This window comes from Cupressus sempervirens, chromosome 2 (genome assembly GCF_028749045.1).
Source record: "Cupressus sempervirens isolate cs-2001-9-10 chromosome 2, ASM2874904v1, whole genome shotgun sequence".
NCBI classification, from domain to species: domain Eukaryota; kingdom Viridiplantae; phylum Streptophyta; class Pinopsida; order Cupressales; family Cupressaceae; genus Cupressus; species Cupressus sempervirens.
In genome coordinates, this window is record NC_143119.1 from 354,028,239 (window position 1) to 354,316,596 (window position 288,358).

Sequence of the window (288,358 nt, forward strand, 5' to 3'; positions counted from 1 at the left end):
TTTTTTAAAGCTTGTCAGTAATGGTGGGAAAGTTTTGAAGAGAAAGGTGTAAAGATTATAGAAGGAAATCTTAAACTAGTACACCACATGTAGAATAATGTAGATAAGCTAGTTGCTATATTGAACTAGGATTATGGGTTAATGGATGATGTACATACTTGGGGTAAAGACCTGTAGGCATTATAGTCAATAAAGGATCAAAGGTATCAGATGTTGATGGATGTATATTCTATGGATGAGTTAGATAAAATAGATGATTGGATAGAGAATATTGCAAATGGAAATAAAGTAATGGAAACATTACATGTCGATATTCATAAGTTCAAGGATCAAACCCAAGAGCAAATTTTGGAGGCAGAGAGACATTATAGTGATGCTTTCTTAGACGTTTTTGAAGATGATTCAAGGGATAAATTGATAGCTATAGAAGTAGTTGTTGCATAGTTTTGAAAGACTTTTGAAGAAGCTTCTATAGATGAGGATATTAGACATGCATTAAAGATCGAAGAGGCATTGCTAGATTTGGATGTGAAATCGGGAGATTTTGTAGAGACTCACATTGAGGTGATCAACTATAGGCAAAAAGTAAAGGATAAGTATAATGCTTTAGAATTTTTGAATGAAACCCAAGTCACAAATATTATAGAGAAATTCAAGAGCAAATACCCAGACATAGCTTTGATCTGAAGGGGAATAAAACCTAGAAGCTAGAATTTTAGTTTTGACACTTGGTAAAATTTTGCATTTTTTTGAAGTTAGCTTCTAAGGTGTGCAAGCTTATGAGATGTGCTAGGTATGCTAGGTGTGTTTCTTCCAAGGTGTGCCAAAATTTTCAAAGAAGTCAAAGCTGCACTAATAGTTAACTATCAATTCAAAATTTAGAGCTTTCCATGCACTAGAAATACTTTATGACGATAGTTTAACTCCTACAAACATCCAAGGAAGGTTAACCTTCTATTTTTGGCACCTCCAAAGGCTCCCACATCATCTAATAGTTTTCTTCTTCTTATTTTCTCATGCTTTCCTTGTTTTAAGACATGTAAAGGCTCGTGCATCCATTTAATGATTTAAATAAGGATAGATTCCTACTTAGCACTAGTTAGAGAGTTAGTTTGTACATAAATAGATTTTTTTTATTAGTTTTGAAGCATATGTTTGCATAAAGAGATCTCTCACTCTCAACACAAATTGAGGAGAAGATTTCTTATAAATTCAAGGATATAATATGTATTTTAGGCCATTATTTTGATGCAATAATGTAGGCTAATGGTGCTCATATTTAGAGTGTAGTTATTCTTGACTGAGTGTGTTATATTTTGTGAATGTATGCTCATGGAATGTAATGGAACTAGTAGTTTTATTGCATTATTTTGATTGAGTGATCTTTTAATTCTGGTGTTTGCTACAGTTTTGTAAATTTTGTTGACATAATTAGTTGGAGAAGAGATAACCCTTTTTGTTCTTACATAACTTTTTGTCTCGCATGAGCACACTTTCCATGGCCTTGTGATCTAATGAAAAGTGAAACATCTTATGGTTATTGAATTCCTATTGATGATTGCATCAGTGGAATTAAGGAAGCATTACTCCTATTTTCATTGGTTATCCACTAATCTTTTCAAAGGCTTAACTTGAAAATGTATTGTTTCCATAGCTTATGTCCGTTAGGAATTTACTTTTCAAGTCATTTGCTTAAACTTCTTGTTACCCTATCTTCTTTATTTTCTTTTATAAATATTTGGTTAATTTAGGAATTCATATAGTAGTTGCATTGTTAGATTGCATCCATTTAAAGATAGAAAAATACAAAAAAATATTTCTTTTGTGTGGTTATTCTTTTGAGATAGCAAGCAAATTCAAAATCATATCCAAAATTGGTCAAAACCAACAAAGGCCTCCTTATGAACAAATACATTTACCTCCTACTGAGTGGATTCCAATAGGTTGCAAGATCACCTAGAACGTTGGAGTTGATCTCAAATTGGCTTTTCAAGAGAGGAGTTCGAAAGCATTCCTATCATTAAGTATCGTGCAAAATGATAGCTCAACAAGGTCATGTTAGCAGAAGTTTCTTTATTGTAATACCAACTATTGTATTGTATATGCATGTTGAGAATGATCATGAAAGAAATGGATTAAATGTTGTAACTTCAATATTGATAAATGAAAATTCAATTTTTTGCATGAAATAAGCAAGTTATGTGATCAAGTGTTATTAGATTATAAATCATATCTTACTTTCAAGCTATTTCTTTACAAAAGGTTGAAGTTGAATGCTCTCTATTCCTCCATGAAATCTTGGATGTAAATAGTAAAGTACAAAAAGTTAGTTCAATTCATAACTCACATCCTTGAAACCCTAAATTTCAATCGTATAAGATTTAGATTTAATGATGGTAGAATTACCGCAGTTAAATTAGTTATCAAATCCAAAATGGATAAGTTTACCCTAGTTCATAATTTAAATCCAAGGATTAAACTTATATATTTCTCTATAGTTATCTCTTGAAGTAATCTAATGGATTTAAATAAGGTTAAACATTATATTAAAACTCAATTTGAAAACCTTGGTATGAGGGATAACTTTAAGAAACCCCCCTTTAGAAAAAGGTATAAAATTCCAGTGAATCAAATATTAGTTTAGGGGAATAAATTAAGTTCTATTAGAAAAAATTTATTTTAAGTAGGATTTTTTTAAATTTTATTGGCAATTATTTTCCAATCGTATGAAAATTCTATAAAATCCTAGTGAATCTTTCATTATTGATGAAAATTGTGGAAAAGGGTACACATACCTAGAAATAATAACTTTATTGTTGTTGTTATTATATGGAGCCTAATTAATTATCAATCCTTAAGGTTAAGTATAGCCCACTTTTATCATTATAGTTTCCCTCAAAATTATTGAATGGTAGTTTAGGGGAAGCACCCCTATTGGTTTTAATTGTTGGATGATCCTAGATATATGGCCTAAATCCTATTTCAAGCCAAACTTTTAAAAAGATACCAAGTTTTAAAGAAAGTTCACAAGTAAAGAAATGGGTGCCAAAGTAAAGATGTGTGTCCCTAATCAAATCTATTTTAGGGCAAAGTGAGAAAGGATAAAAAGTTTCATGAAAAGTCTTGAGAATAGAGACACGTATCAAATCTACATACTTAATCTATAGTGTAACTTAAATTTTTACCAAATATTGGCGAATATGACCATCAATTAAGACAAGCCTTAAAAATTGTAGGCAAATATATTAAAATTGCTACATAGAAAAATTAGATTGTATCACTAAAATATAAATACTTATGTATTATTATTGGAAATTAGCCTAAGCATGGGACCTAATTTTGGTATAGTGCAGGCAACGTCAACACCCCAAAAGTGCAAAAAAGAACCAGATTTGGGGTCCCTAATGAGTGAGATTAGCCAATTGGAAAATATTAGCCACTAAAGTTATCCTTACTTGGTATACTACCTACTAAGTCACCCCTAAAAATATTTGACATCCTCCTAATAATATCACTATAAAGAAAAAGAAAACAATCCACATAATGCATTAAACCATCTTTTAAATTTTCTCAAAAAAACTAATTGTCAAAAAAATTTCCCAAAAGTAAGCATCTACATGATGCTAAAATTAAAAAGGAACATTCTAATTTCAAAAAGTAACAAGTAAAATTCCCTAGATACCTTCACCCTTTTTCACAATTAGCTTATTTCAATAAATTCTAATATGTAAACAAAAATACAATAGATTTATAAATGCTAATACTACCCCCATGTCTTCGGCACTAGCTATAGAGGTATGAATTTGGTATGCCTCCCATGCCCCTTTATGCATCATCCACCCAACTTTTCGTGCAGAGGTCAAATCAAAGGTGATTGGGCATACCAAGGATGGTGCTTCCTCAATCTATGTGCAATGTGTAAATATTAAATAAATTATATGGGGTAAGCAATGTCAAATCCTTGATTGTATGTCAATTCATTGAATGGTATCCATGTGCACATGGAAAATATATGTCCCTGACGCCAAAGTCATATCTAGTATTTTTATTTCAAATATTTTTCTAACACTTACCTTTTTCTCATCTCCTTGATTTATGAAATATTTTTAATGATTTAGTATTAAGGTAATTATGAAAATAACTTTAAAAAATTATACTTACCTTAAAGTTATATTGTATGATAAATTATATTTAATAAAGGTTAGGGTTTATAAAATATATGTAATAATTTAGTTTTTAGGAGAAGATAAAATTCTTTTAAAATATTTTTATATTTTTAATTTTTTATTTGTTCTTACAAAATGTATGTAAATATAATAATGAAAATTATTATTTTGAAATCAATTAAACATTATTTTATTTAATAAAAGAATGTAAAATGATAGTTAGGTTATAGAAAAATAATAATTCAATAAATGATATGAAAAAATATAAAGAAAATACATTGATAAATGGAAAAGAAAAACTTTCCATCTCAAGTCATCTATTAATTATTTTTATATCCATTATATTCAAATTAAGTCCTCTCAAGTCAAAACAAAATAAAATTTAAATTTATTAAAATTTTATAATATATTAAATAATTTATTTACATAATTATATTTGAATAACATAAAATTAAATAAATTAAATATCATAAAGTTTACTTAAAAAACTAAAATTAATCTTCATTCTAAAAGTTATTTTTTTGACAAATACAAAAATAAGTCTATAACTATTATTAAAAATTTAATTGAGAGATTAAATTTTTATTAATATAGTAGTTAATAGTAATAATAAATAATAAATAAGTAAAAGTGTGTTGAAATAATCTTAACTGTAAGATCATTTTGATTATAAGGCTTCAATTGTATACAATTACAAATTTAGTTCTTCCTCTAATCTTGTAAGAACAAATAAAAAATATTAAAAAAAATATTTAAAAAGAATTTTATCTTCTCTTAAAAACTAAATTATTACATATATTCTATAAACCCTAAACCTTTATTAAATATAATGTATTATAGAATATAAGTTAAGTATATAAATAGGCAAGAGCCTACAACACAATGGTAAATTGTGAGCCTCTTTATCAAAGAGGTCTTGGGTTCAAATCTAATTGTGTCTAATAAATAACATTAATAATTAATCACAACACATAATAATTAATATATTTATTACAAACAAAAAGGACAAGAGTCCTAATCTGAATATAATAGCTCTAAAGAAACCTAGATCAGCCAAATATAATTTTGCATCAAAAGAGCCACTTCGACCAAATCTTTAGATTCTTGGTAGGCGCCCCTTCTCTGGAGCTCACCAAGCTATTAAACAAAAGTCCACCTAATGATATGATATGATATGATAGATTTTAATGACGTCCACGAGACTAAAGTAGTCTATGGGACCCATGCAATCGCCCCCCCGAGTCAGGAGCCAAACTAGTCAGTTGCAAAGTTTTGGTTAACTTGTCTCTTCTTCTCTGAATTTTGATAATCAACTCCGCTGTTCTCTTCACTTGATCTTCCTCAAATAAATAGTTGAAGTCCTTGTTCTGCAGAATTTTTGTATAATCAGATCTGATGTCGTTGTAAGCCAAGCATTCCATGACAAAGTGTTGCTCTGTCTCCACTGTTCCCATATTGCAAAATAAACATGTTCTGTCTGCCCACTCTTCCTTTGGAACTTGCCATCTACCAGTTTCACATCGCAGCTGATGTGAACTAGTTCTAATTTGTGCCATCAACATTTTTGCTTTCCAGTTAATAGGTGCCCTTATATAAGCCTTTTCATCATGACTAGAAGTGGGATTAAATTCTTTAATGTAATAAGATTTTTTCCTCCCTATGTGTCTTGTCCACAGAATATTGCGAAATTTTTCATTGACAAACTTTTTTATTTCTTTAATGTTATCCGGGCAAGCTTGGATGTTGATATCCCATTTTTGCATCCATTTGTCATTTTGTTTCATCCATGTGCTTTTCCACCTCTCAAGTTTTTCCTCTATTACCAACTTGGGCCAACGATGTGTTTCTAGACCTTGAGTTTTCTTTAAATAGCTTAGCATTCGGGTCAATGCGACGGCTTCTAATGGGAAGGAACCCACCTCCGCCAAAAGGATTTCATACGGAACTGTGGTCTTGACTTTAAGATTGCATGTGATAAAGTGTTTTTGAATTCTTTCTACTTGCCGCCATTTCTATTTGGACATACTACCGCCCCACACTTCACATCCGTATAGAATAACCGGAGTGACCAGCAAACCAAACAGAGTTTTCATGGTCGTCCAATCCCATAATTCTGCATTCCTGCACTTGTTTTGTAAAGAGTATAACGCCTTCCAGCCCCCTTGGATTCTTTTCGATCTACAAGTATCCCAGTTGAGTTTGTTATGAAAATCAATGCCCAAGTATTTGTACTCTTCCACAATCTCAAGGGGGCTATTTTCAAACAGAAACTTGTCTTGTATGCCCCTATTCTTCTTTAGTGAGAAGATCATAATTTTGGTTTTGCTAGTGTTAACTTGCATTCCTACATCATGGCAAAAAAATTCAAGTGCTTTCAAGTGCTCTTTCAAACCTTTAGCTGTTCTAGCAAGAATAATGAGATCATCTGCATATAAGAGCAATCTTATCACGAAGTGGGCCAGCTGCACCCCCTCACCATTGGTCTTGTTTATCCACTCTTCTAACTTGTCAATATAAAGCCCAAATAGTGTGGGAGAAAGCGGACACCCTTGCTTAACCCCGATGTTGCTATCAAAATCTTCTGATAACCCTTCTGTCGTTCTGATTTTAGCTTTGACCTGCTCATATAATCTGTAAACCGCTGACGTAAGTTCTTTAGGGACATCCAGCTCTACCATTCTATCCCATAGTTTATTACGTGGCACTGTGTCGAAAGCTTTTTTAAAGTCCACGAAACAACAAAAAGCCTCGTTCCCCGGAGTGTCCCAAACTTTCTCTATCAAATGCCTGAGAGTGATGCCGTGATCTATAGTAGAGTGTTTTGGTCTAAAGCCTGCTTGCCCTTTTGCACGTTTGCCTTCTGTTTCAGCCCAGTTGCTGATTTTTTGTTCTACCAAACTACCAAATAACTTGCCAAATAGTGGATTGATCATGATGGTTCGGTAATTAGAAGGATTGTTTATATCTCCACTTTTGTGGAGTGGGATCACCACACTTGTAGTCCATTTTACAGGGAAACCCTCTCTATTGACACTGTTGAAAATCTTAGTGATGTGTGGTGTGAGGATTTCAGCACCCCATTTTAAGTATTCCGCTTGTAGCCCATCTATATCTTGCGCTTTACCAATAGCTAACCTTTTGATGCCTTGAATAATATCATTTTCACTGAATAACTCCCCCGTAGTCTCTGTTTCCATGATACTGTGTTCTCTTAGATCACATTCGTAGAGAGTCTTGGCATATTCCAGCCATTTGGTTCCTGTTATGTTATTCACTATCTGAGTTTTTCTCTGCTGAAGCTCTTTCCAAAATTTTCTGGGGTTGTTTTTACCAAGATTAATCAACTCTATTCTTCTCTTGTTCACATACTCTTCTTTCTTCTTTTTAATCAGTTGATTATACTCTTTTCTACTTTCTTTGTTCATGTTCTTTTTCCAATTCCTTTTTGCCATTTTGCACTCCTCATCAAACCAAGGATTGGTCGAAAAAGTGTTCTTGGCTTCTTTTGTGGCCCTAGATCTTTTACACTCCTCCAATGCTTTAATGATAGTAAGAACAAGATTATCCTTGTCCATGAAATGTTGTTTTTCAGACTCTAGATGGTTTCCCGGAACCCTAGACAGCCGCAAAAGAGAGTCTTGAAAAGTATCATGGTTTTCTTGTGTCATTAAAACTTTGCCAGTCGGAATCATCTTCCTCTTCTGTAAAAGTTTTGGGACAATATGTTGATCTTTGAAGTGAGTAGTCACCCTTATCAAGATGGGGTTATGATCAGATTTTAACTCCATGGGGCAATCTTCTATGTCAAAGTTAATTATCTTTGCGACATAGTCTTGCGAGCATATAACATAATCAACAACACTTTGTCCATTGTGTCTTTTGCATGTGATGCCTCCTGATTTAGACCACTTTTCCATACCATTGCATATAACCATGTTGTATAGGCAGCATAATCCTAGTAATTCAGCACCAAAGTGATTAATCTTTCCCATGCTATCCTGTGAAGATCTTTCCCATTTTTGTGTCCCTTCTTCTTCGAGCCAAACTGGATCTCTGCTTTCATTGTAACTCTCCTTAAGATTGAGAGTTTGGTTGTTTGCTGTTCTAGCATTGAAATCCCCTATTAACATTATTTCCCCTAAAGAGCTAAAGGCTGTTATGTCTTTTTTTAGCGCAACAAACGGATCTTCTCGATCCAACCTATGTTTTTTATATATTTTTGAGCCTTTTGGAGCGAAGTAACATATAGCCACCCTTGTAGAAATCTGATTCTCTGTTATTTTTATCCAAATATACTGCTTGTTTACATCTTCTTTCTCTAAGTTTACAAATCTGCTCCAAGTTTCTTTCTCTAAGAGATCGTTAGTATTGTTAGTGAATACTACCGATATCTTTTCTGATTTGATATTGATTGTATTGTTAGCCTAGACCACTTTGCAATATGCTGAAAAGATTAAGAATATTATTAAAAGACTTATATGATCCTACTTTCCTTTTGAATATAGATATTAATATGATGAAGCCAGATCCATTGTAAATCAAAATTTTAAAAAAAATTCTTAGTTCTGCGTAAATTGTTAATAGGTTTTAATCATACAAAGGAGGCTACAAACTAATATTTTCCATAAAATATGGCTCTAAAATCTTAATGGAAACCTTAAATTATGCTATGAATTAATGGAGGAAAACTTAATATCTATTTTAACATAGATCAGTTTTAATTAAATTAATTAAACTCTTTTTCCTAAACCTGGACTTAGGAATAAAACACTAGATAGCCACCCTGTATAGTTTTGAAATGATTTTTAATTATGTTAATAGGATTCTTCCAGATATATTTAAACTATCTTTGAAAAGTAAACTATATTGAAATTGCTTCAAAGGAGGAGAATATAGCAAGACACCTATTTCAGCAATGAGTTATTAGAATAAGGTCTAATTCATTTCCCTGTAATAATCTGGAGAATTATTTGAATAGCACAACTGAGAAAGTTTATAAGTGCAGTAGGATTACAAGTTTCTTATTAACAGTAACTTAAACATTGTTAATCAACTACATTAGAATCTAATACTGTATCAATATCCTTCTAAATGAAATGCCTTTGACTTTTGGGGATGCATTGAAATAGGAATTAATCTAGATTATGTATTAATACAGTAGTTTTACCCAATTAGAGTAATCTAAAAAACTCATCTCCTTCAAAATTATGCTTATATCCATATAGAGTCGCATTTGATAATCCTGCGCAGATTTATCTTAGTAAGCTCAAGGAAATAAAGTAGGCAATACGGAGAGGCAATGAGCAGCATAAATTTATATTTATATAAAGTTTATATATATCATTATCAAGAGGTTACACATATATAAAATGAGGGCTACAAATTGGAAGCAATTCAAATTAACCAACCTCAGATAAACTACCATATGAGAATGCTTGCTATATAAATCTAATACAAAACACTTTTGGCGATTTCAATAAATCTACGATATGCCCAATATTCATGATTACCTATGATTGCTAGTTACTACAAGAGGGAATTTTCATAAACTCATTCTAAAATTACATTCTAACAAATTACCTATTACTAAAAAGAGTGAAGGGGCCTACACTTCCTAGATTATTGGTAAGATAAAAGTTAGAAAATTTGAACCATATTGCACTTGTTTATAGAGCTCTCTTTACATTTTAATAATAAATTGAGAAGACTAGCACACTATATTTGACATAGGCTTATTAAATACCATAAGGAATCCACCATCAACTCCCTCATTTGCCAGTTGATCTGCCTTCCAATTACCTTCCTAGAAGATATGATAGATCTGAATACCTGTAAACAAGTCTAGAAAACCAAGGACTTCTTCTAGTTTGGATTTAAGAACCCAGTTGGGTGTTACTCTTTTCCTAATAGCGTATAAAACAATTTGAGAGTCGACTTCAATGATGATATTAGATAAACCCAATTTTAGGCAAAGCCAAAGACCTTCTTTCAATGCTTCAATCTCTGCCAAATTATTGATTGTGGGGTCAATAGATTGTGCTAATTTAGCAATCCACTCACCTATTTCATTAGTAATGATACAATTGCCACCTACAATACATGGATTGCCTCTAGCGGCCCTATCAAAATTAAGTTTTGCCCATCCAATTAGAGCGGGAGACCATCTGCATTTTTCCCTTACATCTATGCTCTTCTTAAAATATGTAAGCGAGGTTTAATTAGGTTTGTCCATTTCAATTTAATAAACCCATCACAAATTGAAAATTATCCTTTTTCTTTCATGGAATTCATGAGAAGAGCATTTACTATATCAACTATACTTGCATCTATTTTTTTTATAATCTCTTCAGGTTGCATGTCCTAATCATAAAATATTCTTCTATTCCTCTCTTTCCAAACTTCCCACACAAGGATGGATGGACTAATGTTCCATAATTTTTTGTAGATATTTTTACAAATATTGCAATTAGGGATGACTAAATAAAATGTGATTAGTATCCTCACTATGAAGTTTACATAAAATGAATCTTGAGGGACCTGCAAGACCTAGTTTACAAAATTTCTTGGTCATCGAGATCCTATTTTGAAAAGCCAACCACAAAAAAAAACCTGCCTTAGGCAAGCAAGAAGGGTCCCAATAGAGTTTAAGGGGAATTTCCATTTCATCCCATCTTTGAGACTGAGTGAGGGCTTTGTATCCATTTTCACACTATACTTGTTATCATTTGACGCTACCCAAATGAGCTTGTCATTCCTTTTAGTTGCTTAACTTTCCTTTGTTGTATAATCTATTCATATACCTTTTTTACTATGGGATGCACATCTATACCCTTTAGAGGTTTTCAAATCCATCTAGATCTACCATTTGAGGATATCTTTATTTTGTAATTTTTGACCTTACTTCCCCATTGGTTGACTAATTTCTCTTTGATATTCCTTAGAATCTTACTACTATCTATCAGGGGATACCCATCACATGAGTATTCCCAGAATAAGGCTTCATCACATTTACCTACATCCCAAGTTAGATACTTGGTGATGAGGAACCGACATTTTACCATAACCTTTGGGAAGGGTCTTCATCCTGAAAATTGAGAAAGGATCTTCTGCATTAAGATATTTGTTATACATAATCTTTGCCCATGTACTCTCTCTTTCAACAAAGAGACTGTAGACACTTAAAATTGTCCTAAACACTATATTAATTTATTTAATATTTCCCTTGACATTATAATTAATTATTTACTAATTGATTATATGTGTCATATTTTTCTACTTATTTAGTTAAATTTATTTAATTAAATAGGTTCACTTTCTTAATGTATTTAAATTTAATTTAAATACTTCCATCCCTAATGTATTAAATTTATTTAATGCATGATCCCCCATAAATCCCCTTTTAAATAAATTTTATTTATTTAATTCCCTCCATTCCATTAAATTCTCTAAACCTATGATTAAATTAAATCCTATTTAATTTAATATTAAACCTATCCTAAAATCTAGTCTACACCCATCACTTTCATCATTCTAAGCCTACTCATTACTTAATCCCACTTATTATCTTAAACACCTTGCTAAACCCCTTTTAGTTCTTAAGTGTGTGCTCACACATGTGTGAGGAACCCTTCACACTTCTCACACTTCTCACACATTCCACACTTCTTACACCTTTGTCCCCCACTCCTTCCTTCAAGTTTGCTCACACGTGTGAGAAAACTTTGAATGTTGACCTTTACATGACTTGTCTCTATGTATCCCTTTTGGAACCTATGTGGATGCCATATAGATGCCACCTCCCCAAGGCCTCTCTCAAGCCTATAAATAGAGCCCTTGTCTCAAGCATTTTACACCTCTCTCATTTGCATTATTATCATGCTAGTGTGATTCTAGAGCTTTTTAGAGATTTTATCCTTAGAACTAACCTTTGGCAGTTGTTTGCATCACTTAGATTTCTAATTTGCATTAGCTTTTATGTTAGTATGATATTCTAGGTTTCTTTCTTGCATTGCATTTCCATCTCATTCCTAGAATCCTTTGAGGATTGGCTCACTCATAGCCATTTCTTGAAGGTTTCTCCACTCATTTAGTCTTAGATTCATTCATCTTATATTGCATTTTTTATCAAGAGATTCAAATAGTTATGTTTTTGGAGAGCACACCCACATCCCTCCAATCTAAAGCACACCAATAGGGCCTCTCATGGGTGTCTTTGTTGACCTACTTTTAGGTTGCATGAAAACATTTCTTTTTAGTTGCATTGGGTTGCAAAACTCAAGCATAGTGTTAATTGTATTTGGTTTTGTTTTGAATATTTGATATATGTATGCAACTAATGTTTACTTTTTTATGATTGCTCCCAACAAGTTAGGTTTTTGTTTATACATTTTGGCACACCCACTGGGATCTATGTCCCTATTTTTCTTTCAAAAAATTGTCAAAAAACCATAATTCGTTGTCAAAATCTATGCATTGTTGCCTATGCTAAACATAGTGTTATCTGCAATCCATTGTCTCCATAGATTACCATCTGTGCAGACTCTACCCTTGTTTTGAATCCACCTATCCTAGCATTAAACCAAAGTTTTAGCATCTACATTATTTTCTTTTTCATCTATGTGGGATATTGAAACCTACTATAAAACCCAAATTGTCATCTATGATTTTTACCAAAATTTATTGTCTGCGATACATAGTCTGTCATCTGCATTGTATGCTGAATACTTTTGTCATCTATGAGACTTAGTGTCTCTGAAGTTAATCTGTCATCTATGTCTAACAAGCTACTATTAAACTACTATCTATATGCACTTGGCTTTTGTCATCTGTGAGTTTTGACATCTACTCCTTTCTATCATCTGCGAGTTTTGACATTTGCGAAGTTATGTCATGAGCATCTATCATCTGTCATCTCTAATTTTTGGTAGATTAATTAAATTTTAAACACATTATTCACTAACTAGTTGCTTGGTAGGAATTTCTAACAAGTATGTATTGCAGGAAATAGACCTTGGAGGATTTAAAAACTTATAATGATTTTAATCACTTGGAAAATTTATAGTGATTTTTATCACTTATAGGACTAGATGGTTAGTGAACTTGTATGAAATAATAATTTGTCTTTGGAATGTATGTTGCAAATTAATATCTGAAATCAAAACACACTCTTGAATTCTTTAAGGTGGAACATTACATCCAATCTTGAATGCCTTAAGGAGAATGTACACATATTTCATTGGAATAAATGATTCTCAAAACACACTCTTGAATGCCATTAAGGAATAAACAAGTTTTTCATTGGAATGCATATTTAGGACAATCAAACACAATCTTGAATATCTTAAGGAAACTGACATGCTTTCATTGGAATGAATGTTTAGATTAACAAAATATTCTTGAATGCATAAGGTCAATGAAGATTGCTATGAAATATTTGGATTTGATGCTTAAAATAAACTTACTCAATCTTGAATGACTTAAGGGAATTGGTTTCATTTTCAGCAATTTTCTTATGTTCGTGATCAATTTACTTTTGTTGATGAATTCTCGATTTTTATTATATTGACAACGTTGTCAAGTTGGAAAGAACAATGTATGCTTAAACACAAGTGTCTTCAAGAGTAGATTACAAAACTTAAAGCTTCATTGAGAAAGAACAAGTGTCTTATAACCCGGAGGCCACTTACGCATTTTCTCCTCTCGTGCCTTTGGGTGATCTTGAGTGCACAAGAAATAAGTGGTCTTATTTTTTTTTAGGAGGCATACTTGGGGATTTGATCACCTCTTGGTACAGCCTCAACTCCAATGTTCTAGTGGAGTATAAGAATTGGAGGTGAATCGAAAGACACCTCTCTTGGAAGTAAAATCTTGTCACTCTTGGCTAAGCCCCATAGAACTTTATACCTTTGAGAAGTGAAAGTGGAGATTTGGGTTACTATATCCTCCTAGTTGTGTAGAATTATTTTTTTTCATCTATAGATTTGGGCCTCACATATCTTGTGTATATTGAGGACACCTTCTAGATAATCTTTGTACATCCTAGTAGTAGCCTTATTAGGATTATTGATGTGTTATGTGTGCCTAATTGTTTGAACATCCAAACCAACACCTAACATCAAACAAGTGCAAAAATGAGTGAAATGGTGAGCTAAACTTTTAGTGAGTGACATAGTGGTAAGTGGGTCCTCTTGCCTTATGGTTATTTTCAAGAGTTTCTATATTTGGTCCAACATTTGAAATTGGTTGAGTCTAGCTATAGTTTGTTGCAAATTTTTCATGCTTGAAATTGGGTTTTGTTTTGTTCCTTCCATGACCAAAAAATTCCTAAGAAGGTCAAATTATCCAAACCATTTTCCTACAAGGAAAGAAAAAACTTAGCACATGGTGATAAGCAATTCTGATACACTATCAAGGACATCCAAAAAGAAGAGGCTAAACAAGACCATTATGATAGAATTGAGTACAATGCTAAACTTCAAAATTGGTCTATCTTCCCTTGAGTGAACTCAAGATTTTTGTTCCCAATGAGCGAGGATTGAGCTAGCTACATAAGTGACCACAACACCTTCATTTTCCACATCAACCTCATTTCCCAAATTTCTAGTCTTCTATTTGCTAATTTCCTCTAGAGAGCTTGATCATTTAAACTTTGGCATAAGAACACCTTCTGAGACCACAACACTAGACCATTATCCATGAGCAAACATCTATCATAGTTACACTCACTCATTTGTAATCACAAGTCCATCTCCAAATAGCAAGTAATCAATTTGGTATCCTATCTTGCTTAAAGATCACTTGACCATCTTTGGTAGGAGAAAGATACTTTTATCCTATAACTACACTTTGCTTTTTAAATCAAGGTCTTTTGTTTACATTTAGGTTATTGGCTCCTTTTATCACATAAGATTCAATGGCTCTCCTACATCCTTCTCTTTCTTCCATAATCTTCCACCCATTGGTTTGGTCACTATTATATGGTACATACACGATCCAGTAGATTCACATTTAATCCCATGTCTCATTTGTTAGAATCATTAAGGCAAAAAGAGATGGAGAATCCTTTTCCTCCACAAGCAACCTCATTGGGAGATGCATTTCCCTCTAGTTTGAACTTTGGAATTCCTAGCTTAACATCCACACAAGAACCAAAAGACCCCTTCCACAACACAACTTTGGGAAGTAATGACAAAAAGTATACCAAGAGGAAGACCCTATTGACAACAACAATATCCCTAGTGATGTTCAAACATTCCTTGCAAATCCATACAATTTGTAAATGATGGAAAAATCTATTAGGGAAAAAAAGACTGAGATCTTCATAAACTTGGTTAAAGATGGTGTTAATGTCTGTACAAGTTTTGATGAGAGCACCTTGTTTAGACAAATTACAAAGGGTGGTGCTCCTATATTGCCCATCTCAAACACAAACTGACAACTAGTGCTATACCTACATCAAGTGTCTCCACACAACTGACATTCCAATTAAGTGTGGAACATATCCAAAAAATCATTAGTGTTATGCCCAACACTACTAATGCTAGTCTTCTATAGTCAACCACGATAGGTCCAACTATAGGATGCTTAAACATTAGGCAAGTGTCTACTCAATAGATGGAAATTCCAACTCAACCAATATATTCCTCTTATTTGCAAATGCCAACTAGCATGGTGAAAACATCTGTGCCAATTCCAACGACTGCATATCAACACATTGGCCAAAATGGAGTACTTCCACCACCTCACAATATGTTTGGGACTCCTTACAACCTACGAGGTGGGTTTATAAATTCCCAATAGTCAAAAATGCAACCAAACCAAGATTTAGCCTAGCAATTGCATTAACTTTGAAAATTGATCCATACCATGAACAATAAAGGGGTGAAGGATTTCTCTTTTGAGGAAGTTTATCCCTTTCTATTTGATAGGTCCATTAACATGATACCATTCCCACCAAAATTTGAGATTCCTAAATTTGACAAATACACAAGAGAAACATGTCCTATCACACATCTCAAGGAATTCTCTATTTTGTGTCAAGAAGGAGCCTATAGTGAGGATTATCTTAAGAGGCTCTTCACACAAAGTCTTGGAGGTCCCACACTAGAGTGGCAATGAACTTACCCAAGATTTCCATTACCTTTTTCAATTATTTTATGAGGAAGTTTGTAGCACAATACTCTTACAACATTGAAAATCATACCTCATTAAGTGATTTGTGCAACACGAAACAATGAAATGGTGAAGCATTTTCCAACTTTATACAACGGTGGAGGCATCTTGCTAATCGCATGCCATATAAAATTGAGGATTCCCACCTTGTGGATATATTTATCAAAAATATGATACTAGAAATGTCTTTCCACATGAAGATGGCTTGTCCTGAAGACTTTGCTACATTAGTCAAGAGAGGAAAGAACATTGAAAATGGACTTTTATTAAACATTATAACTCATCATCCTCAAACAATGACACAAACAATAATAGAAAACCCAAATTTTGGTCCAAAAACAAAGCTGTCACACACCATGGTTTCACTGATGTTAAAAGTGTACAAAACTTTCAAGGAGGGAACAAAAACAACTATTGTAACCGAAACAACAACAATTTAAACCATGAAAATAAAAATCAAAACAATCAACAATCTCACGATCAAACAGAATGTTTCCCTTGCAACAACAACAATACCAACAAAAATTATAACCATGACTATGATTTCAATAGGAAGTTCACTAACTTTTGTTAACCCTTGGATGTCATATTCCAAATACTAGTGGATCACAATTTGATGGTGTTTCCCAACACGCGACCCTTTGATGAGAATGAGTCCAAATCAAAATGGTATAGGGAAAATGAATATTGCAAATACCACCACATCAAGGGACATGACACAAACAAGTGTATAAAACTCAAAGCCTTCATTCAAAATCTTGTCGTTGATGGAGAAATTGAGTTAGAAGGAGGACCACCCTTTAAAAATGCTAAACTAAAGATATTTCAAAAGCCATTTCCTAACCACAACAATGATAATAACAACAATAGAAAAAAAATACAAACAATGTAAATTGAGCCTCCACATAAAATGCATTACACTATGACTATTCTACTAACCACATATCAAGATTTGACTCATTGTGTGGTAAAATAGAAGCCAATGATATATTTGGTTTTGACTCCATGTATGGTTGAATTGAAGAAGTATACACTTATGTGAATACCCTTGTCCTACAAGCAGCTAATTGTGATGTAGCCACTTGATAGGGAAGAATTACTTTGCAAGTCATCACTCCCAACCCCCCTAATCCATTAGCTTTGCATGCACCTGCTGCACCATCCACTTCACAAAGGCCCACTTCTTGCTCTGATGTGTTGTCCCTATTAGGTAAGACTCCTGCAAAAATATCCATTCTAGAGCTTTTTACGACATCACTCATCCACAAAGAGATTTTGGAGACTACTCTTTTAGAGTCTCATGTTCCTCAAAAAATTAATGCATCCCAATTCACTACCATGATTGGAAACCTAGCTGCACAAAAACACCTTGTCTTCATAGACAAATATTTCCAAGGTCCTAATCTACACCACAATTTGTCACTCCACATTGAATTTCTTATACAATGACATAAGATAAAAAGAGTCCTTATAGATAATGGATCTAGTTTGAACCTTTATACATTAAAGATTATTTGTTTCTTGAGGCTTCCAAAGAACCTCCTAGATGTCAATAAAAGGATAGCAATCAAAGCATGTGATGAAAGAGAAAGAGAATCAAAAGGAGTTGTCATGTTACCACTAAAGGTTGGGCTAGTTGTCATAAATAATAAATGGCATGTCCTAGAATTGGACCTACCATTAAACATTTTTCTTGGTCAACCATGGATACATACACTCAAAGTGGTATCATCCAGATATCATCAATGCTTGAAATTTTCTCATCAAGGAAGAGAGGTCATGATTACAGGTGATCCTACACCGTTTTCCTTTTGTAAAAGATTAGAAGGTGCACCAAAAAATTTGTGTCCAATCAATGAGTTTGCTAAGGTTATACCTAAACCTCTTACCATGATAGAATCACTTCCACAATAGTGCCTTAGTTATCTAATAATGATTCCAATTCCTGCAAAGGAAAAGAGAAGGTCAAAGATACTAAGGTCAATACTACAGGGAAGAAGGTTACTTTTGCTGACCTAGGAATGGGAGAGTATAAGTTTAAAAATGCCTTGTGTGTTGGACAACTACCACTCTCCCCCATTCCTTTGGAAAACCTTCATAGCTACCACCTCCTGCCAATAAGGATACTATGCATGTTAGCAAAACAAAATTTGAACATTGGGGTTCACTTAGTGATGAACATATGGAATATAATATCCTAGATTGGCTATATTTTGAGGGAAAAGATGAACCTGTGGAATTCCCCAAGGATAAATATTTTAAGGACCCTCCCATCATCAAAAACATGGGATATCATGGTATCGGCCTTGGACCTAAAGAAGATGGAACCATACAACCCCTTGAGGCTAATAGCTATCCTAAAGGACATGGTTTGGGCTCCATTAAACCCAAGGTGTCCTTTGCTGACAACTATTGTATGGTTGACCTTGATTCTAAGATTAAAGAGGAGGAATTCTTTCAAGTACCCTTCCAATACATTAAGGATGACCTAGATAACCATATCTGTTCCATTACCATAGTCGACCTTTCATCCACCAACCTACCTCTCACCAACTTTGACATGATAGACTAGGACCTTCAGGACACATCACCAACTCTCAATATCTATAACTCTGATGAAGAAGTGATGGCACTTTTTGGCCTTAAGAATCTCCAAGATTATGAACATGAAATCCAATACAATGAGGAAGCCTACTTTGGTAGCCAAGTCAACTCTCTTAGTCACAAAAGTGAAAATAAAAATAGAAAAATACAAGAAACATTCTCTAGTGAAAACTCTTTTAGAGCACTTTTGGATAAAGAAAAAGATAAAATAAAGGATGCACCTTCTAGTGAAAACCTCATAGAGGGGCCAGAAGAGGGAGAGGTTGACTTGCCATTCAGATCTTTACCACTAGAAAAGTCATCTATCTTGAATGAGGACATAATTCTAGTCAATTTGGGTATAGAGGATAATCCACAAATCACCTACATTGTAGCTACTTTAAGTCCTGAAGAACAAAAAGCAATGACTGAGTTCTTAAAAAAGGGTAAAGTCAATTTTGCATAGACATACAAAGACATGCCTAGTTTAGACACAAATTTGGTTGTGCATCTCTTAATAGTAGATCCCAAGATTAAACTTGTGAAGCAAAGTTGTGCAAAATGCATCCTAAGGTAGCACTTTTAGTCAAGGTAGAATTTGTAGAAAATGTTAGAGGCAAATTTTATCCTCCCTAGTGATTATCCTAAGTGAATTTCCAACATTCTTCCTATAGGAAAATCATCTAAGGGCATCTGTGTCTGTTTAGATTTTCGTGATTTAAATCTCGCATGTTCTAAGAATGATTTTCCACTTCCTAACATAGAAATCATAGTGGATTTGACTACTGGACATGAGATGTTGTATTTAATGTATGGTTTCTCTGGTTACAACCAAATCAAAATTGCAAAAGAAGACCAGCATAAAATGGCATTTACCACCCCATGGGGGACCTTTTATTACCAAGTCATGCTTTTTGGCTTGAAGAATGCTGGTGATGTAGACACCTAAATCTAATTACATCAATAAGTAGTCATATTTAGTAATCTCCTAGGACATTATTAATTAAATATTTACTATTTAATTAATTAATCATCAACCCCTAGTTAATTAATTAATTAAATTAACTATAGTCCAATTGATAAAATCAAATGATCACCCAAAATCAATTTATCAATTAAATCCCAATTCCTCTATTAAATTGGATAAATGATCAAATCTATTCAATTTAATTCCATACTCCCATTTTATTTAATAAAACATTTAATAAAATATCTAAAAACCTAAAAACCTTTCCTAAACCCTATCCTAACCCCTAATCCAACCCATTCACCCATACTAACCTCACTTAGCCTCCTAACTAACCCATCCCATCAAAGCTAAATCACTTACCCCCTAACCCCCCTTCTAAGCTAATCCTAATCCCCTTCTAATCATGTACACAATCATAAACATGGGTTAAGACTTGCTAACCCAAGCCAAAGTCAACAAACTCAACCACACCTCTTACATCCCCAAAATATCTCTTACACCTCTCTTAATGACTCTTACATCCCTCTTACATACTCAACCTCCCTCATTACTCCTTTGACCAACCCTTATCCTATCCTCTGACACTCATTCTCCTTGTGACACTTGTCACCTCCCCATTGGTGCTAAACAAGCACAATCCTTGTGCTCCCTTTTGATTGCATGTTGACCCTCCATTCCTCCAACCCTTGGCCTATAAATTGAACCTTCTCCCTTCACAAAATCATCCACCTTCCATGAAAAGTTATAATGCTATTTTGAGAGCTCATAAACTACCAAAATACCATTATAATGTTACAATCACTCCATGAATCCATTGTTGAAACCTTGCTTCATATACTCTACCCATCCATCTAAAGCTTGAGCATATCTTGTGAGCATACACATCTTAAATTAATGAAAAATCCATTGTATCATGATTTTACACCATTAGGAGCCTACCATTCTTGGTTTGCTTCCTTTTGTGGTGATAACAATCATTCATATCTTAAGTGTTAACTGCTTTAGTTGTGTTAATGCTTTCTTTATTAGTTAGTATTCGATTTGCACTACTAAACTAGGTGATACATTTTGGTACGCCCAGTGGAACCCCAATTTTTGAGTTTTTTTGTTAACTAACGAAAGTAACCTTGTTTGCTTATGTGTTTTTGTGATAAGCTTGCTAATTTTGTTGCAAGTACGCAGGTCACCCTTTTGAAATCATGCTCTTGGAAATCTAATCATTTTGGATTTTTGAACACTTGAAAATATCTTATTTTTCAATCCCACGACCCTGAGAACGTGATTCTGTGATAGTGAGAACATGTCTACTTGTCAACGAAAATGTAAACCTGTGACTGCGAGTTTGTAGTTCATCCCCAACCAACAACCACCACACGTCCCAAAATAGCTCTATATTCCTGCTAGTATTTCCTTTCATGGGAAAGCTATAAAAACTTGTGGGATTGCTACCATTTTCCCATGAGAACATAACTGTTGGCCAGTCAAACTTTCAAACCAGTTCCTACCATTGAGCTCTCAAACCCGCCAAAGTAATTTCCTGTAGGAATGCTCAAAAGTAGACCTGTGGGATCACTTTCTCACAAGATCGCACTATGTTTTTTAATTCGTAGCCTAAAATTTGCACAATTTTCATCAGTTTTGTCTGACATTCTTGAAAACATTTCCTATGTTCTCATGCCTATGGGAATGCTTCCTAAACCTGCGGGTTTGCACTATTATCTAGTTTCTCAAAATTTTGACAGTATTCTGTGTAGGTTTTTATGCTGACATTTTTTTTGCAGGTTTTATCATCATAATTGTCTTTTAAATAGTTTAAAGTTGAACAACTCTTACTTTTCATTTTTTATAGAATGAATTATTAAAGATTAAAATTAACCATTGTGATGAACACTTCATTATAAGGCATTAAAAAACATTATGTGTAAACACTTCAAATTTGGGGCTTAAAATAAACTTCATCAAATCTTGAATGCCCTAAAGATTAAAATGCTCTTATTCCCTCCTCTTTGAAGCTTTGGTGCACAGTTTCCCTTTTGTTGACTCTATTTACTTTTGTTGATGACATTGTGAAGTTGGAAAGAATCTTGTATGTTAAACACATGTGTTTTCAAAAATCATAGAATAGAGTATTAAAGTGTCCAAATAGTAATGAACCCCATACCTTGCATATTTTGAGATTGTGCATTTTTGTACATCATGGACTTCTCTCTTTTCATGCAAAGTAAGACCATTTAAAATATGTGATGCATGTACCAAAATTTGTTAGCAAGATCATCTACAACAACCTAGGAGTGCTTCTAGCAAGTTTATCCACCTCTAGGAAGCACATCCCCTTTCGTGAGAAGCTCAAACTGGTAAAAAGTTTGGCCAGTATATAAATGAGGAGAAAAGTAAACTTTATCACTTAAGTTCAGGTGACATGTTTCTGGGGGTAGCCTAAGGTGAGAAAACTTTCCCAAGATTTTAGCATGTCCGAAATAGATTCTGTAGTGGATCACATCGAATAACAACCATTTAATGAGACTCTATAGACCCATTTACAACCCTCTTAGTCAAAAGTATCTCTCTTTTTTATAGGGTATGTTCATTCACAGTGTAGGGGAAACAACATCCCCCAAGATTACTCACCATTATGCTCCCCTGGTAGAGGCATAAGGCCAGTTGGGTTTCATCTCCAAGGGTCATTGTTCCCACAAAGGGGAACTTCTATTTGTCATGCCTTGAAGATTCTCTGATGTGTATCCTTTGTCAATTGACTCTTGTATCGACTCACCTCTTTGATTAGAGGTAAATATTGCACTAGAATCAAGAGACATCAAGTTGTGGGTTGTTGAATAGCATATCGCAATAAAAAATCTGACCTTAGAGACAAAGTATGTGTTTGAACTATTTTATTATTGATCAGGACCTATGCAAAACATTTGTTGAACATACACGATTCAATGGTTATTATCAAAATCCTTTTTCTAAAGAGATCAACTATTTGTATTTCTTAAAGTTGCTTTGTCCTTTGAGAAATTGTTTGCTCATTCACCCTCATATCAGAAAAGAGAAGTTTTACCTTTTTCACCTCGAACAAAAGTTGTTAGCAAGTCCATTTGCAACAACTACTTGTCTCGTTGGTCCAAACTATCCATTTGTCTCAAAAGTTATACTTGTTCTTTCAAAACACACCAAAAATCACTAAGTAGATCCTAGTTGCAAAATCCTTTTTGGTCCAAAATCTATCTCTTTTTCAAAAATACTTTTCCATTTACCCTACTTGATCAAAAATATCACAATTTATCTTTGAGAGACCTCACCTTCCCATATGGAAAATGGTTGTTAGCAAGCCCACTCGCAACAACATCTTTTCATCTTGGCTTACCTTTACATATACTTGTTACCTAGAAATCCCCAAGCATAACCCATAAAGACTAGTTACCAAACAAACGTTTTGCTCTAAAAATCCAAAAGTTTCTCTTTTCAAAATACCTTTTGCTATCAACCTAGTTGACTGAAAAAGTCACATATTGTCCTTGCCTAGAAGATAATTAGCCAAATTAATCTTTGAAATCCATAGCTTGCTATTTCTCGATCAATTTATGTTCCAACCCAAGGTCCAAAAGGTATACTTAGCATAGTCACTACCTCTAAAACGCCACAGTTGTGATCAAATCCCTTGGAAATATCTCATGTTAGGCCATCCCAAACCTAAGTTTAAGAAGGCTAAGCTTCCTCAGATACCAACTTATAAGGAAATTGAAGCAGAGCATAAAAAGCACACCCCCAACCTAAGGATTGCCAAATTAGATCAAATTGAGAAAGACAAAGAAGAGGTAGCATTGCAAACCAAATGGGACTAAAAAATTCAAAACATAACCCTTCAACGTGGTGTTAATATGAGCTTTATCAACAACTCCACTATTACTCATTTTGATTAGGTCCTTCCTTTTTTCACACAGACTTGCACACTTATAGGTTTGGTCTCTCATCTAGGAATCACACTATCCCACACCAAAATTTAAAGTAAGACCATCTCTTCTCATCTAAGGTTGTTAAAGAAGTATCCTCCACTTGCATTATTAAAATCTTAGCGTTATTCCCTCACTCACTTAGAAACATTTCGCATCACATCTCTCATTATCTTGAGTATCCTTGAAACACAACATTTGCTAGAAAGAGGCTATTATTAGTGTCCCACATCACCTTGAGCCAAAGGTTAGGGTCACACATTTCACATCACCATCACATTTCCACATTCATATTTTAGAAAACCACAAGTCTCCTGCATTTAGCACCATATCATTTACACTCCCCTAGTATCATACATATCTAGCATCATCCCTTGCTGCACTACCATCTTTAAAAAAATCACCCTTTCATGCCACCCACCACATATTTTGGCAGGAATACATAGAAAAAGAAGGACATGGATCCTAGTCATAGTAGTAACAAATCCCAAGCTCAACAGTACCCTATAGTTTCCACGATGTCATTAGATCCACCACCGCAAATTCTTGAAGAACTAGGATCTTCCATAGATATTGAGGCATTCATGAACCAATCTGGTCATGTGACCATTGTAAATTCCATCATAAATAAAAACAAGGAAACCATCATGGAAAATTTCCTAAGGGACAATGTTGGTTCCTTTGAGTTTGGGTGTCCACCCCCCATCGACATAACAAATCCTACCCACCCTTTGTTTGGATGGCAACCACCTTAGGTAGAACCAACAGACCCAAATATACCATTGACCCAGGTGCCCATTCCTATTTTGCAAGACACCCATCCCACTCTCACTCAATCCCTAGTGCATACTACATCTCAACCAACCTCGAGTATACCATCTGCATTTGCCTCCACCACTCATTTTTTCCCTCAACCAAATCCTTCATTTGCATCTAGTAGCACTACCTTTTTGATTCCAACCCACATCACATCTAGTCCATTTACTACTCAAATATCACCACTAGGGTCCAATACTTCATCTTCCATCCCACCTAACATCACTATCAATCCCTTTGTAGCTAGCCAAAGCTTTTCAGTTGCATTTCCTTTGGGACCTTGGAATACTGTTGTGACATAAGCATTTGTCACTAGTCTCCCCCATAGCACTATAGTCATGTCCATACCTCAGGCACTATCATCCACTACTTCATATAGTTTTTCACTCCCACCCCTTACTAATTATTTCTCCATGCTACCTTTAGGCAATAGCCAAATGACCTTGCCCTTGTAGTTCACTTTGATGAATACTCTACCGTAGATAAATTACCTTGCACATGTTCATAATCAATCATACTCTCAAGCAAGCATGCAACCCACATATATTGGACATGGCATGTCTTCCCAAAGCATGGCACAAGCATTATCCACATTACCACCATTTCAATCATTGTTTTCACACTAGCAGTATGCTCAAGCACCCACACAAAACTATCTCATAGGGAAGCAGCCTCATAGCTACCTTCCACACTAAACAACTTCTTAGAAGATGCAGTAGTATACCCAACCCACATTCTAGCAACCCATAACATCCACTCCACTAGTAATGCAAACTATTTTTCAACAAATGCCATATTCCATCAGGGTTCTCCATATCCAAATTTAGATTCTAGCATGTATCCTCCATCGGGGGCACCTGGATCAGGGGCACTCACTCCCCCACCTATAAACTCTAAATGGGAAGAGATGAAGAACACTCTTAAAGCCCTCAAAGATGGAATAGACACCAAAACTTTCAATTTTGAGAATGATTGCCCATACCCTTTTGATAGAACTATCATGATGACACCATTTCCTAAACATTTTGAGATCCCCAAGTTTGAAAGATTTATGGGGAAAAGTGATCCAGTCACACATGTTAAAGAATTCTATATGCATTTTTAGGAAGTAGCTTATAATGATGTGTCCTCATGTGGCTCTTTCCTAAGAGCCTAGTAGGACCAGCCTTGGAATGGTTCTTTCATATCCCTAAGGGCACTATCAAAACTTTTGCAGGACTTTTTGAAGCCTTTGTTGCTCAGTATACCCATCTCATTGAAACTAAACTATCTATAGTAGACCTAGTTCACACTAAACACAAAGGAGGATCAAGTATTGCAGAATACTTGCAACAATGGCAGATCATCACAACAAGGATTTCTTGTACCATCCCTGAGCATCATCTTGTCAAGATGTTCATAAACAATGCACAACCTAGCCTTGTTCATCATATGGTTATGAACTATTTGCAAATGTATAAGGACATCAAAGAAAAAGGGATGGACCTCAAGCAAGGCCTCATTAAGGATGGTGTCATCAGATTGTACAAAGAAAAAACCTAGGACTGAGGTTCAAGAAATGACAAAACCTGATACTGGAACAAAAATAAAAACACAATGACTGATGGTGCCATCGACACTCAAAAAGTTCATATCATTGGGGTGGCTACCAATGTTCCTACCACATTTTGTCAGCAACAACCTTATCAATAGCAACCCCCTGTGTATCACCAGCCACCCATGCAAACTCATCAGCAAATACCTGTGCATCATAATCAAACTAATGCTATCACATTGTCGACATGTAGTAAACCCATGTTTAGAGGCAACTGCATGTATACACCCCATTGTGGGAACCTCTTGATGCAATCTTCAAAAAATTGGCCAAAGATAACCTTGTTTGATATCCACAAATGTAACCCTTGGAGCCCAATCAGTCTAGAGCATCTTGGTACAAAGATAACAAATATTGCAAATTCCATCATGTCAAAGGACACTCTACCCTTAAATGCATGCAGCTTAAGGATTATGTACAAGACCTCATTGACTAGAAGGAGATCACAATGGGGGCACAACCCTCACCTAATGTAGGATTAATGATGTATCAAAATGCTTTCCTTCCTCATAACATGAACCCTAGAAAGGCACCTGCAAACCCTCCTATCAACAAACCTAATAATGCTCCAAGTAAACAAGGTGATAACTAAGATAGGTCTTAGAATTATACCTCAGCATACTTAGAATATGGTAGCTTAATTGGTTGCATATCACAAGTTGAGCCATCTGTCAATATCATAAATATCAAGGGCCTAGACACCCAGTGTGCAGTTGCTACCCATTGAATGTGACTCAATATAGTCAGTCCACCTATATCTACACAAATCAAACTACCATTAGTACGACCACCTCCATCTTGAGCATCTCCATTAGAATCACTTTCTTTAGGGCTGCAATATAACATCTTGGAACACCTTGGAAACACGTTGGCCTAGATCTTCATCCTAGATCTCTTACAGACAAGCCCACTTTATCAAAATATCCTTAACAGTACTCTATGTGAGTCATGCATCCCTTCTGACATAAAAGCCACCAAGTTTCACAACTTGGTTGGCCATCTTTCGGCCTCATGTGCCTTATCCTTCAAAACCATAGATATCCCAATAGTTGAACCTGATCACATCCTCCCACTTAACATAGTTGTCATGGTTTCTGACTTTGCAGTAAAACATGTAATGATAGATAATGGATTGGCTCTAAACCTATGTACTCTAAAGTTCATCAAACAAGTAGGATATACTAAAGCAGATATCATCAATGAAGTGATCACCATCAAGGCATATGACAATTTGGAGCACACTATTGAAGGAACCATCTTGCTCCCTATCAGAGTCAGCCCTGTCACTCAAGAGACACTCTATCATGTAGTTGATCTTACCCTTCCATATAACATCCTCCTCGATCACCCATGGATTCACACCATGAAGGCCATTCCATCCACATATCATCAGTGCATCAAATTCTTGCATAATAGCACTGAGATAACCATCCACACAAATCCTAAACCCTTTGCTTATTGTAATGTAGTTGAAGCTTCATACACCAATCACTATCTTGGGATCAAAATTGGCACCACCATGGCTAGTTCCTCTAGAACCTACCACAAATCAGACACCATTTTAGCCTCCACTTTTTCCACGATTAAGATCAACTACCAAGGTTGTGGCGAGTATAGTCTCATAGATGCTTTTGTTGTCGGCACTCTACCACTTGATCCACATACTCAAGGACATCTAACACATCAAGGGCCTAGACTGGAAACCACCTCTCGACTCCACCAATTGGATCCTACCACATTTTTCACCAAAGGTATCCTTGATGGAGTAGAAAATGCACCAAACATTAACACATGGCTATACAAAGAGCCACCTCCTCAAAGTGAAGCATTTATTGATCACTTTAAACAAAAATATCCCTAGTCACATCGCTTGGCCACAAAGCAATGGGATTATCAAGGAGGTGGTTTAGGCTATCAGGAATCAGGTATGAGATAGCTTATAGAAGAACACTAAGGACAGAAAACCAAAGGCTTGGGCTATGGACTCCCTATAACTGGGGGCACTACAATTGAAGGTCATGCCTTTATGAACATCCAAAAAACTCTTGTTGAGGTCAAAGACATCCCTAAGGAAGTTGAAAAGAAATCTTACAATGATATTTTTCTTGACAAAATAATCCTTGGAGCCTCTATGCTCTGCCAACTATCCTTGAATCTCATAGACCTCTCCCTTTCTCACCCCAAACTCATAGATTGGGACCAAACAAGTGTCGTTCATGTTGATGAATTCTCTACTGAGCATGCACTCCTTAAATTCATGGGGGCAGAAACACCACATAAATGGCTTCCACCACCATCAACATATGTCTACAAGCTGGATCCCACAAGTTACTTCAAGAGGAGGAAATCTTTAGTTGTAAAAATAAAATTAAAAAAGAAACAAAAAAGAAAAAAAATCAAAGGAAAACATCACATGGTGAAAACTCCTCTGGAGTGCCATTGGGTGACTTAAAAAAAAACAAAAATAAAGGATGTATATGACAGTGAAAACCTCTTAGAGGAACCTGAAGATGGAGATTTCATCCTCCCCCCATAAGAGCATCGACCTCCTATATCTTCAATTTTGATAGAAGAAACTCGACTTGTAAATATTAGCTTGACAGAGACACCACATATCATATACATTGCAGCTTCTCTACCACCTAAGTAGGCAGAATGTGGGTCATTTTGCATGGTCATATCAAGACATGCTAGGATTGGACCCCAAACTAGTAGTACACCATCTAGTAGTGGATCTGGAGGCGAAACCTATCAAGCAGAAAATTCAAAAAATGCATCCCAAGGTGGCTTTATTAGTCAAAGTAGAGCTAGAAAAGTTGCTAGAGGCCAAAATCATTCAACCAATCAATTATTCTGAATGGATTTATAAACATGGTACCTATTACCAAGCCCTCTGGTGATATCAAGATTTGCATCAATTTTAGGGATCTTAATAAACCTTGTCTGAAGGATGAATTTCCATTACCAAATATCAACATGATTGTGGATCTCATCATAGGTCATGAACTCTTATCACTAATGGACAATTTCTCCAAGTATAATCAGATTCATATTGCAAAAGAAGATCAGCATAAAATGACATTCACTATACCTTGGGGCAAATTCTACTACAACATGATTCCATTTGGGTTAAAGAACGATAGGGCAACCTATCAGCATGCAATGATGGTCATCTTACATGACCTAATCCATAAGATTCTTGAGGATTACGTGGATGATATTTTAGTCAAGTCTCTCAATGCTTTGGATCACTTATCTCACCTCGAGGAAGTGTTCAATCGACTGGCAGAATATCATCTCATGCTGAATCTAAAGAAGTATATCTTCAGTGTTACTTTAGGCAAGCTCCTAAGCTTTATTGTGTCATGGCATGGTATCGAGATTAACCCTAAGAAGGTCAAAGCCATTATGGATATGGCTCCTCCTAAGACACTCAAGCACCTTCATTATTTGCAAGGAAAACTCCAATTAGTTTGGTGTTTCATTTCTCAGCTTGCTGATAAGTGTCAACCTTTCACTCACCTGCTTAAGAAAGATCAAAATTTTAGATGGGACCCAACTTGGCAGCAAAATTTTGAGCTCATCAAGCAATACTTAGCTAATCTGCCTATTTTGGTTCCTCCAGTTGTAGGGTGCCTGCTCATATTGTACATCATAGCTACTCCCACAGCATTAGGTGCTCTTCTAGCACAACTTGATGATGTAGGAAAGGAAAGAACTATTTATTACATTAGTCAGACATTAGTGGGCTATGAGCTCAATTACACGGCAATGGAGAGGCATGCTTAGCAGTGATATTTTCCACCTAGAATCTATGTCATTACATGTTGAGTCATACTATGAAACTGATATCAAAGATTGATCCATTGAAATATATGTTCTCTCACACAGTACTCATCGAATGCCTGGCAAAATGGGTTATGCTTCTTAGTGAGTTTGATATTCAACATATTGATAGAAATGCCATCAAAGGCCAAGCTATTACAGATCACTTGGCTGATGCACCCTTAGTTGTAGATCACCCACTCATCATGGAATTTCCAGACAAACACCTCTATTTGATACAAGAACAATCCCTCTGGAAGTTATATTTTGATGGCTCCTATACATCTCATGGCTCTAGCATTGGCATACTCTTGGTTACACCTCAAGGTGATTATATTCCTAAGTCTTTCAAACTACAATTTTGGTGTACCAATAACATTGTAGAGTATGAGGCCCTTGCTGCAGGACTCAAAATTGCCATTGAATGGAATATCACGAAGCTTCAAGTCTATGGTCATTCTCAGCTTATCATCAAAAAAGCATTGAATGAATATTAGATGAAGGATGACAAGCTAATACCTTACAAAGATCTAGTTGACAAATTAAAAGAGCATTTTACTCAAATCCAGTTCATATAGGTATCTAGACTCCAAAATTAGGTAGCTGATTCCATGGCTACTATTGGTTCTCTCTTGGAAATGCCACATGATGCTATGCAATATGAATTCTTGGTTGAGCAGCTGCACAAATCTGTATATGAAAATGATGAATCAACATGGGTCTATATCTTGGTTGGTCCCCAATCTCCATGGTACCATGAAATTCACACTTACTTACTAAATGGTATCATATCTCCTCACCTCACACTAACCCAATGCCAAAACCTTATTTGTAGAGCTTCCCATTACACTATCATTGCCCAAACCCTATATCATCATGGTTATCATGATACTCTCTCTAGATGTTTAGATCAAAAGAAGGTTGCAATGGCTCTCAAAGAGATACATGTCAAACTTTGTGGTGCTCACATGAGTAGGATGGTTCTAGCAAAGAAGATCCTTTGGGTTGGACACTATTGGCCTACTCTAGAACATGATGCATGTAAATTTGTGAAATGATGTTTACCTTCTCAACAGCATGCTAATTTGATCCAGGCTCTAGCATAAGACTTGCAACTCATTGCACCGCCATGGCATTTTGCCTGCTAGGGGTTTGATCTCGTTGGCCTTATTACACCACTTTCTTTAGAAGGGCACAAGTGGATAATCACCACCACTGACTATTTCCCTAAGTGGGTAGAAGTAGTTCCCCTTGTTACTTCCACAGGATTTTAGGTGTCCAAATTTATCCTATATCATATCATATGTCTCTTTGGCATCCCAACCACCATTTTCACAAACCATTGGTGAAATTTTGAAAACCTAAATATGGAAGAATTGTGCACTTCCCTTCACATACATCACCACTTTTCTAGCCCATATTTCCCACAAGGTAATGGTCAGGCAAAGGCAACTAATAAAACTCTTCTTAGAATACTCAAGAAAGTTGTCAATGACTTCGGCCATGATTGGCATTTGCAAATCAATCCTGCCCTATGGGCATACCAAACTTCATTCTGTATAGCCACTGGCACAACTCCATACTCCTTGGTCTATGGTGTTCAAGCAGTCCTACCTATTGAATTTGAACTCTCATCTCTCTGCATCTCTCTACAAGGTTAGATATTTGATGAAGAGTATAGAGTGGCTCAACTTACTCAGATTGATCTACTTGATGAAAAAAGGCAACAGGCCTACGACCACCCGATGGTCTATCAAAGTCACCTCCAATGCAATTTCAATAGAAAAGGCCATCTACGCAATTTTTAGGAAGGCGACATGGTCCTTAAAGAGAATATGAAGGTTCAGGCTGACAAAGAAAAGAAAGGCAAGTTCGAGCCCACATGGCTTGGTCCCTATGTAGTCACGACATCTTTTGGCTCAGGAGCCTATCAGTTATCTACCCTTCAAGGTGAAGTCATAAATGATCCTACCAATATTATTCACCTCAAGAAATTCTATGCCTAAGGGAAAAATTTGCAGATCAAAAATAGGCAAAGAAAAATAAGCATCCTATGGTGAAAACTTGGCAATTCAAGCACCTTGGATAGATCCCAAGTGAAAACCTAGCAAATAAGTGCTAGGTGTAATACAAATTTTTCATTATCTATCTTTGACATGCACCCCTCTACCATATCACCACTCCATATCACATTACTCATCTCCCCATATTTTCAAGGCGTTCCTCATAGCTTTGCCTTTTAACATGCTTTGTTAGCATCATCCTCCAACACTTTATAGTTTGCAACATTCAACCTCACTCCTATATTATAGCATCCCATGTATCATACCCAATGTATTCTATTTTTGTACTCTACCACATGTATCTTAATCGAGCACTTTTCATCCTTGTACTTTTCCATATGTAGCATATACAACCCATACAACTTTGTGTCTCATACTCCTACACTGATCCTTATATCATATGTACCCTACCCATGTAAATACAATAGTATCTTGACCCTTGTACATAAATTGCACTTTACATAAACCCCACCTGTACACTAATTCTTGAATCATAGTAATGCTATCTTCTCATCCTGAGCGTTCCCCCATCATGTACATATCTACTACCATTTCTTTTGGTCTAGAGTTCCCATGTCATTATATAGTCATACTTGTACATACTATCCAAGCCTTGTTGCAATGTCTTGTGTCCCTAGCTTCTCAATAGCTCATCAGTTGATCTCTTTAGCAAAAGGTTAGTTTTTCACTTTGCAAAATCTTTAGTTTCCTCATACTTTTTTTTTATCACTTCCACGTATCTTTCATTGTTTCGTCCTCAAGATCACTATGATCATTTCATATCATGGTGCATTTTGACTGGGGCAACTTAGGGGAATAGTTTTGATCACAGTCTTTTTTCTGCTTGAGAGTCAGTTAGATATTATCCTTGCATATTTCAAATATGTTTTTGTTTCTCGATAAAACATGGTGCACTTGGGTAATATCATTTTCTTTTCAATCACCCAGCATCATTCATACACTAATCTCTCTAAGACTCATGTGTGATGTTGGGGCAATCCTTGTATGCCTATTTGACTTAGTCCTATGAAATTTTGGGAATGAGGCCTTGACATTCTTAGTAACCTTGGTAGATCCCTAAAATCCTATATCAAATAAAGTTCTCACACTACATAGTGGTACTTCCTCATGAAGTACCCCGTGCTCAAGCTTCCCCTACACTTCACATTTATTTTCATAACCCTTGGTATCCTCCTCCTTTTCATCACCTCTCTCCCTTCAACTCTCATTTTTTATTTTTTTTTCCACCCTTACAATCATTTGATTCAAATCATTGACCATCAACTCTTGTTCATTCTCATCATGATGTGATCCCTATCATAAATCACTATCCTAGCCCTAATCATCACTATCCTCCTGACTGCAAGTTTGTTGGTCACTCATTTTACAACATCATTCTCCTTAGAGTTAGCATCTCTTATGATCACTTTTTATATATCATAAGCTCCATATCATAATTTTAGCATTAGTTTTCCTATTCTACCCTCATCATTTATTTTGTATCTCCTAAACTCTATTGTGTTATATTTTCATAGTTTTTATCCATTATCATACCCCAAAAAATCATAGCATTTACTCTTTTATGCTCCTCTCATGTGCTTATCATAAGTTGTAGATTTATCTTTTTAGGTTATTGTTTTTTTTAGCATATCATAAAATCTCCCAACCTCTTCTTTTGTTTGTTTAAATTTTGGCATCATAGTTCATTATTCATTTTTATAAATGCATTTCATAAAGCTCGTCCCTAGTTTGTCATTTTTTTCAAAAAAGAATTATGAGTTCACCAGTCATATTGTCAACACATTTTGTTTTGCATTGTGAATTCATCATTAGATTAGGTTACATCATTGTTATTTATCAATTCTTCCTTAGATTCTCATTCATTATTAGCATTTCACATCCATCATGTAATTAGATTTTGTTTATTGTAAGTTCATCATTTCATGTCCATCATTTCATTAGATTTTACTTCTTGTAAGTTCATCATTTCAGTAGCATTTACAATCCATCATTTCATTAGATTTTATATATACCATTAAGTTTATTTTTCCATATCATAAATCCGGTATTTAGCATTCAATTGGTAATTCATTTTTACATTTAGCACTTATCTTTAATTTGTATTTATCATCATAATAACAACATATCATCTCATATATCATAAAAGAAAGTCCTATCATCACAACAAAGCAATTCATATCACCTCTAAAATAGCATGCACCAATATCACATCATTAGGGATCACATCAAAACATATCGCATCACATATCATATAGTAAATCCTATCACCAGAGATCACATCAAAATATCTCACATCATATGTATCATCAAAAGACCCATATCATTCGGGATCACATCATAAATATCTTGCATTGCATCTAAAAAAAATCATAAAGCAAATCACATCAACATGTATCACATCACATCTGCAAAATCATAGCGCGAATTAATTGCATCATATCCTCATCATCATAACAAAATCACATGAAAACATATCACATCATACATCTAAATTGTAGCACATATCACATCTTGCATAAAATATAAAATAAAAAACTATCAGCACAATCATAAATCTCAACATATATCCCATCCTGCATCAAAAATCATTAGCAATATCATCAAAACATCACCTCCTACATATAAAAGTATAAAAACAATACACATGACATCAATAGTCTGTAACACATCTCTCACCAGAATCATCAAGTCTATATCAATGAAAGAATGAAAGAATAATAGTCCATCAATGTCCCAATATATAATGTCTATATCATACACACGGGTCTATACCTATGCAAAACATACAAGTATCTCAAAATCACCAATATGTACAAAGTACTCAGTATCCCAAAAATGACTAGCTCATCAATAGTCAATCCATTGTCTCTACATCATCTATCTCCTCCTCTATCTCTCCCACAGCCCTTAGTGCTAGTGGTGGTGGAGGAGATGGCCTCATCTATCCTCCTCCTATCCTAGAACTCTCTACCTCATCCCTCCTCCCCTGCCTCTGGCTCAGTCTTGCCCTTTGACTATGACCTATGCACTGGGACCCACCTATACTCACCCCCCCACCACTCCATCTATTGTCCCCTCCTCCCTACATCCCTATGTGTGTACCTACTATACCTAACTAAGTTGGTCACCTATAGTGCTCAATCTAAGATGTTGGGACTATTGTGTGGTACCTCTCCTGATAAAAGCTAACCCTCTCCCTCAGCTCCTCTACCTCTTCCTGCACTCTCCTCAACTCATCCAGACTCCCTCCCACCACCATCTGTGCCCATAGGGTCGCTACCTCCACCACCAGCCTATCTCTCTCCTACTCAAGGGAATCTATCCTTGCCTATTCAGCTTTCCTCTCCAATGTTACCACATCCAACCTCCCCTTAGCACGTCCTACCTTTATCTATAACCTCTCTATCTCTAGACCTACCCTATCTGCTTGCCCCTACACTATGTCTCGCTCTAGTCTAAACTAATCTCGCTCTGTACGGAGCTGATCTTGCTCTTGTTGTGTATCCTAGAGTATCTAGTTAATAGCCTCGTGTGCCTTCTATAGCAAGGCATAGTGGGCTACCAATCCACCACCCCCTTCGCCTACCACTAACCCTCCTCTATCACCCCCTGCTAGCCTCTATGGCCTCTACTCCCTCTCCCCCTGTGGTCTCCTTTGCTTCACTCTCTCCTCTCCCCCTCTCTGGCTTTGCCCCTCTCTCCTCTCCTCCTCTCTCCCCCTGATCTCCTCTCTCCTACCTCACTACCCTTTGTCTCTGCCGCACTAGCCCCTCCTCCTGAGAAAATGTTGATGCCCACTACCGCAACCCTCTGGCTACATAGTGCCCCTGTCAAGCTACCTGAGCTAGCTCCCCCACCACCACTACTGTCCTAGTCACCTGTGCTCAGCCTAGTGGTCTTGATCGCACAAAGGTATCTTGGTACTCCTATGTGGATCTCACATTTTTTGCCCCATCGAACCAATCTCACTAATGTGGCTCTAGCTCTAGCCATTCCCTCAATAACTCATCTCTCCAAAGGGCTGGCCCGTACATCGATACTAGCTCATGTGTCACACATTAACACTAGTTCGGCTCCCTTGGAGCCATTTTTTTCCATCCAAACTATCATAGCACCCTATCTAGCCTGTACTGCTCTGCTAGATAGGCCCACCAACCAAACACAAAGCATGGAGATATCATATATGGTAGTTTCTCTCTGTCCCTCGCCCATAGTCCTAGGCCCATGTAGGGCCTCCACACCACTATCACTATCTCATCAATGTTGACTCTCTAGTAGTCCACTAAATCTGTGTGATGGTATATCAGCAGCTCAGCCCAGTTGTATACCATCAACTCCTCTGCCAGCCTCTCTTTGTGCCCTAGTGGCTTGCGTATGGCAATATGCTTCCACGCCCACACCTATAGAAATGTCACAAAACTAATGCTCCTCCCCTGCCACCCTGGTATACTATTTGATGAGGGTCCCTGTACAGCTTGACCAACATCAAAGACCCCCGTGCAGTTGGGCATCTTCCATCCACTGTCTATGTAACCACTAGGATCAGTGCCAAAGTAACTCCTATCCCACTTGTATCTGGGGAAATGTACCCCAAAATGAACCCCAACACATAGAAGTAAATTTTCTTGTCTAGTGCCACACAATCTAGATACTCATCTAGGGCAAACTATCCTTCCCAGATCCGAAACTCAACTCTAGGTCCCATTAGTCCTAGCACAGCCGCCTCAACTGACATCTCTCTCATCAGCATCATGAGCATCCCCCATATCGATAGTCTAAAAATGTGGTACACATCCTCTAATGTCACCATCATCTCCCTAGTAGGTAGATGGAAGGTCACCATCCCATTATGTCATTGCTTGCACAGGGCTCTGACCATTGCCATGTATGTGTGAGCATAGGTCAACCTTGCTAGGTAACCCAGTCTGATCACCTTGATCCTCACCCAATCTGTGAGCATCAGCATCTCACTTGTGTGCAACACTGCTACCCACTACTCTTGTAATACTAAAGCCTCCAAGGACCACTACACACTACAAACTAGCTCAGATATCAGCATTCTATGTTAGATTATACTCCTCAACCCCTCCCTTTTCCCCCAACTTTTTTTTGCTTATTTTTCTCCCCCATCCTGCATTCCTACAGATTCCCATGAATCTAGCTTCTTGCGTTCCCGTTGGTTTATATTCCTGCAGGATCGCAATGTTGACTTTTCCTAGTTCTTCCCATTTAACTTTCGTTCCCACTTGCGCATTCCCACACTAACTAAAACCAGTGAAAACATGAACCATTGATCTCGTGAGATCACGTTTTCCCTTTTTTCACCCTGGTCAACCCAACCCTATCCTTGCTTTGACCCCTCTGCCAGCTAGAAAGTGTCCCCATCGACTGTATTGCATTCCATTTTGTGGGAATGTGATCATACAGGTTTACCCTCAATCTCGCATGAACTCCCACCCTGGGATTGTGATCCCGCCAAAACTGTCCATAAGCCACAAATTTCCCAGTCATCTCTATGAGTTTTGTGGGATCGCGATCTCATCGATCTCACTCATGTTCCTGTCAGACCCATTTTTGTAGGATCACATTTTTGCTTTCACATGAATACAATAAAAAACATATAACAAAAAATATGGAGAGGTTTTAGACCCTGTCGATCGATCAAGTATCCCCCATACTCATACTCATCGCACTATGTCTGCTCTATAATCTGGTCACCCAATACCCGCCATCATAATCTCCAATGTAGAGCTCCTACTAGCAATATGTCCTCTTCAATCTAAGTGAAAATGACCTATTCTAGCCCCCTTCTGGCCCCTTATAGCCCCCCCCCTCTCGGTGCGCTAGTTGCCCTTGTAGGTCATCCAACACTATAGTTTTTCCTCGCCCCCTCACTTTTTTCCCTCTTCCATGCCTTTTGGGCCCTTCCCTGCTTCCTGCCACTTTTTAAGAAGTTGTTGTGATGTTTTTTCTTTCCCTGCCACCTTCTTGAGGGGGCATCATGTAGTCCATTCTCTCCTCTTCTACTTGAGATTGGGGCAAACATGTTGCTTCAAAAAGTCTTCTTCGTGTTGTTTATGTTTGAACTTCTTTGAAATAGTGTTGTTTCAACACGATGTCAAAGAGGGGCAAAATGTAGACACCTAAATTTAATTACATCAATAAGTAATCATATTTAGTCATCTCCTAGGACATTATTTATTAAATATTTACTATTTAATTAATTAATCCTCATCCTCTTGTTAGTTAATTAATTTAATTAACTATAGTCTAATTGATAAAATAAAATGATCACCCAAAATCAATTTACCAATTAAATCCCAATTCCTCTATTAAATTGGATAAATGATCAAATCTATTCAATTTAATTCCATACTCCCATTTTATTGAATAAAACATTTAATAAAATCCTTAAAATCTTAAAAACCTTTCCTAAACCCTATCCTAACCCCTAATCCAACCCATTCACCCATACTAACCTCACTTAGCCTCCTAACTTACCCATCCCATCAAAGCTAAATCACTTACCCCCTAACCCCCCTTCTAAGCTAATCTTAATCCCCTTCTAATCATGTGCACAATCATAAATATGGGTTAAGACTTGCTAACCCAAGCCAAAGTCAACAAACTCAACCACACCTCTTACATCCCCAAAATATTTCTTACACCTCTCTTAATGACTCTTACATCCCTCTTACATACTCAACCTCCCTCATTACTCCTTTGACCAACCCTTATTCTATCCTCTCACACTCATTCTCCCTTGTCACCTCCCCATTGGTCTTAAACAAGCACAATCCTTGTGCTCCCTTTTGAGTGCATCCTAACGCTCCCTCACCATCTCATCATCTTGAAATCTTGACCCTCCATTCCTCCAACCCTTGGCCTATAAATTGAACCTCCTCCCTTCAAAAAATCATCCACCTTCCATGCAAAGTTATAATGCTATTTTGAGAGCTCATAAACTACAAAAATACCATTATAATGTTGGAATCACTCCATGAATCCATTGTTGAAACCTTGATTCGTTTACTCTACCCATCCATCTAAAGCTTGAGCATATCTTGTGAGCATACACATCTTAAATCAGGGACAAATCCATTGCATCATGATGTTATACCATTAGAAGCCTACCATTCTTGGTTTGCTTCCTTTTGTGGTGATAACAATCAGTCCTATCTTAAGTGTTAACTGCTTTAGTTGTGTTAATGTTTTCTTTATTAGGTAGTATTCAATTTGCACTACTAAACTAGGTGATATAGATGCTACTTATCAACACACAAAGACTATAATATTCCATTATATTCTACATGTCATAATGGAGGACTATGTTGATGACATGCTAGGAAAATCAAAGGCGTGTGATTCCCACATTGATTTGCTCACCACCATTTTTGATAGATTGGAGAAATATAAAGTGTGCCTAAATCCAAAGAAATTTATTTTTTTGGGTCAAATTAGGCAAGTTGTTTGGCTACATTGTGTCAAGAAGAGGTATTGAGGTAGATCTCGCCAAAGTAAAAGCCATCATGGAAATGCCTCCACCAACCATAGTGAAACAACTCTACAAATTTTAGGGAAAGTTACAATCCATTAGATGATTTGTGTCACAGCTAGTAGATAAGGTCCATCCACTTCAACATTTACTTCACAAGGACACTAAGTTTCAATGGGATTGCCTATGTCAGAAAGAATTTAAAAAAATTAAGGTATACTTGACTAATCCTCTAGTTCTAGTCCCTCCAATTGCAGGACAACCATTGATTTTATACATTTCAACCACTTTAGTTTCCTTAGGTGCCCTTTTGGCACAACTAGATGACAATGGTAATGAGCAAGCTATATACTATCTCAGTTGAATATTAGTTGGCTATGAGTTGAATTATACTACTATTGACCAAGCTTGTTTGGCAGTAGTCTTTTGCATGTAGAAACTATGTCGTTATGTTTAATCACACTACACATTTCATTACCAAAATAGATCCACTCAAATATTTGCTATCAAAAGCCTCCCTCATTGGTCAAGCTACAAAATGGGTCTTAGTTTTAAGTGAATTTGACATTTTCTATAAGGATCACAAGGCCATTAAGGGACAAGTAATTGCAAACTAGCTTGTTGAAGCTCCTCTTCAAGGAGACCATCCCATTGTAGCAAACTTTCTAGATGATACAATTAGGACTGTTACCCTAAGTACATAATGGAAGCTATTTTTTGATGGTTCCTTCACACAAAAGGGATCGGGGATAGGAATCTTACTTGTTACACCACAAGGAGACCTCATTCCTAAGTCTTATAAAATTCCATTCCCTCGCACAAACAATATAGTTGAGTATGAAGGATTAGTCACAGGGCCACGTCAAGCTATCAAATGGAATATCAAAAACCTTCTTGTATTTGGAGACTTGCAATTGGTCATTAAAAAAGTTATAAATGAATACCACACAAAGGATGAAAATTTCTTTCCATATCACCAGATAGTTGAAGATCTTAAACAACACTTCATAGAGATAGTCTTTTAGCAAAACCCAAGGGCTAATAAAAAAGTAGTAGATATTATGGCTACCATTGCCTCCATGATTGCCATGCTTGAATATAATTCTAAAGGTGAGTTTCTTGTTGAGAATCTTTTTATTCCTACTTATGAGAAACCCAATTTAGAGCTAGTGTGTGAGATTATTGATCCTGAGTCTACATAGTACACCCACATTTTTTCCTATCTACATCACAAAACCATTCCCATAGCCCTCACCCTAAATCAAAGCAAAACTTTATTTTTCGCATAGCCCAATATACTATCCTAGGTGATACACTTTTTCAAAAATATTTTGATGGAACCCTCCTCTGATGTCTCAATTTAGATGAGGCCAAAATAGTGTTAGAAGAGGTCCACCAAGGAATTTTTGATGCCCATTCTAGTGGCCTTACATTAGCAAAAAAGCTCCTCAAAATGGGTTATTATTGACCTACTATGGAAGCAGATGCCAATCATTTTGTGAAGAGATGTGTCTTTTGTTAGTAGCACGGCAGTTTGACACATTCTGCCACCCAAGACCTTCAACCCACCATCACCCCATGGCCCTTTTCCCACTAGGGATTCAATCTTATTGGTCAAGTATACCCAAATTTCACAAATGGCCACAAGTATATTATTGCCACCATTGAGTACTTCACAAAGTGGGTCGAGGCTATCCCATTAACCTACACCATTAGAAAACAAATTTCAAAGTTCATCTTGAACTATATTATCTATCATTTCAGTATACCTCAAGACATCATGATTGATAATGGAACACCTTTCAAAAATTAAGAAGTTGCCACATTGTGTAGGAAATTTAGAATCACCCAGCATTTTTCCACCAAATACAACCCCTAAGGCAATGGCGAAGCTAAAGCTACTAATAAAACCATTTTGAAAATCCTAAAGAAAACCATTGACGTAGCTGGTTGTGACTAACACCTCCAAATTGCTCCCACCCTTTGGGCCTATCATACCTCTATCTGTACCCCCACAGAAGCCACTCTATTTTCCCTTGTTCATGGTTCTAAAGTTGTCTTACCCATCAAAATTGAGCTCCCTTCCCTTGAAATCTCTCTCAAGAACTCAATGTCTGAAGAAGAATACCAAGTTGCTTGCTTGCAAGAACTGCAACTCCTCGATGAGAGATGCCTCAATGCCCTAAACCACATCTGCATACATCAAAATCATCGTTAGCTTCAATTTCACAAAAAGTCAAGCCATGGGAATTTGAGGTGGGTGACTTAGTTTTGTAGCATAACATGAGGAATCTCCAAAATTGTGAAAGGAAAGGAAAATTTGAAGCTAATTGGCTTGGTCCATTTATAATTATAGCCAAATATGGTTCTGGGGCATATCAAATTGCCACTCCAAAGGGAGATCCACTCCCTAAGCCTATAAATATCCAACATCTCAAATGATTCTATGCTTGAGTCTTGAAGTTCCTATATAGTGTTGTTATAGTCCCACAAAAATACAAAAAAATTAGAAAAATTAGAAAACTCCAAAAAAATTCATAAAATGTTCATGAAGAAAGCCTAAAAAGAAGAAAAAGTTCCTAAAAAAAGTATTTTGGTCCATTATCTATAAGGCTCATCTCACTTCAGCCCATTCCACTATTTCATTTCTTGTTTGTGCAAAAGTCCTATCTAACTTATGCTTTTCATGCATCCAATAAGAAGACCTCTTGTCCACAAGGCTTCACTACACTCTCATTTTTGAAAAGACCTCTAGTTTGTGAGGCATTTTCCCATCGACTATTTGTCCCAATCTCATTACACTAAGATTTTTCCACGATAGTGACTACAATCGAACTTAAACAAAATCACATTTGAGACTTCATGATTTAAGAAACTTATTCTTTTCACAGTCCTAGCCAACAAAAAAATTGTGATAACTGACGTCAAACAAAACCAAACTTTCATAGGATGAATCTTTCCTATATGTGATAGTATGACACTCACCTTTAACCCTTAAGGTTCTTGGTAGGAACTATGGACTAAATGACTGGTCATGCGGTCTCTTTTTGGTTGATTTCATTTTGTGTGTTAGTAGAAGCCTTTTATGTTGAGATAATGGGTGTTGCACACATTGCATAATATTGTTATATTTTATTATTTTATTTTATAATGTAATGTTCCACCTAGATGGATGTGCAACATGTAAAGATTCCTATGGAATATTCTTGATGAGTTGTATTGTAACATTGTGATAATATTTCATGTAATTATTTAATATTGGGGAAAAGAATTAAATGCCCAATATTAAATGTGGGGTCAGTGGGTTAGGTAGCACATGGTTTATGTAATACCACTTGGTGGTTTTTTGGGACATGCTACTATATAAGTAGCCACAAGGGTAGTTATTGTAGAGTGAGAGTGAGAAAGGCAAGAGTCGAGCGAGACAAGGCTTGACAGGTTAGCCAAGGGAGCATTTGTGAATGTTGGAAGCATGGCATGGGATGTGTGGATTCATGCTTGTTCACATAGTTTTCTCAGTTGTGGCTATGGCCATGAAGGCTTCCATGGTTGTATAGCAATGGTATTTTTGCTAAATAATACATGGTGATAGATGCTTTTGGAGGGTGGGTTTTTCCCTCAATGAGGGTTTCCTACGGTATATCTTATGTCACAATTTTGTGGGTATGTTGTCTATTCTCTTGCATGTGGATTTTAATTCTGTATTTATTTCAGATCTATTATGGGTTATGTGAAAAGGGTTATATTTTTTGTTGCCAAGTTTCCTTACAAGTGGTATCAAAGCCATGGTTTTATTATTGCAACCCTAGATTGAATCCATGGGAATGCATGAGAGGATAAAAGAAAAGGGCAAGATATATGAGTGATTTATTTCAGATCTAAGGGTTTTGGATTTGCTGTTATGATGGGATGTTAAAATATTTGGGCATGTGAAATTGTTGGAGAAAAGGATTTTTTTGATATTTCATTTAAAATGAGAGTTTTGGGGGGGGGGGGGAGCTTGTAGAAATGACCTCTTGGGTAAAAATAGACCTCACCATTGGATCTGGGTCGACATTTCCATAAATTTTGATATATAATATGCCCTATTTTGGCCATGTTAAGAGGAAATGAAAGATTTTTTTGATTTCAGCCCATGATGGCCATCAAATTTAATCCCGTCACAATTTTTGTCATAGAAAAAAATATTAAAAAAATGGAAAATCGCAGTGAATATGGTAAAAAGACTGTCTTAGTAAAATAGCCATAACTTTCTCTTAGAATATTGGATTTTAGAGTTCTTATAGGTGTTGGAAAGCTAATTTAGAGCACTACAACATGGTATAGGTTTTGTTCTATGATTTTGAAATTTTTTTAGGTATTAAGAGCCCTAAAATCAGATATTATTTATTTTGAGCATAAATTAGGGCATAACTTGGGCATACGAAGTCGGATTTTGAACTTCAAGTAGTGAATAGAAAGCTCTTGGAGAGTTCTACACATTGGTTCAAATTTGGTACAGATTTGGTATGGTTTATTTGGTGATATATTGATCTGAATAGTTTATAGATATATTTTTACTATGGTAACATTGTGAGTTTATGGCATTAGAGATTTAAGATTTGATGCCATTGTATACTCGGTTCATTATTCAGTTTGGTCTCATAATAATATGGTTATCAGTGTTTGGTTTGGATATGTATGATGACTTGTTGGATCTACAAGTTGTGCAGTGTTGTAAGTGGTCTATACTTACAAGTTGCATTTATAGCTTGGTTATGGGTTGTCTTTTCCCATTGATCTTTCATTATTGATGCATATTCAGATTGGTGGCTTGGATTTGGGTTGTCTATGCCCTAAGTCACATGATTTACTACTTTTTTCATGTAGAAGGGATGAGATGTTGTTACCAGGTATAGTCATGGTGGAGGATTGTGGTTGAGTATTTTATGCCGACAGGTTGGACACTTTGAGAGACAGATGCTCGATTCATGGATGTGATCATGGTGCCATGGTTTTTTGGCATGACATGATTGGTTATATAGGTACATCCTTGACATTCATTAGCTTGAATTTTTTATTTGGTTATGGTGGTATATCTTCTTGGTTGAGGACCATGGTTATTTGGTTTCTTTTGAGGAGCTCATGATGTGCACTTTGATCTCTTTGATGGTTTAATGCCTTGGTTGATTCTCATGGTTAGAGGATTTTTTTTTTTCATCATGATGTCATGGATAGCTTGGATACATGATTTAGTGGGAGCTTGTGATAGTGATGGGGTGACAGTGCAGGATTAGTTCTTGGCTTGGTTTGGATCTTCATTTAGGAGATAAATTTTATGATGCCATAGGTGACTTGGTACCATGGTTGAGTGGGAGTTCTTTGCATTGATATATTTATTGAGTGTTTGCAGATGTTGGAGGTTTGTCTTAGATCCTGTTGCTACATAAGCATCTTTGACATTTGCATAGTGCACTTGTTATCTTCATGGTGTGTGGAGATGGTTCTTCCTAGTATGTGGAGATGGTTCTTCATGGTATGTGGAGATGGTTTTCTTCATGGTGTATGGAGATGGTGTCATCTTGAGGACTCACAGGGTTCTTGGCAAAGGTGTGGTTTATGCTTTCATTTGGCATGTTATCCTTAGTATGATGATGGTTTCATTATTATGTCATGGTATACTCTTGATACGCATTTAGAGTTTTGACATGTTATGGTATGTTCATGTGGAGCATGTTATCTCTTTGGTTGAGATGGTAAGATCATGTTGTCATGTTTATGTTCCTAAGGCCATGGTTAGAACTTTGACATGGATCTTGGTTTAGTTTCTCGGTATTGAGTACACTGATCATAAGCTGGATAATTCATGATATTGCTATGTTGCATTTGGAGTTGGCATGGATTGATTGGTTACAGGTGCTCATGGATACTTAGAGACAGCGGTGATGCTGATTTCTCTTGGATTAGAGAAGTATTTGTTGGGACGATTGATGGTTTCAGCAAGAAGTTTGAGGGGCAGTCACCTAATATGGACTTGAGAGGAGATTGTTCTTAGATGAGTCTTGGTTGGAGACTTGGGTATCTTGATGAGCATTCTCATTCCCCACTCTTGGTCTACTCGGCGGTTTGCTACTTGAGAGGTATAGCCCATTGTTTCTCTCAGTTGCATTTTATTTATGCTTGTCTTTCATGGATATGGATCTTGAGCTACGGTACATGAGCTAGTTCTGGAGGGTTCATTTGAGAGATGGTTTAGCATTGGTTATCTCCATGTGCATATGTTGTTATGCTGGTTGAATTTGGGAGATGGTTTTATATTGGGCATATTCCTTGGATTAGGAATGGTTATTCCTTGGATTTAGGAATGGTTTATGAGTTTGATCTTCTTGTGAGAGGCTTACATCCATGATTAGTTATATGGTATGGTTTGGGTGTTGTTAAGGCTTCTTGTTGGGGTTTAATGTAGGGGATCATACTTGCATAGTTTACATCTAGAGGTGTGTGTAGAAGGACATGATATAGGTTATGATTTCCATGGTTGCTCTGTTCTTGGTTATCTTCTTGGATGTTGAGTTTTTCTTACATTGGCTTTGAAATTGGTTAGAGATTGTGATCACTAGTTTGTGCTCATGTATGTCATGTGAGAGATGACATTGTTATTCCTTTATCTCTTTACTTTGTTGGTTGCGGAGAATTTAGGAGACTATTGGAGACTTGTTATGAGAGTTGTTCTTGTAGAACATTAGTTTATGTATTCTGGATGTCCTTGATACTACATGGATTCACTTCTTTGAGATGTGTTGAGTGGATTGGTTATAGATTTGACATTATCTTTTGCAATGGGAGCTTCTTGGTATATATGTGGTAGGTATTACTCTTGAGGCTTATGATTATAGGTTATAGATTGGATATGTCGATGATATGAGATTCACTTGTTATACCTTTTGGAGGCATGGATAGTTGGATGGGTTTGGCACTTTGCTGTGGGTGTTATTTCAGCTATGGATATTTTGGCAACTATGGATACATGTGACTACCTTTGGATCAGGTTATTTGTGCTTGGAATTTCAATTGGTACAAGATTTTATGATCTTCTAATGCGACAGGTTGGGTGGATTTTTCTTTGCATGGCTTCTATGTATGTCCAGTAGTAGTGGCATAATAGGAGATGAGATCATTCATATTTGAGATGTTGGATTCTTTGATTTTGTTGCAAGTACCAAGATGGAGCACTTGGTGTATTTTGATGCATAATGGTGGATGTCCTGGGAAGGACTGTTCCCTTGTTCATTTATGTGGCTATGGATTGACCCTATGCAATGTATACAACAAGTGAGAGATTGTTGAGATAATGGGTGTTGCACATATTGCATAATGTTGTTATATTTTATTATTTTATTTTATAATGTAATATTCCACCTAGATGGACATGCAACATGTAAATATTCCCATGGAATATTCTTGATGAGTTGTATTGTAACACTGTGATAATATTTCATGTAATTATTTAACATTGGGGAAAAGAATTAAATGCCCAATATTAAATGTGGGATCAGTGGGTTAGGTAGCACATGGTTTATGTAATACCACTTTGTGGTTTTGTGGGACTTGCTACTATATAAGCAGCCACAAGGGTAGCTATTGTAGAGTGAGAGTGAGAAAGGCAAGAGTTGAGTGGGACAAGGCTTGATAGGTTAGCCAAGGGAGCATTTGTGAAAGTTGGAAGCATGGCATGGGATGTGTGGATTCATGCTTGTTCACATAGTTTGCTCGGTTGTGGCTATGGCCATGAAGGCTTCCATGGTTGTATGGAAATGATATTTTTTCTGAATAATACATGGTGATGGATGCTTTTGGAGGGTGGGTTTTTCCCTCAATGAGGGTTTCCCAGGGTATATCTTGTGTCACAATTTTGTGGGTATGTTGTCTATTCTCTTGCATGTGGATTTTAATTCCGTATTTATTTCAGATCTATTATGGGTTATGTGGAAATGGTTATATTCTTTATTGCCAAGTTTCCTTACATTTTATGGTGTGCCTTGATCTTCCATATTTTGGTGACACCTAAATCACTCACATTGACTACACATATTATTTGTGGTATGATCTATTTTTGACACTTTAGTGCATATGTGTCAGTTTTAGGTTTTGTTTATGCACTGTGCAATAGGGCAATGAGTTAGTACACTTTCCAAAAAATATCCCTAAAAATACTTTGGGTGTGCCTAGACTTCTCTAAGGTGTATATGACATATGTTCCATCATGACTATGCAAACTACACCTCGTGTCCTAAAGTCTCTATGGTCTTGTACATCTAGTCCATGTAATAGAGCCTTGACATTTATGCTTCTATAGCATATAATGCATAATCTCTTTTGCAAAACCAAACTAAGGTGTGTTCTTCCATATAAATATAGAAAAATCCCTTGGTATTCATGTAGTATAGGGTTTCATTGCACCCTACTTGAGACAAGGGTACTTTTTATTTCCCCCCTCCTATGCTACACTGCTTGCTTTCGAAGAGTGAGGAGTTTTGACACATGTCCATTCATTAGGTTATTCATATTTACATTTTAGGTTTGATCATTTCACTTTGCATTCATTAGTGTTTTTTTCTATTACTGACATTGTTAGGATCCATTCATTGTCATATTAGTTAGGCATTTTATTCATTATTAGATTGCATCATTAGTTCATTACATTACTTCATCAAATGTATCCATTATAATAATCATCTCTAGTGGCATATACATCATAAAAATATCTCACAAAGCATATAGTACATCCATACATGTAAAAACAACACAATGCATATATCTCATATTCACCATCTAACCTGCATCATTCACACATTAGGCATCATATATAAATCATAGGCAACATCAAATCACACACATCCTACATCACAAATGTTAGTATCCACATCATATGTATCACATGCATAAACCATAGTCATCCATATACACATAGGCCCATCAAATCATGTCATATATATATCAAAAGAATAAATGTCTGTGTACAATCTGTATACAAAAAAATTATGTAGTATCATCATGTACAAATTCATCATCAAAAAACTCATTACATCTACACCTCTCTATCAAAACTACTCATTGTACAAAATTAGGCTGCTAGCTATGAGGGCCCTACCCCTCTTATGTCCTCGCCTTGTGGAGGCTGACATTGTCTGACTAACTGCTCTGACCTGTCTTGGCCTCCTATAGTCCATGAGCTAGAGGCACCCTGAAAATATGGATGTCATTGATCGATAGGCACAACATCATGATATAAAGACTTGTAATAGGCCACCTCTTCTATCGCCCATGTCTTTGGTCGGTGGGCTGCCATAGCCTCCTACATCATAGCCATGACTACCCTAGATTGTACTACCTATCTGGCTAGATCATGATGTTGGCGATACTCATCTACCTATGTCTGGTGAGTGTCCTACTCCATCCATAGCATAGCCACCTCTCACTAGAGGGTCTTTATCTCTATCAACTCATCAACCTCCTACATCCCAAAATCACTAAACTTGCTAGCATCTATCCTCACCTATAGGGCTGTTAAGGCCTCCTGGGCACTGTTCACTCTAGCTCTTTGTGCCTACACCTCTACCTGTAGGGCTGCTAGGGTCTACTAAGCACTATCTACTCATGCTCACTCCACCTGTACCTCACCCTGAAGTCAAGAAACCTCTATATGAAGAAACCCTGACCATATCTACCTCATCAAAACTTGTTGGTCCTTATAGCTATGGCCCTAGTGGCCCCTATATCTGTGGCCCATGTGTTGGTGCTCTTCTCAGGTAGGCTTTGTGCCCCTTTGGACCTTTTTGTGCCCCCTGTACTGGCAGTGGTAGCATTGTTGCATGTCCTCCATCCTTGACTTCATCCCCCTCTCCTTGTGCTTTCTCTACTAGAGGTGGTGCTACAAGCACTATCAGTCACACTAGCTGATATGCTGCCCACCATTGTGCATAAGCCAACATCATCCCTACATCCCCCAGTCCTAGTCATGTACCTAGGGCACTGGTTGTATCAATCACCAAGAGTTCATTGCTAATCGTAGGTTGGTCACATAACCCCATAACCTACCATACTCCCAAGATACTATAGGGTATAGAAACTTGTTTGGGACTGCATCTTGTACCCTACCAAACTAGGGCATGTACCTCATAATCACATGAATGGACCACCCAATGAGCCAGCAGTCTATCTATGTATAAGAGAGATATCTTTGATCCTCTGTATCATAATCTCCTCCAACTACTAAGATGCTTCCCCATCACTTTACACCATCATAAATTGTCTAGTAAAACATGATAATCTCATCGATGCACCTGCGCCAGAAACCCACAAACTCCATGGAGGTGTACTGAATCAGTGGCCTATAGTGACATGCAAATGGCTCACCTAGTTATCAAGTCTTCCATCTAGTAATGGGTCGTGTAACACCTATGTGCTCCCATGACCACACCATAAGCAGTGTCAACCCTAGACCCATGGTTCACTATGCCCTAAAGGCACACATATGTAGGTCATGGTATAACTCTACTAGGATGGTCTGACCCTAGTAGAAGACCACACCATCATCTTGTAGCAAGGTGCTAAGCAATCGTGTCCATCCAATAGGGAATCCATGCCTACTATGGTCTCGTAACACCCTCGAGTGAAAGCACAAACCTATGTCACCATTTGTGATATTTGGAGGGGTTACGGAAAAAATAGTTCTAGCCATAATAGTTATGGCCGAACATGTTCCGACCGTACATACGTGGCTACTTTCCAAGTCGATGTGGCATGCAAGGTTATGGCCGAAACACTTTAGGCCAAAAGGGTTCCAGCCATAACCCCCATGTATCAAATGGCTCAAAATATAACAAAAATAGCCAAAAAGTGGTTGAAAACAATGTTATAAGCCTGGGGGTTTCGGCTATAACCCTTTCAGCTGAAACAGTTATGGCTAAAACAGTTTGGGCCGAAACTACCTATGTGGCATCCTAGGTGGTAGCCACACAAGAAAAAATAAGAACTTCTGCAAACTTCTCACTTTGAAGGCCAATTTGAATTACTAAATTGAAGTCTTTTTTAAAACTAAAAATATAGTTTTGTAGGTCTCAGAATCAAGATTATGATCATAATTATGGATAATATGTTATAATTTGAAAATATTACAAGTAGCTATTTTAAGATTTAGGAAGATGTCTATTCAAAAATAAGAAAAAAATAGTAAATCATGTTTTAAAAAAAAAAAATTATGCTTCACTAGAGGAGAGAGTCTTCTTCAAGAATATGTAATTTTTTATAAAAAAATATGTAGATTTGATGGAAAAAGTTTGACGGGAGAAAAAAACTGTCAATTTCTGATAACTTTGACTTTGATCAGTTATAACTTGAAAAATATTACCTGAATTTCAATTTTTCTTTTTTGGTGCACTAGCTATACATGTTGACTCTAACATATTCCAAAATCAAACTAAAATATGAACATTTGCATATATTTGTTTGACGGGAAAAAAACTCTATATTTTCATCATTTTAAAAAAAATTTAAAATGGATAAAATTTTCACTCAATTTTTTTTTTTTTAAATTATAGACATAAACTTCATCTAATTTTACACATTTCATTAATTTACATCATCTTCAAATTCTAAGCACAAATTCCACTTTTATGTCATTAAAGTTGAAGACTTTAAATTCTTATATCACTTTTCTTTTATAAAAGGTGACACATGTTTTTGCTTTTACACCCTCTAGATAAGCAAAGCAAGGTACAAAGCCAGTCATGGAAACCTCTACTCTAGTGTCTCTCTCCACATAATCCATGACCTCTAAATTGGTAGCCTCTATCATCGCAACCTGAAGCACTCTCACAGAAAGGGATCCTCCCCCTTTAGTACATATTCTGGGTACATCCTGTGGATGGGCACTCATAGAATTTTCCACACATCGAGCAAAGTGATGGTCACCTCTCTGGTAGGCAGATAAAAACTTGACATCAGAGTGTACCATCACTTGATCAACACTAATAGTTGTGTTGAATGTGCTCTCAGATCTGGCTACTCATGCACATTCTCTAGTCCACATAGCCTCACATGTCCCCACTCGGTCTTTGTAAGTCTCTCCTCCAAAACCATGGTTGGCAAATAATGCTTCTGCAATCAAAATACCACTGTCTCCTCCTGAAGCACAAACATGCACATGGTTAGTTTCTTTTCTCTTATATCACCCCCCATATGAGACATTCTCTCTTGTCCTCTACTAATTTGTCCCAATCGGTGAAGATGTGGATCTGCATAGACACTAATCTACATAGATGTTGATCACCGCAAATGCTGATTTGTGGAGACATTGAGTAATGTATATGTCAATCAAAATAGACAACAATCTTTGGAGACATCATTTTAGCATCTCTGGTGGCTACGAAGATGTCAATTCCCTACCAACAACTGACAAATTGTCATCTATAGAGATGATGACATGAAGATTGTCACCTCTACTGCATCTCTGACCCCCTTTTAATCCCTTTGTCATCTATGCAGACAATAGAATGTATCCTATCATCTCCACAGACCTCTCAGACCCTATTTTGTCATCTATGCAGGTGACAAGGCAAAGACTATCATCTCTACCCCAACTGACTTTTTGGCCTCATTAATGGGCCATAAATACTATCTAACCTATGAAATCAAAAAATTGACAAGGCAAGTTAGTTGACTCATCGATGGGCCCATCTTTGTCTATCTCTGGTGCTCCCAAATGTGCTCTCCAAGTTACAATTTTTTGATAGGGTCCATCCTTTGCTTTGGTTCTCTGCTCTCTAGATGTGCAAATGACCCTTCCTTGAGCACCTAGGAGGCTTATATAGGCCTTCCAAGACCCCTTTTTGGGCCTGTGTCCTTTCCAAGTCATGTCGATCTACTGTTTACCCCCAAGTCATGCAACATCTTCATTTATCTCCTTTTCTTCCCATTTCCTTTCTTCTAAAGACCTTTTTGTGAAATTTTCCCAAAATTTATTTTTTGGACTATTTTTGCAAGGGGGCACCCTCCTCCTCTATCGTCACTTTGACACCACTCCTAGGACTCCTATCCTTTCTAGGGTAACCTATATTTTCTTTTCTTTGATATAATGTCTTCCCAACATCACATCAAAGAGGGGCAAAATGTAGACACTTAAAATTATCCTAAACACTATATTAATTTATTTAATATTTTCCTTGACATTATAATTAATTATTTATTAATTAATTATATTTTTCATATTCTTCTACTTATTTAATTAAATAGGTTCACTTTCTTAATGTATTTAAATTTAATTTAAATACTTCCAACCCTAATGTATTAAATTTATTTAATGCATGATCCTCCATGAATCCCTTTTTAAATAAATTTTATTTATTTAATTCCCTCCATTCCATTAAATTCTCTAAACCTATGATTAAATTAAATTCTATTTAATTTAGTCTTAAACCTATCCTAAAATCTAGTCTACACCCATCACTTTCATCCTTCTAAGCCTACTCAATACTTAATCTCACTTATTTATCCTAAACACCTTGCTAAACCCCTTTTAGTTCCTAAGTGTGTGCTCAAACATGTGTGAGGAACCCTTCACACTTCTCACACCTCTCACACCTTCCACACTTCTTACACCTTTGTCCCCCACTCCTTCCTTCAAGTTTTCTCACACATGTGCGAGCAAACTTTGAATGTTGACATTTGCATGACTTATCTCCATGTCTCCCTTGTGGCACCTATGTGGATGCCATATAGATGCCACCTCCCCAACGCCTCTCTCAAGTCTATAAATAGAGCCCTTGTCTCAAGCATTTTATATCTCCCTCATTTGTATTGTTATCATGCTAGTTTGATTCTAGAGCTTTTTAGAGATTTTATCCTTAGAACTAACCTTTGGTAGTTGTTTGCATTACTTATATTTCTAGTTTGCATTAGCTTTCATGGTAGTATGATGTTCTAGGTTTCTTTCTTACATTGCACTTCCATCTCATTCGTAGAATCTTTTGAGGATTGGCTCACTCATAGCCATTTCTTGAAGGTTTCTCCACTCATTTAGTCTTAGATTCATTCAACTCATATTGAATTTTTTATCAAGGGATTCAAATAGTTGTGTTTTGGGAGAGCACACCCACATCCCTTCAATCTAAAGCACACCAATAGGGCCTCTCATGGGTGTCTTTGGTGAGCTTGTTTGAGGTTGCATGAGGACATTTCTTTTCAGTGTCATTGGGTTGCAAAACTCAAGCATAGTGTTAGTTATATTTAGTTTTGTTTTGAATATTTGATATATGTATGCAACTAACATTTTCTTGTTTAGGATTGGTCCCGATAGGTTAAGTATTCATGTATACAGAGACACCATACTAATTTTGCCCCTAATGCTTCATTTTACCAAAATAAATTTTTAAGCCTAGGCCTCCAACCTCCTTTGGTTTACAAATATTATCCCATCTTATTAGCACCACTTTTTTTGAGTCCTTGCAATCTTTCCAGATGAAATTTTTGAGTTTTACCTCTAGCTTGTAATTAATAAACTTGGGAAGTGGAAGTCAGGATAGCGGGTAAGTTGGAATGGCTGATAGAACTAAACTAATCTTAATAATTTTGTTGGCTTTTGATATCCATTTGTCTTTTTAACCACCAATCCTATCATGTATTTTCTTCATAATACTTTGCCATGCTTTACTAGATCTAGTACCTTTCTCTAGCTCTATAATAGATATTTGCAAGGAAATTTCCCTTTCGTATACCCATGATATTGTAGATCTACTATTCTATCTCCAAATTAGTATTGATAAAAGAAATCTTAGATTTTATAGCATTCACTTTTTGACCTAATGCTGTCATGTATTGCTGGATGATAGTCTTGATATTTAGTGCCTCATTAATTGTGCTCTCACTAGGAAGAATTGTGTAATCTATGTATTTTCGGTGAGTAATATTAGGGATATTGTTTGTTACAGTTATACCTTTAATTTTCCTATTATTGTAAGCCTTAGTGAGAGCTCTCCCAAATGCTTCAGCCATAATGATATATAGAAATGAAGATAAGGGATCTCCCTATCTAATACCTCCTGATGTATTGAAGAAGCCCTTAGGGGACCCATTAATAAGAACTAACATTTTTGTTGTGGAGATGCATTTAGATATGAGGTTGATCCATTGATGAGAGAATCCAAAAGATTCTAAATTTTTACATAAGAACCTCTACTCAACCATATCATAAGCTTTTTGGATATCTAATTTCATGAACATAGTTACCCTTTTATTTCTATTGGCTAAATGTAACGGTTCTTGAATAATAAGTATACCATCAAGGATAGATCTACTTGGAACAAAACCTATTTTTTCTTCAGATATTATTTTTGGAAGAATAAGCTTTAGTTTATTTGCTAAAATTTTAGAAAATATTTTATAAATTGTATTACATAATGTTATGGGCCTAAAATCCCCTAGATTTTCTAGATCCACCTTCTTAGGAATCAGACAAAGAAAGGTATGGTTGATTTTGGATAATAATGAGCCACTATTTCTAGAAGCTTCAATACCTTTCCAAAGGTCTGGACCTATAATGTCCCAACATTTTTGATAAAAAAAGGCCTAAAATTTGTTCGACCTTGGGGACTTGTCAGGATATGAAAAATATTTCATAAATCAATGAGATGAGAAAAAGGTGACTATAAAAAGCACTAAGTGTTAGAAAAATATTTGAAGTAAAAATACTCTTTAAATAATTAAGAACCCATCAATGTAGATTTGACTTTGGTGTTAGGAGATAGATATTTTCCATGTGCACATGGATGCCATTCAGTGAATTGACATACAATCAAGGATTTGACATAACTTACCCTCATAGAGTTTATTTAATATTTATTGTTCACACTACACACTAATGACCTCTACACATAAAAATGGGTGGATGATGCATAAAGGGGCATGGGAGGCATACCAAATTTGTGCCTCTATAGTCAATGCCTCTCTTATGTCTCAATTAGTCACTTCCCACTTGGTTCCCAATTTCCAACAAGTGCACCCTCCCCTCATGCCTTGGGAACTGCACACCACTTTCCTTACAAAATACCCTAGTAGGCATGTTGAATCCAAAGTGGGATGCTAAGAGGGGTAGTGGGTATGGTGCAACTTATATGCACCCATATTAGTGTTAAATAGTCTTAAGTCTTTAATATGCAAATGAAATACACTCAAAAAAGGTGCATATAAGTTGCACCATAGATAGTGCCAGTAAGAGGAATGTTTGAAAACCAACCCCTTCCACTTGCTTCTCCCCCTTCAAATGAGATCATCTCATTCCCATGCATTGAAGTACCTGACAAACCCCTGCCATACATATGTACCTTACTAACATTGACTTGGGCAAATTTGGGGAAAATTAGCAAGTACCACTTTATGCATTATTGGTTTTACTTATCTTTTTAATCCTCCCTTTTGAGCCTGGTTCATACATACTTCTTGGGCAGGAGCATTTCCCAATACATGGGACATGTCATCCCATGTGTAATTGTTCCCCTTGCTAGGGTAAGCACACATAAGGTGGCACCAGCTACAATGCAACTTATTTGCACTATAGAAATGCATGCCCAATTGATCTTCTGCTCAAATGTTGTCTTGTACGACATGTTTTGCCTAACATTACAGGGTCCTTCTAACATTATAGTGTCCTTCCTATCACGATACTACTAAGTTTTATTTTTTACTTTGGTCTATTGATATTAACTTTTGAAATAGTAAATAAGTCTCTTATAAATATTTTCACTCAAAGAAAACAATTTTTATTTCAATATTGTATAGTATTAAATAATAATATTATATTTTTTTATTAAATTGGTGCTATAATATTTTTAAGTAATTGAAGTTTGAAATTATATATTGAATTAGTAAAGGTAAATTCTATTTTTCTATTTTATAGTTATTATTAATATTTTATTTTATAAATAATAAAAATATTTAAAGAAAATTTGTGTACAATTGAATTTTAAATTTTATTAATTAATATATAATTCTAGTATTATGTTTTTACTTTTTTTTTAAATTATATTATGTAACTTAATTTAAGGGAGTACTAACAATTTATTATTAAATTATTTTTTGAATATTATTTATATTTTACACAATATATTTTAGATATGAGTAAATCTATTTTAACTCTTGTAATAGACAACTTTTTAATTTAATTGTGTCCTAATGCAAATAATTTGGTATGTAATAAAATATAATCTCAGATATATCTAATAAGTATAACCATTCAACCAACAGAAAATTTTGATTTAGAATTTAGGAAGAAAACAAAAGCTTGATTTTGACCAACGTAAGAAATCACTAGAATTTTTATTGAATATGATAAATAAATCAATATAAAAGTATTGTCAAGTTTTAATATTTTTTCTTATTAAATAAAATAATTTTATTTGTCTTTTTTTAACAATATCACATTTCTACAATCAATATAATATATAACAATATAAAGAATGTCACAAAAAAAATATAAACAATATACTATTAAATTAACAATAAATTAACAAGATCACATGAGTTACTAAAGGAAGACATGGGAGGGAAGGTGGAGGACTATATTGACCAGGGGAGGAAGTGGAAGAAACTATGTAAAGACACTTACTCCCATGAGGATATTTAGCTTCTTGAGGAATTAGAAATGTGGCTAGGAGTACAAAGACCCCCAATTCTGAACTAGGAGGATACTAGAGTTTGGGACTTAACTTCTAATGGAAAATTTATAGTCAATTCATCTTACAAACACCTCTTTATTAAGGACTTCAGCCCACCATTATGGAATAAAGTTTGGATTAGTAATCTACTCCCTAAAATTAATTTTTTCTAGTGGATTGTTTAGCATGGTAAAATTTTAACTCTTGACAATCTGAACAGAAGGGATTTTTTTATCACAAACTGATGCTATCTCTACAAAGAAAAGGAGAGTATCTCACACATGTTCCTTGAATGTCAATATGCTTTAAAGATTTGGGCTATGGTGTGGGAGAAATTTGGTTTGAATTGGGTTCTGAAGGACAACTTATGTCAATTCATAGAGAACTAGAGTTGTCCCTTCTACCACCCAAAATTGGTTTTTCTATGGAAAATTGTTCCACCATATATTTGTTGGCATATATGGAAAGAAAGAAACAACAGAATATTTCAAGAGGTGGAAAAACTTGTGGAGATGGTTATGGGAATCATGGATAAATTGTTGAAGGAAAATATAAGGGTAGCCAAATGTAAGTTACCAAAGGAAGACCCAGGTAGCCAGGAAGGGAAGATTGCTGAAAAATGGGGTTTTCAAGAGAATTTTTATCTTTTTGATAACTCAAAAGTGTTAAAGAAACAAAAAATGAGATGGAAACCACCAACCCTAACACAATTTAAATTAAATTTTGATGGTGTTCCTAAAGGGGGTATAGGAGCGGCGAGTGGAGTGCTAAGAAATAGGAATGGTGATGCGATGTTAGTTTACTCTAGGAAGGTGGGGGGTGGAAGTAACAATTTAGCTGAAGCTATGGCTCTTCTTTGGGGTCTTGAGTTGATTAGGGAAATGTAAGTTAAGGAAATAACTATAGAAGGGGACTCCAAGTTAATTATTGATATGGTAAATAGAGTGCCCCAACTAGGATGGAATATTTGAACTATCATTATGGACATTAGGGATATTTTAGAAGGGATGGAGAATGTCCACTTGTAGCACATCTATAGAGAAGGAAATAAGGTGGCTAATGTGGCGGCTGACATGGGTTTTGAATTAATAGTAGTCATGTGCTAGATAAATATAGAAAATTTAAATAAGGATATTAAGTCCTTGATACGCAAGGAAAAAGGGGGGAGTATTAATTAATTATGACTAAAAAATTTAAGGTTGGGGCCAAATTTGGAAATTTCTTCCTTAGAAAGTTGAAATTTGCTAAATTTAATTTAAAAAATTGTGAAGTGAGAAGAAGACGTGGCTGTGCAAATGGAAAAATGAACGAATACAATTTAAGGAGAGTGTCATTTCACCATTATGGTAACATACTGTGAAATTAAAATTACTTCCCCTTTGAAAGTATGAATAATATCATTATTCAAACTGTCAAAGATTTTAGGGGAGTAAAAATTATGATGTTAAACATTAACAATTCTCATAATGAATTTGCATGGGATTTTGAAGTGTTTTGAAAATGGGCTTGTAAAACTATTTCTCTCTTTGTAGAGAGGCCTAGGGCTAATAGTATTAACAATGATTTTGAAGACAAGGAGATTCAGATGCGCATCACTGAGGTGGGGGAATTAGAAGAAGGTGAGGAAGATATAGGTGGAGACTTGAATATGTTGGAGCCCACAAAAATTGAGAATTTCAAAGATAGGATGGCCACCTAGTTCTTGTTAAAGGAAGGGGGATTTCTACATTATATGTAGGTGATGGTGGGGCATGATGAGAATTGTGCCTTCTAGTTCATTAATGGGTGGAATGACTGCAAGGTAACCATAAATGGCATTACTTTTCAAGTAAATGAGGAAGTAATTGCCATGGCCACTAGGCTGTCTATGAAAGGGAAAAAATGGAGAAAGGTCACAAAAATCACAGATGAGGCCAGTATGAAGTTTTTTTGTGGATGACAAAGAACCAATGTGTTACAAAGGAGGATTTAAGAGGGATAAGTTGCCAGCTCCATGGTATGACATCTACCTGGTGCTCATGAAATACCTTACACTGGAGGGTAGGTTTGGTGCTTAATACTATTACCACTTCCCCCTCTTGAATCATTTTAGGAATAGGGATTTTATTTCTATCCCAGTTTCTCTGCTACATTCTCTAGAGGATATGGTCAGTAATGTTAGGGAGAAGAGGAACAAGGGGCATAACTTCACCATTATTCACCAAGGACTAATTTTTTGCTTATACCAATTCCATCTTGCCCTTTACCCCCTAGGGTAGTGGTGGTTGACAATCAGTGCCACCATCAGAGTTCCCCCCAAAGTACCAACACTAGTACCATAATTCATACCCCATGGCCTTCCCCTAGCCATGAATAAAAGAAAAAGAAGAAATCTAAAGTGTTTGTGGAACAAAAGGACAGCAAAAAGATTAAAGTTGAAAAATTGGTGGAGGTGGAAAAGGAGGACTTGGAGGAGGAGAGAAGTGGAAAGGGTAGGAGAAGGTCAGGAATACTTGCCCAATTCTAGGTAATGCATAAGAAAAAATCTAATAGATTCAGGGTTGAAAAGGTGGAGGAGGAGAGCTTTGAGAACAATGAAATGGAGAGGGAGGAGGAGAATAACTTTGACTCCAAGAGAGAAAAAAGGAAAGAGGAGGTAGAAAAAAATGAGAATTATGTTAGATTGTGGTGACTAATCAGGAAAGTACTGTACATACTTCATAAATAGTGGGGAAAAAAAATTTTGGAAGTAGCCGACATGGTAGCTGACATGGTAGCCGACATATTATGGCCGACATATGGCCGACATGTTATAACCCTAAAGCGGTTTAATACTTGTATAAAAAGGGCTTAGGGTTGGGTATTTTTTATATGTGGTGATATGAAATTGGTTCTTGCGGCGGTATTGAGCTGTAAGGGATTACGGATTGTAATCAGGTTGTAATCACTGGATTGTAATAAGATCAAACTTCCTGTTTGGTGGACGTAGCCTAGGGATTGGGTGAACCACGTTAAATCTTGGTGCCTTGTGTTCATTTCTGTGTGTTCTATTATTTTTTGTTATTGGTTATATTTGCATGTAGTTTTTATTTCTGTCCGTGGTTTTTCCTAACAAGTGGTATCAGAGCCTAGTTGTTTTTCAGTTATCCTCTGCAGGAAAGTCTCACGGTTAAGTGGGAGTCTCACGGTTGAGTGGGAGCAATGGCAGATGAGGGTAAGCTGAGGGTTGATAGGTTTAATGGGCAGAACTTCCAGTTATGGAAGATGCAAATGGAAGACTATTTATATCAGAAGGATTTATGGAAGCCATTGGAAGGAAAAGCCAAGAATCAGGGAACTATGTCAGAGGCTGAATGGGATCTTTTGGACAGAAAGGCACTCGGAAGCATTCGGTTATGCTTGGCACCATCGGTGGCATTTAATATTACAAAAGCAAAGACGACAGAAGATTTGATGAAAACCCTAGCGACATTGTATGAAAAGCCCTCCGCTTCAAATAAGGTATTTCTCATGAAGCGTTTATTTAATATGAAAATGGCAGAAGGTGGATCTGTTGCAGATCATTTAAATGAGTTTAATACTATTACTAGTCAATTATCTTCTATGGGTATCAATTTTGACGAAGAAATTAGGGCTCTCTTGATTTTGTGTTCTTTGCCTGAAAGCTGGAATGGCTTGGTAATGGCAGTGAGTAATTCTGTTCTTGGATCAAGTACCCTAAAATATGATGATGTGATCGGTGAGGAAACTCATAGAAAATCCTCAGGTGGATCTACATCAGGAAGTGCTTTAAATGCACAAAGCAGGGGCAGAACGACTAAAAGAGGAAGTAACTCTGGAAATTGCGGGAAATCAAGAGGAAAGTCAAAGGGGAGGAGGTCTCAATCGAGAGGACCAAATGATTGCTGGTACTGTGGGAAACCAGGGCACAAAAAGAAAGATTGTTGGACTCGAAAGAAAAATGAAGGAGATAAATCAGATGGAGACAAAGAGGCAAATGTGGTAAGTAACAAATCCGAAGAGGATGCTTTGCTTCTGTCTTTAGAGAGTGTTGATGATTCATGGGTTTTAGATTCTGGTGCTTCTTTTCATGCTACACCTCATAGAGGTTATTTCATTGATTATGTCCAAGGGGATTTTGGGCTTATTTATTTGGGGGATAATGAACCCTGTCAGATTGTTGGAAAGGGAAAAATTAAGATTAAGTTGCAGAATGGGAATCATTGGCTACTACATGAGGTAAGACATGTTCCAAAGCTGAGTAGGAATTTAATTTCAGCAGGGCAACTCGATGATGAGTGTTGTGTAGTTACTTTTAATGATAAAAATTGGAAGGTTTCAAAAGGTTCCCTTGTAGTAGCAAAAGGTGTGAAAGTAGGCACCTTATATCTTTGTACAGGTCATATTGTTCCTTCTACTTTGATTGTTTCAGAGAAAAATGAATATTTAGGAACAATTACTGCAGTTGAGCAGGGAGAACAAATAGCTGCTGTAGATTCTGATACAGCGCTGTGGCACAATAGACTTGGGCACATGAGTGAGAAAGGTATGAAAGTACTTCATTCAAGGAAAGTTTTACCAGGTCTAAAATGTGTGAATATGGATTTCTGTGAAAGTTGTGTGTATGGAAAACAAAAGAGAGTGAGTTTTGTAAAGACAGGGAAGGAAAACAAAAAGGAGAAATTAGAGCTTGTGCATACAGATGTATGGGGACTGGCTCAGGTATCTTCCCTTGGTGGCTCTCATTATTATGTTACATTTATTGATGATGCAACTAGAAAAGTATGGGTTTGTTTCCTTAGACAGAAATCTGATGTATTTCAAACTTTTAAGAAATGGAAATGCTTGGTTGAAAATGAGACTGGTAAGAAATTAAAATGTCTAGATCTGATAATGGTGGTGAGTATTGCAGTCATGAATTTGAAGATTATTGCTCCACTAATGGTATTCGTAGACAAAAAATTGTTTCAAGGACTCCACATGAAAATGGAGTGGTTGAACGCATGAACAGGACTATAATGGAGCGCACAAGGAGCATGAGGTTGCATGCTGGGTTGCCCTTACACATGTGGGCGGAGGCTATCAATACTGCAGTATATTTGATTAATAGAGGTCCCTCTACTCCTTTGGGCTGTGGTATTCCAGAGGAAGCATGGACTGGTAAGAAGGTGAGTTATTCTTTTCTCAAGACCTTCGGTTGTGAAGCTTTTGCTCATATAGACTCTGAAAATAGAACCAAGCTAGAAGCTAAATCAAAGAAATGTGTCTTTGTTGGATATGGCATTAATGAATTTGGTTATAGGCTTTGGGATTTTGAAAATCTTAAAATTATTAGAAGCCGAGATGTCATATTCAATGAGAAAGTGTTGTACAAAGATCTATTGCAGCAACATGAGAAGAAAGAAGATGATTATGTAGTGCTGGATGATACTCCAAAAGTTGATGTTCTAGCCATTCCTCATGATGTGCAACAACTGCAACAACAAATACCACACACACCAGTGAATGTTAGACGGTCAACAAGGCCAATTAGACCTCCACAAAGGTTTTCTCCCTCTTTGTATTCTATTTTACTTACTGATGCTGGTGAACCTGAAAGTTATGATGAAGCTGTGCAGGTGGATACTAAGATTCAGTGGGAGTCTGCAATGAAAGATGAAATGGACTCTTTGCTGAAAAATAAGACATGGGATTTGTGCAAGTTGCCTGCAGGTAAAAAGGCTTTACAGAATAAATGGTTTTACAGGTTGAAAGAAGAGGAAGGAGGTAAGAAAAGATTTAAGGCCAGGTTAGTTGTAAAAGGATTTGCACAGAAAAAGGGAATTGATTTTGATGAGATATTTTCTCCTATTGTTAAAATGACTTCTATTCGTACTGTTTTAAGTCTTGTGGCTACTGAAGATTTGCATTTAGAGCAGATGGATGTTAAAATAGCCTTTCTTCATGGTGATTTGGATGAAGAAATATATATGGCTCAGCCACAGGGTTTTGAGGTCAAAGGTAAGGAGAACTTAGTGTGCAAATTGAAGAAAAGTTTATATGGCCTGAAGCAAGCACCTCAGCAATGGTATCTGAAATTTGACAGTTTTATGCATGCGCATGGATATAACAGGTGTCATTCAGATTACTGTGTTTATTTTAAGAGGTTGGATGATGATAGCTACATTATTTTATGTCTATATGTTGATGATATGCTTATAGCTGGGTCTAACATGCATCATATTAAGGGGCTAAAATGCCAGTTAGCACATGCATTTGCTATGAAGGATTTGGGGGCAGCAAAACAAATCCTTGGTATGAAGATTTGCAGAGATAGGAAGAACAGAACATTGATGCTATCTCAAGCTGATTATGTTGAGAAGGTGTTGCAACGTTTCTCTATGGAGAATGCTAAAGTTGTCAGCACACCTTTACCTGGTCATTTGAAATTGACTAAGGAGATGTGTCCCAAGACACAGGAAGAGGAGGATAAGATGTCCAAGGTACCCTATGCTTCAGCTGTAGGAAGTTTGATGTATGCTATGGTATGTACTAGGCCAGATATTGCACATGCAGTGGGAGTTGTTAGCAGGTATATGATCCATCCAGGATTTGAGCATTGGAATGCTGTCAAGTGGATTCTCAGATATTTGAGAGGAACATCCAATCAGTGTTTACACTTTGGGGCCTCTACTACTGATTTACAGGGCTATGTTGACTCAGATTTGGCTGGGGATATTGATACCAGGCAGAGTACTACAGGTTATGTCTTTACTGTTGGTGGGGCAGCCGTGAGCTCGGTTTCTAGGTTACAGAAGATTAATGCTCTCTCCACTACAGAGGCAGAGTATGTTGCTGCTACAGAGGTAGCCAAGGAGATGATATGGCTTCAGTTCTTCTTGGAAGAATTGGGACATCCTCAGAAAGATAATTATTTGTTCACAGATAGTCAGAGTGCCATTCATCTTGCTAAGAATTCAGCTTTGCATTCTAAGACCAAACACATACAGTTGCGGTACCATTTCATTCAGTCAGTTTTGGAGGATGGACAGTTAAAGCTGGAGAAGATACATACCAATGACAATCCAGCAGATATGTTGATAAAGCTTGTAACAAGGGAGAAGCTGAACTCCTCTTCAGCTTCGGTTGGTCTTTTAGACTGAACATGAATAAAAGAACAGTAGAGTCCAGGATGGTTTGATCCAGTGGGAGCCCCATGTGGTAGTTGTATTGCTATAGGATCAGTCTCCAAGTGGGAGATTGTTGTTTAGTGTGGAGCCTGATCAGTCCCCAAGTGGGAGATTGTTAGATTGTGGTGACTGATCAGGAAAGTACTGTACATACTTCATAAATAGTGGGGTTCGGGCCGACATATTATGGCTGACATATGGCCGACATGTTATAACCCTAAAGCGGTTTAATACTTGTATAAAAAGGGCTTAGGGTTGGGTATTTTTTATATGTGGTGATACGAAATTGGTTCTTGCGGCGGTATTGAGCTGTAAGGGATTACAGATTGTAATCAGGTTGTAATCACTGGATTGTAATAAGATCGGACTTGCTGTTTGGTGGACGTAGCCCAGGGATTGGGTGAACCACGTTAAATCTTGGTGCCTTGTGTTCATTTCTGTGTGTTCTATTATTTTCTGTTATTGGTTATATTTGCATGTAGTTTTTATTTCTGTCCGTGGTTTTTCCTAACAAATTATACTGACAATTCTATTGATAATGCCTAGATGTCTGTTGGAAATACTTAGGTGTCAACTAGAAATATCATCACTACGGACACTACCCATGTTTTGGCCAACTTCACCCTGCAACCCATTACCTTTTGTGAGGATAATAGCAAAGTGGATACCTCCCCCATTATCATTTCCTCCCTGGTCAAGGAAAAATCCAAGGTTTTTCAGGATGATAACCAGGCGAAAAAAGCTAAAGAGGAGGTTTAAAAGGAGGGAATTGAAAACAAAGAGAAGGTCGAGGAGCAAAAGGGGGCAATTGCCCAACTGGATCAAAGGGTTAAAACTTTAGAGGAAGGATTCTTCACCTTCTCTAAATTTTCCCTAAAAGTCACTCATGTTGCTGCCACCACCCTCCAAATGTTAGTGCAGAAGAAAGAAGAAACAGGGTTGGATATGGAAGTTCATAAGCTCCTCTTTAAGTTTCCTATTGATGATTGGGCTCAAGTTTTATTGATTGGGAAAGGAAAGGAATAAACTGAGAAATAAGTCTATAGTTTTAAGGGATCACTAGATCCTAGTTGTTTTATGTTATTATGTTGTTACTTGGTTACTGGTGGCTATTACTCAGACTTGGGTTGGCTTGACTGTGTCAACAGTATTTATTATGAACTTAAGTAGTATGGTTAACTCTATAGACTTCTACTTTAGATTATTTGTTTTTGTTCATAGTAGTATGTTGGTTAGTAGTTTGGATAGAATTATAGTGGTTAAGTTACTTCTTGTTTTGTTTTTTTTCAATAATGTTCTCTGTTGGTTTCTACTGGTGATGTGTTGGTTACCAGCCTTTTGGTTATAAGGGTTGACCCCCTTGTTTTTGGTCTCTTTTAGTTTTAAAAACAATATCACATTTCTACAATCTATTTATAATGTAAATTTTATTTCAAATGAAGATTACAAAACAAACCTTAAAACTTAACTCTAATTATAATTAACTAAATTATATTTTGTTTCCTAATGCAAATTAAATCGATATATAATAAAATATAATCTAGGATTTATCTAATAAGTCTAATCATTCAACCAACAAAATATTTGATTTAGATTTTAGGAAGTAAAAAAAGATTGATTTTAATAAATATAAGAAATCACTAGAATTTATAATGAATAAGATAAATAAATCAATATAAAACTATTATCAATTTTTTATATTTTTTCTTATTAAATAAAATTTATTTATTTATCTTTTTTTTTAACAATATCATATTTCTACAATCAATATACCATTAACAATACAAAAAAATATACTATTAAGAATGACATATATTCATAAATTAACAATATCACATTTCTACAATATATTTATAATGTAAATTTTATTTCAAATAAAGATTGCATAGCAAACCTTAAAACCTAAGTCTAATTATAGTAAACTAAATTATATTTTGTGTATACAATAAATTGACCATAAACATATTTGAGCATTTAATCAAACTAGACTCTAACCATAACAATATGCTAGACCAAATTTAATGCTAGAGTTACATAATATCAATTAAAAACAAAATATATTAGAATTATATATTTAATTAATAAAATTTAAAATTCTTACATAAATTTTTAAAACTATTAATATTTATAAAATAAAATATTAATAATAACTATGAAATAGAAAAATAAAATTTACCTTTACCAATTCAATATAATTTCAAACTTCAGTCTACTTTAAAATACTAAGGAATTCCTTAGGTTACTTATCAACATACTACACCCAAAACAAGTGCAAAACCTTATTCGAATAACAATCCACAAGTCAATTTTTACTCGGTTGCTTGGAAAAAGGCTACAAGAATTAACCTCCTAAATGCACTAAAACTGAGATATTTTGAAAATTCCCTTAACAACAACCAAAACAAATCACCTTTCTAGATAACCTTTTAGCAATATCATGGCAAGGAAGGACACTGTAATAATAGGGATAACTTTAAGAAACACCCCTTTAGAAAAAAGTATAAAATTTTGGCGAATCGAACATTAGTTCAAGGGAATAAATTAAGTTCTATTAGCGAATTTTTATTTTTAGGTAGGAAAAGTTCTAATTTTATTGGCAATTATTTTTCAATCATATGAAAATTCTATAAAATCTTGCTGAATCTTTCATTATTGATGAAAATCATGGAAAAAGGTACACATACTTAGAAACAATAATTTTATTATTATTATTATATGGAGCCTAATTAATTATCAATCTTTAAGGTTAAATTTAACCCACTTTTATCATTACAGTTTCCCTCAAAATTATTGAATGGTAATTTAGGGGAAGCACCCCTATTATTTTTAATTGTTGGATGATCCTAGATCAATGCCGTAAATCCTATCTCAAGCCAAACTTTTAAAAGGATACCAAGTTTTAAAGAAAGATCCCAGACTAAACACATGGGTCCCAAAGTAAAGGTGTGTGTCCCCAATCAAATCTATTTCATGACAAAGTGAGAAAGGATAAAAAAAAATCATGAAAAGTCTTGAGAATAGAGACACCTGTCAAATCTACATACTTAACCTATCGTGTAACTTAAATTTTTACCAAGTATTGGCAAATATGACCATCAATTAAGACAAGCCTTAAAACTTGTAGGCAAGTATATTTAAATTACTACATAGAAAAATTAGATTCTATCACTAAAATATAAATACTTTTGTATTATTATTGGTGATTAGCCTAAGCATGGTACCCAATTTTGGTAAAGTGCAAGCAACATGGACACCCCAAAAGTGCAAATAACAGCTAAATTTGGGGTCCTCGATGAGTGAGATTAACCAATTGGAAAATATTAGCCACTAAAGTTATCCTTCCTTGGTATACTACCTACTAATTCACCCCAAAAATATTTGACATTCTCCTAGTAATATCACTATAAAGGGGGAAAAAAAATCCACATAACCCATTAAACAATCTTTTAAATTTCCTCAAAAAAACTAAGTGTCAAAAAAAATTCCTAGAAATAAGCATCTATAAGATACTAAAATATATGGAAACATTTTAATTTCAAAAAAGTAACAAGGAAAATTCCCTAGATACTTTCACCCTTTTTCATAACTAGCTTATTTCAACAAATTTTAATATCTTAAAAAAGATACAATAGATTTATAAATGCTAATACTTTTGATTTCCTAAATTCGTCTACTTTATTATATCTTTAACTACCTACCATGTCTCCGGCTATAGAGGCACGAATTTGGTATGCCTCCCATGCCCATGTCTCATGCCCCTTTATGCATCATCCACCCAACTTTCTATGCAGAGGTCAAATCAAAGATGATTGGGCATACCAAGGACTATGCTTCCTCAATCTGTGTGTAGTGTGAAAATATTAAATAAATTCTATGGGGTAAGTAATGTCAAATCCTTGATTGTATGTCAATTCATTGAATGGTGTCCATGTGCACATGGAAAATATCTATCCCTTGACACCAAAGTCAAATCTAGTATTTTTATTTCAAATATTTTTCCAACACTTAACCATTTTCTCATCTCCTTGATTTATGAAATATTTTTAATCATTTAGTATTAAGGTAATTATAAAAAGAATTTAAAAAGTTTATACTTACCTTAGACTTATATTGTATAATAAATTATATTTAATAAAGGTTCAAGGTTTATAGAATATATGTAATAATTTAGTTTTTAAGAGAAGATTAAAATCTTTTTAAATATTTTTTATATTTTTTATTTGTTCTTACAAAATATATGTAAATATAATGATGAAAATTATTACTTTTTAATTGAGTAAAAATTATTTTATTTAATTAATGAATGTAAAATGATATTTCGATTATAGAAAAATAATAATTCAATAAATGATATGAAAAAATATAGAGAAAATACATTGATAAACGAAAAAGAAAAATTTTCCATCTCAAGTCATCTATTAATTATTATTATATCCACTATACTCAAATTAAGTCCTCTCAAGTCAAAGCAAAACAAAATTTAAATTTATTAAAATTTTATAATATATTATATTTAAAAAATTATATAATTATATTTAAATTACATAAAATTAAATAAATAAATATCATAAAGTTTACTTAACAAACTAAAATTAATTGTCAATCTAAAAGTTAATTTTTTGACAAATACAAAAACAAGTCTATAACTATTATTAAAAATTTAATTGAGAAATAAGATTTAAATTAAGTAATATTAAATAATAAATAAGTAAAAGTGTGTTGAAATAATCATAACTATAACATCATTTTGATTATAAGGCTTCAAATGTATACAATTACAAATTTAGTTCTTCCTCTAATCTTGTAAGAACAAGTATATATATATATATATATATATATATATATATTTAAAAGAATTTTGTTTTCTCTTAAAAACTAAATTATTACATATATTCTATAAACCATGAACCTTTATTAAATATAATTTATTATACAGTATAAGTTAAGGTAAGTATAAAAAAAAAAAGTTCTTTTCATAATTACCTTAATACTAAATGATTAAAATTATTTCATAAATCAAGGAGATGAGAAAAAGGTAAGCATAAAAAGTACTAAGTACTAGAAAAATATTTGAAATAAAAATACTCATTAAATAATTAAGAATTCATCAATCTACATTTGAATTTGACGATAGGAGATGGATATTTTCCATGTGCACATGGGTACCATTCAGTGAAATGACACACAGTCAAGGATTTGATGTTACTTATCCCCATAGAGTTTATTTAATATTTAATGTTCACACTACACACTGGTGACCTCAACACAGAAATTTGGGTGGATGATGCATAAAGGGGCATGGGAGGCATACCAAATTTGTGTCTCTATAGTCAATGCCTCTCTTATGTCTTCATCAACCCCTTCCCACTTGGCTCCCAATCTCCAACATATGCACCCTCCCCTCATGCCTTGGGAAATGCACACCACTTTCTTTGCAAAATACCTTGGTAGGCATGTTGAATTCAAAGTGGGGTGGTAAGAGGAATGTTTTAAAACCAACCCCTTCAACTTGTGTCCCCCCCTTCAAATGAGATTTTCCTCATCCCCATGCATGGAAGTACCTAACAAACCCTTGCCATGTGTATGTACCTTAGTGACATTGACTTGGGAAAGTTTGGGAAAAGTCAGCAAGTATCCACCTTTTGCATTGTTGGTTTTACTTACCTTTTTAATCCTCCCTTTTGAGCCCAAAATGGCTAAGCAGCTGTCATAGAGACTATTTATTATAATTTAATAATAATTTAAAAATTATAAAATAGTTATATTTTAATTTTAATTTTAATAAATAAATATCTAATCACAGCCATTTGGTTATCTAGATAGACGCTTCCTTCTAAGCTTGGTCCATACGTACTCCTTGGGAAGGATCATTTCCCAATACATGGGACATGTCATCCCATGTGTAATTGTTCCCCTTGCTTGGGTAAGCACACATAAGGCTTGAGGAATTGATTTATCTAACAGCCAAGTGGCCTAGTTAAGGGAGTTAGTGTTAGAGATTGTTAAGTAGGTTTAGTTAATAGATTTTAAGTTAGTAGATGTTATTGTGGGTAGGGAATATTATAATAAGGTTTAGTATTATACTAATTAAGAGTAGTTATATTAATAGAGGGATTAGTTGTTAAGTGAGTCGATAAGTGAGTAGTTTTTAAAAGGGTAGGTTAGTATTATTATGTCAATTAGTTTAAAGATTGAAGTAATCTATTAAGTGATGTATATTAGCAATTTGTTTCATTTAGGTAGATAATAGAATTTATTTATTTATTTATTTATTTATTTTATTTAGTAAATGTATTAAAGTTTCCTTGAGTAATAGTCTCTAGGTAAAGTACTAAGATTAGTGGTGTTAAAGGGGAAATGAGGTAACTTATGTCCCCTATGTATATGTGTGTGTGTGTGTGTATATATAAGAGAAAATTATTTTTAAAAAATTATAATATTCAATTTAAAGGTTTAATTAATTATAATTTTAATATATATTAATTTTTTGGTCAAAGGTTACATCGAGTTAGCAAGTGTCCAAAAGTGGTGTATCAAGTTGTCTAGACATTTTGATTTAATAAATTGGATTATATTTTAAAATGAAATGAAAGTTGAAAATAATTAAATGATGAATAATAATTATTTAATTAGTTAAATGAAACTTTTTTTTAAAAAATGAGATCAAGTATTAAAGTTCTAGATCACCTCGTTAGAGGTGTAGAATTAGTTCATCTAAGGAAATTGTTTGACTTAACAAAATGAACATATGGTGTCATAACAAATCTAATATGTCTTATGTAATTAGTAAAAATTATTAATTCATCTTTAAGGAACCATGCAAACCTAATGCTTCCTAGAATATAGGATGTCACACTTTAACTAGAGTTTTATCAAACTAAATTGTGTATCCTAAAATAGTGTTGCCATAACATCAAAACCTAACGTTTCATCATGGTATAGTAGGATTGAGATGTGGACTCTGCATCATTATGAATTACAACTAAAAACTCACTTCAATCCCATTTTAACATTCTATAACATATTTAATTTAGTATGTGATAAACATGTGGTTATTAACTATTTTTAATAAAAAATTGTTTGTTGTGTTTTTGCCCTGATTTTTAGGCATGACAGTCTCATAATTTCCTTCTTTATTTTAGCATATATTTCCTACACCTAGAATCTTAATTTTATATCTCTTTCTATATCTAGGGTTTCAATGACTCTTGTATCCCTTCTCCAATTTTATCACCACTAGATCTTGGCTCTCACTAGTGCTCTTTTATCACTTAGTTAGAACTAGTCTTCCTAGATCTAGTTACCTTAGAATTGGGATTGAAAGGATCAAATTCCTTGACTTCTCTTTTGAGTGTTTAGGTTTATGTGATGAACTTAAGTTTAATTTCCTTGATTCATATTTTTCCCTATGAAAGATGAGATGATGAGATTATGATTAGTTAATACTCAATATCCAATACTAGTCATAAAGAGATTCAAAAGGAGAATGGTGAACTTAGAAATCAAAAAACAAGTTCTATATTTGATGTTGTTTCCATTTCCCCAATAACTAATCTAAAAAATAATTGATTTATTAATGAACTAGATTATTTTCATTTCAAGCATATTACTTTTGACCAGGAGGAACTATGACCCCAAGATTACCTTATAAATACTCAAATGTATCCTTTGGTAAAGGATTTGTGAGAATATATGTATTCTTATCTTTAGTAGGCACATAATCCAATCTAAATTACTTCTCATTCATTTTATCTCTCAAGAAATAATGAGTAGAATGTGTTTTTTCCTTAAAATTTGTATAGGATTCTTTGAAGTATTGTTCTTATGAATATGATCCAATTCTTCCTCAATAAATTATACCCAATTCTCATATTTATAGGCTTCATTGACATCTTTAGGCTCAATCTTACATATTAAACATGTTTTTTCCCCTAACAGTAATCAGTCTATTCTAAATGCCTCCATTAATATCACTAACAATAGCATTCTTTTAATGATTAACCCTTGGATACCTTGGAGTCTTTAGAATAGATCTTATATCACTTTCCTTAGTATCAACATTCTCTATGTTATCCTATGTCTAACCAAATTGTTGGAATACTTTAGAATAACTAAGAGGGGGGTGAATTAGTTATCAAAGGTCCAGATGTACAAATAAAAAAATTTAGTGCTTAAACAAATCCATATTCATATAACCATAACATGCATGCATCCATTAGCTCATACAATACCTTAACTTAGTAGGCTACTGTCTAAGTCAAAATAACTTTATAGAAATGTAAACATGAAATACCATAAGCACATTCACATAATCTGACACAATTATTTTATGTGGAAACCCAATTTGGGAAAAAACATTAGCAACATGCTACCCAATTTTACTTTTTTGAAGTGATGCCCTGTGAAAGGCCAACCCTATTAAAGGTTGATAAGTAGGAGATGATTTCCACAGCTAGTCAAATTGTGATGTGAATATTAGGATTTAACTGTGTGATTTTGAGTCAAACTCAATGACCCATGTTTCATGAGTAGTGATTCAACATGAATCCATCTCTCATGAGAATAAATGGAACACTTAGCACTCATTGGATCTAGGTGATGCTCACAGGGGTGAAGCACCGGGACTTCCCGGGAGGTCACCCATCCCAGTACTACTCCAGCCTGAGCGCGCTTAACTACAGAGTTTCCTCCACAGTTAAACCCAAAGCTTGCAACCCCATTTGCAAAACCTTCACCAAGTGTTGTGCCTTATGAACCATTCATTAGAAAGCCCCTTAAGCTCATCAATTGATAAGTAGGAGATGATTTCCACAGCTAGTCAAATTGTGATGTGAATATTAGGATTTAACTGTGTGATTTTGAGTCAAACTCGATGACACATGTTTCATGAGTAGTGATTCAACATGAATCCATCTCTCATGAGAATAAATGGAACACTTAGTACTCATTGGATCTAGGTGATGCTCACAGGGGTGAAGCACCGGGACTTCCCGGGAGGTCACCCATCTCAGTACTACTCCAGCCTGAGCGCGCTTAACTACAGAGTTTCCTCCACAGTTAAACCCAAAGCTTGCAACCCCATTTGCAAAACCTTCACCAATGTTAAAGGTTACAATACACACTATTAAATGTGACTTTGTTAGAGGATTTCAATCATCCTATTAGGAGTGAGCCTTGTTAGAGGACTTTAGAACATTCCATTAGAATGCCACCTAGTTAAAGGATTTATAGATGACTATTAGGTCAACCTTTATCCAAGGATTTTAGCCATATTGGTACAGTTGTTAGAAAGAAATAGTAGGACTTGATCTGATAAAAAATTACAACTCATAGATCATAGATCTCTAGTTCAGTTCTCCATTCTACTTGGTATTCATACACATTAGCTCTGATAGCTTGTTCACCCTTCAAGTATTCATCCCCTTAAGCCTTTTTTCTTTGTATGCCAACTGCAATCTTTTATATTTGGCTACTAGATGAAGAAAAAACTTGGACTTCTTGTCTTCTTTAGGTTCTTGCACATTACAACCTTTTCTTCTGGCCATCTATCTCTATAAATAGAAAATTTAGATCATTTTCCACTTAACCACAATCATCCATTTTAGGGTTAGGTAAGAATCAATGGATCTATCCACTTTTTCATTTGAGTTTCTCTAGAAACTTTCTCTTCAATCTTCCTTGAATTCACCTCAAAATGGTTTACCTTGAATTCTATGCCACTAGCTCGTCATAGTCATCTTCCAAATGCATCACATAATTTAAGAAATAAAATTAGTCTGCTCAGATTCATCAAATCATTGATTTAACATTATTTGTTGTCACTTGACATCTATACTATTCTGTCACTTGACCAACACTAGTTCACTTAGCAAACACTAAAGTTTAATAATGCTCAACACCAACTAAACTTTTCTTGGCATAGTCTAACTTTCACTCGGCTTGCACTCTTTGTCATCTTTTTTGAGCACCTCTTGATGTTCACTCAGCTTCTACTATTTTCTACTCAACTTGCACTATTTTCTTGACAAGGGTTGGAAGACACTTTTCTTATTGATCTTCTTCCAATCTTCAGTTGAGTAATATTTTAGTACAAAATTTAAATAGATAAACAATACACTATAGTATCAATGTCTCACTTGGTCTTAGTGCACCTTTTACACTAAATAACTCCATCTTTCTCTAGGTTCTCTTGTTATCTCCTTTTTTCAAATCCTCTTCATCAAGCAACCACATGATAGTAGTCAGACTAATAAGAAATTATCTCACTAGCAAGTAGTAGGTTTGACATCATTTACAAAATAATGATTGTTCCATTATAGGTTCTACACTTCAAAATAATCTATTTTCAACACAAACCATTCAATAACTCAATCCTATTTTTTGTTTTCTCATTTTGATTCTCTTATTCATGTATTTTATGTGTAATAACTTCCAAAAAACACTGTCATCAACTCTCACATGACTATTTTCAAAAAATTCATCAATCTTAAGCTGTAACATTTGTAAGCTTTCCTACTAATCAAAAAAAAACATTTGTAAGCTTTCCTTTTAGTAGAATAACCAAAAAATATTCCTTCATCACCCCTCTAATTAAACTTTTCAATGTCTTCATCTCTTTTTATATACAAGTTACTTCCAAAGATGATAAAGTATCTCATAGTAGGAGCATGACCATAGCATAATCCATAAGAAGTCTTGTTGATTTTTCTGCTTTATTTGAACTCTATTTAATGTATACATTATAGTACATATGGTCTCTCTCAAGTAGATCATTTTTCTTATATCACCATGGTTCTATTTTCTTGTAGAATATCTTTTTTCTTCACTTAGGAACACCATTTTGTTGTAGGTTTTGTAAAGAAAAAGTACTCTTAATTTTATGACCTTTACAAAAAGCACATAATTCATCATACATAAATTCACCTCCTGTATCCGTGAGAAGTCAGTCTTTTTCTAGATTTAGTCTCAACCATCTTATTAAAGATATCCAAATTTTAAAATAATTCTAATTTCTCTTTCAAAAATGTCACCCACATCATCTTAGAATAGTCATAAATGAATAGCATAAAGTATTTGTCTCCATAGTATCTACATATTCCTATAGGACCACACAAATGTGTATGCACCAAATCTAGAAAACCATTAAAGTATACCTCTTATTTCTAAAGGTAGATCTAGTAATCTTTTCTAGTTGATATTCTTTTCACATATTATTAGGCTTTATCAATTTAGGAAAATCTCTCACAATATTATTTATACATACCTTTATCATATTATCAAAATTCACATCAAAAATTCTTATGTGTCACAACCAGCTATTATCAATATTAGAGATCAAACATGTGATATCAACTATCTTCAACTAAAATAGGTTACCTTCAATAGTCTTACCAGATGCAATCATTTCTCTATTTCTTCCAAGAATTTTGCACATACCATTCATGAATTCCATCTTGTAATATTTAGCCAATAGTTGTCCAATACTCAATATTTTATTTTTGAAACATTTATCATATAAACTATCTTCAATATTGTTCTTACCATTGGGAGAAATAGATCATTTTTCCTTTTATCTAACAAGGGCATTATTCTCAAACCTAAAAACAACTCAAGCGTAGTCTTCAAATCTAACAAATTTATCCTAATCACCAGTCATATGACGTGAACATTTTTTATCTATAACCTATTCCTTTCTTTTCTCAAAACGTTAAATTAAATCTCTCTTTTGATTACTACTCTCTTCTTTAATAGAAATGAAAAAAATCTTCCTCAAAATAAACAAATTCATCAATAGTATACTAACTTCTATGTCCCATATGTTTGTATTTATTATGTTTCCTCTAAATTTTTTATCTCCTTATTTATCAAGACATCTAGATGCAACATGAACAATCTCACTACAATTAAATCATAGCAAAGGTAATTTTTCTTCATACTTATCATATCATTTAGGTAATATTTTTTCAAATAGGGATTCTAGCTTGTCCATCTTTCTTTCCTCTTCTTCAATCTCTGCCCAATCTTTATCATATCTTCCAAATCTAGTAGAACTTGATGAACTTCCAAAATGGTCATATTTGACTATTGTTCTAGTATTATTTGTAGTATAATGGTTCCCATATTCAAATAATATTCTATCCTTACTAACTATAGCTTTGAATGTAGTCTTAGCTTTTGGATTTTCCTTATCAAGTGTAGTCATCTCATATGCACAAATTTTTCTAACTAATTCTTCTCTAGAAATATTCCTAATTATTCCCATTTCTTCAATTGTAGTAACTTTTGCACTGCAATACTTTAGTAAAGATCTTAGAATCTTGTCAATAACTTCATCTTTAGTGAAGATTCATCTATTACATCTAATAGAACAAACTAGATCATATATCTACTACATGAATGATGTAATTGTCTCATTTTCACTCATCCTCATATCTTCATATTTTTCTTTTCGGCCCTACAACGTGGATTTATTAACATACTTATCACCTTCATAAGTAATTATTATTTTGTTCCATACCTCATAAGATTTTCTATATCCATAGATATCTAAATATTCATTATCAAACAAGGCACTAATAATTGCATCCCTATCCAACATGTTCTCCTTAAATTTATGTGTGTTTTCTATAGTAGATTGTGATAAATCATTTAGTATAAATAACCTCTAGCAAGTGTAATATTCCAATACTCATCTCCCATGCACATAATAAAAGTATCCATATGATATTTCTATATCAAATAATTTTCACCATTAGATCTCATAATTGCTTTCCTCAAACTTGTCTTATTGGATCTCCTTCAAGATATTAAAATCTTCCCAAAGGACTTATCTTTGATACCAATCATTAGGCTTAAACAAGGATATCCAATAGAGAGGAGGGGAGAACCTATAATAATTTAAATGCATAAAATCTATCAAAACTAAATTTATCTTTAGAATGATAAATAATTAATACAAGATCCTCAATACATAACACATGAACACAATATTTGTTCTCATGGAAACCCATTAGGGAAAACCCTAATGAGGATATAATCCACAAGATGATATGCTCTAATAAAAGTACTACCCAATTAATAGAATGAAAAATAGAGATTTAAACATACAAATACCCAAAGGATTGTATATGAATTAGAAAGACACAATGTTGAGAGCATACTTCTCATACACAATCTCATATTTGGCCCTCAGTTGGGTTCAATGATCTTACTATAATAATTATATTAGGATGGACATATTTTTCATTAAAACCAAATTGACAAAAAACACATTATATTCCTACAAATTTCCAATGGAGCCCAATATCTATCTTCTCGTATCATTCTAGCATACACTCTTGTATACATACAATGATCTATCATTCATACCAATTACAACCACTAGAAATAAAAACTTGTCTATCATAATAAAAGATATATAAATTAAACTCAACCATAATGTAATCCTAAATAAGTGAATGAGGTAGGACCCAAGTATTCAATCACAAACACATTACATCATCATTAAGAAATACCAAGAATTAGAGTACATTACTTCATTAGATTGGTTAGGACTTAAATGAAGAAATATTTGCATGCTAGAAATTCCAATCTTTGCAATCAATACTGATCACTAGTACATTATCATTACATGATCTAAGAATACCAAAAATAATAAAGAATGTCATTAGAAATATTTGTTACATCTCCAAAAAGAAAATAAGACTCATCTTTAGCAATGAACTTGAGAACACTTAGACTATCAAACTCGAACAAATCAAAAGATAGCTTGTTATATTCAAAATAACGAATAATAATAACTATGAATAGAAATATAATAAAAAATGATAATTCTATCATTGAAACCCCATAATCATCAAAACCAATTCATATCAAACCAAATACACAACATCTGCATTTAAGAGTACTATAGCACTAGTCACCAAAAACTTTATTGAAACTCATCCAAACAACCATTTCAACCTTTGTAAGTTGTGTTGGATCCTAATTTGATAATTTTTACATGTGCAAAGATGTTACTAGAGGTACCTATTTAAAATACTAATAAGTAGAGAGTGATAATTTAAATAGACTTGGGCCAACTAACAAGGTGCTCAATGTAAATCATCCTTCACTTTTGTCTCTACAATACAAAAGTGGGTATACTGAAGACCTCAATCAAATTTTATATGATTCTACTCATACCTTTACAGGCCATTCATAGAAGATGTCTCATAAAATATTCTATACATTTAGTAAAAATATTTAGACAGTATCTAACTATCTATTCAACAAAAATTAAAAGTGGAGTATGAGACTTAACTCACCAATTATCTCAACAACAACTATAAAAAAAAACTAGATCTAATTATTTTTAAATATTTTGTGTAAATACTAATAAATCTAAAAGAAAATTTATCTAACTAGACCAATTCTTTATCCATTGGACAATAGAATCACTCAAACCCTCCATAGCATACCAAGATAACTCCAATATATTAAATCTTGTTGCTCTGCAATAGACAAATCATTAACTTCTAAATTCTATCCTACTTATCAAATCCAACAATGTATTTTATACATTTACACACTAATTTCATGCATTTTAATTAATTCATAAATTAAAGCATTCAAATAAGTACATACAACACAATAGTGCACTCAAAACAATTGAAAAATTGTCTAATAACTTCAAAATGCATAAGTAGACAGAAGGAGAGATATAGAATTAGAAAAAAAAATTAAAATTTTTTATTTATAGAATCTATTTGATGGTACAAAACATGTCTAATATAGGATGCACAAAACCTAAAAGAAAAAGATTGACTTCCTTCAAAACCCTTATATTCTAGTATATTTTATTGCTTCATCAGAAAATATCAACATTAACAATGGACTGAGAAACTTCAAAGTGAAGAATACAATTCATTAAAATTTGGACCCTTATCTTTGGTCTTGATTACACTTTTATAGGAATAGGGGAAAGAACAAGCTAAGGACCAAGGGATGGACACATACCAAGAGACCATTAGAATTTTATTTTTTAAATGACATGGAAGAGGTTACAACTGCATAAAATATATTCCTTATACTTGTATAGTCATGTCCTTCTGATGTAGACTTGTTAGTGGGCTTGTGATTATCTAAATTGCAAGGAGGAGAATGGTACATCTTTCAAAAATGTTTCAATATTGAAATATTTTCCATTCTATTATTGTACCTTATTCTTCAACATACATCAATACCCATTCATTATACTCTTCTTATGTGGTCCAATCAAATTCCATCACCTAGTCTAATTTCTTTCTAGAAGGGATGTACCTAACTATTCTTAAATCTACCTACCTTTAAAAGATATCAAAAGATAACCATGTGGCAATTATTTTGTCCATACTTTTCTATAATAAATCCCTTTTTGTGTCATTACAAATTTCATCAATAATAGCATCTAAACTTGACTTATTTTCATCCTTCCATTGTTGAAAAGGCTTTACCTTCTTGTTGCTATCCAAAATTGATGGGAGAAAGGTCTCTTCAATTCTATCATAACCTCTTTACAACACCCTAACTCTTGCTTCAATATGATTAGGTAACAACTAAAATCCAATCACATTTTCATAAATTGAGAAGTGTGTTGGATTTTTGGGGGCCTATGTTAATAGAATCTTGATCCTAGATTGATCAACCTCATCTTATAAACCTTCTAAATCCACCTATCATAGAGTGGTATTTACACTTCTTTATTATTGCCAAATTTATTAATTGCTTCAAAATTCATGGTGTAGTAGGCAACCAACTTTACATTTACCTTTTAGTGTAAGTGGTAGAGAATAAATTGCACCAAGTATGTTTTGTTCTTTCCAATTCATCAACCGTGTGATACAAAAGGGATCTTAATGCTTCAATTGAACCAATTACTTCATATTCCATGTTTTTGGAAAAATGTGGTGGGGATATGGCCCTATCTATCAAAATTGGCCTTGTTGATAATTGTGTAGAGCCCCCTACTAATGTAGATGGTACAATAGTACCAAGTGGCAACATCCCTTCGAAGTCATTTATTTTCTTTTACAATAATGCAATCTATATCTATAGGTTGGTACACAACCTAGCTTTAATGTCATATTCCCTAAATAAATGTTGATTTCTCAATTTTAACTCCTCAATTTTATTTTCTTCTTTTTTTTTTCTATTGCAAGAGAAAACTAGGAAGACCAAATATTTACTAATTTGTATACTACTAGTAATCTTATTTTATTACATCATTTAAGTAATCTTATTTAATTATCTTGTAGAAAATTATTGATTAAGTATTTATTATTTAATTAATCTAAGTCATCCCCTATTTAACTAATCTAATTAATTGATTATAGTCCAATTAATAACAAAATGATAACTTAACCTCACTTAATTAACCCACCCAATTGATTTTCCCTAATATCCCACTTATCTTCTAATCTATCCCCTAACCTAATCCTAATCCCATCCTAAATGTTTTCACAACTTTAAACATGGATTAAGCTATCCTAACCAAAACCAAAGTCTACCCTCATGTCACATCCCTCACATCATCACCCAAATACATTAAATGCTCTTAAAAATCATTAAAAGCCTCTTATAAGTCCACATCTCTCATAACTCTACCTTGTCCCCTCACATTTCCTTATAATCTCGCATCCCTCATAACTCCACTTTGTCCCCTCACATTCCCCAAAATGGTTACATTCACTCTAAATTCTCTTCCCCTCACACTCACTCTCCTTCTGATAAGTGTCACACCCCCATTGGCTACAAAAAAGCACAATCCATGTGCTCTCCCTTCCTTACATCCTATCACTCCCTCACCAAATCCTTCATCTCACATATTGGCCATCCATTCCACTACCCCTTGGCCTATAAATTGAACCCTTCCCCTCTCTTAATTCATCCATCTTTCATGTTAAAGTTATAATGCTAGTTTGAGAGCCTAAAAACTCTTAAGCTACCATTATAATGCTAAAATCCCTCCATACATCCATAGTTTGAAATCTCTTCCTCCATCCTCTATTGTTGACTACACTTGAAGCTTGAGCATACATTGAGCACACATACCTATATCTTGGAGTCATCTACACATCAATGAGACTTCTCACTTTTCATTCTTTGATTGCATTCCCTTTGTATTGCTTCCTTTGTCTTATCATAGGTATTTAGTTTTATTGTTTTGTTGAATGCTTTGTATGCTTGATGACACCCCACATTTGAGTCATTCTAAAACCCTTATATTAGTTTTTTGTGTATTTTGTACTAACCAAATTCCTAACATTTTGTGTTGGGTTTTCTAAAATCATTTGCAAGTTCAAATATAGAATAGGTCAAGCATTCCTAGCCATAACATCATTTTTTACACAATGATCACCAAAAAAATTCATTTTTACGATCCCAAGGCTGTAAGACTGAGGACTTCTACTAGAGAAAATGTGATCATGTGGTGGTGAGAACATTTCCCAAGAACATACCATACTTTTTGTGTGGACTTTCTCTCTTCTCTAACCTCCATATTTCTCTCTCTCATTCTCATACTCACAAGAATGCTTTTATGGATATGCATGATCACTAGTATGGAGAGTGAGATCATGCAGTACAATCATTCTAGTAGTAACCTAAAATAAAAATCTTACAAATAAAACTTGCAATATTTCATACTTGTAAGAATGCTTAAAAGGCTTGCAAGAACGATTTATTAGGGGGATCACTCTATAAAAAATATTCTCACTATTCTTTGTTTCCTATTTTTATGTTTTCTTTTTCACTAGTTTAACCATGATTCCACATTGGGGGAATCATGTTGACCATGTGGCATTGTAGTCTTTAGTTTACTAATCAATTTGTCTAAACGTATGTAGGGAAAGAATTAAAAATACTTATAGTTTTCAAGTAGTTAAAACTCACACTTCATTTTGAGGCATAAAATTAATCAATTACATCTTGAATGCCTTAACGAATTTAATGTTACAGTGATCAAAAACCTCCTTTTTTGGGATCTAAAAATAATCAACACCAAATATTGATTTCTTAAGTGGATTGACATCTTTTTTTATGGAATGGATGATTTGAACAAATCAAACATTTCAACTTTGGGGTTTTAAGATCAATTCACAAAATCTCAAATGCCTAATGTTGTAAAAAGAACAAATGCGATAAACATTTGATTTTGGAGTATCAATGAACATTTTGAAAATAAATGCTTTAGATTTGGGCTTCAAATGAACACATCAAATCTTGAATGCCTTAAAGTTAAATTGTCATTATTTCTATCTCTTTCAAAAATCTTTCATGAACAATTTATAAGTTGATGAATGTTGTGAAGTTGGAAAGAACATACATGTTAATCACAAGTGTCTTTAATCATAGGGGTATGTGTAGGATCACAAGTGTCTTTAATCATAGGGGTATGTGCAGGATCATGGTCGACCAAACTATGACCTTAAGTGGTAGTGAAAAATAAGAAAATCAAGGTTATATCAACTTGACACACAATTTTAAAGTGGTTCTAGACATTATATCAAAAAGTTATAAGAAAATAATTTGTAGGAAATTAAATTAAGTTTCTAAAATACTAGGCCTTATCTAGAGAAAAAAATATTTGATTGGTCAAAAGTTTGGATTTTAATGCAGTACTACAAAAATTTTAGGGTGACAATAAAAAGGATGTGTATGTCTAACCACCTTAATCAAAATCAAATGATAATATTTTTTAATATAATTATAGATATAAAAAGTAGACTCATGCCCAGATGTGACAAATATTTTTGGGTATTTATATTCCAAATAAATAATTAAATATGAATTTACTACTAAAAGTTTTTCAAAAAAAAAACTCTCGTGTTTGCCACCTTAACTAATTGAAAACTTTACCAAATTTATTTATTTATTTTCTTTATACTAGGCGAATCATAGAATGTGATGCAACTTTTAGGTTTAAAAAATGTTATACCATGTGAAAGTTATAACTATTTATCAATCAATATGTCAATCAGCACTTTACAATCATCTTCATTGAAAATTAACTAATAAACACTTATCAAACTCAGAATTTGACAAGAATTATATCAATGGAATCTCAAGAGTGTTATAAAAAAAACCATTTTCATTTCATTCAATCTTGATGAAAATAAAATTTTTAGATGGCTACCTAAATTCTAAGTGTCAGTGAAACCCTTCTCAAACACATTTTTTGGGTTGACCAAAAGGCTTGGTAAATACCAAGCCTAATTGGATACCCGAAGTCAAATCAAGTATCCAATTTGAAACTAGGTATCTGATTTGAAATCAGATACCCGACATAAAATCAAGTATCCGATTACTGCAAATTTTCAATTAGGAATTTTGGAGAGAAATTTGGGAGGAAAGTTTTAGAGGGAAACTTTAGAGGGTTTTGGAGAGAAATTTATTTTCTGGAAGTGTGGGCATTATTATTATTACATATGATTATGATTATTATTATTATTATATATGATTATAAGTATTATTATATATAGTAATATGTATGATTATTATTATTAAATATAATATAGTTAGAAATATAATAATAATTATTATTATTAAATATAATATAGTTAGAAATATAATAATTATTATTATAATTAAATATAATATTGTAATATATATGGTAAATATTATTATTATTAAATATATAATGTATTAATATATATGATTATTATTTTTATATAATCTAATAATATATTATTATTATATTAAAATATATATTATTATTAAATATAGTATTGTCATGAAATGCATCGAAAGGAGTCATAGGTTAACCTATGACCCCTCTCAACACATTTTATGACAACATATGTCCCTAGGGCCCCTAGTTGTTGGCTTAAAGTTATTTTCCATTAGTGACAACACTCATCTCACAGTTCTAACTGAGCACCGAGTAATACAGTTCAGATCAAGTGATGGCAACTCAGTTCAAACCGAGCACTGAAGACACAGTTCAAACCAAGCATCGAAGATACAGTCCAAATTGAGCGTCGAAGACACAGTTTTAACCGAGTGAAGATGCACTTAGTGTTAACCAAGTGAAGATGCACTTAGTGTTAACCGAGTAAAGATGCACTCAATATTAACCGAGTGAAGAAGGACTCAGTGATAACTAAGCTCAGGAGGTTAACGAACAAGTTAGTTTCTACCGAGTGACACTATATCTACCGAGTCACCAATGGTTATCGAGTTCCAGGCAATGTTGTATGACTAGTATGAACCGAGCCCCTACCTCTGTCGAGTGCATGATGATGCCGAGTAACGTAGTGGATGCTGCGTATCAGAAGTTCATCAAGTTTTTCTGAAGAACCCAAGTTTATTTTACTATTTGGCCGACTCAGTTATATTTTTTTTACTTGTGTTTGGCCGACCTTGCATAAATAATTATTGGAATGGTATATATGTGTAATGTATTATATCATTCAATATATAGATACAAAAAGATACAAGGAAGATATACAAGATATAGAATATTGCACAAAAGAGGGACATAAGATATGATATGCGAATTCATCAGCAGTAAAGAATACTCAGAAAGGTCTACAAGGAGCAGAAATGATTTCATCAATCACAGAAGGTGATCTACAATAAAGAATTCAGTCAAGTTGTAAGTTGATCTGTTGGTTCATCCTAATAGGTGAATCATTCTTGTAAATCCTTTAACAGGGTAGACTTAACCATCTTTATTCAAATCTCCTAACAGAGTGCATACTTGTAAAGTATGTTTGTAAATCCTCTAACAAGGTGGATCTAGCAATCCTCTGTGCTCCTAACAGGGTAGATCACCAGAAGTGATCATTGTAAGCCTTAACCAGCCAACTTCATACTGCAATAATGAAGCTTTGTGGGTATCATCCCCACCCCAGTTTTACTTTCTATTTTGGAAGGTTTTTGGGTCACCAAATCTCTGTGCATATATGGTTTAAATGTTTAATAGTTCTTTTATGCAGTAGGCTAGATGAGTGAATGTTGTATATGGTTATTCTGAATTGACTTAAAAGTTTTATTATTACTGATTCACCCCTCCCCTCTCAGTAACCTTTTATATCTTGAATATTTCCAACAATTGGTATCAGAGCTTTTTGGTTCTTAGGACAAAGTTTGATAGCTTGAGCAAAGATCTAAGTCATGGAGATATTCAAACTGGAGAAAGTTATTGAAAATGAAAAGTTAGATCTAGAAATGGTCATGGTTCAACTCAAAGAAGAAAAGGAGCATCTTTCTCAATCCCTAAAAAGAAGAAAGGAACTTGCAAGACAAATGAATGACCATCATTATGTTGAAGAAAAGATTGAAGATTTGTTACCATCAAGTAGTTTAGAAGAAGCTAACAAGGAAATCAAAGAACTTCTACTTCTAGAAAAGAATGGATCTCTACAAGAAGAGGTAAGAAAGCTTAAAAGAGAGCAAGAAATACAGTCAATTAGGCTATGTGAAGTTTTGGAACAAAGAAACAAAGCACAAGAAGAATTGGAAGATAAAAGCCATAAAATTCATAATCAATCCCATCAGCATGAAGACCTTATAGACCAACTCTCTAATGCAAATGAAGAAATCAGGATTCTCAGAGTACAAAATGAAAGTCTACAGAATGATTTAAGAACTGAGAGATAAATCAATGAAAGCTTGGAAAATGATCTAATCTCTGAAAGGCAAGTCAATGAAAGAATGATGAAATCCCAAGCAGATATGAATCAATTAAATCAACAAAATGAGAAAAATCTTTATAGACATAAAGGTAAAGCTGGTCTTGGTTACAAGGAAGAACGTGAATCCTCCAAACAAAGTGAACAAAGGAATAAAAAACCCCTTTTAATCATTGTGGCAAGTTATGTTATACATCAAAAAAATGCTAGAGCAATAGAAAAGCAAAATTCAATGGTAAATGCTTCAATTCCAATCAGCATGGTCACAAAGCAAATGAGTGCAAAGAAAAACCAAAATTTGAAGGCAATTGTCACAAATGCAAAAAACATGGTCACAAGACATTCCAATGCAGATCCAAATCATTCAATCTAGCTGAACAACTTGTCAAAGCCATATTTGGATGGGACTACAACACCTGGTGCAGATGTCACTATTGTGGAGAATATGGACATACTGGCATAAATTGTGCAAGACATCACCTAAGGAAGAAGGACACTACTGTAAGGTGCTATACATGCACAGAACTTGGTCATATAGCTAGAAATTGCATGAATATAGAAAGAAATGAAGATGAGAAGAAAATCAAAGCAGACAACATTCGGAAGCAAACGAAGCAACAGTGGATTCCAAAATCTACCGAACAAGATAAGTCAAGCAATGGCAATATCACTCAAGAAATGAGTGACTCCACCATTTCTTCTTAATATTCATAAAAGAAAGTATGGAACTGCATCCTCCAAGAATTATCCTAAACAGTTCCACAAGGAGAAAGATGATCAAAATAGTGTTCAGATACACTTTGATCCTAGACTTAATCGAGTTCGGTCGGGTGCAATAAAGGTTCACTTATCGAGTTATATCAATCGAGCAAGGTCAGTTCGTGACCTTACCAAGTTAGGTTAGTACATCAATGTTTTCTTTTGATCACTGAGTTGATAGTATCTACCGAGCAAGTGGATGACAACCTGTCATTTCATCTACCGTTGTACCAAGCATTTATGATGAATCTTTTCATCAAAAGGGGCAAAATTTGATCTCATTCTTCACTACGAACTTTGAGCTAAGTTATCTTCTGCAATTCTAGAGAAAGCTTAAAGCAATTTCAAGAAAATTTTAAAGGGCAAAGAATCTATTCAGAATTTCTCTTCACTTACCGAGCAACAATGGCATACGAAAGTAGCAGCTCCAAGGCACAGAGAGGCTAAAAAATGCTGGTTAAAGGTGTGGAATGGAAGGCGCCGAACTTCAAATTGGCACCAACAATTGTAGAATCACTTGATCCTAACAGTGCTCAGTCTCAAATTCCTCCAAAAGTACTCCTTATAAATGACATTCGCTCTCATTTCAAATGTTCCATTCAAGAACTTGGAAACCTAGAAATTGATAATGCCCTAGGAGAAATGAGTGTAGATGGAAATTTGAAACTCGAGGATAAGCATCTTGAAACAAAAGGGTTAACCCACATTTCACATTTTCCAAGGAATTTTTGAATTAAATGGGTTAGGTATATACTCAGTCGGGTTCACAATGGGCAATTTTGGTTAGAGCAACCAATGCTTATCACAAAGAAAATGATTAACAAGATTACTGGCCTTCCCATGTTGAGAAAAGCTAAGTCTACCAAAACCCTAGGTCGGGAAGAATTGCAAAGGCTAACCCAAGTAGAATGGGATGGCAGAGGACTTAAGCTCAGTACAGTAGCTGATGCTGAATTAAGATTTGGTATTCACATCATTGCTCAAAAAATTTATAGTTCAAGCCATCCAAACAGTGTACCTTGTGAAGCAGTAGATTTAGCATATAAGGTAGTAAAGAAGAATGTTGAGTTTGATCTATCTGAATTGCTTTTGTCTCAATTTAATAAAAATATGGAAAGCATACGGAATTCAAAGAAAAACTCTTGCAAATTCGGTTCACTTTTGATTTGTTTATTTTTCTATGTTCAAAAATCTTTTCGATCAAAAGGATCAGTAGTATGGAGAAAAGATATTCCCATTCTTTATCAAATAAATGAGTTCATTACAGAGTTAGGTGAAAATTTTGACAGTGTTTTGGATAATTATTTTGAAGATTTTAAGGAAAGAATGAACAATAGGTTCCGGATTCCACCTAAACTGGTTGAGGAATACAAAGAAGATGTATGCTTTATGGTAGATTGTGACAAAGTATACATACAGGTAGTTAGGCCCCGAGTTGCATGGGTGAAACTTCTTCCTTATGAGGTCAATATTGATGAAACCAAAGATATCATAGAAGCACTGGTGAATGAACCAGTAGACCCAAAGCAACCAGTCTTTGGAACTTATGATGAAGCTAAGGCTAGAATTGAGCTTCAAACCAAAATCCCTCAGGTCATTAGCAAAGGAAAGAGGAAGATTGCAAAGCTAAAAATAGAACTTGGTCCTCTAATGATTACTAAAGGGAAAGGAGAAGATGATGAAGAAGAAGAGGAAACCGAGTCAGAAAAAGTAGAGGAGCCTCAACGGAAGAAAGGTGAGGTGATTATCACCAAACCTAAAAAGAAAGCTACTGCAGTCTTCTCCAGGAGAACAAGATAGGGGAAGAAGGAACCTGTACTTGTCAAGCCTCCACTCACATTTGAGGCAAGTTTAAAGCAATTAGAAGAAGGTACTAGCTTCACAAACTTCAAAGCATTGAAGTTTGAAACAAGAACAGAACAGGAGAAAATGCAGATTGAGGAACTGGTATTGAGTAAAATGGGAAAATGGAAATACTCTCCAGACAAGATTGCCTCTCAGATCCCTAAAGAGCTATTGGAGAGGTTGCAACCAAGATGGGAAATTGCAATCAAGACTATCAAGGATATCTTTGAGAAAACCCTAAAAAATCTCCTGTCGAGCCTCACTGATGCAGAAGTGAAGAAATCATTGAAAGATCATGAAGGTAATATGATGATTAGATTCCACACTTGTTTGATACTAATCAAAGACATTGAGCATGTTGTAAATGATGCAACAAACATGTGGAAACATATCTATCATCTACATAAATCTGGTGAGGATATTGTTGAAATCAAGGACAATGACAGCAGTGATGATGATGATATTGAAGATATTCTAGGGGATCTGCATTCAATGATGATAAATATTGAGGAAGGAGACAAGGAAGATGAAATGGAGGAAGAAGACAAGGAAGATGAAATAGAGGAAGAAGAAGTTGAACAAGCTAAGAAGGAAGATGATCCTGTAAAAATTGTAGCCAAATTCATTGCATCTCTTCCTCACTCTCCACCTAAAGCAGCTACATCAACTATGGAGATAGCTTCTACTGGTGAGATTGTGTGCACAACAGCTTCATCAATTGCTCAATCTTCACCTATCTCCTCTCAGCTTTGGGTACCATCTATGCAAGTGTCTACTACTTCATTAACTGAGTTGCAGCCATCTTCACTGATTGAGTCATCATTAGCTACAGTAGTAAGTTCATCAAGCATATCAACTTCTACTGCAAAGTGTACAGTAAATGTACCCACTGGTACTTCAATTTTGACAATGTCATCTGCTCCATTTTTTGCATCTGCTAGTTCTCCCATTCCAACCTATACATCAATCTTGGGAGGAACATCAATTTTTGATATTGTTAGCACTTCTCTCAGTCTTCCTCTAGTTAGTCCTATTCCAGTTTTGTCAGCCAGTCCAGCCTCATCAACTATTGTTTCAGTTTCAAAGGGAAAACGTGAAGTCACAACAAGAAAAGAAAAGAGATACATGTTTTCCAGCAAGGTAGTGGATGAGGAAATAGACTTGGATAAGGACATTCTCATTCCTAAGATAGATCTAGATAATGCATCAGTTGATGAGATGAGAATGATCAGTCAGCAATTAGATCATAAGGCAAGGCAAAAACAACTGAGGCATGAGAGAGACCAGGAATATAGTATTATTGAAAGTGCTAAGAATATTCTAACAAAGGCTATAGGTGTTGACGTAGATTCTCCTCAACACATTTTGATTCAATTAGAAGAGGCTGTATATAAATTCAATGCGGATACCTCCGGCCAAGAAAAATTGATTGAAAAGGCAGAGAAGAAATTTGACAATAAGGTGCTTGAGCACATTTCTCAGCATATTGCATTAAAACAGGTAGAATTGTCTACAATTTTAAGTAATTTTGAACATTCTTTTAATAATGTAACTTCACTTTTTGGAAAACTTTGTGATGTTACTGAGTATACTAAGGAAATCAAAGAAAATTTGAATAAAATTGATGAGGATATGAAGGTCAGTGCCCAAATGTTGCAGCTTGACCAAAGTTCAAGTTCATCCCATCATCTCAGAATAAGATTTTTGTTAGAGAAACAGGCAGAATTATTGAGAGAGGAAGCAAGGATCAAGAGCACTCTGATTGACATCCAAAATATGATCCTTCCTATCATGGACATAATGTAGAAGCATATTGCCCATTCCAAAACATTGATTCATGAAAAAAACTTCTCAATTGCAGATCATATGATTGAACTCTCTGCAAAAGTTCAAATAGCACTCTCCACCAGCAAACTTTTGCAAGAAAATTGGGATAAGACTTTGGCTCTTATTCTCAAGGTACATTATGAGTCTATCTCTCATTTTGGAATCTTTGTGTAAATATATATTGTTTAATTTGGCATTATTGTCAAAAAGGGGGAGATAGCACACTCCAAGAGATAATTGTGCAAGAGATATGTGTAATGACTTGTAAATACTATGCATATTGTATGGGGGAGATACATGTAAGACAGATATGTGTAATAAGACTTGCAAAGATCAATTTTGAAAATTCAGAATTGTATGTCAATTTTTGCACATAAACTTTGAATCATAAATTTTTTTGTCACTAATGCCAAAGGGGGAGATTGTTGGCATAAAGTTATTTTCCATTAGTGACAACACTCATCTCACAGTTCTAACTGAGCACCGAGTAATACAGTTTAGACTAAGTGATGGCAACTCAATTCAAACCGAGCACTGAAGACACAGTTCAAACCGAGCGTCGAAGATACAGTCCAAACTGAGCGTCGAAGACACAATTTTAACTGAGTGAAGATGCACTTAGTGTTAACTGAGTGAACATGCACTTAGTGTTAACTGAGTGAACATGCACTTAGTGTTAACCGAGTAAAGATGCACTCAGTATTAATCGAGTGAAGAAGGACTCAGTGATAACTGAGCTCAGGAGGTTAACAAACAAGTTAGTTTCTACCGAGTGACACTATATCTACCCAGTCACCAATGGTTACCGAGTTCCAGGCAACGTTGTATGACTAGTATGAACCGAGCCCCTACCTCTACCGAGTGCATGACGATGCCGAGTAACGTAGTGGATGCCGCATATTAGAAGGTCATCAAGTCTGTCTGAAGAACCTGAGTTTATTTTACTATTTGGCCGACTCAGTTATATTTTTTTTACTTGTGTTTGGCCGACCTTGCATAAATAATTATTGGAATGGTATATATGTGTAATGTATTATATCATTCAATATATAGATACAAAAAGATACAAGGAAGATATACAAGATATAGAATATTGCACAAAAGAGGGACATAAGATATGATATGCGAATTCATCAGCAGTAAAGAATACTCAGCAAGGTCTACAAGGAGCAGAAATGATTTCATCAATCTTAAAAGGTGATCTACAATAAAGAATCTAGTCAAGTTGTAAGTTGATCTGTTGGTTCATCCTAACAGGTGAATCATTCTTGTAAATCCTTTAATAGGGTAGACTTAACCATCTTTATTCAAATCTCCTAACAGAGTGCATACTAGTAAAGTATGTTTGTAAATCCTCTAACAAGGTGGATATAGCAATCCTCTGTGCTCCTAACAGGGTAGATCACCAGAAGTGATCATTGTAAGCCTTAATCGGCCAACTTCATACTGTAGTAACGAAGCTTTGTGGGTACCATCCCCACCCCAGTTTTACTTTCTATTTTGGAAGGTTTCTGGGTCACCAAATCTCTGTGCATATATGGTTTAAATGTTTAATAGTTCTTTTATGTAGCAGGCTAGATAAGTGAATGTTGTATATGGTTATTCTAAATTGGCTTAAAAGTTTTATTTTTACTGATTCACCCTTCCCCTCTTAGTAACCTTTTATATCTTGAATATTTCCAACACTAGTGACCCCTTTTGATGCCTTCCCAATGGGTCCACAAGGGTCTTAGGGCCTTTAGGGATATATGTTGTCATGAAATGCATTGAGAGGGGTCATAGGTTAACCTATGACACCTCTTAGCACATTGGAATCAACCAAATGGGTCCCTAGGGGTCCTAGGGGCCCTAGGGACATATATTGTCATGAAATGAGTCGATAAGGGTCCTAGGGCCCCTAAGGACATATATTGTCATAAAATGAATTGAGAGGGGTCATAAGTTAACCTATGACCCCTCTTGATGCATTGGAACCAACCAAATGCATCCCTAGGGGCCCTAGGACCCCTAAGGGCATACGTTGTCATGAAATGCATTGATAGCTTTCAACACATTGAAACCAAATGTGTCCATAGGGGCCCTAGGGACCCTAGGAACATACATTGTCATGAAATTTGTCAAACCTAAGACCCCTCTCCATGCATTAGAACTAAAAAAATTTATCCCTATGGGTCCTAGGGCCTCTAGGGACATACGTTATCATGAAATCTATCGATAGAGGTCATAGGTTAACTTATGACCTTTCTCGATGCATTGGAACCAACCAAATATGTCCCTAATGGCCCTAGGGCCCCTAAGGACATATGTTGTCATGAAATGCATCGAGAGGGGTCATAGGTTAACCTATAACTCCTCTTAACGCATTGGAACCAACCAAATGCATCCCTAGGGGTCCTAGGGCCCCTAGGGACATACGTTGTCATGAAATGCATTGTCTCTCAATGCATTGGAACCAACCAAATGCATCCCTAGGGGGCCTAGGACCCCTAGGGACATACATTTTCATGAAATGCATCAAGAGGGGTCATAGTTTAACCTATGATCCCTCTCGATGCATTAGAACCAACCAAGTGTTTTCCTAGGAATCCTAGGCCCATAGGGATATACGTTGTCATGAAATATATTGATAGGGGCCATGACCCCTCTTGATGCATTGAAACTAAGAAAATGCATCCTTAGGGGCTCTAAGGCCCCTAGGAACATATATTGTCATGAAATGTGTTGATAGGGGTTAGAGGTTAACATGTGACTCCTCTTGATGCATTAGAACCAACCAAATGCATCCCTAGGGATCCTAGGGCCACTAGAGACATATGTTATCATGAAATGTACCAATAGGGATCATAGGTTAACCTATGACCCCTCTCGACGTATTGAAACCAACCAAATGTGTCCCTAGGGGTCTTAGGGCCCCTAGGGACATATGTTGTCATGAAACATCGAGAGGGGTCATAAGTTAACCTATGACCCCTCTTGACACATTAGAACCAACAAAATGCATCCTTAGGGGTCCTAAGGTCCCTAGGGACATACATTGTTATGAAATGCATCAATTGGTGTCATAGGTTAACCTATGGACCCTCTCGATGCATTAGGACCAACCAAATGCATTCCTAGGGGACCTAGGTCCCCTAGGGACATAGGTTGAAATGAAATATGTAGAGAGGTTGGCACATTAGAACAACTCAAATGTGTCCCTAGGGGTCCTAGGGCCCCTAGGGACATACATTGTAATGAAATGCATTAATAGGGATCATAGGTTAACCTATGACCCCTCTTGATGCATTGGAACCAACCAAATGCATCCCTAGGGATCATAGGGCACTTAGGGACATACATTGTCATGAAATGTGTCGATAGGGGTCATAGGTTAATCTATGATGCCTCTTGATGCATTGGAACCAACCAAATGTTTCCCTAGGGGTCCTAGGGCCCATAAGGACATATGTTGTCATCAAATGCATTAATAACCTATGACCCCTCTTGATGCATTAGAACCAACCAAATGCATCCCTAGGGGTCCTAGGGCCCCTAGGGACATAGGTTGTAATGAAATGCATTGATAGGGGTCATAGGTTAACTTATGACCCCTCTCAACACGTTGGAACCAACCAAATGCATCCCTAGGGGTCCTAGGGCTCCTAGGGACATATGTTGTCATGAAATTCATTGATAGGGGTCATAGGTTAACCTATCACCCCTCTTGACACATTGGAACCAACCAAATGCATCCCTAGGGGCCCTAGGACCCCTAGGGACATAGGTTGTCACAAAATGCATCGACTCGACATATTGAAACCAACCGAATGCATCTCTAGGGGCCCTAGGACTCCTCGGGACATACGTTGCCACAAAATGCATCAATAGCGATCATAGGTTCCTCTTAATGCATTAGAACCAACCAAATGCTTCCCTAGGTTCTCAAGGACTCCTAGGGACATACATTGTCATGAAATATTTTGATAGGGGTCATAAGTTAACTTGTGATCCCTCTCGATGCATTGGAATCAATTAAATGTGTCCCATACATTGTCATGAAATGCATCGAGAGGGATCATAGGTTAACCTATGACCCCTCTCGATGCAGTGGAACCAACCAAATGAGTCCCTAGGGTTCCTAAGGCCCCTAGGGACATATGTTGTCATGAAATGTGTCGATAGCCTATGACCCCTCTCGATGCATAGGAACCAAGCAAATGCATCCCTATGGGCCCTAGGACCCCTAGGGACATACACTGTGTTGGAATATCTTATTGGAAAGAATGCTTCTGAGAGGGGGGGTGAATCAGAAGTACTAGCTTTCTAATAGTTTCATATCCTTAATAACATATCTTTGAAATGAACATGCATGCATATAAAAATTAAACAATCATGAGAAACAAATATGCATCACCACATAACACTTGAGATTTTGGTAACCCAAAATCCCTCCAAAAATAAGAAGGTAAAACTGAGGTGGGGATGATACCCACAAAATTACTGCATTAATAATGTTTGACCACTTTTGATGGTCTATCCTGTTAAAGGCCTGCCCTATCAAAGGCTTTACATTGTATCAATAGTGACCTGGTTAAAGGATTTACAAACACTTTACATGAAGTGTTACCCTATGAAAGGATTTAGTCACCTAGTTAAAGGATCTACAAAATAGCAGCTAAGCTAACCTATCACCATAGGGTTTTCTTTCTAATACAATTGCTGGAGAGTATTAGGTATAATAAACCTAATAGCTTACAATCCTTCGATTGCTGAATACAGGCACTTGATCTGCTTTCTCTGATCTTGATCCTTTATGATCTGATACTCTTTTATCTAAAAATTAGTTTTCCTTACACACCCTTGTCCATCCACTTCTATGCAATGAGATTTTGTCTTCCTTATAAAGACACTCGAAGACTTAGGGTTAGTTATGGATCTATGATCCATATTGAATCTCTGTTTCCCACTTATTCCTTGCACTTTTATCATTGGTTGCATGCCTTCTCCATTTTTCTTATTGGTTGCATGAAGATTGCATAGAAAATATAAATGATTTGATATGTCGGCTATGAAAATGGTTTTCATCTGAGTTTGTGAAGTTTCAAACTCATATGCTGATTCTGAGTTACTCGGCACTTACTGCTTCTTGATGCTTGGCACCTTCTATAACTCGGATCTTGTATATGCTCGACATCCTTTATGTAACTCAGCTTTGCATATTGCTCGGTACTTAGATCATGCTCAGTTCCTGCAGTCACTTGGCTCTTGATCTTCACTCGGCACCTGAAGATCACTCAGCACCTGATGAATTTTCTGACTCGACACATGCTATGGCTAGGCATACACAATGTACTCAGCTTCAATGTAGAAAGTGGTTAAGTGTGTTGACACTCAAGTGTCAAAACCATTTTTAGACTAACAATCTCCCCCTTTGATATGAGTGTAAAAACACTTAACTAAGCAATATTTATCTGATCTTATGAGTACGTTTACTAATCTGCTTGGTGTATATACAAAGCTTTAACAAAAAAAATTTAACTTTGTAGTTTACAATATATATACCTTAAAATTATTATAACTCTTATAACTCCCCTTGAGTTGATCATGCTTATAACTCCCCCTGAGTTGATCATGCCGATGTCTTGTGCCATTATGCCTAATGTTCTCTTTAATATATCTTCACAATATTATCTCCCTCTTAGAATATTATCTCCCCCTTTTTGATACTAATGTCAAAGGGTCCTAAATAGTAATGCCATGCTTGGCCAAAAATGTCTTGTTTACCTCAAGGAGTATGTGGAGAGCTACATCCCAGTTATTTAAGGCAATATCCAATGACTTTTGTTGGATTGCAAGCTTTGTTGCGAGATCAACAAGTCCTTCATCTATAGAAATATTTGGATCCTTCTTCAGGATTGTTTCTGCATACATTTGCTCCTTGTGCAATATTTCTAAGTGAGGAGTAATGGAGGCTTGAATTTGCATCAGCTTTTCTTTTATAGTGGCCTCTTCTGTTGATAATGTGGCTAATTCCCTCTGAGTGTGTAATGTTTGAGAAAATTGCTTTTCACTTTTTCCAGGGTCTCAGGGTAGTTGTGTGCTAGAGAGCTTTAATTTACTCTCAAGGTTTAAAATTTTTTGATTTATTTCTTGTGTGAACCTGGAAAAATCACGCAATTTGCAATAAAGGGAAAATATGTTCCCTAATACACTTTTTACATTTTCCAATTTCTTGGATAGGTCAACCTATCCCAAAATTATGTTATTAGCTATTTTCTAATTTACTTTTCCTACAAACTTCTTTTCTGACCATTCCATTAGTTTTACATTAGTATCATGGTCTTCATTATTTACTTGGTAAACTATATCAGATAATTGTTCAAGTATTGGCCTGTTTGCATCTAGAGGTTGAAGACTAAATGCATCCATGAATATATCTTTTATTTCATTCATTGCCTATTTGTATTTTTAGTCTTTCCTCATTGCCTCTTGTCTCCTTCTATTATCCAATGCACTTTGTATTTCATTCATCTTTTCCTCATGTAGAGTGCTTGAATCATAATAGGGTATTTTGATTTCTTCATCAAGCTTAGGAATACCATAATGGATGGTCCTGGCTACCCTAGTAGAACTTGAACTTGGTGTACTGACATCTAAGGTCATTGTTTCAGTACTCTGCTTATTACTGGGTTTGGTGGGAGTTCTTGTTTTAGGTAATTCAACCAAAGTTTTTATTGCAGACTCCTCTTTGTTTTGAGTTTCTTCCTTATCATCTTCTTCTTTCTTTTCTTCTTCTTCTTCTCTCACTTCTGCTGGAGGAGTACTTGTTGTCTAAACTATTGTTCCTATGACTACCTCTGTTGTTGCACTCAGCTCCTGATGAGTTTGAGTAGCTAATCTTGGTGGTGACCGAGGTGGTAGAAATGTAAGCCCAGTAGTTTGAATGATTTGAGGTGGTTCTTGTGGTAACACCTTGGCTTCTTTGAGTTTATCTACTGAATTTTGAAGATTATCCACATTGACCAATATAGGACTTGTACACAATTGTGCTTCTAAAGTTGTTTGGTTAAGGATCTTAGTAAGATCTATTGTAGTTAATGGATTGATGTTTTGACTTGTGGTGTCAACAACATCCTTAATCTTTATGATTTCTGCAAGTGTGGTAGGTGAGTGAGGCAGGCTAGGAGGTGAAGGGTGTGTGTCTTGCACACTTTTCTATTCATCAGTTCCTTTGTCTTCATCTTTTCCTTCCTCCTCTCTTTCTTTCTTATTTTCCTCTTCTTCAACCTTTTTCTCTTCTTTTGTTTTCTCTTCTCTCCTCTTCCTTCTTTCTTCAGGTTTAGCAGCAGCTTCCTCTTTGTATACCTCTTCAAGAAAATCTTCAAATGTCTTGTACAAGTTTTTCCAAACTCTTGTTGTTCTCTACACAACTTCTTTAATTTTGTTTTGTAGGATGGAGAATGCCCTATATTTAGGTGTAAACCTTTTGCTATGCCTTTTGACTTCTTGATTTACCTGTTCTTTTGTTAAATCAAGTAGTAGGTTTTCTAGGGTTGATTCCCTCATCTCTTTCTCCATCTTTAGACAAAAATGCCATCTATCTTCTATAGTTTTAGATAATTCCTTTGGCAATTGTCTATCTAGTTCAAGAGGTGTATACTTGAACTGTGTCATTAATGCATAGACTAACTCTTCTATGCTATTTTGTTCTTCTTTACTGAACTTATTGAAATCAATCTTTTTCATTTCATTTAAGTCTCCATTCCTAATCTTCTTACATAATGTATCAATTGAAGATTTAGGAGGACTTACCTTTTTAGTCTGATCTTCTTCATCAGTATTAGGTTGGGCCACATATCTTTTCCTTTTCTTTGGCTCTTCCTGTGCCTTTATGTTTTTCTTCTTTGTGGCTTCCTCTTTAGCCTTTTTAGTAGAGGCCCTTGTTGTAGCTCTGGTTGTTGGCTTCTTAGGCATTTGCATGGTAGCTTTCTTTGGTGAAGGCTGAGAAGTAGGAGGTGTCTTGTTTTTTGTTTTGATGACTCTGCCTTTGATGGGTGCTTCCATGGTTTGTGCTTCCTCGACAGTCTCATCTTTCTCAAGTGGCTCTTGTACTGGCTCACCTTCTTCTTCTCCTTCACTAATCTCTTCATCTTTACCTATTGCACTTGATTCTCCAACACCAAATTTCTTCTTTATCTGCTTTAATAGCTTGTCCTTTTTCTTTACTGATGAGGTTGTCTTGAGTTTTGTAACAACTATTGATTTTACAGTGTCATATGTTCCAAATGCCTTGGAAAATTTGTCCATTTCCTCTGCAACTAAAGCTGTGGTGGCTGTAGAAGCTTGATCAACATCAAGCTCATATCCCAATGGTCTAAGCCATCTTGTTCTTGGAATTACTACTTGAGTGTAAGTGTAATCAATATCAACAAGAAAACATGTCATTTATATGCTTTTCTACCAGTGAAACTGGTATTCTCATTTTGTTCTTCATCGCATTTTTGAAATCCTCAAAATAGATAGGCATTTGATCATCAAAGTTATCTCCCATTTGTGTAATGAAACCATTAATTTCATCAACAATGGTTTTATTCTGACTCCAGTTGACTTTTCCAAATGAAGGGAATTCCTTCATTATATAGAAGAACATACAAACCAACACTAAACCAAATTTACACTGTGCTCCCTTGGACTTTCTAATAGCTCCAAGATTTTCATTGATCTGTTGCAACAAGAGCTCTGCAAGGTCATAAGTGTGGTCTTTCTTAACAAGTTTATGTGCCACATCTACTACTATATAGGGTACACTATTTAACTTGCTAGATTGGTAAAACTTATGTGATATGATCCTTACAGAAACATCTAGAAGGGGATCAATTATGGTTTCTATAGGCATGCCTCTATTGTTCCACTTTGCACCTGTTTTCTTCTTAATTGTTTCCTTCTTTTTACTTCTCAAAGTCTTTGGCCGATCTAGGGTTGGAAACCCAGTAACCCTATGAACCATCTTCCTAGTAATCTTGACTTGCCCTTGTTCTAACTAGAATGATCCATCATGGATTTTGCTAAGTATAATGCGTATCCACTCATTTTTTAATACGATTGGAAAAACTAGGGCTTTGGTTAAACCCTTCTTTTCTATGACAAAAAACTCATCTTTCAAAATACCATTTTCACAGAGTTTGTCATAGGCATTAAAGATTTCCAAATCTCCTATGGCTCCTATTTTACAATTATAGCATTTTTGAACATCCTGAACCATAACAACTTTTTCAAGGGTGGCGGATAGGGCACCAGCGGGATCATTTTTGTATGCAACCTCTGGTATAGGTCTAAACTTAGGTTGCTTTACTTCATTGCTAACAAGTTGAATCTCATGGCTCATTTTCTCTTGGGTCATTTTTGAACTAGACGCCATTTATATCTGAACTAGGGTTTTAATGATTAAAGTAAATTTCTCAAACTGTAAAACTTGGGACTTGAAGGAAATAGCTAGATAGATACTTAAATTGCTTAGGTAGATGTTGAATTGCTGCAAATGACTGGTTGAAAGCTTGAAAGTTACTCAATCATTCTCAAGGAAATTGCTCTTCGTTTTAATGGCTCAAGAATGAATTGATTTCTACTTTTAAGTGGCAAAAGAAACTTTTTCATTTAATGCATTTTAGTACCTACACCTATCACTCAGCTTCCACTCAGCAACTATACTCGGCATCTACTTACTTTATTGATAACTCGGCATCCAAAGTAGTTTCACTCGGCATCCAAAGACAACTTGACATCATTGTTCAAGTTTAGTCTTAGCATCTTATCTTATGCTTATTTCTTCTTTTCAGTGCTTCTTTGTGTTGGGACTGATGTATGATACAACTTTGTATATCAATCAGATATATCTCTCTTATGCTTAGATTGATGAAGTGTGATCACTTGACCCATTAGGTGAAGTGATCCCTTTGCTTGATGTACTGCACTCATCTTTCTTCTTCCAAGTTTTATTCATTTGTCCTCTTATGACATCAATCTTTTATTTTCCTTTGTTGGCTTCAGTATTTGGTGCTTTGGACCTTGTAGGAAAAATTTTGCTAGTATGACTAGTTTTTAAGCAACTAAAACATGTAGTTTGACTCAACCATCTTTTATAGTTCCCCTTGAAATGTGTTCTTATGCAATTCTGGGGTATATGTCCATATTCCTGACAATAGTGACAAATGCACCTAGTGTTATAATCCCAATGGTAGTGACTTTCATTCCCTTTTGCTGGTTGATTTGATGTCCACATAGCCTTTGATTTGCATTCAAATGCCCTAGGTCCATATTTTTTGCAATTATGACAATGTCCATCAAATCTTTGTGTTCTTTGGATTTTGTATCTACAATCTTGTGTGATATGTCCTTGCATGTTGCACTTGTGACAGTAACTCTTGATTTTGTGTGTGTTTGGTTGATTGATTTTTCTACTCCTGCAAATATTAGCAGTATGTCCCTTTTTATTACAGTAATGAAAAGTGGGTTTAGAATTCTTACCTTTGTCACTTCTTTGCTAAACACTCTTTGATGATTCACCAAATTTAGTGCTATTGTATCTGAGTCTTGATGTATCAAGGGCTGATCTTGGGAATTTCAGCAATTGTTCAAAGTATTTTATGGCTTCGCTTGATTTGTTGAGATTCTCTGCTATCTCTTTTTCTCTGTTCAATTCATTCTGCAATTGTTCATTCTACATCCTCAAAGTAGAGATCTCAATATCTTTCATATTAAGTTCATGATGAAGATTCATCATTTGAGCAAGCATATCCATCTACATGTTTGAGACCCTTGTTAATTCAGTACATTTTTCTTCCAGTCTATTTGCAAGATTTCTTTTGTCATCTTCCATCATGATTCTATCCTCAACTACTCTTTTCTTTTGTTCAGTGATTTCACATAACATTATGCCCTGTGATTCATGTTCCAGCTTGAGAGATCTTATTTCTTCTACTTGAACTTTGTTTTTCTCCATCAGTTTTGTTATTGCTGCATCAAATTCTTTAGTGTCTCCATTGGCAAATACTTGTGTGGTATCAATCTCCTTGTAGTGTATGTCATTTTCAGTTATGGCTATCTCCTTTCTTCTTTTCAAAGATTTTCTTAATTCCACTCTAGCTTCCTCTACTTTTTGTAGAGTGAGATGCACATCTATTACCTGGTTTTCAATGATCTTTCCAAGTTTGAAAACTTCTATCTTTAGATCTTTTCCTCCAAGCTATTAGGCTCCTTTTTGAGAGAAATTGGGCTCTGATACCAATTGTTGGAATATCTTATTGGAAAGAATGCTTCTGAGAGGGGGGGGGGGGGGGGGGGGGGGGGGTTGCGGGGGGTGAATTAGAAGTACTAGCTTTCTAATAGTTTCAAATCATTAATAACATATCTTTGAAATGAACATGCATGCATATAAAAATTAAACAATCATGAGAAACAAATATGCATCACCACATAACTCTTGAGATTTTGGTAACCCAGAATCCCTTTAGAAATAAGAAGGTAAAACTAGGGTGGGGATGATACCCACAAAATCACTATAGTAATAATGTTTGACCACTTCTAATGGTCTACCTTGTTAAAGGCCTGCCCTGTCAAAGGCTTTACACTGTGTCAATAGTGACCTAGTTAAAGGATTTACAAACACTTTACATGAAGTGTTACCCTATCAAAGGATTTAGTCACCTAGTTAAAGGATCTACAAAATAGCGGCTAAACTAACCTATCACCATAGGGTTTTCTTTCTAATACAATTGCTGGAGAGTATTAGGTATAATAAACCTGATAGCTTACAATCCTTCGATTGCTTAATATAGGCACTTGATATGCTTTCTCTGATCTTGATCCTTTATTATCTGATACTCTTTTCTCTGAAAATTAGTTTTCCTTACACACCCTTGTCCATCCACTTCTATGCAATGAGATTTTGTCTTCCTTATAAAGACACTCAAAGACTTAGGGTTAGTTATGGATCTATGATCCATATTGAATCTTTATTTCTCACTTATTCCTTGCACTTTTATCATTGATTGCATGCCTTCTCCATTTTTCTTATTGGCTGCATGAAGATTGCATAAGAAATATAAATTATTTGATATGTCGGCTATGAAAATGGTTTTCATCTGAGTTTGTGAAGTTTCAAACTCATATGTTGATTCTGAGTTACTTAGCACTTACTCCTTCCTGATGCTCGACACCTTCTGTAACCTGACTCCTGTATATGCTCGGCATCCTTTATGTAACTTAGCTCTTGTATATTGCTCGATACTTAGATCATACTCAATTACTGTAGTCACTTGGCACTTGATCTTCACTTGGCACCTGAATACTGCTTGGCACCTGAAGATCACTCAGCACCTTATGAATTTCCTGACTCAACACATGTTGTGGCTCGGCATATACAGTGTACTCGACTTCAATGTAGAAAGTGGTTAAGTGTGTTGGCACTCAAGTGTCAAAACCATTTTTAGACTAACATGTTGTCATGAGATACATCAAGAGGGGTAATAGGTTAACCTATGACCCCTCTTGACTCATTGGAACCAACTAAATGCATCTCGAGGGAGCTTAGGGCCCTTAAGGACATATGTTGTCGTGAAATTCATCGATAGGGGTCATAGGTTAACCTCTGACCCCTCTCGATGCATTGGAACTAAACAAATGTGTCCCTAGGGGTCCTAGGGCCACTAGGGACATGTTGCCATAAAATTCATCAATAGGGGTCATAGGTTAACCTATGACCCCTCTTGATGCATTTGAACCAACCAAATGTGTTCCTAGTGGCCCTAGGACCCCTAGGGACATATGTTGTCATGAAATGCATTGATAGGGTTTATAGATTAACCTATAACCCCTCTCTACACATTAGAACCAACCAAATGTGTCCCTAGGTGGCCTAGGTCCCCTAGGGCCATATGTTGTCATGAAATGCATTGAGAGGGGTCATAGGTTAACCTATGATCCCTCTCGATGCATTGGAATCAATCAAATGCATGCCTAGGGGTCTTAGGGCCCCTAGGGACATATGTTGTCATGAAATGCATCGATAGGGGTAATAGGTTTAGGTTTACCTATTACCCCTCTCAATGCATTAAAACCAACCAAATGTGTCTCTAAGGGTCCTAGGGGACATATTTTATCATGAAATACGTTGATAAGGGTCATAGGTTAACCTATGACCCCTCTCAATGCATTGGAAACAACCAAATGTGTCCCTAGGGGCCATAGGAACCTTAGGGACATATGTTATCATGAAATGTGATGATAGAGATCATAGGTTAACCTATGACCCCTCTTGATGCATTGGAACCAACCAAATGTGTCCCTAGGTGGTCTATGACCCCTAGGGACATACATTGTCATGAAATGCCTTGAGAGGGGTCATAGATTAACCTATGACCCCTCTCAATGCATTAGAACCAACCAAATGCATCCCTAAGGGTGCTAGTGTCCCTAGGGACATATGTTGTCATGAAATGCTTTGAAAGGGGTCATAGATTAACCTATGACCCCTCTCGATGTATTGGAACCAACCAAATGCATCCCTAGGGTCCTAGGACCCCTAGGGACATACGTTGTCATGAAATACGCCGAGGGGGGTCATAGGCTTGATGCATTTGAACCAACCAAATGCATCCCTAGGGGCCCTAGGACCCCTAGGGACATATGTTGTCATGAAATGCGTCGAGAGGGCTCATAGGTTAACTTATGACCCCTCTTGACACATTGGAACCAACCAAATGGATCATAGGTCATAATAATAATAATAACAATAATAATATATATTGTCTATAATATATTTAATTATTATAGTAAAAATCAAAATAATATAATATTATAATCATATATATATATATATGTATTATATTTATAGGTCACAATAATAATAATAACATATATTAAGTTATTATATTTAATAATAATAGTAAAAATAATAATAATATAATATAATAATCATATATAATAATAATAACATATATTATGTTCTTATATTTAATAATAATAGTAAAAATAATAATAATATAATATAATAATCATATATAATAACAATCCTATATATAAATCATACATAGTAATAATCCTATATATATTAATCATCATACATTGCCCATCATTCCCACCAAAATTTGGGCATCAATATCGGATATTAGATCTAAAATCAGATATCTATTTTATTATCAGATATCTAATCTTAGATTGAATACCTGATTAAACTGGCATGATTTTTCCAACATATTCTTTGTTATTGTAGACCTGACAACATCAATTTTTGTGGGCCATTTTCACGGGTTTTTAAAAAATTAACTTTTTGGGGCCCAAATGACCGAAAAAGGTTGGATAATATACCATTAGGTGTCCAATATTGTCATCTGAATGGGGAGTAGTAGTTTTTGAAAGGCTAAATGCAAAAAGAAGGTATCTAATGAAGACATTGTGGCATATAGGCAAAGGGACAAGGTAAATCACCAAAGGAAAAGACAAGGTATGTTAAATGTGAGTCAAGTTGATAATGTATTGGTTAAAGGTGAAATCATAGAGTCAGATGAATATGTGCAGTTGGGGAATGAAAATGTACCAATTGATAATGCTAATGTCAAGATTGAAAATTTAGAGAATGAAAATCTAGAGGATGAAATGCTACCAAGTCATAATGTAAATTGTACGATTGACCATGTCAAACATGACAATGTACAAGAAACTTACATATCTCCTAATTATAATCGACATGAAGATTCTAGAACACCAAAATGGATAATTGAAATTGATGAAATGATTATTGTTAATTTGGAAGGGAAAAAATAGAAAGAACCATTTGGTAATGGGCTTCAAGACTATATAAGATGTTTTTTGGCAACAAGACAGTGGCGGAGCAATGTCAGCTTTTTATGCACTTATTAAAGACGCAAAAGATGAGACCTATGCTTTCCAAATTGAGGATTTGTGTTAATAAAAATTAGAAAGAAATTCCATTATTGTGAAAAATCTTTTCATTGCTCTCAATAGCATTGGGACAAATAGTATGGAGAAGGATATGAGAGTTTCTAAAAGGGTTATTACAACCTCTTTGGTAAGTCATCATTTGAGAGCGGGTAGATATATGAGACAAATATGTATTGACTTAAACCTAAATCATACTACTTTGAGAAGAGCACTTAGTAGATGAGAGAGAATTGATGATTCTCTTCAAAATGAAATATGGGGTTTTGGTGGGAGAATTTCACATTTTGATAAGAAACACAATTTTGGCACTCTAGCTCAAGATTATCACTCAATGCTAAAGACATGTTAAAGTTCAGAATTTGCATTAGAGACCGCACACTACATCCTAAACATTATTTGGAGGTAAGACAAACTATTTTGTTCAAACAATTTAGAGAGATTCATCCAAGCCTTCATATATCACAAAGGGCTTTTGAATCTTTGAAGCCATTTTATTGTGTGCCACTTAAAATTTGAAATACATGTTGTTGTAAATATCATGTTGAGTTTTCTATGCACTATGAACTATTACACTCCATCTGTTCTACTTTTCATAGTAAAGAAATGTTAGAGAATTGTGGTGCTAGTGTGCTTCCAAAATCATCAAGAAACTTGCTAGATCAATTTTTATGTCATAGAGTTGATGGTTGTTTCTTTTATAGAAATGCTTGCTTAAAGGAGAAGTGTTTAGAATCTAGTGGCTTATCCAAGTTTGACACATGTTTCCATGAGGGGTGCAAGAAAGATCTTGGAAAGACAATAGTAAAAAAAAGGCATATGAAATGGTGAAATACATATTGAAGAGTGGGGGTGAGGGCTCTAGATGTGAATTGGTTGCAAAAGAAATCAGTGTGGCTAGTTTTATTTCAGATTTCAAGACGAATCTTTTCTACAAGTATGCAAGACATAGTCACAGGTCTCAATGGTTGGATCAACAATTTAGAATGTGTAAGGAGACTTTTCTCATTGGAATTATTATATCAATTGTTGACTTTGCTAAGAACTACACATTGCAACCTCAAAATAAGACACAATCTCAGTATTACAACTCCATTCAAATTGCTATTTTCATCCACATAACTAACATATAGACATGATCCTGATAGTGTGGAAGATAATCAAAAGATTATTAGAGAGTATCACTTTTATAAGAGTGATCATAGATCTCACTCTCAAAAGTTTGTGCAACACTATTTTGAGAATTATTTTGATTTCTTATAGGATCATGCAATTGCTATGGATAGACATATCATTTGGTAAGAGAATTGTACAAGTCAATTCAAGAATGCTCACATGTTTTATTGGTTTTGTAGGATGCACATAGAGAGGGGGGTGCCTAATATTTGGAGTTTTTTTGAGTTTGGACATGGGAAAGGGGAACATGACAGAGCAAGGGCATGTGTAAAGAGAGCTCTAGTTAAAGAGCAATTGAAGATTTTAGGAGCAGAGCTTCTTGATGCTCATATCATTGTTGATTGGTGTAGTTAGATTTTATCACAAGGGAGGACTCTTGATTTAGTAGTACATAGGTTGTTTTGGTTGGTTGAGGAAGGGTCCATAGGTGATAGATCAAATTGTGCTATAGTGAGAGACTCATCAAAAATGCATTCATTTTGAAGCTCTAATTCTAGTACATGGACCATATGGACATGACAGCTAGCTTTTATTTGTCCTAGTTATTTTCAATGTGATTGGGATCACTATGAGTCAAGTGAGTGGGTGGACACATGAGCTCCACATTATCTTACTCCATTGTTTATCATACCTTGTATTAGAAATGATGACATGGAAAGTTCACTTGAGCATAACCATTTATCAGATCTTTTTCAGCTAGGACATGTCTTTGCATTGGTTGCACCACAAGGGAATGTTGAGAAATCAGATTATTAGTTAGCATGTTATGTAAGAGGTAAAAAAAATCTTGCACAACTGATCATAGATGATGATAGATTCAAATATCTTACTAGTTTAGTGGTTTTCGCTAGAACATGGCTAGGACATACAACTTAGAAGGAATGGAATTCCTACATTCGAAGACTATTAGAAGCACAAAATAATTCTCATATATCTACATCTTATTATAGCACAACTGTAAAGTTTTTGAAGCATCAAGGAAGACCAAAAGTAAAATAAATTTTTACTATTACTAATGCTGATCATGAAGCCTTGTTGGAGACAATAAAATAGAGAGATGACCCTACTGGAACACTCGACTAGGTATATTTACTTCTTATGTTATTTCTTCATAATGATTCAGTGAACCGATGATTATCTTATTTAATACAATAAGTTACTAATATTTTTTATGATATTGGAATGTAGGTACATCATGAAGAGTAGCCATGCATGAAGATAAAAAGATAAATAAGGGGTAGAATGAAGAAAAATCTATTCTATTTTTGACACTATAATTTTTTACAATACTTTTATTGACACTATGATTTTTGACACTACTATTTTTGAAAATACAATTTTTTGGTAGTTGTGTATTGATGTAATAATGATGAAACACTTGATATATTGTAAATGTAAACTAGTTCATTTAATGTAAGAAACAAAGATGATTTTACTTAATGCAATTTATGTAGTGGGAGCTAAAAAATGATGATTTTAATACATATTAATACCAAACTTGCATTGTGTCAAATGCCAAAAACTTGAAAGAGGTAAAAATTAATGTTTTTACATTTAATACTAACTCTAGTGACACCCTTGTTCTAGCCTTGAAGAGCCTCCATCATCCACGACCACCCCATACCAAGGAGTCTCCAAGGTACTCTAAGTGAATTTTGAAGTCAATCTTCTGAGGGTCATAACTCAGAGCTCGTGAGGGCTATTGATGAAATGTAAAATTCTACAAGATGGTAAAGCCAAAGCCTAAAATAACCTATCTCATTTTCAAGAGATCACATTATGTTTGGATTCAGCACAGTGATCTTGCTCGATGCCAAAACTCTCAGTGTGCCTCAGTTAATAGGTGTACCACAATGTAACTTTGAATCTACTAATATTGGCATCAAATCACCAATTCTATTAGCTCTAGATGGGTGGGTGAACCCTAGTGACACCCTTTTTCTGGCCATAGAGAGCCTCCATCATCTGCAGCCACCCTATACTAAGGAGTCTCCAAGGTGCTCTAAGTGTGTTTCAAGGTTGATCTTTCAAGGGTCATAACTTAGAGCTTGTGAGGGCTATCGATGAATTTTTGAATGCTACAAGATAGTCATGTTGAGGCCTAAAATAACCTATCTCATTTTTGGGAGATCACATTCTATTTGGATTCGACATAGCGATCTTACTCGATGTCAAAACTTGTAGTGTGCCTCAATTCATAGGTGCACCAAAACATAACTTTGAAACCATTAATCTTGGCATCAAATAATTAGCACCATTAGCTTTGGATGAGAAAGTAAACCCTAGTGACACTTTTTTTCCATCCAAAGAGTGTCTTTATCATCTGCAACCATCTGGTACCAAGGAGTCTCCAAGGTGCTCTAAGTGTGTTTCGAGGTTGATCTTTTGAGGGTCATAACTCAAAGCTCATGAGGTCTATAGATGAAATTTTTAATGCTATAGAACAGTCATGTTGAGGCCTAAAATAACCTATCTCATTTTTGAGAGATCACATTCTATTTGGATTCGACACAACAATCTTGCTCGATGCCAAAACTTGCAGTGTGCCTCAGTTCATAGGTACACCACAATGTAACTTTGAAATTGTTGATCTTGCTATTGAATTTTCAGCTCCGTTAGCTCTAGATGGGCAAGTGAACCCTAGTGACACCCTTTTTCTAGCTGCAAAGAGCCTCCATCATCTGTGGCCACCCCATACCCAGGAGTCTCCAAGGTGCTCTAAGTGCATTTTGAGGTTGATCTTCTGAGGGTTGTAACTCAGAGCTTGTGAGGGTTATCAATGAAACATAAAATGCTATTAGATGGTCATGCTGAGGCCTAAAATAACCTATCTCATTTTTGAGAGATCACATTCTATTTGGATTCAACACAATGATCTCGCTCAATGCCAAAACTCACAGTATGCCTCAATTAATAGGTGCACCATAGCGTAACTTTGAAATTGTTGATCCTTGCATTGAATTGTCAATGCCATTAGCTCCAAATGGGTGGGTGAACCCTAGTGAAACCCTTGTTCTAGCCACAAAGAGCCTCCATCATCCATGGCCACCCTGTACTGAGGAGTCTACAAGGTGCTCTAAGTGTTTCAAGGTTGATCTTTTAAGGGTCATAACTTAGAGCTCGTGAGGGCTATCGATGAAATGTTGAATACTACAGGATGATCATGTCAAGGCCTAAAATAAATTATCTCATTTTCAAGAGATCACATTATGTTTGGATTCAGAACAGTGATCTCACTCGATCCCAAAACTCATAGTGTGCCTTAGTTCATAGGTACACCACAATGTAACTTTAAAACCATTGACCTTGGCATTGAATCGTCAATGACATTAGTTTTGAATGGGTAGGTGAACCCTAGTGACACCATTTTTCTAGCTCTGGAGAGCCTCCATTGTCCATGGCCACCCCGTACTGAGGAGTCTCCAAGGTGCTCTAAGTACATTTGAAGGTCAATCTTCTGAGGGTCGTAACTTGGAGCTCGTGAGGGCTATTGATGAAATTTCAAATTCTATAGGATGGTCATGCCAAGGCCTAAAATAACTTATCTCATTTTCAAGATATCATATTCCATTTGGATTTAGCATAGTGATATCACTCAATGCCAAAAATTGCAGTGTGCCTTAGTTCATAGGTGCACGAAAAACGTAACTTTGAAACCACTAATCTTGGCATCAAATCATTAGTATCATTAGCTCTAGATGGGTGGGTGAACCCTAGTGATACTCTTGTTCTATTTTTAGAGAGCCTCCATCACCTACAGCCACCCCATATCAAGGAGTCTCCAAGGTGCTCTAAGTGCATTTTGAGGTTGATCTTCCGAGGGTTGTAACCAAGAGCTCATGAGGGTTGTTAATGAAATGTCAAATGCTAAAATATGGTCAAGCTAAAGTCTAAAATAATCTATCTCATTTTTAAGAGATTGCATTCTGTTTGGATTCGACACAGCAATCTCGCTCGATGTCAAAACTCGCAGTGTGCCTCAATTCATAGGTGCACCACAACATAACTTTGAAACTGTTGATCTTGGCATCCAATCATCAATGCCATTAGCTCTGGATGGGTGGGTGAACCTTAGTTACACCCTTGTTCTAGATGCAAAGAGCATCCATCATCTACGGCCACCTCGTACCAAGGAGTCTCTAAGGTGCTCTAAGTGTATTTCGAGATCAATTTTCTAAGGGTCATAACTTAGAGCTTGTGAGGGCTATCAATGAAAAATTGAATGCTCTAGGATAGTCATGCCCAGGCCTAAAATAACCTATCTCATTTTTTAGAGATCACATTCCATTTGGATTCAGCACAGGGATCTCACTCATTGACAAAACTCACAATGTGCATCAATTCATAGGTGCACCACAATGTAACTTTGAAACCGCTAATCTTGGCATTGAATTGTTAGTGCCATTAGCTTCAAATGGATGGGTGAAATCTAGTGACACCCTTGTTCTAGTGGTGGAGAGCCTCCATCATCTACAACCACTCTGTACTGAGGAGTCTCCGAGGTGCTCTAAGTGCATTTTGAGGTCGATCTTCTAAGGGTCGTAACTCGAAGCTTGTACGAGCTATCAATAACCCCTTACCAAGTTTGGTGAACTTGTCTAATTTAGAATTTAAAGTTATAGCAATTGTGAAATTGCAATTTTGAAACTTTTGTAACTTTTGCAACTTTTTCTTGCAAAGTGAAAATGAGTGCAAAGAGTCAATTAGGGGTTTGAGCATGGACATGAAAGGTTGGAAACACCTATATAAGGTGTAAAATGATAGAATTAATTAATGAAGCCAATTTACATAATGATAGAATGCATTACTCAATGTTTGGATTGAGGAAATGAAGTATGGTTCAAAATTTATGAATGTTTGTGTTTGGGTCAATACAAAGGACAACAAGAAGGTATGTTTTGGATGATTTGGTTCCTAATTTTTGTTAAGTGGATTAGTATGGGTAATCTGATCAATGTGAGAAATGTATAGATGTTTTTTATATGGATATGGTATTGGGAAACCAAGCTAAAAAGGTTTGATCTAATCAAGTCTCTTAAGTTGGGATATTTTGAGGTTATGTTGAAATTGAAAAGTTATAGTATGAGGATAGTAACAAAGTGAAGGGCTAGTTATCAAGGATTATGTGTCTAGGAATGAGTTCATGGTTGGGAATAAAATCCATGGTTGAGAAGTGGAGTCCTTAAGTGTGTTAAGATTAGATTTGAAGCCAAGAGTTTGTTTCAAGGTTGAAGGTGGAGTGTAAAATCAGATTTGGGGTTATGTAAACCTTGTGTAGGAGGTTAACAAGTGTTTTTATGTCATGATAGCACTTCAAATTAAACAGTGTATCCAAATTTGATAATAAAGGCTATTAAATTTTTATTCACAAATTATTGCATTTGAATCAAATATAAAAAACATGATCAAAATTAATGATATTCCATAAACATGAACAATACACATGATCCATGATAAATTGAACAATACTAGATACTAAATTAATATGTATATCATTGTGCACATAAATGAAATATATATATATATATATTAAAATACATGTATCCATAGACAAATTACACAAATATATATATTAAATTTCATGTATCCATAGACAAATTATACAAATATATATCAAAATACATAGATACATATACAAAATGTGGCTGATCATGCCATCAAAATGTGTATAATATCAATATTTTTGTAAACAGTGTGGCATATGCCATCTCAAAATGTCTCATGATGTATCCTATGACAACTATACTATCCTAAGCTGCTGGTGGATGATCAAAATGCAACCTCTTCATTGGACTAGGTGGATCAGATGCCTCCTACATAAACAAAAAAGGAAAACCCAAAGTTAGACTACTAAATTTATACGATTCTTTGTATCTAACACTGAATTAATCAAATACATAATGATCTTTTTTTAATGAAGATTTATACTATCAAAATTTCATCATAAATACCTCTCTTGTTGACCTCCTACACCATTCAGGAGTCCTCTTGTATGCCCTTGACAATGCTTGTACCTCATTGATTATGACCTGTGTATGTTCAAATATGTTTGTCAAATGAATCTACAAATTAAACTATAACATTATAATTCATAGCATGCTAAATTTATAGCATATAATCAAGAATTCAAACTACAACTTACTAGTGTAGGCTCCTCCTCAGGATATAGTGGCTGCATCATTAAAGATACAAAACTCTCTTGTCCAACCTTGTGTGCACTAGGAGTTTCCTATGAGATACAAAATACTAGTTGTTAATATCACAGAAATTAGTTTTGATTTTATTTATGAAAATAAGGGAAATAAAAAATAAATGATACTTATACATACAATGGGGCTCTCAATGCGAATGGAAATGCCTGAGCATCTACGATGCAAAATTTGCATGGGCTCATTGTCAATAGCCACACCCTATACAATAAAGAATGTAATTAAATTTCATTACCACAAGAATTTTACAAGAATGCATCAATATTTAATCAAATAGAAAGCACCTAAGTACCTTTCCTTTGTCAATGGGTCCTAGCTAATACCCCACACTTTGTCCCCTAGGGATAGGTGGTACCTGCAAGATAAAAGAAAGATTAGAAACCATATATGCTACAATATCAAATAGAAAAAACAATAAGACCACAACATAATGTACTCCAGATGTCTCAAGGCCAAAAAAAATAGCCAAGAGCATGGCATCATCAACCTGTCTTAGCTCCTCCTCAATCATCAACTAAACATGAATGAAGATCACATACATGTATAAGTCAATATGGCTTAAAAATTAAAATTACTCGATTATAAAGATTAACTTTAAATTTCATATGTCATAACAAAAAATGAATACATGTACCAACACAGAAGGAGTCCATACCTCTTCATGCCCCTCCTCTCTCACATCAAGGTTTGTAGCCTCTACACATGTGTCTGGTGCATCTTTTTCAAATACAAACTGATACTCAGAATGATCACCTATGGGACCCAAAAAAATATTCTTACATGTTATGCAAGTATGGGGCACACAAACATTTGCTAAGCTCATTGATGATGAAATCACATCACCATCATCAACACGGGGAGGTAGCACTAACGTAGCCTAGGATATCAATAGGCTACTCAAATCTATGGATAGTACTAATAGTCTGAGAGCTGGCCTCTGTAATGATATCAGGATGTTGCACTTGAGGAGGGGGGGAGACATCAATATTGGGGATAAAAGTGATATCTTTCTTCCACTAGGAAGAGGGTCTATCCTGAGAAGCTCCTATTCCTAAACCCATGTTGGGCTTCATGCTCCAATAGTTCACCTTGAGGCCCAATACAAATTCTGCATACAATTTTTTAAAGAAATAAAATTGCACCTCTAAATTGCTATGTGGAGGGATGTCAAAAACCATCCACCAACGATCCCAAAATTTTGCACATATGGCATCATTTGTGCACCATTTAATCAATAGTTTGGGCTTTTTGTGGTCAACTAGTAAATCAATTTTTGGGTTCACAAAAAGGGAAACCAAATCATCTTTACTTATATTGAGGGCCACAACCTCATCATAGTCCAACCCATCATCAAACATCTCATGCATTTTGTCATGCCAACGAAGAGCAGCATTTTTTTCCTCGATAAGTGTTTCAATATTATCCACTATGGTGTTTAACGAGGATAACATAGGAACCAATGTGGGTATAGTATTTATATGTTGTTCTCAAAGCACTCAATTCGGTGAGATTTTCAAATATCAAATCCTCAATTCAAGGAGGGTTTTAAGGGGCTAAAGGATCATTTGGTGGACAATTTTGAGGGGGCACTTGATCATTTGGTGGGGGGTTACGAGGAACAATATTCCTTGCCTCAGTATCATCATTTTGGTTAGCCATACCTATTAAATTGCAAAACATAATTTCTATTTAAAAAACCTAAATTTAATAATCTCTATCAAAAAAACCTAAATTTAACAAATTCAATTAAAACTAACAAATTTATAGTAAAATTTAATAAATTTATATTAAAATTTATTGAAAACATTAAAAAAACCTAAAGTCACTTACCTCATCATGTATCTATTTTACAATTGGATATCCGAGCTAAAAATGTGAATAACACTGTCGAAACAACAACCCTTGGGTTTTGTTTTTTAAATAATAGCACAGTTATCGGGTATCTGATTTGATATTGGATACTCGATATTATCAAATATCTAATTTTATATTAGATATTTGATAATATCAGGTATTTTTTAAGGCTTGGGGCCTACTTTTTTATCTTTGGTATCAGGATGGGTGGGAAAAAGTCAGAGCAGATTTTGAAACACATTTAGATGTTTTCAAACTCTATTTTTTTTACATTGCCACTTTTTGGTACACCATGATCCTGCACATACCCATAGATAGAAAATCTTAAACTTGAGATTGGGAATGAGCAAGTATCTTGCATATTTTAAGATGTGTTTTTAAATTTATCTTTGAGCTATCTTTTATTCTCTTGCAATTTATATCCATTTAAATACATGATGCATGTACCAAAAGTTGTTAGCAAGATCATTCACAATAACCTAAGAGTGCTTCTAAAGAGGCATGTCCTTTGGGAAATGCATCCCCATTGGAGAACAAGCTCAAACTACTAAATACCTTGGCCAATATATAAACAAGGTGCTAAAAAAAAACTCTCACATTATATGGATACAACTTTGAGCGATGCAATTCTAATGGTAGCCAAAGGTAGGAAATCTTTCCAATGATTTTAGTATGGTAAGAATAGACTCTTAATTGGGTCATGTGCATAACAACCATTTGGGTGGACTCCATGTATCTTATTATGAACCAATTAGTAGCCATATCCTCTGTATGTTATTTGTAGTGCAAGGGAAACAATGTCCTTTGAAGATTTTTTATCATTGTGCTCCTTTGGTAGAGGCATAAGGCCACTTGGATTTCATCACTAAGAGTCATTGTTCCCGTAGAAAGGGAACCTCTATTTTCCATGCCTTGAAGGCTCTTTAATGCATATCATTTATCAATCAACTCATGCATCAACTCATCTCTTAGATTGAGTCAGAAATATTGCACTAGAATCTAGACACACCAAGTTCTGGGCTTGTAAATAACATATTGCAGCCAATTTGACCTTAGGGATAATATGTTCTTGAATTGTCTTTTTTGTGATCACACCACATGGAAAAAAATTGTAAAATCATATAAATTTGGTTTCATAAAAATTATTTTGCTAAAGAAATCACTTTTTTGTTTCTCTTAAAGTTGGTTTGCCCTTTGAGAGATTGTTTTCTCACCAATCCTATCTACTATCAAAGAATCTTACAATTGTTTTCCAAAAGGTTGTTAACAAGTCTATTCGCAACAACCTTAGGCCTAGTTTTTTTCATTTTACCTTTTACTTCAACCAAATTTATTACTTCATCCTTTGAGGAAATCATTTTCTCACTTATAATCATTTAATACCCAAAGTTCATGTTTTCCAACCTAATTAAAAGGTATTTTTAGCATAGTCACTACCTCAAACTGAAAGTTGAGAATAACCCAAAGCAGATAAGTGGAAACCTCATGTAAGATCAATTGAAACCCAAGTTCAAAAATGTCAAACTCAAACAACCAACATTACATAGGGAAATAGAAGAAGAGCATAAGAAACACACACACAATCCTATAATTGCTAGACTAGACTAAATTAAGAAAGAAGGTATTGAAAACATATTGCAAGCTAAGTGGGAGTGTAAAATTCAAAACCTAAGGTCTAGACATGGTTTTAACTATAGTCTTGTTAGAGTCACAACTATTGGCTACTATGATTAGATCCATCTTCTTCCTTGCACACATTACACTCACTCCATCATAGAGTTATCCCTTAGGGTTCATCATATAAGTCATCAATCCTTTTAAGCATACTTAGATCCATCATCTTCATATCATGATTTATAATATCCTAAGCCAAGAAATCATCATCCAATTAAATTCTAGATTAAAATCCCCCATCATCCTTTAACACTTGATGTCACTTTGTTAGAGTTGTCTATCCTACATCATACATCCATCATAACATCACAGTTATCCCTTTGACCACACAATATCTAAGGTAGTCTATCTTTATCTCTTGTTTCCCTCATCACCTTGGGATAGAGGTTGGACTTCACATTTGATCAGCATACATCTTCTAAAGGGTCATTTTTCTATCTTAAAGTTGGCATAATCACCATATCTTGAGCCTACATATAGGGTGACATCTTTTATACTTTGGTATCATGTCGTTGATCCTTTAGGTCCCTTAAGAATCACACCTTTAGAAGTAAGATCCTTCATCTTCCTTTTGCATCACCACACATTATCCTTTTGCATTTGTCACACATCTCTAGATCCTAAGAAATCATTGCATCATAGGTTAAATGTCTTCTCATCCTTAAGAATCCAAGAAAACACCCCTTGCATCTTGTACTAACTATCATACCAATATCTCATCCTTAGGAGAATTATCATTTCATGCCACCTACCACATGTCAAAACAAGAAGAAAGACAAGGACCCTAATCTTAGTGATGTATTGACTAACACACAAATTAACCCAATATCCTTTGTGATCACACATGATCCATCTCATTAGAATCCATAAGATTTGCAACCCTCACCATAGAACTTATACACCTTTATGAATTGACCTAGGAATGCAACCCTTGTTAATTCCATTATCAATAGACATAGACACCATCATGGCCAAATTTCAAAGAGACAATGTTGGCACCTTTGGCTTTGGAAGAATACCACCACTAATTATGTGGAACCCCTCAAATTTGATTCACCCTCTGAGGTAGGTGCACATCCATATTACATTGGGAAAAATGTAGCTTCCCAAAACATAACACCATCATATCAACAACCCCCACTACAATATTAATATGCATAAACACCCACACAGAACTATTCATTTGGACAACAATCCCACACTTACCCTCTGCAACAACACCCACAATACAAATAACAATTCACCTAGCAAATGCAATAGTATGCCCAACCACCACCACAACAACCTTTAATACCCATCTTAGTTGCAATTCGATCCACATTCCACCCACCACAATACACCCATCAAAACCATTTGTATTCCCTCGCTCCATCTGATAGATACCTTGCATTGAGGGCATGGAGTCCAAAATATTCAAGTTTAAAAATGTCTATCTATATCCATCTGACAAGGCTATAAGAAAGACACCCTTCTCGAAGCACTTCGAAGAATATAATAAATAAATTTATTAAATTTAAGTAAATTTAATTAAATACATAGAAGAATATAAAAAATATAGTCGATTAGTGAAATAAACTATGATGCTAACAGTAAATATTAAATAAATTATATAAGAGTATAAAAATATAATTTTAGGTGTCTGCAAAAAGAACATTGACTTTTTCACTATTTTAAAGATAACTATTTCTTCTAAGTTACTTTTGTTCGTACTTTTAACTCATTTTAGCGAGTCTTTCATATATTTAGGGAGCTCCAATTATCATGTCATTTATTGTGATGAGATCATGATCTAGATATTTATCTTTCAAAATTCTCAAATTAATGTTTCAAATCCTATTTAAACCTCTTTGACAATATTTTTCATCCACCATTATTCCTAGTCCAATTTTGTCATTATTAGTAAGATCTAAGCAATGAATGGTTTCAATTGACAAAGTTGTTATGGATAATTTAGTCCCTAACAATATATTGTAGTTTTCTCCATACTAAGGGCTTCATCCAATAATTTTGGAATACCCTTTTTTTGTTTACTTTTCTTTTACATAAACTTGTATGCATGTGTGTTTGATATGAGCACTAAAGTGGGGGGTAAATATAGAATCATAAATTGTACACACCTTGCTAAGGTGTAGAATTTCATATTTGTTAGCTCTCATTTTAGTTTGTTCCATATTGGTATACATTACAACATTTCATGATGTATTTAATCAATAAAATAAGTATTAAATATGTGTACTTTATGTCATATCCCCATTTTAAGATAGAATTTTAATAATAATTAGTTAATACAATGTTATTAAATAAATAAAGATAATAAAATTATATTAAACCTAATAATAAATATAAAGATGGGCAATAATTATTATTTAATCGATATTATCATTATAATAATATCTAATATGATATTTTAAATAATTAGAAAATAATTAAAATACAATAAAGAGATAAAAAATTAAATTAAATACAAGCGACAATATTATAAAAAGCATGTTAACTTTCTAAATAGAATTAAATAATTAGTTTATTAATAAAAACAAATAAGTAAATAAATAATAAAATATAGAATAATATAAATTAACAAAATCTAATGAAAATTCAAGAGATATTTAACAAATAGACATGACTCCTTAAAATTAAGATATAAAAAAGAGGAGAGTTAATTTTGGAGAGAGGGGAAAAAGGAAGATGTCATGCCCAAAATATTAGGGCAAAAACACACAAATTTTTTTAAAGTTAAATAACACCATGATTAACACATACTAATTTGAATAAGTTACAAAAGGTTTTAAAAGTGATTGAAGTGAGTTTTGGTTGTAATTCATAATGATGTAGATTTGATATTCATTCATACTTTTGGCTCTTGATTTAATAGTTTTGAAAATAACCAAGAAACCAAACCAATGCATCTAAGGCTAGAAAATTCCTATGATGGATACACTTGACTGCAGTCTTGAGCCAACTATAAGGCATAACTCCTTCTTCACTTTAGGCTCTACAAGACCTAGGCGGGTTAACCTTGAGGTTTTGATAAATGGTACCAGTGCAATTTTAACGTAAATTTGAACCTAATAACAGCAGATGAAACCCTTTTTTCTTTTCATACCCGTGCAATAACATAGAAATGAGATAGCTACAAATCATAACCTATGAACTCATAAGCTAAGAGAGGGTTAATTCTTTTTAGCCCACTACAAAACATGAAAAAGTGAATTGATTTGATTAAAAAGATTTGTGCAAATACCTTTCATCTCAACTTGCATCTGATTTAGTGATCTATGCCTTATCCATTGAAACATAGAGTCACTACTAGTAGGATGACCTAATTTGATTTCCTTACAGTTAAGTTTGTTAACTAAAATTCTCAAATCCCATTCTTATGAAATATCTCGATCATACACCCAGAAACCCTATCAGAACATTGAAGCATTCACTTAACTCCTTCCATCAAAAGCAACAACATATCTAATACACAACTTATCCAAGATGTCTTAAATCAAATGAACCTTATTCATTTAACCTCAAAGTCAATAGCATATGAAAAATTAGGAGACAAAATAAGAAAACTCAGATAATTCATGTAAATCCCCTTTTATATTCATCCTAGGAAAGATTGAATACATAAACTAGTAAAACTAAATGTAACTCAAGATATTTCACATGATCTAGCATTAATTACCATTATCTTAGAGAAAAAAATACATGAAATGAAATGAAAATCTGCATAGGTGTAGGTGTGTGGCCTTCACTACTAGAGCTAAGCTCAATACACATGAAGTAAAACCATTAACAACCACGGTTTCACAGTAGAACATTGGAGCACTATTGGTATCACAGAGAGAATTGCCAACCCCCAACAAAGAATTAGAAAGAGAATGATATAGGAGAAATGAATTCCAAAATTTGTTCTACAACTGACATATGTCCACTTGAAATTCCATCCTTTGCAGTTGCAAAACCCCTTTCATCTTTCTACCCATCTAATCTGATATGGTTTTCATCATTATTTTGTAATTGATTTGAAAATACCTTTGTTGAATGATGAAAACTTTTATGCCACCAAAATATCTGATATGCATCAAGAATGCTAAAGGAATTGAGGTTTAACTGATTTGAAAGTGACCAAATTTGACCCCAACTATATTCTTACCATGTTTTACCAAGCTTCTAACTACATTTTCATTTTTTACCAATTCCATTTACAAGGCCAAAATTTTACATTTCTACCAACACTTGCACAAAATCTGATTGCAAAAATGGAGAGTTTGTTCTTTGCTGATTCCAACGGTATGCTACACTACATATTTTAGATAGAAATCATGCCTTTGAGACCAATCTAAAAATCTAGCTCCCAAACCATGAACAACATTAAAATTGGAAGATTTAAAAGTTCATATAGTCGAAACTACATAAAAGTTAAATTCATTTTAAAATCTTTCAATTTGAAAATTATGAGCATTGAATTCTTTGATATTTTCATTTTTATTACTTTTTCACTCTCCCTCCAATCTACAGATGCCACGTGTCCATCTCTGATTTGTTGATTATACCCGGGCAGGCTCCACATAACACCAAGTAGTTGAAATACATGAGACTTTGGAATATATGCATTTTCATAATATCATAGTAATGAATTTTTCTTTCCACGAACTTCCCCTTCTATGATATTACAATGAGCTCTTCATTTGTTGTAGCATCACAAAGCTCTCAAATTCAATCTCTGATCTCATGATTTGGCATAAAATTGGGCCTCTTTATTTTCTCACCCATAATCTCCTAACAATAGGCCCATTATAGCATCAAGGACCTTTGAAAATTTGCTCCCAACCATACAACAAATATATCTTTTTCGTAATATCTCATGGGTAGAACCTTTTGTTTTACAACCCGACAACATGGGCTTGTCATAGTATATCCACCTGCAAATTTGAGTTTCCCAACCTTACGCCAGACTTCGTAGCATCGCACACCTCCACATTTAACTTCACAATCATATGGCAACCTGATGCTATGATGGAATCATCACTCTATGATCTTATGATTTTTGTAAGATTGTAGGCCCTCATCATTCCTCCTCTGATCTTATGATTGATTGTAATATCGGAGCACCTTTTTTGCTACCTCACAATCTCCTGACAGATCATAGGATCACAACCTTCCTTATTTAGTTCTATGATCTCACAATAACTTTCTTCTTTTTTATCACATGACAATGGGTTTGTCATAGCATCAGGACCCTAAATTTATGCTGTGAAATCTCATAATTTCTCGATCTTACAATGAAATCGTAATATCATGCATCTTTAAAAATTGACTCCTGATCTTACAGCAAAATCATGATATTACACAACTCATTTTTTGACCTTCCCAACCTTACAATGGGTACCCAATCGTAACATCGTAGCACTTCCTACTACATCTCCCAATCACATGACAAGGGGCTCGTTGAACCTCATGACCTTCCGACCAATCGTAAGATCGCAAACCTCGTAACATAAAAAGCTTCTAATTTTTGCACCCTAATCTCATGACAAGGGGCTCATCATAGCATCACAACATCACTTTTTATCTCTCTCGATCTCACGATGTGATTGTAACATTGGGCCTCTTCACAATGAGCCTTCCAAACTCCCGACCTCAACGTAATATCATAACTCTCCAAATTTTGCTTGGAAATCCTATGAATGGTCATAAGATCATAGATCCTCCTCATTGGTTTCATGACCTCACAATGGGGTGCCCAAAGATGCCACATGGCATATACTTTGACCTGCATCTTTCTTCAAAATATATTGACTTTTATGCCAACTGGTTGTACACATGGGCCCCTCCACATGCTATGCATACCACAAAGAAACGTGTCTTTTGAAGACAACCTATAATTGCATGTTTGGGCATTTAAAATGGTAACAACTCTCCCTCATCCCCAATGTGGGATGAAATGTTCCTGCATGTGGTCTTCATTTATGTTGCAGCCTTCCTCTCCATTGTGGTCTTCCTGTAAAAATGTGGATTGCTGCCTTAGGCATGAATGACTCTCCTTTGACCTACAGTAATGTATTTTCCTTATAGCCATTGACATGCCCTTCCTCTTTGTCTAGGATATAGCTCAAAATGTGGGTGCTCTCTTACTTGTATGTCATTTCCAACCAGGGAAATTCTCTTGTTGCCAATTACAACCTAAGCAACTTCAATCCATACATAATTTCATCCATCTGATCTAATTAGTTGGGTACTCAAGCAAGAAGATGCATTTATAGGGCTTGATTTTTTCAATATTTTCAATACCTGACTAAAAATTGACCATGCAATTTTCAATCCCAACACATACAACATGGGTTCAAAACCCTAGGTTCTAATGATACAAGAACACCTAGATCTGGTTGAATAAATTAGTTGATTTACTATGGTTTCATGTTTGATGAAGTGTGACCTAATTGTTGTAGACAATTTTATTAGTCATATAAGTTATTTTATTTAGTCAACTTGACTTACATCACTTTTGAACACTTACTAACCCAATATCACCTTTGAACCAAAACATTAATAGACATTAAAATTATATATATAATTAAACCTTTAATTTGAATATATAATGTTTAAAAATAGTTTTCTATTATATATATACACACATGCTTATACATAGGGGACCTAAGTTACCTCATTCTCCCTTTAACATCATTTATCTTAATATTTACCTAGAGATCTATTACTCAAGAAAACTTTAATATATTCACTAAATCAAATAAATAAGTAAATTAAAATAAAAATAAAAATCATCAACCTTAATGAAATAAATTTCTAATATACATCACTTAATAATTTTCTTTAATCTTTAAGACAATATAATACTAACCTACCCTTTTAAACACTACTCACTTACCAACTCATTTAGCAACTAATCCCTCTATTAATCTAACTAATTCTAACTAACCTACTAACACCTACCCCTACCCTTTCCATCACCCAAGACTTGGGTGGTCTCCAAGGATTCCTACCCAACATTTCCCAAGGCATGTTTGTTTCCCAAGGTAGCAGTTATGTTCCCCCCTCCCACTTGCTTGAATGTATATCTCCATGTGGATTAAAAGATATGTTTAAAAAGTTAACTTTTTTATTTCATCCTTTTTAAATGAATTGTTCCCAAGTCTCCATCGGCTAGTACATATAATGTGGGTGGAAAAAGGAGTAAATTATGTGGATGTGGAAGTATTAATGCCCCTCCAATCACATGAGAGAATAGGGGACAAACGGTAAGTTTAAGAGTTTACATTTAAAATTTAATTTGCACTCTCTTTTTTTGTGTTATTGATTTCCCTTGTTGACTTGTGTTTTTTCTTTTATAACTCTGCATTCCTATCAAGACCTATGCCCAATTTTCAAGGTATAAGGTGGGGCGGGCCCCCATCGATGTCCCATCCTCCTTACGTCAAGTGTAATTTTATTTTGTTTCATCTTATATGTAAGTTTGAATGGTTAACCTTAGCAAGAGCTAAGTAAGAGAGTTATATAAAAAAGTTTATTAGGTGGTGAATTTTTTATTAAGTTTTATTAGGAAAGTAATAGATTCTAAGGAATATTATCTCTTACAATAAGAATTAAAACATTGCCATGCATTTTCCAAAGAGCATTTTGGTTTTCTCAATTAGATGAAAATTGTAAGCTCTCTTTTCTCCTTCAAATTGCTAGGTTTCCCCATAGGAATTTATAATGTCATAGGGTATTAATGTTTTTTCATTCTCTTGAGTGGATTGTAGGTATAATTTTGATGTTAAATTTTTTATTCAAATTAAGAGTAATTTTAAGTAGTTTATAAACAATGCAATATAAGGTAACAATCGTTGAATTAACAAAATTTATACGAGTTGAAGTTTCAATATGCAAGTAAGGTAAATGTATCTAAATCGAACATTAATTTCTTTCACAATATTTTGAAGCATGAATTATAGCATCTATCAATTAAATAATTGATTTATCCATATGTTATAATAAGAGCTTTCAAGTACAATGAATCAAAAATGAAGATTTCATGGAGAAAGGTAAAGAGTTTCAACTCAATTTTTTTGCAAAGCAATATAATTAAAAGTAAGGTTTGATATGAAATTTAATAACACTTGATCACCTAAGTTGCTTATTTCATACAATAATTGAATGCTTGATTTATCAATATTTAAATTACAACATTTAGACCATCTCTTTCATAATCATTTTTAACATGGAGATACAATACAACAGGTGGTATTACAATGGAGAAACCTCCAATAACATGACCTCAAGAACACAATTATTGTCCTAAGAAAACTAGGATTTCTCCATCATGAGACCCTATCCAAACAATTGGAAAAACAAAAAGAACAACCATGAAGAGCTCTATTGGCCAATCCACTTTTGCCTTAAAAAAAGACCATGGAGAGCTCACCTCCCAACCTAGGCCTCAAGAAGGCCATACCTTGATCTAGGAGAACTAGTAACTGACCGGATGACATTCAAAAAATAATCACAATGGCATACTCAACATATAATTCCCATCCAAGGTATTCACAACAAGTTTCATAATGAACCTATGACTTGGGAGAAGGTGGACTTTTCTAGGTAGGAGATGTCAATAAGGACACAAAATCACATGCATCTTCCAAGGCTACCAAATTGCATAAACTTTCATTTCTTTCTCTCCTTAGGTCCCAAAAACAAAATTAGTTTTGAATTGAAAAGAAAGGGCCCATAACACCTTACTTTCTCCCTCTCCTCAATATCAGAAGAGACTTTGCACTGACCTAGAGTCCAACTAAAGACCTTACCTAGTACATGGCTACTTTTTCCCTATCTAAGGGTGAGTAATTCCAACACTCCATAGTTTTCCAAAAAAAAATAAGGAAACAAAACATGAAAAGAAAGTAAATAAAATTCACAATACCCATCCCTCACATGATACAAACTTACACGTACTATAATATGTAAGAATTTAACACATACAAGTAATAAACAAGAACATAACCACGGTAATGGAGAACCTACCTTCACAAAAGTTATGGCAAAGAATTTTGAGATGATTTAAATCCTCTCCTTCTTGCAACTCTAAACTTGACTTCTCTAAATGTAGAGAATCGGTGAACAACCTCAACTCTTCAAAAGGACTCTAAATAGCCTCCAAACCTATCTACCCAAAATAACAATAACTCCAAACTTGACTGAAGCCTCCTATGGCCTTCCCACTTTCCCCTATCATAAAGAAAACCTTGTAGAAAGAGTGAGAACTTAGGTAACCTCATTGTGATGGTCCATTTTCCCAAAAAAGGAAATTGTGATATTTTAGGGGTCATCAATGTTGCTAGGAAGTTCTGGAAGGGTGGAAAAGGTTCCCAACCCATATACATACCACTTGGGCACTTGAATTACATTAAATTTGGCCTCTAGGATAATTTTAGGACCTATACAAGTGGCTTGAAATATTATCTTCAAAAAACCTAAGGATGTACCCTTTACACTAAACCCTAATTAAGGGGAACTAATTTAGGTTACTAACTAATCAGTCTTAGATTAACGGCTTACTCTACCAACCCTAAATTGACATTTCAACACACATATGCATATATCGAGTGTCAAGTGACACCATAAGATTTACTTTTACATAACATTTGACATTTCAAAAATTACATAATGATACACATACATTCATATTATGATACAAATTAAACACTAGACAACAATATTCGAATCACTTTATTAGATTCAATCTTAGGCTTATAGTTTGCACATAGGGTCAATTACCAATTCTCCAATTAATTCCATGGTTAATTATCCTGCAACTCAATTCAAATATCAGTAATTTGAAAATATCACATTCATATATTTAAACCAAATTACATAATCATATTGATCAAAATATTAAAATTTTCATTTAAATAACCCTTCTCATTTTTGCACACATATTTAATCATGAGTAATTGGATAGTTAAAATATTGCTATATTAATCAGCCTAAATCATTTACTAAAATACACCATCATAATGCATACTTATAAAACATCAAATAAAATGATGAAGAAATTTTAAAGCAAATAATCGCAAACATAAATAATATAGATAATATTTAATCCATCAAATAATGTCTTGATGTACCAAGTCATAATGTGTTAAAATATAATGTATCAAATGTGATATGATGGATTGGGGCAAGGCCTCACATCCTCCCCCACTAGACACAAACTTCCTCCTTGAGTTCATCAAAAAGGTATGGGTACTGAGACTTCATCCTTGCTACATCCTCCCATGAAGTTGTGACCTCATCATAACAATTCCACTAGACCCTAACATGGTCCAGTTCTCAGCCTCAAAGAGCTAACATCCATCAAGCAATGATACAGATAGGATCCAGTGCTAGCTACCCATCTAACTCCACCTACAAGGCATCCTAATCTATAATTTCCAATGAAATGAGGTGCCAACTTAGAGCTCCTTCTGAATCAAATTAGACTCTTGTGTGATTACACTCTCAAGAAGACTTTATCTCCAACTCTATACTCTCGATCAATCCACTTAGCATTATCATACTTCTTTGCCTATTATGTGCCTCTCTAAGGCATTGTCAAATCAAAGTCACCTATTGCTCCATTTCTTTGACTATCTAAGCATCAATAAATACTCTATCATCAATCTTGTCCCAACTCAAGGGTGTTCTACAAGGTTTTCCATACAAGGCCTGACAAGGTGGCATTCCTATAGAGGAATGGCACCTATTATTATAGGAAAACTTGAAAAGATGCAAGTATTACTCCCATTTGATCCAATGGTCCATCATGTACATGCACAACATATCCTCCAATAATTGATTCACTCTCTTGGTCTTACCATTGGTTTGAGGATGGTATGTTGTACTAAAATTGAGCTTAGTGCCCAATGTTCCCTATAGCTCTCTCCAAAAGGATAATGTAAATAATGAGTCTCTATCTAAGATGATCTTATGGGGAGTTCCATGAAGTCTGACAATATCTTGCAAAAACACTTGAGCTATGTCTCATGCTATGAAAGTAGTATGCATGGGTGAGAAGTGGGAAACCTTTGTTAATGTGTCAACTATTACCAAAATGGCATCATGGTGGTGAGAATACATGGGAAGACCAATAATAAAATCCATACATATAGTATCTCACTTCCACTCTAGAATCTCATGACGCTGAAGAAGCCCCATTGGGATGATGGTGTTCTTCCTTCACTCTCTAACACTAGATGCATCTCACAAAAATGCTAACAATATGCACTCTCATGCCTAGCCAATGATATAACTACCTCATATCTTCATGTATCTTCTTAACATTGGGGTACACTACATAAGGTTCTTTGTGAGCCTGAAGTGCAATGAGCTTACACAAACCCCCAATGGAAGGTACATAGATACATCCTCTATGATGCAAAAGTCTGTCAAACTCAAATGAATACTCTAAGTACTTCCCTTCTACGAGTCTTTGAGAATGCACCAACTGACTATATTTTACATAAAGCTCATCTTCTGGAAAATGATGTAGGATATGCTCTCTCAAATTAGTGTAGGTATTTAGAGATGAAAGCTCATGGCACCTTCTACTTAAAGCATTTGCAACCATGTTCTCCTTTCCCTTGATGTAATGAACATAAAAATCATAATCACAAAGGAACTCCATCCACCTTCTTTTCTTAACATTAAGGTTTGGGGGCATAAAAATGTATTGCAAGCTCTTATGGTTAGAATGAAGCTCGAATCTATGACCTAGAAAGAAGTGTCACCACCTTATTAAAGCATTAACAATTTTTGCAAGCTTTAGGTCATGAGTAAGGTAGTTAAGTTCATGAGTCTTCAACTTCCTAAACTCATAGGAAATAGGTCATCTATCATGCATAAGGACTACCCCTATACCATCCAAAGATGCATCTAGGCACACCACATAATCTATAGAAGGATCTAGCACTACAAGGATTAGTGCACTTGTGAGGGCTCTCTTGAGCTCTTGGAAAGCTCTCTCATACTTCTTTGTCCACTCATACTTCTTCCCCTTTCTTTGAAGAGATGGATCAGGTGTGCAAATCTAAAGAATCTTGCAATAAACCATCAGCAATATCCTACTACTCTCATGAAATTCCTCACCACAATGACACTAGTGGGTGTTGGCCAATACATGATGACCCTAATATTTGATGGATCTATTAAGACCCCATCACCTAATATAACATGACCCAAATACTGGATCTTAGGTCTAAAGAATGAACACATCGACAAGCTTCCATACAGCTAGTTTTCTCTTAAAATACTACATTCATGAGGCTCATGAATATAGCTAGAGCATTTGTAAGGCCAAATGGTATGACAATGAACTTGTAGTGACCATATCTCATATGGAATGTAGTATTGTGGATATTGTTGGCCAAATTTTCCTTCACACCAAATTGCCCCATTTGAATTTAAATGATAAATGACCACTTCCCATTCTTTCAAATTTTCAAATGCCATGGAAATACGAAATGAATGGAATTAAAATATTATGTATTTCCATATTTTCCTAAGTTTGTTTTTAGCACTCCCACAATTTTCTACACCATCAAATCTTGCATAGATCCATGGTGGGCATTTTCTTACTTCTTCAAAGTGAATGACCTTTATATAGAGTGGGTAAGTTCCTTACTACCATATGGCATATGGGTCCCATTTCCATGAGCCAAAAATGAAGTAAGGTATTATGCTAATATGACAGTATGAGTTGGAATATGGCTAGGGTTCTATTGGCAATTGCTTTCTCACATTATGTCTTTCATCAAACCTTCTGACAATGTGGGCAAGTGATGTTGTGACAAATGGACTAGTGGGTTTGTCCACCTATGCAGGTCTCAAGGTTTAAAAGTTGTGTCAGATGGATGCCAGGTTATGTTGAGGTGGACACTAAGTGGTCTGTGGACCTGAAAGGTAAAAGGATAGGTAGAGTAATAATATAGATTTTCATCAATTATCAATCTATTTTAGATTGATGATCAAAACTTTCCCACTCCATGGAATTATGAGAACTTTAGACATTGTAGGGAAGTGCCCACTCACCACATGTCCTCATGGACCTAGTTTGAAAGAAAGATAGTCACAATTAAGGCTAACCATTATGTGACATTGTGATTAAGTTGGAAAGTTGGTGTGGTTAGTAGGTTATATGGTCAAATGCATGACGACCTTGTGAAGCAATGGAAAGATAAAAGAATATTGGTCCACATGGTGCTTTCTGGTTGTAGAACTCAATTAACCTGCTAACCTTGCTGACTCATGAGCCAAAAACAAAGGGAAGAGATGTTTTCTTTCATGATCAATTCCAACCACTCTCCAATGAATGCCATGGCTGGAAAAATAAGGAAACACTCCACCATCTCTAGTTTTATCCATTTACTTGGTCGAAGTGATTTAATGGCATTTTTTTTTTGTCTTCTCATGGCTCTTTTTGGCAAAATGTTGAATTTCTTACATCTAAATCCATGTTGAGATTAGATTTTGTCTAGATCTATATGATTTTTCTCTATAATCTTAAATGGTAGTGGTTGAGTTTGGTTTAAGATAGAAAATATCTCAGTTATGCCTGAGTTATAAAGGTACTTTTTGTAAATTTTGTTAAGGTTGACTCTTCTCTATTTTCTTGACATTACTTCACTATAAATTCCTTTTGCCTGTGAACCTATTTGACATTCTACTTTATCTCCTCCAAACATTGATGTATTGTGCAAGACCTATTTTCCTCTCATTAGTGTATTGTGGATATCTACAATCTTGCATGACTATATCTCCTTTTGGCCTATGAATGATATTTAAGTAAATTCTCTTCTTCCTTCTATCATTTATTTGGGTTTTATAATTTGCATGTGATTGTTAGATTAAAAAAAGTATGGATGTGTATATATTTTGATGTCATGATAGTTCAAGTGTGCATGTATGGGCAAAGATTGGTTTGAACACTCTATTTTGGTGCATCACCCCTTAGGTTAGAATAGGTAGATTTTCTTTCTATGCATTCCTTCTCCCTTTTCCTCTCCAAGAGTAGTTAGGTGCACCCTAATAGCAAAGGAAGTTAGCCTTCTCCAGAGACTCAACCTCATAGTTCAAGTCCCACAGCTTAGAGTTTGTTTCCATGTTTTACAAGGTTTTCCTTAGATAAAAACTTTGGACAAGGGTGCAAACTTTTGTGACAATAGTTGTTGGCATGCCTAGTGGGACAATATTCTAGAGGATTTCAAGTCTACTCATGTCAAAAGAGAAAAATTTCAAGTTGATGCTAAGGAAACAGTGTTGCTCTTAGTATTTTAGGCCTTCAAGAGGCTCATTTCTACAAAGAACTTAGCAACTCTACACCCTTCATATCTAGTTTCTAGACCAAATTTGTAGTGATTCATGCCAAAAGATAAAACAAAGGCATCTTCTAGAGGTAAATTTTAGTATCAATAGCTTTCATTTTTAAATCCTAGAAGGAAGATGACTAGATTGTCTTTATCACTAGTTAGGAGTACAAAGGAAACATATACCCCTGAAAGATCCATTTCCACTCCTATTGTTAGATCTCAATCTAGAATACCATTAGCTCATATCAATAGATCACTTGCTTATATGGCACAACCTAGAGATCATGCTTTTTCTACTTTTAGTTTTAGAATTCCCCTATTGCTAGTTCATAGACATGACATACCAATATCAGCTCTCAAACGTATATCAGATTTCACTTGTGAAACTTCTATCTCTCCCTTAGAACACATTCAAGAGGTTGCAAATGTTTGTAATATTTATGGTATATCTAAGGATGATGTTATAGTTAGGCTTCTAGCTTCATCTTTAAAAGGGAAAGCACTTCAATGGTATAGAGGGTTACCTCATAACTCTATAATGGATTGGGATGGATTAGGAGCAAGATTTTGTAAGCATTTTGAAGATAAGATTGATCATCTATCACTTTTGGAGCAACTAAATATGATTAAAAGAGCACCCATGAGTGCATTACTAATTTTAACTATAGATTTCAGAAGACATGTGATAGAATTCCTACTATAGCAAAACCTCTCCTTGGTAATTATTTCTTGCATTATCTCAAAGCTCTCAATCAAATAATTACTACCATGTTGCAAACCTACAGAGGAAATACTCTACTAGCTGCATATGAATTTTCCATAAGGGAAGAAAATACATTGATCCAAAGTGCAGAGCTAGCTCCAAGGCCTCTAATGCCATAGTTTCTTGACATGCCTACACATAGTCCTATGATGGCTCCCATCCCAACTATATCTACATGTAAACCTTTTGTTGTAGCTCCAATAGCTTCTATATCTTCAAAGGAGGTAGATAAGATCGAGGCCATGATGCAAATAATGATGCAAAAGATAGACAAAATGCTACAAGATCAAAGTTTCAATCTAGAAAATAAGCTAGACAACAAGTTCTTAATGGTGCAAAATATGAACAACAAATTGGTACCCTTGGAGATACAACAACAAGCTTAGAGTAGTAGAGCCCCTCAACCTCATTATCACATCCCTACATATAGGCCTCCAAATCAGAATTAGGGTTATGCCCCACATAATTAGAATAGACCTAACGGTACTATCTCTACTACAAGTGCAAATACAAACCTCAATGGTGCTCTAGTCCCTTAGAACAATTTGGCTCAAGATTAAGACTTTTTTCCTTCTTGCAATTATTCATATGGTTCATGTATGTGCCAAAAGGTAGAAGAGTTCGTAGCAGTAACTACACAAGATCAAACAATAGGACAACAATATAATGCTGGCCAATCTACTGATGCTTCTTATCTACAACAATAGGGTAATTGTTCTTTCATGAACCATCAGCCAAAAGAGCATTGTCATGCCAACCATGATAACTATAATGCTATAGCTCATAATACCAAAAGAAAAAGGAGAGTTGTAGAGGATGCTCCATCTTCTTCATCAATTCATGCTACAAAGCCTATCCTAGATGCCATAAGTGCAAATGTACAACACATTGTTGCTGCTTCATTGCAAAATTAAAACAACAAGAAGACTAAAGAGTGACATCCTTCTCCTATAAATATACCAAACCCTATGGTCACCAAGGTTCTAGCCAAGTCAGCATACACCCTTCTCAATATTTTAGATCAAATGAAAAGGACCAATATCAGTGTTCCTATGTGGGATGTTCTTGCAATACCATCTCAATTAGAATTTTTGCAACAAGAATTAAAGACTATCAGAGTATAGACCAAACCAACTACCATGAATAACGCAATGAGTTTGGTATAGCCAGCAAAGGAAGGAGATACAAGTAAGAAAAATAAACCTCCTCCCTTTTATGTCTCTTTGATTATAGGGGGCAAACTAGTTCATAATTGCATGATTCATTCTAGAGCTAGTAGTTCTGTAATTCCTAAATGTATTATTAACCTCCTTGATATTAAGTATGAACCAATGGTTAGGGATGTATTTCAATTGGATCATAGCTCTATTAAGACAATAGGAATCCTAAGACATGTAGAAATGGCATTACATGCATGCACTAGTTGTATTGTCACACTAGACATATCAATAGTTGAGTTTGATCCATATTTTTCCATTTTCCTTTCTAGGGACTTCACTACATAGATAGGTGGTTATATTGCCTCAGATTGGTCTTATATGTTCTTCAGAACAAGATATGGGACAAAAGCCTCCCTAAGAGCAGAGCCTTTAGCCCTTAACCATATAGAAACTTATACTCCTAGCCTTATAAACATGAATTGCACAATCTGAAAGGAAGATGAAGAATGCATAACTCATGAACATGATACTTCCTTAGTAGAGGTGCCCAATTACCTTTTAGATGAGTGGGTTTTTGCATATCAATTTAACCCAATGTAGGAGGTTACAAAGATGGGTCTTGGAACATATTGCATGTTTGAGGAGAATGCTCCTATTCCCAATCTCATGAAAATAGAAGAAGGTATGAATGGATTCTAGAGTATGTTCTTTGATGGCTCAAGAAAAAAAAATGGTCCAGGTGTTGGTGTTATGTTGGTTTCACCAAATTTGGAGAAATACTACTTTTCATATAGGCTCCAATTCAGCTACATTAATAATGTGGTAGAATATGAAGCTTTGATTCAAGGTATCCAATAGGCACAAAGGAGAGGCATCAAACTCTTAAAGGTATTTGGGGATAGTGAGTTGGTTGTTGATCAAATTAGAAATTAGAATGTCATGAAGAACAACCTTCTCAAATCATACAAACATAGAATTTGGGATCTACTTGAAGGCTTTTAGGCTATCAATATTCAGAGTGTCCCAAGAAACAAAAACAAACATGTTGATAGGCTTGTAGCCATTGGTGCTCATTATGATATACCAGAGCATGTTATTGATGAAAAGGAGCAACAAATCAAAATTGTTGTAAGGCCTATCATCCCAGATAATTACACAAATTGGCAAGTATTTGATTATGATTTATAAATTGCTAATTTCTTGCAAAATGAAGCAAAGTTCTCTACTAGAAATTAGTCCAAGCTGCAAAGTTAGTATGGGGACTAGATTATGAACCTAAAATCCAAAAAAATTCCTAAAGGTCTAGTCACCTTAGAGGGCATTTTCAACTCTAATGATCAAGCAAGAGACAAAGGTTCAAACCTAACCACAAAGAGGGATGACTACACACATGTCACTATTGTTGATGGAAAGACTCTTAACTTCAAAAACGTATGCACTGATGTTGAACAAGAAGTTCTCATTAATTTATGTCAAGAATTAAATGATGTTATTTCTTGGACATATGAAGATTTAAAGGGTTTTGACCCAAGTTTATTTCAACATACCATAAATTTAAACCATGATACTAATCCTATTAGACAAAAGCAAAGGCCAATCAACCCAAACATTGAACCTTTAATGAGAAACTAGCTATCCAAACTTATAGAAGCCAATATCATTTTTCCTATTAAGCACTCTTCATGGGTAGCCAATCTTGTTCCTATTAGAAAGAAGAAAGGAGAAATTAGACTGTGTGTAGATTTTAGGGATCTTAATAAGGCTTCTCTTAAAAATCACCATCCCCTTCCTTCTATGGAACAAATTCTATCCAAAATTAGTGGCTCAAAAAGGTTTTCTTTCTTAGATGGTTTTTTAAGCCATAATCAAGTGCTAGTCCAAGAGTCAAACAAATATAAGATAGCATTCACTACCAAATGGGGTACCTATTCTTATTGTAAGATACCATTTGCACTAACCAATGTAGGTGCCACATTTCATAAGGCAATGGAGATGGCCTTCAAGGGTGTGCTAGAAATTTTTTTACCAATCTATTTTCATGATATAACTATCTTCTCAAAACATGTATGGTGTCTCTAAATCCCAAGAAGTGTGTGTTTTCCACTAACCAAGGAAAGCTCCTAGGACATATTTTGTCAAGAAATGGGCTAACAATAGATCCAAAGAGAGTAGAAGAAATTCTCTCTCTCCCACTTCCTAATCATAAGAAAGGATTATAGATCTTTCTTGGTAGGATCAACTTTGCAAGAAGGTTCATCCGTGATCTTGCCTCCATAGTGAAGCCTCTCACAGTCATGTTGAAGAAGAATATGATGTTTACTTGGACCAAGGAGGGGAAGGCTAGTTTTGAAGAGATCAAGAGATGAATTGTATCAGCTCCCACTCTTGTTAATCCTAATTTTGATAGAGACTTCATCCTTTACTCCCTTGGAGGAGAATCAAGTATATTAGTTGTTCTAACATAACTAAATGATGATAATTCAGCATAGCCCATTGATTTCTTTGGTGAGGGGCTTAAGGATTATGAAGGAAGATACAACTATGTAGAGAAACAAGTCCTTGTCATTCTAAGGGCTCTCAAAAAATTTAGACATCTTTTGTCTCATAACAAGGTTCAGATCTTGGTTCCACATGCAAGTGTAAAGGAGTTCTTATTGAACAAAGATATGAATGAAAAAGAGCTAGATGGATCACAAAAGTCATGGAATATGACATTGATATCAAGATCACCAAACATGTGAGAGGCAAGGTATTGTGCAAACAAATGGTCTCTTCTTTTAAAACACCCAAGGAAGATGCCCTCTTAATTTAGTATGAGCAACCAGTAGAGAATGAAAATTAGAATGATTGGTTTCATGATATGACTATATTATTGGTAGAGAGAAGATAACCACATGGCTTGAATAGAGCTAAGAGAAGACAATTCAGATTTTAGTCTATCGCTTATGTCTTTGTGGATGGAACACTATTTAGGAATGATTCTAATGGGGTCCTACTGAGGTGTATCAAAATATATTAGATCAACAGGCTATTAAAAGAGTTCCATGATGGGCTTGCTGGTGGTCATTTCTCAGCTAGGGTTATAGTGATGAAGATAATGAGAGCTAGTTATTATTGGCCAACTCTTTTCAATGATTTCTACAAACATGTGAGGAAATGTGAGAAATGTGCTTTCTTCTTAAGAAAGCAAAGATTGGCCACCCTTCCTCTCCATCCCATCCAAGTAGACCAACCCTTTTCTCAATGGGGTTTGGATTTTATTGGTTCAAGAAACCCACCCTCTAGTGCTCGTCACAAATGGATCTTGGTAGACATGGATTGTTTCACAAGATGGATAGAGGTAGTAGCTCTGAGAGATGAAACAAAAGCTTAAGTGATTGAGTTCCTTGATGGAATAATGACTAGATTTGGCATTCCATCAACCATCATATCAGATAATGCCAAATCTTTTATTGGAAATCATATATGCTCATGGGCTCTAGAATATGGAATATATTTGAGCACTTCCTCAAATTAGTATCCCCAAGGGAATGGCTTGGAAAAATCCTCTAATAAGAACCTCGTCAAAATAATGAAGAGAACATTTGAAGACAATCAAAGGTGTTGGCATGCTAAGTTGAAGACTACCCTTTGGGCTAACAGAATCACACCTAAGAGAGCAATTAAGAACTCACCCTCCATGCTAGTAAATGGAATGGAAGCAAGGCTCCTTATTTCACTTGAGCTTCCCTCTCTTGAACTAGCTCATCAATTGGAGCTAGCTGAGGATGATGCTATGATAATTAGGCTAGCTGAAATAATGGAACTGGAGGAAAAAAGATAGCAAGCTATGCATACACTTGAGGTACATCAGTAGAAAGTCCAAAGAAGCTTTGACAAGAAGGATACAACTAGTATCTTCAAGGAAGGAGACCTTGTCCTCAAGTGTGATGTTGATAGAGCCAAGCCAGGTAGGCACTCCAAATTTGATATTATGTGGAGTGGACCATATGTTATCACCAACTACAAAGAGGCCAATGCTTTTTAGCTATCTAGGCCTGATGGTGAAGTTCTCCCAATCCTAGTCAATGGGTTTCACCTTAAACCTTGCTTTTAGAGGAGGATAAAGGCTTTTTTGTACATATTAGAATAGTCTTCTTTCTTTCCAATAAGTATACAAGCACAATTTTCTCAATTGGAGCTACTCCAAGCTTTCAGAGTTCCTAAGAGCTATTATTTTTTCTGGTTATAGATCTTTGTGAAGTTGTAGGTGAGATAACACATTGTTTCTTTCTAGTGACTCTATGCCCAATGAATTGCTTCAAGCTACTAGTCTTATGCATAGCAAAATTGCATCCCCTCTTAGTCACCAGAATTGTTGGCCAAATTTTCCTTCTCACTAAATTGCCCCATTTGAATTTAAATTATAGACGACCACTTCCCATGGTTTTAAATTTTCAAATGCCATGGAAATGCAAAATAAGTGGAATCAAAACTTATGTATTTCTATATTCTCCAAAGTTTTCTTTTGGCGCTCCTGAAATTATCCATGCCATCAGATCTTGCATAGATCTACGGCAAGCACTTTTCCACTTCTTTAAAGTAAATTACTTTTATATAGAGTGGGTAAGTTCCTCGCTACCATTTGGTGTATGGGTCTTTTTTCCATGAGCCAAAGATGAAGTAAGGTATTATGCTAGCATACCAATATGAGTTGGAATATGACCAAGGTTCTATTAGTAGTCACTTTCCTACATTTTTTCTTTTGTCAAACCTTCTAAGAATGTGGTCAAGTTATGTTGTGACAAATGGACCAATGGGTCCATCCTCCTATTTGGGTCTCCAATATTTAAAAGTGGTGCCAAATGGGTGCCAGGTTGTGTTGAGGTGGATACTGAGTGGTCTGTGGTCCTAAAAGGTAAAAGGATAGGCGCAATAATAATGTAGATTTTCATCAATTGTCAATCTATTGTAGATTGATGATCAGCATTTTTAAACATCATAGAATTGTGAGAACTTAACATTGCAAGGAAGTGCCCGATTACCATGTGCCCTTGTAGACCTAGTTTAAAAGAAAGGCAGTCACAGTTAAGGGTAATCGTTATGTGACATTGCAGTTAAGTTGGAAAGTTGGCACGGTTAGTAGGTTATGTGGTCAAATGTGTGAAGACCTAATGAGGTTGTGGAAAGATTAAAAAATGTTAAAAATGTTGGTCCATGTAGTGCTTTCTAGTTGTATAACTTGGTTGACTTGGTGACCTTTCTAACTCGTGAGACAAAAACAAAGGGAAGAGATGTTTTCTTGCACAATCTGATCTTCATGATCAATTCCATCCACTCTCTAATGAATGCCATGCCTAGTAAATGAAGGAAAAACTCCACCATCTCTAGTTTTATCCATTTACTTGGTTAGAGTGATTTAATGGCATTGTTTATGTCTTCTTAGGGCTCTTTTTTAGAAAAATATTGGATTTATTGCATCTAAATCCGTGCCAAGATCAAATTCTCCAGATCTGTATGATTATTCTCTACAATCTTAAATGGTAGTGGTTTATTTTGGTTTAAGATAGAAAATATCTCAGTTATGCCTGAGCTATAAAGACATTTTTGTAAATTTTGTTAAGGTCGAATCTTCTCTATTTTCTTGATATTACTGTGCAAGTTCACTATAAATTCCTTTTGCCTCTGAACCTATATGACATTCTACTTTATCTCCTCCAAACATTGATGTATTATGTAAGACCTATTTTTCTCTCATTAGTGTATTGTGGATATTTGCAATCTTGCATGACTATATCTCTTTTTGGCCTATGAATGATATATAAGTGAATTATCTTCTTCCTTGTGTCATTTATTTGGTTTTTCTAATTTGCATGTGATTGTTAGATTAAAACAAGTCTAGATGTATATAAATTTTGGTGTAATGATGGTTCAAGTGTGCATGTATGGGTGGAGATTGGTTTGAACACTTTATTTTGGTGCATCAACCCTTAGGTTAGAATAGGTAGATTTGTTTTCCATGCATTCCTTCTCCCTTTTCCTCTCCAAGAGTAGTTAGGTGCACCCTAATAGCAAAGGAAGTTATCCTTCTCTAGAGACTCAACCTTACAATTCAAGTCCCACAACTTGGAGGTTGTTTCCATGTTTCACAAGGTTGTCCTTAGGTAAAAAATTTGGACAAAGGTGAAAAGTTTTGCAGGAACAAATATCACTCTCCACAATCCTCGATTGATGATAACCCAAATTCATATCTATCTTCAATAATACTTAGGCACCCTATAACTAATTGAAGAGATCATCAATCTTGGGAAGTGAGTGTTAGTTCTTAATGGTAACTTTGTTCAAATTTCAATAATCAATGCATGACCTAAGTGATCCATCCTTCTTCTTCACAAAGATCACTAGTGCACCCCAAGGTGATACACTAGGTCGAATATACCCTTTCTCTAAGAGTTCCTCCAAGTGGGTCTTTAGCTCACCACTTTCATGAGTAGTCATCATATACAGTGCTCTCGATATTGGCTTGGCACCTGGTACATGATCTATGTGAAAATCCATTTCTCTAGGTGGAGGCATACTAGGAAGCTCTAAAAGAAATACATTTGCAAACTCCTATAGAATAGGAAAATCATCAAGGGATGGCTCTCCCTCTGAATCCTCTTCTTTTTTACTAATGGTGATAGTGAACAACTAGCATCCCTTTTTCTTAAACTATCTAAGCTACATAGTAGAAATCATATGAAGAGATACTAGTCTCTTCACCCCAAAGATCAGCCTAGAAATCTCATATTCATCCACACACTCTACCCTCTTTTTTTGAAAATCTATCTTGATGTTACGAGCATAAAGTCAATCCATCCTAAGGACAACATCATATGAACCTAGACGGGTAATGCATAGATTAGGCATCATGGTCATGTCTCCAATCTAAATCTTACAATTTTGTACCATGGAACTAACTGACACCCTAGCTCTTGAGGCTAACTCTACTTCCTAACTAACATCCTATCTAACTACAACTAGCCCACAATGCTCAACTATAAAATGGATATGTAAAGGATTTAGTAGCTCTAAAATAAAATAAAATAGCAACCATACTACCTCATATCATACATGTGGCCTTGATAACTATGGCATGATGCTCAGCCTAGCAATTATCAACCATTGCAAACACTCTATGGGATCTACTCATATCACCAACTATAGGCTCTGAGGTAACCCCTCTCTAACCACTAACTGACTATCCCTATGGAAACTCTCTAGCTAGGTGACCCTTGTCACCACAAGTATAGTGCAATCCCTGAGTATAAACCTATACACCCTATGATCTAAATAGATGTAAACCTCTAGTCCTACTAGATCCACTATAACTACCCCGATAGGATTGTTGAGTGCTCATTGGCTATGACAATGGGGCATGTCCCTTCTAATACAATTTAGGATCATGTGACAATCATTGTTTGGTCTTAGATCCTTGATACCCATGTGATGGTTTCTACCTAGAGTCATGTTGTAGTTTATGTTGTTGGGACTATTGGCCCTTAGAGGACCCTACTAATTAATTTTGATTCCCTTTATAAGGGGGTCTCTATTGTCCTAACTATTGAGTAGAGTTTTAGTTTTGAGACTAATCCTGACACTCTTGCCTGCCCCAAGTATCCTTAGCAACCAGTGCTATCTCAACTACCCATCTAAAAGTATTACAAAATGCCAAGTGGACGTTACCCTAAAATGATAAATTAAGGCCCATGATGAAATGGTGGATCTGTAGTTTCTCATCCTTCATTTATTCAACATAGGGAAGGAGCTTGATAAATTGGCTCTTATAGTAGGCTACTATGCAGCCCCTCTACTGTAGGGAATGGAACTCCTCTATTTGCTTCTATTTAAAGTTCTTAGAAAGATACCTCTCTTAGAATCTAGCCAAAAATGTCTCCCATGTGAGGGTTTCAATCCTCACTCCTCCTATAGATTCCTTTAGTTTCCACCAGTTGGAGGCATTCTCCCATAGTAGATGAAATGCAAGTCATGCCTTTAGATTACTCTCATAAGGACACAATCCAAAGCACCATTGTGGACTATGTAACCAATCCTCTTCTACTGCCCCATCTGTAGAACTGAAAAATAATGGTGGTTGGATTCATATCAACTCCATGATATCATCTCCTACATATCTTGGAGGTCTATTGGGTGGTGGCTTTAACAGATGCATTGACTCATCCTTGTGATCACCATGTCCCTCAACTTGCCTCGATTGAGGACTAATGCTCCTCTCTCTATCACCTTCCTTGCCTCCTCCTAGTATCTATGCTTCCCTTTCAAGAAACTACTTCTTGGGATGTACTATGGGTAGTAGCCTCTTCTAGACTACTCCAATCAGGGTCTGGTTGGCATCCAAAATATCCTTATTATGGTTCTATAGTGGTGGTGGTGGAGGTGGTAGTCCATCCTGTTATTTTACCCCAACACTTGTAGCTCTATGACCTCTACCACATCAAGTGTTTCATGTGATGGGAGGCATCCTTCACAAAATTTAAAGTTTAAATAAGTTGAAATGTAACGGGTTTAGGTTCCTAGTGTTGTAACTAACGATCTAATACCAAAATGTCATGCCCAAAATATTGGGGCAAAAATACAAGAGATGTTTTCTTAGTTAAATAACACCATGATTAGCACATAATAATTTGAATAAGTTATGGAAGGTTTAAAAAGTGATTGAAGTGATTTTTGGTTGTAATTCATAATGATGCAGAGTTGGTATTCATTCATATGGCATGAATTTAAAACCCTAAGTTCTAATGATACAAGAACACCTAGATTGGGTTGAATGAACTAGTTGATTTACTATACTTTCATATTTGATGAAGTGTGACCTAATTGTTGGAGATAGTTTGATTAGTAATATAGGTTGCATTATTTAGTCAACTTGACATACACCACTTTTGAATGCTTACTAACCCAATGTCACATTTGAACCAAAACATTAATAAACATTATAATTATATTTAATCAAACATTTATTTGAATATTATAATGTTTAAAAATAACTTTCTATTATATATATACATAGATGCTTATGCATAGGGGACCTAAGTTACCTCATTCTCCCTTCAACACCATCTATCTTAGTACTTACCTAGAGATTTATTACTCAATAAAAATTTAATATATTCACTAAATCAAATAAATTAGTAAATAAATAAAATATTCTATTATCAATATTAATAAAAGAAATTTCTAATATACATCACTTAATAAATTACTTCAATATTTAAGACAATATAATACTAACCTACCCTTTCAAACACTACTCACTTACCAAATCATCTAGCAACTAATCCCTCTATTAATCTAACTAATTCTAACTAACCTACTACCACCTACCCCTACCCTTCCCATCACCCAAGACTTGGGTTGTCTCCAAGGATTCTCACCCTACACTACCCAAGGCATGTTCATTGGACAAGGCAGTAGTTATGTTCCCCCATCCCACTTTCTTGAATGCATGTCTCCACGTGGATTAAAGGAGATGTTTAAAAAGTTAAGTTTTAAAGTTTAACTTTTTTATTTCACGCCTTTTTAAATGACTTGTTCCCAAGTCTCCATCGAATAGCATATGCATGGGAGGTGGAAAAAGGAGGAAATTATGTGGGTGACAAAGTATTAATGTCCCTCCAATCACATGAGAGAAGGTGAGACAAAAGGTAAGTTTAAGAGTTTACATTTAAAGATTAATTTGCATTCTTTTTTTGTGTTATTGATTTCCCTTGTTGACTTGTGTCTTTCTTTTAAAATTGTACATTCCTATCAAGACTTGCACCCAATTTTGAAGGTATGAGGTGAGGGTGGGCCCTCATGGGTGTCTCATCCTCCCTTACATCAAGTGTAATTTTATATTATTTTATTTTATATATAAGTTTGAATGGTTAACCTTAACAAGAGCTAAGTAGGAGATTTATACCATAAATTTTATTAGGTGGGGAATTTTTGACTAAGTTTTATTAGGAAAAGAATGGATTCTAAGGAATATTATCCATTACAATGAGAATTAAAACTTTTCCATACATGTTCCAGAGAACATTTTGGCTCTCTCAATTAGATGAAAATTGTAAGCACCTTTTTCTCCTTCAAACTGCTAGATTTCCCCATAATAATTTATAGTGACATAGGGTATTAATGTTTTTTTCATTCTCTTGAGTGCATTATAGGCATAATTTTTATGTTAAATTTTGTATTCAAACTTTTTGAAGATAGATTGCATAAGTCTGAGAATGTGTTTCAATCATTGTTTTGTCATTGATGTCAAACTTACTACTTGTTGGTAAGACAATTGTCTAGTTGATTTGAGTACTATAAATTTGGTTGATTGATGAAGAGGATTTGATCGAATGAGATTTTTAAAAAGTACCTATAGGAGAGTTTGAGTTATGGTAATTAAAAGGAGTACAAAGATAAGACAATGATTATATGGTGCATTGATTATCTACTTAAGGCTAGAAAGAATGGATACACTAATTCTAGAAGAACAAGTAAGAATAATTGAGTTTTCCAAGCTTGACTTAGTAGATAGTAGGTGCCGAGAAAAGTTAGTGTAAGTCAAGCAAAAAATTAGTTGGATCTGAGTAAAGTGAAGATTCAATGTATGTCGAGTGAACTCAGTGTAATCTGAGTAAATTTTAATTGATGTTGAGTTATCTAGTGGATGATGAGTGGAAGAATATTATGGACACCAAGTGACAATATATTGATGTCGAGTGCTAGTATTAATGTTAAATCAAAGATTTGACAAATCTAAGCTGACTATTTTATTTTCTTGAATTTTTTGAAGCATGTGGAAGATAACTATGATGAGTTGGTGGCACAAAATTTATGGTAAACCATTTTGAGGTTACTTCAAACAGGATTAAAGAAGAATTTTCTAGAAGGGACTCAAATGAAAAAAATGGGTAGATTCATTGAATCTTACCTAATCCTACCTAACCCTAAAATGGATAATAGAGGTTGAATAGAAAAAAATCTTAATTTTCTCTTTATAGAGATGGTTGGTTAGAAGTAAGGTTTTTCATGTTCAAGAACCTAAGTTAGACAAGGGGTCTAAGGTATTGCTTCATTCAATGACCAAATAGAAGAGACTGCTATTGGCAAGCAAAGAAATAAGGCTTAAGAGTGTGAATGTTTGAAGGGTGAACAAGCTATCATATCTAATGTCTGTGAAAGCCAAGCAGAATGGAGGACTAAAATAGAGATCTATAATCTTCAAGTGAGTTGTAATTTTTTTATCAGATCAATCCTTACTATTACTTTCTAATCATTGTATCAGTCTAGGGTAAATCCTTTGGATTAAGGTTCACCTAATAGTAATTTATAAATCCTTTAACCGAGTGACATTCCAATTAAATGATCTATTGGAAATAGAATAGGAAAGTAAACTATGAAAGGGGGGGTGAATCAACACTCAAAACTTTCAACCTCTAAAACTATTCACCACACATCCATCTCATAGTCTATGCATATAAACTGAAATATCAATTTAGACAATCCATAACATGAAAGTAAATATTCAACACATGTATGACACAAGATATTTGGTTACCCAAAAACCCTACAAGGAGAAGGTTAAACTGGGGTGTGGATGGCACCCACAAATCTTCACTACTATAGTAGTAAAGTGTATCTAATGAAGGTTGCAATGTTTGACCATGAAACATGATCTACCCTATGAAAGATTTTCCCTATTAAAGGCTTACAAGATTGTTAGATCTTACACCATTAAAGGATTTAAACACCCTAATAAAAGTGTGACTAGTAAGAGGACTTTAACTTACAATGAAGTAAGTAGCCTATTAAAGGATTTACAATAGCCTATTAGGACTACTGTATTAAGAGAATTGATGGATTATCCTGTTAAAATGTCTCAACAATGATCCTTTGGTTAGCACTCTATTAATGCTTGATGCCAGATCACCTCTATATTGATGTGTACTTAATCCTTTCTAATCATATGTACCTCTACTATCCTCTCTTTCCTTTCCTCTATTCTCCTTCTAACTAATTCTACAATGTGACTCAATTAATAACACCTTAATCACTATGAATACTTTGTTTGTGCATGCAAACTCTCTTCAATTCTCCTTACCATTTCTTTTCATTTCTATAAATTTTAGGGTTTATCTTCCTTAAGAAGAACTAGGTGATTTAGGGTTAGGTATGAATCAATGGTTCACCCAAATTTTTTCTTAAACCTTTCCTTTTTTTGATTGGATGCATGTAATGCATAGGGATTCACAATTAATATTCATCCTTATCAAAAATAATTGTAATACAATACTTAATTTAGCTCAAAAATGGTTTACATAGTAGTTTGTACCAATAGAGATAACTATGTCAAAATTGTATTACTTAGCATCTGAAGTCCCTAGTGCTCAGCACTAACTTCAATGCTATCACTCAATAGGCATTACTTTATCGGCACTTGAATGTCTTGGCACATATTATCTGCTCGGCATCTAAGTGACTCGGCACTTGAGTGGCTTGGCACTCACTATTTACTTGGCATGCACTATCTTATATGTTTTGCTTGGCAAATGTTACTTGTTTGGTATGAACTAAGTAGACAACTTAAGTGTATAGACACTCATTTGTCAAAACCAATCTAAGATCAACAATCTCCCCCTTTTACATGAGTGTCAAAAACACTTGGTCATACATTAATCATCTTATCCTTATGAGCATAAAATAGATAAATAGTATCTATTCAACTTCTATACAAAAATTTTAAAATATCAAAATTTTGCAACACGACTTATCAGTCATACCTCAAAATTTCATAACTCTCTCTGAGTTGATTGTCCTATGCTGAGTAGATTATCTATTTATTTATGTCTATCTCTATATCCCTCATACTCTTTCTCATTGTTATTCCCATTTTTCTCTTACTCCCCCTTTATCCTTACTCCCCCTTTTTCACACTTATGTCAATGGGTTATACACTAATAGTGTGTTTGTTCAAAAATGGTTTTTGGATCTCAAGTAAGATCTTTAGAGATGTATCCTAATTATCACAAGCTTTTCCAATGACTTGATTTGGATGGCTAGCTTGGCAACAAGGTGTACTAAGCCTTCATGTGTAGAAAGATGAGAGTTTTTCTTCATGAGAGTTTCAGCATAGTCTAGTTCCTTGTGTAGTATCTCTATGTGTGGAGTCAATGTAGATTGGATGCATATTAGTTTAGCCTTGATTTTGGCTTTATGTACATGTAATGTTTCTAACTAACTTTGTGAATGTAGGAGGGTGTTGAAGTGTTTCTCACTTTGAGTTGGAGACTTTGGTAGAGTTATGTTAGATGTTTGCATAATGCTCTCCAAGTTTAGGATATGATTCCTAACTTCCCTTGCGAAGAGTGTAGTATTATTCAATTTTGTATACAAAGAGAAAATATTCTCTAGTGTCTTCTTCACACTCTCTATTTTGGTTGCTAATTTAACCTATGTTAGTTCAATAGCACTTGATATCTTTTCATCAACCTCATGTTGGAACTTTTTTTCAAGCCATTCAAGTAATTTGACATTAGAATCTAGGTCTGTTTCGTTTAGCTTTTGCACTAAATTGGTTAATTATTCTATGATTTTCTTATTTTCCTCTGGAACTGGAAAACTAAATGCATTGATACAAATTTCTTTCATATCAATCAAAGCTTGCTTCTACCTATGCTCTTGTTTAAGCAATTCTTGATACTTCTTCTTTGCTAGAGCTTCTTGGAGTATGCCCATTTGCTCAATAGTAATAGTTGCATAATCAAATTTGGGCAACTGAATAACTTCACTCATATTTACATCAACAAATGATGTAACTTCAGCTCCCTTGGATGTATTTGGATTTGGCCTTGAGGATTGTAATAGTGTAGCTTCTATGCTTGGCCTCTAAAGAGCTTGACTAGGAGGAGGGGTAGATTTTGGTAATGTTACAAATATCTGTACTATTAATTGCTCCTCTAGCTTTTTTGTCAAACTTGAATTTGTAGTTGTGTCCTTCTCTTCCTTTGTATTATCAGTAATATCTTGATTATGTGTTATAGGTGTAGGAGTATCTACCTGACTTGTTTGAACTTGAGTTTCTTCTTTCTTTTCTCCCTCATCTTTCTACTCTCCATCTATCTCACCCTTGTCATCTACACTTTCCTCTATAGTGACTAAGACTAGAGTACTTTGTGCCATTGTACTGATGGTGGAAGTAGTAGTCTCCTTCCTTTGATATAACAAAAGGGGTAATGTTGGGTGTATAATTGTGAATTGAGGATAGGCTAAAGGTATAATTTGTTTCTATATTTCCTCCCCTATAGATACCTTATCTTCCTTCTCAATCTCATCAATACTCACTAGTACAAGATTCTCAAAAAGTTTAGCCTAGGTGGTGGCCACTAGTATCTTCTTCAAGTCATCCTCTCTAAGGGGATTGATGTTCTGAGTGACAATATCATAAACATCCTTTATCTTTATAGTTTCATCTTCTTTTTTCATCTCATGTGGAGGACTGGCACTCAACACTAGTCTATCTGGTACACTCTGTTCTATTGGCTGCTCATATTCAACTAGTTCCTATGTGTCTATGTTTATGTCCATGCCTCCCTCAATTATATCTTGTTCAGTGCCATCTTCTTTTTCTCCTTTTTTTTCTTCACCTACCTCAATAGGTGTCTATAATATTGCATGGGATGTTGTCAAACCATATAGTGATTTCCACATCAAAGTAGTCTTTTGTATAACATCCTCAATATTATACTTTGGTGCAATTTTTCTAGTATGTTTCTTAATGGCTTTTGCCATTGCACCCTTACATAGTTTTGGCATTACCTGGGCAAGTGTTGTTTCTCTTTTTCTTTTTTAGTATTCAGGCAATAGTGCCACTCCTGCTCAACTCTCTCATACAAACTCTTGGGTATGGAGTTGGCAAGTTCAAGAGGAGCCTTTTAAAATATTTCCATCATGGCATATACTACCTCTTCAACTTGATTCTTTTCAATCTTCCCAAGATTGTCAAACTCAATGTGAGAGAATCCAGATAAATTAGCATGATTTCTAATATTCTCACTTAGATTATCTAAATTTGAAGAAGAACTATGACTTACCACTTGAAACTAGTTGTTCTCATCAAATTCAGCCTTCTCTTCATTAGAATTAGCTAGAGCAACATATTTTCTCCTTAGTCTCTTATGAGATTCTTCACCCTTGCTAGCTTGACTATCTCTCTTCTCCTTTCACTTGGCTACTTCCTTAGCCTTTTATGTAGTGGCCCTTGTGCTATCCCTAGTTGTAGGTACTGTAGGTTGAGTAGGTTTTGCAACCTTATTTGGTTTATTTGCTACAGGTGCTTTAGCTTTTCTTTTCTTCTATTCAGTAGTTGTAGGTGCTTCACTGGCTTCTTCTCCCTTGGCACCTTCTACAATTTCTACTTCCACTTCTATTTGGTCCTCTCCTTGACCTTGGGTGATTGCAAGTGGTGCTTGGATAGGTACATTTTCTTCTTCTTTTTCATTGTCATCATCATCTTCTTCTACCCCTTCACCAAACTACTTTTTTAGTTTCTTTACCATCTTATTCTTCTTTCTAATTACTGAAGCAGTCTCCAAGTCCATTGTGAACTTTGACTTGGCCATATCATAGTTCCCAAAACTTGTAGCCTACTTGTCCACTTCTTCTACAAGTAATGTTGTTATTTTTGCAAAGGCTTCACCAATGTTGATTTCATATCCCAATGGTCTTAACCGTTTAAGTATAGGAACTATTGTGTGGACATATGTATAGTTAGTGTCAACTAGGAAGAAAACATCATCAAAATGTTTCTCCCCTAGTGTAACTGGTATCCTCAATCTTTTCTTCATTTTATGCTTGAAGTCTTTGAAGTAGCTTGTCATGACTGACTGAAAATTATCACCTAGTTGCTTAATGAATTCACCTATTTTCACTGCAATAGGTTTTTTTATGTTCCATTTAGCTTTACCAAAAGTAGGAAATATATTCTGTACATAAGAGAATATACATACAAGAATAGATCTAAATTTGCATTGTGCACTTTTGGTCGTCCTTATGGCTACCAAATTCTCAGTCAATTTTTGCAACTACAACTTGGCAAGATCATAAGTATGATCTTCCTTCACTATCTTATATCCCACATCCACTATAATACATGGATATTGTTAAGCCTACTAGATTGATAGAACTTATGTGCTATAATCCTTACTACAAAAGGAATTAAGAGATCTATGATTGTATCTATTTCCATCCCTCATTTATTCCATACAACCCCTATATTCCTTTCAATTACCTCTTTTTCTTCACTTCTCAATGTCTTTGGCCAATCTAGGGTTGGACAACCTATAACTCTATGCACAATTTTATTGGTGATTTTCGCTAGTCCATTCTCTAACCATATAGAATTATCATGTATCCTACTCAAAACTATCTTTATCCATTCTATCTTGAAGATATTGGGGAAATCTAGGGCACAAGTTAACCCTTTCTTCTCAACAATTTTGAATTCCTCCTTCAACGCTCCATTTTTACACAATTTCCCATATGTTTCCCTGATTTGCATGTCTCCTATGCTTCCAACCTTACATGTATAGAAGCATCTAACATCTTGGATCATTAAGACTTGTGGTGGTATCATTGACAGTGTACTGGATGGATCTTATTTATAAGTTATGTCTAGAATAGCTCTAAAATTAGGTTGTTTAATCTTATTACTTATCAATTGCAAATTCAAAACTTCATTTCCCTCTACAACCTTGGCTACTAAAGAACTAGATGCCATTTCATAAAACTTGGTTTTACAAAAATTCAAATTGTGTGGCTCAACACTTGATAAATACCTTCATGAATCTATAGTGATGGTGTCGAGTGACTGTTGAATCCATTTGAAAAAGCTCAAAACAATTTCTCTAGTTCATCTTTAGCTCTTTGTGCTCTCCTTCAAATTCAAATAATGTCAAATGAATAGAAATTGATCTTGTAAACCTCAAAACTTGTCAAGTAATGCTTAATGCTTACACAGCTATAAACTCAGCATCAATAAAGATTTCAACTCACTCAACTTCCATGAAGTTTCCTTTCCACTTGGCAACCATAGTGAAACTTTTCTTTCTTGGTAGTAGCATGAAAATTTAACAAAACTTAAAGGTTTCTTCTTGATTCTTAACAACACTTTGCATCTTTCTTCACACATATGTAATCTTTTAGACCTAAATCCTTGGAAATATTGTAAAGTATATCCTTTTAGATACCATTCCCACTTACCTCTTGATTACTTAATTGGAGGAGGTGTGATCACCTGATCCATTGGGTGAAGTGATCCCTTCTACACTTGATGTGTTGCAATCTTCCTTTATCTTGCATGTCTTGTTCATTTCATCTCTAATATCCTCAACATTTTTCTTTCCTTTGCCTTTGTTGAACTCAGTGTTTGGTGCCTTTAACCTTGTTGGACAATTTCTACTTATGTGACCAATCTTCAAATAGCTAAAACATGTGGTTTGACTCAACCATCTACTGTAGTCACTTCTAAAATGTGTTCATATGCAATTTTTAGCAACATGTCGATACTCTTGACAGTAGTTACAATTATAATATTTGTCTACTTGTTTGATGACCATTTAGGCTTGGATCTGCACTCATACACTCTATGTCCATACTTCTGATAGTTATAGTAGTATCCTTCAAATCTTTATGAGCTTATGGTCTTGGTTCTGCATTCATGTGCCTAATGTTCTTGTTTGTTCCACTTGTGACAATGACCCATGAACTTCTGCTTAGGATTTTGATTTGTAGTCTTGCTCCTACAAACACTAGCATTATGACCTACCTTTCCACAATTATGGAAAGTAGGTTTGGATTTCTTACCTTTTTTACTTCTCTCTTTTCCACTTTTGGATGATTCTCCTTTATTACTAGTGTATCCCAATCTAGAAGTATCACTATTGGATCTAGGGGATCTCATTAATTGTTCAAAGTATTTGATGGCTTCACTTGGTTTGTTGAAACTATCAAAAAACTCCTTTTATCTTTTTAGGTCATTTCTTAGTTGTTCATTATGCAACTTCAATGTTGTGATCTCAATATCCTTTGCATTTAGTTCATGATTTGTAGTCATCATTTGACTCAAGGTTTCCAATTACATGTTGACAATCCTAGTTACATCTAATGTTTTCTCTTTTAGTTTGTTGGTCAAAATATTTTTTCCATCTTCAATCATGAATTTTTCCTCTTTAGCTTTCTTTTTTTTGCTCAGTCACTTCACATAGTAATATTGATTGGAACTCTTGTTCTCTCTTTAGATTTCTAACCTCTTTAGTTAGGGTTCCATTCTTTGGCATCAGATCTACAATTGTTGCATTAAATTCATTGGAGTTTCAATTTGCAAATAATTTAGTAGTGTCAATCTCTTAGTATTGTGTGTCATTCACTTGAATAGAAATTTCCTTTCTTCTCTTCAATGATCTCTTTAACTCATCCCATGCTTCATTCAGTTGATGTAGGGCAAGTTGTATTTTAATTGTCTAGTTCTCAATAGTCTTTCCCAATTTGTAGACTTCCATTTCCAAGATCTTTCCTCAAAGCTGTAAAGCTTTTCTTTTAGAGAATTGGTCTTTGATATCAATTGTTGGAAATACAATAGGAGAGTGAACTCTAGTGGGGTGTGGGGTGGGGGGGAGGGGTGAATCAGCACTCAAAACTTTCAACCTCTAAATTATTCACCCCCCTCCTCTCAGAGTTTACTTTCCTACTGTATTTCCAACTTGATCAGAATCATTTTTTCAATTCAGAGGATAATACTAAAGGAAGAAATAATGGTATTGTAAACACATAGTAAACAATATCAAGAATTTAGTTTATTCATAATATTAAATAAAATTTCATACAATTGTGGACAATCGCATAATTGAGATAAATCAATCAACTTTGGACAAACTTGTGGAGGAGTTGTATGTCTAAGTTCATAAAAGTTAGGCTATCCCATGAATGAGATGTATGCCCATGAACTCTATAGGATGTGTGCAATCCTATGGTTAAGATGTATGCCCATGAACTCCATATATAAGATTTGATACAAATTGGCAATCTCTACAAATGAGATGTATGTCCATGTCCTTCTGTTGTTCAATTTATCTTGAGCCTCTTTATACATCTTCATGGAAATTGAAAGGTCACTTCATCTACATCTTCATTAGAAATTTAATGGACAATTTAAACAAATATTGAAAATTCTTTGCAACTAAATAGAGATAATAATTAATTAAAAGATCTGATTTAATCTAATATGCTAGTCAGTTCTAATCATTCCTCCCCTCTTATGAGGCAGTGGGCCCCATTGTCTTATCATCTTTGAGATAGAATAAAGATAGTTTTTTAATAATGATTCTATCAATCCATGAATCTATTGATATACTGGAGTACTTCCATATACAACTACCACTTTAAGACCAGTTTGATAGGAAAACTTCCTAAATCCTTGATGTATTTGAGAAGCCAATTCTATCATGGGAGAAAGAATAATGGAAAATGGAAAAGCCCCATGAATGCCCTAGGTTTTGATAGGAGGTTGGCCTCCAAAAATAAGAAAGCTCACCAACAAGGATCCAGCCCATCATAAAGTCTTCATCCATGGTACCTTCAAACTTGTAGTACCTTCAAAGAGAGAGGTACCCAAGCTTAACACATATAACTTCCCTACATGGAAAAGTTTGATGAAGTTACACCTAGGAGGTCTTGGAGACCATGCAAAATCTACCATCACCACTAATCATGTTGACCCTACTGGAGCCCTAACTACTGAAGATTTGAAAAAGAAGAAAGAACACAATCAAGCAATGTTGGAGATTGCCTCTGCCCTAAGTTATGTCAATTTTGATGACATCAAGGATTGTGATAGTGCAAAGAAGATGTGTGATGTTCTTCACACCATTTATGGAGGAGATGCAAATGTTTTAAGAGCCAAATCTAAAAGTCTTAGAGGTAAGTTTGATGATATGAGAATGAAAGAAGGTGAGAATGTTGTTCAATATTTCTCTAGAATAAAAGATGTTGTTAATGCCATAAGAGGAGATACTAGTACTGTAAATGGTGATATTGTATTAAGAAAAGTTTTGAGAATATTGTTGCCCATTTATGTTATTAAAGTTCATGCAATATAAGAACTGAGATGTATACCAAGTTCTAATCTAAGTCTAGAAGGTCTAGTAGGTAGGCTCACTGCTTTTGAGCTATCAAATTTTGACAACTTCAAATCTAACAATGTGGGACCTTCTTTCAAAGCTAAGTTGTAATTGAAGGAACCTAATGAGAAGAAGAATAAAAAGGTAAAATGTATTTCTAGTGATAGTGACACAAATGAGGAGGATGTAGAATAGCTTGAAGCACTAGTTGCAAGGATATCCCATAGAGGTAAAGGCAAATTTGAAGGTACGCTACCTATCATGTGCTTTAATTGCAATAAGGTTTGTCATATTGCTGCTAGATGCCTAGAGAGGAAAAACTATAGGAGTGGAGACAAATACAAAAGTAAGAGAGATGAGGACAACAAAGATTACAAAGACAAAGGCAAGAAGTCTTGCTACATTACAAAAGAGGAAACTAAAGATGGATCTAATGATCATGGTTATTGTTACCCATGAATGGTCCACAATTATTTTTGGTACATGGTCATGTAATAATAGGTAAGTGTTAAACAAGAGTTATGCCTTATAGATATTTTTTTTCAATATTAACTCTCTCAATTTTCTTGTCTCAAAAATCCTTTGACTAAACAAACCCATGAACTTGAACATTGAACACTTTTTTCGATGTTCAAGGTTCACTGGGTGCCTTAGTAATTTTAAGGAATTTAGTCATGTTTAGACACTAATGCTCATTGCCAAGAATGAACATGAACATTGAACACTTTGTTCAAATTTCAAAGTTCACGAGTGCATTTTCATTACAGGTCAAGTCATGAGAATAGGTTCCAATATTTTGTGACCTTTGAATTTGAACATTGAACTACATCATAGTTCAATCATTCATGTTCACCCAGTCATAAAGATGCGTGCTCTTAGTGCCATGTGTCTTTTAGAAAACTCAATAGTGGCACAAGTTGCTAAATCTATGGAAAAGATATGCATTAATGAAGAGCTTAAGGTAATAATGAAAAAGTACGTGGAAGCACATGTGGAACTTGGTTGAGATGGTAATGATCGTATCTCCAATCTGGTCACCAGTTGCATCATCTGTATGTATCCTTCAAGTCTAGGCTTTATGTTTTAAAGGAAACTTGCCTTGTTTTCATTCCCTACTATTTCCACTTTTGGGTAAATGGTTTGCCTCATCTAGGTGTATGTGGTGATAGTTTAAGATTTACTTCCTCAAATATATGTGCACTAAGCTTGGTGAGTTCCTAGTCCTTCACTTTCAAGGTGCCTTTTCCTTCTACATTTCTTCAAGATTGCACATTCATCCTGTATCTTTCTTTTCTATTTGTTTCCTATCTTGGCTAACCCTTTCATCCAAACCTCCCTAACAATATTAGAGAGTTGATGATAAGTAGTATCCTCCCTAACATGGAAGAAACCTTCCTTACCAATAAATATATTAATAGATTGTTGGCTAGGTTCACAATTCCACCACCCAACTCCATATCTCGAAAGTTTAGAGGTAGTGGTCTATTGTAGCTATCTGCATTCCTAGAGGCTTTCCCTTGTCCTGAGTTAGTCCTAGCTTGTAGGGATAGATATGATGCTACTAAGAAATGTATTGGAACTTTCAATGGAAAAATCCTGGTATACATGAGTAGATTTGATGTTATGGGAGCTCTAAGAATTCCTTCTTGGGAAGTGTACGAAGACTAGACCATCAGTTCCTCCTATGCTCAATTTTCCATGAATTTCACAGAGTTAAACAACAATATCGCTAAGAGTTGGCTCTTCAAGTCTAAAAGATGGGGTTCCCACTTTGCAAAATCTTTGACTAGAGAGCATATGATCCCTAAGATTAAATATTTTATCGCATTGCTAAATAGGCTAAAAGGAAATCCTCGTACCTTCCATTGGGAAAATTGGATGTATTTCTTTGTTTAGACTATTCTAGGGGAAAATAAATACATTGATTGCGTAGATATAATAGCAACTAGGTTGCAGGAAGAACTTTCCCAGTCCTCTAGAATTGCTAGTTTTTACATGACCTCCTACTTGTTCTACATCCTAGCTTGTGGGAAAGAGTGGAAGGGCCTTCCACACTTAGATTGGAACCCAATTATGTTGATTTATGAATATTACCAACTCTTGCAAAAGAACAAAAACCCCAGTGGATTCAAGATAGTCTAGGACACATTTTTATCCAATTGGTGTTTGATTTACAAGGGAGAGGAAACATGAGATTGATGGAGGAGACCACTTAGTTTATCAACATTTATGGTAGTTACTTCACCCAGTTTCCATAGTTCACATATCTCAAAATTGGGGGTTACAAAGGTAAACCACTAAGGCTTCCTTGATATTGCCTAGAACATATGGTGCTAATCAAAGCGTGCAGATGGTTGTTGAAGGTCAAAAAATGTTGTAAAGCAAGGAAAGGTTTAAGAAATAAATTCCCCATTGAGCTTGGACACTACAAATGCAAAACCATTCAAGATGCTTTCAAACTCAAATCAAAGATCAAATCCTTGAACTTATTGACCTACTCCTCTAGGTTAAATTTTGACAGCCAATAATTTCCCATGAAATATTATAAAATCACTTCTTTTGTTGCACATGTAACCCATTTAGAAGATTTTTGCGTCAACTATCACATTGACTTTGAAATTAGGAAAAATCTCTGGTCTAGTTTAACTCTGTCACAAATTAAAGATTTCAATCTCCCATTTGATATCTCAGGGGTGACCAAGGAGAAAGAAGAAGTTGTGGACCCTATCTACAATGAGAAAGTCAAAGCCTATCCCTTACCAGAGATTGATTGGTCAATGCTAGAAGAGGATGATTTACACACAAGAACTCCACCTATCTTAGCCCAAACAGAGCAATGGCTCACAAGAAAAAGGCATTCAAGAATAGGAGCTTGTAATGTTCAAAGGATTCAAGCTCATTCAATTTCACCTTTGGTTGTTTCTAGTTCTAACAAAATTGTTACTTCACCCACTATAGGAAAGTCAAGGCTTACTATTGAACTTGAACATCTCATTCAAGGTGCAGTTCACCTCCCTATGTCTATCAAGTGGACGCATTCTTGTAGCTGAAGGAAATAGGAACAATCAAATAAATTGAACATGTCCCATTGATAAGGCTAATTATTGCCTCTATTTCATGATAGTTTTAAACACTTTGTTAATAATCGGTTTCATTTTCATCAAGACATTTGTGAACTTATGTTTACCTAAACCAATAATTAACCTATGGGTAGATAGTTTGTCATCTTTTACCAATATCATATATATGATGCAGTACTTCATATAATTATCAAAATGTGTGTTCTTATATTTAAATTTAATTTGATAATGCTTATTTGCAATTAGCTCTACATTATAACTAACTTGTTAGCAATGAAGTTGAAGATGATTGGAAGAATTCAAAGATGAACATTAAAGACAACCAATAGCATTCAAGGAGAAAAGAATGATGAAGTTTAGCCACGGTGCAAAAAAATCATAATGGTACCAAATGACACAGTGATGAGTATGGAGGAGCTATGAAGACTTACTATATTCTTTGCATTTATTATTATGGCAAGTGGTTGTTTAGACTTTATTATTCCTGCCTTGAGCCATTATCTCTTCTTCTTGCCTTGAGTTGTTATTTTCCTTCTTTCTCTCCTACTAATTTATAGCTAGGTTTTTTACTTTTCTATTTTGGAATAAGCATCGATCTTCTATATATAAGGATCAGACCAAGTCTATTAGTACAATTAAAAGGAGAAAGTTTATGAAAACAAACTATTAACTTTTGAAGTGAGTTATTTTTATAGTTCTATGTATTGTTTCCATGTATTGAATTTCTGAAATGTAATGAAATAGTTTTTGGCTTCTATCCTATGTTATTAGTTTAGTTGAAGTGAACCAAGGGGGCCCACTTGGGAGGTGGATTAGATTAGGATAGTATAGTTTTATTTCCAAGCATTTCTAGTATTACAAGTAGAAGTTGTAAGTTCCTTCCTGTAGCATCATACTTTGTGAATGTTCCTATAGCATCTATGAGAACAATTATAGTAGATGAATTGAGTTGGAATTTATGTTAGCCTTTCATTGTATTTCCAGTATTCATAAATATTTAAGTGTGTTAGTTTCTTGTAGCAATAGTGTAAGTTCATTTCCTTGCATTTTACTTTCCTGCAACATCAACATAATGACTCATTAAGAGACCTAGTACACATATTGTGTCGACCATTTCAAGTATACATCTTTGGGTTGACAAGATTAAATGCACCTCATAGTGAGAAAAAAAAAATCCTTAGAATGAATACACTATTCATAAGCATGGCCTAGAGCATGATTATTATACAACTATTGTGAGGTGGACCATTTTTGGTGTCATTGCCAAGGATGGTGGTGTCAAGCTAGGAGCATTCTTGAGTCATAGTTCTTAGATAAAGTTTTTTAGAAATTTCTAGTTTTAAAGCTTCCTTCACCAATGTGAATAGTTCAATTGCATGCATTGAAGAGGAAGATGATGAGATGAATATGGTAGATTTTGTAGTGTTTGCCCCTAGTTCACATTTCTTTTATCATTGTTGAACTCTTTTAGGCCAGTTTTACGCTTATGATTGGTAGCATTACTTTGAGTTTATCAGTTATTGTTTCACATTCAGTTTATTATTTGATGAGATTACTTGGTACTCTATATTTCATGTATGCATGATGATTATCATAGTGTTTGCAATTATACATGATGATTAGTTAGATGGTTATTGTATGTGTTTTCTTATGAATACTTACCCCATACTTGCATGTGTATGGTGTGCATGTTTGTTTTCTTTATGTATGGCATTTCTAATGTGGTCAAGGAAGGGAGTTGTAGTCACCTGCTAGTCAGGATCTACACGATGCACCACTTCCTGCCATTGCCTATTTAGCGTAGACTATTGTGTTTGTACATGTGTGGATTTTATGCAGGTTGCAGGTACCGGATATTGACTTCCCTGAATTGTCAGGATGAGCGTACCCTATCGCATTATCTCAATGGTAAGAGAGGGGAGATAAATTCTCATGTCCAAATCCCAACCCTTTAAGCCATTTGTCCTAATCAAAATTTAGGACAAGTATTTGAGTCAAGTACCCTCTAAATGTGTCGAATGACATTAATTCATGATTATAACCCTTCAGTTTGATTTTGTATGTGTTTTTCTATGATGGGTTTTCATATGTTGTTTTATGAGTCTTTGGTGTAATTTCTATTAATTAAGTCTAATTAAAAGATTAATTAATGATTTAATTTAATGGAAAATTATTATGATATTTTAATATTTAATTATATTTAATTAATTGAGAAATTAATTAAATAAAAAGAATTAAATTTGGAGATAAAAGTTTAAGGATAAATTTAGAACGTGATAATATTTATTTAATTTAATAATAATATATTTAGAGTTCATTTTTAAATAAATGTTAAATATTATTGTTATTTAAGTTAATTAAATATTTTATCAATTAAGTTTCTAAAATAACTTAAAAGTAAAAAGATATTAAACTATTAAAGATTCTAGATCGCATGATGCGAGCATGAGTTGAAAATAAAAGAAATTAATTAAAAAGATTAAACATGTGAATTTAATAATGTTATTTTAACTGCTTAAAGTGTGCATGAGATTAAAGTAATTAATTAATTAAAAATAGAAGTCAAGTGAAAATTAAATAAAGTTATTTAAAAAGTCATTCAACATGTTTAAAAAGATAAAGCAAAGATTAATAAAAAAGTTAATATGGAGTTAAGGGTTGTGAGCAAGGAGTTCTCCCGGGTGAACACACAATCAGTGCCTCGATTTAAGGAGAGAACTCTTTATCACAATTAGAGGGTTCATTTTTGATGGACATGAACTTGGAGACGAATTTGGACACAAATTTTGGAAAAGGGAAATTTTGGGAAAGAATGTTAAAAAGAAGTTCTAGGATATGAGCGAATTCTGTTGCATAATATTCTGGGTGGTTGCGTGTTAGCATCAGGTTCAGGTAGGGTCTTGTGCTTTGATCGCTGACTAAACTGTGCAATTTGATATTCTTGTCTTCTTTGTGATTGTTAAAATCAAGTTTTTGGATGTCATTGCGTGAATCTTTTTGTTCTCTTGTTCTGAATCTACAATATGTATATTGTATCTCATCTATGTAATTAGATTGAGAGAAAAGTAAATCAATTAAAAACCCTCGTTCTAGATTAAAGAATTAGAAATTAGTCGAAGAGGGTTTCAAAATTAAAAAGGAAATTTTAAATTAAATAAATAATTGTTAATGAATTTAATTCATTTTAAAAGAAAATTTTTAAAATAATATAATAACAAAGTTTTTATTTTATATATACCTATATATATATTAAAAATATTAAAATTTGGGAGGGGCGAGTTTTACCCACCCAATACCCCTTACCATGTCTGGCGGCTGTTATAGCCGAGCACATAAATGTGCAACCATTCTTTCATCGCCAACAGCTGTTGTATACAATGCCTCCATTAATTAAGCTGTGCACTACATGAATTAAATCGCAGGCAGCGATTTAATATAATCACTTTGATATATGTTTTTTTTTTAAAACTATGTTATGTGCCATTTAAATTTTTAAAAATTCGAATTTGGGTTATGCGAGGGCAGTGATATAATCACATTCATTCGCTTTATATTTTAAAACTTATATACATGCCTTCTCAATATTAGATGATTTTATGTGATATGTATTAGTTAGTTTATTTTAAGTTTAAGTTTATAAAGTTTTTTATAATACTTTAGATAAAGTAAAATATATTAAAGTCATTATAAACTTTTATTAGTTTTTTTTTAAATTAAAGCAAGATACGTTAAAGTTTCTTATAAACTTTTATTAATATTTTAATTAATGTAATTTGTTAAAAGTTTTATATATTTTTTAATTATTATTTTAGTTTATAATATTTAATAATAAAGTTTATTAATAGTTTATTAATATTTATTAAATAATTTATGAATATTTATTTAATAAATGTCATTTAATAATGTTTTGTTTATGATCTTTATTAATATTTAATAATTTAAATATTAATGCATTTTAATATAGTTGTTTTAAATATTAATTTATTAATAATTTTTGGTTAAATATTAATAAATTAATAATTAAGGAAGATATTAATATAGGAATTTAGATCAATGATTATTAATTAATTTAATTAAAAATTAATTGAATTAAAGTTAATTAATAAACGAGTATTATTTGATAAAATTATAGGCTTCTATTTCTAAGATCAATAAATATTATAATTTGAATAAATAATTACTTTTGATTATTTTGAAAGAACTGACTTAAAAGCGAATAGAGGTTATTGTGCAATCTATAGGTATGTAAGAATGGGTTAAATTATATGGGTAGTTCTGAAAATCTTATTTACTTGAAAACAAACATTGAACTAGAACTTTGCCTTTAACTCAACTGTATGTTGTCAAATCAAACTCAATTGTGAGACTATGATGTTTTCTATATATTGTTTATGCTTTGAATGTTTTGGGGTTTGTCCTAGCGTTGACCAGTCCTAGGTTGTTACCAGAGGCTTGGGAGTTATGTGAGTGTGATGATATGATGATTTGGTCTCAATCTTTCTAAACCCAACCATGGTAATGTGATGGCATGCTCTATGATGTGTATGGATAATTGATTGTTATTTCTTTCCAGTTTCCTTGTGTGAAGCTAAGGTGTATGTTTATGAGATACCTGATTTAACCATTTTCAAGTCATTGTTCAGTTATATTTGATTTGTTCCCCAATCGCTTTGAAAGGACTAAGATGTTTTGAGTGATTTGTTCTTGATGATGTCATGTTGTGACATGTTTGACTTGACCATTTTGGAGTCTTCGATCGATATTGTGATTTATTATTGGGATACTTTCTGGTTGCTCATTGGAGAGCTGTTGGATATTTGGTTTTATCATTAATGCCTTCAGTTGCTGATAGAGAACTGTTGTGATCATTATGATTATTATTTGATGCTTTCCAGTTGCTCATGGAGAACTGATGTGATTATTTTGGATTATACTTATGATGCTTTCTAGTCACTTGTATAGGGCTGAGGTGATTTTGTGATTTGTGATTTCATGAGCCTAGGGTAGGTTATCTATATGTAGTGTCAGGAAGTGGCTTGCAATGGGGGTTGGGGCCCTAAGTGGCTGCCAGGGTAACTCATTGTAAGTTGTTTTAATAAGTGATAACATTTACACTAAATGAGAGTAAAATGAACCTAACAAGATTAATTGTATGTTCTCTCCCATGCCTTGAGTGCTAGTACAAACTAGGATGGGGTAGAGAATGGTTGGTTATGACCTTGCATTCTGTAGTATGCCTCATCAGTATGAGAGGATACTAGTGGTCGTAGGGATCACTAGGGACCCGAGATTCGTAAGGGATTACTCAAGTAACTCCAAATGTGATTCGTGCGATGACACTTGCCCGCTTGCATAGTATATTTTCTACGTGTCTTTGTTGTGCCTCTGGTTCTAGATGTTGATCTATGTGTTGGAACCTTTGAGTTAGTGTACTTTTAGGATTTCCTAGACTTAAAGAGTATTTGTGTTTTGTGATTTGATATCCTGTTTGGGACTTGAGACTATCTCCTCAACATGGTGGGAGTGGACCATTTAGGTTCCACGCGGTCAGGTGGTAGTGCTTTTTACTCTTACATTTGAGATTCTTCTGTTGCTACCATGGCTAGAGCTTCTTGGTATACTTGTTTATCATGTTTAGGTGATGTTATTAACTTTGGAGGATCATCTTATGTTTATTCTTGCATGTTAGATTTCTTTATGCGTATGTCGTAGCATGTTAGATTCCTTTATGCATATGATGTGGTATGTTTTAGGAGTGACATCCCTATTACTATAGTACCAATGATATCCTCGGTGGCTTGGGATGTTACACATGGGGGATGGCTAGGGCCCATGATGGTCTAATGATGCTATTGATGGTTGGGAGGAACCACGCACTTAGATTATTTGTGTTATATCTTTATGATGGATAGATGTATCATGTATGTTATTAGATTCATTTATTTTACTATACGTATCATGGATCCAAAGAGGATGATGTATTCTATCTTTACATATGTATATTCTTTTTAAGCCTTTCATACCTTGTGACATGTACAGTGGAAGATTGAGCATTCTAAATTAATTTTCCAAAAACGCATTCAAAACAAATGTATATTAAATGGACATTGGACTTTCTTATTAGTCTTTCATGTGGATGTGGTAGTTGTTAGACTTAGAATTAATTAAATTTAAATGTGACTCAACGTCAGGGGATCCTTAAGGAATGTAACCTGTTATGTATGTTTACATTTGATTGTATGTTATTGCTTCTGCTACTATTGTGTTTGATGTGCATGTTATACTTTCTTTCTTTCTTTTTAAATGTTTAGCAAACTTAGTAAAACTTTAGGTTAATTCTTTTGGATCCCTTGGTAGGGCGTTACAAATTTTTTCCACAGGAGTCTGTTAATTTGAACAAAGCAATTGAAGAAGAAGAGTTTGAGTTGCCTTTTGAAGACGCAAGCCTTTTTTTTCCTACAGCATCATCTTCAAGAGAAAAACCTATAGATACAAGTGGTCTTCAACCTTTTACTAAAATTTTGGCCAATTTCCTTGATAATACTGCTTTAAATCCACTAGTTGTTAATAATCTAGTACCCAATGTTCCTTTTCAGTAGCAACCTCATAATATAATACCTCTAGTAATGAGACAACCTACATTTCAATTTCCTCTCCCAAGCCTCATAAATACTGATAATCTCAAGAATATAGCTGCAGCTACTCTTCCAAAGTTCTATGGCCTTGCAACCGAAGACCCTGATACTTTATTGTTTGAATTTGACATACTTTTTCATATTTTTTACTACAACACTAATTCCCATAAGCTCAAATTATTTCCAAAAATATTGAAAGAATCAGCTCTACGATGGTTTATGAGCTTAGAAGCCAATGCAGTAGGAACTTGGGATGAAATGCAAATTTTGTTTCTAGATAAGTATAAAGAGTATTGCAAAGCATCTAGTTCAAGAAGAGATGATGTCTTTAGGATATCATAGAAGGAGGAAGAAACATTGGAAGACTATGTTTCACATTTCTTGTATACACTACAGAAGAACCCTCAACATGTGTTGTCTAAGGATTCAAAAAAGCTAGTCTTTGTAAGAGGTGTGAATGATAATTGTCTAGAAGCACTAGACCTGATGGCTAGTGGTGATGTATATCAAGCTTCCTAGGATGACCTCAAGAAGATCTCTCAGAACTATTCAAGGTCAACCATGAAGAAAGGCTAAGGACCTTGTTCCACAGTCACTAAAGGAATCAGCCAAGGTATTTCAAAGCTTGAGATATCTAGTCTATTGTCAAATTTCAAATAGGACATCATCAATGATGTCACTACACATCTTGACACAATGACTCCAAAGAAGAATTATGCAGAAGCTAAGTTAAAACTAGCTAAATACTACCCTCATTGCTAGAAGCAAAAGAAGGATTGCCAATGCAAATTGGTTGCAAGCATGGAGAACTAGCATCTTCCAACTGAGTACCTCAAGATAGATGGAGATGATGAGCAAGTATTTTTTATTGCTCAACACCGACCATGGGCCCAATGTCAAGGTATGCCGTAGGACCCTTTGCAAAATTTAAATTCATATGGTAATCAATGGAAAAACCATAATCCCCAAGGTCCTCCACAATATCAACCTAATTAGAATAATGTTGAGCAAAACAATTCACAACAAACCCAATGGCCTCAGAATTTCCAACCATCCTGGCCTAACCAATAGAATAACCAATGGCAGAACCAACAAAACTACTAGAAAAACTAGTAGAACCAATGGCAACCACCCCAAGGGAATTGGCAGTCTATTAACCAATGGAGGGGATCTCAACAGTGGCCTAACCAAAATATGAGTACTCCAAAATTACCACCTCCATCTCAACAACCTGCTCTAATGCCACCACCTACAAATCCTGGACCTCAAAAGTAGACACAGTTACCTACACAACCTCAACCAAATCCAAATAGCCAACATGCACAACAACCCATGTATAGAGTTGATGCTTAGCAATATCCTACTTATGCTCTCAGTGTTGCATATATACATCTGGGATCTGGTACAACTTTATGAGCACCTAACGCCTCTTATAACTAAAATACCAAATACTCCTATAGCATGAGAACCATTAGTTGCTAAAGCAATTGATCCAACCAATGTCACCATTTCAACCCAAGCTCAACCAGTGGTGGAACCTCCTTTCCAAAAAAATTTATACAAAGTAAACCTATACAAACAAAGGAACAACCTTTTAATATTGTTGATTAGTTGAAGAACATACATGTCCAAATTCCCCTATTCCAAGCCATTAAAGATATTCTAATCTATGGAAAAGCCATTAGAGATGTCTGCTTAAAGAAGCCTAGAAGGAAGAAAAAGGAACCCATCATAGTCCATGTTGTGGGACAATTGGCTAACATTATGTTAGCAAAATTGATCACACCAAAATATTCTAATCCAGGTAGTTCATTAGTGAATGTTAGTATAAATGGTCAGTCTGTTAAAAATGTTTTAATAGATCTTGGTGCTACTATAAATGTCATGACCAAGGACACTATAAAGAAGTTGAAAATAGAAGGATTAAGGGCTACTCCAACAATTCTACAACTTGTAGATAGTTCTACTATCACCCCTGATGGGATGATAGAAAACATAGTTGTAACCTTAGATTCTCTATAGTATCCTGTAGACTTCATGATTCTGTCCCCCAAAGTTAATCTATCTAGTTACCCTATCATCCTAGGTTGACCATGGTTAGCCATAGCTAATGAAAATATAAGTTGTAGATCAGAGAATATGACCATATCCAATGGCCAAGCAACAAAGAAATTAGATTTATATCCTCCAGCACAACCATTACTAGATTTGAGCACATATGTTTGGCTAGATTTAGGGGATGAAGAAGAAGAGTTAAATTCTATAGTATGGCTCATGATGTTACATAAATAATCCTTCTAAAGCTGCAGGAGGAAGATTTGGTACTTCAAAGTATCCTTACTAACAATTATGTGGTAGAAAAAGATGTATCTGAAAGTTCTATGTTCGAATTAATTACATATGAGGAATGTGATGAGAGCGGTACTCTGCTCAAAGAACTTGACATTCTTCATCCACTCTTACCATGTGAATTAGAAGCAAGTCCAATATCTGAAGCTATTATGATAGAGTCTACCACTACTATTGAACTATCTACAAGTCATAATCTCCATGTTAATCCCAAATTAACACCCATACAGATGGAATAGTTAACAGAGTTGCTTCAAAGGCATGAAAAGGCCTTTGCATGGGACTATGGTGATATGAAACGGTTGAGTCCTACATTGTGCACCCATAGGATATACATCAATGAAGGGTGTCAACCACTCTATCAACCCCAAAGAAGGATAAATCCAAGCCTTAGAGAAATAGTTAAAACTAAATTGCAAAAATTGCTTGATGTTGGTTTTATTTATCCTATATCTAATAGTAGATGGGTGTCACCCCTAGTCATAGTGCCCAAAAAGGGAGGAAAATGGAGAATTTGTGTTGATTATAGAGAATTGAACAAGAGCACTGAAAAGGATCACTTTCATTTACCATTTATAGACCAAGCTCTAGACACTCTAGCTGGAAAGAAGTATTTCTCTTTTCTAGATGGGTAGAGTGGTTATAATCAAATTAGTATTGCTCCTGAAGATTAAGAAAAAACCACATTTGCATGCCCATGGAGTACTTTTGCATACTCTATTTTGTCATTTGTTCTATGTAATGCTTCTGCAACATTCCAATGAGCTATTATTAGCATCTTTGCTGATATATCACATGATTGTATGGAAATATATATGGATGATTTCACAACATTTGTAGTCACTTTTGAGGAAGTAATGATAAATCTTGAAAAGGTTTTGGTAAGGTTTCAAGAACATAATTTGGCACTTAACAGTGAAAAATGTTTCATGCTCATGCAGGAAGGTGTGGTACTTGGCCATTTCATATCAACTACAGGAATACAAGTGGATCTAGCTAAGATAGAGGTAATTCAAACATTGTCCATACCTAAAAAATTGAAGGATGTAAGATCTTTTCTAGGTCATGCTGGATATTATAGACATTTTATAAGAGATTTCAGCAAAATAGCTAGTCCCTTGTATAAATTACTCACTAAGGAAGTTGAATTTAGTTAGACATCTAAATGTGATGAAGCCTTCCTACAGCTTAAGAAACTTCTCACTACAGCCCTAGTTTTACAAGGCCCTAATTGGCTTACCTTTTCGTGTGTGTGTGTGTGTGTGTGTGTGTGTGTGTGTACACACAAATGCTTCTAACTATGCCATAGGTGTAGTTCTAGTACAACAATATCAAAATCTTGAAAATGCAATATATTATATTAGCAAGAGCCTTCTAGAGCATAACTAAACTACATAGTGACTAATAAAGAACTGCTAGCAGTAGTTTATGCCCTCAAAAATTTTGACATTACATAACTAGCCATCCCATATTTGTTCATACTGATCAAGCGGCAATTAAATATCTCATGAACAAACTTACTATAATAGGTAGGTTACTGTTGTTGCAAGAATTTGATATAACTATCATTGATAAGCCTAGAAGAGCCAATGTTGTGGCTAATTATTTATCAAGAATCCATCATGATGACACTGACACTACTCTAATAGATGATGCATTTCCAGATGAGCATTTATTCCATATTGTTGTTCAAACTCCATGGTATACAGACATTGATAATTACATTGTAGCTAATGAAATACCAGAACATTTTTCTTACAAGGAAAAGAAGTTTCTTGTAGAGAAAAGTTTATGTTTCTCTTGGATAGATAATCTCCTGTTTTACACTAGACCTGATCAAGTTATGAGAAGATGTGTGAGAGAGGATGAGACATATGACGTTCTACATGCATGTCATAATGAACCGTGTAGAGGACACTTTGTAGCAAAAAGAATAGCCTTAAAAATCTTGACAACTAGTTAGTATTGGCCTACACTTCACAAAGATGCAGCCAACTATACACGAAAGTGTGATAAGTGTCAAAGGATGGGCTGACCGACAAGAACAAATGAAATGCCTCTTAACCCACAAATGGCATTAACACCATTTGACAAATGGGGCATGGACTCCATTGGTCCAATTAATCCTCCATCCAATGGGAAATCCTATATTGTTGTGTGCACTGATTACCAAACAAAATGGGTTGAAGTGAAAGCCATGAAGCAAGCTCATGATGAAAAAGTTGTAGAATTTATGTATGAAGAAATTTTTACTTGCTATGGTGTACCAAAAGAGCTAGTCACTAACCAAGGTGCACAATTTACCTCTAATTTGATCTCAAAACTGATGAAATAGTATAACATCAGGCACCAAAAATCAAGCCCTTATCACCCTCAAGCTAATGGGAAAGCAGAGGTTACAAATCGTGAGTTGGAGAACATCTTAACAAAAATAGTTCATTTACATTGTAGGGATTGGACTAGTAGATTACAAGAAGTTGTTTGGGCCTATAGAACAACATGGAAGACTACTACAAGATTCACACCATTTGAGCTCTTATATGGGAAAGTAGTAATGCTTCCCGTTGAATTTGAACATAAAACTTTAAGAACTCCACTGGAGTTAGACATTGCACTTCGTGTAGCACAAAGAGAACGTCTTTTGCATCTTAACTCATTGGATGAAATGTGCAAAGCTACTTTGGAATGTACTAAAATTATACAAAAAAAAAGAAAACAATGGTATGACTCCCACATTATCAATAAATAATTTCAAGTTGGTGACTGGGCACTACTATATGATTCCATATTTAAAGATATGCCAAGCAAGTTGTAGACAAGATGGTTGGGTCCATATGAAATTAATCATGTCTTTGACAATGGAGTTGTCCAATTAACTACCATTGATCCAATGCCTTTCAAATTATTAATCAATGGTCATAGACTCAAGTTATATAAATGATCCCAAACAAAAGAGGAATTCCTACAATAGTTCCAATAGCCAAATTCAAATACAAACAGGTAACTCTTCCTACAATCGAAGGTGCTAACCTTCTGCCTACTGTTCTTCAACACTAATTTCTTTGTGCATGCTCATAATAAAAACTTTATGCCCACATAAAGTTCCAAATTTCTCCATTCACTTCCTCATTTCATCTCATTTCTTTACCTTCCACCCATCCACCCCATATCATTTCTCTACCTTCCACCCACCCACTTTCCACATCATCATTTTGTACTACTTTCAAAAAACACCGCAAGTTTGTTGATGGATGTTGTCACTACTGATGTAAATTTTGCCATCTTTTGGTATGTACGATGATCAATTAATATATATAATATTTTCAAATTATAATTCATTTATAGTCCATAGATTTTGTTGATTATATTTAATACTACATTCTTTATATTATGGCGATGTCATACCAATTCCATACCTCGTACTAAGTCTGACAAGTATGGGCACTTGTCCATATTTTGAAGGGGGCAGGGAAGGTTACTAAAACCTAATAAAATTCCTATTTATTCATAAATATTTTTCCAAATCTTCATATTTCCTTAAGTACACAAGTGTCTAGGTGTTGTACCCCTTATTTTTGAATGATTTTATTGTCAAGTTGTGATGTGACTTGTATTTAAATTTTAAGTGATTTGAATCCCATTTTTAGACAATTTTTGCACCCATCCATGATTTGCTCTCTTTAAAGCCATATTATTTCTCATAACGAATCATTATGGTATTAATTACTTGTCAAATGAAATGTGAAAATTGTTTTATAAAACAACAAAAGAAGACTAAATTTGTAAAGGGATAGTAGTGCAAATAGTGCAGACAGTGAAAGTGTTAAGCAGAAATGGGTGGACAATTGCAGCGGTGAGAACCAGTGGAGCATACTATTTTTCTCTCAATTTTAGAGGTAGTGAGGAGATTTAATACGTGTGGCTAGTTAGGGTATTTCCTAAGTTTGACTGCATTTGATGAAGAAGTAGCCACAAAATTCACAAGGATGTTTGATGAAGGAGAAGCTTCTATATGGGGTCTAACGATGGTTGCTACAGAAGAATGTATAGTAGAAGTAACTAGGTTACTGGCAATAGGAGAACATTATCTCAATACTCATGATGCAAGATCAGTCACGGCTCAGTTTATCATACCAACCGATCCTTAGATGGACATTACTAAGCAAGATTGCAAAAGAACATCTCTTTTGTCACCATACAATGAGTTGGCCATGCACATTATCAAGTACCTCACATGCAAAGGAAGATTTTCATATTTACATGCACATCATTTTAAATTGCTTAGTTGTATAAGGCATAATCATCCAGTTAATGTTCCCAATTTCTTGTACAATATGTTGTGTATTAGTGTAGAAGAAACTCAAAAGGGAAAGGATAATTCCATCACCCATCATGCCCTAATTAAATTACTCATAGAAAGATCACTTAGGGATGTTTCTATCCTATCATGGGTGGAATTTGTCCAAGCTAAAACCTTGCAACACTAGGTTGCTATTCATGAACAGCCCAGTGAGGAGAATGTAGTTCCCACTAATGAACATACTAAGAAAAGCACTCAAGAGGCTGAAGCCAAAAATGTGCAAGGCAATGTACAATAAAATGTGCAAGAGACTATTCCCTTACCTATTCAAGAAACCTAGAAACGTACCTCTAGGCAAGCAAAAGGAAAATGAAAATTGCAAGAAATCTCTGTTCTAGTAAAAGAAGAGCTAAACCTTACAGTCGTGAGACAAAAGAGAACTAAGAAGGGTCCTATAGCAGTTACTCCTATAGTAGAGACACCAAAAGGAAGAGGTAGGTAGAAGGCTGTGATATTAGAAGAAACCCCTACAAGATAAAGTCCTAGAATGAGAGGTCAAATTTCTAAAGAATCCCCCTCATCCAAGCTATCTACTAAAGAATCCCCTATCCAAATTGTTCTTGATCACTCTCCTCCTCACCCTGAAATTGTAAACATTCCTAAAAACCCTAATGAGGAATGTAGGGTTGAAGTCAATGAAAATCCAAATGATACCCCAATAGGCCAACCAAGTACTTCAAGTTGTAGAGATGAAATAGTTCCTAAGCAAGTTTATCCAAACACTACCCTAGTTACATATAAATCAACATGGCTTATTGATTTTGAAAAGCAATTATGGAGGGAACAGAGAAAGAGGAAAAGAAACCATGAAGAAGAAAGTGGTTTCATTATCATGTATAAACTCCTTTTCCATTTTTTGGACAACATATGTTTGCTAAAGCCTTATAGGAAGAGGAGAGGAAAAGAATGAAGGAAGACATAATATCTCTAGAAGGAAGACATAATATCTCTAAGTGCATAAATCACAAATTTGAAAGAGCAATTGGAAAATCAAAAACAAAGGATGGATCATGCCCTCAAGTTGGTTGATCAAGCACTTTGTTGTAGACTGCCACCATGAATTTATGCTCTTTGTTTAAAAGAAAAATTTCTCTTATTCCAATTTATTCTAACCCTTAAGAATATAAATGTAGAATTTAAATCAGCCCAGGAATTTTATAATTTATATCAGATTGTCATCCTAGCAGCAAAATTTGCTCTATAAATTATATGTGAATAATTTTGTTATCCCTTCAAAAACCCAATGGAAACCTTTACTCTATATAGGGGATATACATTTAAGAGCCTTGATGTCCTAGATGTCTAATGAAATAAAGTATGATAGGAAATTGAATAATTACAAAGATGAGGAAAGAATAGAGCCCCTACCATTAAGAGCCAAGAGCAGTAAACCAGAAGAATTTCTTAGGGACTGGTTCAAATTAACTTATGGGGATAAGAACAAGGGAGTAAGGGATATAATCTTCGCTACCAGAACCAAGGCCTATGTTATTATGAGAGCCTACCCTACTTTGTTTTCCAAAGAGCCATAGATGGTGCTAGAAGTAGATTGGCCAAATTACCTAAGTCACTTAAAAGGTTAGAGCCACATAGTCCCATCAACTTGGAGGTTGCCCTTCACTGAGCTCCAAAGTATCTAGAGTTAGGGAAATAGGCTAGACTAGAACTATGGTGCCCACTCACTATGCAACCTCCAATGCTTATGTGGCCTTTATATGATATTAATGCCGATAAAATTGACAAGCTATAGAAGGAAAATAGAAGGGAGGTTTGGGAAATAACATGAGGATTCTATTACACCTTCAAGAGCAGTGGGAAAGGAAGGGAAGAAGTGGGGAAATTTAGGTCACTAACTAGGAAATGCCATTCTTGAGGACAAGCATTAGTTTACTAGGGGGTAGATGATGAGGCTAATTATTGTCTCTATTTCATGATAGTTTTAAACACTTTGTTAATACTCTATTTCATTTTCATCAGGACATTTGTGAACTTATGTTTACCTAAACCAATGATTAACCCATGGGTAGATAGTATGTCATCTTTTGCCAATATCATATATATGATGTAGTATTTAATATAATTATCAAAATATGTGTTCTTATATTTGAATTTAATTTGATAATACTTATTTGTAATTATCTCTACATTATAACTAACCTATTAGCAATGAAGTTGAAGATTATTGGAAGAATTCAAAGATGAACGTTGAAGACAACCAATAGCATTCAAGGAGAAAAGAACAATGAATTTTAGCTATGGTGGAGAAAAATCATAACAGTACCAAAGGACATGACTATGAGTATAGAGGAGCTATGAAGACTTAGAGCATTCTTTGCATTTATTATTATGGCAAGCAGTTGTTTAGACTTTATTATTCCTGCCTTGAGCTATTATCTCTTCTTCTCACCTTGAGCTATTATTTTCCTTCTTTCTCTCCTATGGATTTATAGCTAGGTTGTTTACTTTTCTATTTCAGAATAAGCATCAATCTTCTATATATAAGGATTAGACCAAGTGTGTTAGTTTAGTTAGAAGGAGAAAGTTTATGAAAACAAACTATTAACTTTTGCAGTGAGTTGTTTTTATAGTTCTATGTATTGTTTCCATGTAATGAAGTTCTAAAATGTAATGAAATAGTTTTTGGCTTCTATCCTATGTTAGTAGTTTAGTTGAAGCCAACCAAGGGGGCCCACTTGGGAGTTGGATTAGATTAGGATAGTATAGATTATTTCCAAGCATTTCTAGTATTGCAAGTAGAAGTTGTAAGTTCCTTCCTATTGCATCATACTTTGTGAATAATCTTGTAGCATTTGTGAGAATAGTTATAGTAGATGAACCAGGAGTTGGAATTTATGTTAGGCTTTCATTGTATTTCTAGTATTCATAAAGAGTTAAGTGTTTTAGTTTCATGCAGCAATAGTGTAAGTTCTTTTACTTGTATTTTACTTTCCTACAGCATAATCATAATGACTCATTAAGAGACCTAGTGCACATACGGTGCCGATCATTTCAAGTATGCATCCCTGGATTGATAAGAATAAATGCACCTTTTAGTGGGAAAAATAATCCTTAGAATGAATACACTATTCCTAAGCATATCCTAGAGCATGATTATTATACACCTATTGTGAGGTGAACTACCTATGATGAGCCTACAGCTATAGAGCTAGATGTGGTAGAAGATCAAGAAGAAATAAGAGAATCTCTCATTGGCATAATGGAATACACTTGTCAAAAAATCATAGAAGGCACTACCACATTAGGTGTGATGTGAGGCTATGAAGCCAACAACTAGGAAAAGCATACAAGAAATACAACCTCAAGACTATATAGAACAAAAGACCATCCTCATTCCTACTTCAAGGGTTGCTGACATGAAAATCTAGAGTGCAAGGAATTCCTAGATCTCCCAATGAATATGGAAAGACCAAAGGGACAAGAAAGAATTAAAACAATCCCTAAAAAAGATGGTTGAGTTCATACACAAGCTATAGAGCCCTCATGTAGAAGCATTTCCTAATGCTATTATAGTTATTGATGTGGAATCTCCTTGGAACAAAAGATTCCTTGAATAGGTCAAGAGAGATCATTCAATTTCCCAAGTGTGTAGTGAATGGTTGAGTGGTGTTGTGCACACTCAAGCAACCCATTACGTTTCTTATTTCACCAACACTAGTGAGAGGATAGATAAGTTAACCATGGCCTTAGATTCAAAAATGAATGCTTAGGAGTCTAAGAAGATCAAATGGGATGAGTAAATCATTAATATCACTCAAGTTTAGGAGTATGGCATTGATAAGTTTGTAAAGGAGAATCCAGAGGCTAAGGTTGACTTTGACTTCTTGTTCATTTCCCATGCCAACTTAGAATGGAGAAAAATACTAATAGAGCAGGGACTAGATGAATGTTTTAAGCTAATAAAGGAGGTGGGTTGCCTAAAGAAAATCTTAATGGCTAACATAAAATGCATCGATGTGAAAATCATGGGGAATGAAGACTGCATTAAAAAACTTCCTAAAGAGGTAGAGGCAGCATTCTTCATGAGGATCAAGCTATTGAAAGAAACAAATGAGGTATCGATATACATGATCTAACCATAGTTGTCAGGATAGACTCTATGATGATTATTTTCACTGACCACCTAGAGGTTCAAAGCAAGAAGTTGGATCACATTGGTCGAATCATGAAGACGTGGAAACTTAGGCTAGAATAGTTAGACATTCCATAGCAACAAGAACTTATTGATTTCATCACTGCTCGTACAGTGTGGAAAAAAAATGATGGTGGTTCTAACACCCACAAACCACAGGCCATGATTAGCATAGCTAGAGCTTGAGAGGAGACAAAGAGATCCTTGCTCTCTTTATTTTATTTTTAGTTAATATGTTTATAAACTCTACTGGTGTTTTGCAAGAAACATTTCAACTCCCTGCATAGAGTTATTTTTGGTTGGAATTCAAAAAGCCCAAAGAAGTTATGTGTGTAATATTTTAAGTGATCTTAAGGGTTGGCTCTCTAGATTTTGTTAAATAGTTCTTTTGTTGAGTAAGTATAGTTATCTACTTTCATGTTTGTGAATAACAAGTTAATGATAATAGATATTGATTGTTTGGTTATTTATATGGTGTCTATCCAATAATTATGTGGTTATCTTACTTGTTTATGGAGTTCATGTGAGATTCATGCCATATAGATGTTATTTCATTGATTTTGTTGTTGGTGTTGTTTTATCTTTCAGTTTGTTCTAGTGAGCTTGATCAAATTTGAGATTCCAAATAGTGTGTCATATGGCATATGTTTGATTACAATTATTCAAATCTGCAATGTTCTTTTATGGTTATAAAAGGATGTTTACATATTTCCTTAAGTTCTTTCTAGTTAATAGAATGACAATAATGATTCATCTATAGAAAGGGTTATATTGCAAATCATTTAAGAAGGAAGTTGTGCCTTTGAAACATAGAGAGACTTTGCAATTATAAAGAATCAATTGTTGTGAAATTGCATTTTTCTTGCAAATAAATAATAGACAACTGGGGGAGAACCATTCACTAATAGTAATGAAGTGGTATATGTTGTAATGAAGGATGATTCTAATGAGGATGAGGCAACTGCACTAGTGTCTTGTGTGAACAAGAATGACAAATGGATCATTGATAGTGGGTGTTCACATCACATGACTAGAGATAAAAGTAAGTCCATTACCTTGAATTATTATGATGGAAATAGTGTAAGGTTTGGTAATGATGCACACTATCTAATAAAAGGAAAAGGTTCTATCAAACTCATAGAAAAGATTTTATGTGAAAATGTTTATTATGTTGAAGGACTTAACTATAATGTATTGAGTGTGTCACAATTGAATAGTTCAGGTTGCAAGGTTGAGTTTGAGAACAAGATAGCTAAGATATATGATACTTATGGGAAATTAATTGGAAAAGGTGATCAAACTAGAGGTAATCTATTCTACCTCGATATGAATGATGTTACTTGTCTTGTTGTAGAATTTGATGATGTGTAGTTATGGCACAAGAAGTTATGTCATGTTAATTTTGGTAACTTGGTTGGTATTAGTAACATGAGAAGAGTCAGAGGCTTTCCCAAGTTGAAGAAACCTGACAATATAATTTGTAAACAAAGTCAATTAGGAAAAATGAAAAATTCTAGTTTTAAGAGTAAGACTTATGCCTCTAAATGAATTTTGGAGATTGTTCATACTGACTTGTGTCAACCAATTGATGTGCAAAGCTACAAAAGTTATAAGTACATTATGCTATTTGTTGATGATTATTCTAGGATGATGGAAATTATGTTTCTAAAATAGAAATTTGATCCTTTCTAAATGTTTACGTGGTACTTAGCTAGAGTTGAGAAGGAAATAGATAAAAGCCTGAAATGTCTAAGATCTGAATGAGGAGGAGAATTTACATCAAATGAGTTTGAGATGTTCCATAATGATAGAGGAATCAAAAGATAGACATCTACACCTAGGATCCCTCCACAAAATGGAATTGCTAAAAAGAGGAATAGATCTATAATGGACTATGCTAGGACACTCATGATGGAGAAGAATGTTGCTTTGAAATACTAGAGAGAGGTTGTAAGTACAATTGTTTATACCTTGAACCATGTGCAAGTCAAGAAAGTTACTCATTCAACACCTTTTGAACTATGGTATGGATACTCAACCAATGTAAAATATTTTAAGATATTTAGAAGCAAGTGGTATATTCTCAAATATTTTAGGAATGGTAAATTAGATGCAAAAACTGAAGAAGGTATATTCTTTAGCTATTCCACAAGAAGTAAATCATATAAGTGTCTAAATACTAACACTAAATTTGATGAATATGTAGAGGTACATGAGGCTGAACCTATGAGGGAACCAAATGAATAAAAATGTTTTGTATACTTTTATGAAGGTATGTCTGATGATGAAGATATTGTAAATTAATTTGCAAAATAACAGTAAGTTTTAGTGACTATCGAGTCACATACAATGAATGTCGAGTTGCATTTAGAAACTGAGATACAATCAAGTGTCAAGTTGCAGACTAAAGATGAGGCACATTTTGATTCTTAGATTAGTGTACATGAAAGAGATGTTGAGTTATATAATAAAGAAGTACATAGTGATTTAGAAGTTGATAGACCAAATGAGGAAAATAGAGCAAAATCAAGATTGTCAAAGTATGTCAAAAGACATCACCCTGCTACACAAATTCTTGGAGCTAAAGATGCAAGACCAATGAAAAAAAATAGGTTGAGAAGTGATACATGTTTTCTTATCATGCATGAACCTAAAAAATGAAAGATTTCTTAGAAGATGTGGACTGGAGTAAAGCCATGAAAGAAGAGATTGAACAGATTGAGAAGAAAAAGACATGGACTCTAGTTCCTAGACCATAACATAAAAATATGATTGGCACCAAGTGGGTGTACAGAAACAAGTTAGATGAAGATGGTGAAGTCACAAGGAATAAGGAAAGATTAGTTTGCAAAGGGTTTGCATAAGAAGAAGGAATATACTATGGAGAAACATTTGCCTCTATTGCTAGATTGGAAGGAGTAAGAACTCTACTTGCTTACTCTGCATATGAAGGTTTCAAAGTTTATCAAATGGATGTTAAATCTACATTTTTGAATGGCATATTGGAAGAAGAGGTTTATATACAATAGTCAGAAGGATTTGTTGATGCTAACAATAAAAAAAAGTATGTAGACTACAAAAAGCTTTATATGGTTTAAAGAAAGCACCAAGAGTATAGTATGAAAAGCTACATAATTATCTTGTAAAGATTGGATTTTAGAGGACTGATGATAAAAACAATGTGTACTTGAAGATAGAAAAAGGAAAAGATATTTTACTATCTTAAATTTTTGTTGATGATATCATATTTGGTGGTCAAGATACTTTATGTAAATCTTTTACAAATAAAATGAAGAAAGAATTTGAGATGTCTTTGTTTGGAGAGATTGAGTTCTTTGTGGGTTTGCAAGTGCATAAAATGAAATATAGTATATACATCACTCAGTCTAAGTATATAAAAGAGATACTAAAAAATTTTGGATTGGAATATTCCAAGCTAGTAAGAACACCTATGGTGACAGGATACAAATTATCAAAGAATGATGATTCAACTAAGGTGAATCAAACATTGTATAGGGCTATGATTGGCAAATTGCAATATGTAGTGCATAGCAGACTTGATATTGCATTATCTATTGGGATAGTTGCAATATTCTCTACTAATACCAGGGAGAATCATTTGATGGCAGCTAAGAGAATAATGAGTTATCTAAAAGGAACAAAAGACTATGGTCTATACTACAAGAAAAATGAGAAGTTTGAGTTGAGAGCCTACATTGATGTCGATTGGGCTAGAAACATTGATGACAGAAAGAGAACTAGTGGAGGAGCATTTTTCTTAGGAAAGAAACTAGTTACATGGACTAGCAAGAAACAAAATTGCATATCTCAATCTACTATTGAAGCCAAATATGTTGTTGCTGCTAGTAAATTGTACAAACATTGTTGGATCAAACAGCTACTCAAAGGTATAAAGGAAGAATCACTGACCCTATGATGCTTTATTGTGATACCACAAATGCTATAAATATATCAAAGAACCTTATGGTGCATACAAAGACTAATTACATTGCAATCTGGTATCATTACTTGAGAGAGTTGGTTCAAGACAAAGAGGTGTAGATGGAATATGTGAATACAAAAGAGTAGCGTAAGGATGCTCATGAGTATCTAAGAGGTAAACTAGGGGTTATAACCCTATCCAAGGAAATTTAAGAAGCATTAGTAGTGCCCTGCATCAACTGGAGCTGAATTTTGTATCTTACACATTGATGCAGTGCATCTTACTTTAGAAGTTTTCTAAAGTAATCAAAGAGCTGGAACTATAGGCTAGTCACAAGCTAGGTGATAGAGGGAGAAACTAAAAATGATCATATCTACATTTTATGATGATAAGTCTTTTTCATTAATGTCAAACAGGGATAAATATAGAAATAGATGAAGAGAGGAATAGAGAGAATAGAGAAATAAGAGAAAGGGAGAAATACAGGATACCAAACATAGTGAGCCAAGGGAGAAACAAAGACACACATCTACCTAGTAAGGGGGGGATAGTGCAAAGGGAGATACAAGAAAAGAATATTGCATAGATATCAAAATTTTAGAAAGAGGGAGTGATCAAAAGGGATTCATAAGGATATGTTGATTGTCTGTTGATCATAACAAAATTTTGTAAGCCTCTACAGAAGATGAAAGTTGTTGCTAGAGGAAGAGATTTCAATTCAAGGAATTATTTTCATTTTGGTATGGTTTTCCATCAATGCCAAAGAAGGATATTGTTGAAAATAGATTGACATAAGTACGAGAATGTGTTTCAATCATTGTTTTGTCACTGATGTCAAACTTGCTACTTGTTGGGAAGACAACTGCCTACTCAATTTTAGTACTATAATTTTGTCTAATTGATGAAGAGGATTTGATCAAATGAGATAACAAAATCACCTAGAGGAGAGATTGAGTTATGGTAAGTAAAAGGGATTACAAAGATCAGTTAAGACAATGATGATATAGTGTATTGATTATCTACTTAAGGTAGCAAAGGATGGATACACTAACTAAGTCTAGAAGAACAAGTAAGAATAATTGAGTCTACCAAGCTTGACTTAGTGGACAATAGGTGCCAAGAAAAGTTAGTGCAAGCCGAGCAAAAAATTAGTTGGATCAGAGTAAAGTGAAGATTTAGTGTATGTTGAGTGAACTCAGTGTAAGTCAAGTAAAGTTTAGTTGATGTCAAGCACCAGTAAACTTTAGTGTTTGTCGAGTTATTTAGTGGATGACAAGTGGAAGAATAGTAAAAAATCCAAGTGACAACATATTGATGATGAGTTCCAATATTCATGTTAAATCAAAGATTTGATGAATCTAAGCTAATTATTTTGTTTTCTTGAATTTTATGAAGCATGTAGAAGATAACTATGATGAGTTGGTGGCATAGAATTCATGGTAAACAAATTTGAGGTGAATCCAAAGAGGATTGAAAAAGAATTTTCTAGAAAGGACTCAAATGAAAAAATAGGTAGATTTAGTGAATCCTACCTAATCCTACCTAAACCTAAAATGGACAATAGAGTTTGTACAAAAAATATCTTAATTTTCTATTTATAGAAATGGCTGGTCAAAAGCAAGGTTGGTCATGTTTGAGAGCCTAAGTTAAACAAAATATCTAAGGTATTGCTTCATTCAGTGACCAAACAAAAGAGATTTCTATTGGCAAGCAAAGCAAGAAGGCTTAAGAGTATGAATGCTTGAAGGGTGAACATGTCATCAGAGCTAAAGTGTGTGAAAGCCATGTAGAATGGAGGACTGAAACAAAGACTTTTAATTTGCAAGTGAGTTGTGAATATATTATTAGATCAAGCCTTACCATTACTTTCTAATCATTGTATCAGTGTAGGGTAAATCCTTCAAATTAAGGTTGACCTAACAATCATTTGTAAATCCTTTAATTGGGTGACATTCCAAGTGAGTGATCTAAAGTCCTCTAATAAGGATCACTCCTAATAGGGTGATTGGCATCCTCTAGCCAGATCACATTTAACAATGTGTATTTTAACCTTTAATAGGATTGGCCTTTCATAGGGTATCACTTCATAAGAGTGAGAATTAGTAGCATGGTCCTGGTGGCTTTTTCCAAATTGGGTTTCCACATAAAATTCTAGTGTGAAATATGTTATTGATTTTTTGTCTTTCATGTTTATATTTTTGCAAATTTGTTTTGACCTAGAATAGTAATCTACAAGTTTAAGTGATTGTATGATCCAATGGATGCATGTATGAATATGTTTTATGGATATGGGTTCACTAAGTCATGAAAAGTTTTATTTGTACATCTATACCTTGGATAACCAATTCACCCACCCCCCCACACCCCCCCCCCCCCCCCCACCCTCTTAGTTATTCTAAAGAATTCCAACAAAATTAGGAGAAATTTTAGGTAGTTTATAAATAATGCAATATAAGGTAACAATCATTGAATTAACAAAATTTATACAAACTGAAGTTTCAATATGCAAGTAAGATAATCTATCTAAATCAAAATTTTATTTTTTTCACAAGATTTTTAAGGATCAATTATAGTATCTATCAATTAAATAACTCATTTGTCCATATTTTATAATAAGAGCTTTCAAAGTTAATGAATCCAAAATGAAGATTTCTTGGAGAAAGGTAGAGAGTTTCAACTTAATCTTTTTACAAAGAAATATAATTGAAAGTAAGGTTTGATATGCAATTTAATAACACTTGATCACATTACTTGCTTATTTCATACAATAATTGAATGTTTGATTTATCAATATTGAAATTATAAGTCCAAGGGGTTTAGCTTGGTTGAAGCAATGAGTTCTCATTGTGGACACCCTGGTTCAAATCCCAAGAGGGAAATCTTTGTAGAATTCTAAGTTGTGACTCTTGGTCTTTTATTGGTTGTATTTATCTATAAGAAGTGGATTCTAAGTTGTGATTCTTGGACTTCCAATTGTTGTTTCTAGTGTGATTGATCAAAAGGAGCTTGAATAAGTTGTAATTTTTTCTTTTAAGGAGCACCTGATATGTAAACGATCTTGATATAATATTTAAATTAAAACATTTATACCATCTCTTTCATGATCATTATTAACATGGAGATACAATACAATAGGAGGTATTAAAATGGACAAAACTCCAATAATATGACCTCAAGAACACCATTAGTGTCCCAAGAAACTAGGATTGCTCCATCATGAGATCCTATCTAGATAATCTAAAAAACATAAAGAACAACCATGGAGAACTCGCCTCCCAATCTAGGCCTCGAGGAGGCCAAACCCTAAGCTAGGAGAACTAGTAACCAACTAGGTGATAGTCAGAGAACAATCGCAATGACACACTCAACATATAATTCTCATCCAAGTTATGCACAATAAGTTTCATAATGTACCTATGACTTGGGAGAAGGTGTTTTTTTCTAAGTAGGATAGGTCAATAAGAACACAAAATCATATGCCTCTTCCAAGGCTACCAAATCACATAAACTTTCATTTCTTTCTCTCCTTATTTCTCCAAAATAAAATTAGTTTTGTATCGACAATCAAGGTCCCCTAACACCTTACTTTCTCCCTCTCCTCAACATAAGATGAAACTCTACACTGACCTAGAGTCCAACTAAATCTCTTCCCTCATACATGGTCACTTTTGTCCTGTTCGAGGGTGAGTAATGCCAACACTCCCTTCATAGTTTCCCCAGAAAAACAAAGAAAATAAACATGAAAAGAAAGCAAATAAAATACACAATACCCATCCCTCACATAATACAAACACACACATACTACAATATGCAAGAATTTAACACATAAAAGCAATGAACAAGAACAAAACCATGCCAATGGAGAACCTATCTTCACAAAGGTTATGGAAATGAATTTTGAGATGAGATAAATCCTCTCCTTCTTGCAACTCCAAACTTGACTTCTCTAAATGTATAGAATGGGTGAACAACCTTCAACTCTTGAAAGGGACTCCAAATAGCCTCCAAACTTATCTACCAAAAATAGCAATAACTCCAAACTTTACTTAAGCCTCCTATGGTCTTCCCACTTGCCCCTATCATAAAGACAACCTTGTAGAAGGATTCAGAACTTGGGTAACCTTGTGGTGATGGTCCATTTTCGCACAAAAGGAAAATTGGGATATTGTATGGGTCATAAATGTTGCTAGGAAGTTCTAGAAGGGTGGAAAAGGTTCTTAACCCATACACATACCACTTGGGAACTTGAATTGCATTGAATTTGGCCTCTAGGATAATTTTAGGACCCATACAAGTGGCTTGAAATATTTGATCTTGAAAAACCCTAAGGATGTCAGCTTTCCACTAAACCCTAATTAAGGGGAACTAATTTAGGTTACTAACCAATTAGTCTTGGATTAATAGGTTACTCTACTAACCCCAAATTGGTATGTCAACACACATATGCATATAACAAATTTCAAGTGACAATATAAGATTTAATTTTACATAACATTCGACATGTCACAAATTACAGAATGATACACATACATTTAGATTATGATACAAAACACTAGACAACGAGATTCAAATCATTTTATTGGACTCAACCTTAGTCTTATAGTTTGCACATAGGGTCAATTACCAATTCTCCAATTAATTCTATGGTTAATTATCCTGCATACTTAATTCGAATATCAATAGTTCAAAAACATCACATTCATATATTTAAACCAAATTGCATAACCAAATTGATCAAAATATTAAAACTTTCTTTTGAATAAAATTTCTCATTTTTGTACACATATTTAATCATCACTAATTGCATAATTAAAATATTGACATATTCATCATCTTAAATCATTTATTGAAATACACCACCATAATTCATGCTTATAAAACATCAAATAACATGATTAAGCATTTTTAAAGTAAAGCATCACACAACATAAAAAATATAGATAATGTTCAGTCCATCAAATAATGTCTCAGCATGTCAAGTCATAATGTGTCAAAATATAATGTATCAGATGTGACATGATGGATTGGGGTGAGGCCTCATAGAAGAGGAGAAGATAGGAGATCAAAAAAGGAAAAATGAAAGAGGAATATAATATGAAGAAAATAAGCAAGACACTTTTTGAAAAGGTATCAATGATCTTGAAAGGATGTGAACCTTCGAAAGGGTCATAATTATGAATAGTTGTGATTCTTCAAAAAATTTGTAATTATAAAGTGTTTGGACTTTTCTAAAGGATCTTAATTATGAAGTGTTGCAAATTTTTGAAAGTATTATAACTATGAAGGGTTGTGACTTTTCAAAATATTTTTGTTATGAAAGATTGTGACTCTTGAGAAAGAAGAAACAAAAAGAGTCAAATAAGGATAGATCCAAATGGACCATGCAAACAGGAAGGTAAGAAAGGTATGTTTATGGATTATATTTGGTTAATTATAGTTATGAATTTATTTATATTAATTAATCATACTTGTAGATAACTTTTATATATGTATGTATGTATATGTAATATAACAAATGTGACTTAATAGTTAAACATTTTAGATCAAGAGAGTCCCTTTTCAAGGAAGAGAGTGATCTTAATATGGTTATTTTTTAAGATAAAGAGAGTCCTTTTGGGAAGAGAGTGATCTTAATAGCTTAAGATTAAGAGAGTACCATTAGGAAGAGAGTGATTTTAATTCAATTATAAGGCTGGAATATTTTGTAGATGTTAACATATGGATATGTGTCAAGGGCCCTAGATAGAGAATATCTCTTCTAGGATGGACCTTAAAGGGAGTACTTCATAGAAGATAGAGAAGTAACTGGGGATCGAAGGATCCTCAACAAGGTTATTGATCCCAATGTGGAGACATCTTTAAGGTTGGGTTAGGATAGTAGGTAGAATAGTGAAATATAATTTATTAGTGTATAAATTCTAACATTGGTTTTTTAGGTATTCTTGTCCTAACTAGTGGGATATTGCACTTTACTATCCCAATGTAATGACACCTTTATGTTTAGCACTTTTTATAAGTGTTTTTCTTTGAATATGTTATTCATTTGATTACCTTTTGCATTCATATGCCTCTTTCATAAGGAGTTTCCTTTTGTATGTTTCTATTTATCATACCTCAATTTGACATGTATTTCAAATAATCTTGTTTCCATGCTAACCCCTTGTCATAATTTGAGTCTCAATTGGCTTCTATAGGGTGGCCTTAGGTGTATGGGGTGACTTAAATTATCCCTTACATCAAGAGGTATCCCTTATATTCAAAATTTATCCCAAATTCAAATTTGAGATAGTTCTTATGATTTTAGCAAGATTTCCAAATTCTTGTTGACCTTCCTTTTTTTTTCACCTTCCAAAAACTTGAAAGGCCCTTAAATAAAAACTTATCTCACATTATTTTCTATAATGGACACAATTTTGAAGGCTTGGATCTTCTATTTGAAGACATCCTAAGAAGATAAAATATCCTAATTAAGTATAACAAATGTGAAGATTCAAATTTATTTTATCATCCACATTAATCATTCAACAACTACATCATCAATTGATGTTTTCAAGAGATTTTGAAGGATAATGGGGATATTTATCAATTGATGATTGACTTGTACTCCTTCCTTTGGTTTGGGTATGATTTCATATTAATTTTTGATATCTAACTATATTTTTTTATTTGAATTTAATTATTTAAAATTGTATAATATCACAATATCATTCAAGATTTTATTCTAGCATACTACTATAGATCTCTCATTTACTATATGCACTTTAGCTCATAGAAAACTTAGATGGACTTGATATTCAAGAGTGCACACAATTCCAATATTTGATATTTATTATATGTATAGGTGACAATCACTAAACAAGGGTTTAACTAAGGAAAACTCTTAAATCCTACATACACACCAATCTTTCCCATTGTAGATGTAGATAAAGGTTTAGGATTTGATTAAAATGGATGAAATAGGTTCAATACTCTTAGATATGTAGTTTTAAACAAGCTTATAGTATTAGGATGACTCCATAGATTAGGGATGAGTCTAGTCACCCTTGAACGTCTAGGTCACTCTTACTAGTACATGATTTTCTAACATTTTAGTGAGACAAATATATTTTTCGGTAAGCTATATCTAGAGGTTTATTGGGTTTTTCTTAGTTTGATTACCTTTACATCAGCAAAACAAGTTTGAATCCAATATTTAGGTGCATACATTTTTATTTTTTCTCTATCTTTATGTTATATTTTAGATATATGAGTTGTTGTATAATATTTATTACTAGACTAGGAAACAAGTTCAATACCCTTAATATCTCATTTATAAGAAAAAAAAGCATTAGGGACTCTAAGGGAATAGATACTAAATCAGCCCCCTTGTGCAAAGGATTTAGTTAACCATACCCATCTCTTGGTTGAATTGTATTAGGGAATGTATACTAGAGAAATGGATTCTCAAGACTAGCTTGACCTCAACTTGATTTTCTCCATTAGAGTTACTAAAAGTTGGCTAACTCAATAGGAAGTGAAAAAATGTAGGTTTCCTTAATGATTTCCAATTTAGAGAGGACACCAAAAAATCCTCACATTTGATTGAGAAAGGTAATCTTAAAAACAAATTATTCTCACCATTACTAAAGTAGAGGACAATAGTTACTTAGATCATTCATTTTACAACAGCCTTAATCTATTACCAACCAATATCTAACCATGTAATGTTGTCCACAAAAAAAAAAACCTTCCCTAGAAATAGGTTATTGTGCCAACATAACTTGGCTATCCACTCAACATTTTCATTGTTTACTTGAAGTGCATACCCAAGGAAAACTAAATATTTCCCCAATTTGGTGGCAAAGCGCACAATGATTTCCTCCATTTGACAAATCAAAATCCCCCTCTTATGTAGGTTTGATCATACTAAATCTTACTTCTACAATATATTCAAACACTCAAATAATTATCAAATCAAAAAATAATTTTCCTCTCCACTAACTTGACCATGTAATTCTCTACACACTTCTCAAATTTTTAGGTGACTATTATAATCAAATCTATATCAATTAGTGTTTGATTCAATGGTTCTTATCCACTCCATAAATTCCATCAAAATTTTGACTTTTTCCTTTGTCAATGTTCAAATTTAAATGATCTACAACTATCTTACTAAGTTTTCCAACATAAATATCCAAACTACTAAACCTACCACATAATTTGTAGGTATTCTCATATAATTTACCTCTTATAAATCCAAATATTACTATGCATAATTGATAATTATCATTTTTAGGGATTCTTATACATCTTCCAAACTAACTTGGTACCAAGAGCACAATTTTGCCACCTCATTCTCTTAATCTTGATCTCTCTTTTAAAATTTGTTAAACAAGTTATTTCCCAACTCACCAAAGGGTCGTGTCTATATTTTTTGGTGTCTCACCACATAAATTTCTTCATTAGGCATTTTAACCCCAAGGTGATTCAATTGGTGAGTCTAAACGAAGATATTACAAATATTGCAACCACATTTGGAACTAATTTAATCATCAAAAGCCTACCAACCAATGTGGGCCATTTATTTCTAAGAACTACATTTTATTTGATGATATATTATTAAATCTTATTAGAGATTTAGTTCTTTCATTCTAAAAAGTGGAAAAGCACCTAGGTGCTTCATAGGAAGAAAAGTAATGAAAAATATCCAAACCTTCATAAGTTCTTTTGGATCAACTTTTTAGTGTTTCAAAATAAAACATATTCTTTAGCTTTATTAATTTTTTGACATAAAACATTAGAGTGAGTCTCAAATAATCTTTGATAATGTTTTCTTCTTAAGCATTAGCTTTTCCAAGAATACTCACCATCCATGAATTGGGAATGATTAATTGGTTATGTAATGCCTCACCAGGGAGCCCAAAAGAAATTAACCTAAAGTTTCACAAAGTTTTCCAAACATTTTTTTTGAAAGATTATAATAACAAAAGATAATATAGTGAAAGAAATAACTCACATGCATACTAACAATCCATAAATAGATTACATCTTTGAAGGGTTCCATGACATTGAATCACATACATAAGTTTTATTAACACTAAATCTAATACATAACAAATCCACATCATAGAATAACCACAAGTAGAAATTCAATTAAATGATATACAATTATATAAAATGCCACATGGCATAACTAGAATGCATAATCATCTGATGTACAAGTCACAGGGTATGAAAATCTCAAAGAATATACATCATGAATAAATATTTCATCTCATAAGGTCTCTGATAATCAAGTACAGTACAACAAAATATAATCATCCAATAGAAATACAAGATCTAAATGAAAGGAACAACTACATAAAAACATCTAGCAATGACATCCAACTATCAGATCTCAATGGTATAAGAAACACTACCACCTGACCTCATGGAACCTAAATGGACCACTCCCATTATGTTGAGGAGTTAATCTCAAGTCCTCAATGGATAACAAATCCAATAGTCATAACCATCATCTAGGTCAAGGAGATCCTGATAACAATTTATCTCAAAAGATACCAAGACACAAGTAATATCTAATCCCAAAGGCAACACAGATATAGAAAATCTAAGATGTAAGTGAGCAAGTGTCATTATATGAATCAACTCTAAGGTTACCCTGGTAGCATCTCTAGACTCTAGCCCCCTAGTGACTCTATGTGGCATCAATATCCTTTTGTATAGACAAGGCATGCTAATGAAGCAAGGTCACAACCAAGCATCCTCTCTACTCTCATCCTAGCCTATACTAGCACTTGAAACATGGGCAAGGTAAAACACTAACTCTTGTTAATTCATTTTAATCTACTTAATGAAATGTTATCACTTATTAATGCTACTTACAATGGGTTACCTAGGCACCCTCTTTAGGGCTTCAGTCTCCACTACAAGCCACTTCCCAACATATGCATAGATAACCTACCCTACACTCATAAAAAGTACAACTCATAAAATCATGATGTTCACTTCAGTCCTATAAAAGCAACTAGAAAGTACCAAAAGGTAACTAATAGAAACTCATAGGTTACACCAAGAAAAATACACTATTCACCTTAATCCTATACAAGCAACTGGAAAGCACTAGCAAATAACTTACAAAAAATGTTGGAATGTTTTAATGGGAAGAGTGCTTCTGAGAGGGGGGGTGAATTAGAAGTACTAGCCTTTTCATTTGTTTTAAAACCTTAATAACATATAACTAAAATTAACATGCATGCATAAAAACATTAAATAATCATGAGAAGCAAACATGCATCACCACATAACACTTGAGATTTTGATGACCCAGAAACCCTCAAGGAATAAGAAGATAAAACTGGGGTGGGGATGATATCCACAAAATTACTGTAGCAATTGATTTATACCACTTATGATGGTTTGCTTTATTAAAGGCCTGCCCTGTTAAAGACTACAACACACTGTTAAATGTGACCTTGTTAAAGGATTTCTACACCCTATTAGGAGTGTTCCCTATTAGAGGACTTAAGAACATTCAACTTAGAATGTCACCCTGTTAAAGGATTTACATAGAGCTGTTAAACCCACCTAACTCAATAGGATTTCCAAATTCCTAATACAATTGTGAGAGAGTATTATAATGATACACCTAATCTAATGTAATCTCTTATGCTAATCTTAGGTACTTGATCTGCTCTTCTATCACTGATCTCTGCTAGATTTGATCTACTGATTGTGTTCCTTGTTCTATTCTAATCAACTAGATGTGTAAATGTCGTCCTTTCCACTAAATATTTGACACCAAATGTTTTGCAATGACCTTAATAATAGGCTCTAATTTTCTTCTTCTTTCCTTGCTCTCTCACTATGTTTAATGGCATTAAAACTCCCTTATAAAGATTAGTAGTTCATTATGCATCCTTGATTCAAATGTTCCTGCTCAAACCCTTGAAATTCACCCATTGGTTGCATGCAGTCTCTAATTTTCTAATTGGCTGCATGAGGATTGCATAGGTGGATGGGAGGATTTGATCTTATTATTTTATCCTATCATGAGTCATGCATAACCATTTCACATCATGGTTTGCGATTGCACAAACTTTCATGTTGATCCTGCATTGCTCGGCACATGAAGTAATATTGATGCTCAGCACCATCTATTCTGGATTGCTCGGCATCCACTATGTTTCCTATTTTATTTTACTCCTATAGAATTCCTATGTTACTCAACACCTATAGAATTCCTGTGTTATTCGACACCTATAGAATTATTGTGTTACTAGCACCTATAGAATTCCTATGTTACTCAACACCTATTAGTTTTCTGTGTTACTCGGCACCTATTAGTTTTTTGCATTGCTCAGCACATACTATCTTCTGATCTACTCGACACTATCTATAGCTCGGCATGTGTTAGAGTTTTGGCTCAACTTTCATTGTATACTCAGCATGTATAGTGAAGATGGTTAAGTGTGTTGACACTCATTTGTCAATCTTACTTATTTGATCAACAAAAAACTCATCACAAAAACATGTGAATCCATCATAAAGGTTGAGAATAAAATATCATGACCAAATAATAACCATAACATCATTATAGAAAAAAATCTCCCAAGCGTCTAGTAACCATTCTAACCGGTCATCCTACTAAATGAACCCCAACCCTAGTGAAAATAAACCATACATCACGCTAAATGTAATTTCATAAATCATTTGTTTGAAGACATATAAGTTTCAATTTACAAATAGGTTTCAAGTTTCATATAAAATTGAACCATCTAAGAAAAATATGAGTTTATTAAAAATAATCAATTTACTTTATAAATATATTTTAATAATAAAGTAATTAATAAAATCTTCAATTAAATACTATTAAAATTCAACAATAATTAATAAATTATTAATGACAATAGTTATTAATAAAATAATTACTAAATCTATTAATAAAATAATAATAATATTTATAGCAATTAACATTTAATATATTAAAAAAACATATATATAAAACTAATTAAAAAAACTTCCCAGTTCACATAAGTGCTTTGTTTGCGAAAATGACAAAAGTAAGGAAACCAACCAGTTATCTAGGCCCAAATCAAAAGCACAGGAACAGAAGGAGACATCCTGAGAATTCATGTGCTATTGAAGTTACTAGGCAGGTATGCTCTCCAGTGAACCAAAGGAAAACTCATAACATAAAATATGGAAAGACGAGCACTAGGTTTGATGTCCCCACGGCTAACAGATTTTTGGCACTGGATAAATTAGCAGATGAATCTATCAACCTTCATCAGGGAGGAGGGCATCAAGGATTAAGTATCAATGCAGAAGCCCCCTTTGGTTACACAAACAATTTTGAAATTCGTCCCTAGTTGCCTATCCTCACTATAGAACAGCTTGATAACTAGATCTAGGTTTTCAACATGACTAGGTATGTGTATCCAAATACTTTTAAAACTTAGCCCCTTTTGAGGAGCACTCCATTACCACTCACTATCCCAAATGTTGAATCTGATATTAAACTAGCCTCCCCTTCATCCTACATTCCTCCTCATCGGTGGAAACTCAACATCTCCCAGTCACCTAACCCTAAAAAATCCCCTGGATCACCACGACTGAATTTCCATGATAAATTGGTTCATATCACCATTGATGATGTTGAAGATTCCTAGTTTGACTACCTGAAGAAAGGAGTCTTTTCTATTTGGAATGGTCCCTTAAAAGATATCCATCCCCTAATGGAATGGCTATCGGGAAACTACTAGGATCAGGTAAGTATTTTCCACCAAAATGATAACATACTATTTTTAAAGTGTGAAGAAGAGTCGGTTAAAGATGAGTTCATTTGTATTTCTGAATGTTTTTATAAAGGTCATTGTGTTAAATTTGTAGAGTGGTTCCCTAATTTCCATATTGATAGGGTTGATTGTATGATCACGTTATGTTTTTCCATGATGTCTCTTCCTTCGAAGCTATGTGATGTTGACATTATTTATGAAATAGGCTCTGCTATAGGAGATGTTATTGCTATTGATGCTTCATTTTTTAGCTATAACAGTGTTAAAATTCTCATTAATCTTAATATTAATCACCCCTCCAAGTTCCAAAAGGAAGTAATTATCAGGAAAGCTTCATATGCTATAAACTTTCAAGCTTACAAAGGAAAGATCATTGACATCTTGAGATCTGATAAAACACATAACATCAGACCTAAGGTCCTTCCCCTAACCTTGAACTTTAGGAGCAAATTTCTAGGGTTGAGCTCTAAGTTAATCAGAAGGAACAAAGAGTTAGGAAAACAGAGTTATCATCCAGAAAAGAAGATTGGTCAATATTCTCAGAAAGGAAAAAGGGATTCTATAAAAAGAATCATTTCATATAGGATAGAAGGCCCTTTACCAACCTCAACATCAGACTTAATAGAGGCAACAAGAGTAAGGAAGGCGGGTGTCTCCTCCAAAAATGACAAGGAATTCAGCGAAACAAGAATTTGTGACAGTAAACACAAGACAAATAATAATGGATATGATGGTATAAAGACACAGCTTCCAAATTCCAAAAGAAACTGTGCCAAAGAAATAGAAGAGCTAACTCTTAGACATAAAAAGGAACATAGCAAGGACTCAGAGAAAATAAAATCTTTAGATAATGTTCTTCCAGTAGTGGTTAATAAGGACTATAGAACAAACAAGGAGAATTTGGGAGACCAAGTGTTTCTCCCCTCAAAATTAGATACTGTGAACCATATAGAGCAGGAATTCCAAAAAGATACAATAAGGAAGGAGAAGAAAGATATAGCAACACCCAGAATTGAGGTAGGTTACAAAGGAGAAACTGACCAAAGTCATAAAACATTATGCAAATCAGGTGAGGCCCACAGAAGCAATGAGGATGCTGAAATTGGATCTGACAGATATATAAATCAATTTGAGGATTTGAATTTAGTAGAAGTAGAAAATGATCTTCTTTTTACAGAATCAAAAATAGGATTGGAAAACATCTCTTACAAAGTAGAAGAGCAATTCTTAGGGCAGATGCTTATACAGAAGGTGGCTGAATCAGAGTTTTCGACACCTAGTACTAAAGGCCTCAAAGGAACATCCAAGTTTTGGCAGACACCGACTGGTCATTCCTCTTCTCCCTTCACTCCAGAGATTGATCAGTCTGCTACAAGGGAGAGACATAGGACTATAGAGGAACCCATTCTCATAGTTGTACAAAAAAATTTAAATAAAGATCTAGACCTCCCCTCTGAGGAAGAGGATATAGTTACAAATGACAAAGAATTAGAACAACTCTTAGAGGATCTCATCAGAGTGTTTAGGATTATACTATTTAAAATAGTACAAACTCACAAAAAAGGGAATTAATACAAAGGATTATCAAGATAGGAGGAAAAGATTACTCAGTAGAAGATCTCAGGAGGGATATACTCCAAATAGAAGCAGAGGACAATTCTCAAAAATAGTCTAGAAATCAAGGTAAGGATTCAGGAGTAGCCCAAGAATTGAACAGCTTAGACTTGGAATATAATTATGATAAGAGACAGAGGGAAGAAGTTCTAGGGGAAGTACTGGAAAAGGTTTTCAGGGAATTGAAAAAGGAAGATTTCTTTGACAGAAGGAATTCCACAGTTACATCACCACAGAGTTAGAACAAGTCTCAACAGGAGCTTGGGATACAGACTAATCAGGATGGTATCAGCTCACCCAGATATGGAAAAGTTAAAGGAAAGAGGTAGGAAATATTTAAAGGAACTAAGAGAAGTCAAGGGCCTAAGCAGAGAACAAAAAAAGATTGATTACCTATTCTACACAGGGAAGGGGAAGAACCTTTCGAAGGCGTCATGAAGATCACTTCCTAGAATGCTAGGGGACTAAATTCTCCTAGCAAGAAAAAGACACTTGAACAATATTTTTAAAAAATTAACTCAGACATAATCCTATTACAAGAAACTAAACTAAGTTCACTTGATGGTTCAAAATTAGCCAGGTCATTAGGACTATGGCAAGTCATCTTCCTAGAAGCTAGAGGAGTGTCTAGGGGATTAGGAATATTATGGAATCCAAAAAAAATAGATGTGTTTAGTATAGACCATAAATATAGTTGGATGAGTGTTAATGTGCAAAGTTTGAAGTCAGCATTAAAATTCATTTTAGTTAATATTTATGGTCCAGTTAGTCAAACTGGAAAAAGGGCAGTTTGGTACGAAGTAAGTTATTTGATCCTAAAGATGAAAGAGAGTCAGGTTGTTATTGGTGGGGATTTTAACACCATTACCAATTTAGATGAGAAGAAAGGGGGAATACAACATCTCTCTAGATCGTCCTTAGAATTTAAAGCTTGGATCGAGGAACAGGGTCTGATTGGTATCCCTTTTAAGAATGGCACCTTCACATGGAATAATAGAAGACAAGGTCCTAATTTTATAGCTGAGAAACTTGATAGATTTTTCATTTTAGGAAATCAATTAGCTAGAAACTTAAACGTGCAATCCACAATTCTTCCATTTGCAGGATTTGATCATTTCCCAATCTGTTTGGAATTCTTAGAACCATCGAAATCGATTAGAAATCCTTTTAAGTGTGAAAAAATGTGGTTCCAGGATCCAAAATTCTTAGAGAATATTAGGACGTGGTGGTCACAATCTGATTTTGTAGGTTCTAAAATATTTATACTCATTTCCAAACTTAAAATGTTAAAAGAAAAAATGTTGAGATGGAATAGACTACACTTCAACAATATTTTCAAAGAAAAAATGATGAGATGAAATAGACTACACTGCAACAACATTTTCAAAGAAAAAATAGAGATTGAAGAAAAATTGAAAACCCTTAAAAAGGACATTATCAAACAAGGTATGAATGTCAAAAGTTATCATCTAGAAAAAGAACTTCTTGTGAAACAAGAATCCATCTACTCCAAAGAAGAAATTTTCAGGAGGCAAAAATCCCAAGAAAAATGGTTGGATGAAGGGGATAGGAACACAAAATTCTTTCATAAGTCAACTATTTATAATAGAGCTCAGAATAAAATTACCAGTGTTATCAATTATAGGGGTGAATGTACAGACAGTCCTATGAAAATAGTAGATATTTTAGTTGAACATTTTCAAAAACTACTAAATAACTATGAAGGCTCTAACAAAAAGGCTCAATCAAAGATGCTTAGTTATATACCTAAATTGATCACTGCTAAAGACAATAACTCTCTGAATAAACCTATCACGTTGGAAGAGGTATGTTTGGTTGTTTTTAGTATGAATCTTGATAAATCTCTAGGTCTTGATGGAGTTTAGGCCTTCTTCTTCCAAAAATGCTAGGACATTGTAGGAGAATATTTATGGAAAGCTATCGAAGGATCAAGAAAGGGAGGTGCTTTGTTAGCTAAGATCAATTACACCTTTTTGACTTTGATCCCTAAAAAGGAAGAACCTGAACATCTGGGGGACTTCCACCCTATTGCATTATGTAATACGATTTATAAAATCTATTCCAAAATTTTAGCTAAGAGACTCAAAGAACTTTTACCTAAAGTGATGTCTGAAGAGCAAATAGGTTTTGTCCTGGGAAGATCTATATTGGATGGTATTTTAACAATCCAAGAAACTATTCACATAGCCTCCAAAGATAAAGTCCCCTATATGTTTATGAAACTTGATATTCAAAAGGCTTATGATATGGTGGATTGGAGATTCCTGTGCAAGGTCCTAGAAGTGTTTGGCTTTTCCAAACAATGGATCAACCTAATTTTCAAATTTATCTCAATGCCCAAAATTTCAATCCTAATTAATGGCATGCCTGAAGGATTTTTTAGTATATTGAGAGGCATTAGACAAGGATATCCATTATCCTTGTCCCTCTTTATTATCATGGCAAAGTCATTTGGTAGAGCGGTCTTTGAAGCTTATTGACAAAAGGAAATCTCTGGTATCTCAGTGACTAGGAATCTCCCCAACATCATGCACCAACAATATGCAGATGATACAATCTTTCTTGGCAAGAGCTCAATACAAGAAGCTTTGGGATTTAAGAATATCATTGAGTCATTTATGGATGTCTTTGGGAAAAAATTCAATAAAGATAAATCAGATATTTTCTTCATACATACAAAGCAAAGTATGGAAGACCAGATCTGTGAAATTATGGAGTACAGGAAAGCGAAATTCCTATGTAAATATTTGGGTATCTCCCTGGAAAAGGGCCTAAGATCTAAAAATATATGGATAGATACACTAGGGAAGATGGATGGATGAATAGGCAATTAGAAAGATAAATGGTTGTCAAAGGCCGAGAAAATTATGAAGATTAGAGCGCTCCTATCAGCTATCCCTATTTTCCCTTTGGCCTGTCTCCCACTATCTAAATGTATATCTTGAAAATTTGAATCCAAACTCAAAAACTTCTTATGGAATGATAGAAATGATAAAAAGAAGCAAGCTCTCATCAAGTGGGATGAATTATGTAAACCAAAGGAGTTAGGAGGTTTAAGAATCAAGAAACCCCAATGGCAGAATGAAGCTTTGGGGGCCAAACTTATTTGGCGGTTATACACGAAACACAGTCATAAATGGGCTAAGATCTTCTATAATAAATATCTTGATCCATCTAATCCTTTATCAATTTTCAAGATGGATAAACTTCCCAAAGGTTTTGAAAGTTGGAATTTCATGGTCAATTGCAGAGGGTTGATCAGGAAATTCTTAACATGGGATGTAGGGTGAGGGGATAGAGCATTGTTCTGGGAAGACTCTTGGGATGGGCTCCCCCCAATCTCATCAACCCCATGTCATGATAGACTCAAAAGGATCTTAATATCAGCATGGGGTGATAAAGTAATAGATTAAAAAGTTAAAGATGGCTCTGATGGAATTCAAAAATGGAGATGGCGTCAGGTGGAAGGTTTAGGTTTGGATCTTCAATTAGTGAAGGCTTTCAAGAAGATTATTTTAGAAAGATGTATCAAATGATCAAAGAGATCAGATTACCTAATGTGGGTAGGATCTAAAGATGGTCGATACAGTGTGAAGCAAGGATACAAGGTATTGGTGAATGCTCAAAGTTGGAAGAAAGTGGAGATGCCACTCAAACTATGTTGGGATACTGCATGCCTACCTAAAGCTGGTTTTAGTTTATGGTTATCCATACAAAAAAGAGTTTTGACAGCAGATAGACTATCTAGATTCAGATTTGTAGGCCCCTCTTGGTGTACTCTATGTAAAAATAGCAATGAAGATGCAGAACATTTATTCTACAATTGTACATTTTCACAATCTTGTTAGGAGTGGCTCAAATCTAGGTTGTCATGGTCATCTCCTTCATTGAAGTCTTTCCAAGATTTTATTCTTTCATGGCCTACTTACTTGGAGTATGGGATTTACTCTAAACTATGGAATATCAGTCCCTCAATCATTATGTGGGAATTATGGAAGGAAAGAAATAGATGGGTTTTTCAAGACAATGCTTTAAGTATTAAAAGATTTCTGTTAAAATTAGAAGGTGCGATTGTGGAGGTTTTAAACTCGCATCTTTGAAAATCCATTAAAGAAGAAGGTTCCTTATCCTGTTGGGATGGGTTAATGAAAAAGAATTGGCCAAATATAGTTAACCCTCCCTACATTTATAAAAAAAAGAATAAAGAGGCTCGAGCTAATTGCAAATGGAAGCCCCCACCAAGTGGTTGGTACAAATTAAATTTTAATGGTGCGGCAAGGGGAAATCTCGAAGTAGCGGGCATTGGATGCATAATAAATGATGATTGTGGCAAATGGATAGGCAAATTAGCATCCCCCCTACCTCCCTCCACCAAAAATTTGGCAGAATTGGAAGCTATAGATAAAGGATTATAGTTATGCATCTCTTTAGGAGTTTCCAAAGTCATCATTGAAGGAGATTCACAGATAATTCTAAATGCCTTAAGGAAACAAGAAACACCAAATTGGACTTTGAATGCCAAACTTAAGGATGTGTTGATTCATCTGGATAAATTGGAAGAGTACTAAATTTGTCATATTTTCCAAGAAGGCAATAGGATAGCAGATAGTTTAGCTAATATGGGAGCAAATGGTGAATCTTTATTAGTATTTAACAAGCATTAAGGTGAATGGATTTGTAAATGTTTAAATTGCTTATAGAAATCATAGCCTGACTAACATGAAGAAATAGTCATATTTAAGATATAAACACATGCCATATTTAAGATATAAATACATGTGAGGTAGCTTCCTAGAGGTTAATCAAGAATTGATTTGGAAACTCATTCTTTATTAGTTTAAGAATTGAACATAATAGTTGTTTGACCTGGTCCTATTTTTTTTTCCTTTGTGGTTAAGGAGCCAGTTTTAAAAATATGAAATGCCTTTTCGGTTGCTTAGATCATATCAGTTTATTAATTAAGTTTTTTCATATATCATGTGACTCATTACAGTATGTAAGGATTTTTAGTACAGAGTCATCACTTGGGATGATGTTTTAATTAATATCCAGAAGGTTCATGATTAAAAGGAAATTATGGAGGATACTTGTTGAGATTGTGACAAAGTATTTAGTTGTCCTCAACTTATAATTTATTTTGAACCTTTTTATGATCGTATGTGGGTTTCCAGCTTTGTAATAGTCACAATTTCTACCCTTTCAATGGAGTCAAATGTACATGTCTACCATATCTTGAAGAACTGAACTATGGCATTCTTAGGGAGAGTTACTCCAGAAAGGTGGAGTAGAGTGCTTAAACCTGTTGATGATCTTACGAGATATGCAGTCACCCGAGCTATTGGAGAAGGGGCATTTGACTATAGTGCAACCTAGAGAACTAATAGCAACATTATAAGGTCTTTCATAGGGGTTCCGATGCGGGTTGGGGTGGTTAGAAAGATGCTAGTTAAATTATGTCTGGATATTTTCAGTTTGATGTGGAGAAAAGGACTAGAGAGGGCAATTTTGAGCATAGACAATAAACAAAGAATCCCCCTCCCTGAGAGGTACATGGGACTTTCTCCTAGGTCAGATGACCTAGTTACTGCACCTCAACGACAAACCCTAGTTATCATAGAAAGCTTAGTATTCTAAAAAGAATGGCCTCACATGGAGGCAAGCATTCACTTTCTTATTTATTGGAGGAGGATTGTAGAATATGACAACAAAGATTGGTTGATTCGATACCTGGCTATGTTCAATGCTTATATTAAACTAGGTTTGAACTTTGACAATTTGAACACTTTAGAGTTTAGCACCGTTAATTCTAAAAAATCCAGCAGGAGGAAGCTTAGTTTCGAGCTACCACTGAATGTTGAGGTTGAAGATTCGAATGAGATTCCAGAAGTTATACTAGTTACATGGAAGAAATAGAGATCAGTAGGGATAGTAAATTTTGTTATAATAAAATATAGTGCTTAATGTAATTAAAATATGCCAGACAATGGATCCTCTGGTGAATATGGAGTATAAACTGATGTGCTCTCGTAGACTATTTAGAAATTTTGGTTTGTAATTTATAGTATATAAAGTAAATAAGAAAAAGACTCTTTTATTAATATTTTGAAGTTTTATCATCAGATTATTGATATATGAATTCATGAATGTTGATAAGCAAGAAGGGTTTTAAATCAGTTTTGATTTCATTGAACATTAACGACTAAGGAAAAGGAATTAGGTAGTATGATTTTACTCGATTTTCCAATCTAATTATTATGTCTCTACCCTGATGGATTCAACGAAAATCTTGTGAACTGATATTAATGATCTTCTCATTACTTTATTCTACATTTATCTTCCCTTTTGATAGGTGAAATATCTTCAAAGTTTTGAATGTCAAGGATATAGATTAGATTGTGAAAGATTATTAGTCAGTTTGGAAATTAGATGCCTCCATAGGAGTGATAGGATTATGATTTTGATGGATGCCCTTAGATAGAGTATCAAATGTCATGTCTCGATGCCTAGAGGGTAGAGTGTTGTCAAAATCTCTAGAAGTTCCATCCCTGGAGATGGTGGATTGTAACACTAGATTTGAAATCAATTCCTAATACTTAAAGAGAACCCTTTTTCATTCTTATGAGGATTTTAATGCTTTCTATGGGCTAAATAGAATATAATAATGAAGGGGTTTCACAATAGTTTCTTAGACTAGTATTACTCATAATTGGTAAGGATTTCTTACACAGAAATCTAGGCCTTAGTATTTATGTTAATTACATATTTGTTGGATCTCATTCTTCTGTCTTGATTGATAGGGTTAGGGTAGAATGTTGGGGATTAAGGATATTTAACGGTCTGAGGTAGCAGATTAGCAGATGAGTGTAAGTTTTCCCTCATAGGAAAATACCAAGCTTCAAAATAGAGAAAGCTCGGGATGGTTTTTTGACTTTAATGCTAGGAGTCTTCTACAGATATGTTTTAATTTGTTCTAAGTTTAGTCGATTTTATGATGATGGTAGCTCAGATGCATAGTGCTTATGGCATCCTCCTGTTTGCTCGATTTTGATCTATCTATTTTTTTATGTGGTCCGTTGGACCTTTGCTAACTGAACGTCTGGCTATTTAGATTCTGTATTTTGGTTTGTTATTTTGTTTTGCATATACTATCTTAGTATTATGCTAGATTTCATAAATGGATTAATTGAAAAGATTATGTTAGAAGTTTAAGTAGGCTTTTTAGGATATTCCTCTATCATTATATTTGTTTAGATTTAATCTCTCTAAATCCATATATATGGTTAAAACTTTTCCCTTATTTATTGATTTATTTATATGGTTAAGGCTTTTAAAGGATGGGTTAATTTACTAATTCAATCAGGACTTGGTTCAAATTTAAATTTTTTTTAGATCTTTTTCAGTAAGATCTTTTTTTGAGTTAACTCTGATATAATATACTAGCTGAGATATCAAGTTTAACAACCTATTTTCATAATGCGTGGGTAAATGTTTCTCTCTATATAGGAATAGTTTTTTTTGTGGCGATAAAGTCTTGCAAGAAATTATACTCTGATATCGACACCAAAAGATGAGAGACATTTGTAATATACCAGGGGTATGCCCCTGCATTAATTGTAATTTTAATTAAGATGATTGTAGTTATTACCACACTGGGGAATGCCCCTTTTAAATTTTGTAATAATATAGGACTTTGTCCCGGGCAAGACTGGAGGTTTTCTTCTTCGTTCTTTCCTACCAGTGCCCGTTTGAACGGAGATAAGTATTGTAATCTTTCTTTATTTAATAAAATTATCAAGGCCTTGGTTATTTACCAATTTTTTAAAATTAAAAAAAAACTAACTCTTACCCTTTTTTTAAAGCTCATGGGCTATGAAGTTGTCATGGCAGCTCTACTGACGCAACAACAAAGTTTCTCATGTTGGAGGCCTCTAAGGTCATCGGCAGCACTCTTGCAGCCATGCACAAGGGTAAGAAAAAAGGTGAGGGGGTGGGGGTAATGGCCCACTTCCCCATGTTTTTTAATATTAATAGTTGTTTTTGTTTTTACACAAACAAAAAACAATAACCCCCAAATTTATTTTAATATTATTACCATAGTAATAATTTATTACTATGGTAATTAATTATTATTTTTTATAAACATATCCAATTTTAGATCTGATAGGCAAAGAATTTGAAACAATCAAATTTAATAATTAAAATTGATTTTATTTTCCCAAACCCCATCCTAAGTTCATAATTTTCTAAATCAGTCCCATTTATGAATAACAATATTTCTCAAATAAGAGTTTCCAATTGGATTTCATTCATAGAAGTTTTCAATAACAAAACAACAAGGGTTTCAACTAGAATGATTTCTGAAAACATATCCATAACAAACACAAGATAGAGAAATTTTGAAGAAAATTTACAATGCAAATCTCAACAAGATCCTACCTTGATCTGATGCTAACTAGATGAATGTTCAAAAAAAAAAGAATTCATGTCTTTTTGAAACCCTCTTTCTTGAAATTTGCTCCTCCAAACCTATCTATAGAGAAATAAGCTCTAATTTTTTAATAAAGAGCTTTCTCCCTTTAGGGTTTTGGTTTTACAATCACACAAACCCTTGGCTTTATTATTTTAGTTTATTTTAATTTCATGTGCAAACTTTTTGTATTTTAATTAAAATAAACTTTATTAAATTTAGTTTCTCTCTTTTATTAAATCACAAGATGTCCTTAATAGTATATTTATTAATTTAACTAATAATAATATTTAGAGCTTATTATTAAAATGAAACTCCTAAATTAATTATTATTAAATTAAATAAATACAATTACACCAAAATCAAAATTATTAAAACATTTATTTAATTCTTCTATTTAATTAATTTCTCAATTAATTTATAACTAAAAATTGATTTTTCTTTATAATTTTTTTGTTAAATTAAATCATTAATAATATTTTTATTTGATTTAATTATAACTAAAAATCACAATAGACCCCCAAATCTAAATAAGAAAACCCATCAAAAAGATAGTATTAAATCAAGCTCAAGAGCCAAAATCTTGAATTCTTGTCACTTGACGAATTCGGAAGGGTAATAACTTAGATACTTGTCCTATTTTCTACAAAAATTGGCTTAGGATTAGGATTTGGAGTCAAGAAATATCTCCCCTCTTTACCATAGAGATATTGCGATAAGGCACACTCATCTTGGCAATTCAGGGAAGTAATTCTCGATACCTGCAATCTATATAAAAGTCGAGCATGTACATATATATATATATATATATATATATATATATATATATATATATATATATATATATATATATATATATATATATATATATATATATATATATATATATATATATATATATATATATATATATATATATATATATATATCTAAACTAAATGGGAAATAGCAAGAGTGGTGCATTGTGTAGATCCTAATAAGCAAGTGACTATGACTCCCTCCCTCAACCACATCAAAAATGTCAACTATAAAGTAAAACATACATCTACACCATACACATGCAAGTATGAGATAAGTAACCATAGCAAATTGCATATATATCATCTATCTACCTATCATCATGAATTAACTGAAATCACTATATGAACATACAAAGCATCATCATCAAAAGAATAAACATAAATATATAAAATAATCGAGTATCAAGTAGCTCATCAAATATATCAACTGGGCATGAAATAACATCCAAATCAAATTAGGTAACCAAGTACACTAGATCATAAAACATAACCATAAAGTTGTTATAAAAGAATTAAGCAATATAACATGAAAAGTAAACTAGAAGTAGGCATTACAGGTTCCAAATGTATATCAACCTTGATTTCTTTTGATTTTTAATTTCTCAACTATCCAAGAAACCTATTGATCACTTCAACCATAATTACAAACAAGGAAGGAGATATGAGATCCCCTTGTCTCAAAATATTTGAAAACTCAAACAATCCACACATTGAGCCATTAATCAAAATAGAAAAGCAAGAGGGAGAGATACATAATCTAATTATCTCCCTCCATTTTTAACAAAACACAAATCTAGACAAACTCTCCCAATAGAACTTTGAGTAAACTTTTTCATAGGTTTTACTAACATCTATTTTGATGCACATACTTTAGATTTTATCAGAAAACATGAAATAAAGTGTCTCTACAACTAACACAATACTATCTAAAATATCTCTTCCTAGTGTAAAATTATTTTTCTCCTTCATAATCAATTTCAAAAATAATAATTTCAACCTATTTTCTAATTCCTTGGAGATGATTTTGTAAATGGTATTACAAAGGGAAACAAGTTTGTAATTTTCTAGTGGCAAACATTTATATTTTTTTTGGCATCAAAAAAATTATAGTATTATTAATATTTCAAAGAAATATTTCTCTTCATTGAAATCTTTTGCAACCTCTGGTGTTTCTTTACCTAAGAAGCTCCAACACTTAGTGTAAAATAGTGTAAGCGTTCCATCCAAACCTACCATCTTCTTAGGGTGTAATGAAAATATGGTCAATTTAATCCTCATTTGAAATATTTCCAATATGAATTGAATTATCATCTTTTGTAACAACATTGGGATGACAAATAAAATAAGATTATCACTATCCACGTTAGTCACATCATTATCTGTAAGTAACTCTTGAAAATAATTGCTTCTTGTTCAAATTTTCATTAGTCCTGACTTAGCTCTTCCCATTTAGAAGTACTATTTTTTAATCATGTTTCTCTTCTATCATATTATTATCAAGATGTGAAAAAAAAGTGGATAATTTAATACTCCTCTAATTTTTCTGAAATATTAACTGAATTATCCTCTTCCATAACAACTTTGGGATGATATTGGCTTGTTAATGAGCTCTTAAGGGTTAATCCTAATTTTAAAAGAGATAATGTATTTTGGCAACCACTAGATGAAGGATGGGCAAAAATTAACTTTGATGGGGTTGCTCAGGGTAATCCAGGGGCCTATGGCTGTGGTTGTATAACAAGAGGTCATTAGGGCAATATTATTTCTTTTGGATCCAAATGACTAAATGATGGAACGAATAATGTGGCAGAATGTGTAGCCACTAAAGAGGCTTTAGTCTTAGGGGTCAAATTGGGTATCCATAGAGTGCACCTTAAAGGTAACTCGGAGATAATCACTAATGGAATTAAGAAAGGGAAGTTGGAAGCATGGCATCTTGACAAACACATTAAGAATATTAAGAGCATGTTAATAGATTTTGAGGATTTAAGGTTACCCTCATCTACAAAGAAGCCAATAAGGTGGTAGACAAGTTAGCAAATATGGGTGTGAATGTAGCTTTTCAAATTCATAATGAAATATTTGAGGACCTTAGACTTATTAATTTGGAATAAGGATCAAAAAATGCAATGAAGAGGAAAAAAATAAGAATTGTTGTTGATTAATGAAGGGAGTACAACACAATTATGAATCAAAACTCCTGACGGCACTCAGGGAATATCAATCCATCATGCATGAAAAGATTTTGCAATTACTTATTGACACCCTACATTGCAAAGGCTTCCAGATTGTTCAAAGTGTGTGTTTTCAAGGAGAAAGGGCAGTGCACTTCATAAGGTTTTCACCAGCAAGGAGGAAATGGAGGCCAATTTTTTTGCTTGAGTTAGATAATCAAATGCAAGCATATTAAGGAAATATCATAGCTATGTGTCTAAAGAACTTCATGTTTCATGAGGAGGAGTTCCTAGAAGGCATTTAGCAAATGTATGGAGTGGAGTATTTGGACTCCTACTAGAGGAGATGCTCCAACCTGGATGTGGTCTTACTCTTTGTTTCACTAGCATTGATTGTGGGGGAGACCAAGGAGGAGATTTGAAGGGTCATGGTGGCATGTATTGACCCACAATGGTTGTAAGGGTTGGACAAAATTATGAAGAGAGTTGTTTTGGGTAAGGGGCTAGAGATGGGTCAAGAGCCATGAAGACTAATCGAGGGAGGTGATACTTTGATTCAACCCCTAGTGGTCTAGTCATCAGTGAATCCACAAGGTTTGCATATTCCACAAGAAAGGCAAGGCTGGAAGAAGGTTGTGAATTTCCTATAAGAAAAGATTTGTGTATCACATGAGGAGAGGTGGGGATTTATGAAGGCAACACCATGCAAGAGTGTGGCAGCTCTAGGATAGTCGTTGCAACACCAAATTAAGAGAAAAGGATAGAAGAATGTTGGTGAATCAATAGTGCATGAATGTGGCTAGACATCTCCATGGTTGAATAGGTGGGCACAAGTGATATGTGCAGTAAGCAAAGCCATGGAACCTATCTACTTGGCACACCAAGGTCAGTCCAGAATGACTGGACCATACCCAACTTCATGAGGGAGGCGGCAGCGTAGTGATTTAAAAACTAGGCACGGGTGGATGGTGGAGGTGGGTAGTGACATTGCCTTGGGAAAATAAACATTCTTTTTTGTAATATTTTATGGGTCAGGTTGCTTTGGTTTTTTGGTAGGGTGTTAATGCCCTCCTAATGTGTTATGGCTATATATGCTTGTGGGGTAGGGATGAAATATGTTTGTAATTCTTTTGACCAACTTTTGTATTTGGCTTCCTAATGTAATTCCTCTTTATTATCAATGAAAATAAAAATTGTTACCTATCTTTGGAATGACAATGAGAATAGAATTATCACTCTCCATGTTAGCTCCATCCTTTTTGTAACTCTTGAAATAAATTAAATTATTCCTATTCAATTCTTGATCAATCCCTATATAAATATTCTCATCTAGAAGCACTATTTTATTGATCATATTTTCTTTTGTCATTGTTTCACCAAGATGTGGAAAAAAAATAGTATTCTTGTCTCTCTTTGTAAGTATATTTTCTCAGGATTTTCCTCTATGACATAATTCTTCTAGAAAAGGTACTTTTTCCAACCTTTTTTTAGAATATTTCTCTTTTATGAAATCATCAAAAATAATTCCTCTTAAAAATATTCTAATTTAGTATCACTAATTTCTTCTCCAGCTCTTCTTTCTCCAATTTGTTTTCTGAAACTTTCACATATCTACATGTTCAACTTTTGTTTGATGAATCCTAGCCTCTTGAGAAAGTAAAAGCTAATGGTTCCTTGATAATTATTACTTTAATTCCACCAAAGCTCAATTATGGTTTTCAATTCAAGGTTTAGCCACCTCATGTTCTCAATTTTAAAATACCCTCTCTTAGGATATTCACTATTTTCAATTTCTAAAACAAGTAAATAGTGGATTGATATTGATTATGGAAAAATACCTAATGAGCAAGAAATCTTGGCGTTCAACCCAAATCTCCCAATGAACAACTTCTCTAATATTTTAGAAATATTAGTAGACCTTTGTAATGGATGAAAATGTATACACCATAGTAAAAATAGGATATACCACATTCATACAAACAAGTATAGGAGGAAGACCAAGACTCCTCCAAAAGAGATATCTGAATAGCATAAGGGAAAGTACTAATGTGTGATCATCTCAATGTAGAATTCATTTGGGTTTTGTTTCTCCTTTACCTAAGAGAAATAATCATAATGTAATGAAATATGATGAATTTAAATGCTATAAAATAACAAAGGGGAGAGATATGCTTACCAAGATACAACCATAAAAATAAACTATAAAACTAAGGTAGAAACTAAAAATGTTTGAGATTTTTGTTGTACCAGCCTAGTTTCACAAACCCATAAAATATGGATGCCTTGGGATAGGGACAACTTCTTAGGTCAAGGGAAAATTGGGTTTAAAGATGACCTAGGTCAAGCTTGAGGTTGACCTTGATGTGCTCTACATAGAAATCCAAAATCCAAAAATGTGTTGGATGTTGAAACCGTAGATCTTCAAATCTAATCCAAGCACCTACAAATTCATACTTGAACATAATAGAGAGGGATTTTTTATTGGTGGGGAGGGTCTTTACTTGATCTATACCTAGTTGATAAATCAAGCTTAACTTGAAATGGATTTAAATTAAGGAATACTAACATATAGTAGAAGTAAATGTAGCAATAAAGAATACCATGGAAATGTTGAAGCAATTGTGTTTAATATATGATCAAATATGTTAATAAAAAATCCTTGACTCAACATAAAACCAAGATGAGATAATGTAAGACAAAACCTCAAGTATGTACATGCTTGCAATATGCCTTAATGATGAATTGAATAATTTGAATGATTGAAGATGGTTATCCTCTCTAATGGCCAAAATCTACTATCTCCAATGAAGAAAGAATACAGATCTAAGAGAAGAAATGCATGAACTATTGATGAAGGTCTTGAATGCTTTAAAACTCTTTGAATGCTCCTTGAAAGATTTCTTGAATGGATGATGACTTGGATGCATAATGCTCTTGAACTTGATAGTATTGAAAGACCTTGTGCATATAAACAATAGATGGATAGCCACATATAGAATGCATTGACTTAGGTAATAATGAATGCCTAAATGAAGTGAGAAGGCCTCATTTTATATTGGTTTCAAGAACTAAAATTGAAAGAGTCAAATGTACAAGGTAGAAAATAATATTATTTAACATTAAGCCCGTGATTTTATTTTAAGGGATAAAAGACCCTAAAAATTCAAGTTAGACACCTTATTTTTGTCCAATAGAGGTCACATATATCTTACATTTATACTAAAAATATTTAACCCTATGAATCCCTTTTCTACTACTTTATCCCCCCTCCTTTTCAATTCATTTTTCTTCCTCCCCATTTCCTTGTGTCTCCTAGTAAATGCACAATTGATCAACTAATACTCATTGGGTTTACAATATCCAACTCATCTCTAATCACCTCCTTCTTGTTAGACTCCTTAATTCATTCAAAATTGTTACCTATATCTATGGTGTATTTTGATAAATTTCTCATGATGTAACGCCTTGCCAAAGAACCCAAAAAAAATTAACCTATTAAGTCACTAAGTTTGCTAAAAAAAAATTAAAAATTGAAAGATTAAAACAAAAAGAGATAGCATAGCGGAAGAAATAACTCACATACATAAGCAATACATTAACAGTTACATCTCTCAAGGGTTTCATGACAATGAATCACATACATAAGTTTTATTAAGATTAATTATGATAACTAAACAAAGTCCACATCATAGAATAACCATATGTGAGAAATCAAATGATATAATATACAAGTACATATGATGCCACATGGCATAACCAAAATGCATAATCATCATCTATACAAGTCATAGAATATGAAATGATAAAAGAGTATACATCATGATAAGATAACACATCTCATAGGATCTCAAAAATCAAAGTACACTAAATCTGAATATGACCATAGAACATAATCACAAGATCAAAAGAATAGAACAACTACACAAGTACATCTAGCAACGATATCCAACTATTGGATCTGAATGGTATAAGAAACACTACCACCCAACCTCGTGGAACCTAAATGGCCCACTCCCACCAAGCTGAGGAGATAATCTCAAGTCCCAGAAGGATAACAATCCAAAAGTCATGACAAGAATCTAGATCAAGGAATCTTAATAGTAATCTATCTCAATGGTATCAAGTAATCAAATAGCATCTAATCCTAGAGGCAACATAGACGTGTAGGTAACCTAATATATAATTGGACAAGTTTCATTGCATGAGTCAACTCTAAGGTTACCTTAGTAGCCTCTCTGGACTCTAGCCCCCTAGTGACTCTATGTAGCATCAGTATCCTTTCTTACAGACAAGGTATACTAGTGAGCCAAGGCCATAATCGAGCATCCTCCCTACTCCCATCCCAGCCTATACTAGCACTTGAGGCATGGGCAAGGTAATACACTGACTCTTGTCAATTCATTTAAACCCCATTAATGAAATATTATCACTTATTAATACAAATTACAATGGGTTACCCAGGAAACTTCTTAAGGGCTCTAGCCTCCATTGTAATCCACTTCCTAGCATACACAACAATAACCTGCCCTAAGTTCATAACAAAGAATCTCATAAAATCGCAATGACTACATTAGTTCTATACAAGAAATTGGAAATCATAACCAATAACTGATCAATTCTTCAAAGGTTAAATCATGAAAATCGCATTATTACATAACAACATCATAAACCAAACCACTTCCTAGGCCTCTGGTAAACATACCTAACTATCCAAAATACTAGGTTTTTTTCCAAACCCCATCATGAAATAAAACATAACATCTCATCATGTAATTAAAATAGATGTAGTTTTTTAGTCATTCCAGTTTTCTATAATAATCCTCTAAAGTTTTGGTTTGAGTAAAAAGTTGTGTTTCAATTTATCAAAGATATCTCTATTGATAAAGTTTCCAATTTTAGTTGGTCAAACTAAGTTTCATTTCCATTATTTAAGGTTCCATATTTTCCTATAGAACTATGTAATACCCTCTCTATTCGATGTTCGAATATCCAATATAGAAACATTCCTTCAAACATAGATCAACTACAAAGAACCTATTTCGATACTATTTAATAATCAAAAAATTAATTATATTTAATTGATTAAATTCAATCAGCATTAAATAATAATTAAAATCTAAATATACTTAAATTTTAAATTACATGTTATTATATATATATGTATGTATGTATGTATGTATGTATGTATGTATGTACGTATGTATGTATGTATGTATATAATTTTTATAACTAAAAACAATTAATTTAAACAAAATAATAACTAAATAAATCTTAATTTAATTTAATTTAATTAGTTAAGATATTTTTTAAAAATAATATATTTATTTATTTATTTTTAATTTTTTTCTAAAGAAAAAAATTATTAATTTTATTTAAAAATATTTTTTAAACCCCAAAAAGGGGAGCCAATGCAGCAACTTTAGAAGCCCACACACACCGGCAGTCTACCAAGGTAGATGCTACTGCCTTAGGCAGCACAATGTTGCCTTTATCAGTAGTGGCCTGCTCTTGGTAGCAGCACTGCCCAAGGTGGCCTTAGGGGTTGGGGGGTCATGGCCCCTTGTCTCCAATTTAATTTTTTAAATTTTGTTTCAAATTTTTTTTTATAAAATAAAAATGTGCCCTTTTATTATAATACATATATATATATATTAAGTTACAAGTACAACCCAATAGGAAAATAGGGTATGTTTCTATTTTATTATAAACAAGATAAATTGATTCTTATAGCAAATTGTAAATTCTAATCAAACCCTAGTTGGGTTTTCTACTATCTTCTAGATTCCCCAATTGTTGTTTGACAACAACAAGATCAAAATTTTAACTAGAGTTTTCATATTTGTTTTCACATTTCATGGAAATAAAATAATTCTAAAACTTCATAGATATGGCACATACAATCTCTCTTTTCCAGGCATGAAGAAGATAGAGGATTCTTGAAGAAAATTACAAAAAGAATTGTATAGATTCCTACCTCAGTCTAATGATAACAAAATTTGATGAAGCCTTATGTCCACTAATTCCCCGTCTCTGAAAGCACACAAGAAATATTATCTTGCCAAAGCTTTGGTTGCTCCTCCAAACCTATGTGTGGAGAAATTAGCTATAATCTCCTAATAAAGAATTTTCTCATCTTAGAGTTTCAGTTTTACAAACATGCAAAAGCGTTTTCTTATTTTATTTTAATTTATTTAATTCTTTGTGCACGCTTTTTGCTTTTAATTAGCAGAAAGTTTAATTAAATTATTCTCACTTCATTTTTATTAAATAATAAGACATATTTAGGAGGCAAGAGCCTACAACACAGTGGTAAATTGTGAGCCTCTTATCGAAGAGGTCTTGGGTTCGAATCTACCTGTGCTTAATAAAATAATAATTAATAATAATACATAATAATTAATCTTGGCTTCAGCCTCTTACCAATCAAAAAAAAAAAAAAAAAAGACATATTTAGAAAATATATTTATTAATTTAACTAATAATAATATTTAAAGTTCATTATTTAAATGAAACTTCTAAATTTATTATTATTAAATTAAATAAATATAATTATGCTAAATTTGGTCTTTAATTGCCAATAGTGGCATGTTGTGATGGTTAAGTTGTTGAGTTGTTATCCTTGCCATCAAGGTTCAAATCTCATGGGGATGAGGTCCCCCGTTTGTGGCCTCACTGGTTCATAGCTCTAGGTCAAAGCGTTTACCCATCTTTAAAAAAAAAAATTGGTCTTTAATTAAATCTATATATTTATTTATTCTATTTAATTAATTTTCCAATTAATTAAGTATAATCAAAAATTGATTTTTGTTTATAAAAAAATTGTTTAATTAAATCATTTAATAATATCTTAGTTTTATTTAATTATAACTAAAAAATCATAGTAGACCCACAAACTTAATAAGAAAGATCATCTAAATGCCAAAGTACGAATTCAAACTCACAGGTCAAAATCCTCAAGTTCACATCACTTAATGAATTCAAAAAGGTAAATAACTTAGATATTTGTCCTATATTTTAAGAAAATTGGCTCACTTTAGGATTTGGACTTGAGAACTATCTACCCTCTTTTACCATTGAGAAACTGCAATAGGGCACACTCATCCTGGCAATTCAAGGAAGTTGATGCCCAGTACCTACAATCTACATAAAAGTTGAACATATACATATGCATATATATCTAAACTAAATAGGTAATAGCAAAGAGTGGTACATTGTGTAGATCGTGACTGGCAGGTGACTACAATTCCCTCCCTCAACCATATCAATAATGTCAAACATAAAGTAAAACAAACATGTACACCACACACATGCAAGTATGGGGTAAGTAACTATAAAAAACATATATAAATCATCCATCTAACTATCATCATGAAACAACGGAAATCACTATATGAAATATACAAAGCATCATCATCAAAAGAATAACCATGAGCACATGAAATAACCAAGTATCAAGTAACTCATCAAATATATCATTTAAGTTTGAAATAGCATCCATCAAATCAAGTAACCAAGTATCACTAAATTTTAACACATAACCATAAAAGATGGCCTAAAAGAATTTAACAATATAACATGAAAAGTAAACTAGGGGTGGGCATTACATCCATCCCCTAGACTTAGGCTTACTCCTAGAAGCCTATAAACAAGTAAGGATATGAATCTCATAATCCAAATGCATCCTCCCATGTAGTTGATGACTCGTCAGTAGGGTCCCATTGGAACCTTACTATGTGGTTCAACCCATGAGGGTCAAATCTCATTGCTAAAGAATGTGCATCGGTTTCAAATCCAACTACACATCCTCCACTTGTAATGCATTCTAATAAAGGACATGTAGCGCATTAGGAATATATTGTCTAAGAACATAAACATGGAAAAAATCATGTACACAAGATAAGTTAGGTACCAATGCAAGGCAGTAGGCAACTAGACCTACCCTCTCAACAATCTCAAATGGCCCCACAAACTAAGGTGCTAGCTTTGAACCCTTCCATAATAGATTGGACTCTTTCTATAGATGAACTATCAAGAATATCTTCTCTCCACTACATATTACTTATCCATCCTATAAGCATCAATGTACTTCTTCTACCTATCCTATACTATGGACACATGCTCATGGATATGCAATACCTATTGCTCCATATCTCAAAGCATCTCAAGACCCAACAGGATGTGATTCTCTAAATTTTCCCTACTCAATAGTGCATGACAAGGAAGACCATACAAGGCCTAAAAAAGTGTCATCACAATCAAGTTGTGATAACCATTATTATAAGAAAACTCTACTAGATATAGATAATCCTCCCAATGAGTCTATCGGTCCATAACATACATCCTCAACATATCCTCTAGAACCTGATTCATTCTCTCTATCTAACCATCTATCTTGGGGTGATGTGGTGAGATGAAGTTCAAATGTGCTCCAAGATCATGTTGTAAAGATATTCAAAATATGGATGTCAATACAATATCCCTATCTAAAATGATCTTTTGTGGAATGCCACTCAATCTCGCAATGCCATGCATAAATACATTGACTACTAAAGTCATTGTGTAGGATGACCTCATCACTGAGAAGTGTGCCACCTTAGTTAATCATTCAACAATGACCACGATAGCATCATGTCAATGAGTAGCCATAGGTAATCCCACAGTGAAGTCCATAGAAATAATATCCCACTTCCATGAAGGAATGAGATTAGGCTATAAAAGACCTGGTGGATACTAGCACTCTACCTTAATCCTCTAGTGCTCAAGACACCTAGCCACAAAATTAGTGATATCATGTTTCATTCCTATTCAAAACTATAATTTTTGTAAGTTTGCATGCATCTTCTTGACACCTAGATGTGTCAAGTAAGGTGTATGATGGGACTCAAATAGGATCAATGTATGAAGCTCATCTAACAGTGGTACATAAATCATATAATGTAAAAGGCCATATGACTCTAGGACATAGCCTAGAAATCTACCCTCTAAATATCTACTTGAATCTATCTCAATACTCACTTCCTAATGTCAAGTACCTATAGAAAGTTCTTAAAGTATACAACTCCTCAAGTCCACACTAAGAATCAATGCAAATGTCTCATGTCTCATATGACTGAAAGCATCAATTACCACATTCTCCTTCCCATGAATATACTTCACCTCAAAGTTATACTCATGTAAAACTCCATCCAACACCTCTTCCTAACATTCAGATTAGGTTGCATGACTATATACAACAAACTGTGATGATCACTATGAAGCTCAAAATGATGCCCTAACCAAAAAGTGTCTCCATCTCACTAGAGTATGAACAACTACAGCTAGCTCAAGATTATGTGTGGTAGAGTCCAACTCATGATCCTTGAGCTTGCAATACTCATAGGCAATCACACGTCCATCCTACATTAGGGCTGCTCCAATCCCTTATAGGGAAGCATTAGTACACACCATAAAATCACCTGTTGGATCAGGTACTACTAGAATTAGTGCACTAGTCAAAATATCCTTAAGCTTCTAGAATACTTCCTTGCATTTCTCTATCCAAATTATCTTCTTCCCCTTTCTTTGGAGGGAAGTCACAGGGTATGCAACTCTGGAGAAATTTTGAACAAAACTACGGTAATAACCGACCAAACCCATAAAGATATGAATCTCAAAAATAGTAGTTGGTGCAAGCCAATCTACCATCACCTAGACCTTCACAGGGTCCACTGAGATACCATCACCTAAAAGGGTGTGTCCTAAGTACTATATCTCAGACTAAAAGTAGTTACACTTTATTTAATTGGCATAAAGTTGATTGTCTCTAAGGCACTGAAGGACTAACTGTAGGTGTTCCTCATGTTCTTCCTAAGATCTGTAATATATCAATATGTCATCCAAGAACACAAGTGCAAAACAATCTAAGTAAGAACAAAATACTCCATTCATCAAGCACATGAATACTAATGGAGCATTTGTCAGACCAAATGGAACCACTGTGAACTCATAGTGTCCATAACAAGTGTGGAAGGTTGCCATATGTATATCATCATCATGAATGCATAGTTGATGGTACCCTTACTTTAGATCTATCTTAGAGAACACTTTAGCTCCTTTGATCTAGTCAAACAAGTCATCAATCCTCGGTAAAGGGTACCTATTCCTAATTGTTACCTTATTCAATTGTATGTAGTCAATGCACAAACATAATGATCAATCCTTCTTCTTCATAAAGAGCATTGGTGCTCCCCATGGAGAAAAAATCAATCTAATATAACCTTTAGACAAAAGATCTTTGAGTTGTAGGTGCAATTCACTCAACTCTTGAGTACTCATTCGATAAGGAGTCATACATATGGGCTCTACTCCTGAGACAAGATCAATGCAAAAATCAATGTCCCTCTTAGGTGGCATATCTCAAATCTCACTACAAAAAAAATCAACATACTCTTGTAGGATAGGGTGATCTAGGGTCTTCCCTTTAAGGTCTTCCTCCTTAACCTCACTCATAGTAATAGTGAACACCTTACAACCCTTACAGATGCTTCACTTCAACTGCATAGTAGAGATCATCCAAAGGGATATGGGTCTCTAGATGCCTACAATCTTAGAGTCCTTAACCTGGTCATCATTACATTGAATAGTATTTCTCCTATATTCAATGCTATCTCTATGTGATTCTACCAAATCCATGGCCAACACTATGCCATACAAACCAAGGGGAATAACTCAAAGGTCTACTCAAGTAATGAATCCTCCTAGGCCCAACTCGCACTATTGCACTAGAGAGTCTTGTTGGAAATATAAAAGGAGTAACTGAGAGTGGAGGGATTACCACTAAAACAAATCCAAATTCATTATATATCAATAAAAACTTCATTTTAACTCACAGCTTGATTAGAACTAGATATTCATTGTAACTTGGTTAACAAATCAATCTTAAGATAATGATGTGTATTAACCTTTAGTGTCTTAGTTGAAGAAAGATAAAGCAATATGTAAATAACATGAACACATGAGATACCAAGATTTAACATGGAAACCCAATTTTGGAAAAATCATCAATGCAAGTAGTTACAACTTTTCACTCTTTTGAAGTAAGCCCTATTAGGAGCCAACACTGTTAAAGGTTACAAAACACACTGTTAGGTGTGATCCTATTAAAGGATTTAAATCACCCTATTAGGAGTGGTCTTTTTAAAGATCTTAAGACACTTCAATCTAGAAATGCCACCTAGTTAGACGATTTACAAAATGGTTGTTAAGTCAACTTTGTTAAGAGATTTTTTCACTGCTACAATTGTTAGAGATTAAAAATGATTGACCTAATTATTAAAGCAACTAAATTGCAGATTTAGATCACTATTCTAGCTTATCCTCTAGATCCTTCCTGATCAAAATATTCTCTGTAACTCTATGGATACTCTTCTCTAAATCAAATATCCATTTTTATTTGCATCTTATCTTCTTCTTCACTTTCTCATTTTTCAATCCACAACTTGACCTTTCATATATATGAAACCCAAAGTCAATATGGCTTGAATACCCTTTTAAATAAATAAATGACATCCATTGAGTTGGCTTGCATAAACCAACTAATAGATAAAACTAATCTACTGAAGGTCATCTAAAACTAGGTTACTCGGTTACCATTGAGTTCCTTGGTAAACAACTTGACTCAAGTTTACACTAAACTCCTTTGGTAATTGACATAACTAGGTTTACATAGGAATTCCTAAACTTAATAGATATTAGAGTCTTCTAAACCTAGTTCAAACTAGCAGTGCTCAGTTAGAGGATAACATTTGTGTATCATCAATGAAAATATATAATTGAATAATTATTATCAACAATCTCCCTCTTTGGCATTGATGGAAGCACAACATGTCATTAAGAAAAGAAAACTTAGAGAAATAAAATGATTTATAAGATTTTATAATATCCTTAGTTTCATTCTGATTCTCTATCCATCCATGAGAACTCCCTCTGAGATTCTCCCTATAACATCTTATCTTTAGACTCCACCAGATCAAGTTCTCCCTCTTGCAGATTGCTACCTCTAATTCTTCTCTGATTACATCAGTCTCTTCCTCAGGGAATATATGACATGATTATCTCCCTCTTTGACATTGAATTCTAAAAAGACTTGACACAAAAATTTTACAATGTACCTAATTTATTAATTCATATGCAATGAGCTCTGACTTCTTTGCATCAACTTGATAGATCTTCAACGTAATTTCGTTGATGCATCACTAATATGTACTCTAGTGAACATCAAATAGGAGAATGACTCCTAGATTTCCTCTTAAATACAAAAATGCATCCCTATGTAATGGTTTGGTAAATATGTCATCAACCTGCTCCTTTGTGTTCACATATTCCAATCTAACCTCTTTATCTTGAACTAGTTCTCTCATAAATTGATACTTGGTTGCAATATGTTTGTCTTGGTGTGCATCACTAAATTTTTGGATATATTGATTGCACTTGTGTTATCACAATAGATAACCATTGGATCCTTGATTTCTTCCTTCATTCCTCATAATAGTTGCTTGAACCACATTATGTTGGAGCAATTAACTATTGCAACAACATATTCTGCTTTTGTTGTATATGAAGAGATGTAATTTTTTTTCCCTGTCCAAGATACTAACCTCTTTCCAAGAAAGAATGCTCCTCCATTGGTGCTCTTCATATCATTAATGCTTCTAGCCCAATCAACATTAGTAAAGGATTTCAAGTCAAAGTTTCCTCCTTTCTTGCACCATAGACCATAGTCTTGAGTGTCTTTTAGATATCTCATAATTCTTTTGATTGTCATCATATGATTTTCTTTGGGATTTGTAGAGAATCTTGCAACTATACCAACTACTAATGCAAGATTAGGTCTTGTATGAATAACATACTGAAGTTTTCCAATCATGGATCTATAGGTAGTCCGATTCACCTCTTTTGAATCATCATTCTTTGATAGCTTATGTCTAGTAGACATAGGTGTTCCAACTGGTTTGGAATCTTCCATTCCAAAGGTCTTCAGTATCTCCTTGACATATTTTGACTGAGTAATGTAAATTCCATCCTTCATTTGATGAACTTGTAAAAAAATAAAGAATTGTATTTCTCCAAACATTGACATTTCAAACTCTTTACTCATTTCTTCATAGAATGACTTGCATAATTCATCATGACCTATAAACGGGATATCATCCACAAATATATTTTCTAGAAAAATCTCATTTTTTGGTCCCTCTTTAACGCACAAATTGTTGTTATCATTGGTTCTTTGAAAAGTAATTTTTAGTAGATATCCATGAAGTCTCTCACACCATACTCTAGTAGCTTGCTTCAAACCATATATAGCTTTGTGTAACTTACATACCATGTCTCTTTTATTTGGATCAATGAAACCTTCAAGTTGATCAATGTAGACTTCCTCTTTTAAAATTCTATTCAAGAAATCTGATTTTACATCTATTTGATACACATTGAATCCTTTAAATGCAACTTATGCAACTAGTGTTTTGACTCCTTCAAGTCTAGCAATAGGAGAAAATATTTCTCTATAGTCTATGCCTTCTTCTTGAGTGTATCCTTCACACACTAGCCTTGCCTTTTCCCTCAAGTATTTTTCCTTTCAATTTCCTCAATCTCTTCATTCATTGCCTCTATCCAACTTTCATTATTCAATGCATCTTTAATAGTTCTAGGTTCAAATTAAGTAAGAAAACATGTACCTTTTATTTTTTTCCTTGTCATTATGCCTCTTGTATGATCTCTAATTATTTTCTTAGGTGCATGATGCCTTTTGACATATCTAGCAAGTACAGGTAACTTTACTTGTAGATTTTGGATTGAATTCACTTGGTTCACTATGCTGAAAGGTTCTATGAATTTCCAAATTATACTATGTTATGTTGTCTAAGACTTAGTTCCCATAGACTATGGCTCAATTTTCTTTTTCTGAGACTTGATTTGAACTATCTCCAACTTGGGTTGCACCAGCTACGACTTAGTTGACACTGAATGTAGCTTGGTTAACACTCCAAACTTGGGTGACTCAGGTGGTGTAATCTGTTGAATGCTAGGTAAGGTATTAGGCTCAAAGTAAAAAAAGCTTATGTAATCTTTAGGTTCCTTACTTCTTTTTTATTCAGCCTTTTCTAAAAACTCATCAACTTTTACATGTACACTTTCTATAACCTTGTGAGTAGCAAGATTCAAACATTTATATGCTTTGCTCTTGTTGGAGTATCCTTGGAAAATGCCTTCATCACTCTTCACATCAAAATTTCATTTCCTTGACTCTTTTAGGATATAACATTTGCTTCCAAATAATTTGAAATAATAGACATTAGGTTTATAGTCATACCACAATTCATAAGGTGTATGATCTATAACTTTCTTTAGTTGAACTATGTTCAAGGTATGAACTGATGTGTTGATTGTTTCCTTCTAGCTCTTTTATTTGGATCAATGAAACCTTCAAGTTGATAAATGTACACTTCCTCTTCTAGAATTCCATTCAAGAAAGCTAATTTTACATCCATTTGATACACTTTGAATCCTTTAAATGCAACATATACAAGTAGTGTTTTGACTCCTTCAAGTCTAGCAACAAGAACAAAAATTTCTCCATAGTCTATGCCTTCTTCTTGAATGTATCCTTTACACACTAGCCTTGCTTTTTCCCTCAAGTATTTTTCCTTTCAATTTTCTCAATCTCTTCATTCATTGCCTCTATCCAACTTTCATTATTCAATGCATCTTTAATAGTTCTAGGTTCAAATTCAGTAAGCAAACATGTACCTTTTAGTTTGTTCCTTGTCATTATGCCTCTTGTCTAATCTCTAATTATTTGCTTAGATGCATGATGCCTTTTTACATATCTAGCAAGTATAGGTATCTTTACTTGTAGATTTTGGATTGGATTCACTTGGTTCACCATGCTAAAAGGTTCTATGAATTTCCAAATTATACTCTATTATGTTGTCTAAGACTTAGTTCCCATAGACTGTGGCTCAATTTCCTATGTTTGAGACTTGGTTTGAACTATCTCCAACTTGGGTTACACTGGTTGCAACTCGGTTGACACTGGATGTAGCTTGGTTGACACTCCAAACTTGGGTGACTCAGGTGGGATAATCTGTTGAATGCTAGGTAAGGTATTAGGCTCAAAGTAAAAAAAGTTTATATAATCTTCAGGTTCCTTACTTCTTTGTTCTTCATTATTTTCTACAAACTCATCAAATTTTACATGTGCACTTTCTATAACCTTGTGAGTAGCAAGATTCAAACATTTATATGCTTTGCTCTTGTTGGAGTATCCTATGAAAATGCCTTCATCACTTTTCACATCAAACTTTCCTTTCCTTAACTCTTTCAGGATATAACATTTGCTTCCAAATAATTTGAAATAATAGACATTAGGTTTATTGCCATACCATAATTTATAAGGTGTATGATCTGTAACTTTCTTTAGTTAAACTCTGTTCAAGGTATGAACTAATGTGTTGATTTTTTCCTTCTAGCATTTGGTTGCAACATTTTTCTTTAACAATGTTCTTGCACAATCCATGATGGATCTATTTCTTCTTTCTACTATACCATTCTACTAAGGTGTACAAGGTGTGGATACCTATCTTTTGATTCCTCTTTCATTACAAAATTCATTTAATTCATGAGAGGTGAATTCTCCTCCTCTGTCTAATATTAAGAATTTTAACTTCTTGCCTATTTCTTTCTCAACTCTAGCCAGATACCACTTGAATTTTTGAAAGGCTTTAGATTTATCCTTCAAGTATATTACTATCATCATCCTAGAATAATCATCAGCAAATAAAATAAATAATTTGTCTCTAGTGTAGCTCTTTGTATCTCTTGGTCAACAAAGATCTATATGAACTAGTTCTAGGACTTCTTTAGTTTTGAAATTCTTACTTTTGAAGCTAGTTTTACCCATCTTTCCAATCTGACATTGTTTTCATATGGCCATTTCAAGTATCTTTAGATCTGGAATACCTCTTATAGTAACCAGATTATCAAACTTTACATGACACATTCTTTTATATCATAACTAGCTTTCCTTTACATGTGCCAAGAAGCATGAACTATCAATTAGATCTAGATAGAATAGATTACCTTTTATCTTATTTCTAGTTCCAAATAGGTTTCCTTTACCATCCAGAAGCCTAGCCTTCCCATTCATGAATTCTACCTTGAATCCAATGTTGGCTAGTTGTGCCACACTTAGAAGATTATGTCTTAGTCCTTCAACCCAGTAGACATTATCACACTTGATTCCATCAATTAATGCAATGCAACCTTTTCCCTTCACATAACATGGTTGATTATTTCCAAATTTAACACTTCTACCATCATAGTTCTTCAAGTATTCAAACTTATTTTTATCACCAGACATGTGATGAGAATGGCCACTATCTATTATCCATGTGTCATTCTTGCTAACATGAGACATAAGTGCCATCTTTTCATTATCCTCATCATCATCATCATCTTTAGTAGTAATATATACCATTTCATCTTCATTATCATTGTTAGAATCTTTAGCAATATAACAAGATTTATTACCTTTGTCTTTGTAGTCTTTGTAGCTTTTGAAATCTTTCTTGCCTTTGAACTTGCTAGAATTTTTGTCATCTTTACTTTTCTTGTTTGTATACCTTGGAGAAATGTGACCAACTTCTTCATAAGAAAAAAAATCAATGGAATTTTGCCTTTATATTTACCTTTGGCTCCAATGGCTTCAAGATCATCATCAGATTATTCTTCTTCTTTAATGTCAATCAGTTTTCTTTTTGGGTTTCCTTCCTTTCTACCAAGGTTTAGTTTGGCTCTGAATATCGATTCTATGTTGTGAGATCCAGGAAGATAGTTATCAAAGTTATGAAACTCAAAAGTTGTTAACCTTCCCACTAGTGCATCCAAAGTTATATCACTTTTGGGATCACATCTCATCTCTTGAATAGTTGATACTGTAATTGCATAAATAGAAAGAAGAGTTCTTAATACCTTGCTAAGTATTGTTTCATCTTCTATTTTTCCTCCTGAAGCTTTGATTGCACTCATGCTTGCTTTGATTATTTCATTATATTTTACAATGTTTTCATCTTCTCTCATCTTCATCTGATCAAATTGAGCTCTTAGACTTTATACTTCGTCTATCCTCACATTGTCATCTCCTCCATAGATCTTTTGTAGCTTGTTCCACATTTCATGAGAAGTTGGACAATCTTTGACTTCATTAAATTTAGCATAATTGAGAGCAAAAGCAATGTCAATCATCATTGTGTTGTGATTATTTTTATCTACCATATGATCCACAATCAAAGGATTAGGAGGTCACACATACTTGTTCTCTAGGAATTTTAGGCCTATATCTCCAATGGTTCCCAAATGCAATTTCATGAGATCCTTCCATGCTTTGAAGTTCTCTTTGCTCAACTTAGGAATCTCTCTTCTATAAGACATCTTGATCTTTAGCTTAGGTCCTTGAAACCTTTTATGCAAGCACCATCAACTCTTATACCAATTGTTGGAAATATAAGAGGATGAACTGAGAGGGGAGGGGTGAATTAGTTACCATTAAAACAATTCCAAATCTCTTAGATACCAACACAAACTTTCTTTTAACTCATAGCTTGGTTAGAACTAGATATATTCATTGCAGCTTGATTAAGAAAGAAATCTTAAGATAATGATGTGTATTAACTTTTAGTGTCATAGTTGCAAAAAGATAAAGCAATATGCAAATAACATGAACACATGAGACACTAAGATTTAACATGGAAACCAAATTTGGTAAAACCACCAATGTACCTAGTTACAACTTTTCACTCTTTTGAAGTGAGCCCTGTTAGGAGTCAACCCTATTAAAGATTACAAAACACACTGTTAAGTGTGACCCTATTAAAGGATTTAAGTTACCCTATTAGGAGTTTCCTTGTTAGAGGTCTTAAGACACTTTAATCTAGAAATACCACCTAGTTAGAGGATTTACGAAATGATTGTTAAGTCAACTTTGTTAAGAGATTTCTTCACTACTAAAATTGTTAGAGAGTAACAATGATTGACCTAATTATTGAAGCAACTTAATTGCAAATTCATATCACTATCTCGGCTTATCCTCTGGATCCTTCCTAATTAAAATATTCTTTGCAGCTCCTTGGATACTCTTCTCTAATCAGATATCCTTCTTTATTTGCATATTATCTTCTTCACTTTCTCATTTTTCAATCCACAACTTGACCTTTCATATATATGAAACCCAAAGTCAATTTGGCTTGAATACCCTTTCAAATAAACAAATAACATCCACTAAGTCAGATTGCATAAACTACCTAATCGATAAAACTAATATGTTAAAGGTCAGCTAAAATTGGGTCACTTGGCTACCACTAAGTTCCTTGGTAACCAGCTTGACTTAGTTTACACAAGAATTCCTAAACCAACTCGACAGATATTGGAGTCTTTTGAACTCAGTTCCAACTGGTAGTGCTCGGTTAGAGTATAACATTTGTGTAACATCAATGACAATATACAATTGAATAATTGTTATCAACAAGGGTATCTTAGCTCCTAAAGCTAGTTCCACCTTCTAATCTATGCTTTTCTTTACTGCCTCAAGCTCACACTTTACAACTATAGAAGGTTATATAAAGGAATCTATAGCACTTGAATTGAATAAGATGGAAAGGGTTGTACCTCTGATCGCTCATGTAGTCTCAACTACTATACCCTGGTGATCTACCTAGCGGTGATCTACTATTGCAAAAGATCTATGTAATCTCTTGATGCCACCAACTATAGGTTCAAACACTGCTAGCCTCAGTCCCAAATACTAAAAAGTACATTGTGGGAAGCTAGCTATAGTAGGCCCAAATTTTTCACATAAGAAACACCCTGTACCACTACCATAACCTCTCCCTACTGGAGGTGCACTAGACTATTGATGTAATGCCCCACTCAAGAATTCAAGAGAAATAAACCTAACATGTTACAATGTTTACTAAACTAGTTTTTTTATAATAAGTTTAAATAACATCAAAGTAACAATAATGTGGAAGAAATATATACATACAAATCAAGTACACATAAGAAAATTACAAATATAGTTTTCATTCCTAAAGGGTTCCTTCATGTTGAGTCACATTAAAAGGTTTATACTAATTAGTTTAATTCTCAAGTACAAAATTTCCTAATCATAAATAAATTAGAGATATAATGTCACCTAAGCAAATGCATAAGTACAACTAATAATATGAAAGAATTTATAATGAATAACATCCACTACACATGTCACAAGGTATGTGAAAATAGACACAAGTACATCAATATACAATACAATATTCTGTAGGATCTCAAAACATGTGATACATAGATATATCAAATGAATAGAAGTCTCCAAGACTAGAATAAGAATAATAATGGTACCACTATATCAACAAGTATCCAATAGATAGAAATGTATGGGGGGACCCAAATGGTAAGAAGACACTACCACTCGACTGCATGGTCACCTAATTAATCTCACACTCCCACCATACAAGAGAGATAATGTATGATCCACACACAGATAATCAAATCAGAAAATAATCTAAGGCAAGGAATCCTAATAGCAAAAACTACCTCAAGGGTAACACAAACTATGCATGAAAAAGAGATAATCAAATTTGAAAGGACACTCATTCTAATACCAACACCACATACCAAATCAACATACAAATACCAAGTACAAATCAAAAATCAAAACTAAAAAGATACAACCACCTCCAAATCAATGTCAAGTGTCACAAGCACAATAACCAACAGATAACAACTATCATCAATAAAATTAAACCACCAATCACTAACTCCAATAATAAAAACACCACCAATGAATAACTAGTCATTCATTAATAAAATTCAATTGTCAACAATAAATGACATTCAATCAATGAGTAACAACTCAGATTAAATACACCATCAAAAGTAATATCCAACAAGTACACCACTAGAGGCAAATATATTAAAAAAATGAAAGAGACTCAGGATATATACTATGGTGTATCATCACATAAGCCAACTCTAAGGTTACCCTAGCAGTCTCTCAGGATGTCGCCCCCCTAGTGACTCTATACAGAACCAAAATACCCTCTCATGAAGATGAGGAGACTAGTTATATCTCTGAAGGGATCATCTCATTATCATCCTTAGTCTATACAAGCACTTAAGGCATGGATGAGGAAAATTCCCTAACTTATAATTATAATTTAGCTCAAGGTATGGGGAAGGAAAGTATTTCAACTACTATTGTATCACTTGTTACACAACTTACAATGAGTTACCCTGGCAGCCACTTTGGGCCTTAGCCCCCATTGCAAGCCACTCCCATAGACATGCACCTAGACTACCTTCCCAAAACTCACAAACCACAATTGTGTCCCATACCACAAAAATAATATTGATCGAATTTGATTCCTTAACATGCAACCCAAAAATAACATTGGTTCTCAAAACCTAAGTTTTCATAAATGCTCATCAAAAGAAATCTCAATTTAAATCATAAAGCACATCATGACATCTAGTCAAATAATCATAGAAGAAATCTCAAAAATGCTTCTAGTTCACATTCTAACTTGGCCAACTATACAACCCACAAAGAAAAACTATCATGAAAATAAATATCACAAGACTATAAATAGAATATTAGAAAACACATAGGTTTTAGCACATGATATAATTCCATCAATTTCTCATGTTCAGTTTGAGCCATAAGGATGTGTTTAGAAATAAAGTAAGAATATACATGTTAATATAAATTGTTATGCTAATATACTTGTTTAAATCAATAAGTGTTTAAATGTCAAAACTCTTTGTGCATATAAAATATCATGCAACATTATCATGTTTTTAATTTAAATAATAATTAAATCATAAATGATTAAATTAATAACATAAATGTATATTATTATATTTAAATATTAATATCAATTTCATTTTAAAAATATTAATTTGACTTTGATTTAAGCCCAATATTAATATTTACTTTTCCTTTAGTTCATGATGCAACTAGAGATAACTCAAACTTGAAATTTTAATTTTAATTAAGTTATTTACAATTTCTCTCATAATATTAAATATTCATAATTAGAAGATTATATAATGAACTCCACTATAACTTCTCTTAAAATATAACTAAATCACATTTATATATTTATTGATTTCCCACTTGCATTAATAAATATAAAATTATTTATATGCAACTAATATTTTAACTAAACTTAAGGATTCTTTAATACCGACATCCACTTTATAACTAAATGAGTGGTATTCATTTAATTTTTGAAATTAACAAATTAATAATTTAAATTTTTTTATTTTTTTATTTTTTTCAGAATTAATAAATAATTCCAAAAAATAATTTTTTATTTTATTTCTTGTTAAATAATAAATCTAAAAATTGAATTTTCAAAATTAATAAATAATCATAAAAAAAAAAAGTTTTTTTTTAAATTTTATTAAATCTTAAAATTATTTTTTCCTGGAAAGAATAAGATTATGTAATTTTTTGTTTTCACATGGCTAAGATCTTCTAAAACATGCAATCATAGTTTTTTATTAGTTTTCTATCTTTAAGGCATTTATTTTCCAGAAAGATTCTCAACCAACAATTTTGTTTAAATCAGAGGCAATTATATGTTTTGCTTGATGAATCTTTACGAGGGTTTCTATTAAAGTTTTTAGATAGTTCTCTTTCAAACCCTAACTGATAATAATCATTGATCTTTAATATTTAATGTTGAATTTTCTTTGGTTACTCAAATCTTGAGTTTTCTAAATTAATTCTTGACAACATGATTCTATAATTTACATCTGACTGTAGTTTTCAAGCAATGCATGAATCAATTATATTTCTTAATTGCAAATCAAAATTCTCTTTCATATTTTATATATTTAAGATATATTTTAAACCCCGAAGGACTACAACAGAAACCCAAAAACTGAGTTTCAAAAGAAACCTCCTAAATACAAAATGCAACAACATAGGCTTGAAGAATGCCCAAATGGGTATCCAGATCAACTCTCAAAAAGATCAAAACACTACAAAAAGTGCCCGCTAGTGGCACGCGAAGGTTTTAACCAAAGGGTGTGTGACACTTTTTGCTATGGGAGGGCGACACTTCTCCCTTACTGCGTGCGACACTTCTCAAGAAGGCATGCGATACTGGAAAAATATCGCGTGACATTTCTCATGAAGCTGTGCGACACTCTTCCAATGTCGTATGACACTTCTCCAGTAATGCGTGCGATACTTTATAGTATCGTACGAAATTCTTTCTATGGGCGTGCAATACTTTATCAGTGTCGCACAATGCTGAACAAATGTCGCCCATAGAAAATAAAAACACTTCAAGAACCTCGAAAAAGGCCAAACACATAGAAAAAGCTCCACACTGGGGAGTACCGGATCCAAATTTCGAGGCAAGAGCACTCGAACAAAATAGAGTAACTGAAAGATTGAACACTAGAATCTAACCATCTACCAAACAGAGAAGGAAAAAGAAAGGAAAGGAAACATCACATTCAACTGAAAGAAACATCGCAATACATAGTAAACATTGCAATGAGCAAAATAACCAACTAAGTACGCAGTTCCTCCCAACCGTCAATGGTGTCATAGGACCATCATGGGCCCTAGCCATCCCCCGCGCATAACATCCCAAGCCACCGAACAAATCATTGGTGTTGTCGTAATAGGGACGTCACAAACATGCTACAATGTAAGTAAATAAAATCTAACATGCTAGTAGTATGCATAAGATAATACTGTAATCAGATAAAATCATCTACTACATGCTAATCATCATAATGAGGAATGTGTTAAAACTAACATCATCTACACATGATAACATCATAATGAGAGCATAAATCACAAGAAGCATACTCTGTATACCGAAGTACCAAGTGACACATCCAGCTATAGTTGTACTAGGACAATAAATCATATCTATACACCGGTCCCTAGCAGTGGTGAAGGTAGCAATGCCTCCCAACCACGTGGCACCCATAGGTCCACACCCGTCGTGCTGATGGAGATAGCGATCCAACCACAAACACACAAAAACACAACAACCATGGCTAACACTCACGCCAAGCAGTATGATGACTGAAACCAAGACATAAATAATGCATAAACTACAGGTCCTGGTCAGACACCTCAATGGGCTTACTATGTAAGGACTAACATCATGGAGAGTTGCTTGGCATCAAAAAGCCCAAGCTAGGACTTGCGCAGATTCAACATCCCTCAATGGAAAGGCTCTTGCACCCCAAATATTTTATTATCTTAAGATTATTACCACCCAATATTTATTTAATTTTCACTTAATTAAAGCTTCCTTCGCCAACCCTCTAGGCACAATGATCACCAGGCTGTGAGGTAGAAGCCCTCTCCATATGCTACCCTACCCTACCCATGTTCATCCAACGATGAGTGCCCGTAGGCATGCAAACTCCCAACCAAACCCCATTGATCACAACTTCTGGAAATACCACGGAAGATCGAGCCCTGCAGGTCACCCGACAATGTACATGCGTGTGGCACACCACCATCACAAAGATCATACACAAAGACAGGATGAGAATGCAAACAGAAGTCAATCGACCAAAAAACATAATCGGGATGATGAATGCTACAGCATCCCAAAGCAACAAAAGATGCAAAAGTGTTCCGACTGGTATCCAAACAGATCATCCAGGTCCACGAACCACAATGTACTAAGAAAACTCGAGAAAATAGGGTAGCATGCAAAATGAGGTAAAAATCCCAAATTTTGGAAAAATTCCAAAATTAAAACCCATTTGGCATTTGGGTTCAAAAACCCCAAAAATCCAAAAATAATTGAAAATGGACACCTTATGCAAAAATGGCCAGCATAACGACCCAAAAACCCAAACCCCCATTTCAAAAATAGGTAAAATGTTCATACCCGACCAACCGGGCAGAACTAACAAATAGAAACGGAGGGGAACACTAGTTCTCATCCTCCTAACATATAGCTACAAGAAACGGAAGTAAAAATGGAGTAAAACCAATAAAATGGGAAGGCCCTACCTGATGGAAAAAGGGGCAGAAAGCGAAACCTGCACAATAAAATAATCAATCTGCCAAAACTGTTGAAACTGACGACAAAGCAAGAACTCCTCGAGCTGAATCCAATGAGATCAACCTCGCAAAGATCCCACACTCACAGCTCCCAGAATGAACAAAACAAGAATCCTACAGAAGAGGATTTCCAAATTGCTCTCCCAATTTTAATTTCCAAATTGTGATAAGTGATTTATGAAATCACTTTTCCAATACTTATTCACTTTTTTGGGTGAATAGTCGATTTCGAAAAATAGCTAGCTGGAGTAGTTAAACTCCAAATTGACCCAAACGAAAATAGGTTATTATCCGCAATGAGATTTCACCTAAGGCAAAGCTGCCAAAAATTAAATCTGAAAAGATTAAAACCAGAAAACTCCAAAAACATAGAAAAACACTTAACACTTTTGTGACAAATGCGAACTTCTAGATGCACAAACATACTTACTGGTCTAATCACATAATGCAAATGAGTTCGAATTTACTAATCACCGAAAGGTTTTGATCTAAACAATAACAATAAGGGTACATCGACCATATAGGAACGACATGGGTAAATATGAATAGCTGAATCACTAACTCCATGTGCCACTGCCAGGGATATAATTCCTGCACACTAAAACACACGATCAAGTGCAATGGAAAATAATATCATAGCCGAAGCAACATGTATTAAAATACCTATTTAATCCATTTACATCACTCACATTTGCAGAAAGTGTAAAGATACAAGAATGAAGTAAATAACCATAGCATAGAATCCATCTCATAACATAATCAACAAATAGGTCCAATGCATCATATAACCAGATACCATCATAGATCCACTGTCATCTCAAAATGGCATCAACATGCAAATGTGATAAACTGAATAGTATAGTAGTAAAGCATCTATGGTACTGAATCCAAGTATAACATTTGACCCTCAGGTCATCATAAGGTACAAAATAATAAGAGTATCAAGTATCTCTTGAATCAAAATAGACAGTAAATAGATTGCAAGCATGAGAGGCACTACACTCTGAGACCCAACTTCATCCTAATTGATGTATCTATCCTACAAAACACTAAATAGCAATAGCCTAATTCTAGAGAACCCAAAGCTAACAGCTAGCGACAACTTATCAATGACACTACAGAGAAGTTTTGAGGAGTCTTAAATGGCAATGACAACATCATTAGAGGATATCCTCCTCCAATTTTTCTCATGCTAAAAATTGGGATATCAAGAAAAGAAAAATCCAAAATCATGATAGCACCTTGATTTGTACTATACAAGATGAGTTGTCCAGATCTCATAAATATGGTACATTATTGTTGAGGTTGTGATCGAGGATGCATGTGTGAGATTTGAGCACATATAAATGGAGTGCCTTTATGTTTAATGATTCATAATTATGCCTAATTTCACCCCTATTCCAATTGTTTCAATGACTGATATATATGTGGTTTATAATTATTAGAATGCCCAAAGGTAGATTGAAAGATCGTTAAACTTTTAGTAAGGTTATAAATTTGCTAATTCCCATTACTATAAATAGTGAAGTTTTGTCTATCAACCCCAGCATTTTCTACAGCATTTGTTTTTGGTTACCTTCTCTATAGATATGTTGGAGTCTAATTTATTCAATATTATCCACTATATTTAGGAGAGTTTCTAGTTTTGAATTTAATACCCACTTTGGTGTGCTTCTTTTGTGGAGTGCATGGAGAATAATTTGGGAATCTCCTTCAACTATGAGTTTCTTAATACCTATATTCAAACATAGGTGGAGACCTTCTTCGAGCACTTCTAAGTCTACTAGATTATTAGTAACCCTCCCTAGCAATTTGGCCCATTAGAGGAACCATTTATTAGTGAAAAAGATGACATATTCTAATCTAGCAATACCTAGGTTGCCTCGAGAAGCACCATCAAAATTTTCCTTTTCCCAACCTTGTGGAGGAGTTTGCTAAATGAAATTAACTCAAAAAAATTTATTATATTTTGGATATACTCTAGGCAAATTAATAATTTTTTTCCAGTTCTTTTTAATTAGACCATCCTATTCTGAAAATGATCCTTCTTCCTTGGTATGATTCCTAATATGATTATTGAGAACTTTTGTGATACTAGATTCTACTTTATTAAGAAAAGAGTTAAGTTGAAAAGCTTCATCATTAAAGATTCTTGTATTTCTCTCCTTCCATATTTCCCATAGTAGAATGGATGGCAATATCTTCCAGAGGTTGTTATAAATTTTGGATTGTCCATGTTTGGGCCAACTCTTGAGATGATCCTAGATATTAGAAGGGAGAGCCAAAGACCAATTCAATTTTGAACATAGCCAATTCTAGCATGTTTGAGAAAAGTTCCATTGAAAAGTAGATGATCTACCATATCAGATGCCTGTTTACATAAGGGGAATCTTGAGGTTCCTTCAAATCCTAGTTTGGTGAACCAATCAATTGTGAGAATTCTAAACTTGTGATGCTTCTCATAAGAAAATCCCTACTTTGGGGAAGCATGCTGGATCCTAGCAAAGAGCGAGGGGGATTTCAATCTCCTCCCATCTTTGACAATTAATAATGAGATCATAACCTAGCTCAACTTTATAGATTCCATCTTTCAACACCCCCCATATTAATTTGTTGCAACGATCTTTGTGTGAAACTATTCTAAGATTGATAAATTGCTTATATTGGAGTTTCTCTTGTTTTGTAAGATTAGTGTTTTCTACTAGCTTCCATTTCCAAGATTTTGTATGATAATAATTTTTGTAGATCTTGTAATTATTGAAAAATCTACCCCATAGATTTGTCAATTTGTGTTTATTGGATTCTGAAAGGGAAGATGAATCAAGAGGGGGAAACCTGTCCCAAGAGTCTTCCTAGAATAAGGCTTCTTCTCCCCTACCTACATCCTAGGTAAGATAATTAGTAATTAAAGGTATGAAATGTAGCATGAAATTCCAAGTGTTTGATCCTTGTGGAGGGTTGATAGTGTGAAATAAAGAGAGGGGGTAACTGGTTAAATATTTGTTATATAATATTTTAGCCCATTTGCTATCCTGGTTTGTGTACATTCTCCATACTAATTTGGCTCCAAAATCTTTATTCTACCACGTGAGGTTTTTGATTCCTAACCCTCTTTGGGTCATGAGTTTACATATATTGTCCCATTTAATTAATGCTTGTTTTTTCTTTCTTCTATCCCTTTCCAAAAGAAATTCCTAAATTTTTGATCAATTTTTTGTTTGATTCCTTTGTGCAAGGGAAGATATGAAATGTTATAAGTTGGGATTGTTGATAGGATGGATTTGATCTTAGTTAGTCATCCTACCTTAGTGAGACATATACTTTTCCATATTTTTAAAAAAAATCTATTTGTTTGATCATGGATTACCAAGTTTTTCCAATCCAATGTATCCTTTCTCTAGTTGGATGCCCAGATATTTGCAATGAAAGGATCCATTTTTGTAACCCATAATTTAACAAATATTGTTTTCCATATCCATTTTGGTGTTTAAGAAGAAGGTTTTAGATTTTTCCTTGTTTACTTTTTGCCCCAATGCTCTCATATAGATGGAGACGATTTCGTTATATATTCTGGCTTCATTTAAGTTGCTAATACCTACTATTATTGTATCATCAGCAAATCATTGATGTGCTATGTCGATGACCTCTTCGATGATTGATTCTCTTGATACTTTATTTTCTAATTATGCATTTTTTATGGCTCTACCAAATGTTTCTATCATAAGGATGAAAAGGAAGGATGAGATAGGATCTCCTTGTTTGATTTCTCTATATGAGCTAAAGAATCCTCCTGGTATTCCGTTAATGAGAACAAAAAATTTGGTTGTCGAAATACAATTGTAAATTAGGTTAATGCATTATTTTGAGAAACCAAAGGCCTCTAATGTTTTGCATAGGAATCTCCAGTCCACTTTGTCATAAGCTTTCTAGATGTCTAATTTCATTAATATGCATGTTGATTTCTGAGTTTGCAATTAGTTTATAAGTTCTTGAATGATGATTATTCCATCCAGGATAGATCTATTGGGTATAAAACTAGTTTGCTCCTCACTAGTTAACTTGGGGAGGACTAACTTGATTCTATTAGCTATGGTCTTGGAGTGATTTTTATAGATGGTGTTGCAAAGAGAAATGGGACAAAAATCACCAAGATCTATATGATCTTCTTTCTTTAGGATGAGTGTGATGAAGGTGTAATTGATCTCTATTAATAGAGAACCTGAATTTCTGGTAGCTTCTAAGGCTACAAATAAATCCTCACTTAGTATATGCCAACATTTTTGAAAGAAAAAAGCTTGAAAGCCTTGTAGCCCTTGGGACTTGTCAGGATTCATATTGAATAGGCTATTTTTTTATTTCTTCTTTTGTGAATGCTTTATTTAACATTTATTAACTTCTTCTATGATTAGTTTAGGTATAGATTCTAGCAATAGATTTTGGTCATCAAGATTTGAGTGTTCATAATTATTTAAAGTGTCTATATAATATTTCACAAAACTTTATGTTATTTGTGAAGGATTATCTATAATCATGCCTAAATTATTTCTACTTTTTGATATCTTGTTGATGTTTCTATTCTCGATTGTACTATCATGGAAGAATTTTGTGTTACGATCTCCTTCCTATAGCCACATTTCTCATGATTTTTGTGTCCAATATATTTCTTTTTTATTCAAGATTTTTGTGTATTTGTGAGTTAGTTCTTTTTCTTTTTCAAATTCTCCATTGTCAATTCCTTGTTGAATGACAATTTTATTTAGGTTTTCTAAATCTATTTCTTTCTCTAATTTTTCTTTAAAAATGTTTTTAAAGTGTTATTTAATTCCATTTTAATATGTTCTATTTTAAAGTAGTTTCAATTTGGAGATGAAACAAAACATTCTAGATCCTTTTGCTACTTCTTCTTTCCACCAATTGTTAATGTTTTCCATAAAGTTTTCATCCATAAACCATATTTTTTGACATTTGAATGGATTTCTTGAGGGTTTAATAGGTATTGAAATTTCTAGAAAGATGGGAAAGTGATTTGAACCGGCACAGGGAAAATTTGATGATTGAAAGGTGTAATCAAAATTCTGTAAATTCCCTTTGAAGATAAATCTATCTAATCTTTATGCTATCTAGCAAAAGTCTCAATGTCTATTAAACCAAGTGAACTATCTATTTGTAGGGGGAATGTTTATGAGATAATCTTGCTAGAACCAATCTTTGAAATCAACATAGGCTGAGATGTAATTTGAGATCCCCCACTTTTTTCTTTTAGATCTAGAATGGCATTGAACTCACCTCCCATTCAAACATTCTCTTCTTGAAAGAGGTCCCAAAATTTTTGATTTTGTTCCATAACCTTTCCTCTTCAATCATTTGTACTAGGCCGTATACATTTATGATTATGAATTGAATATCTGATTTGTAGTTTTTAACTCTACCCCCATCCAATTTTTATTTATTGATAAGCTTACTGAATCTATTTTCATTGGGTCTCAGATCAGATGTATTCCACTTGATGCTCCTTCTAATCCTCTAAAAATAGTCTTCCAAATGCCAAGTTTTTTTGTTAACTTCTCACCTTCTTATTTATTTATCTTAGTCTCCTCGATCATAATTAATTATGAGTTAAATAAGGTCAAGTTATGCTTGAGTAAGCACTTTTTGTTAGGGGCATTTAGTCCCCTAACATTCCATGATGTTATCTTCATTGGATTGTGGGAAGGTTCTTCCCCTTCCCATCTTTCAAAGTGTTATGAAGTTTTCTCTGGTTTTCTGCATTAGCAATTTATGTTCTTAGCTCTACTAAAGATTTTTTGCCTCTTTTCTTTTTTTCTGGTTCCCCACATTTTGGCATGGGCATCACATCTAATGCTTGCGCTATTCCTAACTTTGTCAAATTAATTTGTGCTTGTCAAAGTGTAGTGTATTATTTAAATTAATAATAAAAATTAAAGCTCATTATTTAAATTCAACTCTAATTTGATTATTATTAATTAAATAATTATAATAAAACAATATTAAATCTTTAATCTTTTAATATTCTAATTCTCATTTTATCCAAATTCTTAAATTAGACTTTTAAAATAAATCTTTTAAACTAAAGTACATATTTAATCAATTTTTAATTAATTAAATATCATCATATTCTAATTTCTCTTTAACCAAGTTTTCCAATTAGATTTCCAAATTAAGTCTTTTAAATTAAAGCACATATGTAATTAGTTTTTTAATTAATTAAATATTCATATATTTTAATTTTTTTTTTTAATCAAATAATATTTAATAGTTCTTAATATTATATGATTAACCCAAATAGTATAATTAAATCATTTACTGAATAAATCACATAGTCAAATCCACATAAAAGCAACATTACCAAAACTGACCAAAACTAACCAAAACTTAAAAGTAAACAACATGGACAAAGATAAAATCATGGGTTTAAAAAGGGTGGAAAGTCAAAAAAAATTCCATTTTCTTAGGACAAGTAATTAGGCTATGGTTGGGATTGAACTTGAACATTATCTCCCTATTCTTACCATTGAGTTATTGCGATAGGGTACACTTATCTTTGCAATTCAGGAAAGTCGATGCCCAATACCTACAATCTACATAAAAGATGAGCATGTACATATACATATATGTCTAAGATAAACAAGCAATCATAGGGAGTGGTACATCTTGTAGATCCTAACTACCAGGTAACTACGACTCCCTCCCTTAACCACCTCAGATATGTTAGACATAAAAGTAAAACAAACATGCGCACCATACACATGCAAGTATGGGGTAAGTACTATAATAAGTCCTGACTACAAATCTCACATAATCAAACATGGAAACTCATCATGTTGTGAATATAAATTACTCATCATTTAATATCATCATGAAAGCAACCAAATTTACTAAGTAAGAACCATTAAAGCATCATTAATTTGCTAGTAATTATAATCAATCAACATGTGAAATATAATCAACTAATTAATTATTTATTGCTATACATGTAATCCAAGTCATGAAATAATGTCATAATTATAAATCCAATATCCTTCAAAGTAACACATGCATAAAATAGGCATATTATAGTTTGGTAAATATAACAGAAAAACAAACTATGGGTGGCCATTAAATTAATTGTCTCTCTTGGCAAAGGAGTGGTTACCCTATGTAGGCTGACTATACTGATTATGCCTATTAGACTAAGAGTTTTAGAAGTTCCCAAAATTGGAACCACCACCACTCTATCTTGGAGGATAAGATCCCTTTTTCTATTGTTGTTGCTACTGACCCTAATTGCCTTTGGAGTAAGGAGGCTTCCTATTACTGCTTGTGATATGGTTTTGTGTGCCCCTGGACCCTAATGGTGCATGTCCACTAGCAAGTGCCCACCCAAAACCACCACATCCCAAGGTGAAATTCTTCTCTACTAGAATAGCCTAATGAACCACATCCTTAAAGGTCTTAGGCTGAAAAATCTTCACACCTTGAATGAAATGATTGTTTAGACCCCAAATGAAGTGATGTACCATCAATGGCAAGTTGTCACTGATTCCAACATACGGCATGAGTTCTTTAAACTTTCATTCATACTCCACCACTATCATGGTATATTTCCTTAGGTTAAGAAACTCATCTACCCTCTACCAGTGCCAGTGTTTTCGTAAGAAGCAATCATAGAAGTTTTCAAGGAACAACTTAGCAATCTACCCTCTAACACTTAGCTTATTTTCCTCAATATTCCACAATGTGGCCACAAAGATAACTAAGTGTGTGATGGCATATCTTGCTTTGACATTGGAGTCAAAGTATTGCATCGTGAAACATCTCTCCAAGGTAATCAATCATTGTTCTAAATCATAACCAATACCTTTCTTGGTGAAGGGTTTGATCTTGGTCCATTATGGGTCCCTTATCTATGTGGCCTTGGATGACCTTTATCTATCACCACAAGGACCTCTCTAAGGACTCCTAGATATTTGTCTCTCCTCATTTTCACCATGATGCAATTCCTCTAGATCAACACCCTTTGGAGGAGGTAGTTGCTCTAGAATAATCCTCATCATCTACCTCAAATTGATCTCTTCTAAATCAACATGTTTCTCTCCATTGTTCTCCTCCCTATTCTCTTCCTGAACATGAATCTCATGACCAATCCTATGCAAGCTAATATCTCTACCTCACCCATAGCCTCAGCCTCAGCCTAAACTATGACCTCTCACAGTCAATCTAGTCATGGACATCATCCTCCTAAAACATCCAAGCAAGAAGAACAAAATGCCAACACAAGATCAATAAGAGCATACTAATGTAAAGCATAATCACATGAAAAACATGTTTTGAGAACCAATTAAGAGTTATTCAAGTCTCCATTTTTTCTATATTTAAGTATTTGGGAATGAATTTCAAGTTTTTCAAGTTGTGATAAAATACATATAGTTGCGTAGGTTTTGTTTAAGTTGGCTAGTTGTTGTCTAATGGTGTTCCAATATACCCAAAGATCCCAATGTGGAAATTCGAGCTCTGATACCAAATCTAACACCTTGCCAGGGAACCTAGGAGAAATTAACCTATTAAGTCACTAAATTTGCTAAACATTTTTTTTGAAAAATTAAAACAACGAGAGATAACATATTAGAAGCAATAACTCACATGCATACATAAGAAATGCATTAAAAATTATATTTATCAAGGGTTCCATGATGATGAATCACATACATGTTGGAATTACTTTAGAATAACTGAGGGGGGGGGAGTTAATCAGTTATCCAAGGTCTAGATGTATAAATAAAACTTTTCACAACTTAGTGAACCCATAAAATATCCATACCCATGCATGCATCCATTATGTATTTACTAAAACTTGTATGTTATTGTCAAATTAATTTGTAGAATTGTAAAGCATGAAACACAACACATTCATCAGCACACTTGACACAATGATTTAAATGGAAACCCAATTTGGGAAAAACCACCAGTAACATGCTACTCCTTTTCACTCTTCTAGAGTGATGCCCTGTGAAAAGCCAACACTATTAAAGGTTACAATACACACTCTTAAATGTGATCGAGTTAAGCGATTTCAATCACCTTGTTAAAAGTGAGCCTTTTTGGAGGACTTTAGGCCATTCACTTGGAATGCCACCTAGTTAAAGGACTTTCTAATGATTGTTAGGTCAACCTTAATCCAAAGGATTTATCCTAGACTGATACAATTGTTAGAGAGTAACAGTAGAGCCTTGACCTAATACAACTTACAACTTCTCTTATAGATTATAGATCTCTATTCAATCCTCAATTCTACTTGTCCTTCATACTTTTTAGCTTTGATAGCTTGTTCACCCTTCAAACATTCTTCTTCTTTAGCCTTCTTGCTTAATATACCATTGCAGACTCTTCTCTTCGATCACTTGATGAAGCAAAACCTTCAATTCCTTCTCCTCGGGTTCTTTTGCATGACACCAAGCTCTCTTGCTTCATGACCAAGAATTCCCATAAATAGGAAATTAGAATATTTTTTCGCTCATTATACATTGTCCAAATTAGGATTTTTGGATGGATTAGGTAGGATACAATGTATCTACCCCATATTTTGTCTTTTCTAGAAACTTCTCCTAGAATCCATTAGAATTTGCCTAAAAATAGTTTACATTAAATTCTATGCCACCAGCTCATCAATCTTATCTTCCTCTTGGTTTACAAGTTTCAAGAAAACAAACTTGGCATAGATTCAGTGAATCTTCAATCTTTAACATAATGCAACAACTTGGCATTGTCAATCTTTTGATGCTTGGCACATACTATGTTGCTCGGCATCAACTATAAAATCACTTGGCATCAACTAAAGTTTACTGATACTCAACATCAACTAAACTTTACTTGGCATCAACTATTTTGCTCACATCCACTAGATTTTTCTTTCACTTGGCTCCAACCAATTTTTTGCTCAGCTTGCACTGACTTTGCTTGGCACCTACTATCCACTTGGTCAAGCTTGGTAGACAAACTTTGTTTAACTTGTTCTAAACTTTCTAATTGTAGCCAGCCATTTTGCAACCTAAGTAGACCATCAATACATCATGCTGTCACTATCTTAACTGATCCTTGTAATTTATTACATAATCATAACTCAATCTTTCCTCTAGGTGCTATTGTTACCTCTTATTGATCAAATCCTCTTCATCAATCAACTAAGTCATAGTACTTGAATCTTAAAAGTAGTTGTCACCAACAAATAGAAAGTTTGAAATTAATGACAAAAAAATGATTGAAACACATAGTCTTCTTAAACAATCTCCCCCTTTGCAATCTCTCTTATCAATGATCTTTTCAATCAGATTTCAACAATCTCCCTCTTTGCCATTGATGTCAAACCAAACTGATCAACCGAGTCAATCAAGTGATGAACATTTTGTTCAACCAAAAACCATTCTAACTAAGTTAAAATGGTAAAACAATACCAAAAAGAAAACTTTTATTGAAATTTATCCCTCTATCAGCAACTTTCATCTTCTGATTAGGTTACAAAATTCTTTCTCATAACTCCCTCTGAGTTCTTTCTTGTATCTCCCTCTTACTAGGTAGATTAGGATTTCTCCCTCTAATATTAGTCTTGTGCAGCTTTTCTGACAACAATCCCTTTTATTTTCTCCCTCAACATTTATAAGGAATATCTTCCTCTGTGATTACACTTTCTTTCATTGATGTATTTTCTCTCTTTCTAATTAGTAAATATCTCCTTCTTTGATAGTTTCAATTTTCTTTCTCCCTCTTTGTTTTGATAGTTCTTGATCAGTAAAACTCTCCCTCTTTGACAACAATCCCAACGATATATACCAAAAAATTTGTCATCTTAAAGAATGCAGATATAAGCTTTTACAATTTTTTTAGTTTCTGCCTTTGTCACCTTGCTTGTGACTGATTTGAAATTTTAGCTCTGTGATTACCTTATGCAGCTCCCAAAGTAAGATCCTCTACATAATTGTGTATTATATGAACATTAGCTTGTTTGATGTAGGGCACTCCTTTTGTTTCTCAAATAGCCTTTGATAGGGGTATCACCCCTAGTTTCCCTCTTAGATACTCATAAACATCCCTAGGTAATGGTTTTGTGAAGATATCAACAATTTTCTCCTTTGAGTTAACATATTCCATCTTTACCTTTTTGTCTTGAACTAACTCTCTCAAGTAATGATACTTGATTGCAATGTGCTTTGTCTTTGTGTGCATTACTAGATTCTTTGATATATTGATAGCACTTGTATTATCACAATAAAGTATCACTAGTTCTATGATTTCTTCCTTCATTCCTTTGAGTAGTTGTTTGATCCATACAATGTTTGTGTAGTTTACAGCAAGAGCAACATATTTAGCTTCAATGGTAGATTGTGAAGTCCAACTCTATTTCTTGCTTGTCCATGCAACTAGTCTCTTGCCTAAGAAAAATGCTCCTCCATTGGTGCTTTTTCTATCATCAATGTTTCCAGCCCAGTCAACATTAGTGTAGGCTTTCAATTCAAACTTTTATTTTTTCTTGTAGTATAGACCAAACTCTTTTGTTCCTTTCAGATATCTCATTATCCTCTTCATAGACATTAAGTGATTCTCCTTGGGATTAGCAGAGAATCTTGCAACTATCCCTCTAGATAATGCAATATCAATTCTACCATGTACTACATATTGCAATTTGCCAATCATAGATCTATATAACGTTTGATTCATCTCAGCTGAATCATCATTCTTTGCCAACTTCTATCCTATCACCATAGGTGTACTTACAGGTTTAGAATCTTCTAGTCCAAAAGTTTTTAATATTTCTTTGACATACTTTGACTAACTAATGTATATACCATACTTCATCTCATATACTTCCAATCTTGCAAAAAAAATGATTTCTCCAAACATAGACATTTCAAATTCTTGCTTCATCTTATTTGAAAAATCCTTACATAAAGCATCTTGTCCTCCAAAAATGATGTCTTCAACAAAGATTTTAGATAGCAAAATATCTTTGCCTTTTTCTATCTTTATGTATAGATTTTTGTTATTATCAGTTCTTTCGAACTCAATCGTCACAAGATAAGTATGAAGTCTCTCATACCATGCTCTCGGTGCTTTCTTCAATCCATATAGGGCTTTGTGCAATCTACATACCATGTTCTTATTTTTATCATCAACAAATCCTTCTAGTTGTTCTATGTAGACTTCCTCTTCTAGTATGCCATTTAGAAATATAGATTTAACATCCATCTGATAAACTTTGAAACCTTTGTATGCAACATAAGAAAGTAGAGTTCTTACTCCTTCCAATATAGCAACAGGAGCAAATGTCTTCCCATAGTCAACTCCTTCTTGTGCATATTCCTTGCAAACTAATCTTGCTTTGTTTCTTGTAACTTCACCATTTTCATCTAGCTTGTTTTTGAATACCTGCTTGGTGCCAATCACATTTTTATCTTATGGTCTGGGAACTAGACTCCATGTTTTGTTCTTCTCTATCTATTCAATCTCTTCTTCCATGGCTTTGTACCAGTCTTCATTTTCTAATGCATCTTTTACTATTTTGGGCTCCTTCATACTTACCAAACATGATTCACTTCTCAATCTATTTCTTGTCATTGGCCTAGCATTTTTATCTTTAATGATTTTATCAATACGATGATATCTTTTGACATATTTAGACAATCTTGGCTCAGCACTTATTTCTACATTTTGTCTTTCAACTTCAAAATCACTATGTACATCTTTTTTAGGTATCTCAACATCTCTTTCATGTGTACTAAAGAGTTAGAATGTGCATCTTCTTTATTTTGTAACTTGGCATCTGAATGTCGCTCGATTCCTGAATGCAACTCGACATTTATAGGATGTGGCTTGGCAGTTACTGTTACTTGTTGTTGGTATGTAACTTGATTTGTAGCATCTTCTTCGGCATGCATTCCTTCATAAAAGTATACAAAAGATTTGTATTTTTCTACTTCTTTCATAGGTTCAGTCTCATGTACCTTTGCAAATTCATCAAAATTCACATTTGCACTTTCCAAAATTTTGTTAGTGTTAGTATTTAAACACTTATAAGCTTTACTTCTTGTGGAGTATCCAAGGAGTATACCTTCTTCACTTTTTGCATCAAGCTTTCCATTCCTAACATCTTTGAGAATGTAACACTTGCTTCCAAATACCTTAAAGTATTTTATATTGGGTGGATATCCATTCCATAGTTCAAAAGGTGTTGAATGGGTATCTTTCTTGATTTGCACACAGTTCAAGGTATATACAGAAGTACTTACAAGTTCTCTCCAATATTTCAGAGCAATATTCTTCTCCAACATAAGTGTTCTAGCACAATCCATTATAGACTTGTTTCTCCTTTCAGCAATCCCATTTTGTGGAGGGGCCCTAGGGGCAGATGTTTTTCTTTTGATTCCTTTGTCATTACAAAACATCTCAAATTCATTTGAAGTGAATTCTCCTCCTCTATCTAATCTCAAGCATTTTAGAATTTTACCTATTTCTTTCTCAACTCTTTCCAAGTAACACTTAAACATTTGAAAAGCATCATATTTCTATTTCAAAAACATAACTATCATCATCCTAGAGTAATCATCAAAAAATAACATTACATACTTATCTCCTCTATAGCTTTGCACTTTAATTGGTCCACACAAGTCAGTATGAACAATCTCTAGTATTTCTTTAGAGGTATAAGCTTTACTCTTAAAGCTTGACTTTGTCATTTTACCTAGTTGATATTGTTTTCACACTACATTATCAAGTTTCTTCAACTTGGGAAAACCTCTAACTTTCTTGATATTACTGATACTAATCAAGTTATCAAAATTAACATGACATAATCTCTTGTGCCAAAGCCACACATCATAAAATTTTGCAACAAAACAAGTAGCATCCTCTATATCAAGATAGAACAAAATACTTATATTTTGATCACCTTTTCCAATCAGTTTCCCATTTGTGTCATATATCTTGCTAGTTTTGTTTCTAAAGTCAACCCTACATCCCATATTATTCAATTGTGACGCACTTAACAAATTATAATATATTCCTTCAACATAGTAAGAATTGTCACATGAAATCTTGTCTGTGAGTTTGATATAATCTTTTCCTTTTATCAAACATGGTGCATCATTACCAAATCTTACACTATTTCCAACATAACAAGTTAAGGTAATGAACTTAATTTTGTCTCCAATCATGTGGTGTGAGCATTCACTATCAATGATCCATCTATCATTTTTGTTCACACAAGTCACAAGTGCAGTTGCCTCATCTTCATCAGATTTTTCCTTCATTGCAACATATACCACTTCATTATCATGTTCATCAGAATCATCCCTACTTTCTTCTTCAACAATGTAGCATGACTTATCTTTCTTCTTCTTCAACAATGTTGGGCTGTAATGCTTTATCTTTCTGCTTTTTGTTAAAGGGTTTTGGGGTCCCTTCAAAACCTACTTTTACCGTAATCTAAAACAATGTAGCATGACTTCTTACCTTTGTCTTTGTAATCTCTGCTATCATCTTCTCTTATGTTTTTGTATTTGTTCCCATCTCTATAGTTCTTCTTCTATATACATCATGTAGCAATATGACCAACCTCATTGCAATTGAAACAAATGATGGGTAACTTACCTTTGAACTTGCCTTTACCTCTATGAAATCTTCTTGCCATTAGTGCTTCCAATTGTTCAACATCTTCCTCATATGTATCACTGTCACTAGATACATATCTTATCTTTCTTTTCTTCTTCTTCTATTTCACTTCATTAGAGTCCTTCAATAACAACTTGGTTTTGAATGCAGATTCAAGACTCTCATGTTTGTAATTATCAAAGTTAGATAGCTCAAAAGTAGTGATTCTACCTACCAATCCTTCAAGGGTTAGATCATTCCTTGGAATACATCTCAATTCTTGAATTGTAGAAACTTTAATAGCATAAACATGTAGTAATGTTTTCAAGACTTTACATAACACGGTATCATCATCTATTTGACTAGTAGCTCCATTTATTGCACTAACTACTTCTTTTATCCTAGCAACATATTGAGCAATATTTTCACCTTCTTCCATTCTCATATCATCAAAATTACCTCTAAGGCTCTTAGATTTGGCTCTTTGAACATTTTCTCTCCTCCATAGATGGTGTGTAGGGCATCCCACATTTTCTTTGCAGTGTCATAGCCTTTGATATCATCAAATTCGACATAGCTCATCATAGAGGCAATCTCCAACATTGCCTGATTATGCTATTTCATCTTCTTCATATCTTCAGCAGTTAGGGCTCCAACTAGATCAACATGTTCCATTGTAATGGTAGATTATGCATAATCTCCAAGTCCTCCAAGGTGTAGCTTCATCAAACTTTTCCATACAAGAAAGTTATCTCTATTGGACTTGGGTACCTCTCTTTTAGATATCCTAATCTTTGTGCTTCTAATCTCTTAAAACTAGTCCTCTTAAAAAAATGGCTCTAATAACAGTTATTGGAATTACTTTAGAATAATTGAGAGGGGGGTGAATCAATTATCCAAGGTCTAGATGTATAAATAAAACTTTTCACAACTCAGTGAACCCATAAAACATTTATACCATGCATGCATCCATTATGTATTTACTAAAAATTGTATGTTACTATCAAATCAATTTGCAAAAATGTAAAGCATGAAACACAACACATTCATTAGCACACTTGACACAATGATTTACGTGGAAACCCAATTTGGAAAAAACCACCAATAACATGCTACTCCTTTTCACTCTTCTCAAGTTATGCCTTGTGAAGGCCAACCCTGTTAAAGGTTACAATACACACTGTTAAATGTGACTGGGTTAAGGGGTTTCAATCACCTATTAAAAGTGAGCCTTGTTAGAGGACTTTAGGCCATTCACTTGGAATGCCACCTAGTTAAAGGATTTTCTAATGACTATTAGGTCAACCTTAATCTAAAGGATTTACCTTAGACTGATACAATTATTAAAGTGTAACAAGAGAGTTTTGATCTGATACAACTTACAACTTTTCTTACAGATTACAAATCTTTGTTTAGTCCTCAATTTTGCTTGGCCTTTATACTTTGCAACTCTGATAGCTTGTTCACCCTTCAAGCATTCTTCTTCTTTAGTCTTCTTTCTTAACATGCCATTGCAGACTCTTATCTTGGGTCACTTGATGAAGAAAACCCTTCAATTCCTTCTCCTCCTTAGGTTCTTGCACATGACACCAACCTTTCTTGCTTCATGATGAGAGATTCCCATTAATAGGAAATTAGAATATTTTCCTATTCATTATCCATCATCCAAATTAGGGTTTTTGGATGGACTAGGTAGGATACAATGTATCTACCCCATATTTTGTCTTTTCTAGAAACTTATCCTAGAATCCATTAGAATTTGCCTAAAAATGGTTTACATCAAATTCTATGTCACTAGCTCATCAATCTTATCTTCCTCTTGGTTCACAAGTTTCAAGAAAACAAACTTGTTGGTTTAGATTTGACGAATCTTAGATCTTTAACATAATGCAATAGCTCAACATTGTCAATCTTCTGATGCTTGACACATACTGTGTTGCTCAGTATCAACTAAAGTTTACTAATGCTCGGCATCAACTAAACTTTACTTGGTATCAACTATTTTTCTTAGCATCCACTAGAATTTGCTTTCACTCAACTCCAACTAATTTTCTGCTTAGCTTGCACTAACTTTGCTCGACACCTATTGTCCACTTGATCAAGCTTGGTAGACAAACTATGTTTAACTTGTTCTTCTAAAATTTCTAAGTGTATCCAACCATTTTGCAACCTTAAGTAGATCATTAGTACATCATATTATCACTATCTTAACTTATCCTTGCACTTCATTACATAATCATAACTCAACCTTTCCTCTAGGTGCTATTGTTACCTGTTATTGATCAAATCATCTTCATCAATCAACTAAATGATAGTACTTGAATCTTATAAGTAGTTGTCTTGCCAACAAATAGTAGGTTTGACATCAATGACAAAACAATGATTAAAATGCATAGTCTTCTTCAATAGTCTCCCTCTTTGCAATCTCTCTTATCAATGATCTTTTCAATCAGATTTCAACAATACATAAGTTTTATTAAGATTAAATCTGGTAGCTAGACAAATTCCACATCATAGAATAACCATATATATGAAATCAAATGATATAATATACAAGTACATAAGATGCCACATGGCAGAACTAAAATGCATAATCATCCTCTATACAAGTCATAGGGTATGAAATGCTAAAAGAATATACATCATTATAAGATACAACATCTCATAGAATCTCAAAAATAAAAGTACACTAAATCAGAATATGACCATTGAACATAATCACAAGATCAAAAGAATAGAACAACTACACAAGCACATCCAACGACATCCTTTTGTTAGATCTCAATGGTATAAGAACATTATCACCTAACCTCGTGGAACCTAAATGGCCTACTCTCACCATGCTAAGGAGATAATCTCAAGCCCAAATCAGATAACAATCCAAAAGCCATAACAAGAATCTAGGTCAAGGAATCCTGATAGAAATCTATCTCAAAGGCACTAAGTACACAAATAACATCTAATCCTAGAGACAACAAAGAAACATAGGAAACCTAACATGTAAGTGGGAAAGTTTCATCGCATGAGCCCACGTGAAAATTTTTCCTACCAAAGCTCTGGTTGCTCCTCCAAACCAGTGTGTGAAGATATGAGCTCTAATCTCTTAATAAAGAATTCTCATCCTAGGGTTTTAGTTTTACAAACATGTAAAAAGCTTTTCTTATTTTATTTTAATTTATTTAATTCTTTGTGCACATTTTTTGCTTTTAATTAGAACAAAGTTTATTTAGATTATTCCCACTTTGTTTTTATTAAATAATAAGACATATTTAGAAAAATATATTTATTAATTTAACTAATAATAATATTTAAAGTTCATTATTTAAATGAAACTTCTAGATTTATTATTATTAAATTAAATTAATATAATTATGCTAAATTTGGTCTTTAATTAAATCTTTAAATTTATTCCTTCTATTTAATTAATTTCCCAATTAATTAAGTATAATAAAAAGCTAATTTTTCTTTATCAAATTTTTGTTTAATTAAATAATTTAATAATACATTTTTTTATTTACTTATAATTGAAAATCATAGCAGACCGACAAACTTAACAAGAAAACTCATCTAAATGCTAAAGTTCAAATTCAAACTCACAAGTCAAAAATCTTGAATTCATGTCACTTGATGAACTCAGATACTTGTCCTATATTTTAGGACATTTGGCTCAGGTTTAGGATTTGAACTTGAGACCTATCTCCCTTTTTTTATCATTGAGATATTGCGATAGTGCATGTTCATCCTGGTAATTTAGGGAAGTCGATGTCCAGTACCTACAATCTGCATAAAAGCCAAACATGTACATATGGATATACATCTAAACTAAATAGGTAGTGGTGGGGAGTGGTACATTGTGTAGATCCCGACTAGCGGGTGACTATGACTCCCTCCCTCAACCACATCAGAAACGTCAAACACAAAGTAAAACCAAAATGTACACCATACACATACAAGTATGGGGTAAGTACCATAAAAAATGTATATAAATCATCCATCTAATTGTCATCATGAAACAATTGAAATTACTATATGAAACATACAAAGCATCATCATCAAAAGAACAACCATGATCACATGAAATAATTAAGTATCAATTAGCTCATAAAATATATTTTAGGCTATTTTATCATCCTTTATAAACTAATAACCCTAACCACCTTGCTCTCCAACCAAGTTTGATAGTCCTCTTGATCATGATCCAAACCCTACATCCTCCCAGTTTGGATCCTTCAAACATTCCTTTTGCTTATTCACAATTACCAACACTTTATCCAAACTATTCCTCTCCCAATTGAGTTTTGATAAATTTTCTTCAAGATCCATTTTACCTTCTATCTAAAGCCCATTCAACATTCATCTTTCTATAATCTCTACATTGAACAAAGAGGCAAAAAAATCTTCCTCATTTTCAATTTGTTGTATACAATACTTCCTTTGAGCACAAAACCTAATCTTCTTTGGAATTTTCCTAACAACTATGATTTAATTCTAGTATATAAGCAATAATATCCATCAACCAAATCTACATCTATGTCCATAATGGTGCCCAAATATCTTCCAATTGTCTCCAAACACTCTTTTGACTAGTAGTGATTAACAAATTGTAAAGCCCAATCCAAGACTAAAGACTCATAAGAGTTCAATACATGAGGATTAAAATTAGGATACCACCATTTATTGTCTATAGTGGAATTTCCTTTATTTTTCATAATCTCCCTTGTGAAATATTCTCCCTCTCATCTTGGGTAGTGAATATTACTATAAGAAAGCCTTTGTGAATAAATTTTAATATAAACTCCATTGTCTATGATTCCTCAAGTCCAAGTCTTAATTGTCCCATAATCTTTTTTAAGGTCCTATGAACCTACCAATAACTACCAAATCTTGCATTTATTCTTTATCAACTTATATTTCCTTCAATAAATTGATGGTTTCAACACCCTAATAATCTTCTTCTTCACATTGATCCTCCTCCTACCTAGTTTAATGTCTTCTTCCCTATGAACCTACAAATGACTACCAAATCTTGCATTTATTCTTTGTCAATCTATATTTCCTTCAATAAATTGATGGTTTCAACACCCTAATGTTCTTCTTCTTCACATGTATCCTCCTCCTCCTCAAGTTCAATGTCTTCTTTTTCTACAACTTCACTTCTAGTATCTTTGCCCTTACCATCTATGCTTTGCAAATTCCATATCACTCTTAACTATATATTTTAAATACTAATGTACAAAATTATTTTGTTAAAATACTCATATATAAATATAAATGTTATATAATTAGGATTTTTTGTGTTTACTTTTATATATCTATTATTGTATTTGCCATAGGCAATATACTGTTATATTGTATTCACTTTCTGCAAAATCTAACTAATTTTCACCAATCATGATAAATTATTTTTTAACTAACTCAAATATTTCTAAAGTTTTTAAATTTATTTATAAATTTTATATACTATAAAAATTATATGGTTGGTTAAATTATTTTGGTGTTATAGGAGCCATTTTTCATAGGGTTCTCCATATTCCATTTTTTGGCTAATTTATAGATTATATTATTTAAACATATTTTACCATATGATTATTTAAAGATAATTATATTTTTAGTTTATTTTGTAAACACATTACATCCATTAAATATGAAAATGGTTGAAAAATAAATGAAGTCACAAAAATTATTTAAAAATATGCACTTAAAAACTGTCATTAAGAGAGAAGCTATATTTTTTATTTTTAAATTTAATTTTTAATTTTCTAATTTACCTTTGATGCCTATTCAATATACTTATTAAACATTATAATACCAACATTTTAAAAAAAGTACAAAACATAAAATTCAACCTCTTATAAACAAATATATAAACGTAGAGTTCAAATTTTTAACAATTTATTAATTATGAATTCTCTTACTTTCTACAATAATTTTCTAACTATACATTCAACAAAATTAAATTTATAAAAAATATATAACAAAATAACAACTTGCATTTCATAAAGTCGAAACAAATACATTAGCAAATACCATGTCACTATGTGACACTTTATTTTTTTAGACTAACACATTTATGAAGTTCCTCTATTTATTTATGAAAATTATATATTATAAAAAAATATTAATCTCCACCATGATTGTTTAAATTTGAATGGTGTTAGAGGACTCCTTTTTGTAGAAGTTACTTCCATATTACATTCTTTTCAACGAGATTTTTGGGATGCCTAATTTTTAAGTATATAATTTTACTTTTTATTATTGATTTATTAAATTTACCTATCTTAATTTACAAAGCATTTAAAATATCTTCTCACTTTATGACCATTACATAGTGATATAAGGCACATTCATATTAATATCTACAATCATTAATGATTCTAAAACTCTTAATTCAAATAGCCAAAATAATTTTATGATTTTATTATGAATATAAAAATAAATTAAGTATGAATATAAACAAGTGCCACGTAGTGGCTTGTATTTGCTTAAGTGGTAATAGTTTAATTAGATGCAATAGTAAATATTAAAATTTAACAACTATAAGAAAATATATAAGTTAGTTGTAAAAATAATATTTAATATAATTTAATTTGTAAAGTAAAATCTTTTTTTAGAACTTTTTTTTGTATCAATAATAGGTTTATATTTTATTGATATAATATGATTTACATAGGTAACAAAAAGGTCCATATTTTCTATCTTTGAGGACCATCATTTACAATATGCCTTATTCCTCCTATACTACCATTACATTGACACCTCTTAATCAGGCTTATAAACTTTTAAAATGCACATTCAAAAATTATATGACTATTACTGCTGCTATCTTTGTCATAATGACCTCAACGTAGCCAAAGTTAACATTCTTTCACAATCCAAAAAACAAAAAACATTTTTCATGATTGCATTTTCCTTCTCAAAATTTTGAACCATAGTCACTGCCATTCGACCTCCCTTTGTTATGCCTTCCACATCATAGGCCCTTCTTTCAAAAAAACATGGCATCGTTCTTTACACTACCCTCCATCACTGCCAGCTGAAAACCTAGCTATCCTTCATTCTGCAAAATGGGGCTTCATTATCTTCAAAAACAAAAAGGAGCACCCTCTGTTGCTTTAAAATCTGCAAGATTTCCTTGCAGACCTCATTTTCTTTGTAAAACCAATTGGGAAAGTAATCTTTCGCTATTGTTCATAATGAAGCCGAATATCATTTTTTAGACTTTCCCATGCTTGACGACATTCATTGATATAAGCCTCTCTATCCATTTGCCCCCTTGGCTAGTTGATGAAGGGAAAAATCCCTTTCTCCCTCCCCTCATCATTGCAAGCTTCCATAATAGGTCAAGATAATCACACCACTATTCCTCTATCAAGGATACTATATCCATTTTAAGAACTATCTATTCCATTATGAAAATACATTTGAATTGTCAACCCATGGATATAGGACTTGAAATGGGTTAGTATAGTATGTGCACTAAGTTCCTTTAAGAGTCTTAACACCTATGCTGCAAGAAAGTAAAATGCATGAAAGGAATCTATACTACTGACATAGAATAGTGAACACACTTGGACTATCAATAGAGAACTATAGAAACTACAAAAAAGGGAATTCTAAACTAGTTAACAATTCAAACATCCACTATGATCATTTTCGACAAGTGTTGTAGGAACTTTCACAGTAACTATGTTGCAAGACTAATACAATAAATCTATCTCAAATAGGGAATTACAAGAAATGAATCTACTCTACCTAAATCTATCCCATCTCCCAAATGGGCCCCCTTGGTTAGCTTAAACTAACTAAGAAAATAATAGGTAGTCCAAAATCACTCTCTCATTAGAATTCTTCTTTCATTACATGACTGAATAATTCATAAAGAACATAGAAACAACTTCAAAATCCTCCCAACTAACTCTAACTTTTCCCTTTCCTTCCATATATATAGAGAGGATTGGAACTTATTACAAACATAACATAAAAATTGTGAGAAAACATTGTTAGAAGAAAAAGGTGGAATGTCAACCATGACTTTAGAACATTGATTGAGCAACAGAATAATGGTCCGCAGATAATGTAACAAGTTAGGTCTCCTAGAATAGCTCCTCTTAGATGTGGCTTATTACTCGAAACTGACCTACACTTCTCATGTTATGACCGGTCTTCATTACTCCTTCTTTAATATGGTGCTCACCACTCTTTGTGCCACTTCTCCATTTCTTGAAAATTAGAAACATTCGAACACATGCACAACAATATTTCTACTCTCATTCAAATATTAGAATATAGCTTAAAATATTTATATGAAATACTACACTTTATATATAATATTAAGCAAGGTATGTCATTTCCACTATCCATAGGTTTAATAGGTTCTAGCTACATTCAGTATAAGTTCACAAGACATTTAAAATAGATATATTAGAAATGTTTTTCACAAGGCTCAAAGAGTAAGTTCAGACTATAGAAAAATTATATCAAATTTGAGACATTAATATGCCTCATCAGTCATCATCTTCATATCCTTCGCTAAAATCAAAAGCCCACCCAAGGTGTGCCCACTCCAGAAGTGACTATATTTTTGGAATTAAGGCTTTTTCAAGAAGAGCCCCCATTACCCAAGCCACATTTTGTTCATGGTCACTCACCTGTAGTCCCCACGCCATCAAAATCGCCTTTATATCCACCTACACTTTTCATCGATGCTTTGCTTCTTGGAAGAGGGGACCCAGGGTCTCTTGCATCACATGGATGACATCTTCTAATGGGCATTTAACTATTTGTTTGAGACGTCAATCCACCACCCTTCCAAATAGGGCTTTCTACTGCTTCTCCATTTTGAAGGTAAATGTTAGCTTCATTGATACTTCACACTCGCTCTTTCATTATTTAGAATTGTGCATTGAGATGTCTGCCCTTCTTATTTAAAGAGCTTTTCCCACACTTTGTTGATGCATCTTTGTCATGATTAAATGCACCAGCATTTGATTTCTGAAACCCACCTCTATTTTCACATGTTTTTCACTGCCCACACAAGGTAAAGGACCAATTAAATCTACTTTCATCACACTTTTTTGATTGACCTATCCTTTGGGGGCATTTTCATTTAATGTTTCCTGCATTTCATAATCATTTACACGAGCAATTTAAATCTACCCAAAACTCTAAATACTCGATCTACACCACTTCATCATTAAACGATATTGCCCTATTTAATAGTGTGTTCACCTCTATGTTTCCTTCACATTTAATGTGAGTGATCTTAAAATCTTCAAAATTACTAATTTCTTGCACAATTAGTTCAATTACCATTTGGAGGTGCCATGCGCTAATTTGCAATTTTGATATTGCTTGCACTACTATGAGAGACTCACCTTCTAAATGTAGCTTTTTTATTCTCTCTTTTCTAGCTAGCCTTAATACTAACAAATCTACTTCACACTCTATTGTGTTATTGGTGCCTGTGGGTGGCTTTTTTTCTCCCTTCAATAAAATATGGCTAGAACTATCTCTCAAAACAACCCCAACACCCAAAGCTCTTGGGTTTCCACTTGCTGCTCCATCAAAATTAGCTTTAACCCATCCTTCCATTGGGGTTCTCCATTCTATCCTATCAGGCTTTAACTTTTTCTTTTTGGTTACCTTTGTTCTCGAGGGAGATCTAAATCTTATCCCTAGCCATGAGGCTTGTAACACACTATTCTCCTTTGTATAGGGTATCTTCATCGCTTGCTTTTTTGTGGCTAAAGAACTTACTATCTCCTCAATAGCATTAATAATCCTATTTAAACATATTCTCAGAGTCTCCTTTTCTCTGTGAAAAATTCTTCTATTACATTTGTTCCATAATTCCCATATGTTCCTTCCATAATTCCCATACAATCAATAAAATAGCAACTAACCATATGCTTGAGAGGGTTGATTTGTTTTGCTCCCTTGGCCATCCATCAAAGACCTTTACATTTTGGGCTTTCAGTCCCTACCATCTCAATTTAAATTGAACCAAATCCCAACATTTCCTTGCATATTTACATTGAACCAAAAGGTGATCTAAAGTTTCTTCATTCCTTTCACATAGAGGACATCTTGATAGTCCTATTATGCCTATTTTCTGTAGCCTTTTTGCAGTTAAAATTCTCCTATTATAAGTCAACCATGCAAAAGCTCCTACCTTGGGTAGTATATCCTTATTTCAATAGAGGTCTTTGGAAATGAAAACTTCACTATTTTTTTTTGCCATAATATTATAGCCTAGTTTGATGGAATAATTGTCTGAAAGAAATCCACACCAAATAATTTTATCTTTCTTTGAGCTTAAAAGCATTCTTCTTTCCTCTAAGACACTCTTCATTTGTAACTTTTTTTGTTTTGTCAGCTCCTCCCTTGAGAAATCCTTCCAAACCATCCTTTTCTGTCATATAATCAGACACAAAATCTCCCCATCTTTCTTTAAAGCAAACTTTTAGCTCATTGAAATTTTCATCCTGCTCCAAAACTTTTTGTCCATTCCAAGAGTCCTCCTAAAAAATTTCTTGTTTCCCATCTCTAATACGCCAAGAAATATGCTTTATAATAATCTGCCTCCAAGGAAGCATGAAATTCCAAATTGCTGATCCTTTTGATGGATCTCTTATTGTAAAAATCCTATGGGCTTCATCTAAATCTAAATATTTTCCTTTCAAAACTCTCACCCAATATAGTTGTGGGTTTTCATACATTTCCCATATTAGTTTGGCTTCCAAAGCTTTGTTCATAAGTTGCCAATTTCTAATCCCAGCCCCTCCTTTATCCTTGTGTCTACAAATCTTTTCCCATGCTAGCAAGGGTATTTTATCTCCTTCATTTGACCCATTCCAAAAGAACTTCCTCATCTTCTATTCCAAAACTCAAACAACTTTTTTGGGGATATCTACACACATCATTGAAAAAATTGGCTTGGTTAAGATTATTGTTTGGAGCATTAGGATTCTCCCTGTTGAAGACACCCATTTTCCTTTCCATCCTTCCATTTTCTTCTGGCATTTATCTATCAAATTTTTCTAGAGGTCTGCTTAATTTCTACCTTCGAACAAAGGAATCCCTAAATACTTACTAGGTAATATTCCAATTTTTATATTCAAGATCCTACAAATTTTGATTTTAACACACTGTGGGGTGTTCAAGAAGAAAATCTCTTATTTATCCCAATTTATGAACTATCCTAAAATTCTTCCATAAAGTTCTAGAGTTTATTTCATAGCCTTTTCTTCCTCAACATTTGTTGTTCCTATGAGAAAGGTATCATCTACAAATTGCAAATGAGTTAGATCTTCCATAGCCTCTGTAATTTTAATCCCTTTCCACAAACCCTATTCTCGTTGTCTGTTGATTAACCTTCCCAAAATCTCTACCATAATAATAAAGAGAAAAGGGGATAAGGGGTCCCCTTGTATGATACCTTTTTCTTGTTCAAAAAAACCTTGAGGTCTTCCATTTATGAGCACTAAGAAATGGGGGGTAAAAATGCAGCTTTCAACCCATTGCAACCATTCCTAACCAAAACCAAATCGCCTTAAAAAAACTCAGCAAGAAACATCTGTCCACTTCATCCTAGGCATGCTTTATGCCTAATTTAACCATCATGTTTTGTGTTTTCAAAGTTCTGATTGTGTGGACTACTTCATGCACCACAACGACACCCTAAAAAATGGATCTTCCTAGTAAGAAGACACTCTATTCTTCTAAAATGATTGAGCTTAAGACCTATTTAAGTTTTTTGGCCATGACCTTGGAGATGATCTTATATATTGTATTACATAAAGATATTGGTCTAAAGTCTTCAAAGGTCAATTATGTGGTTTTTTTTGGCACTAGAGCTATAAAGGTGTTGTTGAAATCTTTAAGAATGAAACCTCCTTGCCTTGATTCCTCGACCACTTCCCATAATTCTTTTTGAAAAACAAACCCAATTTTTTGAAAAAACATTGTAGGGAACTCATCTAGGCCTAGTGCTTTGTCTCCCCCCAAACCTTTTAAAGCTTCACAAACTTCACACTTTGTGATAGGGTCCATCAGTTTTATGTTTTGAGACTCAGTAATCAAAGTTGGGATGACACTCAAGACCTCTTCCACCTCATTCAGATTTTTTTTTTACCTGCTAGCTCTTTTGAGAGAAAAAAATTTATTGCTTCTGAATTGATCCCTTCACTATCTTGTATGAGAACCCCTTCTATATTTTGAATTTAAAAATTTGTATTAGCTGCCCTCCTTTTTTTGACTGAATTATGAAAAAAAATGTGTTTCTATCTCCCTCTTTTAACCATACTTCCCTTGATTTCTACCTCCAAAAATTTTCTTCTTTGGCAAGGCACTCATCTAGTTCCTTTCTTAAAGATTTCTCTTTCTTATAATCTTCCTCAAACATGCCATTTTCAATGACTCAAAGGCTCAAAGATTTTAATTTCTCCTCTAAGGCCAATTTCTTATCAAAAATACTAACAAAGTGTTCTCTATTCCAAATCTTCAATTGGTCCTTAAGAAATTGTAGTTTTTTGAAAAAGATGAAAGCTTTGTTACATTTTCTTGTTGGAGCTTTATCTCACCAATCAGCGATCAAATTTGCAAAGCCTTCTATTTTTAGCCACATAGCTTCAAATTTGAAAGTGCATCTATCCAGAATTTTTTCATCTTGAATTCTCATAAAGATAGGGAAATGGTCAACTCCTTGAAAAGGAAGGATTTTTGCAAAACATGACCAATTTGCTTCTGCCCAGTTGCCTGCCACAAAAAATCTATCCAACTTTTTAGGTATATGCACAAAACCTTCTCTTCTATTTGTCCATGTGAACTCACCTTTCTTGAAATGGATTTCCACTAATCTACTATAATTTACAAAATTATTGAAATCTTGTTGGCTTTTTGAACTCCACCCTTTCCCACCTTTTTTGTCTTTTGGGTTCAAAATTGCATTGAAGTCACCTCCTAAAATTTCCACCTCATTATCTAAACCTTGAAGTTTATCAGAAATGGCCTACCATAAGGTCCTTTTCTGAGCATTCTTATTTGGACCATATATGTTTATCACTGAAAAGGAATAGTGTAACTGTTTAACATAAACTTTTACCCATTTCTAGTTTGTGTCAACATGGGTAACAGTTATTTCTAGAAGTTTAGATTTCCATAAAATAGCCATGCCTCCCGAAGCACCCTGAGCCCCTGTTAACAAGCATCCCCATTTTTTGAATTTACTCTTGAACATTGCAAAATCTTCCTCCTTAATTTTGTTTCTTATAAAAGCACCATGTTTGGTTTCAATTGATCAAGACATCCTTTGATCAATCTTATCTTATAAGGGGCATTGTAGCCCCTGACATTCCATGATAGGGTTTTCATGGCTCCCAGGAAAAGGCTAAACCTTTTCTCTATCTTAAATTTTTTTGTTGACTTGCTACATTGCCTACCAATTACAATTTTTTCTTGATTGATTTGGGGCCTCTTTTCTTTTTACTCCCCACTTTTGGTTTTTGCATTTTAGAGCTTTTTTGCTCTATAGATCTTTCATCCAAAATACCTAGATGCTCGAATAAACCTAGATCATTTAGGTTTTCCTCCCCATCTAGCTCCTCTTGAGTTGAATCTCTTCCTTCCTTCATGCTACTGCTTTCCATTGTTTCCTCAAAAGAATCACAAAGATTTCTACTTGGTGAGACCTCTATATCCTTATAGAAATTGTTTTCCTCTTCTTGCATTAGCAGTTCCTTTTGTGCTTGCATTATCAAGGGTGTCCCCATCACTGTGCCTGATGTTTCCTTGAAGTATGCTTCTAAAATTAAAGGTAGACTCTTATCTACATGATTGCCCAAAACAAGGATTTTTTAGGGAGTTAAACTAACCTTTTCTGACATAGGTGTTTCCTCATGAGGATCCAAGACTTCTTTTTATAGATCGTTTCCCTCTTTATCTTGCCATAGTTCCATATGAGTTTCTTTAATGACTTGGGTAGGGACCACATTATGCCCTTGCTCTCTCTCCTCTAAAGCCATAAAAACTTTCTCCATAGCAGCTACTATCCTTATTGTGTTTAAGCTCTCCTATTGCTTGATGGGCTCTTTCAAGGGATTTTGTTCCTTTGACCTTTTCTCTATATCTTGCTGGTATTTCCTCAATTACAGCTCATCCAATAGTTTATCATCCTCTAGTCCCTTCCCTTTTAAAAGCTTGCTATTTTACATCACCTCCTCCAGAATCGGGCTTTCCACCCCTTCCCATACTTCAATAGATTGTTGCCATACTCCTTTCCCCATGCATAAGATAACAAAGTTAGAGATAGGATTTCCTTCCCTCAAATTGATAAGAATCCTTGGGTGGGTGGATGAATCCTTTAAGTTTAGAACTTCCTCTATTTTGAAAAAAGTTCCTATCATATTCCCAATCTGTGCAAAAACCTCCTCTCCTCAATGTTTCGTTGGCATATTATAAAGATTTATCCATATAGGAAAAACCTACAACTTTTCTTTCCCTAGATCAAAGTCAGGCTCCCAATCCTTCAAATAGATTCCTTGACCTTCTAAAAGGTAAGGGCCATTGTTTAAGATATCTATTTTATCTTTTTTACTAGGGGCTATCCCCATATAAAAAACATTTGTTAGGGTTTTTAACCTACATTCTTGCCCCATATTTATTTACAACCCAGTTTGATCTTTGTTACAGAAGACCATGGACCAAGCCATTTGAAAAAGAAAACTTTATCCTGTAGCTCAACAATAGTTTCTTACCATTTTGCACTATTCATTTGAATGGAAGACATTACCTCATAGGTGATGAGAGCATCTGGTTTTTGCATTGGAACTTCGATTGCCTCTGCCTCCTTTGCCTTTACCTATTGAAATTTCTTTGGTCTGTAAAACTTATGAGCTATTTTGGTGAAGTCAGATCTATCAAACTTTGTGTAGACTGGCTTTTGGCCTTGTGCATATTTTCCCCATTTCCTCTCATTCCCCCATTCTTGTCTATAAAACCTTTCTGGTGGGATGAAATGATCATGGCCTCACAAAAAGGGCAAGGATCGTTGGTTTCTTGTTTGTTCATTTCGATTGAAAGGCTAACAATTTTTGTTGTGCTACTTGTAAGTCCAACCTTCATTCCTTCTAAAGCCTAAACGGGTGCTTGCTAGCCCTTCATTCTTTCCTGCCCATGTTGCAAGTGGTCGTTGTTGCCCTTGCCTGAATTGCTCTCGCTCCTTCTCCATAATCAATAACATATGTGAATAATTTTTTTATTAGAAATTTTTACAACTTCAACTAATTTTTATTTTTTTTGTGAGTGTAATGTTACTATTCTAACTTACTTATACTATTAATTTTCTAAATTTTTAATGTCAAAGAGAGAAGTAGTAATTGTTCAACTGAACTATCTTAATAAGTTAGGTTAGATAACATAATGAATATTTGTAAGGAGGGCTTTCATTATATTGCCCCAATCCATCTTATCTTCTCTCAATCTCTAGCCTATCTTCGTAAGGAGGGCTTTATTCAAATCACGAAGTCTTCTTACTCCCAACCCCCCTTTCTCCTTTGGCTTACAAACCTCATCCCAGTTAACTAGGCTCAATTTTTTCTTCTCCTCCATCCTTGACCAGAGGAAATTACTTTGTATTCTCTCAATTCTATCTGCCATATTTTAGTTAATTTTATAAAGGGATATGAAGTAAATTGGAATATCCTATAGAGCTGCCAAGAGCAATTGTAATTTACCAGCATTCCTTAAAATTTTACCTTTCCATCCTGCTAGCTTCTTTTGAATTCTTTCCACTATAGTATTCTAGAAGTCATTAGTCACCTCCTTAGTGGTTAACAGTAGGCCAAGATAAGTATTCGAGAGGTTGGCAGACTGACAATCTAAAATGTTTTTTATCCTCCTTTGAAATGAGACATCAATATTAAAGAAATAGATCATACTTTTATAGTACTTAATTTTTTGGCCTAAACTTTCTTCATAATTACTGAGAATAGTCTTCCAAGCTTCAACTTCCATAACCGAGGATTCTCCAAAAAGGAAAGTATCATCAAAAAAATACTTCAGCACTTTGGTATCAGCAGTGGTAGCAGGCTTCATCCCTTTAACACATCCAATATTAACCAATTTAGAGAAAGACCTCCCAAAACCTCAACAACCATAATAAAAAGGTAGGGTGATAGTGGGTCACCCTGTCTTAGTCCTTTCTCTGCTCCAAAATTGCCCCAAGGGGAGCCATTTAAAATAACAAAAAACTGGACTGAGCCTACCATCGTCTTAATTAGATTTATAACTTTGTCATTGAATCCCACTCTTTCAAGCACATCATAGAGGAAGTCTCACTTCACCTTATCATAAGCCTTGGAGATATCCAACTTGAAGTCCATTTCAGGTCTTTTTTTTTTCATTGAGTGAATGATTTCATGTGTGGTTATCATTGCATCCAGAATTTGTCTTCTTAGAACAAATCCCTTATATTGAGTACCAATATTTTTTTTCCATAAATGGCTTTATCCTATTGACCAGAACTTTGGCAAAGATCTTATATATTGTATTGCATAAACTTATAGGCCTAAAATTCATTAGGCTCGTGTGGGTGTTAGAGTTTTGGGGACTAAAGCAATAAAAGGCTTATTAATCCTTTTTAGCATCTTCCCAGTTTTAAAGAAATCTCTGGTAGCCCAAACCAATTCACTTTTAACAATCTCCCAGAAGTGCTGGAAAAAAGCTAGAGGGAAACCGTCTAAACTTGGGGCCTTAAAAGCTTTCATGGAAAACACACTACATTTCACTTCCTCCTTTGTGATGTTTCTTAGAATGTGGTTGTTTTTCATTGCACCCAATACCTATGGGATCGTATTAATCAAACTTCTTTTGATAACCTGGTTTCCTACATTGTTATCCTTAATGTAAGCCTTCCTAAAATGTTCCATTGCATGTCTTCCCATCTCCTCCTATTCTTTATAAACCCTTCCTCCTTCCCCTTCCAATATGCTAATTGTATTTCTTCTTTTATGATTGGAGGCTGACCTGTGAAAGAAAGTAGTATTTTTGTCACCCTCAGTTAACCATTGGACTCTTGACCTTTGTTTCCAAAAAAATTCCTCCCTCAACATAATATCCTTCCATTTTTTTCTATATTCCTCTTATTCCTGAGTTACACTTTCAATGTTATTTCCTTTAGCAATCCCCCCTTGGAGCTTTTTAAGTGTTTCCTCCACTTCTCCTTTGATTTTGAACAAGTCTCTAAAGGAACTCTTAGCCCGACCCTTAATGTTTCTCCTTATATTATCAAGATTTTGGGTCAGTCTATGCATTGCAGTTCCATTTATCCTTATATTCCACCATTCCTGAATTCTATCTTTGAATTCTAGGTGAGATTGCCACATTATTTCATACCTAAAAGGTTTTGGTCCACTTTTTAAACCATCCTCTCACTAAAATATTAAAGGGGAATGATCTGAATCAGTTCTAGTAAGGTTCTCCAATAGGGAATTGCCCAAACAATTCCAATTCCCTGTCACCATCAGCCTATCCAGTCTAACCTAGATAAGATCACTCCCTTTTCTATTATTGTTCGAAGTGAATGTGTTCCCTCTCAATTCCACATCAATAAAATCCATTCTGCTCATAAAATCATTAAGATCTTGCAAACTTTCAGGGGAGTCCTTGTTTCCTCCTAATTTCTGAGTGATAAAGGGGGGTGTTAAAGTCTCCCATACACATGATTTTTTTATCTTTCATATTTTCTAGAATCCTTATCAACTTTTCATATGTTTCCTTTCTCCCTACCTTACTATTAGAAGCATATATATTTGTAAGCCCCCAATGTTGAATACTAGTTTAGAATTCTATTATTATGAAATTTCTATCCTTCCATACTTCAACCCTTATCATAGAGCATGAGTTCCACATGGTAGCAATGCCCCCCAAGGCTCCTTCAGCATCCATATGCATGTAAGTAGCACCCGACCAAACATGACTGGCAATTCTATCAAAATTAGCACTAGAAATATTTGTTTCTTGTATTAACACACAATCTACCTTTTCCTGAAATATGCACTATTTCAGAGCATATTTCTTATGGGGATTACTTAACCCCCTTAAATTCCAAGAGAGGAACTTCATTTCTTACCTCTAGTTATAGTCTCCAGTGTAAATTGCTTACCACTGGCCACTTCCCTTGCTGTTTGTTTGGTTCTAGTCGCTCTGCTAGTCGGTCTTCCAGCTGTCCCATATGCCCCTACATCTGGTCCCCCCCCCCCCCCGCTTTTCTTCCTTTTTTGAATCTCCCATTCCCATTATCCCCCTCCTATGGTAACGTGGGGTTTAGTTCTTTTTCAACCTTATCAATGCTTGTCATTACTTTAGCTGCTATCTCCATTGGAGAGGCATTTATCATCCTTATGGGGGTACATACCCTCTCCTAGGTAGCACCTTCTGTGGCCATTAGTTCTTGTAGGCCCTCTCCTCCTTCCTTAAGTTCCCCATTGGTGAACCCAATAGTTCCTCTAGCTCGTGTCTAAAGGGATTATCATCCATTTTCTTCTTATCCCCTACAGCTTCCCACTCCTCAGGATCAATATGCCCCCTTGGTCCTTTACTTGGGGTGGTCTACGCTAGGGTATCCTCCATTTTTTGTGCATTAGTTATCTCCAATCTTGGGGCTTCTGAGGGTTCTCCCATAGCTTCCATTACAATTCCCAGGGAACCTTCCTTTTGTTTATCCTTCTACACTTGGGGCTTATAGTCCACAATAAGGTGTCCAAATTGACCAAATTTTTGACAGAACAAGCCCACATTCTCATATTTGATGGGTTGAACTTTCTCTCCCATTTTGGTTTTGAGTGTGACCACAATCAGGAGGGTTCAATTCAATGCCACATTCACACAAAATCTAGCATATACCAGTCATAATTTTTGCATAGTCACTTTGTCCACAGTAACAAAGTGTCCAAAAGAGTTTCCCACCCATCTTAGGATCTTCTCATCCTAAAATTCAAGGGGTAGTCTAGGTAACCTTACCCAAACTGGAGCTAGCTTGTTTAGCTTTGCACTAGTATCAAAGCCTGGGTGCCATCTTGTTAAGGCAAGACAATGCTTCCCATAGTACCAAGTTCTCGAAAGTATGAGATTGATGTCCTCCTTCGACGTGAATTTAAAATAGAAGAGGCCACTTGGCATTGTTGAAATACCCACACTACCCCTAATTTTCCATTTTTGACTCACCCATTTATGAATCATCATGATTGTAGGTCTAAAGGCCATGAATATGGCTACAACACAAAGTTTAAGGCTAGAGGTAATGCTATCCACCAAAGTATCAAGGAGGGAGATCACTGGCCCATCTATCCCATGAGCAATCTTGGGATCCTTCGTTGAAACATTAGCCACCAAAGAACCCACTAGTGCATTCTTCCAACCTCCCAGGGTCCCATCTATCAACTTCTAACCACTTTCTAGTGGACAACTAGTAGGTTCCCCACTACCCAAAACCTCAGTGTCGAAATTTTTTTTCCCAACTTCACCCATGGACCCACCTCCATCCATCATGTCTTCCAAATCCTTGTGTAACATCCCAACTTCACCCATAGACCCACCTCCATCTATCATGTCCTCCAAATCCCTAGTTAGATAACATAAGAAGGACGGGGGTAATATAATGACAACTAAATATTTGTCAAATTCCCTTTTCACTTGGAATCTCTTCAATAATGATCTCTTGGGAGGATCCAAAATATGGATGAATATTGTCAAGAGTAGAAGCTTACTAAGGAAAGGGACCAGGTGGATTGTGGGGAATGGGTGTAGTATCATATTCTAAGAGGATAATTGGATGGAGGGGAAATTATTGGTCTATAGAAAATTCAAAAGACTAATGGAGTCACTAAAGGAAGACATGGGAGGGAAGGTGGAGGACTATATTGACTAGGGGAGGAAGTGGAAGAAACTATGTAAAGACACTTACTCCCAGGAGGATATTTAGCTTCTTAAGGAATTGGAAATGCTACTAGGAGCACAAAGACCCCCAATTCTGATCTAGGTGGATACTAGAGCTTGGGACTTAATGCCTAGTGGCAAATTTACAGTCAAATCGACTTACAAACACCTCTTTAGTTAAGGACTTTTTCCGACCATTATGGAGTAAAGTTTGGATTAGTAATCTACTCCCTAAATTTTTTTTTGGTGGACTATCCAGCATGGTAAAATTTTAACTCTTGACAATATGAAAAGAAGGGGTTTCTTTATCACAAACCGATGCTATCTCTGCAAAGAAAAGAAGGAGAGTATCTCACACATGTTTCTTGAATGTCAGCATGCCTTAAAAATTTGGGCTATGGTGTGGGAGAAATTTGGTCTGAATTGGGTTCTGAAGGACAACTTATGTCAATTTGTGGAGAACTGGAGTTGTCCCTTCTACCACCCAAAATTGGTTTTTCTATGGAAAATTGTTCCACCATATATTTGCTAGCATATATGGAAAGAAAGAAACAATAGAATACTTTGGGAGGTGGAAAAACTTTTGGAGGTGGTTATGGGAATCATAGAGAAATTACTGAAGGAAAATATAAGGGTAACCAAATGTAAGTTACCGAAGGAAGAACCAAGTAGGCAAGAACGTCAAATTGCTGAAATATGGGGTTTTCAAGAGGATTTTTATCTTTTTGATAACTCGAAAGTGTTAAAGAGACAACAAATGAGATGGAAACCATCAACCCTAATGCAATTTAAACTAAATTTTGATGGTGTTGCTAAGGGGGGTATAGGAGTACTAGGTGGAGTGTTGAGAAATGGGAATGGTGATGCACTATTAGTTTACTCTAGGAAGGTGGGGGGTGGAAGTAACAATTTGGCTAAAGTTATGGCTCTACTTTGGGATCTTCAGCTAATTAGTGAAATGCAAGTTAAGGAAATAACTATAGAAGGAGACTCCAAGATAATTATTGATATGGTAAATGAAGTGTCCCAATCAGGATGGAATATTTGAACTATCATTATGGATATTAGGCATATTTTAGAAAGGATGGAGAATGTCTACCTGTAGCACATCTACATAGAAGGAAACAAGATGGCCGATGCAATAGCTGCCATGGGTTTTGAATTAACAGTAGTCACATGCTGGAGAAATATGGAAAATCTAAATGAGGAGATTAAGTCCTTGATACACAAGGAAAGAGGGGGGAGTATTAATTAATTATGACTACAGAATTTAAGGTCGGGGCCAAATTTGGCAATTTCTTCCTTAGAATGTTGAAATTCACTAAATTTAAGAAAAGTTTTAGGGAAATAAGGAGAAAACAGTACAAATGGAAAAATGAATTAATGTAATTTAAGGAGAGTGTCATTTTGCCATTATGGTAACATATTGCAAAATTCAAATTACTTCTCCTTTGAAAGTACGAATAATATCATTATTTAGATTGTTAGAAATTTTAGGGGTGCAAAAATTATGATGTTAAACATGCACGATTCTCATAATAAATTCGCATGGGATTTTGAAGTGTCTCGAAAATGGGCTTGTAAAACTATTTCACTCTTTGTAGAGAGGCCCAAGGCTAATAGTATTAACAATGATTTTGAAGACAAGGAAATTCAGATGCGCATCAGAAGAAGATGAGGAATCAGAAGAAGGTGAGGAAGATATGGGTGGAGACTTGAATAGGATGGAGCCCACAACAAATGAGAATTTCAAAGACAGGATGGCCACTTGGTTCCTATTAAAGGAGGGGGGATTTCTACCTTACATGCAGGTGATGGCAAGGTATGATGAGAATTGTGCCCTCTAGTTCATTAATGGGTGGAATGATCGCAAGGTAACCATAAATGCATTACTTTTCAAGTAAATGAGGAAGTAATTGCCATGGCCACTAGTTTGTCTATGAAAGGAAAAAAATGGAGAAAAGTCATGAAAATGACAGATGAAGCCAATATGAGAAATTTTTTTGCAGATGGTGAAGAACTAGTGCGCTACATGGGATGATTTGAGAGGGATAAGTTGCCTGCTCTGTGGGATGACGTTTGCCTGGTGCTCATGAAATACCTTACACTAGAGGGCAGGTTTGATGTTTACTACTATTACCACTTCCCCCTCTTGAATCATTTTAGGAATAGGGATTTTATTTCTATCTCATTTTTTCTATTGCATTCTCTAGAGGATATGGTAAGTGATGTTAGGGAGAAGAGGAACAAGGGTCATAATTCACTATTATTCATCAAGGCCTAGTTTTTCACTTATACCAATTCCATCTTTCCCTTTGCCCCCCTAGGGTGGTGGTGGTGGTTGACAACCAGAATCACTATCACAGTTCCCCCCAAGTAACAACACTGGTACTAGAATTCATACCCCATGTGCTTCCCCTAACCATGAAAATAAGAAAAAGAAGAAATTTGAAATGGTTGTGGAAAAAAAGGGTAGCAAAAAGATTAAAGTTGAAAAAACAATGGAGGTGGAAGAAGAGGACTTGGAGGAGGAGGGAAGTGGAAAGGGTAGGAGAAGGTTAGGAAGACTTGCCCAATACCAGGCAAGGCATAAGAAAAAATCTAATAGATTCAGGGTTGAAGAGATAGAGGAGGAGAGCTTTGAGAACAATGAAAGGGAGAGGGAGGACGAGAATAACTCTGACTCCAAGAGAGAAAAAGGGAAAGAGGAGGTAGAAAAAAGTGAGAATTCTGCTGACAATTATGTTGATAATGCCCAAATGTCTGTTGGAAATACTCAGGTGCCGACTAGAAATGCCATAGCTACGGAGATTACCCATGTTTTGGCCAGCTTCACCCTATAACCCATTACTTTTTGTGAAGATAGTAACAAAGTGGATACCTCCCCCATTACCATTTCCTCCCCAGTCAAGGAAAAATCCAAGCTTTTTACTAACTCAAAGCTTTTGCAGGTTGATAATTAGGCAGAAAAAGCTAAAGAGGAAGTTTAAAAGGAGGGAACTTAAAACAAAGAGAAGGTTGAGGAGGAAAAGGGGGCAATTGCCTAACTAGATCAAAGGGTTAAAACTTTAGAGGAAGGATTCTTCAAGTTCTCTAAATTTTCCCTAAAAGTCACTCATGCTACTACCACCACCCTCCAAATGTTGGTGCAGGAGAAAGAAGAAACAGGGCTAGATATGGAAGATCATAAGCTCCTCTTTAAGTTTCTTGCTGATGATTAGGCTTGGGTTTTATTGGCTGGGAAGGGAAAGGAAAAATGGAGAAATAAGTCTATAGTTTTAAGGGATCATTGGATCCTAGTTGTTTTATGTTATTATGCTATTACTTGGTTTGTTGGTATCTAGTTGTTACTTAGACTTGGGTTGGCTTGACTATGCCAACAGTTTTTATTATGAAATTAAGTAGTATGGTTAACTCTATATACTTCTGCTTTAGATTAGTTGTTTCTATTCTTAGTAGTATGATGGTTGATAGCTTGGGTAGAATTATAGTGGTTAAGTTACTTCTTGTTTTGTTTATGTTTCAGTGATGTTCGTTGTTGGTTTCTGTTGGTGATGTGTTGGTTACTAGCCTTTTGGTTGTAAGGGTCGACCTCCTTGTTTTTGGTCATTTTTAGTTTCAAAAACATAATGAATATTTTTTACATTAGTAAATATAAATTAAGCTTTATTTTGAAGACGTTAGGCTAAAGTGACAGGATCATGTAAAATAAAATAAAATAATGATGTATTTACAAATCATAGACTTTTAATCCATTTAGATTTTATGTTAGGTGTGTTATTTAGAACTTTGAAATTTCTATTCTTTAAACTTTCTAACTTCATCATCATTATTGAGGAAGAGGTTATGTATAGATTATGTTAAAACGACACATTACATTAGTAAAAATGTAAAAAGTCACAAATAATAATGACATTTCTCACTATTCATCAATACATGAAATTTTTATTTACAAATTTCAATTTGTATGGAATTCTTAGATATTATTTAATTTACTTTTATTTTTAATATTCAAATATTGATATTGATGACACTTTTATAAAACTTCATGCAAGTGGGTAGTGAGCTTTATAAAAGAGAGGCTAGCAATTAGGTAATTTTAACTACAATGATGAAATTTCCTCAAATAATTGATTCCTAATAAACAAATTTATATATTACTAAATAAATATATTATCGATATTTGAAAAATATTAACAAAGTGTATGTTGTATGAATACATTTATATATAATTTTAATACTTCATCCAATTCTTACTTAGCTTTATAGGGGTAGGGTTCTACATTGCCTAAAAAAATGAATAAAGGAAATTTTTTTTTTTTTTTAACACATTACAATAAATATTCAAATTATGAATTTAAATATGCACATGTTTTTAAAATATTTTGAAAAGTGATAAATGAGATATTTATTATTATTTCATTTTTGTATGATCCTCATTTAACGGGTAGTGCTTGAAATCCGTTCCTATAAGACTCAAATTATATGAACCAATCAAGTGAAGGAAAATTAATTTTAGCAATTTTAGAAATTAAAATTCTCACATATAAACATTACAAATTTTAGAACTTTAAATATAAAATAAAATTACTTGTATCTAATTGGTAGAAAATGAAAAGATTAGTCACTAGCTTGAGTGATTACAATAGTATTTTAGCCTACAACAAATACAATAAGTAAGTTACATTTATGAACAAATAAAATATTTAGTTGTCTTATTTCAACATGATAAAAAATATTATTATACATTAAAATTAATATATATTATATAATGTAGGTGTACTAAATATGATTCTACAAATCAATGTATTAAAGATAATTTTTCTAATTTTTATTATATGTATAAAATTATGACAAGAGATGCATTTTTTCTTTACAATATTAATATATCCTTCTCTTTTGTTTTAATGAATTAATTAGGTTTATGTTACCTTGATGTAAAAATATGAACAATCTTTCTTTAAGTAATATTTTCAAACGACATTATTAGTTGATTAAACCTTTTATTGTTTTCATAATATTATTAGCAGTTGCATGCTTTTGTACATGCAACGAGTGCACCAACACGAGATGAGATTTAAGAGAAAAATGTAGAATGAATATTAAATAATGTGAATATAAGTTTTTTAAAAATAAAAATAAAAAAATAAAAAAGTTGAAGATTAAAACATAGATATAAAATTTACAATATTTAGGAAATTTGAATATGAAAAACAATTTATTTGAAAAACCCATCAAAAATTAATAAGAGAAATACAAAAAAACAATATAAAAAATAACATCTCTAACAAATATTCTATTGACTAAATAAATTATAAAAATTGAAAAAATAATATTTAAAGAAAAAACTAAACTAATAAAAAAAAATTTTAAGTAATATAAAAACTAAAACCTAAATCAATTAAAAAAATCAAAAGTTTAATAAATAGAGATCACAACATAATCTAATGTGGAGATCACAAGTAATTATTTTTTGAATAAATAAGAAAATAAAAACAAAAGTTAAAAGTGAATATTTAAATTATAATCTTATGGGAACAAATTAGTTTATTAATAATTTTTAATTTAAATAACATAATATTTACTAAAATCTTTTAGATATATTAATAAATATTATTTATTTAAATTAAATTTATCAAATATGAAAAAAAAAATCATTTAAAAAACCCATCAAAAATTCTATTATGAAAAATTAATAAGAGAAATACAAAAAAAATGTCTAATAAATATTGTATTGACTAAATAAATTATAGACACTAAAAAAATATTTAAAGAAAAAATTAAACTAATATAAAAAATAAATTACTTCTACTATCTTTATGGACTTCTACTATAGATTAGTTGTTTATAGTAGGTTGTTAGTTAGAAGATTGGATAGAAATACTATGGTTAAATTATTTCTTAGTTTGCTTTCATTCTAGTAATGTTCTCTGTTGGTTTTGGCTGGTGATGTGCTGGTTATCAACATTTTGGATGTAAGGGCTTACCCCCTTGTTTTTGGTCACTTTTAATTTCAAAAACTAAAAAATAAATTAATTTAAATAATTTAAAAACTAAAATCTAAATAATTTAAAAAATTAAAAGTTAACTAAATAGATCACAACATGAGCTAATGTGGAGATCATAACTAATAAATAGAGAAATAAAAACAATAGTCAAAAGTGGAGATAACAACTAATAAATATCAAAACAAAAAAGTGGAGGGAGATAAAAACTCGCCAATAAATAATTAATGGGAAGGGTTTTCAATTTTCCAACCAAACTCTTGCAAAAAAATTTGTCAAAAAATTTAAATTGTAAAAAGTAAAATACAATAAAACTAGAAGAAGAGAAAATGAAATATTAATCTTCTCATGTCATTGGTCTCATGAAATTAAATTTTGATTGTTCTTGTTAGTACTTTCTATACTATAGATGCAAATTTCTTAGATTTCTAATTGAATAAAACAGTTTTAGAACAAGAACTCTGTTTGAGCAGAAGTCCCTGGTTATTGTGAAAAGTGTGAAAAAATAGTATAACTAAAGACATATAATATTAGTTTTGGATATAAAATGTGAATACAAAATATTAATATTTTGATATTGGTTCTAGATATTTTATATATGTAGTGCATAACTTGGGTAGCTTATCTGTGTAAAATAAAGGGCCTACCCATTGTTTTTATAGGCTATAGGAGGCCCATTGTTTCTAAGTATGATTATATCTGTAATAGCATCTACTTTATTGGAATAATAATGTATCCAATGATTTTTGATTAGGTAAAACAGGTTTTACAGGGATCCTGAAACCCAAAGTTTTACAGCAAAAAGAGCAAGAAAAAACAGTCTAAACAAATAGAAAAACTGTCTCAAAAGGCCAGAAACAAAAGAAGGCCCAAAGCCAAAGTACAAAGGCCAGAGACAAAGCCAGGCGAACAGGCTAGTGGCCATCTGTGTCCATGGCCTACAGGGTTTCTACAGCATCATTGTCCTTCTGACTGGCCGCTTCATCCTGAATCCTAGTAGGAGTGTTCATCTGGTTCCCTTGATTCACCTAGTCACTAGCCTCTTTCTGAAATTCATCCCAGTTGAATCCTTGCTATGTGTTATGCTCCACATCCCTTTTAAGGCCAATTGTAGTCAGATAGTCACCCAAACTGACAATATTCTCATTCAAGGTGTGAAGGGTCTCTACTATTTGTTTGGTGATTATCTGGTGGACAGAATCTAGCCTTTGGACCTTCTACTCTAGCTGGGTGAGTCTGTCATCCTGACAGTCTCTAGAGACCTAGCCTCTGTCTTTCTCCTAGCTACCCACCTGGTCCTTGCTCCCTTTGGCTTGCTGGTCCTTGTCAGTATCTTAGTTGTTGGGTTGGTTGCTCCTGTCCTTCAAAGCCTCAATTTCCTGAAAAAGCCACTTGATGGAACGAAAGTTGTCAATCAAACTGTTCTTTGCATTGTTCAGGAAGTTGAAACCAGTTTCCTGCACTTTGTCAGAGATAACCAGAAGAGCCGGGTCAAGGAGCTCATCATAGTGGGTGCTTCTGTCAAGGTCCTCCAACACCTGAATTTTAGCAGGTTCTCTAACAATACCCAAACTAACCTTGTCCCCATTAAAGTTCCTCCAGGCCATCCTCTTGTTCTTTCTGATGACCTCCCCCCATTTTTCAACCATGATTTCAATCATCTCCTCTGGGGGTGAAATGAGAACCTCCTGAGGTGAATTGGGTGGGGTGCGGCTGGGGGGCACTTCAACAGGGTCGCTGGGATGTTCCTGGGGCAGGGCTTGGTTCACTTTTCTTTCCTTGGGGTTAACCTTGGGGTCCATAGGGGTCACCATCTCCTTGTCATTATCTCTCCCCTTATCTTCTTCCATCTCACTTTCCTTCCCCTTCTCCGAGTCCTCCTCCTTAGACTCTGTATCAAACTCCACATCATCATCACTGGCCTCTTTCACCTCCTTAGGATGAGGAGAGGGGGGGATAGGGGGAAGACATCTAGGGCTTTTCCTGCTAGGGATGCGGGGGTCACAGGTAACAGGGATAGCTTTGCTTGGGGCATTAATTTTCTCTGATTTCACTACAAGCTCATCCCCAGAATTAGAACTGGCAGTGTCCTCCAAGGCACTACCCAAATCCCCAATGGTTTTACCTCTAGTTTGGGTTTTCAAGAACTCATAAATCAGAAGCAAGAGACACTCATGGAGGGCAGGATTTTTGACATGGCATTTCTTGAACCCCTCTATATTCTTGGCCATGGAGGTGAAAATGAAAAACGGAAAATAAATTTTCACTTTGTGTCTAAAATGATTTAACAGAACAAAATGATGAGTCCTAATTCTATCAAACCTGGGGTCAAGAGTGACATATTAAATGATGATCCTGAGAACATACCTCCAGAACTTTTTGATGGAATCAATATCACAATAGGTGTCAATCTTGACCAAATTGCTTTTCTCCTTATCATTCTTAACAAAGTCATTGACAGCGTTGGCGGACCTCTTCTTGTCCCTGTAGAAGTTCAGGCCATCCTGAGAAAAGCCAGTCACCTCCGCAATGAGACCCTCAGAGATTTGGTGGGAAACACCATCAATTTTGACCTTGCCATTTTGCCAGGAATCAACCATAGCTTTAGTAACCCCGCATCAAATCCATGAAGCTTCTCTATGAATTTGGTGATGCCTCCTTTCTGGAGCTTTCTCCAAACCTTCCTCTTCTCTTTCCATCTCTTTGCTTTGCCCCATGGCTCTCTTCTGATCCTTTCTCCCACCATTGCAATTTTCGGCTCAACAAACCCTAACCCACTAGCAGTATTGTCGAGTTTAGAGTAGCAAAAGGCGCTGAGAGTGAAAATAAATTTGTGCGTGTTTATGGAATTTTTGCTGGCTTCCTTCAGCTCGTGTCTTCTATACATGTGATTATGGATCGAAGGGGGTTTCACATAACTCCTAATAAATCCCTTTTTGAAGTACGATTTTGCAAATACTGTCATAATTAAAAAGATGTTATGTTGGTGCCGTGGATTTGTTCCTTTTGGATTAGCTCAATCACCGCCGCCGAAAAATCATTATTGCTTCTCGACGTCATCACTGAGTTGCTAGCAACCGCTTCGTTGGTGAACCAGTCAGTGACCATGTTTGCTTCATGATAAACATGGCTGACGTGGTAGTTTTTAAATTTCCTTAAGTCTGATTTAAGGTCTTCAATAATGCTTTCAATGGTCCAGGAGGGTTTAGTGACTCTTAAGATGCAATTTATTATATTTAAGGAGTCACCTTCAAGCCACAACTGCTCAATCCCTGAGGCCAGGGCCAACTTAACAGTGAACCTAGCAGCACTGGCTTCAGCTAGATGATTGGTTTAGTGGCCAATAGGGGAAGAGATAGCAACAATACCACCTCCCAAACTGTTTCTTATGATACCTTCGCATCCAGCTAGACCTGGATTCCCCTTAGTTGCCCCATTGAGATTGGCTTTGTGCCAGTTCTCAGGGGGAAAAGACCAAATAGCCTCCTATCTTCTTTTGATCCTGTCATCTTTCCTAGCTCTACTATTCCCTCCTACCTTTATGTCTTCTTCTCTAGTTATGGCATAGTTCTCTGTCATGAGGCTTTCAATTTTCTCAGCAATTATAACCTTAGGGGCTTCTCTGTCTCTGAATATCCTGTTGTTGCGCTCCTTCCAGATTCCCTATCAGCATTGTGGGAGGATCCAGGAGCTCAATAATTGAGAATTCAAACCTTGGTGGTGGCTTCTCCACTGACTAAAGAAATCTTGGATGCTAACTAGAAGGCACCAATTGAAGTCCAGATTAGTTGTCAAATGGCTCCACACCCTGGAGGAGAAGGGGCAGTGGATGAACATATGATTAACCGTTTCCAGGTCTTACTTGCAAAGGCAACATCTATTAGGTAAAATTTGGCCTCTCTTCACTAAATTATCCTAGGTGAGGATTTTATCTTGAAAGAGGAGCCAGAAGAAAATGTTTATCTTAGGCGTAAGCCCAGGGATCCAAGCTTTGGACCAGATAGGTTTCTCCTCTTTGCTCACAAGGGATAGATAACTAGTGGCCACAAAGTAAAGGCCCCCTGAAGAATCTCCCCAAACTAAAGAGTCGCCATTCTGGTTGATGAAGATGGCATTCAGAGAAGACATTAAAGGCTTGAGGTCATGTGAAAGTTCAGCCAGATTGTGCCATTCATTACCATTTCTATAGTTTCTTACCATCAAATCGTATTTTCCAATACACTAATCAGCCCACCTACCATATATGGGGTGATTAATGAGGGGTTCCTGACACAGCCAAGTATCCTTCCAAAAAAGGATTTTGTCTCCCATTCCAACATTCCATTTTGCCCTGGATTTAGCAAGGGGGAGGGCCTTCAAGATTCCATACCAAATATGGGACCCCATCGGCAGCTCAGCCCCTTGAAATATGGAGTTAAGAGACAGTCTACCTAGATATTTCTTAGCCATAATATCCCTCCAAACACCTATGCTTTGGAAGATGTACCAAGGATGTTTAGCTAAAGGGATTGATTGAGGTGAGAAATTTTTCTAATACCAAGACCACCCTGGCTTTTGGGCTGGTAGACTAAGTCCCAAGCAACCAGGTGGTATCTCTTATGGTCATTAGTCCCTGTCCAGAGAAAATATCTCTGAATTCTCTCCAATCTTTTCACAAACTTAACCAGAATCCTGAAAAGATTGAGGGCATAGGTAGGGAGGTTCTGGAGAATAGAGTTAACCAGGGAGCATTTGCCAGCTTGACTGAGGGTGGCCCCTTTCCAACCTGCAAGTTTCTTGTTGAAATTGTCTATAATGCTAATCCAAAAGGAATCTGGAGGTTTCATTCCAAGAGGTAGCCTAAGATAAGTCGCTGGAAGGGACTCGATGCCGCATCCTAGGATGCAAGCAATTTTCCTCTGCCTCTCCAAAGGGGTATTGAGGAAGAAAATTGAACTCTTATCCAGATTGATAGCTTGTCCTGAGCCCCTGGTGTAAGAGTTCAGAATGCTTTTGAAAGTCCTGGCCTCCCAGACAGAGGCTTCGCCCCCCAAGATAGTGTCATCCACAAATTGCTGGTGGGTGAAAGTAGAGGGCCTCGAAGAAGGCCTAAGACCTTTCAAAACCATGTCCTGGATCTTCTTCTGGATGATTCTGCCCAGGCATTCCGCCAAGATGACAAAAAGGACAAGAGAAATGGGGTCACCCTGCCTTAAACCCCTTGAGGGGGAGAAGAAGGGAGTGGGGAGACCATTAACCAAAACAGAAAAAGAGGGAGAAGACACTAGCTAAGAGATGAGCTTGCAAACCTTAGCATTGAAACCAAAGGCCCAAAGGACAGCAAAGAGGAAATTCCAGTCGACCTTGTCGTAAGCTTTAGACAAGTCTAGTTTGAGAAGGAAACCTTACTTGTTGCCCACCTCAAGCGAGTGAATGACTTCGTGAACCGAAACGATGGAATCAAGGATCTGCCTGCCAAGGACAAAGCCAGTTTGCTAGGGTGAAATGATCAAGGGAAGAATGCTGAGGAGTCTTAAAGTGAGAACTTTGGAGATGATCTTGTAGAAAGAATTGCAGAGGCTAATGGGCATGAATTTGTCCAAAGAGTCAGCTCCCAAAATCTTGGGGATGAGGACAAGAAAAGTACCATTAAGTTCTTGGAGTAGATTCCTGGCCCCAAAGAATTCTTGTACCGCCTTAACCACATCCTTCTTAACCACATTCCAATAAGTCTGAAAGAAAAAGGTAGGGAAACCATCTGGGCCCGAAGCTTTATCCCAGGGGAGGGAAAAGAGGGCCTAGTGAATTTCCTCCAGGGTGGGGATAGCTTTCAGCATGGAATTATGATGATCTTGCAACAGGGGGGGATGGCTGCCAAGATATCCTCTTGATTAGACGCAGAGAGGGAGGGATCAACTGTGAGGAGAGAGGAGAAGTAGCAAACAACTTCCTTCACTATTTCTTCTTCCTTAGAGACTAGAACCTAGCCCTTTTTGATATTAGATATCCTATTATTAGCTCGATGCTTAAGGGTGGTCAGGTGAAAAAATCTAGTGTTACGGTCTTCTTCTTTCAACTAGCTAACTCTAGATCTTTGTTTCCAATCAAGCTCTTCATTAGATATGATGTTGTGCAAATTCGAGAGGATTGCCATTTCCTCCTACCTGTTGTTAGCGTTGTATTCGGAGAGTTGGATTTCTTCCTGGATAGAATTGAGCTGATTAGTTTTCTCGTCTTTCTCCTAGAAAATGTATCCAATTGTTGCAATAGCTTATGTAAAATGAAATATATTTGATTATAATAATGTAAGAACATTAACTTAAATCTTATAAATTTATAAACATATTAAAATTAAGTTTCATAAAAATACTTATTTATATTACATTAAGTGTATTTATTTTTTAAAGAAGTAATATAATTAAATTGATAAATTTTAGGAAAACTATTACTTATATTTTGAAAATCATGTTTTTATCAAAACATTACTAAGTACTTAAAATTAAAATGTGAGGACAATTTTTTTAAATATATTCACTCAATATATGTATAGAAGTGATTAAAGTTTATAATTTGTAATTTTATTAAATAATATTTTCTGTTAATCTAAAAACATGACAAAAATTAATTTAATTTGAAATAAATTATTTAAAATCTCATTATTTATGATTTTGTATTTTGAAAAATAATGAAGTTAAAGATTTTTTTAAAAATAATATTCTTTAAAAAATAATAAGAGATATTATTATTACTATTCTAAAACTTTATAAAATTTTAAAATAGAGCTATGGCATTTAAAAACTTTGCAATCTCAAAATTTTCAATAATTTGTGTAAATTAATCAAGATATTTAATTTTTTTTTAATATTTTATTGAAAATTTGAAACATTATTTAGTATTTTTGACTATAATATATATAATGATACATAATATCACGAAATTTTGATATAAAAAACACTAGTAAAATAGTAGAAAATATATCTTTATTTTATTTTGTCCACTAAACAAAAATTTGGATTTTAAAAATAGTTAAAATAAAATGGTAAAAATGATTTTGTATTTTTTACTATAAAAGAAATATAAAAAACACTATTTTATAATCAATATATCTATTCAATTTTACTAGTGTTTTAAATATATCTTTTATAGTTAAAAATATAAAATCATTTTTAAAATTTTATCATAGCTATTTTTAAATTCCATTTTTTTTAGTGGACAAAATAAAAGAAAATGATATAGACAAATAAATTCAAAAATTTCTAATATCAAACTTATTAAATAGTGTTTTTTATATCAAAATTTGTTTATATATATAATAGTGAAAAATACAAAATATTTTCTACCGTTTTATTACACCTGCTTTTAGTATCTAATTTTTCATTTAGTGGACAAAATAAAGTAAAATGATATAGACAAATAAATTCAAAGATTTCTAATATCAAACTTATTAAATAGTATTTTTTACGGCAAAATTTCTTGGTATTAAATAGTGTTTATATATATATATATATATATATATATATATATATATATATATATATATATATATATATATATATATATATATATATATATATATATATATATATATATATATATATATATATATATATATATATATATATATATATATATATATATATATATATATATATATATAATAGTGAAAAATACAAAATAATTTTTAACATTTTATTATAGCTACTTTTAGTATCCAATTTTTTGTTTAGTAGACAAAATAAAATAAAATGATATATACCAAAAAAAAAGCTAATAATAGAATTGAATGTTCATTTATTTAAAAAATTAATATCTTTTAAAACATATTATAATATTTTGATATTACATTTAAAAAATTAATAAAAAAGTAAATATTAACTAATAAATTATTTTAAAATATTATTAAAAAAAATAACTTTTTTGAAAAAAGGGGTAAAAATTTATTCAAATAAAGCCAGATTACAGAAGGCCTCAGGCCCAAACAACCAAAACACCAACCCAACACCAATTAAGTTCTATCCTTTTCCACTAATTGCTCGAAGGTCCCACCAAGATCAACAGGAAGATCATCCCTATCAGAAATATCCCAACCAGCACCCCTCTCTGATGCCCATTTTGCCAAGACATCAGCCACTCCATTCCATTCCCTAGGAATATGATAGAAGGATATCCCATCCACAAAGCTACTCAAATGAAGAATCTCTCTAACAATAGAGGCAATTTGCCAATTAGAGTCATCCACTCTCCAGTTATTTATCATATCCACAACTATCTGAGAATCTGACTCACACACCATTCTCCTCCATCCAAGAGAACAAGCTCGCTCCATAGCCAACTTAATGGCCAAAGCCTCCATCATGTTATTGGATTGAACTCCTTTATGAATAGAGAATATGAAAATAACTTTGCCATCTGCATCTCTCCCAATCCCCCCACTCCAACCTGTCCAGGAATCCCATGGGAGGAGCCATCAGTGTTAATCTTTAGGACTACATTAAGTGGAGCACTCCATCTCCCCACTCTACAAACCTTCCTCTTTAGTGGATGAGATCTCTTACTGCTAATAGTTCCAACTCCTTTATCCACTAATCCTAAATTCCTGACAATACTAAAATCACCCAGATCCACCAGCTCTGACATATCACATTTAGTAGAGATAGTCTCTTGAAGCCTGGTTAAGATCAGCTGCCATATTTTAGTGACTCCCAAGCTGGAATTACAGAAAATCTGACGGTTATGCTCCAGCCAAAGATTCCATAGAATGAAAGAAGGTCCAATAGCCAAGGCCACCTGAAGGAATGAAGTTTTCATAGGGGGTCTACCAAGGCTATCCCAAAATTCAATCAGAGATTCAGCCTGAATACATCTATGGCACCACGCCTCCCACCACTTATGCCAGATCTCTCTAGAGAGAGGAAATAAGAAGAAAACATGAGAGACATCTTCCCCATCCAACCTACATAAGGGACAGAAAGAGGGTCCCTAAAACCCTCTTCGTTGGAGATTATCCCAAGTAAGACACTTTTTTTGCGCAACCAACCATAGAGAAAAATTACATTTTGGCCAAGAAGATTTATTCCAGACCTTCCTCCACCAGGGAACCTCTTGAACTACATTACATTGGCTATCCAACCGAGCATATCCCTGGGCCACATTGAACTTACCTTTTGGGCAAGGACCCCAAGCTAGGATGTCTTTGTCTTTAGAAGAGCTGCAAAACCTAGTAGAGAGAAGATGCGCCAGTTCAACCCGAATCTCCAGGGAGCCCCCCGTGGGCCAAACCTGTGGATCCTTCCAACTAGCCACCTCCATCAATCCACACCTCTTAATAGTCTTGAAGCAAGCTACCGTGGTCCATCCTGCAGAAGAAAAAACTTGATATAGAGGCTGAAGGTGGGGGAAGTTGGAGAGAATAGGAGGGTGGCCATCCCAAGAGTCCTGCCAGAATAACACACTTGACCCCTCATTATAGATCCAGAAAAGGCCTTCCTTGATAAGAGGAGCACCCCTTTTAAGGGTGTCCCAAATAAAGGAACCCTTACCATCAAGGTCAAGTCTAGGAATATCCTAGACCTCCACTCCTGGGAAATACTTATGGGTCAGAATCTTGGCCCGATCCCGATCTTGATTCTTGCACCACCTCCAGTATAACTTTGCTGCAAGAGCCTTGACACTGAGAGCCATACATTTAAGGCCGAGACCCCTAGCAAACTTAGGCAAGAAAATATTGTCCGAGTTGACTAAGCTCCATTTAGAGGATTGGAGATTGCCTAAGCAAAGGAATTGTCATGACAAAGCATCAAAATCTTTCATAACTCCCACGAGAGGAGTTTGCACTAAACACCTGTAAATAGGAAGAGCCTGAATCACAGTCTTGAGCAGAGTAACCCTCCCAGCAGATGAGAGCCATCTATGAGTCCAGTGACTCACTTTGCTATGAAATTTGTCAACCAGACCTTGCCAATATTATTTCCGTTGAGTCCCCAAAGCTAAAGGAGCTCCGAGATAGATCAAAGGGAGGGATCCAACTTGAAACCTGAGAATTCTAGCAATCTTGAACTGAATCGACTGAGGAGTATTAAAGAAATAAATAGAATATTTACCTTCATTAATTTGTTGTCTAGAAGCTTTTAAATAAGTATCCAAAATCTTTTTGAAGTTTCTTGCCTCATTAGTAGTAGCCAAGCCCATCAGTCTAGTATCATCCACAAATTGAAGGTGCGTATATGCTGGAATGTCATTGCACCACTTCCACCCTTGAATAAGTCCCAGATCTTCTTGTGATTTTATAAATCTTCCCAAGCCCTTTGCCATAATGATAAATAGATATGGAGAGATAGGATCCCCTTGATGGAGTCCACGAGAAGCAGAGAATAGGTCAGTAGGTTCTCCATTAATAAGAACCGAAAAGGATGGGGAAGACACACAGCTGAGAACCCAATCCACCCATTCCATAGTAAATCCAAAAGCTAGAAGCACTCGAACTAGAAAGTCCCAACTAACTCGGTCATACACGTTTTAGCTAAGTCCAGCTTAATAAACATAGCCTTTTCCTTAGACATGGCCATAGAGTGAATAGCCTTTGAAGCAATACTCGTCCCATCAAAATCTGTCTCCCACTAACAAAACCTCCCTGTTCCTCAGAAATCAGAGTGGCAAGAAAAGGCTTAAGCCTCTCAGCAATTAATTTTGTGATAATTTTGTACGTGACATTACATAGAGCAATGGGTCTGAACTGATCCAACCTGTTAGCCCCATCAATCTTGGGAATGAGAGCCAGAAAAGTAGCATTCATAGACTTGAGCATTTGTTTATTTTGATATGACTCCTGGACAACATCTAGAAGATCAAATTTAATAATCTCCCAAAACTCCTGGAAAAATTCAATGGGAAACCCGTCTGGGCCCGGGGCTTTACCTTTCGGCATACCAAAAACCACTTTCTCCAATTCCTTAAGCATAATAGGTTTTAATAGATCTCTGTTCATACTGCTGGAAACAAGATGAGGAATACAGTCTAAGATAGCCCTTGTCTCCTCCAAAGAAATAGGATCCTCCTTAGAGAAGAGTTGAGAGAAGTATCTAATGGCCTCTGAAGCAATTGCCTCCTTGGAACATAGCTGATCTCCAAAAGTAGAAACAAGAAAAGTGATAGAATTCACAAACCTACAGGCTTTAACAATGTTTCTATCTCCCTCCTGCAACCAGTCCACCCGAGACTTTTGCTTCCAAAATATTTCCTCCCAAAGCTCCCATTCTTCAACTTCCTTCAGAGCTGAGGATTCTTTAGACATCGAATATGGAGTCATGCCTAGGTCCCTAATCTGGCGAGTGACACTATCCAACCTAGCTTGAGCTTCTCTCAAATGCTCCTGAAGGTTTCCAAAGCACTATTTATTCCACTGCTTCAGCCTAAACTTTACATGTTGAAGTCTCTTCTCGAAGGTGTACATGGACATACCATGAGGAGGCCTACCCTCATACCACTAGGCTATCCTAAGATCCTGCAGGGAGGGGTCCCTCAACCACATCAGCTGAAACTTAAAAGAGGGATTCTTAGAAGTCTTGAAAGGGGTAACAAAGAGCCTAATAGGCCAGTGATCAGAGCCTCTCCAATCAAGAATTTTTGAATTGGTAGACCATCTACTATGCATCCAATAGTAGGATACCAGGAACCTATCAAGCCTTTCTGAAATAGCCTCCATCCCACTCCTTCTGTTATTCCAGGTGAATATACCAGAAATGGGTTTAACATCAATAAGATTCAAAGAACCAATATTATCTCTAAGCATGCACACTAGAAGAAGGACCAAGTCAAGAAATCCCACCCCTCTTTTCCTCTAGACTAGTAACAGCATTAAAATCTCCAGCCACAATCCAGGGAAGAAAGGGATCCAGAGATCAGACAAGCATAATATGAGACCATAATTAAAAAAATTTACTTACTCATTAAGATAGAAACTAAATTTTACTTAGCAAATTAAAGATTTTCCTTATATTAAAAATTAAAAAAATCACATGATAGAAGAAAAATCGCATACAACATACAACAAAAAGCATAAAGATAAAATACATATTAAAACATTAAAAAACCAACTACAGGTTTCAATGCGGCAATCAATACTAATAACGGGCAGAGTAAATATTGAAGCGTGCGACCAACAACTGTCCTCTCGCACATTAAGAAAAGCTTTACAAGTGTCCTTTTTTTTGAAATATTGTTGCTTTTCATTTCTATATTTTATATTCAGAAAACTAATTAAAGAACTAGCAAAATAGAACACACCAATGGGAAAATAGAGAAATTCATATTAACGTAAAAATTGGAAATATTAAATACCATCAACCATATGATATATTATTCTTTTCGAAGTTTGGAAGGAGAATTAATTGTTTATAATTCATATAAAAACATTAGTCTCTGCCTTTTAAAATGTAGGGACTAACAATGTTATTGGCTAAAATAATCAAAGTCTTATTCATCACTATGTCTTTCCAATTTTTTCCCCAATTTTAAGGGAGGTTGAAGGACATTTATGCATGGTAATTTTTTTCCACTTTATAGAAATGAAATTGCATGTTAGATTATGTTTAAGTTAAAAAATATTAATTTTGTATAATTTTTTTGTGGGTGTATTTAAATTTGGAACAAATCATTAGTTCAATTAAAAAATATTATATTTATAATTCTACGCATTCTTAATAACAATATAACATATATAGTTTTATTCAATGTATAAATTTAAACATAATATTACTAAAATAAAATTATTAATTTATGACAAATAGTTATAAATTAAATTAAGAATAGTATTAAATAATTATTTATAACTTATATTGCTATTATTTTTGTTTTGATCGGTAAAGACCGAAGACTTATAGATTATATTAATTTATATTGATAATTGTTATAATTATAATTATTAAAAAAATACAAAACTTATAATTAATTATAATATATTTAATTTTAATTAGGATATAGTTAAAAATAAACATTGATAATTAAGATTGTTAAAGTTTTATATTTCATTATAATTAACTCACGAATATAATTATAATTATAATTATAATTGTTGATTATAAAATTAATATATGAATATTTATATTAAATATAATTATATCAAAGTTACATACAAAATTATAATTATAATTAACTACATAACTTAAGGCAAGTACTTAGCCACTATGTGGCACTTGTTTAAACAAGCATTTTATATGTTTTCTCTAAAGAGTTAAAAACACAAAAGAACTTTTTTTTTTTTTTTTTTTAAAGGACGGGTAAAAATTTATTCACTCAAAACCAATTTACAGAGCAAAGGCCGAAGGCCCAAAACAACATTACATACTCATGTCCTTTAGTAACATCTGATCAATGATCTCATAATACTCAGAAGGTAGCTCATCCCCACCCTTAATAGCCCAACTATCCACATTCTCTGAAGCCCACTTAGCCAAACAATCTACCACTCTATTCCATTCATGAGGGATATGATGAAAGGAAATAGAGTCTACGGAGCTACAGAGACTAAGAATTTGTTTGGCCAAAGAGGCAATTTGCCAGTTAACGTCTTCCAACCTCTAGTTATTCAGCATATCCACAACAATCTGAGAGTCAGACTCACATATGATCTTCTGCCACCCTAACAAATAGCCCCACTCAATGTCAACTTTAATAGCCAAGGCCTCCATTAGATTATTAGAATGTTGGCCCTTGTAAACAGAGAGTAGGAAAACTGCACTGCCATCATTGCCTCTACCAATAGCCCCAATACCAACACAACCAGGGTTCCCCTGAGAAGATCCATCTGCATTGATCTTCAAGAAACCAGTCGGGGGAGGAGACCACCTCCTCTCCCAACACACCCGCTACTTACCATGGCTCGATCTTTTATTGCGAATGCATCCCTAACTATTATCTCCCAGTTTTAGATTCCTCACAATAACTTGATCCCCAGGATCTATATTAACAAACATATCACACTTTGCATAGATCATCTCCTAGAGCCTATTAAGAATCAACTTCCACAACTGGGAACTACCTAATTTGGAATCTCGAAAGATTCTACGATTCCTTTCCAACCAAATATTCCAAAGAATGAAGATCGAACTAACCATCCAAGCAATCTATAAGAAAAAAGTCTTCGCTGGAGGTCTGCCCAAGCTTTCCGAGAAATCAATAATAGAAGTAGCATGAATACAACCATGACACCAAGCCTCCCACCATCTATGCCATATCTCTCTCAAAAAAGGGCAGAGAAAAAACAAGTGGGAGACACGCTCCTCATTGTGCAAACAAAGAACACAAACTAAAGGTCCCTGAAAACCTCATTTGCGAAGATTCTCCCAAGTGAGGCATTTCTTTTGAGCCAATAACCATAAGAAAAAGTTACACTTGGTCCATGAAAAGCTGCTCCAAACCTTTTTCCACCAATTCACTTCAGCTAGACCATGTAAGTTTCGGTCAAGAATAACATAGCCTTGAGTCACTGTAAATTTACCTTTTGGACTAGGGCTCTAAGCCAAACTGTCCCTCCCATTGAGAGAGTTGCAAAACCTATCCTCTAGAACTCTAGAGAGAAGGGCTCGATCCTCATCACAACCACCCATTGACCACTTCTAAGAATCCTTCCAGCAAGTCATCTCAACTTGCCCCAGGCGCTTGACAATCTTAAAATGCTCCACCTTAAGCTAGCCAACATTAGTGAAAGTTTGGGAGAGGGGAATAAGCTGGGGATAACTAGAAAGAATGGGAGGATGGCCATCCCACGAGTCCTGCCAAAACAAAGTATCTGAGCCTCTATTACAAATCCAGAAGAGCCCCTCCTTAACAAGTTGGGCTCCCTTCTTAAGAGTATCCCAAATACAGGAGCCTTTACCCACCAAAGGAAGATGGGGCACCTCAAAGCAATTCATACCAGGAAAGTACTTATGGGTAAGAATCTTAGCCCACTCTTGATCTTGATTGTTACACCATCACCAGTACAACTTGGCAGCAAAGGCCATGACAACAAGAGCCATCGAGTGAAGCCCAAGGCCACCCACATGTTTTGGCCTACACACATACTCCCACTTGACTAGGCTCCACTTCGAGGATAGAAGACTCCCAGACCAAAGGAATTGCTGAGATAAAGCATCAAAATCTCTCACAAAATTAGAAGGGGGAACCTGAACACAACACCTGTAAATGGGAAGAGACTGCACCATAGTCTTTAGCAAAACCACTCTCCCAACAGAAGATAACCATTTGTAGGTCCAATGACTAACCTTATTCCTAAATTTATCCAAAACCCCCTACCAATAATCCTTCCATTGAGCACCCAGGAATAAATGGACCCCAAGATACATTAGAGGAAGGGAGCCAATTTGGAATATAAGAATTATAACAATCCTATTCTGAATAAGCCAAGGAGTGTTAAAGAAATAGAAATATATAGAGGACTTGTCATCATTAATTCTCTATCTTGAGGCTTTCAAATAAGTATCCAAAGCTTTCTTGATATTCACTGCCTCACTGGTTCTAGCCATGCCCATCAATCCAGTATCATCAATAAACTAAAGATGAGAATACGAAGGAAGGTTGTTATTCCAGCTTCAACCTTGGATAATACCCTGCCACACCTGAGCTTGTAAAAACCTGCCAAGACCATCTGCCATGGTAATGAACAAGTAGGGAGAAAGAGGGTCCCCTTGTCGAAGGCCCCTAGAAGTGCCAAACAACTCTGAAGGTTCTCCATTAATAAGAATTGAGAAGGAGGGAGATGTCACATAGCTAAGAACCCATTCGACCCACTCCACAACAAACCCAAAAGTCAAAAGAATTTTTTGTAAGAACTCCCAACTTACTCGATCATAAGCCTTGGCCATGTCAAGTTTAATGAACATATGTTAGGAACCTGTGTGTTCCTTGTGTTTATTTTGTCAGAGTAGTGTTGTTGGACGCATATGCTTTGTAAGTCGTCCCGTGAGTATATTTTATTATCCCACATGCATAGGTAGTATTACTTTTCTAGATCGTACCCAGTATATAAGAATAGGTTGACGCCCTTGATGGGCACGGACGAATTTATTGTATTAAGCTTGCTCAAAGGAGGTTACCCCCTCGAAGTGGCCTACGATCAGTAGATTCATTCTGAGTTCTGCTATCACTTTGTATTCTGTTATTTCGAGCATTCTCACGATATTGCTATAAGGAGGTTCTTCACATCTGGTATCAGAGCACTCTCTTAGGCTCGCTGGGTGGAAATTACATCAAATTTTTTTCTGTCGTGGCCTTCAGGTTCCTCTCACTTCTAATATCTCTTGTTATTGCAATAACTCTTTTCAGTTGTTCTGTCTGTGAGTGAATTTTTCTAAGTCGACTGTTCAAAAAAAAAAAAAAGAGTAAAAATTTTTCTGTTTTTTAGTCGTAGCTTCCTTGTTTGCTTTCTGTTTCTGCTCATACTTCCGTAGAACGTCTGCAATATCATTTCGCATACTTCCTTCCTTGGCGACCCAACCCCAAATTTTACATATCAAAGCCCTAAATCCCTCATTTATCTAATTTTAGGGTTTGCCCTATCTTTTTCACCTCTCATCCAATCGCCACCAAACTGAGCCACAAGATTCAATTCCTCATTTTGCTCCCTTATCCCTCTTGGACTGTTCGCCTCATTTCGCCTCCCTACCCTTGAAACCCTCATTTTTCTGTTTCCCTTGTCCCCAGATAGTCTCCCACCACCCGTCGAACACCCATTTCCTATCTGAGTTTTACCCAAATCCAAGTTTGCCGTAACTAAAAAAGTTTTTGTTTCTCATCTTCTACCCATTCCAAAAAAAAAAAAAAAAAAAAAAAAAAAAAACCTTGCTTTATGGTTGTTACGCGTACAGGAGCAAAAATCATGGAAGAAGAAATGGCATCCCTCAAAACCAAACTTCAAGATCTGGATGACAAAATTTTGGGTCTTAACTTTCAGCAGTCAGCCATGAGCCGAAACCATTCAGGAGATACTGGGTCCTCTTCTGGCAATTTTCGTGGACCAAAGCTTGATTTTCCACGCTTCGATGGTTCTGATCCGACTAGATGGATCTATAGGGCGGAGCAGTATTTCAACTTGCATAATACTTTGGATAACCACAAAGTCCCCCTTGCATCTTTTCATTTGGAACATGAAGCTCTTCAATGGTTCCGTTGGTACATCAAGGCTAATGTAGGCCCAACATGGAGAGAATTGTGCACCCTCATTTTGGAGCGCTTTGGCCCTAGTTCCTTTGATGATTTCACAGGAGCACTTACTAAACTGCGTCAAACAGGCACTGTAAGAGAATACCAGACAGAGTTTGAAAAATTAGCTAATCACACAGAGGGCTTGTCTGATGAATTCTTCCGTAGTTGTTTTGTCAGTGGTCTGAAGGATGCACTTCACTCAGAAGTCAAAATGTTTCGACCTACTACAATGATGGAAGCCCTTGGGTTGGCTAAGTTAGCGGAAGACAAGATTAGTGCTCTACAACGCTCCAGATCTAATTTTGTTCCATTCAGAAATACAGGTTCTCACAACCCTCCAGTCATACCAGCTCCCAGAACTACTCCGATCAAGCACTTGTCTGAAACAGAGATGCGAGTCAGGCGAGACAAAGGGCTTTGTTATAATTGTGATGAGAAATGGTCTCGGGGCCATAGATGTGTTCAGCAAAAGCTCTATCTCTTGGATGTGGATTCTCCACCGGAACTGGAAGAATATGTAGATGCTCAGGAAACAGTGGATGATGCGGTTGAGCCTCACCAGCCTGAACCTCCTTCACCAGAAGCTCCACCAGAGATATCTGTCCATGCTTTGGCAGGAGTCACTACTCCACAAACCATGCAGGTCCAGGGTTTCTTCAAGAAGATCCCTCTTACTATACTCATTGATTCTGGTAGCACTCATAACTTCATTGATCCACGAATAGCCAAACAGGCTGATTGCTTTATCCATCCCTGCTCTAGCTTTGAAGTCATGATTGCCAATGGGGGCACTTTACCTTGTAAAGGGAAATGTCGCAATGTGCGTCTCTCTATTGGAGATTATAACATGCGCTCTGACATGTTTGCCTTACCCTTAGGTGGCTGTGATGTGGTTTTGGGTGCCCAATGGTTACGCACTCTTGGCCCCATTCTCTGGGATTTTGCTGAACTTTGGATGCAGTTTTCAGCCGAGGGGCACCAACACACTTTGAAAGGCTTACAACCAGGGTCTCTCAGCATCATCAGTTCACACCGTATGGAAAAACTTCTTAAGAAGAATTCACATGGTGTCATCGCTCAGCTCCATTCCATTCAGATGCAACCATCAGCAGTCTCTAGCACTCCTGCCGATCTCCAACACATTTTGGACAAGTATTCTGGTGTATTTGCTGAACCTGTGGGATTACCTCCTTCTCGTCCAGAGGACCACCGTATTCAGCTCCTCCCTGGCAGTGTTCCGCCCAACATCAGGCCCTATCGCTACCCATTTCATCAGAAGACCGAAATCGAGATACTTGTCCGTGACTTACTGAAGCAAGGTATTATTCGCCCTAGTACCAGTTCCTTTTCTTCTCCAGTTCTGCTTGTTCGCAAAAAAGATGGGTCATGGCGACTCTGCATTGATTTCCGAGCACTTAATCATCTCACTATAAAGGACAAGTTCCCCATTCCAGTTGTTGATGAACTTCTTGATGAACTTCATGGGGCTCATTTTTTCTCCAAGTTAGATCTTCGTTCTGGGTATCATCAAATTAGGGTTAATGAGGAGGATATACCTAAAACTGCCTTCCGCACACATGATGGTCACTATGAATTTTTAGTCATGCCCTTTGGCCTCACGAATGCTCCTTCAACATTTCAGGCCGTGATGAATAACATATTTCGACCATACCTCCGGAAATTCATTCTGGTCTTCTTTGATGATATCCTCATATATAGCAAAACTTGGGCTGAGCATCTCCATCATCTGGAGCTTGTCTTGCAACTTCTCTCTGATCATCAACTCTGTGCAAAACTATCTAAATGTGTGTTTGGCCAGGAGGAAGTGGAGTATCTCGGGCATATTGTTGCACACCATGGAGTGCGGGTGGATCCTACAAAAATAGATGCCATGAAAACTTGGCCGCATCCTAAAACTCTCAAGAGCCTTCGGGGTTTTTTGGGGTTGACTGGCTACTACCGCAAGTTTGTCAAAGATTACGGGAAAATTGCAGCACCATTGACAGCTCTGTTAAAAAAGGATGCCTTCTCCTGGACCCCTGTTGCTGAGACTGCATTTGAACAACTGAAACAGGCTATGTGCAGTACACCTGTTCTCGCGATGCCAGATTTTTCCAAACCCTTCACTATTGAGAGTGATGCTTGCGGCAATGGATTGGGTGTTGTTCTCCTGCAAGATGACCATCCTATTGCGTTCACTAGCAAAGCCCTCTCTGGTAAGAATCTAGCCCTCTCTACTTATGAAAAAGAAATGATGGCTATTTTGCATGCTGTACAGAAGTGGCGGCCATACCTCTTAGGGAGTCATTTTTGCATCAGAACCGATCACCAAAGTCTGAAATACTTCCTGGAACAACGGGTATCCTCTCCTACACAACAGAAATGGGTCAGCAAACTCATGGGGTATGATTATGAGATCACCTACAAGAAGGGTAAGGAGAATATTGTGGCAGATGCTCTTTCTCGCACATTTGATAATCAAGCTTCCCTTTCCGCTATTTCTATGCCCATTCCCAATTGGTTAGCGTCTGTTCAGCAGGGCTATGACAGTGACTCTTCTTTATCTCAAATCATTCACCAGCTAGCCAATAATCCTTCTGCTATACCACATTACTCTTGGGATGGTGCTTCTCTTCGATACAAGGGTCGGCTAGTGCTTCCTCAGAACCCAGCTCTACATCAGGCTATTTTTTATGAACTCCATGCTTCTCCTTCAGCAGGGCACTCAGGCTTCCTCAAAACTTATGAGCGAGCAAGGAGAAACTTCTTTTGGAAAGGGATGAAACAGACGATTCAACAGATGGTGGCTGAATGTGATACTTGCCAACGCCACAAGGGTGAAACGACCCTCCTTCCTGGCTTGCTCGAACCATTGCCCATCCCTACACGGATTTGGACTGATATTTCTATGGATTTCATTGAAGGGCTTCCTAAATCCGGTGGCAAGACAGTGATCTTGGTTGTGGTTGATCGTCTCTCGAAATATAGTCATTTTTGTGCCCTCAGCCACCCCTATACTGCCTCCTCTGTTGCACAAATCTTCATGGACCAGATATATCGTCTTCATGGACTCCCTTCTTCCATTGTCTCTGATCGCGATGCAACTTTTACCAGTCATTTTTGGACTGAACTGTTTCAGAAAACTGGCACCAAACTGAAGATGAGTTCGGGCTATCACCCACAAACTGATGGTCAAACTGAAATTGTCAATAAATGCTTGGAAACTT